Source organism: Pecten maximus, chromosome 13, assembly GCF_902652985.1.
Source record: "Pecten maximus chromosome 13, xPecMax1.1, whole genome shotgun sequence".
NCBI lineage: Eukaryota > Metazoa > Mollusca > Bivalvia > Pectinida > Pectinidae > Pecten > Pecten maximus.
This window is the reverse complement of record NC_047027.1, coordinates 37593028-37881385: the sequence shown is the minus strand read 5'-3', so window position 1 is coordinate 37881385 and position 288358 is coordinate 37593028. Positions and strand designations below refer to the sequence as shown.

At 36.6% G+C, this 288358-nt stretch overlaps 6 protein-coding genes across 7 annotated transcripts in view; 1 reads left to right on the top strand and 5 right to left on the bottom strand.

Moving 5' to 3' along the window:
- LOC117340148 (coiled-coil domain-containing protein 191-like) overlaps nucleotides 1-17086 on the top strand; it is a 31051-nt gene extending 13965 nt beyond the window's left edge. Inside the window, exons 8-18 of the mRNA XM_033901915.1 lie at nucleotides 378-552; nucleotides 5533-5723; nucleotides 6369-6606; nucleotides 6857-7425; nucleotides 7801-7973; nucleotides 9304-9386; nucleotides 9719-9820; nucleotides 12503-12681; nucleotides 14525-14642; nucleotides 15316-15470; nucleotides 16602-17086. Coding sequence (XP_033757806.1) covers nucleotides 378-552; nucleotides 5533-5723; nucleotides 6369-6606; nucleotides 6857-7425; nucleotides 7801-7973; nucleotides 9304-9386; nucleotides 9719-9820; nucleotides 12503-12681; nucleotides 14525-14642; nucleotides 15316-15470; nucleotides 16602-16767 — 2149 coding nt within the window. The 3' untranslated portion in view covers nucleotides 16768-17086. The remainder of the gene's footprint in view (nucleotides 1-377; nucleotides 553-5532; nucleotides 5724-6368; nucleotides 6607-6856; nucleotides 7426-7800; nucleotides 7974-9303; nucleotides 9387-9718; nucleotides 9821-12502; nucleotides 12682-14524; nucleotides 14643-15315; nucleotides 15471-16601) is intronic.
- A 3427-nt stretch (nucleotides 17087-20513) lies between these two features.
- Nucleotides 20514-26027, bottom strand: LOC117341024 (transmembrane protein 218-like). 2 transcript variants are annotated; one of them, XM_033902835.1, is made up of 3 exons: nucleotides 25815-26027; nucleotides 22388-22490; nucleotides 20514-21927 (listed from the first exon to the last, which is right to left on the bottom strand). In XM_033902835.1, exons 1-3 carry the CDS (start codon nucleotides 25883-25885, stop codon nucleotides 21787-21789), a joined length of 315 nt encoding a protein of 104 aa, XP_033758726.1. In that variant the 5' UTR covers nucleotides 25886-26027; the 3' UTR covers nucleotides 20514-21786. The 2 variants fall into 2 exon arrangements, with proteins under 2 accessions (XP_033758726.1, XP_033758725.1); XM_033902834.1 differs by lacking the exon at nucleotides 25815-26027 and adding an exon at nucleotides 24790-24967.
- Nucleotides 26028-29330: 3303 nt separating this feature from the next.
- On the bottom strand, nucleotides 29331-30200 carry LOC117340752 (transcription intermediary factor 1-alpha-like). The gene has a single exon (XM_033902514.1). The coding sequence runs from the start codon at nucleotides 30198-30200 to the stop codon at nucleotides 29331-29333; it is 870 nt and encodes a 289-aa protein (XP_033758405.1).
- Nucleotides 30201-45837: 15637 nt separating this feature from the next.
- LOC117340751 lies at nucleotides 45838-54175 on the bottom strand. The gene is made up of 2 exons (XM_033902513.1): nucleotides 53711-54175; nucleotides 45838-47847 (listed from the first exon to the last, which is right to left on the bottom strand). The coding sequence occupies exons 1-2, from the start codon at nucleotides 54173-54175 to the stop codon at nucleotides 45838-45840; spliced, it is 2475 nt and encodes an 824-aa protein (XP_033758404.1).
- A 113-nt stretch (nucleotides 54176-54288) lies between these two features.
- Nucleotides 54289-55161, bottom strand: LOC117340750. Its single transcript, XM_033902511.1, has one exon. The coding sequence runs from the start codon at nucleotides 55159-55161 to the stop codon at nucleotides 54289-54291; it is 873 nt and encodes a 290-aa protein (XP_033758402.1).
- A 7577-nt stretch (nucleotides 55162-62738) lies between these two features.
- On the bottom strand, nucleotides 62739-237013 carry LOC117340749 (protein turtle-like). Its single transcript, XM_033902510.1, has 14 exons — nucleotides 236679-237013; nucleotides 108392-108667; nucleotides 97491-97781; nucleotides 96879-97162; nucleotides 96682-96697; nucleotides 96165-96434; nucleotides 94422-94533; nucleotides 91378-91565; nucleotides 75161-75244; nucleotides 73872-74162; nucleotides 70875-70910; nucleotides 67961-68101; nucleotides 67230-67290; nucleotides 62739-65144 (listed from the first exon to the last, which is right to left on the bottom strand). Exons 1-14 carry the CDS (start codon nucleotides 236944-236946, stop codon nucleotides 63185-63187), a joined length of 4278 nt encoding a protein of 1425 aa, XP_033758401.1. The 5' UTR covers nucleotides 236947-237013; the 3' UTR covers nucleotides 62739-63184.
- Nucleotides 237014-288358: the final 51345 nt, after the last annotated feature.

Sequence of the window (288358 nt, the reverse complement as noted above, 5' to 3'; positions counted from 1 at the left end):
AAATACAAAAAAATATTTAGATATTAAATACAAAAAAATATTTAGATAAATACGAACAAATATTTAGATAAATACAAACAAATATTTAGATAAATACAAAAAAATATTTAGATAAATACAAAAAAATATTTAGATTTTAAATACAGAAAAATATTTAGATAAATACAAACAAATATTTAGATAAATACAAAAAAATATTTAGATAAATACAAAAAAATATTTAGATAAATACAAAAAAAAAATATTAAGATAAATACAAAAAAAAATATTTAGATAAATACAAACAAATACCTAGAAAAATACAAACAAATATCTAGAAAAATACGGGACATTATTTTAACAATACCCAACATGCTTGTTATATTTAATATCTATAGGCAGAGGAAGAACCAGGAGGAAACTTTAAACAAAGCAACAGTGTTAGTTGATGAAGAGGAAGAAAATTTCAGGCTGGAGAGGGAGAAACGAGAACGTACAGAGGAAGAGAGACGGAGGAAAATCATGGTCAGACTTGGACAGATACAGACCAGACAAGAGGCAGCTAACCTAAAGGTACACAGCAGGGACTCAGAAGCTGCTTTAAGACTTGTTGGTTTGTGTTATCTGATGTAAGATCAAGGGAAGCGAATCTTTTTCTGTTGGGTCTCAAACAGAACAAAATATCCTAGATGTGTTTCCTTATGTTGGCTTATTTCCTTGTTTGTTTGGTGAGTGTTTGCTCAATGAACAGACAGGGTCATTTTGAGATGGAGTCTCCTTGTAGTAGTTGATGGCTACCTCACTTAACATAAAAGAGGCCAAATGGATGGTATTATACAAAGCCATTGGGTTAAAATGTCTTGCCCGAGGACATGACAGCTACCACACAAAAGAAGCCATGATCTTAGCTTCCTAAAAACCCCAAAAATGTCTTATGTGGTCAACCACTTACTTAGGACCTTCACCAAAGGTTGCATTGTCAAGTTCTCCAGTAAGCCATGACATTAGGGAAGTTTGATTCAGGCTTGTCACTGTAAAACTCTAGAGCGAGCTGTGAAGTTAGGGAGGTATGATTCAGGCTTGTCACTGTAAAATTCTCTAGAGTGAGCTGCGAAGCTAGGGAAGTTTGATTCGGGCTTGGCAATTTAAAGTTCTCTACAGAGTAAGCCATGGTGTTAGGGAGGTATCATAAGATTCATGCTTCTAACTGTTGACTACAGTTGTAAATAATGACAGACAGTCGGAGAGTATGCAAGTCTGTATTTAATCTACTAGTTTAGAACTGTTACAGTACAGCTAACCGTTACAGTCATAGACTAGAACTGTTACAGTACAGCTAACTGTTACAGTCATAGACTAGAACTGTTACAGTACAGCTAACTGTTACAGTACAGCTAACTGTTACAGTCAGACTAGAACTGTTACAGTACAGCTAACTGTTACAGTCATAGACTAGAACTGTTACAGTACAGCTAACTGTTACAGTACAGCTAACCGTTACAGTCATAGACTAGAACTGTTACAGTACAGCTAACTGTTACAGTCATAGACTAGAACTGTTACAGTACAGCTAACTGTTACAGTACAGCTAACCGTTACAGTCATAGACTAGAACTGTTACAGTACAGCTAACTGTTACAGTACAGCTAACTGTTACAGTCATAGACTAGAACTGTTACAGTACAGCTAACTGTTACAGTCATAGACTAGAACTGTTACAGTACAGCTAACTGTTACAGTACAGCTAACCGTTACAGTCATAGACTAGAACTGTTACAGTCATAGACTAGAACTGTTACAGTACAGCTAACTGTTACAGTACAGCTAACCGTTACAGTCATAGACTAGAACTGTTACAGTACAGCTAACCGTTACAGACATAGACTAGAACTGTTACAGTACAGCTAACTGTTACAGACATAGACTAGAACTGTTACAGTACAGCTAACCGTTACAGTTATAGACTAGAACTGTTACAGTACAGCTAACTGTTACAGTCATAGACTAGAACTGTTACAGTACAGCTAACCGTTACAGTTATAGACTAGAACTGTTACAGTACAGCTAACTGTTACAGTCATAGACCAGAACTGTTACAGTACAGCTAACTGTTACAGTCATAGACCAGAACTGTTACAGTACAGCTAACTGTTACAGTCGTCATAGACCAGAACTGTTACAGTACAGCTAACTGTTACAGTCATAGACTAGAACTGTTACAGTACAGCTAACTGTTACAGACATAGACTAGAACTGTTACAGTACAGCTAACCGTTACAGTACAGCTAACCGTTACAGTCATAGACTAGAACTGTTACAGTACAGCTAACTGTTACAGTCATAGACTAGAACTGTTACAGTACAGCTAACTGTTACAGTCATAGACTAGAACTGTTACAGTACAGCTAACTGTTACAGACATAGACTAGAACTGTTACAGTACAGCTAACCGTTACAGTCATAGACTAGAACTGTTACAGTACAGCTAACCGTTACAGTCATAGACTAGAACTGTTACAGTACAGCTAACTGTTACAGTCATAGACTAGAACTGTTACAGTACAGCTAACTGTTACAGTACAGCTTACCGTTACAGTACAGCTAACTGTTACAGTCATAGACCAGAACTGTTACAGTACAGCTAACTGTTACAGTCATAGACCAGAACTGTTACAGTACAGCTAACCGTTACAGTTATAGACTAGAACTGTTACAGTACAGCTAACTGTTACAGTACAGCTAACTGTTACAGTACAGCTAACTGTTACAGTCATAGACCAGAACTGTTACAGTACAGCTAACTGTTACAGTCATAGACCAGAACTGTTACAGTACAGCTAACCGTTACAGTTATAGACTAGAACTGTTACAGTACAGCTAACTGTTACAGTCATAGACTAGAACTGTTACAGTACAGCTAACTGTTACAGACATAGACTAGAACTGTTACAGTACAGCTAACTGTTACAGTCATAGACTAGAACTGTTACAGTACAGCTAACCGTTACAGTCATAGACTAGAACTGTTACAGTACAGCTAACTGTTACAGTCATAGACCAGAACTGTTACAGTACAGCTAACCGTTACAGTCATAGACTAGAACTGTTACAGTCATAGACAGAACTGTTACAGTACAGCTAACTGTTACAGTCATAGACAGAACTGTTACAGTACAGCTAACTGTTACAGTCATAGACTAGAACTGTTACAGTACAGCTAACTGTTACAGTCATAGACCAGAACTGTTACAGTACAGCTAACTGTTACAGTCATAGACTAGAACTGTTACAGTACAGCTAACTGTTACAGTCATAGACTAGAACTGTTACAGTACAGCTAACTGTTACAGTCATAGACCAGAACTGTTACAGTACAGCTAACTGTTACAGTCGTCATAGACTAGAACTGTTACAGTACAGCTAACCGTTACAGTCATAGACTAGAACTGTTACAGTACAGCTAACTGTTACAGTCATAGACCAGAACTGTTACAGTACAGCTAACTGTTACAGTCGTCATAGACTAGAACTGTTACAGTACAGCTAACTGTTACAGTCATAGACTAGAACTGTTACAGTACAGCTAACTGTTACAGTCGTCATAGACTAGAACTGTTACAGTACAGCTAACTGTTACAGTACAGCTAACCGTTACAGTCATAGACTAGAACTGTTACAGTACAGCTAACTGTTACAGTACAGCTAACCGTTACAGTACAGCTAACTGTTACAGTCATAGACTAGAACTGTTACAGTACAGCTAACTGTTACAGTCATAGACTAGAACTGTTACAGTACAGCTAACTGTTACAGTACAGCTAACTGTTACAGTCATAGACTAGAACTGTTACAGTACAGCTAACTGTTACAGTCATAGACTAGAACTGTTACAGTACAGCTAACTGTTACAGTACAGCTAACTGTTACAGTCATAGACTAGAACTGTTACAGTACAGCTAACTGTTACAGTCATAGACTAGAACTGTTACAGTACAGCTAACTGTTACAGTACAGCTAACCGTTACAGTACAGCTAACTGTTACAGTACAGCTAACTATTACAGTCATAGACTAGAACTGTTACAGTACAGCTAACCGTTACAGTACAGCTAACTGTTACAGTACAGCTAACTATTACAGTCATAGACTAGAACTGTTACAGTACAGCTAACCGTTACAGTCATAGACTAGAACTGTTACAGTACAGCTAACTGTTACAGTACAGCTAACCGTTACAGTCATAGACTAGAACTGTTACAGTACAGCTAACCGTTACAGTACAGCTAACCGTTACAGTCATAGACTAGAACTGTTACAGTACAGCTAACTGTTACAGTACAGCTAACCGTTACAGTCATAGACTAGAACTGTTACAGTACAGCTAACTGTTACAGTACAGCTAACCGTTACAGTCATAGACTAGAACTGTTACAGTACAGCTAACCGTTACAGTCATAGACTAGAACTGTTACAGTACAGCTAACTGTTACAGTCATAGACCAGAACTGTTACAGTACAGCTAACTGTTACAGTACAGCTAACTGTTACAGTCATAGACAGAACTGTTACAGTACAGCTAACTGTTACAGTCATAGACTAGAACTGTTACAGTACAGCTAACCGTTACAGTCATAGACCAGAACTGTTACAGTACAGCTAACTGTTACAGTCATAGACTAGAACTGTTACAATACAGCTAACTGTTACAGTCATAGACTAGAACTGTTACAGTACAGCTAACTGTTACAGTTATAGACTAGAACTTTTACAGTACAGCTCACTGTTACAGTACAGCTAACTGTTACAGTTATAGACTAGAACTGTTACAGTACAGCTAACTGTTACAGTTATAGACTAGAACTGTTACAGTACAGCTAACTGTTACAGTCATAGACTAGAACTGTTACAGTACAGCTAACCGTTACAGTCATAGACTAGAACTGTTACAGTACAGCTAACTGTTACAGTCATAGACTAGAACTGTTACAGTACAGCTAACTGTTACAGACATAGACTAGAACTGTTACAGTACAGCTAACTGTTACAGTCGTCATAGACTAGAACTGTTACAGTACAGCTAACCGTTACAGTCATAGACTAGAACTGTTACAGTACAGCTAACCGTTACAGTCATAGACTAGAACTGTTACAGTACAGCTAACTGTTACAGTCATAGACTAGAACTGTTACAGTACAGCTAACTGTTACAGTACAGCTAACCGTTACAGTACAGCTAACTGTTACAGTACAGCTAACCGTTACAGTACAGCTAACTGTTACAGTACAGCTAACCGTTACAGTACAGCTAACTGTTACAGTCATAGACCAGAACTGTTACAGTACAGCTAACCGTTACAGTCATAGACTAGAACTGTTACAGTACAGCTAACTGTTACAGTCATAGACCAGAACTGTTACAGTACAGCTAACTGTTACAGTACAGCTAACTGTTACAGTCATAGACAGAACTGTTACAGTACAGCTAACTGTTACAGTCATAGACTAGAACTGTTACAGTACAGCTAACTGTTACAGTTATACGTTTTCGTTACAGAGTCTTCAGCGGCATTTTTCTTCCTGGTACAACATCGTACTTCAGCGGCGTCTACAAATTGGGAGAGCTAAGGCTATCCATGACTGGAAACTGCTCCTACAGGCCTGGAATGCGTGGAAGGCATTTATACGGACACACCGAATCGACAGAGAGACAAAACAACACGAGATATCGATCATACAGACACACAGGTAATACTTACTTACTAGATACTGTGTGTTCAGTGTATAGTTAGTGGAGGTATATATATAGTAGATATGGGGGGGAGGGGGTTTGTTTTTGCTTAACGTCCTATTAACAGCCATGGTCATTTAAGGACATGCCAGGTTTTGAAGGTGGAGGAAAGCCGAAGTACCCAGAGAAAAACTACCGGCCTACGGTCAGTAAATGTACCTGGCAACTGCCCCACGTAGGTTTCGAACTCGGAGGTGGAAGGCTAGTGTTAAAGTGTCGGGACACCTTAACCACTCTGCCACCACGGCCCCTGATATGGGGGAGTGGGGAGGGGTCCTCTTCTTGATTGGTAAATAGATATAATTAATGTTAAAAACAATGAATTGTTTGATGTGCCAAATATTGCCTGTCGTAATTGTACTGTGATGAATATAACGCCAATGTGGTGCAGCAGTATTAGCTGTGGATATTTGTGGCTAGGCAATTGGGTGCTGTAGATCGTGAGTGGAAAACGGAAGATTTTGAAATATGAGAAATGTGAAAAATGGAAGATTTTGAAATATTCTGACTTCCTTACAACTGATAAAGAATTGTAACAGTAAGAATGATTATAATTATTTCATATTAAATGTATATTCTGTAGAATTTTCTGTTTTCTATAGAAAAACACACACTGCTGAGACACATTACAGGCTATGGTTACTAAGGAAATATTTTGTTGCCTGGCAACTATGGATTAAAATGGAACAGGAACGGAAAGAAATGGAACAAGCTCAAGAGAAAACACGCAACAAAATGGCTGCTTTACTGGAAGCAGCTGCCAAGGGGAAACTTACAGAGGGAAATGACACTGATCGGTCAGAACAAAACAGGGTTGTCAAGGCAACGAATGTTGAAGTAGTGAGTAAAACAGAATTAGGACTGATATTTGGTATTAAATAGTTTTTATCAAACACACACTTTGGCGGCACAGAAGCGGTACCACTATGTGGACTGTTTTTGGACAAATATATAATTGTCACGAAACTGCCACATACAAGCAATTTTATCAATTGTTGTTACAGGCATGCACAATCTAATGATATATTTTGAGTAATTTGGGAGTTACTGACTGTAAAATGATTCTGTAACAACATTTTGTTTATTTAAGGATGCCTTGTTTGAGAACAATCAGCGACGACCTTTGACCTCAAGAAGTGATGTCTCAACAATAGTGGAGTCCAATTCTGCAAGAAAACCACTGGAGCGGAACAGAATTCCTACTGAAGCATGGCAGATTACCAAGCGACATCTTCAGCTGACCACAGATGAGATCGCTGGACTCGGAGGCGGAGATACACAAGGAAAACATCACTCTGACCAGAAAATCCGGAATCGGTTCGGAACACAGCCGTGGATGAACAGGAAGTATATGCCAAATAGCTTTGAGAATCGTCACAACGCACAGCAACGCATTCTGGAGGAACAACAACGACAACTCAAGGAGCAACAGCAACTCATCCAGGAACTACAGTTTAACCAGAAACAACAGATGTTAGAACAACAGGGGAGTACTCAACGACAACTGGCGGATAGGATAACGTCTGTAAAGTCACCACCAGGTCCCAACGACAGTCAAACGACAGCAAAGACACAGCCAAGTAAACAACGTAATGATGGATTAAACAACGGCGACAGCAGCGACAGAAATCGGGACAACAGAGCTGGAACTATCGACAGGTATTAATTAATATGTTAAATACCATTTATAGGGAATCTCTTTTTGTGTTGTATTCTTGGACAAGATACTTTTTTTCCGTTGTGTTCCAGTCAATTCAGCTGTAAATGAGTATGTGATAGGGCAGTGCAAGAAATGTTGTGTGTAACTTGAAATGACAGTAGGTCTGGCTGTTTGCTCCCCAGGGTAAAAAACTTTGGCTGGTAAAAGTGCAATAACTACGGATAGTAATTTGTGAACCACTTTGAGCTGACTGTGTTGCTGTGATATATAGTGGTATATCAAACTTCAAATTATTAATTATAATCATGATGCATATGATTAACATGTAATTAAATCTTGATTCTCTGGTTTCTCTATTTCCTTTTTCCCTTCAGAAATACTTTTGAGCCTATAACAGAAAGATCTGAAGTCACAGAACAATCTGATGTCACACCAAGGTCAGAGGTCACAGCAAGATCAAATCAGGTCACGGCAAGGTCAGAGGTCACATCAGCTGGTAGTACTGCCACCAATAAACACAACTCTAAGTACTTGACAGTTTTAAAAAGTGAGTGAATTGGAGTTTTTCCTGTTTTTTTCCTGTTTTATGCATATTATGCCATGTTCCCAACTGTTTCTGTCGATTTATAATTATATAATTATTATTGTGTACATGTTTAAAATGTTTACTGTTACTGTTTAATACTGATATTTACTGTATATTATACAACACTATGATTTAGGTTGTCTTTGAAGCAGTACAGAACTATATTTTGAAAACTAACAGATTTTCAACTATTGAATAATATGTCTTTAATCAGTACAAGTTAAAACAAAACCCTAAAATATCCCTCTTTACTCCTTTCCTTCCTCTCTTCCTTGACTAATTAGAAATCTACTTGACCAGTGTTTTCTTTTGTTCATTTGTCATCGATTGAAGCCACAAGCGACGATGAACTCATAAAATCAGTCTTCACAATGACAGAGACCTATTTATGTGCATACTTTTAAAACATCATTGGATTTTAAAAGTTACTTAGTATTTATAGCTTTTGTTTAAAATCAAATATACTAAACCTAGTACGCTGTCTTAGCCAATATTCTCGATTTAACTCCACGTGATATCGCAAATTAACTAGGCCTAAATAAGATATAGATTTTATTTCACATGCATCGATTGGAATAAAACAATTACCTATTTTATAAACTTAGTGTAAATATATAACACGTGTTGCCTGTAATTGAATAGGATATAATACACTTGGAAAGTATGCGGGTATGTTTTGAATCCGACTACAAGAAGCCTATGTACGATAACTTGTAAATCCTGCAATTGAGCTTTAAATTTTCGCCGTCATCTTAAATTCGCCCTATCATCAAAGGGCGAAAATGGCGAAAATTAAACGGGGGCGAAAATTACCAGGTATACAGTATTGAATAATATGTCATTAATCAGTACAAGGTAAAACAAAACCCCAAAATACCCCTCTTTACTCCTTTCCTTCCTCTCTTCCACCTTAATTTTATCTCCTCCATTATATTTAATTTTTCTCTGTCATCCTGTTTAAACTGTCCCAATTGTGTAGTTTTCACTGTTAAATGCATTGTCGACTTAATTATGCTGTCCATTTTTCAATTTCTTATTTATTTATAGGTGATAGATTTATAAGTGTATTTGACACTTGTTTCTATTTTCCTTTAGTTTTGTATTGTATGCAATGTAATGTACCTAGATATTTGAATAAAAGAAAGTTTAAACTAACACTATGATTTAATACATTATATCAATTAATTATCTTATAACCTGACTTATTCTAGTTAACAGGAAGTATCTATCCTAGGTAAATTTGTAATTGAAGTTGTCATGTTAAATTATCAGAAATTCTTGATACAAATAGATATGGAATCACGAGCTGCAGAACGAGCACATCTCAAAGCAGAAAGAGAAGAAAAAAGACGACAAGCTGAAGAGGAAAATCTGGTAGGATTTTGACAACACTGGTGTTAATAATGTTTATAATTTGTTAAAATGGTGTTTTGAAGTTTGACATGTAAATAAATGTAACCTGTACAAAAGACATTTTTTAATACCCCTATCACATTGTAACAAAAAAATCAACTTTAAGACTTTTTTGCTGGTAAGTTGGGACAGAAGTGCCGAAAGTATCAGTTATTCAAATAGATAGTGCATTTTTACTGTATTTTTTTGTAAATTATCACTAATGTAAATAGTTCCACATTGCTAAGCCACATTGACATATCTTTGACATATCCATTATGATATCACAATAGTTTCTTGGTGATTTTTGACAGAAACGCCTCAAAGCTGAGGAAGAATTGTTATTACAACGGGATGCAGAGGAGAAGAGGGCACGTGTTGCTGCACATCGGGAGAAAAAACGACTAGAAAAAGAGGTAAGAGAGAAATAAGGTATCTAGATAACTAGATTCCCTGGAGGTCAGAGGTCCGGAGAAGGAACTAGATTCCCTGGAGGTCAGAGGTCAGGGGAAAGAACTAGACTCCCTGGAGGTCAGAAGTCAGGGGAAGGAACTAGACTCCCTGGAGGTCAGAGGTCAGGGGAAGGAACTTGATTCCCTGGAGGTCAGAGGTCAAGGGAAAGAACTAGACTCCCTGGAGGTCAGAGGTCAAGGGAAAGAACTAGAATCCCTGGAGGTCAGAGGTCAAGGGAAAGAACTAGATTCCCTGGAGGTCAGAAGTCAGGGGAAGGAACTAGACTCCCTGAAGGTCAGAGGTCAGGGGAAGGAACTAGATTCCCTGGAGGTCAGAGGTCAGGGGAAGGAACTAGACTCCCTGGAGGTCAGGGGGAAGAACTAGAATCCCTGGAGGTCAGAGGTCAAGGGAAAGAACTAGATTCCCTGGAGGTCAGAGGTCAGGGGAAAGAACTAGACTCTCTGAAGGTCAGAGTTCAGGGGAAGGAACTAGACTCCCTGGAGGTCAGAGGTCAGGGGAAGGAACTAGACTCCCTGGAGGTCAGAGGTCAGGGAAAGGAACTAGACTCCCTGGAGGTCAGGGGAAGGAACTAGACTCCCTGGAGGTCAGGGGGAAGAACTAGAATCCCTGGAGGTCAGAGGTCAAGGGAAAGAACTAGATTCCCTGGAGGTCAGAGGTCAGGGGAAAGAACTAGACTCCCTGGAGGTCATAGGTCAGGGGGAAGAACTAGACTTTCTGGAGGTCAGAGGTCAAGGGAAGGAACTAGACTCCCTTGAGGTCAGAGGGAAGAACTAGACTCCCTGGAGGTCAGCGGTTGTAGAAGACTTAGATAGGCTTTACCTGATGTCTAATCCTATTGACTTTCCATCCATGTTGAAATTGAAATTGAGGTCAGAGGTTAGGTGAGAGATCTAAGAGTCCAGGAGAGACAGCTAGATTCCCTAGAGGTCAGATGTCAGGTGAGATCTAGATTCCCTGGAGGTCATAGGTCAGATGAGACATATAGTAAGATATTTAGAGAACTAGACTCCCTGGAGCTCAGAGGTCAGATGTGTAGGGACTAGGTTTTCAGGAGTTCAGAATTCAGTGTAAAGAACTAGACCCTGGAGGTAAAGTGTTAAGAAAACTTGATTCCCTGGAGGTCAGAGGTCAGATGTGTAGGGACTAGGTTTTCAGGAGTTCAGAATTCAGTGTAAAGAAGTAGACCCTGGAGGTAAAGTGTCTAGAAAACTAGAATCCCTGGAGGTCAGAGGTCATATGTCTAGAAATCTAGATTCCCATGAGTTGAGAGGTCAAGTGTCTAGAGAAAAATGAGGGAAGATTGAAAGTCTCATGTGTGGAGAAATATGTTCCCTGGCGGTAACAGTTGAGATCCTAGGAACTTCCTACATCTTTTGTATAATCAGTTTAAATACCCAGTTTAAATTCCTTCATGCCAAATATTTTACTGTGCAAGAAGAAATGAATATGTTCGTTCTAACAATCAAGATTTGTCTCACTCATGGACACTTAAGTTTCTGGGTATCATTTCACAAAGCTTCGTAACTTACGAACGTTCGTAAATATTTACGAAAAAGTTACGCAAAACTTACGAATTTCTTAAGTGCGTTTCACAAAGGTGTTCGTAACTTTTTTCGTATCATACGTCAAAATCGTACGTTCTCCCGGTAAAATATACCGCTCTCTAACTTGGAGGTAAAAGAGGACGACACTTTTGAGGTGAAAATTGTACGCCGGTCCTATGCCCGAGTCACGTACACAGACTAGGAACTTTATTTTGTTCCATCAAAACAACCGTATTATTGATTGAAGATCTTTTTTTATAAAATTCCAATTCAATATTGTTTATCATGCAGTAAAAAAACAGTAACAACGCAATTTTCAGAGATTTTGCTCAATGTCCATCAATACACCTAATGTTCTTAAAATAGACTAAGTATTGAGACAGTCTATGAATATACGTACAATTAGTTTGATGACAATGATTATTTTGCCGGCATCCCTCCTCGACATTCAAAACCCGGTTTCACCTCGAAACAATCGCTCACAAGGCATAATCGTTCTCTTATGCTAATTTGTGATTGAGTACGACATCTTTTTCTGTTCAAAAGGGCATGGCTGCGCATGATTTTAAGTGGTTTTCGTAAGTTACGACAGGGTTGATATGGCGTAAAGTTACGCAAGGTTTTTGCGTAACTTGCGAACGTTCGTAAGTTACGAAGTTTTTGTGAAACACTTAGTAATTCGTAAATGTGACTTACGCAAATTTCGTAAGTTACGAAACTTTGTGAAACGATACCCTGGTCATCAAATGATGAGATGCAGTCATTATAAACATATTTATCTACAGTTGATGGACATCAAGAAATGGAAACATTCATGCTGACATCATTATCTTTAGACACAATCCTTTTTTATATAAGGATACAAATTAAATTATTAATCTAAATCAAATCCCTGTTCAGAGGAAACTTTAGAAAGAAAATTTACATCCATGCTGTGCCACTGTTGGTGGTATAATTGTCAGGAAAATAAAACTCAATAAGGTTTTATTTTTTACAGTGTACTATGTTTGGGATTTCAATATTTTAAAGAAAGAATGAGTGAGCTAACCAGCCTCATGGGCCTCTTGTTTTGTTTTACAGAAAGAAATCCAGAAACAACAAAAAGAGCAACATATGAAAGAACTCGCAAAAAAAGCAGACGCCCATTACTTACGTGCTACGGTTAAGTTCCGCTGTTTAGGACCGTTTCAGAAGCTTATAGAGATGGCACGGAGAAATGAGGTCAAGGCTGTTCGCCATTACAACAATAACTTAAAAAGGTGAAGGTCACAAGCTAATCACAAGTTAGTCATCAAATTAAAGATATATATTCCAAGCAGTGTGATTACCGGGTTACTAAATTGTTATCTGTTATTTAGGTAGCAATTTGCCACATGTGATGATTTTATTATATTAACATCATAACATATACAGTAAACCCCCGTTATAATGCCACCTTTTGTTCTGGGAGATTTTGGCGTTATATCGAGTTTGGCGAAATAACGAATTTGATCCAATAATGAGATAGCCCGACATGTTTTAAGAAGGCAGTGTTGGATCAACATGTACCTTTTATATTGTAGAAATGATGTTAAAAATTCGCAAAATATATACAAAATATGTTTTTATTATCATATAATTTGACATTTTAAATATAAACTGGTGCTTCCTTTCTGTCTATGCAGTCGACAAGGTGTGTCAATTGTTGTTTCCGATAATGTTTTTTAAAACTCTGGATTATACCGGAGTCCAGGGGCTGTAAATGGCTGGTAGTCGTTGGGGGTAAAAAGTGGATTTTCACATTAGAATGTTTGGGAATAATGTGGCTTGGGGCATTATCCATTATCAACAGCACATTTCTACGTTGACGCTTCATAGATTTGTTGAAATTCACCAACCAATCGTGAAAGAGGGCCGATGTCATCCAGGCTTTTTTGTTGGATGTGTAGTTTACATACAAGTTCACATTAAAATTTTTAAAACACCGCGGGTTGTTCGATTTCCCGATCACCATCGGTTTTATTTTTTCACTTCCATCAGAGTTACAACATAGTGCCACAGTAATACGATCTTTTATTTTTTTAATGCCTTTCGTACAATCAGATGTCGTTAGAGATCTGTCTGGAAGTAATCGGTAAAATAGACCCGTTTCGTCAATATTAAACACATCCTTGTTGGGATACCGGCACTTTCTCCTGAAATAACCTGAGATGAAATTTTATGTCGTGTTTTGAACCGGTTAGCCACCCTTTAGAATAATGGAAATTTTGAATTCCAAGTTCATCTACAAATTTCTGTGCTTTTGTTTTTAAAATATCGTCCGATATTGGAATGTTTTGTGCTCGGGCGTTAGTAAACCACACATACAGTGCCGATTCCAAATCAACATGATGAGCAGAACGATGACGCTTACGAGCTGGCGATCCTAAATCACTTTCATAATTCAATATTTTGGCTTTATCATTCAAAATATCACCGACAATTCGTCGTTTCACGGTAATATCCCATATGGTGGAAAAATGATTGGAAATACTTTGTTTCGTAGCCGTTGGATGAGACTCGGCATATTTGATTATTTGAGATTTTTTGTCAATATCCAACGCAGTACGTTTTCTCTTGAGAGAAGCCATGGTAAAAATGAGTTATGAAATGCATGGACAATAGACTGACCACAGTGATTACATTTAAAGGTAAATGAGTGTGCAGGGTGTGAACAACGTCTCACTCGATAACACATGATTTTAACTGCTGATCGGCTGTAAACACAATTCTATTTTTAGCCGAGTGAAATTACCTGGCGGACCTATCTGGGGTGCGGTAAGGGGAAATTGAACATTTGTTTTGAAAAATGTGTGGCGGATGGCGATAAGCACGTTTGGCGCTAAAACGGGTGTATTAACGTGGAGAGAAATCTGTTTTTTCTAAATGTGTGGCGATAAGTGAGTTTGGCGCTATAACGGGTGTATTAATGTGGAGAGAAATCGGTTTTTTCTAAATGTGTGGCGATAAGTGAGTTTGGCGCTATAACGGGTGGCATTATAAAGGAGTTATACTGTATTATGTAGATTAAATGGTTACATGAATATTGTGTTTCTTATAGCAATGTTGTTGGGTGTGTTTCAGACAAGCTTTGCAGAACTGGCATTCCAATGTTAAGGACATTGTTTGTCAGAAGGAAGCAACCGCAGACCAGATGTATAAATACTTCCTCGTCCGTCACTTCTTCTCTAATTGGAGAAACGTAAGATACATGATATACCAATATCATCTTTAGCTCGTAAGGAGCTATAATTATATAACTATGTAACTCTGTTGTTGGCGGTGTCAGCATCCGTACACAGCTAGGTTGACGTTTTTATAAAACAATGTAATGTCAATACTGATAAGGATACAGTTTAGGTATTTGACCTGTGTGGAACTATATTTATTGACCTGCTGACCTTGACTGTGACTTTTGAGCTTAAAAAAAAAATTGGGTCACAGTATATATCGTACGAGATATGGCTTTCATATTTGACATGCATGTTCTGAATTGTCTCAAGACATTTCTCTTGGTACTAGTTCATCTGCAGACCGGCTGACCTTTACTGTGACCTTTGACCTACTTTTAAAATATGAACCTAAATTTCAACCCAATTAGCAAGCTATGTTGTCTCTGATATCTTGTTTCCTGGGAGTTAATGTTTAAGGTCCAACAGTTAATAAAATGAAATTTAATCAATGAAATTACTCCTAGGCTACTTAATCAATCCAGATAAAATGCACCTGCCTTATAATATAAGCACACCCCATATTGTTTTTTCTTGGGAAGAGGATAGGTGGACTTAAGTCTGTGAAAGTTGTTTGCTGATCCGATATGTACAGATATATGTTGCCTTGTCCAAACACTCAAAGCACCTTTTATTTTTTGGCAGTTTAAACATCACACAACTATTATGGAGGGGCGTGCTCGGCGGATTTACGAACGTAACACGAAATGTAAGGTGTTCCTTGTCTGGCACGAGTACTCAAAGACGGAGAAGGAAAAGGCTGTGGTTTATAACCAACTGGCTAGTGACCACTACACAAGGTAATAGATATACATCATGTATAGGGAGTGACATTGTAATTAACATATGTTATTTTAACAATAAATTATCTTATTTATAACAAATAACATTTTTGGCCATATTTATCTATTTCAGAGGGAAATAAATTTTAAGGTTTCCGTGGTAACTTTTCTAATCAATTTGATCTGCGTTGTAAATAAAAACCTACACTAGCTGTCTTGTGTAAATATATAACCAAATTTGATCGCACTCTTAGACATTTAAGAATAAATGTATTAATCATATGGAAAAATAGCTTTCTTGGCAAAATTTGTTTATCTTATTTATAGGGAAATTAATCTTGACAGTTTTCACTGTTTTCTGATAAATTTGAGCTTTGTTGTAAAATATGGTTCACTTGAATATAAATATAATGCCTATTTATCCAACTCTTTGAGCATCAATTAATCTTAAATAAATAAACGTCTTCAGAAGACTTACGTTATATGAAGGTATACCCACAATGTTTCCGACAAAATCATATCTAATCCAATCCAAACAAAGTATTCAGACATATTTTTTTGACATCAATACTAACAGAATTAACAATGCTATTAAAACTGTATTAATACAGTCCGTTTTACCGTGTAATTACTCTGTAAATTGATATTTGTAAAGACAAGTTATGATTTAAAACTGTATTAATACAGTCCGTTTTACCGTGTAATTACTCTGTAAATTGATATTTGTAAAGACAAGTTGTGATATAAAAGTGATTTACTGTGTAATTACTCTGTTAATTGATATTGGTAAATACAAGTTGTGATATAAAAATGTATTTATTAAATACATTCCGTTTTACCATGTAATTACTCTGTAAATTATTATTGTTTAAGACAAGTTGTGATATAAAACTGTATTAATACAGTCCGTTTTACTGTGTAATTACTCTGTAAATTGATATTGGGAAAGACAAGTTGTGATTTTAAACTGTATTATACAGTCCGTTTTACTGTGTATAATTACTCTGTAAATTGATATTGGTAAAGACAAGTTGTGATTTTAAACTGTATTAATACTGTCCGTTTTACTGTGTATAATTACTCTGTAAAATGATATTGGTAAAGACAAGTTGTGATTTAAAAGTGATTTATTTGGATTTTGTTTATCAGGTCACTGTTGAAGAAGACATTCCAAACAATTAAGGATTATCCTTTAACACGCAAGAAAGAGATGGAACGCGAGAAAAGGCGGGCCGGGATGAGGGTGAGGGTGGCGGCATTGATTCCCGATTACGAGGCCGCAGAATTTAGGAAAAGTTCAACAGATTTCTCCTGACTTCAAACAAAATATGCAACAGACTCGGATTCCTTTTTTGAAAAGTTCAACACTGAAATCATTTATTTATACGGAAAACATTACGCGTCACAAAGGCTGTGGTTGAAACAAAATCAGCTGATTTCTCTCGGTGGTGACCCAGAAGTTTACTGGACTGTAGTGTTATAGAGTAGACAATGGACATTAAGTTCACTTATCCGCTAATGCCAGTTGGAGACTGTAGGTTGTAGAACATGATGAGCGACCATTTGTGCTTTTTGTCCTCTTATCTATTAGACATTTTACACAGATCAGTTTTATAAATAATTTATCAAAGCATTTCCTGTGTTCTGTTATATTTGCTTTTTTATAAACCAAACGAGTCTGAGTAGATTTTTACACTACAGGTGTGACAAATTCCTCTCAGAAGCAGAATTTTCACCAAAATTATAGTACTTTGTAAGAAAAACATTCTAATTGTAATTGATACTCTCAGAATTAATTTTAGAAAATTTCAGAATTTTGAGAGTGTAAAAGCTGAGTATTCCAAGTGTTCTGATTGGATGCTGTAGGAAGTTTTATTTTAGTTTGGTTTAAATTAAAGAAACAGTTTCTAGTGAAAAATTTCATTTTCATTTTTCTCACTTTATCAGATTATTTTCTTTGATCACATTCTGAACACCCGATCAATACTGAAAATAGTCCAGCTCTCTGATGAAAATATAGATTTCTAAATACAGCCTTGGACTCAGTGCTGTAGCAGTCTAGTCTCCTGGCCTAGTATCTCAATATCGTATGAATCGGTGTTCGTCTTTTGTCTGTCTACCTATTTTTAGCTCACCGGTTACGAGTAACTGAGAGCTAATGCTGTCACCCCGGCGTCCGTGTCGGCGTCCCACCCCAAAACTTTAAAGTTTTTGGGGTAAGTTTTTGGAAAGCTTGTATTAAAAGTCAAAAAGTATACAACTCATGTCCTTCTAATTTGGTTTATACATTCATTAGAGGTCTATTAGTGATGTTATGGCAAAATCATGCAGAAAGCTTGTATCCACACCCTTCTTATTTGGTTTATATCCATTTGAGGTCTAGGAGCGATATTATGTGACATACAATTTCAAAACGACATGCTTATTCATTTTTTATGTATGTATAAGCATGTCGTTTTGAAATTGTATGTCACATACATACATAAAAAATGAATGCATAGTGTGATTGCTGCCGCCGGTGAGCTTGCGCAATTGATTGCACTTGTTATCATTCTAGTGATTTTCAAAATTACTGCTGAACACTGTATTATTTTTTTCCATTGATAAATACACTACCATCCATAAGTTTGTAACACACTTTGCAGAAAATGTTTTGAAATTCAGTAAAAACCATTTAAATATTGTTTATTTTATGTTTGTTTACTTCATATGAAAATAATCAATCAGTACATACTCCATACAGTTTTTGGCGATCTACAAATCCTCAAAACGCAACATTTTTTGCAATATATTATGTATTTTTAGAAATTTTGTTAAATTGAAAGCATACTTTCACAGAGAAACATAATTTTTGAAGGGATAATTCATAGAGTGTAATGTAATTGTACATCTTGTAAACTGAAAAATGTTTGATGCATTTTTGAATTTTGGGACAAAGTTCTCTCCCTTGATCCACCTGAAACTTCCATCAGGATGGGATATTTTAATGAAAACTTGCCAATGTCACCGAGAAATGAACAGTCTTCAATGTTGAAGTCTCCGACTTATTTATGATATTTCAAGAAGTCAAAAGAGCAGATTTTTGGGAATTTTTATATGCATATAAGCGGGAGTCCGTGTTTTAGTCGATGCAAATACACGGGATTAAAATACAAAGATAAAGAAGAAGAAAATCGGGACCTGAGAATTTTATGCAAATAAGCGGGTTATTCAAATAAGCAATATGCAAATAAGTGGGCTCCTCTATTTGGTTGTTTTACGCCAGTGCACTACACCAGGAATGTGCTAGAAGTTAGGACATACTATATAATATTTAAGATATTTATGTTCTGTTGACTTTCAAAGAACATACCTGTTTATTGTGGAGTACAGACAACAGTTTAATGTGTTGTTTGACAAACAGGTTTATATTTGGAATACGGCCAACTTGATCAATTATTTGGGCAAGAAATCCTACTGAGTTTGATTTGGACTTAGAACTTGAAAATAACTGACTTGAAATTTTGAACACTCCTCACATAATAAAAAAATGTTTGTTTATTCTTTGCATGTTTAAGGATTTCTTTCTTAAAGGAGAGACAGTGGGGACTGTCTGCCATTTTATTCCTCAAAAGTCTAATCTTCATCACATAACCACAAACACTGGAGTTTTCTTATACAGTCAAACCTCGATGATTCGAACTTCGTTGATTCGAATTTCTCGCTGTATCGAACTTTTTGCTTGGTCCCGAATTTTCTCACTATATAACACTACTAACGAAACTATGTATGATTCGAATTTTTATAAATCGAAGTTTTCGATGTATCGAACTTTTTTCATGACCCGTTAGCTATGATATTATAAGTAATTGACATCTCATGATTCGAACAAAAAATTTACCTGTACTGACCACTGGACAGGTGTTCGTCGTGACCCCTGCGGCAAGATTTCACACCTCTCCCCCAAATGTCCTGACTGACAATAGGGATAACAATAGCGTGTGTTGTCACTCCCGGTCATGGGGTTTATTAATAATCAGACCAAATTGATAGATAAAAAGTGTATTTAGAAGCCATGACATTTAATCACTCCGGTAAAACATTTCGGTAGTCGTCTCTGATAATCTCCGCCGCCATTGAAATCAGCGTTCGGTGAGTAAATTTTACGGAACTGTAAAACAACCGGACCAATTTTAAACACAAACAATTAGCGATGGCTTCACTCATATTCAAAGTGTCACGTTTCAAACTTATACGTAAATATCCAAGTAAATCGATTATTTGTTATTCAATAATGCATTCTCCAACCGATCGGCAATCCGTATTTTATATGCACATAACGTAAACGCACGTGTCTTTAGCAGAAAAGCCTAACGACTTACGTAAGTGTGCATTGTACTTCTTTTGTTTTATGTGTTAAACGCGATATAAGTGTTTTGTAACCGATACATATTTTGTTTAATTAATAAAATGCTTAAGTATAATTAATGAAAAGAATTTTTATTTTGTTGTGTTTGAGGTATAAATTAAGTAAACTTTTCGATGTGAGCCTGACAGGCGACGATCAACACGAAGACACTGAGGACATGTAACGTTAACAGATATGGTCATTATCAAGAAAACATCGATCTATTGTCAACTATGAATAATTCGAAGTCCCGCTGTATCGAAGTTTTTCTGTTAGTCCCTTGAACTTCGAAACATCGAAGTTTGACTGTAGTTTTATTTTCATATATTTTTTTTTTAAATAAATATTTCAAATATAAAAGTATTAAAACACATTCACCATGTCATGCATTCATACTTTTTCATACAATACTCGTACAGTATTGGTACATACTTTTTCATACAATACTCGTACAGTATTGGTACATACTTTTTCATACAATACTCATACAGTATTGGTACATACTTTTTCATACAATACTCGTACAGTATTGGTACTAACAAACCAATCATACAATAATCATACACACATACTTGACAGCCATACAGTTACTCTGAGATACAAGTTTACTTCAAAGCATTCTGCTGAGATTTACTAACAGTAATCTTGTATAACTCGAGGGAAGATAAAGAAAAATAAATTATTTAAGGAGATACATAATTAATAAAAATGTGAAGCACTGCAGTTTGAATATATATTATACCAAGAAGCCATGTACCATATTTGGCCGAAATCCCCAGCCTGTTGTGAGACAAAGTCCCAATGACTGTTTGAGTTCATCCCACCCAGGCTCACATTCAGGTTGAAAGGCAAATTGTCTACCTAACAGAAGCTACCCTTTTTTCAAAATTACTATGTCACCTCTTACTCAATGATTGGAACACTCATTGGAAAGAGTAAACATTTATCTTAACATTGATGTATAACAAAAGTGTGATTTCAAAAAGGTGTCCTGTTTTTTTTTCTGGAGTTGCTTCCCTTGATATATTCTCACTATGGGCGAGTGCCAAGTCCCTGTGTTATACCAGCTACATTTTGTTATTTCAATGTGGTTAAGTCTTATTGAATGTACACTTCAATTAAAATGTCTTCATGATGCCAATATTTATCTGCACGGAAAGTGTCAGTTTAACCCATATAATACCTGGTGAGGTGTATCAATAACTTTTAGGTGATCCACCATAATGAATTCAATGTCTTACAGAAAAATCACAATAAATCACAGGGACTTGGCGAATATTTCAGACAAGGTCTGAGTATATGTACCACATGTATCAAGGATGCACAATACATATTTGAACTATGGGTTTGAAATTCATGTCTAGTTCCTGTGCAATAAATGATGTGTCATCTATTCCAACCACTACTATAAATGATAGAGAATTGAAGAATTGGTTGCAGTTTTACTGACCATTGACCAATGGTCAATGCTGAATGGTGTTTTACCTCGCTGCAGTTCAAGGCTTACACTAAACCCTTTCTAGTACAAGGCCCTAAGAGTAAATTTTCGATTCTCCTAAATGAGTTTCATCTTCAGGATTTTTTTTTACTCTTTCAAGACTTCAGAAAAAACTACAATATGATTTCTGAAATTACAAAATGCTCTACCGGCCTGAAAGGACACTTGCAAAACTCTCCAATGCTACTCTAAGTTGTGGTCCACAGTCTATGACCTTGATGCATATTCAAGTGAATAATGTGAACTTTCCATTCTTTTGGAAGTTTTCTAAGTTGTGGCACATCTTTCCATTCATGAACAAAATCCAGTTCACAATCATGACATTTCATCATTAATACTTATTTCAGAACCATATAAACTTATTGGTTTGCACTTCGTGACTTGAAATGTCATTTCTGTTTCTAAGCACCTTCATCACTTTGACCTTGACCTTGTGATGACCTTGACCTCTATGTGCGTAGCCGACGGAGTGATTTGGCGTAGTGTGGTTCCATGACATGGGTTGTAAGGTAAGCCACTAATCCAATCAACAGGAAGAGGCCACATCCGGCAATTAATAATGAACGGTAAATAATGGAATAGTCATAAACCTGTTAAAAAAAATAATGGGTTATATTAAAATAGAAAATAATAGAATTGCTGTTAACCTGTAAAAATGGATAATTAACAGATAAAAATTATCAAATGTCAAATATCAGAAATAATCTGCATAATATGTTACATATTATGTAGATTATTTCTGATATTTGACATTTGACATAATGTACATATGATCTTGTAGTGGAGAAATACAAAAATGGCTGAATAATTAAAAACCTACAGAAAAAAATTGATCCACTTCGGAATCAGAAGTAGTAAATGTTTGTTTCATTATTTTTAAGTCTTTACATTGTGTTTTTTGAAACGCAAAAAAAATGATTTCTGATTATGAGTACAAGGTAATGTGACCAATATGACTTAATTAGATATAAACATCAGATCACAGGCAAAGTTAAATCATTTATAACTACATACAAATGCCTGTGATCAGACACAGGAAAAAAACCTTACCACAACAGACACATCCTCTGATATTGTAAGTGATTCCCTTGGTAGCACAACCAGAATAAGTGTGAGGAGAGACGCCAACAGAACAGTCACTACACCAAGGTTTCTGTGGAAACAAAAAAAAGGAATGAATTAGAGATTGCACATTGAGTTAATCATATACAGTATTAATCAGGCACAATAGTCCCGCATTTGAGTAAGTTACTATTTGGAATAATAAGTTACTCAAATGCAGGATAATCTGAAATAGAAACACAAAGTTCTTTTATACTGTATATCTTTCACAAAAAACTAAATCATGTCTTTAACATGGCCTTATAACCAAAGCAACATGGTATATTTTTATAAAGGTTATAATTCTGTTGTCTGTTTTGTTGTTTTTTGTAAAAGTCACAAACTTTTTCACCTCAATTGATTTGAATGTAAAAGGAAAGGGTTGGTGTGGCTTGTACAAAGTGCTAAATAAGGTCTCTGTCACTCGCCTGACAGAGCATGCTTCTTTGGCTCAGCAGATAGAGTTATGGCTTATCATGTCAGAGAAATGTCTAGTTTTATATAAATTAAAAAAAAAATAGTCAACATGTAGGTATGTCTGATTATTTTTTTAAATATAAAACTAGACATGCCAATGTGGTGTTATTGAGAGTCTCAGTTTGAGATTTGGGTAAATCTCAAGAAAAACATGGAGTAGTGAAAAAGGAACGGGTCACTGTGGCTTGTACATATTAGATAGTTTACATTAGATACGGTTTCTGTCACTCAGCTGACTTCAGCTCAGGAGGTAGAGCCATGGCTTATCACGACAAGAGACCCAGGTTCGATTCCAGTCGGGGCACTCGACAGGAATCGGTTTTTCCCTGTTCTTTCACTATGTGTCTAAATATAGAACTTGGGTAAATTCATGCACACCTATGTCATTTGAACTAAATGCTCCCAATGTGCAGCCTCGGCTTACTGGTCCGCTGCTCTACCGACTGAGCTAAAGGGAAATTCCCCCTAGCCGGAAGCTAGAAGGCGACCATACAACTATGTATTGTGGAAGTCTGGTATAGATGTGCGTATGTGTGTGGATAGGCCTGTCGACTGGTGTAAGGTGTAGGCGAGAAATATGCAAGTGTCACTCGATTGTTGTATCTACTGTGTATGTGTATGATGTGAGTATGGGATGGTAGTGACTTTAAACATATTTTATTTACACATATTTGCAAATAGGATTTGGCACAAGTTATTACAACTTATGAAGCCATTTCCTTACAATAGTTACATAGACAACAGATGATATTACAGACTGATCAACTGCAGTACGAAAGAGATATAGGCCTACATAACATTAGGCACTCACACAAAATAATATAACAAAGTCAATAAAATTTTCAAACATGTTAAATATTGTTAAAATCTTCCGCTGGATTTTATAAAATTTTGTACTTTGTTAAATACAACACAATTTAAATCCAAAGACATATTTTCATTTCCAAAAAGTAATAATCTTACAGATATATTTATATCTAAATCACTTAAATGATTTAGATATAAATATATCTTTAAGATTATTACTTGGGATGGTAGTATAGGTATATGTAAATACCTTTATTGTTTACGGTCGCTGGGAAGTCTGTAGTCCGCCATGTTGTATGTACGCGAATGTTTCCGTCGAGTGTTAGTTGTCGTGTTATTGGTTGAGTGTATCTGAGTTTGTGTGTTGGTTCGGCGCCACTGATTGGCCGTTGTAGGGTATTTGTATCGTGTGCACGTGTGTTTCGTGAGTCCGTCGGTAGCCGTCAACGTGTTGTCTGGGTGGGGGCTGTAAGGTACGTGTCTGTGTATTATATTATATATTCATTGTCGGGGAAAAGCCGGGAGCTGGCCCCATGTTATGCGTCACCATGTAAGTTTGTCCGTAGTATGTGCGTGTTTGTCCCAGCGACTTGTATATTGTTATACTTACTCAGTATATTACTGGAGAATAAACTTTCGAGAAATGTTTATGTGAATTTCGTTATTCTTGAACTACCGAAAGCCCAAGCCAGAACCTGGGTCAGGTGTGCAATAGGCAATACGCCTACAGTATAGTATTTACAATTAAAACCCGGCCTGCTACACGCTGCAGTCAAGGTCGAACAATGTCAGTTATATGAATTGTCATTTTAGCACAATGTTGGATAATATAACTGAAACGACCAGTTCTTGTGCAGATATGTCTAAAAGATGACACCCTTTTTTATAACAAATGCATATACATGAACTTTGAGTCACTATTTCAAATCAGCGAGATTCGGTCAATAAATGATGGCGTGACATATTTATTGAGTTAGGTTATTGAAAATGATGTGATCGTCTTGTTCCAACCTGTCGTATGCTGAGCGGGGAGGTGCATATAATATATGTTTCCAACACAAACTTACGACGCAGGTCCTTGAGCTCGTGACAATGCGACACAAAGAAAAAGGGCGAGGCCCCAGACGATGCCAAGCACCATCACACCTATCCCAACCCCCGCGACGAGGGCCATTTTTTCTTCAGTTCAGATCCCCGCTTCCAATGTCAACAACTATGGCTGATCCCACTCCCGAAACAGAAGCTTGGTCTGATTGGACAATTTCTTCTTACTCGAGCCAATCAACATGTATGTAACAAACCCAAGTAGACAGGTGCGTTCGACCAACACACCATGCGTTAGGTCGCTATTAATACAGTATTTTCCACTAGAGATCACGTACTGTATCTTATTTCAAAACTCATCTTTGTGCTGTATTTATGCGGTATGTGTGTAATTAGATTTATATAAAACAAAAGAAAATCTGAACAATATAATAGCTAACAATTAGCAGGAGATATATATCTTGTCAATATACAAGAGATGTGGAAGATATCGATCCGAGATTTTTTTACTTAATTCAGAGTAGTAAAATAGCATAAATTGCAAAAAATATTAAACAGTTAGTCAGATCACACTTAGTCGGATAATACGTTGTTTCCTATATCATATAACAATGCAATATTGAGTGCATATATTATATATATGTAGTTATTAACATATTTGATTTAAACATATTTCATTTGCAAATATTCAAATGGGATCAGCATTATCTAAAAGTACACATTTACCGAAGTCTATATAGTATTTGTTTTGAAACGATTTAAATTGGGGGCGGTCATTTACAATTGAGCTTAGAATATTTTAAAGCGTAATTTATAATTTCAAAGGTACAGTCATTTTTGAAATTTTAAGGAATTTATATAAATAACATCTTTGATTATTATATTATTTAAATGTATGTGTGATATATTTATATGACTGCTTATAACTTGTGTGTGTTTCCCACAGAAAGATAACAATAGGTATAATGTGTACAGCATTGCGTCAACAGAATATAGGAAATAGAAACACGCGCACATATATACTGACAGTAATGTAAGTAAGACTAACCTCACTCTGGAATCCATTTTACACGCGCAGATCTTAATCCGGTGTCTGATGGTGTCGAATACGACCCCCATGCGGCCCTTTCCTTGGCGTATGTAGTTATAAATGGAAAAGGGCGCCACTCTGTCCCTCACCTCGACTGGCCCGTACTTAAACTGACCCAGACAGTGTTCGGCTAATTAAGAATCCCGAGACTTACCCTGGAATCTCGGGTATATATATATATATATTGATATGCTGTTATTTCTCCTTTAGGAATAACACAGTCGCCCGGCCGGGTCTCCACCATTATCGAAAAACCTTCCTCTTGTTTTCTTCTTTTTTTCTCTCTCTCAAATTAGTCATATTTGTATTCCATCCCTGAATATTTCGACTTATGTCCTCCGCTTTGTGTTACACACGATCCCGACACAATCATTACACGAATAATTAATCATAAAAGGATCTGTCAATTAGTCCGGAATGAATAAACATATCCAGTTCAGTTTTCTGTAACTTTTTGTGTGACCAATTTGTCATTTCATCTGGAAGATGATCACAGAATGAAATGTCAGTTTTCGAATTATGTATAGATTTCACCAAATATTTGCTGGATTATTTCACCCTACAACTTGTCGAAAAATACCCAAAATATTCACACAAGGCGTCCTGGATAACAATGATAATGCTTTAAAATATTTTCAAATTAAAGTCCATCTAGTGGGGTTTTAATTATCTAAGCATATATATATAACCTTTAGTGTATAATGTGTATAAATAAACCATATATGTTTAATGTTGATATCTCAGTGCAAGCTAACCAGACTTTTTACATTTGAGAATGAAAGGTAAATATGGTTTTATCCTGTTGTTTGACGAGGATTATGGTCGGTACGAGGATACATTCGGATCATCCCCGGGTTGGCTATTCCTACTATTTTGAAAAAAAAAAACCAGAGGAGTTCCGGATGTACGAGAGCAGCGGTGTTAAGAAAGACGGCTAATTTTAATAAACCGCCCGGATGTACTGGTTCTACATCTACTTAATTATTTACCGAATTAAATTGTTTAGACATCTAATTATAACCGTACACAATGTTAGCAAATTTTCAAAAATTGATCAAAAATATCTCCAAAATCATTTTACACCATACATCCACTCAGTTTCAAAATTACAAGCAGCAATGGTACAAATGGAAATTTATTTTGAAATTTTTATCCGCGGTTCCTTACTTATTTTTGGCAAAAACATTTGAGAAAATTAAAGGCGTTTGAAAATTTTATCTTAACATATTTGTCCCTTTTTATTGTCAATCTCAATAGTTAATAATTTTGACTTTTTATCGAATTTCAATATGACTTATTACTGATTTATAGTTGATAAAACGTCAGAATAATTAGGAAATATTTTGACATGCCCCTGTGGCCAGCTAATTCTCAGTATCCAGAATTCCTTCGGGTCTAGTAATCCACTTTGATTCACTGTTAAGGTTTATGTAACGTATTGTAGTAATACCGTTATTTAGTGTTATTGATAATGTTTATAATTCTGATGCTAAGGCTCTGTACACAAACATTATGACAAGCCAAGTTGTCATTTATTCTTATTAGAAGTCGTTTAAAGTGAAAACTAGAACGAATATTCACACCCTGCCTACACTGCTCTCCGGCAGGTATGACTACGGACGTACGACGGACGCAGCATTTCGTCATGAGCTCACTTGCCCCAATGAGGTAGAATGACTTGCTGAACTAATTATTCTACTAAATTAATAATGCCTCAATCATCTCAATACCTCATTTGAAGTTCAATTGATGTAAAATTCATATCAAATTAAAGTTGTTCGCTACCTGAGAAATAATGTTATGGAATTGGTTAATTTGGACTTGGAAAAAAGAAGGGAGGTGTGTAGCGGGATTGGACTGGGTCGATCATCGGTGATCAGGTAGCTCAATTTGTAGATTATCCGGCTAGTGTTCGGAGGTCCCGGGTTCGAACTCCGGTCTAGCCGCTACATTTTCTCCTCCCCCGTTACATTTGTACAGGTACGAGCATACGGGTACTTAAAAGTCCGGATGTTTACATAGGACGGGGACTTGCACCTTGACAATTCCTGCCTTTTCACCTGTATTCCTACGTTAATCTAATTTCCTCGTAGGAGAGTATATATAGATGTATGTATTTATATAATATATATATATTTCACATCTGCAGACAAATTACTCGTTATTCTCGTATATAATGACAATGACAATTGTTTATTTTCGTAAACAGCGTTAACAGTACAGTGCAGAAAATATGAATACAAGCATATGGATGAAAATAATAATATTTGGTAAAAAATGATGGAATCAGTATTGTATTATCTCATTTATATCGATAATTAATTTCGCCAATGAAATAAGTATCAATAAAGTTATTTACTCAGCCACAGCTAAAAAAAAAAGGCAAAAATAAATAAAAACAAAAAACCCCCATTTTCCTTAGGGACTTGATTCTCAGAATAAGGCAGTTAATTTACAGAATTGATTGTGTCAGTCCTAGAACTAGCCGTCTTTATCGACTGGTTAGGGGTTTTCCCAAGTCTATTTCTAAAGTTGACAATGTGATAATTTCGTTGTTCATTTTCTTTTGTGATGACTGTAAATTAACAATTTTCAATATTGTGTAAAAAATAGATATTATAAACTGATAAACAATTCAGTAAGTTATCATTGATACAATTGTGAAACCAACAGTTAAAAGAAATCATCAATTCAGGTATAAGATATTATTCAAATCAAACATAGACATATGTACAAGATAATTAATTACAGACTTATGATGAATGTCACTTTATCATAATATCTACACTATTAGAAAGTCACTCTGTGTAGGGGAGTATTGATGCATTGTTCAACACGGGATACACGTGTTATGTCTATTTATATTTGAATGTTTTCGTTCCTCTGTCCCTGTGTTTGACCCAGAGGGTACCGTCCTCGTGTAGACTGATACACATTGGTGCACTTCCATCGGATGTATAAATAGTCCTCATACAGCGTCCAGTATTCCCGTCAATCAGTAGTACCGACTTGGTGACATATTCCGTTACGAGGATATCACCAGCTCCATCAAAACAAACATCGTACGGGCAAAACTTTGATGATTGATTGGAGCTTCCGTTTGATTTGATTGTACCAATGTCTTTACAGCGAAACTTCAGGTTCAGGTGTTTATCCATCACGATGACGTGAGGCTGTTTGTCTGGTTTCTTACCAGCGATGTAGTCATCATAACTTACACCATCAGTATCAACAGCAGCTACATCCCCGGTCAGAGAACTAGACACCATGTGATGAGGACCTACTGCCACCTGTCGACATGGACCGCCCGCTCCAGCTGACACTACCCGGCCGTCTGTAGTGTACAGTTGTATTCCTCCCAACATCCCCACCACCACCCTGTCATCACTAGTGATACACAGATAACGTGGTGTGTTGTTAACGTTAAAGCGTGTAACGACGTCACCACCCGTCGTGATTTCCCGGATACTTCGGTCATCTATACACACAGAACCACACCCTGCCCGTGGTCGGGGATACGGAAATCGAACGGACTTTGACCTTACACTCGATAGTCTCCTTTACATTGCCTTTTAAGTCAACCCGGTACACACTTTCAGCGTCCCAGTACGATAACCATGCCTCGTCATCAGTAAGACATGTATGACATACACTATAAGGAAACGACGTCGTAAACTCGGACAGAACCACAGGTGTCGGAATCGGTTTGTACGACTGATCTTCTCCGTCGACGAGTACCTTACCAAGCATGCGTTCCAGAAGTTCGGTGGAGATGGTCCCGGTTTTGAACTCCACTGTCTGCAAACGATGAGGAGAGGGAGGGTCAATTGAGGTATTCCTGATTTCCCGCGTTAATGTAGTGACGTCAACGGTTGCACCGGATGTCAGTACCTGCTGGCATCTGTTCAGTTTTGGCTCCAGGTCCTCCCTAAGATGTTGTGTTAGTGCAGTTTTGTTTTTCTCAGAAACACTTCTATTCAGTTTCTCTAGCTCGGTACACATCTTCACTAACAACTCAATGGCGTTATCGATGTTGTCTTTCAGCTGTTTCCCCTGACGTTTAATGTCACTGATAACTTTCTGATATCCTCCACCGCTCGTCTCCTGTTCACGAATATCCTCCTTGATTTTAGGAATGTCGGTTTTTGAAAGCTTGTCAACATACTGTTGTATTTCCCGTTTCTGGTCCGCCACGTAATCAGTCAGTTTACCCATCTTATGACCTTTGTGTCTGTCTGTTACACAGTCCATACAAATTAACTCGTCCTCACACGATTCACACACGTAAACAAACCCCATCCCTTTATGGCGGGGACACCCTGGAACTGGTGTCTGGGCCGCCATGTCGACAAGGTTAGCTGCTGTTTGTCAATATGGCGGCAATACTTCTCAGAATTCGAGATAGGCTTCCAGGGTATAGGACAGCATATGTTCTATTTTTAGTTACAGGCGTGTATTATATAAATGGTGTATCAATGTAACTGGATCAAATAGATTTAAAATAAATAGAAACTGGTGTCGGTGTCGTAATGTCGCCTTGGGTATATGTCCCTAATCTTTAATTTGTCAATACATTTGTATGCACTATTTGTAGATTTTTTCAGAAGGTCGTTTTTCGGGACGTCATGTTCTATTTTAAAGTACAGGTTTGGATTTTATATTTAGAATAAGACAGTGGACCTGACAGTTAACGTTGCCCGCCTTGAATGGATTTCCTATTAAAAATGAAGTACAGACAACTTGGATTTTTTTATATTTGCCAAACGTGCCCTGATTTTTTAAGTTTATTTTTTTTAGTTTTATAGTATCAAATCGCATATTCCCGTTATCTTATGTCCAGTGTCAACCGGGCATTGGTCCAGTATAGGCAGATGTAGTTACTTACAATACTTCTTGAAATTCACCGTATTATTACATTTAATGAAAATATGGTTTTAGTTGCAGTTGCCAACTGATCTAAGGACAACCTTGAAATGACCTTCGAAATCCAGGTTGTCATTGACTTACCTTGTTTAAAGCCCGATACCCGATATGAATTGTTAAAACCATTCAGATGTCTACGTCCCAGAAGTTGTCAGTATCTGTATCCGACGAAGTATCCTGGATATTTCTGTATAACACTCTTACTGTTAGAGTCTCTAATTGACAAAATATTATTGACATTTCTTTTGTATATTGTTTATTACTCTGTCTGTTTCAGAAGTAACATATCGGGAGGATATCTTTCACGAATTGTCATTGACATTTCATTTCTGTGTAAAACACAGAAGCCAACTAAGTATGCTTTTATACATTTATCTATAACTCTTTCGTATTTTTTCTGGCCAAAACAAACATCGCATGTTCCATTATCATACTTTTTCTGATCTATGTATTAATTTAAATCCTTTTCTGTGTATAACACGGAAGTCAAAGAACAGGAAGAATATATTTCACGACATGCCATCGACATTTTTTCTGTGTATAACACGGAAAACAAGAACTTCTACTATTTCAGAAGTCACAGAACGATGGGTGTCGATTTCTGACATTTAAGTATTTACACGTTTGACGATTCCAGGAGACTAAGTCTAGCAGATTTCCTTTCTTCCATGATACCGACATGTACCAGTGATAAGGTAAATGTTGTACCATTATCATACCGTTATTACCATGGATATAATTTCTTTGATGTATACCCTATCTGTAAGTATTAGGTGTGTGTTTGTGTGCTGTATGTATGTGTATGTGTGTGTGGTGTTGTTGGCATGTACCATATTGGCGTTGCTAATATCGAAATACGTTTCAATATCATCACCCATATCCTGTTTTATCTGATAAAAAATCCCCGGTAAGTTAACCTCATCTGTGGTAGTCTCAGTTTAAAAAAAAAATTCTTGAAACAGTATTGCTTTCAGAATTCAAAACCACTCCATGGTTGGAAACAATTTACCCAGTGGTGTAGCTTGCGTCAGTAGGATTGTACAAGCAGATTAAGTAAGAATCACCTTTATATTGCGAATCATGTGTGTATATAATCATTCTAGAGCCATTTTGTCATTCTATGTCTCGTCAGCGTTGTTAGGGGCCAAAAGTGAGGATATGTTCTAGCGAAAGGGAGTCGTGAAAATAAATGGGCATAAACAAAAGTCCTCATATAGCAGATGAGGTTTATTAAACACATCAATTGTGTAATCTTGATATATTGTAGTCTTAGATTTAAATGTACATGTGTGTATAATAGAGAGTGAAATGGGAATCTCCATTGCAGGACACAATATATTAGCACCTTTCAAAAACAGGTATACAGTTGAAGCAGTGTCAAATTAAACCTAGCCATATCAAACCATCTGGTCCAGAAGAAAACGTTGAAACTATAATGTGTTTCGTTTTCAGAACAAAATATAGAGTGATGATGTGGAGATGTGCGATGTTTTAATGTAATCAGGAACGTTTCTGTTCATTGTTTTTTCATGCTCGTCAGGACATTCCTTCCTGTATGTATCCAGTTCGGAAATATTTATGGTGGGAAAATGTTTGATTCAAGCTCGCTCATGTAATTATTCAAATTGTCATTACTAGTAACGTTAGAATCACGTTAAGAAGCATTTCTGTTTCAGTGTAAAATAAAACAAAGAACGAAAGTTTTTTTTTTATAAAACATGTAATTCATTATAAAAGGTAGATTTTAGAGGACACCGAGTATGAAGCATTACCGGTGTAAACAGACATTCGGAACACATCACTCACACTTTGTAATCAAACAGCACGTGACCTCAATGAACTGACGATGCAGCGCTCAGTACCACAGAATCGTGCCTCGTCACGATCAGACTGTCACGACAGACTATGTCACGATTTGTGACGTACCGATGACACTATACAGTCGAGATAACCACTTCCGGTGTGCTGAGTTATCAATAATTTACTCGTCAGCAAATGTTAATGTGGAGTTAAAATTAACATAACCAGGACAATAGCACATAGTGAGCATGTTGATGGCACATGTGTACAATGGTGACGACTTACACATTTTCAACTCATAAATACTCTTATCACAGTGATAAGTGAATGTCACACTGTTGGTGAGAAACAGAATATCCAACTTGTTTACAACACTGGCAACACACACAACTTATAATGTACCACTAGTTTCCTATGAATCACAACACGTCTCGCTCGGAATCGTGCTTTGATTTCAGTAAGATGCAAGGATGAAAATAAATTTCTTTAAATATTAAATGAGACATATAAGTAAAAAGTCTACAATAAAATATAAATTAAATCTTAAAATACACGGTTAAATCAGGATTGCCATTTCTGTATGTAAAAGTAAACAGCTGTTGAAGCAAGAATTTTTAAAAATATAAACGAAGATTGATCAATTGCATTTCTTAAAACATAACGGTAGCATGACAACTCGGATGTGGAACTGTCAATGATACACTGTGAATAGAGTGAGGGGTAACTAATATCACATCTGGATGTGTAAAAGATGACAATGGAGGAAAAGCCGATGGTGATAAGTATAACTATGGACAACGGAAGTAAATAAAGTAAAATCAAACGAAACTGAATACAGTAGCTGCCATGTTGACACATAAACGAAAAAATTGTCACCATGGTGACCTACACACTTACACCACATGTGCATCTAACCACAACCTGTTGTCGGTGTGACACACGTGTTTATAACCACGACTGTTGTCAGAGTTTGACACACTTGTGTATAATCAAGACACTTGTCGGTGCGGCACAGGTGCATCCTTCCGCGACTGTTGGTATGCGACACATGTGCGTCGAACCACAACTATTGTCGGTGTGCGACCCACGTGCATCTAACCAAGACAGTTGTCGGTGTGTGACACGCGTGCATTTTACCAGGACTGCAGTCATAGTTTGTTACATGTATTTTTTTTTTATCAAATACCACGTATGAATCTCGCATACCTTCAAATTAGTAACTTTGGTACATGTACACACAGCTACACACAAAGCCCTGACGTCATCACACTTAAGCATAATGTAATATTATTTATTCATATAATACCCTAATATTGTGTAAGTAATAGGCGGCGTGGGTACATGTTATCCACACTTAAATATCCTATATTTAGTATCTAGAGACTATATATAGGATTCAAACATAACAGTAAAGTTCTTTACAGGACACAGTAGAACGCTTTCAGGAATATATAGGAAAGATATGATAAACCAACACTAAGTACAACACGAGCTGTTGTTATTCGGGAATCGTAGCTCTGCGATATTCATTGATGAGGCTCTCGTCTGACGAATACAAGTTTAACACAACCAGTTTTATACATAGCAATAAAACAGCAATTTCCATTGGCTACATGTACCAGCAGCACGAACACATGTCAGCCAGCAGCACAATGGCATGATCTCTATATTCTCTCGCACCAATCACATTTAACATGAAATAAGACATGAACTGATATGTATCATATTTTGTGTGATACAAGTTAACAATATTGGGGTTGTTATCAGGCACTGATTCTGGGCAGGACAAATTTTACCAAATCTAAATTTGACAGTTTAAAAAAAATTATTTTGCAAAATGCAATGTACCGATACATTATGTATATCTTACTAGTATTATTAAATACCAATTTTGTATTTAAGGAAAGTATACTATCGACTGAGAACTAGCAGTAGTAGATCGCAACATACTGATAGTGAAACACAGGTCAAATCAATTCATATCAAATAAAACGCTGACTTAGAAACCCTTAGAAGATTCCCTATATCAATGTCCTTCCCTAAATCTGTGCCCGATACTACAAAAAATTAGGGAAACATTTGGTGATCGACCTCAGGCCGTGACACAGAAAACCATTCTTGGTGATCTTAATGATCACTGCACATCCTATGATACAGAGAAAATGATCATGATAATTCAATTAATGATATAAAGACGCGGTCATAGTACCAGAAGTAGTACTGTGATGTACTTAGAAACCGATATATATACAATATATGTATATAGAGGTTATGTTCAGGAATGTTAACACCTCCTCTCATTAGAGAGGTACGCCCAATACCTCACGTGTAGAGGTACACTAGGTACAATCACGTGTAGAGGTACACCAGGTAAAATCACGTGTAGAGGTACACTAGGTACAATCACGTGTAGAGGTACACTAGGTACAATCACCCGTATAGATACACCAGGTACAATCACGTGTAGAGGTACACTAGGTACAATCACGTGTATAGGTACACTAGGTACAATCACGTGTAGAGGTACACCAGGTACAATCACGTGTAGAGGTACACCAGGTACAATCACATGTAGAGGTACACTAGGTACAATCGCTTGTACATGGTCACTAGGTACAATCACGTGTAGAGGTACACCAGGTACAATGACATGTAAAGATACACCAGGTACAATCACGTGTAGAGGTACACCAGGTACAATGACATGTAGAGGTACACTAGGTACAATCACGTGTAGAGGTACACTAGGTACAATCACGTGTAGAGGTACACTAGGTACAATCACGTGTAGAGATACACCAGGTACAATCACGTGTAGAGGTACACCAGGTACAATCACGTGTAGAGATACACCAGGTACAATCACGTGTAGAGATACACCAGGTACAATCACGTGTAGAGATACACCAGGTACAATCACGTGTAGAGGTACACCAGGTACAATTACGTGTAGAGGTACACCAGGTACAATCACGTGTAGAGGTACACCAGGTACAATCACGTGTAGAGGTACACTAGGTACAATCACGTGTAGAGGTACACAAGGTACAATCATGTGTAGAGGTACATCAGGTACAACCACGTTTAGAGGTACACCAGGTACAATCACGTGTAGAGGTACACCAGGTACAATCACGTGTAGAGGTACACCAGGTACAATCACGTGTAGAGATACACCAGGTACAATCACATAGATGTACACCAGCTGTCACATGGTTATTTTAGAGGTACGGAAGTGTTAACAATGTTCACATTCAATCTTTCATGAATGCATGAGATACAAATGTATTACATGTTTACCAATCTGTATGATGGTTGATGATTTGTACCAGTTGTCAGAGCGATATCAAACACGGACTTCGGATAAATTGTGAATCAAAAACATGGAAACGTTTATAGTGAAGACACAAAAACGTGTCTAAATTCAGAACAATACCACACTATCAACTCAGAAAGCACAATTAATATGTAACATCGATCCATACATACTCAAAATATTGTCAGTCTCACAAGCACACATGTCCAATACTATACCTAGCACAACAATTATAATGTCCATATCTAACTTCATACACAACTGCACACACATACCCGTCTTAACATCACAACATCTCACTGTCCATAGCAGGATAGTAGTCCACCACACTTTGATTGTGGATCTGTCTTTGATACTGATGGAATTCCTGACGAAGTTTTTGGAATCGTTCTTCAGAGTTGTCGTAGCGACTTTGGCGCGTAGGCTTCGGGTAGAGATCATCGTACAAATTGGATGTGCTGAGACCATTCTCGAGTGCACTCAACAGTTCGTCACCAACGGGGTGTATATGAGAGTACTTATTGAGTGTATCCATCACATCAAACTCATAATTCTCATCTCCTGAGGCCTCCCGACGAAGGCTGTAGTCCGGAGGTAAATGAGTCGAATCTTGACTCGTGTCATGTGGACCCAGAAGTGACGTCACAGACGCACTATTATTCCTTTGCTGCCGCCATGGGCCGGACGACCCCGTGTTTTTACTGCCAATACCACTACTACCGGAGTCCGGTGTGACCAATTTGTCATTTCATCTGGAAGATGATCACAGAATGAAATGTCAGTTTTCGAATTATGGATAGATTTCACCAAATATTTGCTGGATTATTTCACCCTACAACTTGTCGAAAAATACCCAAAATATTCACACAAGGCGTCCTGGATAACAATGATAATGCTTTAAAATATTTTCAAATTAAAGTCCATCTAGTGGGGTTTTAATTGTCTAAGCATATCATGTATAACCTTTAGTGTATAATGTGTATAAATTAACCATATATGTTTAATGTTAATATGCAAGCTAACCAGACTTTTTACATTTGAGAATGAAAGGTAAATATGGTTTTATCCTGTTGTTTGACGAGGATTATGGTCGGTACGAGGATACATTCGGATCATCCTCGGGTTGGCTATTCCTACTATTTTGAAGAAAAAAAACCAGAGGAGTTCCGGATGTACGAGAGCAGCGGTGTTTAGAAAGACGGCTAATTTTAATAAACCGCCCGGATGTACTGGTTCTACATCTACTTAATTATTTACCGAATTAAATTGTTTAGACATCTAATTATAACCGTACACAATGTTAGCAAATTTTCAAAAATTGATCAAAAATATCACCGAAACCATTTTACACCATACATCCACTCAGTTTCAAAATTACAAGCAGCAATGGTACAAATGGAAATTTATTTTGAAATTTTTATCCGCGGTTCTTTACCCCATTTTTGGCAAAAACATTTGAGAAAATTAAAGGCGTTTGAAAATTTTATCTTAACATATTTGTCCCTTTTTATTGTCAATCTCAATATTAAATAATTTTGACTTTTTATCGAATTTCAATATGACTTATTACTGATTTATAGTTGATAAAACGTCAGAATAATTAGGAAATATTTTGACATGCCCCTGTGGCCAGCTAATTCTCAGTACCCAGAATTCCTTCGGGTCTAGTAATCCACTTTGATTCACTGTTAAGGTTTATGTGAAGTATTGTAGTAATATTTAGTGTTATTGATAATGTTTATAATTCTGATGCTAAGGCTCTGTACACAAACATTATGACAAGCCAAGTTGTCATTTATTCTTATTAGAAGTCGTTTAAAGTGAAAACTAGAACGAATATTCACACCCTGCCTACACTGCTCTCCGGCAGGTATGACTACGGACGTACGACGGGCGCAGCATTTCGTCATGAGCTCACTTGCCCCAATGAGGTAGAATGACTTGCTGAACTAATTATTCTACTAAATTAATAATGCCTCAATCATCTCAATAGCTCATTTGAAGTTCAGTTGATGTAAAATTCATATCAAATTAAAGTTGTTCGCTACCTGAGAAATAATGTTATAGAATTGGTTAATTTGGACTTGGAAAAAAGAAGGGAGGTGTGTAGCGGGATTGGACTGGGTCGATCATCGGTGATCAGGTAGCTCAATTTGTAGATTATCCGACTAGTGTTCGGAGGTGCCGGGTTCGAACTCCGGTCTAGCCGCTACATTTTCTCCTCCCCCGTTACATTTGTACAGGTACGAGCATACGGGTACTTAAAAGTCCGGATGTTTACATAGGACGGGGACTCGCACCTTGACAATTCCTGCCTTTTCACCTGTATTCCTACGTTAATCTAATTTCCCCGTAGGAGAGTATATATAGATGTATGTATTTATATAATATATATATTTCACATCTGCAGACAAATTACTCGTTATTCTCGTATATAATGACAATGACAATTGTTTATTTTCGTAAACAGCGTTAACAGTACAGTGCAGAAAATATGAATACAAGCATATGGATGAAAATAATAATATTTGGTAAAAAATGATGGAATCAGTATTGTATTATCCCATTTATATCGATAATTAATTTCGCCAATGAAATAAGTATCAATAAAGTTATATACTCAGCTACAACTAAAAAAAAGGCAAAACAAAAACAACAAAAAAAACCCCCTCATTTTCCTTAGGGACTTGATTCTCAGAATAAGGCAGTTGATGAGCAGGATTGATTGTGTCAGTCCTAGAACTAGCCGTCTTTATCGACTGGTTAGGGTTTTTCCCAAGTCTATTTCTAAAGTTGACAATGTGATAATTTCGTTGTTCATTTTCTTTTGTGATGACTGTAAATTAACAATGTTCAATATTGTGTAAAAAATAGATATTATAAACTGATAAACAATTCAGTAAGTTATCATTGATACAATTGTGAAACCAACAGTTAAAAGAAATCATCAATTCAGGTATAAGATATTATTCAAATCAAACATATCCATATGTACAAGATAATTAATTACAGACTTATGATGAATGTCACTTTATCATAATATCTACACTATTAGAAAGTCACTCTGTGTAGGGGAGTATTGATGCATTGTTCAATACGGGGATACACGTGTTATGTCTATTTATATTTGAGTATTTTCGTTCTTCTGCCCCTGTGTCCGACCCAGAGGGTACCGTCCTCGAGTAGACTGATACACATTGGTACACTTCCATCGGATGTATAAACAGTCCTCATACAGCGTCCAGTATTCCCGTCAATCAGTAGTACTGACTTGGTAATGCGTTCCGTTACGAGGATATCACCAGCTCCATCAAAACAAACATCGCCAGGGTAAAACTTTGATGATTGATTGGAGCTTCCATTTGATGTGGTTGTACCAATGTCTTTACAGAGAAACTTCAGGTTTAGGTGTTTATCCATCACGATGACGTGAGGCTGTTTGTCTGGTGTCTTACCAGCGATGTAGTCATCATAACTTACATCATCAGTATCAACAGCAGCTACATCCCCGGTCAGAGAACTAGACACCATACTATGAGGAACTTCTGCTACCTGTCGACAAGGACCGCCCGCTCCAGCTGACACTGCCCGGCCGTCTGTAGTGTACAGTTGTATTCCTCCCTTCATCCCCACCACCACCATGTCATCACTAGTGTTACACAGAGAAATCGGTGTGTTGTTAACGTTAAAGCGTGTAACGACGTCACCACCCGTCGTAATTTCCCGGATACTTCGATCATCCTGCACACAGAACCACACCCTGCCCGTCGTCGGGGATACGGAGATCGAACTGACTTTCACCTTACACTCGATCGTCTCCTTCACATTGCCTTTTAAGTCCATTCGGTACACGCTTTCATCCTTCCAGTAAGATAACCATGCCTCGTCACCAGTAAGACATGTACGACATACACTATAAGGAAACGACGTCTTAAACTCGGACAGAACCACAGGTGTCGGAATCGGTTTGTACGACTGATCTTCTCCGTCGATGAGTACCTTACCAAGCATGCGTCCCAGAAGTTCGGTGGAGATGGTCCCGGGTTTGAACTCCAATGTCAGCAAACGTCGAGGAGAGGGAGGGTCAATTGAGGTATTCCTGATTTCCCGCGCTAATGTAGTGACGTCAACAGTTGTACCGGATGTCAGTACCTGCTGGCATCTGTCCAGTTTGGGCTCCAGGTCCTCCCTCAGATGTTTGGCTAGTGCAGTTTTATTTTTCTCAGAAACACTTCTATTCAGTTTCTCTAGCTCGGTACACATCACCAATAACAACTCAATGGCGTTATCGATGTTGTCTTTCATCTGTTTCCCCTGACGTTTAATGTCACTGATAACTTTCTGATATCCTCCACCGCTCGTCTCCTGTTCACGAATATCCTCCTTGATTTTAGGAATGTCGGTTTTGGAAAGCTTGTCGACATACTGCTGTATTTCCCGTTTCTGGTCCGCCACGTAATCAGTCAGTTTACCCATCTTGTGACCGAAGTGACTGTCTGTAACACAGTCCATACAAATTAACTCGTCCTCACACGATAAACACACATAAACAAACCCCATCCCTTTATGGTGGGGACACCCAGTAACTGGTGTCTGGACCGCCATGTCTACAAGGTTAGCTGCTGTCTGTCAATATGGCGGCAATACTTCTCGGAATTTGAGATAGTCTTCCGGGTAAAGGACAGCATATGTTCTATTTTTAGTTACAGGCGTGTATTATATAAATGGTGTATAAATAAACAGAAACTGGTGTCGGTGTCGTAATGTCGTCTTGGGTATTAGTCGTTTTAAGTCACTATATACCCCCATCTTTTATTTGTCAACACCTTTGTATGCACGTACTATTTGTATTTTTTTCTGAAGGTCGTTTTCCGGGACGGCAAATTCTATTTTAAGTTACAGGTTTGAAATTTAAATTCTCGTTATCTTGTAGCTCCAGAATTTAACGAATTCAAAACCACTCCATTGTTTGAAACAATTTACCCAGTGGTGTAGCTGGCGTCAAGGGGATTGTACAAGCAGATTAAGTAAGAATCATCTTAATATTAAATGTGATTTTAACATTTGACATAAAGTAAGATTCACCTTTACAATAAACGTGATTTTAACATTTGACATAAAGTAAGATTCACCTTTACATTAAACGTGATTTTAACAACAGATGCAGTATATGGCGAATCATGTGTGTATATAATCCTCCACTTTGTCCTAGGTCTCGTCAGCGTTGTTAGGGGTCAAAAGTGAGGATATGTTCTAGAGAAAGGGAGTCATGGAAATAAATGGGCATAAACAAAAGTCGTCATATAGCAGATGAGGTTTATTAAACACATCAATTGTGTGGTCTTAATATATATTGTAGTCTAGGATTTAAATATACATGTGTGTATAATAGAGTGTGAAATGGGAATCTCCATTGCAGGACACAATATATTAGCACCTTTCAAAAACAAGTATACAGTTGAATCAGTGTCAAATTAACCCTAGCCATATCAAACCATCTGGTCTATAAGAACACGTTGAAATTATTTTCAGGACAAAATATAGAGTGATGATGTGGAAATGTGCCATGTTTCAATGTAATCAATAACGTTTCTGTTCATTGTTTTGCAAAGTCGTCTGGACATTCCTTCCTGTATGTATCCAGTTCGGAAATATTTATGGTGGGAAAATGTTTGATTCAAGCTCGCTCATGTAATTATTCAAATTGTCATTACTAGTAACGTTAGAATCACGTTAAGAAGCATTTCTGTTTCAGTGTAAAATAAAACAAAGAACGAAAGTTTTTTTTTATAAAACATGTAATTCATTATAAAAGGTAGATTTTAGAGGACACCGAGTATGAAGCATTACCGGTGTAAACAGACATTCGGAACACATCACTCACACTTTGTAATCAAACAGCACGTGACCTCAATGAACTGACGATGCAGCGCTCAGTACCACAGAATCGTGCCTCGTCACGATCAGACTGTCACGACAGACTATGTCACGATTTGTGACGTACCGATGGCACTATACAGTCGAGATAACCACTTCCGGTGTGCTGAGTTATCAATAATTTACTCGTCAGCAAATGTTAATATGGAGTTAAAATTAACATAACCAGGACAATAGCACATAGTGAGCATGTTGATGGCACATGTGTACAATGGTGACGACATACACATTTTCAACTCATAAATACTCTTATCACAGTGATAACTGAATGTCACACTGTTGGTGAGAAACAGAATATCCAACTTGTTTACAACACTGGCAACACACACAACTTATAATGTACCACTAGTTTCCTATGAATCACAACACGTCTCGCTCGGAATCGTGCTTTGATTTCAGTAAGATGCAAGGATGAAAATAAACTTCTTTAAATATTAAATGAGACATATAAGTAAAAAGTCTACAATAAAATATAAATTAAATCTTAAAATACACGGTTAAATCAGGATTGCCATTTCTGTATGTAAAAGTAAACAGCTGTTGCAGCAAGAATTTTTAAAAATATAAACGAAGATTGATCAATTGCATTTCTTAAAACATAACTGTAGCATGACAACTCTGATGTGGAACCGTCAATGATACACTGTGAATAGAGTGAGGGGTAACTAATATCACATCTGGATGTGTAAAAGATGACAATGGAGGAAAAGCCGATGGTGATAAGTATAACTATGGACAACGGAAGTAAATAAAGTAAAATCAAACAAAACTGAATACAGTAGCTGCCATGTTGACACATAAACGCAACAATTGTCACCATGGTGACCTACACACTTACACCACACGTGCATCTAACCACAACCTGTTGTCGGTGTGACACACGTGTTTATAACCACGACTGTTGTCAGAGTTTGACACACTTGTGTATAATCAAGACATTTGTCGGTGTGGCACACGTGCATCCTTCCGCGACTGTTGGTATGCGACACATATGCGTCGAACCACAACTATTGTCGGTGTGCGACCCACGTGCATCTAACCAAGACAGTTGTCGGTGTGTGACACGCGTGCATTTTACCAGGACTGCAGTCATAGTTTGTTACATGTATTTTTTTTATCAAATACCACGTATAAATCTCGCATACCTTCAAATTAGTAACTTTGGTGAATTACATGTACACACAGCTACACACAAAGCCCTGACGTCATCACACTTAAGCATAATGTAATATTATTTATTCATATAATACCCTAATATTGTGTAAGTAATAGGCGGCGTGGGTACATGATATCCACACTTAAATATCCTATATTTAGTATCTAGAGACTATATATAGGATTCAAACATAACAGTAAAGTTCTGTAGAGGACACAGTAGAACGCTTTCAGGAATATATAGGAAAGATATGATAAACCAACACTAAGTATAACACGAGCTGTTGTTATTCGGGAATCGTAGCTCTGCGATATTCATCGATGAGGCTCTCGTCTGACGAATACAATTTTAACACAACCAGTTTTATACATAGCAATAAAACAGCAATTTCCATTGGCTACATGCACCAGCAGCACGAACACATGTCAGCCAGCAGCACAATGGCATGATCTCCATATTCTCTCGCACCAATCACATTTAACATGAAATAAAACATGAACTGATATGTATCATATTTTTGTGTGATACAAGTTAACAATATTGGGGTTGTTATCAGGCACTGATTCTGGGCAGGACAAATTTTACCAAATCTAAATTTGACAGTTTAAAAAAATTTATTTTGCAAAATGCAATGTACCGATACATTATATAGATCTTACTAGTATTATTAAATACCAATTTTGTACTAAGGAAAGTATACTATCGACTGAGAACTAGCTGTTATATATCGCAACATAGTGATAGTGAAACACAGGTCAAATCAATTCATATAAAATAAAACGCTGACTTAGAAACCCATAGAAGATTCCCTATATCAATGTCCTTCCCTAAATCTGTGCCCAATACTACAAAAAATTAGGGAAACATTTGGTGATCGACCTCAGGCCGTGACACAGAAAACCATTCTTGGTGATCTTAATGATCACTGCACATCCTATGATACAGAGAAAATGATCATGATAATTCAATTAATGATATAAAGAAGCGGTCATAGTACCAGAAGTAGTACTGTGATGTATTTAGAAACCGATATATATACAATATATGTATATAGAGGTTATGTTCAGGAATGTTAACACCTCCTCTCATTAGAGAGGTACGCCCAATACCTCACGTGTAGAGGTAAACTAGGTACAGTCACGTGTAGAGGTACACCAGGTACAATCACGTGTAGAGGTACACCAGGTACAATCACGTTTAGAGGTACACCAGATACAATCACGTGTAGAGGTACACCAGGTACAATCACGTGTAGAGGTACACCAGGTACAATCACGTATAGAGGTACACCAGGTACAATCACGTATAGAGGTACACCAGGTACAATCACGTGTATAGGTACACCAGGTACAATCACGTGTAGAGGTACACCAGGTACAATCACGTGTAGAGGTATACCAGGTACAATCACGTGTAGAGGTACACCAGGTACATTCACGTGTACATGTACACCAGGTACATTCACGTGTACATATACACTAGGTACAATCACGTGTAGAGGTATACCAGGTACAATCACGTGTAGAGGTACACCAGATACAATCACGTGTAGAGGTACACCAGGTACAATCACGTGTAGAGGTACACCAGGTACAATCACGTTTAGAGGTACACCAGGTACAATCACGTGTAGAGGTACACTAGGTACAATCACGTGTAGAGGTACACCAGGTACAATCACGTGTAGAGGTACACTAGGTACAATCACGTGTAGAGGTACACTAGGTACAATCACGTGTAGAGGTACACCAGGTACAATCACGTGTAGAGGTACACCAGATACAATCACGTGTAGAGATACACCAGGTACAATCACGTGTAGAGGTATACCAGGTACAATCACGTGTAGAGGTACACCAGATACAATCACGTGTAGAGGTACACCAGGTACAATCACGTGTATAGGTACACCAGATACAATCACGTGTAGAGGTACACCAGGTACAATCACGTGTATAGGTACACCAGGTACAATCACGTGTAGAGGTACACCAGGTACAATCACGTGTAGAGATACACCAGGTACAATCACGTGTAGAGGTACACCAGGTACAATCACGTGTAGAGGTACACCAGGTACAATCACGTGTAGAGATACACCAGGTACAATCACGTGTAGAGGTACACCAGGTACAATCACGTTTAGAGGTACACCAGGTACAATCACGTGTAGAGGTACACTAGGTACAATCACGTGTAGAGGTACACCAGGTACAATCACGTGTAGAGGTACACTAGGTACAATCACGTGTAGAGGTACACTAGGTACAATCACGTGTAGAGGTACACCAGGTACAATCACGTGTAGAGGTACACCAGGTACAATCACGTGTAGAGGTACACCAGGTACAATCACGTGTAGAGGTACACTAGGTACAATCACGTGTAGAGGTACACCAGGTACAATCACGTGTAGAGGTACACCAGGTACAATCACGTAGATGTACACCAGCTGTCACATGGTTATTTTAGAGGTACGGAAGTGTTAACAATGTTCACATTCAGTATTTCATGAATGCATGAGATACAAATGTATTACATGTTTACCAATCTGTATGATGGTCAATGATTTGTATCAGTTGTCAGAGCGATATCAAACACTGACTTCGGATAAATTGTGAATCAAAAACATGGAAACGTTTATAGTGAAGACACAAAAACGTGTCTAAATTCAGAACAATACCACACTATCAACTCAGAAAGCACAATTAATATGTAACATTGATCCATACATACTCAAAATATTGTCAGTCTCACAAGCACACATGTCCAATACTATACCTAGCACAACAATTATAATGTCCATATCTAACTTCATACACAACTGCACACACATACCCGTCTTAACATCACAACATCTCACTGTCCATAGCAGGATAGTAGTCCACCACACTTTGATTGTGGATCTGTCTTTGATACTGATGGAATTCCTGACGAAGTTTTTGGAATCGTTCTTCAGAGTTGTCGTAGCGACTTTGGCGCGTAGGCTTCGGGTAGAGATCATCGTAAAAATTGGATGTGCTGAGACCATTCTCAAGTGCACTCAACAGTTCGTCACCAACGGGGTGTATATGAGAGTACTTATTGAGTGTATCCATCACATCAAACTCATAATTCTCATCTCCTGAGGCCTCCCGACGAAGGCTGTAGTCCGGAGGTAAATGAGTCGAATCTTGACTCGTGTCATGTGGACCCAGAAGTGACGTCACAGACGCACTATTATTCCTTTGCTGCCGCCATGGGCCGGACGACCCCGTGTTTTTACTGCCAATACCACTACTACCGGAGTCCGGTGTGGTGTCGTCTCCGGTGTAGCCCCGTGAATCTGATGAAGGCCGCATACGGCTGCTGGAACTTCCTCGCCCTGGGCTGCTAATACTATACCTATTACCAGTTCCCTTATCCGACTTAAAGAAGTCTATGTTATACCCATACGGCCAACCATGGCGGTCTATATCGGTCCTGGACGGAAATTCGGTATCAGAATGAGACAGTCGGCCTCTGCGTGGAGGTACGGGAGCATCCTGGTCGGAATATTGAGATGTTCCCGTTCTAAGAGGAAGCACACTGTCAGACAAATAGGTCATTCTCCCCGGAACCACCGGTGGTAGTCTGTCATCGAAACTATGATCAAGTTCCTGACCAGAACTCCTACTGGCCGAACGTGTCCGTAGAGCGCGCGGTCCACGACGCACGCGGTCTACTGCCCCCTGAAGATGCTCCCGTGTGTAACCCGCTCTTCCCAAATTATCTTTCTGGTTGGGAGGGACCCTAGCCACCTGACGGCCTCGCCCAGAACTCCCATCTAGCGTTCTTTCAATCACTGTGAAATCAGAATTGTCAAAATGAACTCTAGATGTGGAACGTGATCCGTCGTCGCGTAATGTGCTGTCTGTTGACCTCCAACTCGGAAACTCGAATGATTGCGGCCCAGCCAAGTCTGGCCTGGACAGAGGATGTAGCCTAGGCAGTGTGTCATGTGACCTATCTAATGACTTATCTACAAATGAGGGATGAACTGAACTCAAATCTTCCACACCAAAATAATGACCAAAGCTTTCGTTGACTGGATCACCAGTCAAATATGTTTGATATGACGAAGGTTTCATGGAACTTTGCCTTGGGAATGTTGGTTGATCCATAGCGGATCTATTGCCCGCTGGGGGGCTGAACACATCGTCTGTGTCACCAGGATAACTGTAGGGGTCACCGCTGCCCCAGTGTCGGTGTGGCCCCATGTACACCTCCGGCTTGTAGGGCACTCGGTACCCGCGAGGAAGGGGAGGCCTTTTAGGGGCAAACCCGTTCTCATCATCTGTTTCATCATCAGCGTCACTATCGTGATTTTTGTCCGACACAGGTGAGCGGAGCATAGGGTAAGACCTATCCTTTAGCTGAGTGACAGAGAGCTGTAGGCTTTGTTTATCCTTGAGAGTGTCATTCCTGTCGGGAGATGTCCAGCATCTACCCGTTTCCCCGCCGACCCCGACGCCACTGACACTCCCAAACATGCTGCCACTTATCTGTCTGTCACTTGTGTCAGGTTTAGAAAATCGACCTCTCCCAGTTTGGGAGCGTCTCCCATTGGAGCTGCGAGACACACTCCGACCACTCCTGTTGGGATCAAACAAACACTTATCCGGATCAAACATCCGGCTTTCCTGGAAATACGCGCTCACTGGCAAAGTGTCCTCCCTGTAGAATTCGTTGGAATGTGGCACCACAAATATCCCGTTTCCACAATCCACACTATTCAAAGAGCCTGTTCCTCCAATCGCGTCCCAGCTATCCCATTCTGGCGCATTTTGACTGCGGAACAGAATCAAACATCTCATTAGAGTTGCTGCATGTGTAAAGTACTAACATTAAAAACAAAAATTTCCTCAAATCAGGAATTAGAGTAACTAACATACAGGTATTTTCACAAATTTTCGATATCAAAGACTTTTTTTAGACTGATCAATAAATATAGTGAGTTACAGAAAGTTATAAAAGATTTGATGCTAAGAAAGATACTTTCACATGAAAGAATTAAGTACAAAATTACTATCAAGGGTGGATAAGTAAGAAACGTATTGTTGAGAAAGACGCGAGCAAAAAACGGGAGGATATAATACATTAATAGTTATAAATTAGTGTTTTCTAATTCTAGTCATAACAATATGGATTGTAACAACTCTTGTATGATATAAATTTGAATATACAGATAAAGCAAATTTTATGAAAAACCTAAAATGGTTAGCAGCATTAATTGTGAATTTTGGCATAAATACCTATAAAAATTTTAAAAAACAAAAGAAAAAATTCTGTGAGAAAAGAATGAAACTCATTGGACGAATTCAACAGAATTGAATTGTGCAAAAAATAAATGCACTTAAAAAAGATTAAATTTCTTGAGAGATCCTGAATTAAATGTCGTTTGTTGGAATGTAGAATAAACTAAGAAAGAATTTGATAAGAAATTTGTCGGAGTAAACTTTTTATAAAGGACAAGGTTGTTTACAGTAAGTGTACTGTTTGGGAAAGAAACATCAAATAAAGTGCAAAAGAGAAAATTTCAGTGAAATACAAAGGACAGACATTTCCAGGAAAATGAGGAAATGGGGGTTGAGGGGTGGGGATGTTGAGGTGCATACTGAAATATTAGAAGAAGCTTTCGCATAAAAAAAAGAAACTGCAAAATATAGATGCAGAGGAAAGACATAAAAAAAAACTTCAGTGAGATTTTTTGTAGGAAAAAGAAAATTAAATTCCGAATCCACAAAATAATGTAAGAGTAGCATTTGCCAGGTGATTCCCAGAGGTGGTAATATAAACAAAGGTAAAACAACGAGATGTTGGAGATTATTGACTTCGTTTTCCACGATTACAAACCAAGCACCGTCCTAAAACTAAAACATATACATGGGTAATAGCCTAACACAGAAAACGGTGAGTAATTGAGAAAGAAAGGAAAAAATAAAAGGGAAGCTTGACAGTCAGTGTTAGGCGTAGACCACCGGTACAGCAGAGATGTCGTAAAACAGCAGAAAAAGGGGGCACATAACTCACAATTCTATAACGTAACAATTTCAACAACAATATCAACTAATGACAAGAACTTCATGCAGGGCAATTTTTAACCAATCACATAACAGTGGGTTAAAGTTTCAGCCAATCAAATTCTGTTTTGCATTACTTCACCTTTCTTGTCTATCCTGTTGTTGCCATGGTGATGTTAAATAAAACAAATCTGATGTTATTTTCCTTATACAGAAATGTTGTTTAATCATATTTGAACTACCATTATATTTAAGACAGATTGATCAGTAGAAAATATGATAAATCCACGCATGGTTTGTAAATTGATTAAAATTATTGACATTTTATCAACGATTATGAAATATCCATTGCTTATATGTTACATACTATATATATAATGTGCAGTCTGGTTAAAGCACTGTGGTGAAATATGATTAGTTACTCAGGTTTAAGGCAGGTAATATGGTCTCTAATTAATTTTGGCGGTAAACGATTAAAAATATCGACCAATGAGGTGGTGAATGGTTAGGTCTGAAGATTTGTTAGTTCCTATTAAAAATAGAATGCGTAGTAATAAAGATAGGTGGAAGGGATTCCCCAGCGGCGATTTCCCCGGCCACTGTTCATATCAAAGTAAGTGTTTGAAGGGAGATAACTCTTATATCTCACGCTTCGCGTAAGGGAATAATGTATCGGAAGTTCAAATCCTAACTTCTTTGCCTGTACTGTGTGATTCATTTATGTATTTTATTAATTATACAAGGTCGAGCATATATGACTGAACATTTAGCAGTGAAAATGCTACTTTTTTCTTTAAATCATTATACATTTCACAAGGAACGCTGACATCAACACAGACTGCGGTGTTTGGGAGATATCTCGAAATATAAACCAAACAAATTTTGATTATAATTATATTGTATTCATATACAGTTTTCGATGTTGGCAAATGTATGGTTGCATGATAGCCAGGGACATTGCACAAAATCATAATCCATATATGCAGGGTTTTTTTGTTGGTTTTTTTCATGCGTGTGCGATACATAGGCATGTACTTGATATAAACCATATGGGCAGTGGATTCAGAATGTCTCCTGGTGCATGAGAGGAAAAAGTCTTACCTCAAGAACATGGTGTTATCCAGTTCCTAAAGACAATCTGACCTTATATGCAGATGCTAATAGATACGAAATGTATTTTATATGATAAGATATCGTGTATCGTCCATTGAAACGAAATATCCTGAAATTAACATGGATTTGATTTACATACATGCTTTAAGACATTGTGGTTAATTGTGTGTGATGGCGGCACTTTAAGTATCGTGTGACCCGTACTGTGTATCGTGTATCTCGTACCTCTATCGTGTTAACTGTATCGTGTATCCTGTTTCATGTATCGTGTATACCTTACCGTGTATCTCGTACCTCTATCGTATTAACTGTATCGTGTATCCTGTTTCATGTATCGGGTATACCTTACCGTGTATCTCGTACCTCTATCGTATTAACTGTATCGTGTATCCTGTTTCATGTATCGTGTATACCTTACCGTGTATCTCGTACCTCTATCGTATTAACTGTATCGTGTATCCTGTTTCATGTATCGTGTATACCTTACCGTGTATCTCGTACCTCTATCGTATTAACTGTATCGTGTATCCTGTTTCATGTATCGGGTATACCTTACCGTGTATCTCGTACCTCTATCGTATTAACTGTATCGTGTATCCTGTTTCATGTATCGTGTATACCTTACCGTGTATCTCGTACCTCTATCGTATTAACTGTATCGTGTATCCCGTATCATGTATCGTGTATACCTTACCGTGTATCTCATAAAAATATTTGTCCATGTGCAAAACATCAATATACGTTAGGCGGATACGTCAAACTGTGAATAGGAATAGATATATATATGTATTGTTATTACATTTTTTAAAATTTCTTTTTATTCTTTATATATACATATAATTTTCATACAAACCCAACGTATATGTATATTTATATGCCTGTAAATCCATGCACACAGGTTTCTATTGTAGCAACAATGTAACTGTCTATGGAAATGTATAGGATTGCTTCTCATTCCATATAATGGGGTCACAAAATTAAATATCCAAATGATATGATAGGAAACGTCTTCCCTAATTTCACGCTGTATGTTTTTTGTGTTAATTTAATATTGAGGAATGTACGTATCACTTGATTAATCAATTGATGTTTAATGATTGGAATGTCTTAGAAGCAACACTCTAAGTAAGATTATCCTATAGTTATTAAATCTCATGCTGACAAAAATGTATACTTGTCAAGTTTTACTTTATCTCTCTACTTTCTCTTTGCTCAGACTACCTTGACCTCGTACCATCAATCACGTGTCAGGTGTATGTCCGGTTTTCCGTGTTGTTCTGTGTGACTGCGCCCGATGGAAACTTTGTGCAATCTCCTTGGTTGAGGAGAAAGCTTTACTAAGCTGTGATAACTTGTGTCTAATCCGACTGTAAAATTTATGACAACAAAATATGTTTGAATCGAAGTTAAAATATAGACAAATGGTGGTACTGACCCCCTAGGAGACTGAGGGGCGGGGCAAAATAGGGAAATGCATGTATTTGATTATGCCTCCATGCGGGTTCAATTCTGGAAAATAAATCTTGTATCTTATTCGGTAATATCCATACAGAAACATGTTCACGTCAATCGACTTAACTGTTCGTCTGATAACACCACACTACCAGGATTGTTACACTCACACAAACACCTACACCGGGTATCGATGCAATATATATATGCGACAGTCAGTGTCGACACCAGCTTATCAACAAGGTAATCTAGATAAAAAAAAATACGACATAGAGCATAAGTCAAGGTCATTTCTATCCGCGATCTGTCACGAGTAGCCCCAGTATGCTATATGGATTTTAGGATGTTTGCTTAAATACGACGTCGATTGGATGTTTTAGCAAACGTTCCCTTTGCAACCTTCAGTACGGGTCAAGCTACCAGTTCGAGTTCACAGGGAATCGGCACGAATTCCAAACCCACGATCCACATATGTATTATACAACAATATATATACGAACTGTTGATTACGTATCCGTGCCAAGTCCCTTTGTCTGATATAACGGCTCTTGGCCTCATAGTTAATGAGAAGTCGTTTTAATTAGAAACGTGACTACGGACGTACGACGGAAGCTGCATTTCGTCATAGGCTCACTTGCCCCAATGAGGTAGAAGGACTCGCGCACTTGATTGTTCTGCTTTATTACTACTTTGACTCCATCAGCTCATTTGAAGTTCAAATGATATAAAATTCATATCAACTTAAAGATGAAAGTGTTCGATGCTTGAGAAATAATATTATGGACTAGGTGTTATGACAGGTCCCCGTTTACTTATCTAATAGGATGAACAGAACACAAACACATAGATGTACATTTTTGTATTTCACAGCGACAGAATTACCGCATGATTTAATCAAATAAAAAAAATAAAAAAAAAAACATTTGTCAAACATACAGACAATTTCATTAATACTATCCATTCCATAAAGCTTCCAGAAGCCATTAGATTGCTGCAAATAAAACGTAATTTTCAAACGACGGCCAGCAAATTAACCCTATAATTATCAAAGAAATACTTGTGTAACAATCCCGGGTACTAAGGCAGGTGTAGGCCCGTATTTGTACCACTCGCACCAACCATTAGCGTAGCATATCAAGGAGAAAATAATTTCATCATAATTCCGTAAAACGGCTGAAGTCATACATGTATGTACAGGTACGAGTACACTCGTACATAAAAGACCCGGATGTTTACATAGGGCAGGGACTTGCACCTTGACAACTCCTGCCTTATCACCTGTATTCCTTTGTTATTCTAATTTCAATAGGAGAGTATATATAGATGTATATATTTATATAGATATATATATTTCACATCTGCAGACAAATCACTCTTTGTTCTCGTATATAATGACAATGACAATTGTTTATTTTCGTAAACAGCGTTAACAGTACAGTGCAGAAAATATGAATACAAGCATATGGATGAAAATAATAATATTTGGTAAAAAATGATGGAATCAGTATTGTATTATCCCATTTATATCGATAATTAATTTCGCCAATGAAATAAGTATCAATAAAGTTATATACTCAGCTACAACTAAAAAAAAGGCAAAACAAAAACAACAAAATAAACCCCTCATTTTCCTTAGGGACTTGATTCTCAGAATAAGGCAGTTGATTAGCAGAATTGATTGTGTCAGTCCTAGAACTAGCCGTCTTTATCGACTGGTTAGGGGTTTTCCCAAGTCTATTTCTAAAGTTGACAATGTGATAATTTCGTTGTTCATTTTCTTTTGTGATGACTGTAAATTAACAATGTTCAATATTGTGTAAAAAATAGATATTATAAACTGATAAACAATTCAGTAAGTTATCATTGATACAATTGTGAAACCAACAGTTAAAAGAAATCATCAATTCAGGTATAAGATATTATTCAAATCAAACATATCCATATGTACAAGATAATTAATTACAGACTTATGATGAATGTCACTTTATCATAATATCTACACTATTAGAAAGTCACTCTGTGTAGGGGAGTATTGATGCATTGTTCAACTACGGGATACACGTGTTATGTCTATTTATATTTGAATGTATTTCGTTCTTCTGTCCCTGTGTCCGACCCAGAGGGTACCGTCCTCGAGTAGACTGATACACCATGGTGCACTTCCATCGGATGTATAAACAGTCCTCATACAGCGTCCAGTATTCCCGTCAATCAGGAGTACCGACTTGGTGATCAATTCCGTTACAAGGACATCACCAGCTCCATCAAAACAAACATCAGACGGGTAAAACTTTGATGATTGACTGGAACTTCCGTTTGATTTGATTGTACCAATGTCTTTACAGCGAAACTTCAGGTTTAGGTGTTTATCCATCACGATGACGTGAGGCTGTTTGTCTGGTTTCTTACCAGCGATGTAGTCATTATAACTTACATCATCAGTATCAACAGCAGCTACATCCCCGGTCAGAGAACTAGACGCCATGTGATGAGGACCTACTGCCACCTGTCGACAAGGACCGCCCGCTCCAGCTGACACTGCCCGGCCGTCTGTAGTGTACAGTTGTATTCCTCCCAACATCCCCACCACCACCCTGTCATCACTAGTGATACACAGAGAACGTGGTGTGTTGTTAACGTTAAAGCGTGTAACGACGTCACCACCCGTCGTGATTTCCCGGATACTTCGGTCATCTATCGACACAGAACCACACCCTGCCCGTGGTCGGGAGATACGGAAATCGAATCGGACTTTGACCTTACACTTCGATCGTCTCCTTCACACTTGCCTTTTAAGTCAACCCGGTACACACTTTCATCCGTCCAGTACGATAACCATGCCTCGTCATCCAGTAAGACATGTACTGACATACATCTATAAGGAAACGACGTCGTAAACTCGGACAGAACCACAGGTGTCGGAATCGGTTTGTACGACTGATCTTCTCCGTCGACGAGTACCTTACCAAGCATGCGTTCCAGAAGTTCGATGGAGATGGTCCCGGGTTTGAACTCCACTGTCTGCAAACGTCGAGGAGAGGGAGGGTCAATTGAGGTATTCCTGATTTCCCGCGCTAATGTAGTGACGTCAACAGTTGTACCGGATGTCAGTACCTGCTGGCATCTGTCCAGTTTTGGCTCCAGGTCCTCCCTCAGATGTTGTGTTAGTGCAGTTTTGTTTTTCTCAGATACACTTCTATTCAGTTTCTCTAGCTCGATACACATCTTCACTAACAACTCAATGGCGTTATCGATGTTGTCTTTCATCTGTTTCCCCTGACGTTTAATGTCACTGATAACTTTCTGATATCCTCCACCGCTCGTCTCCTGTTCACGAATATCCTCCTTGATTTTAGGAATGTCGGTTCTGGAAAGCTTGTCAACATACTGCTGTATTTCCCGTTTCTGGTCCGCCACGTAATCAGTCAGTTTACCCATCTTATGACCGTTGTGTCTGTCTGTAACACAGTCCATACAAATTAACTCGTCCTCACACGATTTACACACATAAACAAACCCCATTCCTTTATGGCGGGGACATCCAGGAACTGGTGTCTGGGCCGCCATGTCGACAAGGTTAGCTGCTGTCTGTCAATATGGCGGCGATACTTCTCAGAACTTAGATAGGCTTCCAGGTATATGACAGCATATGTTCTATTTTTAGTAGCGGGACGTTTATTATAGATAGTGTATCAATGTAACTGGATCAATAGATTTGAAATAAACAGAAACTGGTGTCGGAGTCGTGAAACCGTCATGGGTATACGTCATGCAGAGACTTGTATATCACAAGTGATATACAAGTCTCTGCGTCATGTTAAGTCACTATACACCACGATCTTTAATTTCTCAATACATTTGTATGCACTATTTGTAGTTTTTTTCTGAAGGTCGTTTTCCGGGACGTCATGTTCTATTTTAAGTTACAGGTTTGGATTTTAAATTTAGAATAAGACAGCAGTACTGACAGTTAACGGTGTCCGACTTGAATGTATTATAACTATTAAAAAAGAACTTCAGACTACTGAATTGTTCCTAAACATTAGTTACAGAAATATGAACCATTCGCGTTGTGTCAGGAGGTCAAAACAAAAGTTTGTATATATTGACTTGCGGAAGGGGTTCGAGGCTCAGCAGGCAAAGGCTTTTCTATCAATATTATTTTTTTATACCAAACTATATACCAACAGTCAGCTGTTATAATTCACGATCTGTTTCTTATTTATCTAAATGTAATTGTCGAATTTCATTACAGAAATAAAAGTAAAACCCGTGTAAACTTGAAATGAATTTTTAGATATAACTTGGTATCAAAATATTTTGATGGAAACAAATCCATTAAAATCTATGTAGCAGTGTTATCTCTGCTAAAAAGCTATAATGATAAACGAAATCCGTATTTTTGGGCCGATAGTGTGATAAGTAAATGCTGATAGTGGCGGCCGCTAGTGAGAAGTAATTGAACTTAAAGTAAATCATACTGGCGTTTAAAAAATATGGAGGTGGAGGAAAACGAGCCGCATCCTAGTACAGGTATAATTATGTTTATTTTACTTCCTTACTATTGTTTTTGAAGACTAAATGTCAAAAGTTTGGAACGAGAAAGGTGAATGTTTGTTAAAGGATTGACTGTAATGCATGTTCACAGACTGCTGAATTATAACTTAAATGGGAGTGTTGACTGTAATGCATGTTCACAGACTGCTGAATTATAACTTAAATGGGAGTGTTTTACCATAATCATCTAAATATCCAGGTGAGGATACATTCGATAAATTCACCACCTATTATGGCGAATCCTAATCAACTGCAACTCTTTAAAATATTTTTTGTTCATTATTCTTCTAATACATACATTATCGTGACAACGGTTTTGTTTAGGTTCTATATCGTCCGTATCCCGCTGGATGGTTTTATATAAAGGTTCAAATGATCAGTACTATGCATTTTTATCTTTTGAAATATTTGCCAAATGTGCCCTGATTTTTTTAGTTATTTTGTTTTAGTTCTAGTATCAAATCGCATATTCTCGTTATCTTGTAGCTCCAGTGTCAACCAGGGATTGGTCCGGTGTAGGCAGTAAAGTAACTTACAATACTTCGTAATATTGATTGTATTATTACATTTAATGAAAAAAAATGGTTTTAGTTGCAGTTGCTAACTGATCTAAGGACAACCTTGAAATGACCTTCGCAATCCAAGTTGTCATGGACTTACCTTCTTTAAAGCCCGATATGAATTGTTAAAACCATTCAGATGTCTACGTCCCAGAAGTTGTCAGTGTCTGTATCCTGGATATTTCTGTATAACACCCTTACTGTTAGAGTCTCTAATTGACAAAATATCCTTGACATTTCTTTTGTACATTGTTTATTACTCTGTTTCAGAAGTAACTTATCGGGAGAATATCTTTAACGATATGTCATTGACAATTCTTTTCTGTGTAAAACACAGAAGCCAAATAAGTATGCTTTTATACATTTATCTATAACTCTTTCATATTTTTTCTCGCCAAAACAAACATGGCATTCTCCATTATCATACTTTTCTGATCTATTTACAAATTTAAATTCTTTTCTGTGTATAACACGGAAGTCAAAGAACAGGAAGAATATATTTCACGACATGCCATTGACATTTTTTCTGTGTATAACACGGAAAACAAGAACTTCTACTATTTCAGAAGTCACAGAACGATGGGTGTCGGTTTTTGACATTTATGTATTTACACGTCTGACGATTCCAGGAGACAAAGTCTAGCATATTTCCTTCCTTCCGTGTCGCCGACATGTGTACCAGTGATAAGGTGAGTTAAATGTTGTACCATTATCATACAATTATTACCATGGATATACTTTCTTTGATTTATAGCACTATCTGTAAGTATTAGGCGTGTGTTTGTGTGCTGTATGTGTGTGTAGGTGTGTGTGGTGTTGTTGGCGTGTACCATATTGGCTTTGCAAATACGTTTCAATATCATCACCCATATCCTGTTTTATGTGATAAAAAGTCCCCGGTAAGTTAACCTCATCTGTGGTAGTCTTAGTTTAAAAAAATTCTTGAAACATTATTGCTTTCAGAATTCAAAACCACTCCATGGTTGGAAACAATTTACCCAGTGGTGTAGCTTGCGTCAGTAGGATTGTACAAGCAGATTAAGTAAGAATCACCTTTACATTAAACGTGATTTTAACAACAGATGCAGTATATGGCGAATCATGTGTTTATAATCATCCTAGGTCTCGTCAGCGTTGTTGGGGGGGGGGGGGGGGGGGCCAAAAGTAAAGATATGTTCTAGAGAAAGGGAGTCATGAAAATAAATGGGCATAAACAAAAGTCACCATATAGCAGATGAGGTTTATTAAACACATCAATTGTGTGATCTTAATATATATTGTAGTTTTAGATTTAAATGTACATGTGTGTATAATAGAGAGTGAAATGTGAATCTCCATTGCAGGACACAATATATTAGCACCTTTCAAAAACAAGTATAGAGCTGAAGCAGTGTCAAATTAAACATAGCCCTATCAAACCATCTGGTCCATAAGAAAACGTTGAAATTATATGCGATTTGTTTTCGGGACAAAATTTAGAGTGATGATGTGGAGATGTACCATGTTTTGATGTAATCAGTAATGTTTCTGTTCATTGTTTTCATGCTCGTCTGGACATTCCTTCCTGTATGTCCATGTTCGGAAATATTTATGGTGGAATATTTTTGGTTAAAGCTCGCTCATGTCATTATTCAAATCGTCATTGCCAGTAACGTTACAATCACGTCAAGAAGCATTTCTGCTTCAGTGTAAAATAAAACAAACAAAAATAGTTTTTTTTTATAAAACATGTAATTCATTATAAAAGGTAGATTTTAGAGGACACCGAGTATGAAGCATTACCGGTGTAAACAGACATTCGGAACACATCACTCACACTTTGTAATCAAACAGCACGTGACCTCAATGAACTGACGATGCAGCGCTCAGTACCACAGAATCGTGCCTCGTCACGATCAGACTGTCACGACAGACTATGTCACGATTTGTGACGTACCGATGGCACTATATAGTCGAGATAACCACTTCCGGTGTGCTGAGTTATCAATAATTAACTCGTCAGCAAATGTTAATATGGAGTTAAAATTAACATGACCAGGACAAGCATATAGCACATAGTGAGCATGTTGATGGCACATGTGTACAATGGTGACGACTTACACATTTTCAACTCATAAATACTCTTATCACAGTGATAACTGAATGTCACACTGTTGGTGAGAAACAGAATATCCAACTTGTTTACAACACTGGCAACACACACAACTTATAATGTATCCACTAGTTTCCTATGAATCACAACACGTCTCGCTCGGAATCGTGCTTTGATTTCAGTAAGATGCAAGGATGAAAATAAACTTCTTTAAATATTAAATGAGACATATAAGTAAAAAGTCTACAATAAAATATAAATTAAATCTTAAAATACACGGTTAAATCAGGATTGCCATTTCTGTATGTAAAAGTAAACAGCTGTTGAAGCAAGAATTTTTAAAAATATAAACGAAGATTGATCAATTGCATTTCTTAAAACATAACTGTAGTATGACAACTCGGATGTGGAACCGTCAATGATACACTGTGAATAGAGTGAGGGGTAACTAATATCACATCTGGATGTGTAAAAGATGACAATGGAGGAAAAGCCGATGGTGATAAGTATAACTATGGACAACGGAAGTAAATAAAGTAAAATCAAACGAAACTGAATACAGTAGCTGCCATGTTGACACATAAACGAAACAATTGTCACCATGGTGACCTACACACTTACACCACATGTGCATCTAACCACAACCTGTTGTCGGTGTGACACACGTGTTTATAACCACGACTGTTGTCAGAGTTTGACACACTTGTGTATAATCAAGACACTTGTCGGTGTGGCACACGTGCATCCTTCCGCGACTGTTGGTATGCGACACATATGCGTCAAACCACAACTATTGTCGGTGTGCGACCCACGTGCATCTAACCAAGACAGTTGTCGGTGTGTGACACGCGTGTATCTTACCAGGACTGCAGTCATAGTTTGTTACATGTATTTTTATCAAATACCACGTATAAATCTCGCATACCTTCAAATTAGTAACTTTGGTGAATTACATGTACTCACAGCTACACACAAAGCCCTGACGTCATCACACTTAAGCATAATGTAATATTATTTATTCATATAATACCCTAATATTGTGTAAGTAATAGGCGGCGTGGGTACATGATATCCACACTTAAATATCCTATATTTAGTATCTAGAGACTATATAGGATTCAAACATAACAGTAAAGTTCTGTACAGGACACAGTAGAACGCTTTCAGGAATATATAGGAAAGATATGATAAACCAACACTAAGTATAACACGAGCTGTTGTTATTCGGGAATCGTAGCTCTGCGATATTCATCGATGAGGCTCTCGTCTGACGAATACAATTTTAACACAACCAGTTTTATACATAGCAATAAAACAGCAATTTCCATTGGCTACATGTACCAGCAGCACGAACACATGTCAGCCAGCAGCACAATGGCATGATCTCCATATTCTCTCGCACCAATCACATTTAACATGAAATAAGACGTGAACTGATATGTATCATATTTTTGTGTGATACAAGTTAACAATATTGGGGTTGTTATCAGGCACTGATTCTGGGCAGGACAAATTTTACCAAATCTAAATTTGACAGTTTAAAAAAAAATTATTTTGCAAAATGCAATGTACCGATACATTATGTATATCTTACTAGTATTATTAAATACCAATTTTGTATTTAAGGAAAGTATACTATCGACTGAGAACTAGTAGTAGTAGATCGCAACATACTGATAGTGAAACACAGGTCAAATCAATTCATATGAAATAAAACGCTGACTTAGAAACCCATAGAAGATTCCCTATATCAATGTCCTTCCCTAAATCTGTGCCCAATACTACAAAAAATTAGGGAAACATTTGGTGATCGACCTCAGGCCGTGACACAGAAAACCATTCTTGGTGATCTTAATGATTACTGCACATCCTATGATACAGAGAAAATGATCATGATAATTCAATTAATGATATAAAGAAGCGGTCATAGTACCAGAAGTAGTACTGTGATGTACTTAGAAACCGATAGATATACAATATATGTATATAGAGGTTATGTTCAGGAATGTTAACACCTCCTCTCATTAGAGAGGTACGCCCAATACCTCACGTGTAGAGGTAAACTAGGTACAATCACGTGTAGAGGTACACCAGGTACAATCACGTGTAGAGGTACACTAGGTACAATCACGTATAGAGGTACACCAGGTACAATCACGTGTAGAGGTACACTAGGTACAATCACGTGTAGAGATACACTAGGTACAATCACGTGTAGAGGTACACCAGGTACAATCACGTGTAGAGGTACACTAGGTACAATCACGTGTAGAGGTACACCAGGTACAATCACGTGTAGAGGTACACCAGGTACAATCACGTGTAGAGGTACACCAGGTACATTCACGTGTAGAGGTACACCAGGTACAATCACGTGTAGAGGTACACCAGGTACAATCACGTGTAGAGATACACAAGGTACAATCACGTGTAGAGATATACCAGGTACAATCACGTGACAAGATACACCAGGTACAATCACGTGTAGAGATACACCAGGTACAATCACGTGTAGAGATACACCAGGTACAATCACGTGTAGAGGTACACCAGGTACAATCACGTGTAGAGATACACCAGGTACAATCACGTGTAGAGATATACCAGGTACAATCACGTGTAGAGATACACCAGGTACAATCACGTGTAGAGATACACCAGGTACAATCACGTGTAGAGGTACACCAGGTACAATCACGTGTAGAGGTAAACTAGGTACAATCACGTGTAGAGGTACACCAGGTACAATCACGTGTAGGGGTACACCAGCTACAATCACGTGTGGAGGTACATTAGGTACAATCACGTGTAGAGGTACACCAGGTACAATCACGTGTAGAGGTACACTAGGTACAATCACGTGTAGAGGTACACCAGGTACAATCACGTGTAGAGATACACCAGGTACAATCACGTGTAGAGATACACCAGGTACAATCACGTGTAGAGATACACCAGGTACAATCACGTGTAGAGGTACACCAGGTACAATCACGTGTAGAGATACACCAGGTACAATCACGTGTAGAGATATACCAGGTACAATCACGTGTAGAGATACACCAGGTACAATCACGTGTAGAGGTACACCAGATACAATCACGTGCAGAGGTACACCAGGTACAATAAAGTGTAGATATACACTAGGTACAATCACGTGTAGAGGTACACCAGATACAATCACGTGTAGAGGTACACCAGGTACAATCACGTGTAGAGGTACACCAGGTACAATCACGTGTAGAGGTACACCAGGTACAATCACGTGTAGATGTACACCAGGTACAATCACGTGTAGAGGTACACCAGGTACAATCACGTGTAGATGTACACCAAGTACAATCACGTGTAGAGATATACCAGGTACAATCACGTGTAGAGGTACACCAGGTACAATCACGTGTAGAGGTACACCAGGTACAATCACGTGTAGAGGTACACTAGGTACAATCACGTGTAGAGATACACCAGGTACAATCACGTGTAGAGGTACACCAGGTACAATCACGTGTAGAGGTACACTAGGTACAATCACGTGTAGAGGTACACCATATACAATCACGTGTAGAGGTACACCAGGTACAATCACGTGTAGAGGTACACCAGGTACAATCACGTGTAGAGGTACACCAGGTACAATCACGTGTAGAGGTACACCAGGTACAATCACGTGTAGAGGTACACCAGGTACAATCACGTGTAGAGGTACACTAGGTACAATCACGTGTAGAGGTACACCAGATACAATCACGTGTAGAGGTACACCAGGTACAATCACGTGTAGAGGTACACCAGGTACAATCACGTGTAGAGATACACCAGGTACAATCACGTGTAGAGGTACACCAGGTACAATCACGTGTAGAGGTACACCAGGTACAATCACGTGTAGATGTACACCAGGTACAATCACGTGTAGAGGTACACCTAGGTACAATCACGTGTAGAGGTACACCAGGTACAATCACGTAGATGTACACCAGCTGTCACATGGTTATTTTAGAGGTACGGAAGTGCTAACAATGTTCACATTCAATCTTTCATGAATGCATGAGATACAAATGTATTACATGTTTACCAATCTGTATGATGGTTGATGATTTGTACCAGTTGTCAGAGCGATATCAAACACGGACTTCGGATAAATTGTGAATCAAAAACATGGAAAACTTTTATAGTGAAGACACAAAAACGTGTCTAAATTCAGAACAATACCACACTATCAACTCAGAAAGCACAATTAATATGTAACATTGATCCATACATACTCAAAATATTGTCAGTCTCACAAGCACACATGTCCAATACTATACCCAGCACAACAATTATAATGTCCATATCTAACTTCATACACAACTGCACACACATACCCGTCTTAACATCACAACATCTCACTGTCCATAGCAGGATAGTAGTCCACCACACTTTGATTGTGGATCTGTCTTTGATACTGATGGAATTCCTGACGAAGTTTTTGGAATCGTTCTTCAGAGTTGTCGTAGCGACTTTGGCGCGTAGGCTTCGGGTAGAGATCATCGTAAAAATTGGATGTGCTGAGACCATTCTCAAGTGCACTCAACAGTTCGTCACCAACGGGGTGTATATGAGAGTACTTATTGAGTGTATCCATCACATCAAACTCATAATTCTCATCTCCTGAGGCCTCCCGACGAAGGCTGTAGTCCGGAGGTAAATGAGTCGAATCTTGACTCGTGTCATGTGGACCCAGAAGTGACGTCACAGACGCACTATTATTCCTTTGCTGCCGCCATGGGCCGGACGACCCCGTGTTTTTACTGCCAATACCACTACTACCGGAGTCCGGTGTGGTGTCGTCTCCGGTGTAGCCCCGTGAATCTGATGAAGGCCGCATACGGCTGCTGGAACTTCCTCGCCCTGAGCTGCTAATACTATACCTATTACCAGTTCCCTTATCTGACTTAAAGAAGTCTATGTTATACCCATACGGCCAACCATGGCGGTCTATATCGGTCCTGGACGGAAATTCGGTATCAGAATGAGACAGTCGGCCTCTGCGTGGAGGTACGGGAGCATCCTGGTCGGAATATTGAGATGTTCCCGTTCTTAGAGGAAGCACACTGTCAGACAAATAGGTCATTCTCCCCGGAACCACCGGTGGTAGTCTGTCATCGAAACTATGATCAAGTTCCTGACCAGAACTCCTACTAGCCGAACGTGTCCGTAGAGCGCGTGGTCCACGACGCACGCGGTCTACTGCCCCCTGAAGATGCTCCCGTGTGTAACCCGCTCTTCCCAAATTATCTTTCTGGTTGGGAGGGACCCTAGCCACCTGACGGCCTCGCCCAGAACTCCCATCTAGCGTTCTTTCAATCACTGTGAAATCAGAATTGTCAAAATGAACTCTAGATGTGGAACGTGATCCGTCGTCGCGTAATGTGCTGTCTGTTGACCTCCAACTCGGAAACTCGAATGATTGCGGCCCAGGCAAGTCTGGCCTGGACAGAGGATGTAGCCTAGGCAGTGTGTCATGTGACCTATCTAATGACTTATCTACAAATGAGGGATGAACTGAACTCAAATCTTCCACACCAAAATAATGACCAAAGCTTTCGTTGACTGGATCACCAGTCAAATATGTTTGATATGACGAAGGTTTCATGGAACTTTGCCTTGGGAATGTTGGTTGATCCATAGCGGATCTATTGCCCGCCGGGGGGCTGAACACATCGTCTGTGTCACCAGGATAACTGTAGGGGTCACCGCTGCCCCAGTGTCGGTGTGGCCCCATGTACACCTCCGGCTTGTAGGGCACTCGGTACCCGCGAGGAAGGGGAGGCCTTTTAGGGGCAAACCCGTTCTCATCATCTGTTTCATCATCAGCGTCACTATCGTGATTTTTGTCCGACACAGGTGAGCGGAGCATAGGGTAAGACCTATCCTTTAGCTGAGTGACAGAGAGCTGTAGGCTTTGTTTATCCTTGAGAGTGTCATTCCTGTCGGGAGATGTCCAGCATCTACCCGTTTCCCCGCCGACCCCGACGCCACTGACACTCCCAATCATGCTGCCACTTATCTGTCTGTCACTTGTGTCAGGTTTAGAAAATCGACCTCTCCCAGTTTGGGATCGTCTCCCATTGGAGCTGCGAGACACACTCCGACCACTCCTGTTGGGATCAAACAAACACTTATCCGGATCAAACATCCGGCTTTCTTGGAAATACGCGCTCACTGGCAAAGTGTCCTCCCTGTAGAATTCGTTGGAATGTGGCACCACAAATATCCCGTTTCCACAATCCACACTATTCAAAGAGCCTGTTCCTCCAATCGCGTCCCAGCTATCCCATTCTGGCGCATTTTGACTGCGGAACAGAATCAAATATCTCATTAGAGTTGCTGCATGTGTAAAGTACTAACATTAAAAACAAAACTTTCTTCCAATCAGGAATTAGAGTAACTAACATACAGGTATTTTCACAAATTTTCGATATCAAAGACTTTTTTTAGACTGATCAATAAATATAGTGAGTTACAGAAAGTTATAAAAGATTTGATGCTAAGAAAGATACTTTCACATGAAAGAATTAAGTACAAAATTACTATCAAGGGTGGATAAGTAAGAAACGTATGGTTGAGAAAGACGCGAGCAAAAAAAACGTGAGGATATAATACATTAATAGTTATAAATTAGTGTTTTCTAATTCTAGTCATAACAATATGGATTGTAACAACTCTTGTATGATATCAATTTGAATATACAGATAAAGCAAATTTTTTGAAAAACCTAAAATGGTTAGCAGCATTAATGGTGAATTTTGGCATAAATACCTATCAAAAATTTAAAAAACAAAAGAAAAAATTCGGTGAGAAAAGAATGAAACTCATTGGACGAATTCAACAGAATTGAATTGTGCAAAAAGTAAATGCACTTAAAAAAGATTAAATTTCTTGAGAGATCCTGAATTAAATGTCGTTTGTTGGAATGTAGAATAAACTAAGAAAGAATTTGATAAGAAATTTGTCGGAGTAAACTTTTTATAAAGGACAAGGTTGTTTACAGTAAGTGTACTGTTTGGGAAAGAAACATCAAATAAAGTGCAAAAGAGAAAATTGTCAGTGAAATACAAAGGACAGACATTTCCAGGAAAATGAGGAAATGGGGGTTGAGGGGTGGGGATGTTGAGGTGCATACTGAAATATTAGAAGAAGCTTTCGCATAAAAAAAAGAAACTGCAAAATATAGATGCAGAGGAAAGACATAAAAAAACACTTCAGTGAGATTTTTTGTAGGAAAAAGAAAATTAAATTCCGAATCCACAAAATAATGTAAGAGTAGCATTTGCCAGGTGATTCCCAGAGGTGGTAATATAAACAAAGGTAAAACAACGAGATGTTGGTGATTATTGACTTCGTTTTCCACGATTATAAACCAAGCACCGTCCTAAAACTAAAACATATACATGGGTAACAGCCTAACACAGAAAACGGTGAGTAATTGAGAAAGAAAGGAAAAAATAAAAGGGAAGCTTGACAGTCAGTGTTAGGCGTAGACCACCGGTACAGCAGAGATATCGTAAAACAGCAGAAAAAGGGGGGCACGTAACTCACAATTCTATAACGTAACAATTTCAACAACAATATCAACTAATGACAAGAATTTCATGCAGGGCAATTTTTAACCAATCACATAACAGTGGGTTAAAGTTTCAGCCAATCAAATTCTGTTTTGCATTACTTCACCTTTCTTGTCTATCCTGTTGTTGCCATGGTGATGTTAAATAAAACAAATCTGATGTTATTTTCCTTATACAGAAATGTTGTTTAATCATGTTTGAACTACCATTATATTTAAGACAGATTGATCAGTAAAAAATATGATAAATCCACGCATGGTTTGTAAATTGATTAAAATTATTGACATTTTATCAACGATTATGAAATATCCATTGCTTATATGTTACATACTATATACGTAATGTGCAGTCTGGTTAAAAGCACTCTGGTGAAATATGATTAGTTACTCAGGTTTAAGGCAGGTAATATGGTCTCCAATTGCCTGTATCCTATGGCTCGAGAAATATGAAATCCAGACAGGTAAAATGAGACCATATTCAAATTTGTCAAACTGCAAAACAGGTACTTTACAGATTCAGTCATTTTTGTGAGAGTTATTGCCCTTTACACAGGAATTTTATATCACCTAAAATCAAAGCTGGGTGATTGGCCAATCAAATGCATTTGATTTTCTTTTGCAGTATGACATATCTACTTATGTAGTGTTGGATATGTTGTATCTTGATAAAATAGTTTTACAACTTTTGATCTTTAGACATAGAATATATTTTGTATAAGATATCTATTTATTCTTGTAATATAACTTTATACGAGTATATGTATATACAGTATATATATATATCTTGATATATATTTCCGTAGTGTATACTTACGTTCTATTTATAGGCATGTGTGAATCCATTTCATCAGCTGGGCCTATATATTTAACATTTCCTACAAAATATCAAAATAAATTCATATGGCTTTATATTATACACAAAATATAAAGATTTGTTAGACAAAATGAACATAATACTCAAAATTCTCTATCATAAAATTAATATGTTTTTCATTTTTTATGTTGACAAAATAAACATCCACAATTTCTTGCCCTGCCTCCATTCATGGTTGTATTTTACTGAAATTTTGTGTGTTGAAAAAGAAATATCTGGACATTCTTCATGAAAAATTTGATGCCTAATACCTCATATGCAGGTAGAAATGAGAAGTAACAACAAAACCAGATTTCCTGTGGTGTAGTCACGGTTCATTAACTTCTGAAATTATCATCAAAATGATGTTACAAAAATTCATATTGTAAAATTAATTTGAGTATCTCAAATAAATGATAACGGAAAATAATGAAAATATTATCAAATGAAATTTAAAAAAAAAACTCTTTCAGCATGCATACAAACTTTTCCTAAAATCAGCCGATTAACAAATCCAGGAAAATTCTATGAGAAAGTGTTTAAATAGTTAGATTATATAGCAAAATTAGAATGTGCAGAAAGATTTTTACCCTGACAGTGTACATTAAATGGAGATATGTCCACATGTGTAACCATAGCAAAACGCCAATTATTTTTAAGTCGTTTCATCAATCTCATCGATCCTGACTTACCATATTTGTCGCCTCTATGTCTTTCCTTTCGTTTACTGCATATTACAGCTATGATAACGAGGAGAATTGCGACGAGAAGAAACAATAATCCACCAACTATCCCTCCAATTTCTGCCTGAGACAGGAAAATACCTGTTGGTTCTAAGAAAATGAAAGAAACACAGGTAATTAAAAAGATAATTGTGTACAAAATGTGTTATACTTAAGGGCATATGCTACCTTACTAAGCCATGTATCTTTTGATGAAAGTTTTATACTAGCTGGCAAACCTTTGAAATTTACATTATGAACAATTATTTGGAAAATATCAATAAATTTATGACATAGTTTTTACAACTGCATGATGCATGTATCACATAAAACGTTCGTTGTGCATAAACTTTCCTTGTTTTCATGGTTGCTATATATCAAAACAATGAAAATTAGTGCATGTATTATTATACCCATATATTATTGTTGCATAGGCTAATCATGCAAGTTTGTATCAACAAAATAATTTGAAAGCTCCAAACCATGAAAGTACACACAAACATTTCATAATATACAGTAAAAGGCTCGAGTATTTAACATAGTTATCAGCGGGTAGATAGAACTGTCAATGTGCCATCTGTATGCATAACAAATGTATCATCTTTACCATACTGACAGAGATATCAAACTTTCAGGTGAGTTCGAATGAAACTACCTTCAACTAAGGAAGAATTTATTTATATTTTATAAAGCTCACCAATGACAAGCACAAAATAATCAAAAAAATAAAATATTTCATGTTTTGCTGAAAATTAAAGGTAAATTTTTGAGACAAATACTTTTAAAAAAAATTCTAAAAACGTCTTTTATATCAGTATGTAAGTCATAAAGTTAAATCTGATGTGATCATCGAGAACAACAACTTGTATCAGTCAAAAGTTCATTACACATCATTTAAACCCCTGATTTAATTATGTATTAGTGACTTTATGTACTAGTGACTAATCTTTATATATGTGTCTCATAAAATTCAAAAGATGTAATCAATATAAACTGGTGCTGTTACTATTCGCTTTTAAAAGAATACTTTTTCTCGACTTAAATACAAACAAAATATTTATCCTATTTGGTAAATTTGTGCAAAAATCTGGGAAAAGAAACTTTAATCAGACGGAGGATATTTAGATGACCACTCTACTCAACTATAAACCACGCCATTTTACAAATTATCGTAAGAATCAGTTTAAAGATTTACTGACTAGGATCAATAACGTGATTAAACCTGATCAATTTCTGTATAAATATCCGCTTTTCTAATTCTGTTTCTCTTCTCTATAGGAACAGGGAACAACTGTTTATGAGCAAAAAAGAAAAGGTCCACAGCAGTTAGGTTCTGTGACAAAATTATCACTCTAACGATAATAATAATAATAAAAAAAACCCATTTTAATATAATTTTCAACATATTACCCATCAATATCCACACACAACATACCACGGTGACACAGGGGATTAACAAAGGGAGACAATATTGAAATAAAGGGACATAAATGACACTAAATGTGTTGGGTAAAATAATTTTAATAAAATTTGAAGAAAAAAAACACAAAAAAAAACACCTTTAAATAAACAGTAATAAATATCATAATAAACATTTTACAATTTTGTATCGATTTTAAATTTCATATTTTTTTTTTGTCGCTTTTTCTGTACTTTCAATATTTTTGCTCAAATTTTGGCTATTAACTGAATATATATTGATAGTCTTATATAGCCACCATTCGTTTTTATTAAGATTTCCCGTCTTATTTTCAAGATGATTTTTCACATCATAATGTACATTTTACTAAATCAAAGGCTGATTTTTCATTATATGAAATTATCAAAACTTGTATGCTTATTTTTCAAGAATTTTTTCTGTGTATCAACCCTTTCCCTTAATTCCAGATTTTAGGGCATTTCTATTTTTTTTTTTTGTGTTCAGGTTTTCTCACTTAATTTAATGTTTTAATGAGTAAAATAAGGTACATTAACCATTGATAGGCCCTTATTGATATTGCAGTATTTTTTCTCGAACTGCTTTGAATATTTTGAATCACGCTTAATATATATATATAGTCAGAAGGAATTAATTTGACATAACATATAATTTGATGACAAATAGCTTAATTTTACTCTTACAAAACAGCAAAAGAAATCCTCAACCATCATCTAACACATTGCCATCATGGTATAAGACAATTTCATTAAAAATATTGAATGTACTTATGGACTACACAGAATATGTCTGTATGCCATTGTGTTCATACTACTGTAAATGCAATGGAAACGCAGTTCATTACCTGTATGAACCATAACAGATTAAATACCATAGAAATATATACCAATGACATCATATAAATGGTAAATCTATAATTAAAGTTTATAGTTTATTGTGAAGAGTTCTAAACTGTTAAGGGTGACGAAAAAAAAAAAAAAAAATTAAAATTGTGATAAATAATGATGATAAAGATTCAAAAAGTATATTTCATCATCAATACTGGAATTACACTCTTTTTTTTATGTCAGACTTGGAATATATTTTTAGAATTTGACATAAATCAAATATTGAAGTTATGTACAACTGTTATTGTGCTCCAATTGTCTTCGACTACATCAGTGAAAAAATGCTTCTTGGCAAACAAATATGATTCTGCATGTGCCAGCTAAACTGAATAAAAATAACACTGAAAAATCTGAAATTGTGTTATTCAATTAGATCTGGCAAAACACCATGCTTCTACGCTGTAGAGACACCATGCCCAACAGTGACTGGTATCATAACAGTAGAAACAATAGAAATACCCTAAATAAAAAACACATCATAAAACAATGGGTGCGAACCGAAAAAAGGGATCACAAAAAATAATTAATGAAAAAAAATAATTCCAGTAAATATATCTACCAGCTTCCAAATCGGCCATGCTTATACTGGTAGTCACTGTAAAGGGAAGTTATAATGTCATAATACTAATTAACATATTGGTGTTAACAAGTACTCATTGTAATGGCCCTGTTACGCATGTCCCCCAAACAAACCCCGCTGTTGTACTGTACACCTAGCTATGTACCAAAATTAGTCAAAATCAGATACGGTAAACCTCTGGTTAGTTCGAACACGCGGATAGTTCGAACACACATTTTTCTCTAGGAAAACAATAATTTTTAGCTAGTAATAGTTTGAACTCTGGTTGTTTATAACTGACACTATTTCGGATAGTTCGAACTTGTCAAATGAAGAACATAAAGTAAGATTTTTGTTCAGCAAACACCATTGAAATCTCACGACGACCCGGCCCCGATGACCGGCACAGAAAAAATGCTAAGAATTAATTTGATCAACAGGCACGTTTAGGTTATTAGATCGGAAGCGTGATCATTGGAGTTTGTCTGTGATTTAATATATGGTACATATTTTAGGGTTTATTCAATTTTTACATTGCAAAATACACGTATGTAAATTTCGATCAGAGGCCTCAATATGGCTGACTGATCAGAAGAACGCTTGAAAAACAAAAAACACTTGTGTGCTCCGATGGTCATACATGAACACTCCTGTAAAGTTTCGTTAAATTCTGCCCTACATTTTTTTGAAAAATTGCTGGCAACCTCTTTAAGAATAATAGTAAGAAGAAATGGAGCAAAAATAGTTTGTCTCCAAACTTTGTTTGGGGGACAAAATTTCCTGCTAACATATTAATGGGGTTTAGAGGATGTGAGTTGTAAGTCTCACAAAGGTACGCTTATAAAAAATCTTTTAACAAGAATTCCATGGAAGTGGATGTATCCTCTGCGCAGCAAGTTGGGTAATTACGAAGAAACAAGTATATTTTCACTTCAAGAAATAATGTCAAAACTAAGCAAGACAAGCATCACTCAAGAAGTGTGAGCTTGATTGGCCCAAGAGAACTGGAGTTATTTCATAGAAACAGATTTTCTATTTATAGTAAACGTGACCTTGACTTTTGACCTTTGGCCCAGTAAAGAAACAATCCCATGCAAGCACTTGTGGTAAGGACAAACTTCATGCAAATTAAGGTTGATGGGCCCAAAGGAATTTCAGTTATCACATGGAAACAAATTTTCTATTTATAGTAAGTGACCTTGACCTTCTACCTTAGCACCTGAAAAGCAATCCGAAGCGAGCACTTTTGGTAAAGGAAGATCGGCATGACGTTTGAATCTGATCAGCGCAAGGGAACTTAAGTTATTGCACGGAAACCTCTGTGTGGACCACACCAACATTGTGTTACCTATATTTCGCCTAGCTGCTATTTGCCGTATTTTCCACTTCCAATGTCATTTACTCTACAAGTTAGCTGAGCCTGGATTAAGAGACCACCTGTCATATGCGACCATGTTTTTCCCTCCCAAAGTCATTAACTACATAAACATATTTGGTTCTGCGGGAGTTAGAATCAGGTGTGGTTCTACTCGATACCCAGATTTGGATCCGACTTAAACATTTAACATTAAGGTTTAAATAACTCTGAAAAGATTCGCACACGTTTAAAGTTTTAGTTCCAATAGCATATCAAGCATACACCATTCTAAAGGAGTTTTCTCCGTTTAAAATATAAATTTCAGCAATGTTCTATAAGAGTAACCTCCCTCTGAATATTTATTTCAAATGTGGTTGAATATTTATTTCAAATGTGGTTTAACGTAACTCTTGGTTCTAGAGTTATCTCCCATTGAATATTGAATTCAAGTGTGGTTTTATGTAACTCTATAATCTTTTATGAGTTAACGCACATTGCATATTGATTTGAGATTTTTTAGTAAAACCAATTTTCAGAGGTAATACTAATCATAACTTCAGCATAAAACATTACTAACACCCATCTTTGTGGCCACAAAAAACAAGATTAAAAACTCCCGCCCTCCCTAGCTACCATCACATGACCTGTATCTTAACAATAACACACCAGAGTGGTCTCCCTTCCCCTTTCCTTTATGGTGCTGACAGATGTAACAATATAGGGCTGTTTTTGTTATAGTGGTCCAAATTGTTTGGCAATTTTTACTAAAGGAGTTATTTGTTTTATAAGGACGGCTCTATATAATGAATTACCTCCCTTAGGTAGATAATCTCCCCCCTCCCCGCCCCTTGCTTGGTGAGGAAGTGAATGGCAGCGTATATGGAGCAGTGAGGGGGTCACATGACAAACAATAAAAACACAGCTATATATAGAAAATTGTGTGATATATCAAAGAATGTGCCAGCCCAGAGCTCAAACGGCAAAGCGTTCTTTTAAACAAGCTTTCGATAACATAAACTTATATTCCAATTTCTTTTAAGCCCATTTAATATTCATCAGCAGCTTATAACCACGCATACCTCAAATATTATGTTAAAATGAGCAAGTTAAGGCCAAATAAAAATAGCTATCTGTTTTACATGCCCAACTTTCGGTACAATTTTATTTTTTGAAGTTTGTTGAACTGAAATGACCAAAAGGTATCACGTTTTCTTTCTGGTTGATACATTAAAAGCAGAAAATAATAATTTTCATTTCATCAAAAGACTAATTTGGTCATAGGAAATCATTTGGTCATGTGACATTTAATTATGATTATTGAATAAAATTCTGATTGCTTAAAAAAAAAAAAAAAAAAATATAAAAATAGAAACAGTAGTATTTTTATCAATTTGATCATTTCGAATTTTTATTTTTGGAAAACGAATTGTATATGAATGAATACAGTTGAAGGCTAATTCATATAATGATTTCACATCTTTCAAGACCTTAATTCACAGTTTGGAGGGCAGACAGTGCGATCATGTCAATATTTTTTTTATTTGGCCGCAGTTACAATTTATAGTGGTTTAGTTGAGAGTTTTGTAATGAAAGGTGACTCAGAAGATGTCTAAGTAAGTTAGAGTGAGGGTAACATTTACCTGCAGCAGGTGTTGTTACTATGGCAACGGCACTAGGGTAACTATATGACAACACACTGTAGGCATACACTCGGAATCGGTACGTAGTAGATGGATCAACTTTTTCGTAGAAGTAAGACGCAAACGGAAATTGGACATGGTCATTAAATTTCACCCAGCGATTGGTTGTCGTCATTTCTATGACGTAATAAAATATGGTGGTGTTGGCGTCATTTGCTGGCTTCCAGGAAATTCGTATACCGCCATTTTCATTTCTAGCGGTGACATTTTTTGGAGGAAATGGTCTTGGCCCTGTAAAATAATGAATTGATTTAAGTAAAGAAATGTTATTTTTTTGTATTTTTTTTTTTTTAACAAAACAGCCCCCAAATGAAAAATGCATTTGATACACAATGTAAAATTATCTACATTATTTCTGTATTTCAATTCAAATTTTCATTTGATTTCTTTTTATTCAAATTGGTCTGCTGGATTTTGTTTCTCCTTTCATTTTTCTATTGATCTAAACTTGGTATCTAGACACGAAAACAAGAGGCCCATGGGCCTTATCAGTCACTGATTCTTAAGTCTCCTGTACTATTGTAGTATACATACTCAGTACCAAGTATAGTGGCACTGTTGGCCATGGTGGCCATCATGGATTTTGGACCGACCAGAAAAAAACTACACTTAGTCAGGACCATCTCAGGATCATGTCAGGTAAGATAAAGGTGAATCACAGTGTAGGAACTTGAGAAGTAGTTTGAAATATGTGTTGTTCAGGAAAACCATGATTGTGCAATCATGTTACAAGATGACCGTCGTGACTGCCATGTCAAAGTTTTTACGAGGGGTTGTGTCTGAGGGGAGATAGACTTACCTAGGGGTCGTGTCTGAGAGGCGATAGACTTACCTAGGGGTCGTGTCTGAGGGGCGATAGACTTACCTAGGGGTTGTGTCTGAGGGGTGATAGACTTACCTAGGGGTTGTGTCTGAGGGGCGATAGACTTACCTAGGGGTCGTGTCTGAGGGGCGATAGACTTACCTAGGGGTTGTGTCTGAGGGGTGATAGACTTACCTAGGGGTTGTGTCTGAGGGGTGATAGACTTACCTAGGGGTTGTGTCTGAGGGGCGATAGACTTACCTAGGGGTCGTGTCTGAGGGGCGATAGACTTACCTAGAGGTTGTGTCTGAGGGGCGATAGACTTACCTAGGGGTTGTGTCTGAGGGGCGATAGACTTACCTAGGGGTTGTGTCTGAGGGGCGATAGACTTACCTAGGGAGTTGTGTCTGAGGGGCGATAGACTTACCTAGGGGTTTGTCTAAGGAGGGGTGATAAACTTGTCCATTTGTTGGGTCGGTGGGTAAGGCTGTTGGTAAGGTGCCTGTGTTACCTGTAAAAAAACAAAAAAGTTACATGTAGATTCCTCAGTCAACTCTTCCTGTATTTCTTATAGTACTGTTACATGTACACTGTCACATGATCTAAAATCTGATCAAAATCTGATCAAAATCTTCAGTACTAAGTACCTACTCAAGGACATGATAGATAATATATGTCGTGCTCATCAACAAGAAGTTTTTCTCATAAAGAAATTTATAATGACCATCAGTGCCCAGTTGTTCAAACGGTGATTAACTTAATTGCTTAATTAGTGAACATTTTATTTCTCCTTTTCTTTACATCTTGTACGTGTGAACATATTCCTAAAACATTCAGGTTGGAAGATACAGACCAGTGCTATCGAGTTTGTAAAAGTTTGTTTTCCCAGAAATGATTTTTTCAGGATTTAAAAATTGTTGTTAAACTGTGATTAGCCTAATTACTTTTTGAACAGCTGGGCCCTGGATTAAAGTCATCGGTTGAGATATAATGAGAATAACAATTATGTATTTTTGTGGTAAAAATATTTTGATGAAAAAACGGTGAAAGTTTTGACCTCATATCCAGTTTCATTTTATGATAAAGAAAAAAATGACAGACAATAAAAAAATTCAGAAAAAAATATAAATATAAAACCATTTAAACATGTATGTACCTGGAGGAAAAAAATTTCCAAAAGATATTTTTTCTATTGGATATAACATTGTTCAGAATTGTAAAATACTTAAAATCCTGTTTCATTTTTAATAAAATCACTTGAAATCCAACCACAATATAAACTGGGTTGATTGTAAATTTCATATAAATATACTTTCACTATAAACTGTGCATGTTACCTTGTCAAGACCTTAAATACGACTACAGTAGGTAAATGATGTAATACTTTAAACTATAATTGAAGAGAGAATTCTTCTTTTGAAAGATTTTACATCAAATTTCTACAGAGTAAAATTCCGGATCATGTACCATGAAATCTTAGATAACAAATTGATACATCTACGTTCTTAAAAACTACGAGAAGCAGATATTTCATAAGTGCTAATTCACATGAAAATGTTTAAATAAGGAACATATATTTGTCTGTGTAACTCTATACTGTACTAAGTTTCTAACGATGAAACATGAGCACTGACGACTAACAAAAATGGTCAGATAAATAATAATCAGAGTTCGCTAATGAACTAGAAAGAATTTCACAAAGTTTGGTGAGCACGGCTTTGACAAACTGCACACGGAGCCTACCATCTACTGCTAATGAGAAGAATATGAAGACATATCAGCTATATAGAGTCTACACGTAACTCTAACGCTATGAGTAGATATCTCATAAGAGGGTTATTGACTTTTCGATATGAAGACATGCCAACCATGGAGTAATATTTCTCTTTCTAATCTAATTTCAGTCCCCAATGACATCGGGCTTCCCCTATAATTATACAAAGGATTTTTTTTTTTTTTTCATACTTGCAGTTTTAATAAGTAAATGGTAAATGTGTGCTCATGAGACAACTAGAATTGATTATACCATGTCTATGCTCAAATAAGCCCCTTTCCAGATTGAAAATTTGGTATTAAAGTTAAGAGAGGTTTTGTTTTTGTTTTTATTTTTTTATTTATTTATTTATTTTTTTCATAATTGATAATTCTGCGAAAAAGAAGGGATCTTATTTGTGGGTGTGGCTTATTTGTGGGTGAGAATTATTTGTGGGTGTGGCTTATTTGTGGGTGAGAATTATTTGTGGGTGTGGCTTATTTGTGGGTGAGAATTATTTGTGGGTGGGGCTTATTTCAGGTGGGGCATATTTGTGGGTGAGAATTATTTGTGGGTGGGGCATATTTGTGGGTGAGAATTGTTTGTGGGTGGGGCTTATTTGCAGGTGGGGCATATTTGTGGGTGAGAATTATTTGTGGGTGGGGCTAATTTATGGGCGGGGCTTATTTGTGGATAAATACATTAGCTCTATGATTGGCACAAGTCAATAACAAAAAGAACTCCCACAGCTGATGTGCTAGAAGATAGAAAAAAAAACAATTTATAAATAAATAATTCTCCATTTCATGGTATTAATGTAAGCATTTCTGCATGCAACATAAATCTTGTTAATGATATATACTGTATGTTAGTGTAACTAATAACTGACAAAATCATTTCATATATAGAGAGAAAGTATGCATAATATGATGATAGACATAGAACTATATATACTGTAGATCCAAGCACCTGTGAGAATCTGTTCATCCTGGTCATTCACATGCTTGAAAATTAGTTTGTTAGAAATGCTGCTGTTAATTTGTTCATGCCCATGGCAAATATTCTGAAGCCCTTAAACCCATGCTTACAATTTTCCAAAAGTTACATTTTTTTTATATTTATTTCCTTATAATATACCATTTATTGAGAAAAAAATAAAAAAATAAAATAAATAGAAACATGATACATACATACACATCTATATAGAATTTTTCAAAAACATTATACAGTAAAACCTGTGTAATCTGACACACTGCAATTTTTTGTATTTAGGACACCTTTGCAAACTGACCATTTTGTTTTGGTAATGAATTACACAAGTTTCAATGCTGCATGTATGTAATTCATCATCAACTAGTACATAATCTATGTAAATACATGTATATTTGTCTACATAATGAGTGATATGTGTCAAACACTGTAATGATTCAGATCTTCGCCATATGGTATGTTTCATGTAACATAATTTTTGGCTTTCAAACATTATCATTCATACACCATTCATCTTCCACTCTGTACAAAAAGCTTATTAGGTATGTAGTTGTATGTGTGTAATTATACAAACTTAAACTTTGAAAAATCAGGGCCATGTATTGATATTCCATTGACTTGAACTTTGACCCTTACAAGGCCAAGACATCGGGTACAAAGCTTAATAGGTGCGATGATATCGAGACATTAAAAAAATGCAAATATGAAAGAAAATTGTAATTCAAACTTGAAATGAACAAAATGTGAAAAATATAGATTAACATGGAGAACCTTAAAGTATAAGATTAGGACCAGGTGTTTCTGAAGAATGAGCCTCTTCTACTTCATTAACGAAAGTTTGAGTGTGAAAAGGTTTAAAAATGTGTAAAGGACATGTGCGGACAGCCAAACAACTGCTCACAGATATAGCCCAATATATGGACTACCAGGAAAAAATAGTATAAAGTTATTAACATGTATATAAAAAAGTGTTATAATGGCATTACATACGAGAGAATGATGTGTGAACAAGCATACTGGGTAAAGTTTAAAGTAATACATATCCCCGCTAAAAATAGTAATAGTGACCTTGACCTTGGCTCAAAAACTCTGAATTTCGAACTTGTCTGAGATATTATGGTCCTTTATCATTGTGTAAAGTTTGATCAAAATTCCTCATAGAATGAAACAGCTAGAATGCTGACAAATTTTGGCATGATGTTCATACAACAAACAAAGAGGAAACCTATAGTTTCAGTTCAATAGTAGAGGACTGAAAACATGGTATTAGTTCTGTGTCTTATTTGGTAAAATGAGGCAACAGATCAACAAAAGATACATTAGATATGGAGATCATTGAAACAGAACAAAAGTGTAAGGCCAGGTGTTCCAAAAGATGTCAGAAGCCAGATGTATAATTTCAGGTAATGAGTTTTAACCTCAGAGGTATAATTTCAGGTAATGAGTTTTAACCTCAGAGGTATAATTTCAGGTAATGAGTTTTAACCTCAGAGGTATAATTTCAGGTAATGAGTTTTAACCTCAGAGGTATAATTTTAGGTAATGAAAATTGGTGTCAGAAGTACCGTTTGAGGAAATGAGTTTTGGTTTCAGAGGTATATGTTTAGGAAATAAAAGTATCCATTGAGGAAAGTATTGGTTTCAGAGGTATAATTACAGGTAATGAAAATTGGTGTCAGAAGTACCGTTTGAGGAAATGAGTTTTGGTTTCAGAGGTATATGTTTAGGAAATAAAAGTATCTATTGAGGAAAGTATTGGTTTCAGAGGTATAATTACAGGTAATGAAAATTGGTGTCAGAAGTACCGTTTGAGGAAATGAGTTTTGGTTTCAGAGGTATACTTTTAGGAAATGAAAATTAATTAGTAGTACAATCTTAGGAAATGATTATTAGTGATGAGAATTGGTGTCAGAAGTACAGATTAAGGTAACAAAAATTGGGTGTCAGAAGTACAATTTTAAGTAAAGAGTATTGGTAATGAGTACTAGTGTCAGAAGTACAATTTTAAGTAAAGAGTATTGGTAATGAGTACTAGTGTCAGAAGTCCAATTTTGGTTGATAAGAATCGGTGTCAGTATTAAAATGCTAGGTAATGAAAATTGGTGTCAGAAATATAATTTTAAGTAAAGAGTATTGGTAATGAGTACTAGTGTCAGAAGTCCAATTTTGGTTGATAAGAATCGGTGTCAGTATTAAAATGCTAGGTAATGAAAATTGGTGTCAGAGATATAATTTTAGGTCGAGTATTGGTGTCAGTAGTAAATTTGAGGTTATGGTATTGATGTCTAGTTTTGTATTAGGTAATGACAATTGGTGTCATAAGTCAAATTTTAGGACATGAGAATAAAATTACCAAATAATTATGAAATGCCACCAATGTATGAGGATAGAGTCATGTAGGTAGCAGTATACGGGGGATATCATTGTCAAAATGTTCGTCATGACAAGTATACACAAAGATATGGCCGTAGAATCTGAGGAATACATGTGAGAGGACAACATTGACTGCACAGAGATATATCAACACATACTTTAGAGGGTTAGTTCTGTGCCTTGACAGAAGTGGCCAAGACATCGCTGATTGCCCCCAAAGGCCTGTTATTATGTGTAGCATTTGGAAGAAAAATACTGGGCAAGGAAAGTTTATTGGAGGGAATCAACCTGATTGGACATTGGTGATGACCAAAAACAGGATGAGAAAGAAATGATGAACCAATGAAAATCAAATCATTTGAGTTACAAACAGGGATGGAAGCAACAAAGGTACCAAAGTGGGGTGGATACAGGCAGACAAACTATTGAGATATCAAATTTAGTGTCTATATAGATTTGGTCAAACCATGCAAAACCAAGACCATCTCAAATACATATCCCTGTTTCAATGTCAGTGTAATTACACATGGGAAATTCTGGATCACTTCTTTATAAATAAAGATTAGTCAAGGCCACTGTGCCAGAATTCGAGGCTTTCAAAGTTGGAAGTTTGCACAAGGCATTTCAAGGCCACATACCAACATTCAAGGTCATGTGTCAAGGCCTGGTGAGCCAGGACTGAAAGCTTTTCAAGGCCACATACCAACATTCAAGGGTTTCCAAGACCAAAAGTGAACTCAAGGCTGTCCAAGGCCACATATCAACATCCAAGGTCACAATGTCAGGATTCAAGGTTTTTCAAGACATAAAGAAACCTCAAGGCTTTTCAAGGTCACTTATCAACACCCAAGGTCATGTCAAGGCCACAATGTCGGAATTCTAAGTTTTTCAAGACAGAAAGTAAACTCAAGGCTGTCCATGCCCACATATCAACACCCAAGGTCATGTCAAAGCCACAATGTCGGAATTCTAAGTTTTTCAAGACAGAAAGTAAACTCAAGGCTTTTCAAGACCACAGTGTCAGGATCCTATGCTTTTGAAGACCGAAAATAAACTCAAGGCTACATAACAAACTTCCATGAAGTTTCAAGACTGAATGGGCCCTGAAATGTAGTGAATTGAAGCTAGAGACATCATTTCTTTAGAACCAAACTATGCTGATCCTGATGGTAATTAATAACATTGGTTAGAGAGAGAGGCTCATCAGTTAATTGCGGAAAAAGTAACCGGTAAAACCGTGCCGACAAGACATGGCCATTTATTGAGAGCTTTGACACCAGGTGGGATTCAGTACTTTTGCCTCAAATTTTAAAGATACGTTTGTAATTTCAAGTGAGTTGTAGTCTATTTATAAATATTCTACACAGGTCAAAGTTCAGGAAAGGTCATATACTTATGGACAACACAAATTACTCCAAAAAACTAACAACAATTGAAAAAAAAAGTGTAATTCTTCTTTGGAAAGACACAACATAAAGTACTGATTTTTCATAAAATAAAACATATTTAAATAATAAAAAAAAATAAAACAAAAATGAAAATTTAATTATATTACCGATTTGATTGCCAAGTTTATCTTCAACTACAAAATTAAACAAGAAAAATGTCAAAAAACAAAAATGATTATTTTTGGTTGAAGTAGTGACACTTCTATCCATATATCATAGAGAATAATCAGTGATGAAAACTTCCATTAAAACCCAAGAGAAATACAGGTGCTTCAATGCAGCTGTAATGAGTCTAAGGATTCGCATTTCTAATAAAAGAAGTTTTTTAATGTAAACTTTATGATAATGTAAAATATGCTGCTTTAGATGAATCCTGGGACCAGACAATTTACAGCAATTGTTCTATAAGCCACGGGACTGGCTCCCATATGTTGTTTAGTGAGGTAGTCACCAGCTACTACAATGAGACCCGGAGTCAATATGACCCTTGATGTTCAATTGGAAATATCGCTGCAGGATATATATATGTAATCACATATACATAGTTAATATTTCATGTGAAAACCTTCTAAGTTAAAACTAAATGATTTCATTAGTTATAAATCAAATATATCCCTGGTTACAATTATAAGATATCGCTAGTTACAACCATAAGAAATCCTTAGTTATAACATTTAGAAACCCTTAGTTACAGCCATAAGATATCTTTAATTACAATCATACCATATCCTCAGTTACAATCATAAGACATCCCTAGTTACAGCTATAGAATATCTTCAGTTAAAACTACAATGTATACGATCTGTATTACAGCTACACTAAGTCACAACTATCAGATATTCCTAGTTACAACTATCAGATATCACTAGTTACAACTGTAAGACATCCCTAGCTACAAATTTAAGTTATCCCGAGCAACAATTATCATATTTCTAGCTATACCTATCAGATGTCCCTAGCTACAACTATAAGTTATCCCTAGCTACAACTATCAGATGTCCCTAGCTACAACTATCAGTTGTCCCTAGCTACAACTATCAGATATCCCTAGCTACAACTATCACATGTCCCTAGCTACAACTATCAGATGTCCCTAGCTACAACTATCGGATGTCCCTAGCTACAACTATCGGATGTCACTAGCTACAACTATCGGATGTCCCTAGCTACAACTATAAGTTATCCCTAGCTACAACTATCAGATGTCCCTAGCTACAACTATCAGATGTCCCTAGCTACAACTATCGGATGTCCCTCGCTACAACTATCGGATGTCCCTAGCTACAACTATCGGATGTCCCTAGCTACAACTATCGGATGTCCCTAGCTACAACTATCGGATGTCCCTAGCTACAACTATCGGATGTCCCTAGCTACAACTATCGGATGTCCCTAGCTACAACTATCAGATGTCCCTAGCTACAACTATCGGATGTCCCTAGCTACAACTATCAGATGTCCCTAGCTACAACTATCAGATGTCCCTAGCTACAACTATCTGATACCCCTAGCTACAACTATCAGATGTCCTTAGCTATAACTATCAGATATCCATAGTTACACCTATCATATATCCATAGTTACACCTATCAGATATCCCTAGTTACACCTATCATATATCCATAGTTACACCTATCAGATATCCCTAGTTACACCTATCAGATATCCCTAGTTACACCTATCAGATATCCTTATTTACACCCAACATATATATTTAGTTACACCAAACAGATATCCTTAGCTACACATATCAGATATCCTTAGTAACGCATATCAGATATCCTTATTTACACCCAACATATATATTTAGTTACACCAAACAGATATCCTTAGTTACACCTATTTGATACCCTTAGTTACACCTATCAGATATCCCTAGTTACACCTATCATATATCCCTAGTTACACCTACCAGATATCCCTAGTTGCACTTATCAGATATCCCTAGTTACACATATCAGATATCCTTAGTAACACATATCAGATATCCTTATTTACACCCAACATATATATTTAGTTACACCAAACAGATATCCTTAGTTACACCTATTTGATATCCTTAGTTACACCTATCAGATATCCTTAGTAACACCTATCATATATCCTTAGTAACACCTATCATATATCCTTAGTTACACATTTCAGATATCCCTAGTTACACCTACCAGATATCCCTAGTTGCACCTATCAGATATCCCTAGTTACACCTACCAGATATCCCTAGTTGCACCTATCATATATCCCTAGTTACACCTATCAGATATCCATAGTTACACCTATCGGATATCCCTAGTTACACCTATCATATATCCATAGTTACACCTATCAGATATCCCTAGTTACACCTATCAGATATCAATGGTTACACCTATCAGATATCCTTATTTATACCCAACATAAATATTTAGTTACACCAAACAGATATCCTTAGCTACACATACCAGATATCCTTAGTAACGCATATCAGATATCCTTATTTATACCAAACATAAATATTTACTTACACCAAACAGATATCCTTAGTTACACCTATCAGATATCCCTAGTTACACCTACCAGATATCCCTAGTTACACCTACCAGATATCCCTAGTTACACCTATCAGATATCCCTAGTTACATCTATTAGATATCCCTAGTTACACATATCAGATATCCCTAGTTACACCTATCAGATATCCCTAGTTACATCTATCAGATATCCCTAGTTACACATATCAGATATCCCTAGTTACACCTATCAGATATTCTTTTATACAATATTGTCCATTTTTTATTGACTCACAAATTGTTGATTAATCATTGATGTTTATTAATGACTTTTGCACAGTTTTTTTTTATAAGATATGTCAAAAACTGTATTGTAATTTATGGCTGTGGTTTCTGTTTACACAGCTGACCATTCACAACATCACATAGTGCAAACTTCCTTCCAAAGATTAATATCATTTCTAAACATCTGTAAAATCATGCTCGTTCTTCTTTCACTCGTACATTTCTCATGTCTATATACACTTCACACTCTCTGATCCAGTGAAACTTTACTTTATTCATGTCACTCAAAGTAGACTGAATCAATAGGTTGAAAAGCAAAAATGTTGGTTGAATTCACTGGGTTTAAACATGGAAATCTGTCTTTGATTGCCATATATCTTTCTCAAATGCTGAAGTAAGGTGTCAATAAAGTAAAATTTCACTGTCATTTGGAAATTTCAATTTCTAAACACACATACAGAAACTTAATAATACTAGTTTAAAATTTCAACTGTTGCATAATGCTATTTGCATTTCCTCTCAAGTGTCTTGGAAAACACATACTTAGTATACTGTAACAAACATTACACCAGCAGTAGTTCTGTCTGTGATATATAAAGCTATTTCAGGTACATGACAAACTAAATATCATAATTCTATTGTGTTATCATATTCTTTTGTTCTTCAATACATATAAACAAACAGAGAATCATTTTGGTGGGAAAACTAAATCTGGGATGAAAGCATTAACACTAATAACAGGATTTGATCTTTAAATTTTCTAAAAATCAGGGAACCTCAAAATTGGCATTTTCCTAGTAAACGGGCTAACTCATTACGGTAGACAGAAGGTGAAAGGGTTAATGGGTTTCCATTGGGAGAATTGGGAGGGTTGACATCATGGAGTTTTTAAAAAAAAATAAAAAACACATTCACAATTATCTAAATCAAGTGGAACCACTTACAAGTTGCGGGAAAAACTGTGAGAGAGAAAGTGAATAAAGAAAAATGGGTCAAAATACTATCAGACACAGGCGGCTTGAAATCTCATAACATCAGAAATGCATCATGGGTAAAGTCATGTGACACATGCAGATAGTATGGCAAGGTGAAAGAGTGCAACAAACATTTCTGCAAAGAGGACATTATGCTAATGATAAAAACAATGTACCAATCGTTGTCGAAGTTGTTTGAGTGCTGTTTCCTGAGTAAGCATGTAAAAATTATCACAAAACAAACGTCATTTCAACCATACATGACAACCAACCGTAACCATAGCAACTACTTTTGAGATTGCAGCCACTTCAAAAATGTCAAAAAGCTAGCATGTTCAGCTGTCAGATTTGAGAATGAAGATTTTTTTACTGTATTCAGGGGGATAGTAACAAGCTTATACAGCCTCTACACTCACGACAAGGTCATTTCTACATTTTATCATAAAATCAGTCATCCATATTAGGCATGGTTGACTGATTTTGTAACATTTGACCTTGATCAGAAGAAGCTATAATTCAGCTTGACCTATTTCCTGGAGACAGAAGTTATTTCCCAAAATGAAATAATTGCAACCTAGCACATTCAAGGTTGCAAGGTTTCGAAAGCATCTAATAATTTTGATATCCAATGAAAAACTAACTACACATATCAATCATTCCATTGACACGCCCATGCAATAAAAACACCACTGGGCGGAGCCAACGATTCATTCAGTGCACTACAACTACAGTGTGAACATATCCTAATACACAAATATACACCCTAATATCACAACCCAATACACTGATATCACCAAAATACACTGATATCACAACCCAATACACTGATATCACACCCCAATACACTGATATCACACCCCAATACACTGATATCACACCCCAATACACTGATATCACCCCCCAATACACTGATATCACCCCAATACACTGATATCACAGCCCAATACACTGATATCATACCAATACACTGATATCACCCCAATACACTGATATCACCCCAATACACTGATATCACACCCCAATACACTGATATCACACCCCAATACACTGATATCACACCAATACACTGATATCACACCCAAATACACTGATATCACCCCAATACACTGATATCACCCCAATACACTGATATCACCCCCCAATACACTGATATCACACCCCAATACACTGATATTACACCCCAATACACTGATATTACACCCCAATACACTGATATCACCCCAATACACTGATATCACCCCAATACACTGATATCACCCCCCCCAATACACTGATATCAACCCAATACACTGATATCACCCCCAATACACTGATATCACCCCCAATACACTGATATCACACCCAAATACACTGATATCACACCCAAATACACTGATATCACACCCCAATACACTGATATCACCCGAATACACTGATATCACACCCCAATACACTGATATCACCCGAATACACTGATATCACACCCCAATACACTGATATCACACCCAAATACACTGATATCACACCCCAATACACTGATATCACCCGAATACACTGATATCACACCCCAATACACTGATATCACCCGAATACACTGATATCACACCCCAATACACTGATATCACACCCCAATACACTGATATCACCCCAATACACTGATATCACACCCCAATACACTGATATCACCCCAATACACTGATATCACCCCCCCAATACACTGATATCACCCCAATACACTGATATCACACCAATACACTGATACCACACCCCAATACACTGATATCACACCCCAATACACTGATATCACACCCCAATACACTGATATCACCCCAATACACTGATATCACACCCCAATACACTGATATCACACCCCAATACACTGATATCACACCCCAATACACTGATAGCACACCCCAATACACTGATATCACCCCAATACACTGATATCACACCCCAATACACTGATATCACCCCAATACACTGATATCACACCCAAATACACTGATATCACACCAATACACTGATATCACACCCCAATACACTGATATCACCCCAATACACTGATATCACACCCCAATACACTGATATCACCCCAATACACTGATATCACCCCAATACACTGATATCACACCCCAATACACTGATATCACCCCAATACACTGATATCCCCCCAATACACTGATATCACACCCCAATACACTGATATCACACCCCAATACACTGATATTACACCCCAATACACTGATATTACACCCCAATACACTGATATTACACCCCAATACACTGATATCACACCCCAATACACTGATATCACACCCCAATACACTGATATTACACCCCAATACACTGATATCACACCCCAATACACTGATATCACACCCCAATACACTGATATCACCCCAATACACTGATATCACCCCCAATACACTGATATCACACCCCAATACACTGATATCAATATCACACCCCAATACACTGATATCACACCCCAATACACTGATATCACACCCCAATACACTGATATCAATATCACACCCCAAAACACTGATACCACACCCCAATACACTGATATCACCCCAATACACTGATATCACACCCCAATACACTGATATCAATATCACACCCCAATACACTGATATCACACCCCAATACACTGATATCACCCCCCAATACACTGATATCACACCCCAATACACTGATATCACACCCCAATACACTGATATCACACCCCAATACACTGATATTACACCCCGATACACTGATATCACACCCCAATACACTGATATCAATATCACACCCCAATACACTGATATTACACCCCAATACACTGATATCACACCCCAATACACTGATATCACCCCCCAATACACTGATATCAATATCACACCCCAATACACTGATATCACACCCCGATACACTACCACTACGTCAACAGTGCTCGAGAATGAAACAAGCTTGCCAAAGTGAATTGAGGACATGATGATTAAGGCACATTACTTCTTGTTTTGTTTTCATGAATTGTTTTGTTTTATAAAAGTTAAATTTTCCACAAAATTACAAAAGTTGTTAATATTATTTCTGCGGTTAAGAAAGATTCCAGCTCGGATTTTGATCGATTTCGCTGTGTTTGCTTTTATTTTACAAATGTTTCTAAGGTTCTAAATTTGACTAACATAATGTAAATCTAGCTTTATTCAAACACACAATTTGTTGATATTGATGTTGTTAAGAGCCAGAAGTTGCTATCTTCTAAGGCTTCACCAAGCTCAGGCTCATCTGGTGCATGTACATGTCATTTAAACATTGTGTATCTGTTTTGAATGCATGCATCCATGAACTTTGATTTGGTTATGTCGAAGCATATTTACACACTGTCTATTTCATCAAGTGACTGTCTTTAGGTGTCTAAAAGTACATATCTTATTGATGTCCTAGTGTCATGAATGTGTCTTAATGTCTGTTAAGAAATTTCAAATTTGTATGTGTCCAAGTGTCTTATATGTGTATAAGTATCTATAAAAGTGTCAATCTTGCATGTGTCCCATGTGTCAATCTTGCATGCATCCAAGTGTCAATCTTGCATGTGTTCATGTGTCAATCTTGCATGAGTCCAAGTGTCAATCTTGCATGTGTCCATGTGTCAATCTTGCATGCGTCCAAGTGTCAATCTTGCATGTGTTCATGTGTCAATCTTGCATGCGTCCAAGTGTCAATCTTGCATGTGTCCATGTGTCAATCTTGCATGTGTCCATGTGTCAATCTTGCATGAGTCCAAGTGTCAATCTTGCATGTGTTCATGTGTCAATCTTGCATGTGTCCATGTGTCAATCTTGCATGAGTCCAAGTGTCAATCTTGCATGCGTCCAAGTGTCAATCTTGCATGCATCCAAGTGTCAATCTTGCATGTGTCCATGTGTCAATCTTGCATGCATCCAAGTGTCAATCTTGCATGTGTCCATGTGTCAATCTTGCATGTGTCCAAGTGTCCATCTTGAATATGTTCAAGCATGAATTTTGAATGTTTTCAAGTATCTTTAAAAATCTTAATCCTGTATGGGTCCAAATATCTTTATTAATATGCCAATTTTGTATCAATCTGTCAGTTTTGTATGTGACCAAATGTCTTGCATTGTTATGTTTTTGAAGTTTATAAGGAAAAAAAGTGCATTATTCAAAAAGCCTGACATGATATCTATAGAAAAAAGCGCTTCGATACAAAAGCTGAAAAAAAATGAAAGTTTATAAGTGGTTTGTTTTAAAAAAGCAGAAATAAATGTTTGAGACATACGGCCAACAGGAACACACACGATATATAGTCAACATGGTTATAGACACATACAGCCTTAACCCTTTCACCATCTCAGGGGCAGGGAATTACAATGAGTTATCTCCCTTATCCAAATACCGTAATAATGTAACAATTCACTTACAACACACCGTGCCTACGCTATCAACTGTTAAGAAAGAACATCACACATATAAGAGCAGTGTTACTCGACACACAGTATATCGTGTATCGTAATATCATTATGGCAAAACTAACGTCTCCTCTCTGTATACAAGTAAGAACAATGGTTTTCCTTACCAAAATTCTATCTGACCAAAAAAACAGCATATTTACATTAAGACGTTAAATATTGCTTTTGCATTAAAGAATCATATCAAATTTTTGTATGAATATATTTTTTAACAAATTTCAAATTTTCATTGATATAACATTTATATTGTATAATTATTACTGAATTAAATTTAGAAGAAAAGGTTGAAAGATCACATTATCTATAAGCCTACTTTAATTGAAATTCTAGCCATGCAAATACATATGGAAGTTGATGGCAAGGCAGACTTAGCATATATCATCTGTAATATCTTGTACCGTGTATAAATCGTAGATTTCGCACACATCAAATATGAAAACTACGAATTTCAAGATGATGTGCAAATGTCAAGCTTTATCTAAAAATAATTTCCAGACAAACATGTACACATCAAATCATTGTTTGGAAAACAGAATGGCTGCAAAAAAAAAAAAAATTAATAAAAAAATTCAAGTTCTAGGCTGCATAAAAAACAACAACTACATTTCTCTACCATGCTTGTTAAAATATGTTAACTGTTACGGCGCAAATCATTTAAAACATTTTGTGACACACAACAACACAAGTTTAAAATCTACTGAGAAAACATCTACCAAAAGGCCTAGTAATGCTCACCTCGTTGTTTACATTATAGTACAATATGTATTGCTTTTGTTTACTTTTAAAAGTAATAATTTCACTTAAAAAGTGTAAGAGTTTGGTTTTTTAGATATGGCCTCAATTCACTTTAAGAAACTCTTTCCTGTTCCCTAATTAAAATCTTCCACCAAAAGAAAGGGCTGAGGAAATGACCCCCCATGTTATTTTGAAATCTAGATGTCTGTTTTCATACATGTTAAACTTTCACCCAGAGGGGGCTACATTTATTATTGGTTCAAAGGTCATCGTTTACTAATGATATGCCTCATTTCCAGTTCAAAGGTCATAGCTAGCAAATTATATAGCTTAATTCAAAGTTTTTTTTTTTCAGTATTTAATTGACTTTGACAATCCCTAGTGACTTCATTCTCTAGGGAACTCATTTTATGAATTTCATACTTAGTTGATTTTTATGCAAATCATATATCTTTATAAATATTCACTCTTTTTTTAGCCAAAATGATGCAGGTGAATGCACTAAATGAAAAAAAGTCAAATCGGTGAAGGAATGATTTTGTATTAGTGAAATAAAGCCACTGAATTAGAAAACATTTAATTTCCATGATGACTAACCATGGTGGTATTTCAATAAATTCTTTTTTAATTTGTTCATTGAACAGAATTATTCATGATATAGTAATTTTGTGACATTCAGTTGCCATAGCAGAAATAAATGGCATTTAGAAATGTTGAAGTTCATTATTTCAATTTAAATAAACATCTGAGTTTAAAAGTTTAAACATCAAAAAAGGAAAATAGGTTGAAATTGTTTTTTTCAAGAAAGAAAAAGTAAACATTTATCTAACTTTTAATTTGTTTTTTTTTTCCTAACATTTACACACATATAAAATTCATTTGTTAAAAAAGTATTCTTAAACCTACGAAATGAAAGTGATTATAGTTATTGAAAATTTGTTACTTACTCATACTAACAAAAAGTAAGGGTTTCAGCGGTTTCCTTGGTACTACATAATGTCAAATTTCTGAAAGGTTATAAGTCCAAAAAACGCTGTGATTGACGAAAAGATGGCGTGTGGGGATTGGCTTAGGTAGGTGGATGTTAAAATGGTGAGATGACAGCAGTTTGTGGTGCGGGATTGTCCAGGTCATACATACCAAGTGTTCGCGCCTGGACTGTTTCGCTGTAGGTTCCGTCACCGTATTGGTTGCGAGCGAGTACTTTCATCTGGTAGAGGGAGTCAGGCTGAAGCATGTAGATGGTAAAACTTGTAGCGTTTTGAGGTTCAACGCGCATCTGTTGCCACTGTGAGGTCTGCCCTGTCATACTGTTGACCGTTCGGTACCTGAAACAAAATTACGTAATTAGTATGTGTAGACTTTTATTTCGAAAATAATTATTTGTGCTTTTATGGCCAAAATATGAATAATCTTAAACAACAAATTTTCTTTATGAAATCTTAAAGCAATAGTAAATATCATTATCATACGGAGAAGAATAATGACATTGCATCACTATTTTTGACATCATGTCAATATGACATCACATCACTATGACATCACATCACTATGACACCATGTCACTATGACATCACATCACTATGACATCACATAACTATGACATCACGTCAATATGACATCACATCACTATGACATCACATCACTATGACATCATGTCAATATGACATCACATCACTATGACATTATGTCACTATGACATCACATCACTATGACATTATGTCACTATGACATTACATCACTGACATCACATCACTATGACGTCACATCACTATGACATTACATCACTGACATCACATCACTATGACGTCACATCACTATGACGTCACATCACTATGACATCACATCACTATGACATCACATCACTATGACATCACATCACTATGACATTATGTCACTATGACATTACATCACTGACATCACATCACTATGACGTCACATCACTATGACACCATGTCACTATGACATCACATCACTATGACATCACATCACTATGACGTCACATCACTATGACATTATGTCACTATGACATTACATCACTGACATCACATCACTATGACGTCACATCACTATGACATCACAGCACTATGACACCATGTCACTATGACATCACATCACTATGACATCACATCACTATGACATCACATCACTATGACAATGTCCCATGAGCAATGTTTTCTAGTCGTTCTCATCTCAATTCTTTGATTTGAATAGTGACCAGTTCTAGATATCGTTACATCCTGACTTCTGCAGTATTAAAACACCCGATATCGTAACCATGGTAACCATGAGATCTACCAAACTCTCTAATGCTGCCTATAGAATGTTATTTTTAAGGAGATTTTACTGTTTACATTTTCATAGATAAATTAGAATAAGGAATGTATTTTCTGTTCATAATTAAAAAAAAAAAAAAAACTGTTTTGCTTTAGTAAAAGTGAAAAAATTTGAACCAATATCAAAAAAAAGTTTTATAATAGTAAATAAATGTATACTGATGATGCAGTTTACCGTTAATAAAAACATATATATTGTAGATATGTTACAACTGGTTTTAATTCTGGAAATTAATATTTTTTCTCAAAAATATCCAAATCATAAAAAATATTGCTGTATCATGCTATGCTGAGTTTCTGAGGGACCATGTCCCAATCACACAGAAACAATAACATAACAAGTATCTAAAGCAAAGCTACCTTCAACACTTTGAAGTCTCAGTCAGATCAATTTCATCAGAATTCAAATAATGATATCATTTCTTTTTTTTCAGATGCAACAAGTTTTTAATTAATTAGACAGTAAATGAAGTGATCCGCGAAGTCTGCACCTGAGATGAAAAGATTGTGTTTTATTGAAGTTGGTGGATGAGGAGAGAAACCATCATTGATAAAATCCCAATACACATTAAAGCAGGTTCATGTTATAAATTCTTATCACACAATTCACTTTGTTATACCTTTTACATTGTCAGAATTGATAAAACAGATAATGTTGTTTGTTTGGCCTTTAATATGAAAACGGTTAAAAGCAGATAATTTGGTTTGTTTGGCCTTTAATATGAGGACACTAAAAGCAGATAATTTGGTTTGTTTGGCCTTTAATATGAGGACACTAAAAGCAGATAATTTGGTTTGTTTGGCCTTTAATATGAGGACACTAAAAGCAGATAATTTGGTTTGTTTGCCTTTAATATGAGGACACTAAAAGCAGACATATTTTGGTTCTTTGTTTTATATATTGTCAGAATTGCCAAAAACAGACTATTTTGTTTCTTTGGCCTTTAATATGAAGATGGCTAAAAGCAGATAATTTGGTTTGTTTGGCCTTTCATATGAGGACACTAAAAGTAGACATATTTTGGTTCTTTGTTCTATAAATTATCAGAATAACCAAAACCAGAAAATTATGTTTGTTTGGCCTGTATCGTGTGGACTATTAAAACAATCAATTTTGTTTGTTTAGTTTTTTTGTGAGGATTGCTAAAAGCAAAGAATTTCATTAGTCTGGCTCGACTGATAGAGGTTGTGTGATCAGTCATGCGTAAAATTCATCTGTCACTTATCTACATAGAGGTGATGGAGTTTACATATAGGTAGAAACAACGAAGTAAGACCTAATAACAAGATGACGATGCAAACGCATATTATAAATCGATACAGGGATGTAATATAGACAGAAGGGACGATGAATCTGCCAATTTTTTTCTCATGTTTATAAAACCATTTATCCTGCAACTGCCAACGCATTGCCGGAATACACCCACCGTATATATTTTTGCTGTATACGGCAGTGACGGAAAACAGCTGTATTTTGGAATCTTAGCACGTGCGTCAATTCAACTGACCTACTTCAAAGTGAAACAACGTTTAAAAGGCGAACATATTTCTGTAATTTTTGACACCGTTTCACTTAAAAATGATAATGTTTGATGATTATTTTTTTATTGTTGCAAGATAAATAGAAAACATGGTCAGTGTCTTAAAACATAAGCTGTATTTTTGGCTCCGGACAGAAAGACAAAAGTGGCTCGACAAGGCTCGCCACTTTTGTCTTTCTTTACCCTCGCCAAAATACAGCTTATATTTCAAGACACTGACCATGTATTCTCTATGTATCAACCTTATCAAAAGGCTATAATTGTAAACAATGTGTCACTGTGGGTAGATTTAATTGGAGATCGGTACCATATGAAGTAGTATTGGGGACTTCCTCCATTGTAGGCGGGGATCCATCGTAGCGTGGCCTCAAACCACTTGGTAGAGACTGTAACATTGTAAGGCGCATGTGGTGTTGTCACTGGAACGAGAGACATCAATAAAGGTAACTCAAACTTGAAATCGTAACTCAAACAGGATATCGTAACTAACACAAGATATCGTAAATCAAACAGGATATCGTAACTAACACTTGAAATCGTAACTAAAACTTGAAATCGTAACTCAAACAGGATTTCGTAACAAAAACTTGAAATCGTAACTTAAACAAGATATTGTAACTCCAAAAAGATATCGTAACTCCAAAAAGATATTGTAACTTCAAAAAGTCCAAAAAGATATTGTAACTCCAAAAAGATATCTTAACTCACACAAGATATCGTAACTCACACAGATATTGTTACTCAAACAGGATATCGTAACTAATACAAGATATTGTAGCTAACACAGGATATCTTAACTCACACAAGATATCGTAACTAACACAAGATATCGTAACTAACACAAAATATCGTAACTAACACAAGATATCGTAACTTACACAAGATATCGTAACTTACACAAGATATCGTAATTCAAACAAGATATCATAACCAAACAAGTTATGGTAGAAATATTGTAACATACACAAGGGGTCATAACTCAATAGATATAGTGACTTGTAATTACATACTTTGTACAATTAATTCAGCTGATGTGACCCAGATACATACTTTGTATAATTAATTCAGTAGATATGACCCAGATACATACTTTGTACAATTAATTCAGTAGATTTGACCAAGATACATACTTTGTACAATTAATATAGTTTATTTGACCCAGATACATACTTTGTACAATTAATTCAGTAGATATGACCCAGATACATACTTTGTACAATTAATATAGTTTATTTGACCCAGATACATACTTTGTACAATTAATTCAGTAGATATGACCCACATACATACTTTGTACAATCAATTCAGTTGATATGACCCAGATACATACTTTGTACAATTAATTCAGTTTATTTGACCCAGATACACACTTTGTACAATTAATTCAGTAGATATGACCCAGATACATACTTTGTACAATTAATTCAGTTTATTTGACCCAGATACATACTTTGTACAATTAATTCAGTAGATATGACCCAGATACATACTTTGTACAATTAATTCAGTAGATATGACCCAGATACATACTTTGTACAATTAATTCCGTAGATATGACCCAGATACATACTTTGTACAATTTATTCAGTAGATATGACCCAGATACATACTTTGTACAATTAATATAGTTTATTTGACCCAGATACATACTTTGTACAATTAATATAGTTTATTTGACCCAGATACATACTTTGTACAATTAATTCAGTAGATATGACCCAGATACATACTTTGTACAATTAATTCAGTTGATATGACCCAGATACATACTTTGTACAATTAATTCAGTAGATATGACCCAGATACATTCTTTGTACAATTAATTCAGTTTATTTGACCCAGATACATACTTTGTACAATTAATTCAGTAGATATGACCCAGATACATACTTTGTACAATTAATTCAGTAGATATGACCCAGATACATACTTTGTACAATTAATATAGTTTATTTGACCCAGATTCACACTTTGTACAATTAATTCAGTAGATATGACCCAGATACATACTTTGTACAATTAATTCAGTAGATATGACCCAGATACATACTTTGTACAATTAATTCAGTAGATATGACCATTCGGGCAACTGAATTTTCTGCCTCGCACTCATATCTTCCATGGTCCTCTTTGACAAGGTCCTTTATAGTGAGATTGCCCCCGATTAGCTGGAATCGAGGGCCGAAGATGATCTGTCCCCCGACTTTTCGCCAGTGTATATTTGGGGTGGGCGAACCCGTGGCTGCACATGGAAACATAACATCGTCTCCTGGGATCTGAATGTAGCGTTCCAATGGCCGAACAGTAAATTGAGGTGGATCTGTAAAATGATCAGTATTGTATTAATTGTCATGGCTTTGTAATGTTTCAATGAAACATGATAAGTATATTTTCAGAAATTATACAGCATGACAAGAAAACTCTCTTTATTTCTATGGAAATTTACTGCAATCCTGAAAATAATTGCCTGTTGCCTTATTTTATTGGGTTTGTCAACCAGTGAACAGTGACTGGGAGTCCCTTTAAGGCTGAATGTCTGCGTAGTAGCTGGTGGCTACCTCACTAACAACCTATGAGATGCCTCTAAAACATGGCATCCAGAGTTATTGGGAAAAGGTATCTTTCACAATTTTCATCCAAATTATAATCTGCTTAGCAAAGTTCGTAATTTCTCTCAAAAAAAAAAAAAAAATAAGAAAAAAAAAAATTATAATATAACAAAACAGCCTGTCTGCCTCAATCTATGGGCGACCATAGAACTAACCTCTGAACTGACACCTGGACGAGCTTTAGATGTCTCTCCACTGCCGAGGGGACTAACGGGCTGGCAGCTGTAACTTCCTTCATCGGATTTCCTCACATTGTATATAAGTAACGTGCCATTGGCTAATAGGGTAATCCGATCAGGGTGCACGGCCACCATAAAGTTATTTTTAGTCCAAATATACTCGCTGACCGCGGGATTAGCTTCCACTGGACAGTCCAGCTGTGCTTGGAGGCCAAGTGCCCAAGTGACAACACTCGGCATAGAGAGTACCTTGGGCAGATCTACAAAAAAAAAAAAATAAATAATAAAAAAGGCGGATAATAATATTACTCCTCAAATAAGCTTAGTCTGTAGAGTAAAATTCACTATTACAGTTTGGTGAGGGAGGGGGCTTATTTGTGAACAACTTTAATCTTCTATTGTAAAACTGAATATTCTGCAAAAATGAAAAAGGGGCGAATTTGCAGATAAATCTGGTAATATCTAAAAAAATATATAACAGGTATGTGTTTTCATCCTGGTAGTTAGATCTTACATCATCAATTTTGGTATATTCCTGTTAGAAAATTATGTCACACCTCTAACGAGGTCTGCCAATCATAGACTTACATGTGACATTCAGGTAAGCTGGAGCCTCCGGGTCTCTCCCCACACCATTTGTCGGCCGACAGATATACCAGCCCATATCGTCCTTCTCCACGGGAGAAATGACAAGGTCGCCGGTGCTCTTGATTTGGATCCTTCCCTTAATGTAAGCTCGCATAGTAACCACATCCTGATTTTTGAAAAACCAGTGGTACGTGATGTTTGTGGGGAAAGCGTCGGCTCCACAGGTGAATACGATTCTCTGACCAGCGATGGCGGTCGTGTTGACTGGTGCTGTCAGAATATAGGCTGCTCCTGCAAAATTAAAGATTTTCACTTAAGTATACATAATACAGGTAATTTTACCCTGCATAAACCCAAAAGAGTTCCAAAAAGTTACAGTTCGCTCCGACAAGTATAGAGGATGCTCTCTTCAAAAGAATACAAGTAGTCTTACCCCACATCAACCCAAAAGAGTTCCAAAAAGATAGAGCATGCTCCCACTGCCACGGAGGATGCTCTCTAAAAAAATATGACTATCACTAGAGTGGATCATAAGAACAGCAGGATTCTGCTTGTCATTGGTCAGTGTGTCGAGCATGTTTGTTTTTGTTTAACGTCCTATTAACAGCCAGGGTCATTTAAGGATGTGCCAGGTTTGAAGGTGGAGGAAAGCCGGAGTACCTGGAGAAAAACCACCGGCCTACGGTCAGTACCTGGCAACTGCCCCACGTAGGTTTCGAACTCGCAACCCAGAGGTGGAGGGCTAGTGTTAAAGTGTCGGGACACCTTAACCACTTCGCCACTGCGGCCCGTGTCGAGCAGCTCATCTATAGCCTGACATACTATGAATGGAAATTTTAGCATTGTTTTAATCCAATCAAATCTACGGGTGGCACAAATCTACATCACTATCTATGCATTCTATAGAAATGATCACCGATTTGTTAAAAAAATTCAAGGTCAAAATTAGTTCAATTCATACATTTCATCAAATTCATGATGACCCTCCACAAAATATTCATGGTTTACGATACTTGTATTGTTTATTTTACACCAATTTCAAAACAAGTTATACCAACTTATATTAAACACTCCTGTTGGCCCAGATTGAAGTGTACAAGAGGGTCTTACAGACGGAGGAAACCGAAGTACCCAGAGAAACACACGTGGTCGGGCAGGCTATACCCCAAACATTTTTCGTACTATCAGAAAATCAAACCCCGGCCCCCAAGGTGAAAGATAAATGTGTTACCACTGTGCCACCCGACCATGTATGGTACCAATTGAATACTACAGCACTGCTCTCAGCTCTAATACCAAAATCAAATGATATCGTACTCCACTACAATTGGTTTATTTTGTTTAACGTCATATTAACAGCCAGGGTCATTTAAGGACGTGCCAGGTTTTGGAGGCGGAGGAAAGCCGGAGTACCCGGAGAAAAACCACCAACCTACTGTCAGTACCAGGCAACTGCCCCACGTGGGTTTCGAACTTGCGACCCAGAGGTGGAGGGCTAGTGTTAAAGTATCGGGACATCTAAGTATTCCCTCGACCAGTGTCCACAGCCACCTCCAATAGGCAAAGTCAAGCAACAGGAGTGTAAATATCTCAAAGACATTATCATGCTCAAGGATGCACAACTGCAATACTATAACCCAATGACCTAATACTGTAAATCACTTAAATTTCGCGTGGGATTTATTTTCGCGTTAATTCGCGAGGAGAGTCAAACGCAAATTCAAATCCCTCGCGAATATTTATATAAAAATGACAAGAATAAGTGGCGTCCATTTTGTATCTACCGTAATCTTTAGTTGGTGAACAGACATCGCCGTTAAAGTTATAATAGAATGATAAATGATATACTTATAGATCAGATTGTAATTTCATATCACAAAACACTACCATATGAACGGGCGTGTCAAGCTTTATTTACATTGAAAACAACTCACTTCACTCTCCACATGGAAATATCGCCAACTTCATTCGCGAATTTAAAGTCATTTTGAGATCAGAATTCGCGAAATTATGTATTTGCGAATCAGTCGAATGAGGTGAGTTCGTGAAATTAAGTACTCGCGAAATATAAGTGATTTACAGTAATCATTGGGGTAAAATGCTATTAACTGCATGTATTCAATGTCAGCCTGTTTCTAACTCGGGTCGAAGTTTAAATGTCTAAATGAACTGTAAAATACAGGTACTAGCTAGGGTAAATGAAATAAGTAACGGTTATGACCTGTACTTAAATGCTTTGTCTGAATTTCAGAATTAAGCCAGTGGTACATGGCTCTAAGGACAGCAAGATGATTATCTGTTAACATATATTTAATAAAAGATCCGCAGTCTACAAACTCTAAGGTCAAATTCTAATAAAATAATGTTTTAATCCTACAAACATCAATATGTATCTCATAAAATAAAGTTTTATTCCTATATACATCAATGTATCCCATAAAATAAGTTTTTAATCCAATATAAATTAAAGTTTAATGTTATAGAAGACATGTTGCATGTTTTAATTTTTCATTTCGTTAACATGGATGACATACAGCCAGGAGGCCACTCAATGCCTTCCTTAGTATATTAGGTTCGTCACTCTTCTAAAATTCTCCTGGAGTAAAAATTTTAATAAATTCATTACTCAGTCAGTAGTGTGCTGTGCACTGCAAAACCGGACTTATATAATGTACTTTTACTACGTAACACAAACATATAATGGTTTTCTATATTTTGGAGTTTCAGCTCTCGGTTCCGAACCTAAATTCATTACTAGACATGGAAAACGACAAGTAGGATATTTCCCTAGCTTGGCTCAGAAACCTATGCTGTATGCAAATTTCTGTTTTCATAGCTAATAGGTACTCTATAGGATAAGCACCGACATAGACAGTGCTCAAAAGCAAGGTTTGGTCTCTGCCAAGAGTTTTGTTCCCGAGCAGACGGCCGAGACGATTACTTCCTGTTTAGCAGACGTGAAAAAAATCTGAATCCCATTCCAGATGATAGAATCGACATGATATTTTCTTTGTTGCTTAAGGATCGATAAAAGAAGTCAGATTTCATTGGACAAAGTCAACATGGAAGTTTATTTTTTGGTGACTGTTAATAGATAAAGGGGGATAACTCAGACCAAAAGTCTAAAGATCATGTGTAACCTTAACAGTACTTCAGACCCTGTTTTTATCCATTTAAAAAAAAAATGAAGCCCATAAAATATCATTAAATTATCAGACAACAGCTACTACAAACTTTCTTTCGTAGCAATAAACTTTTGAGAATGCAAACAAAATAAAGAATACCCATAATGAAAACCCAATGTTACAGAAATTACAGTTAAAATATATCTGACATTGCTTTGTCTCCCCTAAATAACCTCCCACACACTGATGTCTCCCCTAGATAACCTCCCACACACTGATGTCTCCAATAAATAACCTCACATACACACTGATGTCTCCCCTAGATAACCTCCCACACACTGATGTCTCCCCTAAATAACCCCACATACACACTGATGTCTCCCCTAAATAACCTTACATACACACTGATGTCTCCCCTAAATAACCTTACATACACACTGATGTCTCCCCTAAATAACCTCACATACACACTGATGTCTCCCCTAAATAACCATACACACTGATGTCTCCCCTAAATAACCTCACACACACAATGATGTCTCCCCTAAATAACCTTACATACACACTGATGTCTCCCCTAAATAACCTCACATACACACTGATGTCTCCCCTAAATAACCTCACATACACACTGATGTCTCCCCTAAATAACCTCACATACACACTGATGTCTCCCCTAAATAACCTCCCACACACTGATGTCTCCCCTAAATAACCTTACACACTGATGTCTCCCCTAAATAACCTTACATACACACTGATGTCTCCCCTAAATAACCTTACATACACACTGATGTCTCCCCTAAATAACCTTACATACACACTGATGTCTCCCCTAAATAACCTTACATACACACTGATGTCTCCCCTAAATAACCTCCACACACACTGATGTCTCCCCTAAATAACCTTACACACTGATGTCTCCCCTAAATAACCTTACATACACACTGATGTCTCCCCTAAATAACCTTACATACACACTGATGTCTCCCCTAAATAACCTTACACACTGATGTCTCCCCTAAATAACCTTACATACACACTGATGTCTCCCCTAAATAACCCTACATACACACTGATGTCTCCCCTAAATAACCTCCCACACACTGATGTCTCCCCTAAATAACCTCCCACACACTGATGTCTCCCCTAAATAACCTTACATACACACTGATGTCTCCCCTAAATAACCTTACATACACACTGATGTCTCCCCTAAATAACCTTACATACACACTGATGTCTCCCCTAAATAACCCCACATACACACTGATGTCTCCCCTAAATAACCCCACATACACACTGATGTCTCCCCTAAATAACCTTACACACTGATGTCTCCCCTAAATAACCTTACACACACACTGATGTCTCCCCTAAATAACCTTACATACACACTGATGTCTCCCCTAAATAACCTTACATACACACTGATGTCTCCCCTAAATAACCCCACATACACACTGATGTCTCCCCTAAATACACCTCACATACCACACTGATGTCTCCCCCTAAATAACTCACATACACACTGATGTCTCCCCTAAATAACCCCACATACACACTGATGTCTCCCCTAAATAACCCCACATACACACTGATGTCTCCCCTAAATAACCTTACACACTGATGTCTCCCCTAAATAACCTTACATACACACTGATGTCTCCCCTAAATAACCTTACACACTGATGTCTCCCCTAAATAACCTTACACACTGATGTCTCCCCTAAATAACCTTACATACACACTGATGTCTCCCCTAAATAACTTCACATACACACTGATGTCTCCCCTAAATAACCTCACATACACACTGATGTCTCCCCTAAATAACCTTACACACACTGATGTCTCCCCTAAATAACCTTACACACTGATGTCTCCCCTAAATAACCTTACATACACACTGATGTCTCCCCTAAATAACCTTACACACTGATGTCTCCCCTAAATAACCTTACATACACACTGATGTCTCCCCTAAATAACCTCCCACACACTGATGTCTCCCCTAAATAACCTTACATACACATTGATGTCTCCCCTAAATAACCTCACAACACACTGATGTCTCCCCTAAATAACCTCCCACACACTGATGTCTCCCCTAAATAACCTCCCACACACTGATGTCTCCCCTAAATAACCTCACATACACACTGATGTCTCCCCTAAATAACCTTACATACACACTGATGTCTCCCCTAAATAACCTCACATACACACTGATGTCTCCCCTAAATAACCTCACATACACACTGATGTCTCCCCTAAATAACCTCACATACACACTGATGTCTCCCCTAAATAACCTCACATACACACTGATGTCTCCCCTAAATAACCTCACATACACACTGATATCTCCCCTAAATAACCTCACATACACACTGATGTCTCCCCTAAATAACCATACACACTGATGTCTCCCCTAAATAACCTCACACACACACTGATGTCTCCCCTAAATAACCTTACACACTGATGTCTCCCCTAAATAACCTCACATACACACTGATGTCTCCCCTAAATAACCTCACATACACACTGATGTCTCCCCTAAATAACCTTACACACACTGATGTCTCCCCTAAATAACCTTACACACACTGATGTCTCCCCTAAATAACCTTACACACTGATGTCTCCCCTAAATAACCTTACATACACACTGATGTCTCCCCTAAATAACCTCCCACACACTGATGTCTCCCCTAAATAACCTCCCACACACTGATGTCTCCCCTAAATAACCTTATACACTGATGTCTCCCCTAAATAACCTCACATACACACTGATGTATCCCCTAAATAACTCACACGACTTGGTATACACCCAATATTTCTGTCAAATATTTTATAGCAGCTAGCTGTGAATCCAATGCATTGATAACCTTAAATTATTTATGTTCAATTTCCTTAAAAAAGTCTATTTTTCAAAATCAATGCATAATCAAGATATTTTGTTTCATTCGGCAGATAAAAGAGGTCGTGTTGTTATATATATTTACAAAGTTTTGGTTTTATACATCCGAACTGTTGAAATGGACACCCTATGTTCAATTGTCAGTATTTCTAAGTCGTTTAATTTACATTTCAATTGTAGGAAACAATATTATGCAATAAAAAATTGCACAATGCAAAAAAAAATCATGGATTGTCAATATTCTGAAACTCAGTAACATCATTTGTACAATATAAAAAAAAAACAAAACAAAATTGAGCAAAGAAAATTCTAATCAGGCAATATTCTTGATTGTAACGTACGACTGGAAACCATGCAATCCGGATAATAAAAATGGAAAAGAGCATATCACCATTTGTCAATACTACGGAATGGGTGGTATCACTTATACAAACATAAAGCAGATGATTTTAGGAGTATTCAGATCAATCGATATAAGCTTTATAGAAATGTAAACATGTCCACAGAAATTCCCTAACCCTGGCTATAAAAGTGTAAAAAGAGTCTTTTATCGAAGTGTTTTTGTCCGTATTAGAATGCGGATCAGCTTTACCAGTCAGCCAGTACAATAGGGAACGGAGAGATCGCAGGCTCCGTCTCCCACCAAGTCAAATGTTTCATCGAGATGTAGGGTTAGGTATAGATGACGGAGGGAAGATTAGAGACCTCCAATAAATACTTCGACATGAGAACAATACCGGAGTGATATGGCCTGATACCAAGTGTGGAGCTGTGAAGGGATACATTAAAGTACAGATCTGTTGCCATCATTATTGAATATTCCGTAAAGTGCAGGAATTCCAACAGTAATACAATCATAAAGCCCAGTTTTTCTAGTCTACGTTTAGGTTTGGTTCGGTATCAATCACACGTACAATAAAAGTATCAGATTGAGGCTCCGGGGATTCATCAGGTTATTGCATGTTTTACTTGGGACATTATCTATACGGTAGGGTAAATATACGCGGGTCTGTGGTGTCCCTACGGGGGCCACATATTGTTGATATGGGAGGTGTCGGGGCAAGGAGCACAATGTAATTGACAAGATGAATTGGGCACGTGATTAAGGGTGAATGTGGTGATTCAATTCTGGAACATCACAAAGAAACTCTGTCATCAGAAACGCACAATATCAATAAAACAACAAACAGCCATTGACGAGAAGTTGGTTCTTCAGTTCTGAAGTGATACAGACAGCATAATACATGTTACAGACAGTGTCATACATGTTACAGTGTCATACATGTTACAGACAGTGTCATACATGTTACAGTGTCATACATGTTACAGTGTCATACATGTTACAGACAGTGTCATACATGTTACAGTGTCATACATGTTACAGTGTCATACATGTTACAGTGTCATACATGTTACAGTGTCATACATGTTACAGTGTCATACATGTTACAGACAGTGTCATACATGTTACAGACAGTGTCATACATGTTACAGATAGTGTCATACATGTTACAGTGTCATACATGTTACAGTGTCATACATGTTACAGATAGTGTCATACATGTTACAGATAGTGTCATACATGTTACAGATAGTGTCATACATGTTACAGATAGTGTCATACATGTTACAGTGTCATACATGTTACAGTGTCATACATGTTACAGACAGTGTCATACATGTTACAGACAGTGTCATACATGTTACAGTGTCATACATGTTACAGTGTCATACATGTTACAGTGTCATACATGTTACAGTGTCATACATGTTATAGTGTCATACATGTTACAGACAGTGTCATACATGTTATAGTGTCATACATGTTACAGACAGTGTCATACATGTTATAGTGTCATACATGTTACAGACAGTGTCATACATGTTACAGTGTCATACATGTTACAGACAGTGCCATACATGTTACAGACAGTGTCATGCATGTTATAGTGTCATACATGTTACAGACAGTGTCATACATGTTACAGTGTCATACATGTTACAGTGTCATACATGTTATAGTGTCATACACATTACAGACAGTGTCATACATGTTACAGACAGTGTCATACATGTTTTAGTCAATGATTTTGAGAATGGTGACCTCTTTTATAACATGACATGTTGACAATGATGACCTCTTAAATGACACGACCTTTTGATATTGATCATGATGACCTTTGAAATTATGACCCCATGACATCTGTGTCCTCAGGACATTAACTTTCGGAGTTGTGATACTTACTGAAAATCTTCTTTTTCAGGTCCGTGTTTTGTAGTTAAATGACCTTATTATGAAGCTATATATAAGTAAACCAATAAATCTAGAATGCTGAGCTCTGTAGGAGAGATTCATCTCCAGAGAACAAAACAAATCTGAGACACCAAAACTGAAATCACTTGAAGAAAGTGATATTCAATAAACGATGTCTGCCAGAAGATTTATTTGCCTTAGGGACAGATTGAGGACAGATCTACGGGGGACAATAATGATATCTGAGAGACTGTTAAATCATGGAACTTGTTCACAACACTATCTTCAGTAGTGACTTTTTCTAAACTACAGAGGTAAAAAAACAATGACCTCTGATTTACTAACATGATAAACATCCACACTTTAAGCATCATTTTTTTTTCAAAAAAAAAAAAAAAAAAAGGGAAAAATGAAAAAAATAATATGAATAAATAATTTTTTATTATTTTTTTTCTCATTTTTGATTAAGCATGGATATTTATACTTAATATGAATAAATAATTTTTTAAGGTATTTCAAAAAATCATATTTTCCATCAAAAGAATATTAGTTATTTATGAAACACTTAAAATCTGAGAAACAAAAATATAATTCCCTGTTGCCTAAATTATGTTTGTATATTTTATCTTTTGATGAAAAAAATCAGTTTTTATTCATTACATGCAATTCTATCAATTTTTTCTCTCCAAATTTTAGATAAAAAAATTTGATAACAGTATTAACAATTAGGAATTAAGTAAGAATGATTTATTATAAATAATCAAATTTGTTCCAACATCTTTTCTTTAAAGGAAATCATAATATATATATATAGATATATAGAAGCAGGTGTTTTTAAAGGAATAGAGTGTAATTTAATCCAATAAAAATGCAATAAAGTTACACAACGCTTTGAAACTCACGTACAGACACTTTTTATGTGTATCATATATTAAGCTGAATGTGACTTAAAACAACATTACCAAGACAATAGATTTGAAGAGAATTTTTACCGATACATATAGAGTAAAACAAACAATGGAGTGGCCATTTGAGAATAGCTTCATGTGATTTATACTACAGCTGTAAGTTAAATGGCTGACATTGTAGATTTCAAAGTCTGAATGGTGTTTTGGTAGAACTCAATCAGACAAAGTGACTTTATTTTATATCTTTGATTAGATTGTATATCACCCCCCCCCCCCCCCCCCCCCCCCCCCCCCCTCCCCACGGGCTGGAGTAGACTCACTTCACGTATCAAACTGATATCATTTCTTCATTGAGTTATCTCCCCTTGTTTTTAAAACAAGCATGCTGGGTGTTGCTTAAAATACATGTCCCCTACCAACCCCCACTAAAAATAGTAACAGTGACCTTGACCCAAAAACCTTGAAACTCAAACTTGATCTGTAGCTACTCATACTGAAAAGAAAAGTTTCATACCAACTTTCACCAACAAATCTTGAAACATGGCTGAGAAAATTGTGGAAAATTGAGTGGATGGACTGACAGACGGACGGACAGACGGACGGATGATAGGGATGAAACCTCTAGTCACTCAGGTTTCATACATGTTATTAAAATGATCAGCCACAAAACAAAATGACAGCTTTTTTTAAGCCGTGCAATGAAATTGTCGTAATTATAAGAACACAGTCTGCCTGTCCTGAACCAGCCACAAAATCAACTTAAACATTTTGTTGAGTTTAATTGTCAAATATGCTCATAATTGATTGATAGTGATACAATGCTTATAATCAACACCAAAGATTCTTGTGCAGCCAAAATGGGATATTTAGTTCTTTTCGTATTTTGACATTTTTTTTTTTTGTGCTTGATCTTTCGAGGCTAGTGTTTCTCCATAATAGTAGTTATTTATATCACTGTTGAAAAATCAACAGGTTTTTTTCTTAACTTTTTGTTTTGTTTGTTTTTTATTTCATTTTTTGGGAAAAATGTCTTTAGTTTTAGTTTGGAATTATTTGTATCAAACTGAAAGAAAAGGCCTAAAGATTTTTGATTATCACTTAAATTTCTGGAATCGGATTCTGGAATCGGATTCTGGAATCAGAATCAGATTCTGCAATCTTTCTTATCTTAAGTTAATTATTCTAAGTTCACTTTTCTTCTATATACAACAATACCTGTACTATAATATACCATTAAGTATTTTCTCATTAGGGAAATGGTCAGTCTGCTAATTAAAAAATCTATATGCAGAATGTTGTTTTGTGCAGGTAACATCTCAATGGCTTTTAAGAGTTATGCCCCTTTGATAAAAAAATATGGTCAGAAAGTTACATTACCACGGGACAATGAGAGAAGTTTTTGACACAGAAATGGGTATTTTAAGATATTTTAAACAGTTTTTTGAATTCATGGACCATAATAGTATGATTACAATATATCTTTCTTTATTATAATTGGATATTGGTTGGTACATGGGTGACAGTAGCATTATAATTGTGGCACAATAGTAACAAACTTGCCTTCCACTTAATCCAGAGTAGGAACTCCAGAGTGGGGAATCTAGAGAGTTGAAATGTAGAGTAGGGAATTTTGAGTAGGAAATCAAGAGTAGGAATAGCGAAGGACTGTCTCCACAACTTACCTTCTACAATGAGATCTATCCGCTGAGCTACCTGGCCGAGAGAGTTACGGAATGTACAACTGTAAGGTCCACCATCAGACCGCTCCAGGCTACGAATGGTAAGTTGTGTACGGTCGGGACTGAGGGTGATGCGGAGTGAGTTGGTGAGGATTTCTCCATCTTTGGTCCATTCTACGTGAGGTTCTGGAGATCCCTCTGCCTGACAAAATAGTGTTACTGTTGCCCCCTGCTGGTGACGGAGAGTACTAGGCGAGCTGTTGGTGATCTTAGGGGGAGCTGTAACGACAAAAAAATTCAAATATATGAATACCTAATTAAATTAAAAAAATCATCAAAACTTTTAATAAGTTAGATGTTGTGAAACATGTTATATTTTCTTTCAGGCTGGAAAGTACAAACATGAATAAACTTTGGTTGTTATATACCAAATTAAGTCTAAACACATTTGGTTGGTCAGATTAGACAGGAAAAACTTATCTAAGGGGTTGGATTAGACAGTAAAAACTTATCTCATGGGTCAGATTAGACAGGTAAAATTATCTCAGAGGTCAGATTAGACAGGTAAAATTATCTCAGGGGTCAGATTAGACAGGTAAAAATTATCTCAGGGGTCAGATTATATAGAGGAAAAATATCTCAGAGGTCAGGTTAGACAAGTAAAATTATCTTAGGGGTCAAATAACACAGAATTTTTTTCTCTGGTCAGATTAAACAGATGTCACTGTAACGACAAGTAGGCAAATCAATGTATATATAAACAAGCTTTTGTTTGACTTTGATTTAAAAATGTGACCTTATCACTTTCATTTTCCGACAACTGGAATAGTTTCCTTTAAAAGCTCCATGCTAATTAACATATGATGGTTCATTTTGTCAATCCAATGTAGTGATTAATTTAAAAACCATCCAAAAAAAAACCTCAGAATCCTACAACAAAACTTTAAAAACTTATTTCACCCAACAAGTCGCTACAATTGAATTATTTACATTCGGTACAACAAAAAATACAAATTAAACCCATGAAACAGAATCTATCTAATGCTACTATTGATAAATAATACATTTTCTGTAAAATTCTTTCAGCGTTTATTTCCCTGCGAACATCAGAGGATCAATAAATATCTAATCTACATGATCAACAACCTTGCTTCCTGCGCCAGAAGATGTAGCACCGTGTACGACTAGATGACCTTTTGACTTCGCAACTGTTGCTGATATTGTCTTTCCAATGTTTATTTGCCATACAACTGAGAGGACGGATTTCCAAATGACACAACTATGTCTGTTTTTTTTGCCTTATACATCCCATAATTTGCCATACCAGACGAAAATCAGAAATGATTACCACCGAATGTTTGAACATTAACTCACGCTGTCTTTAAATGTCTCAGATGTATAGAAACATTGCAATTTCGATTATGCAAAAAACTAACTATTGCTTAGAGATTTCCTGAAAAATCTATGATTCTGGTCAGTAGAAGATATAAGAAGTTTTTTTTTTAAATATTGTAAAAATGTAAGTACAACTATTGCCAGAGGCCTGGGATTCTACAGAATTAATGAAACATTTTAACCATATTTCTTTAATTCAAACATTGTTAGAGAGAATTTCAACTCGTGACAAAACAGATTACTTTCCACAATAGATGTTGGAACTTTTAAAAAATATCTATTTTCTAGAAAGACTGCAATTGTTCAATTCAAGGACACGTACATGTAAAATTTCCACAATAGAAAATTAAAAAATAATACAATTCTCAACTCTCGAAAAAAACATTGAATTTTATTTCCCAGGCACTAGAAACTTTTAAACAAGATTACTCCAATGTCAAATCCAATCACCATAACTGGTTACCATGGAAACTAAAATCTTCGACAAATACTTTCTTATACCCTGTAAAAGCTTTACAAAATCTACAACTTAAAACCAGATTTAATTCCTGATCGAACACCACATTTTCCTTGATTTTATAATTACTGATTTTTCCGCAAAGCTGTATAAGTTTGGTTTGCAAAATTAAGTCATACAATAGTATCGAAGTAAATGCAGTAATTTTTTCTGATTGGTCAGAACTTGGTTGTTTCCAATTATGCTGTCACAGCTATTGAATTGAACATACAATTGATATCTTTCTCTTTTTAAATACAGACTGTAACCAAGTGCTGTAGGTTGATAATTATGCTAATATTTATATCAGTAGATATTCTACATTTATATTAGAAACTTCATCTTAAACCACACTGCCTGGCTCATAATTAATTATCCCTGGGCCTGTTGATTGTTCAATTCTGTCAAAACTAAAGAAAGATGTTTTCAAAATATACAATAATGTCAAATTTGCCAGTTATATTTCTTGTTTTATGCATTTTTGGTATGGATTTTTTTTCTTCTGAAAAGCTGAAATTGTTTCTTATTTTCATGTATATATGCACAATACCCTCAAAAAATCCTAAATATTTTTTTGAAGAAGCTTATTTGTGGACATGGGGCTTATTTGTGGACTGGGGCCTATTTGTGGACAGGGGGCTTATTTGTGGACATGGGGCTTATTTGTGGACTGGGGCCTATTTGAGGACAGGACCTTATTTGTGGCCTCGGGCTTGTTTGTGGAGATATTTAGAATCTATAAATAGATCTGATGACGTAACCACACAGGTAATTAAACTTGTTTGTGACAGTTGGTTAGAATAGGAATATTGATAGTGTCTCATCTTGTGATGTAGTAATTAATTAGTGATAATGTAGTAATTAATTAGTGATTATTGGTATAATCAAAATCTCATATCTTTCTTGAACATGAAAATGACATCAAAGAAAATCCGCCCAGAGGGAGTGTTTCGCCCACAACATGATAATTCAGAAAAGATAACCGTTCATTATCTCCCGTCTGTGAATCTTTGTCAGATTACAAACTGTCAATAAAAATGGTGAGAATAGAAATTAAACAATTCTCCACAAATTAACGGGGTGGTGAAGTAACATCAAGATGGCCGTCTATAACTATAGCGTGATCACAGCGGTCATATACCCCAGCGATAAAGGATCCGTACAGGTGAATTATCCACAACCTAGCTAATAAAGGGTAGCAGGTGTCGGGCAATCAACGTCACAAGAACACAGCTAATCAAGGAAGATCCCAACACACCGCAACTGATACTGTGCACTTGTCAACCTTGTGTTGATCGGACGTGTAAAACTTACAGCGCACTAACTGGACGACACGTTCTGTATAAGGGTTATACTCCATGGCTTTCTTGTCTTCATTAAAAATATACCAAGGACATATCCTTCAGATGACCTTGGTCCTCATCATGTGACCTTCAATTTGTCTGAGGGGCCATTTAGCAATTATAATCATTAAATATCTTTAAAGAGATGACAAACCAAAAAATTGATGTGCACATGGTTTCTAATTGGAAAATTAAAAAAAAACCTGAAATGTTGTCCAAACTTATTTTCAAAACAGAATCGCAAAAAAAATCTAATGAACGAATAAATTCTTAACCCCGAGGCAGCCCTGAATCCCAATTTTCCTTGAGAGTTATCCGCCCTTGTCAATTTCGCTAGCAATATCAGGCCCTTCGGCCAAACTACCATTCATCTCAATTCAATTTCCAAAGACATATTTTAGGAAATAATTGAGTTTGTGCGGGGAAATTTAAGTGCTGTTGTTGTGTTTTTAAAATATTATTTCAGCAGCTACTGCAGTTAGTCCGTTACCAATACTAGCGTTTACACCTTATAGAATCCTACTGCACAATGCACACTCAGCAGGGAGCCTCAGAGATCACACCAAATATTTGTCGGTCAAGGTCAAAACTATAATAATGACATATTGGTTTTATAACAGAATATGAAACCAAGTTAGGCAGAGTAGGGAAACGTGATTCCTGTCTTTCTATAAATGTCTTTCTGGTATTTATGTAATTCCTATTTTGTGATGTTCTTGTTTGTCAGGATAAGTAGAATTTGATTCAATAATCCTATAAACATTATTTTCTTTATTTTATGAACTTGCTATAACTTGGTACCATGGAAATTCTGAACAGGAAACATGTATCAATTTCATTTGGCCTTCCTTTCACCGACAAGCTCAACTCTTCTCATCTTCTCATTCCTGACTGTTTGAAAGATTCCTCAACTTAACATATAGTATCCACAATTAAAATTCTCTTTCATCTTTCGTTAACAAAAAAACAGACTTTCTCACTTTAAGTCTTTAAGATGAACATTTCATTCTTGAATACATTTCTCAGTTAAAAATTTGTTGTTTCCCCTAAATCAAATAAAAGGAAATATTTGTGGGCTGAGCTAATCAAGCTTTCAACATTTGTTGTATCCTGATCTTAACACAATCTAAGTTATCCTCAGGGAAGACCAATGTTCCACCATTTTCTCCATTCAAACAAGAAAACCATTATATCATTCATGCTAACAGCAGAAAACCACAAGGCATGTTCCCCATACAGAGACAATACAAATGTGGAAAGAGAAAAGAATTGTTCTTCCTTCATTTTCTCTGCTCAAACAATCTTCAGAAATCCATGTCATCATTCAAGCCTACACGAGATTTCCCAGGGCATATAACTCCTTAATACATTGGTTAGACATTTTTATACAAATTAGAGAAAGACCAAATTTTGGTCACGACCACACGAGTATGCACTAAGGCGAAACATCCATACATGACAAAAAATTAACACAATGGGCTGATGAACATTCTCAAACTTAACAGGACACGGCTTTGGATAAACAGGCACACAGGGCCTGTATCAATTACAGGCAATGGCTATGAATCAACAGGCACACAGGGCCTGTACTTACAGGTCATGGCTCTAAATAAACAGGCACACAGGGCCTGAATCACTTACCAGCCACGGCTATGAATCAACAGGCACATAGGGCCTGTATCACTTACCAGCCATGGCTATGAATCAACAGGCACACAGGGCCTGTATCACTTACCAGCCACGGCTATGAATCAACAGGCACATAGGGCCTGTATCACTTACCAGCCACGGCAATGAATCAACAGGCACATAGGGCCTGTATCACTTACCAGCCACAGCTATGAATCAACAGGCACACAGGGCCTGTATCATTTACAGGACATGGATTTGAAACAACAGGCACATAGGGCCTGTATCACTTTCCAGCCATGGCTATGAATCAACAGGCACACAGGGCCTGTATCACTTACCGGCCATGGCTTTGAATCAACAGGCACACAGGGCCTGTATCACTTACCAGCCACGGCTATGAATCAACAGGCACGCAGGGCCTGTATCACTTACCAGCCACAGCTATGAATCAACAGGCACATAGGGCCTGTATCACTTTCCAGCCATGGCTCTGAATCAACATGCATACAGAGCATGTATCACTTACAGGACATGGCTCTGAATCAACAGGCACACAGGGCCTGTATCACTTATAGAGCAAAACTCTAAAATGAACAGGCATACAGGGCCTTATCATTTACAGGAAATAGTAGCTCTGAATCAAAACTGATCTACCGTGATTTCTTGCGTATTGCCCGCGGGCTATACTATTTTTACACCAGAAGATGCCTATTATGAACTATTTGCTGATGCAGGCTATCTATGGATTTTTTTTTACCAAATTAAAACAAAATGTGGGCTATAAGTTGTTAAACGTTTCCATTTGTATTGAAGCAGCAGATGAATTAACTGATTTCAATGCACAGATATTCATCCACATGTCGGCTAGATTTACACTACTTGTAAACAAAATAAATTGCTGATAAGTTAATTTAAATAAAGCTTTAATTAACATTAACATATATATATATATATATATATATTCAAAATAAACACAATATGTCTCTGATTTCCATCATTCAAAACATTATCGGTAATTCACGAAGTCATCATCATCTATCGCGAAGTCATCATGATCATCTGTCAATGTTTAACGGCACAGAATCATTTTAAAATAAATCCCCCTATATATATACTCATTAGGTATACAATCAATGTTTAACCAGTGGGAAATCTGCCAGTGTGGGGATATTTGGAATTTATATTACAAAAGCATCAAAAATGCCTTAATTTACTTCCCGGAGCGGGAAATATTCGCAGGAAATGACGATAGTTGAAATAATAAGTGAAAGAACAAGCAGATCACGATTTGGTCCCGGAGTCAAGTTATTGGCACTGTAGGCTAAGTTTGATACGGAAAAAGTAGTTAGAAATGTTTTAACATTGAATCAGAGAATTATTCTCTAAAGTGGTCATATATCAAACCATGAATTGTTAAAAAGAATATCACAAACTGATGCCATTAGCTAGACTTAATGACTTAAAAACAGGTGTTTTGTTAAAATTGGCTCAGAGTAAATTGATAAGAAGCAAAGCCCATTACAGATGTAACTGGATTTCAAATGAGTCCAAAAATAACTGTCCATTCATGAGAGGAACATAAGTATTTCGCTAATAATCTGTTAAAGTTAGGAGATATGGAGGAGGAAAAGAAATACCGTATTTGACCTAATAAGGGCGCCCCTACCTTTTTTCAAGGAAATAAATCTTTGATTGAGTGTCAAAATGGTGTTCAAAAGTAATAATTCATGTGAAATATTTTGCTACTTTATGTGTTCAATTTTCTTCAGCAAATTAAGTAACTGGAACACATGTTTTCGCCACATTTTGTGTATTCCTACAGGCTACAGATGACATGTCAGTGCAAAGAGCACCCAAAACTAAACACACATGTAAATAATAACTTACCATCTTTATTTGAAGATAAAGTAAAGACTTCATTCTTGTTGATAAATAACTTTTGTTCAGAACAGAAAGCTAGTAAAAAACATTGTAAATTAATTATTAGGTCAAAGAAAACGATGTCTAATATGATCTGGGAAATCACCTGTTTCTATAAATAGAACACAAAAGAGTTCCATTTGAACATAAATGGTGGAACACACGTTCTCTGGTCTAAAGATCAGCTGGCATGGTTTACAAGTTTACAGGAGTATTCAAGTGATGTTTAAGCTTAATATATGATAATGAATAGATATCTTCATCTGGAATATTTTTATGACTGAATATTTAACCGTTTCCACAACCTTGGGTATTCTGCTATAATAATAACAGAATAACTAATCTTAATAAGGGCGCCCCCACTGTCAATTACCCGCGCCCTGCGCCCTTATTAGGTCAAATACGGTATATACATAAAATTATCAACTTCCGCCTAAAACAGAGGAATTTGTGTTCAACATTACATGAAGAAACGACATCCACCTGGTCATGATACAAAAATGTATTTACATCCGCTTCACAGAGAAGATATTATAGCGAGAGTAACTAATACATTTTTTTTATATTTCAGATAAACATGAATATTCACGCATCAAAATGCACAAGTATATACTCAGACAGATAAAATCTCGTTCAGTGAACATTTTCTTATCAATTTCGTATGTTCCCTGGTACATACCAAGCAAGCTTCCAGCATCCACAGATCTAGAGTCACTAAAACAATCTGAATCATCCAAAACCTTTATTTTCTGTATTGTTTCCAAATAGGCAAGAAATTGCATACCATTCAAACATTCTGCATCTCCAGACTTAATAAAATCCTGGTCATTCACAACCTTGAATATATAGTGTGTCTATCTCACCTGTAATTCAATTACAATGTGGAGATGCAACCATTAAAAACCAATCTTGCAACATTTCAATACAGTTCCCTGGAAATGGAAATGAATTTGATTAAATAACATGTACAGAGATTCAGAGTGTTAAACACAACAGCCATCAAACAGACAGATCCCAGATCTGTTTCAAAGGGCCTTGTCAAACATTTGGAGAAGTTGATTGCTCCTACACACTGCCTTAATCCTCTAATCTCCTTGCAGGCTATTTTTCATTAAAACCTGCAGCTAAAGGGACCTTACTTTTGGTATAAAACCTTCTCTGTGTCTGTTACAAATCTGGATAACTGTAAAAGTTTGTAAAAGATTAAACAATTCATCTTATTTCAGGAGGCAGCTGTCAGGGAAACTCTTGAAATAGTTACACAATACAAGCATTCCGAAAAACGTTCATTGGATCCAGATCAATTTGACACTTATTCTGTGACAAATTACTTTACAATGTTGCTATAGTTATGGTTTCCTTTCCTCTGCATTAGAAAATAGTCACAGATTCCTGTGTTGTTTTCGTGACCAGGAATTTGCACTGTTCTATAAAAGTTCGGAATTCCGGAACTGCTGCAAAGTCAGTAATGAGAGAATTATTTATAAAAGATTGGAACCTTTGAGAACATTGACACTTATGATAATATACAATGAAGCTGAGTCAGGCGTGAATAGTTCTTAAGAGATGGTGTCTGCAATAATGTTGTCTCAGAAAACAGAAGGATGTCAAAAATATGTCGGACATCAGGTTTGTGCACCAGACCGTGCCTGATAGAAAATATTCGCTTATAAACGATACATATATGTTCCAGCTGATTCTGTTCAGATAGAAATAGCCCCGGTTACCTTCAAATAATGGCTGATTAACTATAACCTCTAAACCTATTGAAAGCCAAAGACGCATAAAATAAGGTCACAGTGACCTATATATGACATTTTGTCATATATGAAGTTTGATGTCCGCTGGAATCTAGGTCATAATGATCATAGTACCGTATTTACCGTAAAAGCTCAGGGCAACAACACATCAACTTTGATGTTTTCTACTAACCTCCAACAGACGTGGGTGGGCTTACTATCAGACATGGGCTATTAATGTATAAACAACATCAGCTTGGCATGGACAGGCTGACACTATAAACAGCACACTTATGCAGAGAGAGGAGATGAGGTGAGGGCCAGTGCTGGGGTGGAGTCAAGTGGTGGGGTTGGAGAGAAGGGGAGGGGCTGAGGTGGAGCCAAGGAGTGGAAGTTGGAGAAAGGGGAGGGGCTGAGGTGGAGCCAAGGAGTGGAAGTTGGAGAGAAGGGGAGGGGCTGAGGTGGAGCCAAGGAGTGGAAGTTGGAGAGAAGGGGAGGGGCTGAGGTGGAGCCAAGGAGTGGGGTTGGAGAAAGGGGAGGGGCTGAGGTGGAGCCAAGGAGTGGAAGTTGGAGAAAGGGGAGGGGCTGAGGTGGAGCCAAGGAGTGGGGTTGGAGAAAGGGGAGGGGCTGAGGTGGAGCCAAGGAGTGGGGTTGGAGAGAAGGGGAGGGGCTGAGCTGGAGCCAAGGAGTGGGGTTGGAGAAAGGGGAGGGGCTGAGGTGGAGCCAAGGAGTGGAAGTTGGAGAGAAGGGGAGGGGCTGAGGTGGAACCAAGGAGTGGGGTTGGAGAGAAGGGGAGGGGCTGAGCTGGAGCCAAGGAGTGGAAGTTGGAGAAAGGGGAGGGGCTGAGGTGGAGCCAAGGAGTGGAAGTTGGAGAGAAGGGGAGGGGCTGAGGTGGAGCCAAGGAGTGGGGTTGGAGAAAGGGGAGGGGCTGAGGGGAACCTATTGCAATGAGCGAGGCTGGATAGAGGGGGAGGGACTGGGGTAGATTGACCCAAGGAGTGTGTGGTTAGAGGGAGGATGAGGGGCTGGGGAGGAGCCAAGGGGTGGGGGTTGGAGAAACATGGAGAAACAGAATGGTCTTTAATTTACATGTATATAGCAGGGTACACAAATCATTCAACTAATTTAGAAATCCGAAACACAAACAGTATCACATTAACACCAACCTTTCAACTCAATAACTGGAAATTTAATTATGAATAGAATTTAAATTCAATTAGTACAGAACTACAAGCTGTAATAAAGCTTTTAAAGTTGCAGTGTTCAATGTTAATATTGTATATATATCCCACCAGTGAAAAAAAAACTGGACTTTTACCTTTGTCAGCTTGGGACATTTATTGGTTGATGTTCATAAGGGGAGACAACTCCTGAGTATTGATCATGATCATGTAATCATACCACAAGCCTTAATTAAATTAAGGCCCCCGTCAGTTGTGGAAAACATTAAGAAATGTGCTGACAAAACACACATGGATCTGAGATAATGGAATATTCCGGCTTTTTGAAGTTCTGACACCGAATTCAGCACCTTAGTTAGAATGTCACTGATATCAACCGTATCACAGTTAAAGCCTCATTTTGTTCCTATCGCCGCTTTCCCTATACTCAGGATTTTGATGAAAATTAAAACTGACATTCCAAATTTAACCACAAATGTACTAGATTGATAGATTATGCTGAAGGGAAATTTACGATAATTCCGTCATATCTAAAACCTAGAAAACATCTCAAGGCTCTCACAACCCACACAATCGAATATCCTCGAGATTTTGTAGATAGCTTTTACAAATGAACTTAAATCCTATTTGCAAAGAGCAGGGAAAATATCATGTAACCTGATGGTGTTATTAAAAATTACATCAGTCTGTTTAGAGTTTTGCGGTAATTATCTGTAATGAATGTTCGTTACCTAGAGGCATCACTTCATGTCTATTTTAAATGGATAAATTGACCATTTATACGAGTATTTTATAGAAAGGACATCAAATTTCAGCTCATAGGCAAGAAACTTTACTCAACACAAATTATTTTGTTTAATCAAATGTCCCTGTGTATTTGGGATTCTGAAAATATTTTTCTCAAACATGAGGTCGTTAAATTGTGTGAAACAGCTGAACTGCAATATCTGATGTACAATGTTTAATCATCATTACCTCGGATTTTATGAGTCTATTGAATATAATATTACTTTACTGTAATCTCTAGCACATCAACTCTTACATTTCAAATGTATCATCGATATTGTATACATGTGTACTTTTCAACTGTGTCATCAATACCTGTGCACTAGTGCTGTCTTCCCAAATTGTTAACTCTTGTGTACTTTTTCAACTGTGTCATCAGTTTTTGTGTACTTTGTAACTGTGTCATTAATTTGTGTTCTTTTCAACTGTGTCATCAATTTTTGTGTACTTTGTATACTGTCATCCATTCTTGTGTACTTTTTCAACTGATATATGTCATCAATTTGTGTATTTTTCAACTGTGTCATCAATTTATGTACTATGTACCAGTGTCATCAATTCTGGTGTTCTTTTCAACTGTGTCATCAATTTGTGTACTCTGTAACTGTGTCATCAATTTGTGTACTCTGTAACTGTGTCATCAATTTGTGTACTTTGTAACTGGTGTGTCATCAATTCCTGTGTCTGGTCTAAACTGACCTACAACATCAATTGCCACTCCAATGATTGACTCTTTAAAACAGGAGCGGACTAACATCAGTCAATATTTTTTCGAACAGTAATCTACATTCTGTCGACTGTTCACATATACAACGCCACCTATTTATCTATCAACGGTCAGATTTTCTTGACGTCTCCGAATCACACCCCAGCTGAACCAGCCGCTGTATATTATTTTCTTTATATTGTCGCAGAAGACCTCCGACCAGACTTCTGGCAAGTATCATAATTTTCGCCTGCAATCACCACATCACTGTTCCACCAAATGAGTTTTGAACGGTAAGACCAGTGCCCTCTTGTTTATTACATATTCTCATACAATTTACCGTTGATATCCTAAAAAGTTAATCTTTGTTCCATATATTAGATACCGAAGTCCAAAGACAACTTCAGATCATTAAATTATGGACAACTGCTGCATGAAGCTAGAAACTGCACTGGTAAATACATTAAGGATTCAGGCTATTATAAAACATAATTAAGGTTTAGTTTGAGACTTTATCTGAAATGCCAATCTCTTTTAAATCTGATACACAGAAGCAATTCCATGCAATTTTTACATAAGTCAAGAGCCATGGTCACTACAAAAATTTGACCAGTCAAATCTATCTTCTGTTTACGATCCTATGAATGACATAACACAGCTATTAATCTATGATGTATGTATACGTAAAACAGTTATGAATCGTGCTTACAATGACCAGACTTGTTCAAGGTTGCACAGTGTGTCAGAGGGCCTATCCTTCATTTGGCATGGCCTTCGACCCTCCCTCCAGAGGATAAATTGCCACATCCGTCACATTACACAGAGTAGTGTCCCATGTGGAACAATTTCGCCTTTATCATACAGTATACACATCTCATTGTCTGCACTTTTTAAATTTTTTTTTTTTTTCAAAATTCAATTTAATTTTCTCTTTTTCTGTTTAAAAGTAGAGCCTGGAGTTGATTGCTAGCCGAGTTTTAGGATCAGTTACTATGGAGAGCTGCACATTTCTCCCCATGCCAGCGATAACACCTGGCCAATGTAATTTAATTTTGTTCCGCATGCTAGCTAACCTGTATCAACTCCATTTCATTGGTGTGTTTGGTGAATGAAAATTTGTTTCATTACTTTAATTGCGTAATTCTTTCAAACTTATTGGGTAAATATGGAATTGGTTACATTTTCATTTTTTGTTGGGTTTTTTTTCACAAATTTTCCTGTTCATCATTTTAATGAATCTTGTTTGTAGATTATTTTTGATAAGGAGAGAATAAATAGGTGTAAACTAGCTGATATAGCAATAAGTTCATATTTTTTTTATAAGAAGTGAATAAATTGGTGTAAATTGATTGGCTGATATATTGACCAATCAGATAACAGGGATTATTTTGTAACATATGAGCAGTCTTATGTAATTATAAGAATGCACCACTTATCAGCTTGCTATATAAAGCTCCTAATTATAACCACCTTTTGCCGGTTTCTGAAATAATTCACAGACTGCCAGCACATTGAGTCTATTCTGTGCCAATACATGCATTTTGCATAGAACTGTGCAGCGAGGTGATATATGGGCTGAAACAGGTAGCTCTGTATAATTCTCAATGATGGGGTACAAAGGGAACCTCTGGCCTTTAATCAGGCCCAGCCTCTGCAGCTCTGTCTGAAACATGCATGATAGCAAGCAGATCAAAGGAGAACGATGACAGCTTCGATCCTGCATGGTTCTGATAACTGGTTCAATATTCTTGCAGAAATTATAGGTGGGAATACGGGTAACAGTGAGGAGCTTATAATAAGGTTGGTTATCACCTGTATGGATCAAAATACACCTTGCTAGCGTCCACCAGGTGGGGCTAGTGCACCTTTGTCCACCAGGTGGAGCTAGTGTGTCTGTGTCCACCAGGTAGAGCTAGTGTGTCTGTGTCCACCAGGTGGGGCTAGTGCACCTTTGTCCACCAGGAGGAGCTAGTGTGTCTGTTTCCACCAGGTGGAGCTAGTACATACTTGTTTACAAAGGTGGGGCTAGTGCACCTTTGTCCACCAGGTGGAGCTTGTGTACCTGTGTCCAACAGGTGGAGCTAGTGTGTCTGTGTCCACCAGGTGGAGCTAGTACACCTTTGTCCACCAGGTGGAGATAGTGTGTCTGTGTCCACCAGGTGGAGGTAGTGTGTCTGTGTCCACCAGGTGGAGCTAGTACACCTTTGTCCACCAGGTGGAGCTAGTGTGCCAGGGTGTCCACCAGGTGGATTATACATGTATTTCTATATAAACTGAACCTGTGTAATTTGAATACCATAATAAACTTGACATTCATACAATTCCACACCACATATAAGTCTTTTAATGCAAATCAAATTTGGCAAACCTGAAAAATCTTCATTCCAAACAGATAAAAGTGATCTCTGTATTGTTCAATTAGGCTTAGTTTTCTCTGAGTGTGTTTAGTAAAGCAATCAAGATTCTCTGCTCAGACATAACGATTATTTCAAGATCCCTGTTCCTCCTTGAAAACCTTTTTTCTTGATGGACTGTGATAGCAGATGGAATACAAATTAATGTAAGTTAATATTGCCGGGGGTTGAAGGGTATTCAAACAAAAAGAGCATGCATGTGATGGGCAGGGCGCAGGGCATTTATATACGGCCGCACCTCCTGGACGTGGAGAGCGACATCGTCCAGACGCACCGCTCCACTGACTCGTTCTAAATCATATTGATCAGAGCAATCACATGTACATAAATATAATACTTTTTCTGACACAAGATAATTTTACCAGACAATTTCTGTCTTATCAGTGGAAACTGATAGCTGGGCAATATCTATGTTATACATGTATTATTGTTCTCACTCAATAAATCGTGATATCATCATCTCAAGAGGCTACCAGCAATTCCACATACTGAAATAAATCCACACTTCCTGTCAGAGAGGCTATGTTACAGCCATTCCACATACTAAGATAAATCCACACTTCCTGTCAGGGACACTAGTCTAATCCACAGACTGAAAATGTACACTTCCTGTCGGGGACGCTAGTCTAATCCACAGACTGAAAATGTACACTTCCTGTCGGGGACGCTAGTCTAATCCACAGACTGAAAATGTGCACTTCCTGTCAGGGACGCTAGTCTAATCCACAGACTGAAAATGTACACTTCCTGTCGGGGACGCATGTCTAATCCACAGACTGAAAATGTATACTTCCTGTCTGGGATGCTAGTCTAATCCACAGACTGAAAATGTATACTTCCTGTCGGGGACACTAGTCTAATCCACAGACTGAAAATGTACACTTCCTATCAGGGACACTAGTCTAATCCACAGACTGAAAATGTGCACTTCCTGTCGGGGACGCTAGTCTAATCCACAGACTGAAAATGTACACTTCCTGTCGGGGACGCTAGTCTAATCCACAGACTGAAAATGTGCACTTCCTGTCAGGGACGCTAGTCTAATCCACAGACTGAAAATGTACACTTCCTGTCGGGGACGCATGTCTAATCCACAGACTGAAAATGTACACTTCCTGTCTGGGACGCTAGTCTAATCCACAGACTGAAAATGTACACTTCCTGTCGGGGACACTAGTCTAATCCACAGACTGAAAATGTACACTTCCTGTCGGGGACGCTAGTCTAATCCACAGACTGAAAATGTACACTTCCTGTCAGGGACGCTAGTCTAATCCACAGACTGAAAATGTGTACTTCCTGTCAGGGACGCTAGTCTAATCCACAGACTGAAAATGTGTACTTCCTGTCGGGGACACTAGTCTAATCCACAGACTGAAAATGTACACTTCCTGTCAGGGATGCTAGTCTAATCCACAGACTGAAAATGTACACTTCCTGTCAGGGACGCTAGTCTAATCCACAGACTGAAAATGTGTACTTCCTGTCAGGGACGCTAGTCTAATCCACAGACTGAAAATGTGTACTTCCTGTCGGGGACACTAGTCTAATCCACAGACTGAAAATGTGCACTTCCTGTCAGGGACGCTAGTCTAATCCACAGTCTGAAAATGTACACTTCCTGTCAGGGACGCTAGTCTAATCCACAGACTGAAAATGTACACTTCCTGTCGGAGACGCTAGTCTAATCCACAGACTGAAAATGTACACTTCCTGTCAGGGACGCTAGTCTAATCAACAGACTGAAAATGTACACTTCCTGTCGGGGACGCTAGTCTAATCCACAGACTGAAAATGTACACTTCCTGTCGGGGACGCTAGTCTAATCCACAGACTGAAAATGTACACTTCCTGTCGGGGACGCTAGTCTAATCCACAGACTGAAAATGTGCACTTCCTGTCAGGGACGCTAGTCTAATCCACAGACTGAAAATGTGTACTTCCTGTCAGGGACACTAGTCTAATCCACAGACTGAAAATGTGTACTTCTTGTTAAGATAGTGGGATACATACAAGGTTTAGTGGTGACTGATCATGTGATCCACCGACCCCACAACTGATCATATGATCAACCGACCCTACAGCTGATCAAGTGATCAACCGACCCTACAGCTGATCATGTGATCAACCGACCCCACAACTGATCATATGATCAACCGACCCCACAACTGATCAAGTGATCAACCGACCCTACAGCTGATCATGTGATCAACTGACCCCACAACTGATCAAGTGATCAACCGACCCTACAGCTGATCATGTGATCAACCGACCCCACACCTGATCATGTAATCTACTGGCCCATGACACCTGATCATGATCATGTGATAAAAAAACATTATGATAATCTTCAGTCACAAAGACTTACATGGTCACCGTTGTACATCAGTTTCTTCATCGACTGTCTAGATATCAAACCACAATCGTGCAGGTATTATAGATGTCTAGGCTACCAGTCGGTCAGTCTACGACAAAATGGCCACTTATTTATCAGACAGGTATACACACCATTTGTACAAATTGGTGTGAAATTGCGCCAAATATTGTCACCGAAATAGACATCAACGTCGAATTCACGTTGCGGTGTAGTCTGAGGAGAGAGCAGGAGCCAGATTTTCGTTAATCAGGTTAACGCAATCCAGAACAACATTAGGCCCTAAAGCACCATCTTCTTGTAATTTTTGATAATTATAGGGATAGCTATACACATCTTTGTAGCGGTACTTCATGATTATACCACCGACTATTGAATTTTACTGGAGATATGGTGCGAAGATTGTGAGATAGATATTTATGGGAGTATAATCGCCTCGTAGTGACATAGTTCTCCTTAACGCAAAGGGCTAATTACCCTCATCTTGATGAAATTTCCTTTCCTGGCCATGGATGCATTTAAAACTGTGAAAGCATGAGACGGACAGGTCAGCAGTTTGGTTAATTACAAATCTTTTTAACTGTAGCTACTTCCGTGATCTGTATCTTCAGTGAAATGTTTTTTTTTTTTTTTGAAACAGACATGATATATATATATATATATATATATATAATTTCTGTTAGGATAGGAAAGGTTTTATTGCAGTAGAAATAACAAGATGGTAACATAACGATGATCGATCAAATCTGATACACTTGTTCTGAGGCCACAAATGTTATAGACACTGACAAATGATGAAGAGATGCTTTGGGTTTAAAGTCTTCATATCACAGTAAGGTAGCATACACCCTTAAGTCTCCAAGTCACAGTAAAGTAGCATACAGCCTTAAGTCTTCAAGTCACAGTTGGTAGCATACAGCCTTAAGTCTCCAAGTCACAGTTAGGTAGCATACAGCCTTAAGTCTTCATAATTTGTCACTAGGAATTTTCTCGTCTTTTTTATATACATATGTACATGTATATATCCCTGCTAAACTTTCACAATTGAGTATAAGTTGACAGGGCCCAATGGAATCGGTAGGAACGTGTAACTTCAGGGCGGAGTTTCGGCACCGCGGCTGCCACGGTGATATTACATTATTCGTGTCACATATCGGTGATCAGACTTTATCGTACACAGCTTTTAATCATCAACAGGAGAGCGAGGAGATTGAGTGGGAGCCCGAGGGGAACGGGGAATCACCTCAAACATATTTATCTGTGTCAGTATATACCGTCAAATTGAAACAGAGGTTGACAGAGTTGAAACACTCCAAGGGCTGTATCGTAGAGGTCTGGAGTGAGAGCGAGTGATAGATTATAATGGAACAGGGTACAGACATGGGCTTGGTAGAATTACATGATAAAAAGCTTTGGTAATATTGGAATATGGATGATACTGAAATCTTATTCGGCAAAGTCTTGAAGGCAGTTTCACAATATAATTACACACCAAGATAAAATTACCCATAATGCAGTGCGGGTATAAATAAGATCTAAAATATTCTAAAAACCGTACAGTGATCCACAGCTTATTTGTGTTTTAAATATAATTGTATTCATGATCTACATTAGTTCTAATTTATGTCAATGATACCATTTTTACATTTTAAAGACATCAGATTTATGATATTCACACGAAAAATATATGTCCAGTTTTCAGGAAACGAGTTTTAAATGTAATTGAAATACGTACTTTAAAATGTTTTGTTTTCACTGTCATAATCGTAATTAAGGATTTTTTTTTTTTTTTTGACTGTCATAATCGTAATTAAGGAAATTTATTTTTTTTTACTGTCATAATCGTAATTAAGGATTTTTTTTTTTCACTGTCATAATCGTAATTAAGGAAATTTTTTTTTTCACTGTCATATCGTAATTAAGGATTTTTTTTTTTTTTTAATATCATTTCCAAATTAATATTGTAATAACTACCTACAGATTTTCAAAATCTCGCTTAATCTTCAAGGTAAAAGGAAAGTATATATCTCAACAGATGTTTTTATGTGTAAATATTGTTGATCGTATGCAATTAAGCTAGTTAGCAAAGCTGTATAAATGGACACCAATATAATGTATATGCCGGGAAGTAATTAATCCTGAGAAAAAGTCAGAAATCTCTCAATGGAAGAAGTATTCAATGTTGAACTCTGACCTCTTCCAAACAGGTCTTGGAATTCTACTGCTCTGTGGCTTCATGTTCTTAAATAAATCAACATTTCTTTGTAAATTTGAGTACCGCTAAAAGCGTAAACGTATAAGGCCAAAGAATAACATGTGAAAACAAATAAATTCGAACAATTTATTGCACTTTCCACATCAGATTCTATTCATTTAACTTACAAATTTAATTTCTAGGTCAGTTACAAACACAATTTCTGCTATTGGCCAGTTGAGAGACTTGGAAGAAAAATTCTGATATAAATGGTCATTTTCCGTTAATTTAAATTTGGCGGACAGCCCATCGCTAAAACTTGTTTAGCACTTGTTGCTTGAACATCCCAGATGTACGGAGAAAAACATTTATCTAGAAATGATTAAATTTGTGCGATTGTATATATAAAAGTGATGTATGTCGAAATGTTTGACTAACCAACCTGATTGGATAAACTCAAGTTACCACGGCGACCATGCACACTTCCTGTCGGGGGGATCGCATTAACACTCAGATTAATGTGATGTTCTCCTAGTATCTTATTGAACAAAGAAGGACGTCTTGGAGGATGAAGTACGGTTACGATTTAATATGTTCCATCTTATATTGAAATGTCAGATGAAATTGTATAACCAGTTTCCGAAATGCTATTTGATTGTATATATGTATTCTGATTGGAGATAGTCACATGACTTGCCAGAGACTAGTCACATGGCCATCACATGACTAGTCACATGATTTTATTACCGTATTTTATATATCAAGTGTGTTGGATATTGATACAAAGAAAATTCTCAGGGAACTAATTCTTAATGTGCTGATATAGAATATCAAACATTTATATATCTTTCCAGACTCATTCATTGAAAATCAAATTTAAACAAAAATGTCACTACAAGGAATGTATTCAGTACAGACTATCAAAACACAGAAAGACACCCAACATTTTGAATTGCATTATGGGTAATTTATGGTTTTCCTGCAGCAATGTGACAAAACTTTGACGCCCTGTACACTTAACAGTCGGCTCTCTACTTGATGATTACTGTCAAAACTTTGAACAATCATGTGACAATTCTCCTCAAAATTTTCAAGGCTTGTTGAAAAATTTCCAGAGAGTTCATATAAAAAAAAAAAAAAAAAAATCCATAGATCTGAAGAATATTTATACATCATAGAAATAGCTCAGTGAGATCAGTGTTCGGCTTTTTGTACCTGATCACGATTTAAAAACATAAACATAACAGTGCATGTGTTATCTTAACTCAAATCTCACCCAGATTTAAAATAAAAAAAATCCTTGAATATTAAAAATTTAATAAAAAGAATACCCAGGTTGTATAGAGGCATATGGTGCAACTCTTCCCACAGCAAGAACAAGAGCAGGACTTCTGACGACAAACGGGTCTAGATTTAATGGGCGAGTGTCTCGGATAAATGTCACGGTAATCGGAGGGCGAGACCCCTAGGTCTAATACTGCCAAATTTCTTTGTTACATGTGTATGCTTAGACTGCTTTTTGCACTAATTTTGCTTGAAGCATTATCAAGAAAATTATCCCAACATTTTGAGAAGAAAAAAAATTTGAGCAAGTAAAAATCAACTATCATGGCTAGCCAAATCGTCTTCAAAGATTGGAGAAGAGGATTACGACTGTTGGTCTTATATTTGGGAGTATTGATTTTCATTGGCTAGGAATTTTGATCTGCCTGACAAATTTGAAGTGAGGGTACCATGATAAAGCAGGCAGCCTCACTCTGGTGTACGCGGTCATTAAAGTTTCACAAGTGCGTTCCTTGCACCTCAGTGCTCCGGATAATTCCCGGCCATTTTTGTCTGCATTAATTCATTATTTACAGGAGGATGCTTAGAGTCCAGCATAAGTTGGGACACTTGTCTGCCCTTGCGCGAGCTCTTCACACCTGATATTGTAATTTCTTGTGGTTGTCGACCCGTTATTCTGCTGTGGATTCAGCATCAAACAGTCCCGAAATAACACAATTAAGGTGCCATTTCGTGGAACAGTTTTTCTATGTCTAATTCAATAACACACCAGTTGTCTTTGGCACTTGGTTTTTCAATAAAAGCATTTTGATACCGGAACTACTTTATGTTACTAGAGTGGCCATCACATGGTCAGAGTTTGACAGATTGGTAATTTTCTGTTTCCCATACTGACAGACCATGTTTATGACTAAACGCCCTGAAGAATTGTGAACTGACCAAAGACTCTTAAAGACCGACAACTGTAACACCTTCATGTGAAAACCACTAAAGATGTGATTTCTACGTGAGGAAGTGGAACTCTTCTAACCTCTAGGCACTACAATGATTTAAGCATTGTAATGTACTGTGATATTTAATATACAACAAACAACGGAAATAGACATCCAATGTCATTAGCACAATTTGTTGATCTGGAATCAAGGACAACTGCATAGCTTGAAGGTCAAGGTTAAATGTCAAAGTCAACTACAGATACAAGCTAACTATAAAAGCCATGGTCATCTTACATGTCAAGGTCAACAGAAGATGTATTCAAGGTCATTCATATCACTGTGTCAAAGGTCAGTGTCAAAGGTCAAAAGCATAGTCAAGGTCAAAATGTAAGGTCAAAGAAAGTGACTTTTGAAGGTACAACAATTTTATTGATAAAATTTTTTTATAGAAAACTGGTGTGACATCAACACATGGTATTATATATCTATTTCTCCGCGTCTGTTTACAGAGGAATCACAGTTAGGTACCAACATGTATTAAAAGTCCCTGACAAAATTGACAGCTGTGCCCAGATTCCTGAAGTAGGTCAAGCATGATGGTAAGATGACTGAATGACTGAAAGAGGATTTTTATTGATCTTACCTATTTAGTCTAACATCCAGGTTGAACATCGAAAACAGCCAATTGTTGGGCTTATTAGATTTCAACGCATCTGCAGCTAATAGCTTGGAGTTGAAGTCTTCTCCACCAAGGGAGATAACTCTTGAATTGTCTCACAAAATTAAATTGCCAAGCAATAAATTAAGCTGGACCTATCTGCAGGAATTGGAAAGTTCTATAATTTCCTACAGGAGCGTCGGCCAAATTAATGCTGTACCTTGGTCATTAATGACCACAAGTCGAGGACGCATTCCACAGCTACTGTGGGTGTCTAACGCAGCAGGACACAGCCGACCGTAATTAAGGCCACCAATATTGAGACAGTTTTCTCGGGGACAGAAAACGGCACAATTCTGATTACAAAGAATAAGCCGGTTCAGAGTATGTTGCACGTGACAGCCTCCGGAAGATGGGACAGGTCAACTCAGAGGTCAATCTTCTGTCTGGTGCTCGAGCTAAACAGGTTTTTGCACACGATATCGATACCACCAAATTAAGTCATTTTTGATCTCTTACTCGGAGGAGGATTAACAATAGGATCCCGGACCTTCCAATTTACCCTAATCTAGGATTAAGTTCCCTGTAATGTCCAGGTTGACATAAATTTTCCCAATGAATACTGTCTGATTGTTTGTCCCATTTATACGTCTGTCTGCAGTCTGTCACTCATGTCTCCACAATTTTATGTCCTGGCTTGTAGTCATGTTGTCTCACTGTTTTTCATGCCCTAGATTTCTCTTTCTTTCTGTCTCTCCTTCTATCTTTGTCCTTTTTTCTGTCTCTCCTTCTATCTTTGTCCTTTTTTCTGTCTCCTTCTATCTTTGTCCTTTTTTCTGTCTCTCTTTCTATCTTTGTCCTTTTTTCTCTCTCCTTCTATCTTTGTCCTTTTTTCTCTCTCTCCTTCTATCTTTGTCCTTTTTCTCTCTCCTTCTATCTTTGTCCTTTTGTATCTATCATTCTGAAATCGATCTATATATATCTCTGTATACTGTTCTATATTCAAATAAAATATTTCTTCTCTCTTATCAGCACACCAGTTGATAGGTTTTTGTCTTGTTCATCTGATATATTCTCATCCTCTTTCAGATTTTTCTCCCTCTTTTTGTCTTACTTTCATTTTGTAACAACAATTACTCTTTCTCTTCTATTCCTAATATAATTTCTAATCGTTTCTCTCTTTTGTCATATTTTCATTTTGCATAAAAAATTTCTCCTTCTCTTCTATTCTTTTTATACGTTCTTTTTGTATCTCTCTTGTCATACTTTTGTTCTGCATCAAAAATTTCTCTTTCTATCCTGATTTTTTCCCCTTCATTTCTTGTCATCCAAACCCTCTGTGTACCTTTCTCACAAACTTAAATTGTTGATTGTAGAGAGTTAGCTTATAAAATGAAAGAAAACAAATTAATTGATGAATTTCTTATCATTAAATTATAATTAAAACAAGAGGAAATATGTGTGTCTGCTCATCTGGCCAATCACACCACAATCAGAGTTACCTCCCTTGTCTCCTGGAGACGTCCTCAAACAATGTTTAAAGGATACATGAATTTAATACTCAAGCCCATCTTTAAAATAAAAGGTACTAGATTAACTTTTTGGCATGTAACCAACTTTTCAATTTGTAACATTTTTTGGAGGATTTCAATCTAAATTGTACAGTGAGAGGATGAATGTAGTAGCCATAACATCTCTGTTAGTTTTGTGTTCAATGATTTTCAGAATACGAAGTTTTCAGGTTACACAGAATTACATAAAACCCATATGAGGAATGGGACCTATTTACAATATGTGGTTTGATTGGGATTTTGTTGCGTTAGCACCAATCAACAGCCAAGAGTGTTTTGAGGTAGGGTATTTTGTAGTAGCTGGTGGCTACCTCACTAAACAGCATACCGTATTTGACCTAATAAGGGCGCAGGGCGCGGGTAATTGACAGTGGGGGCGCCCTTATTAAGATTAGTTATTCTGAAGTTTTATGAAACAGACTATACCTTATAGCAGAATACCCAAGGTTGTGGAAACGGTAAAATATTCAGTCAGTAAAAATATTCCAGATGAAGATATCTATTCATTATCATATATTAGCTTAAACATCACTGGAATACTCCTGTAAACTTGTAAACCATGGCAGCTGATCTTAGACCAGAGAATGTGTGTTCACCATTTATGTTCAAATGGACTTTTTGTGTTCTATTTATAGAAACAGGTGATTTCCCCGATCATATTAGACATCGTTTTCTTTGACCAAATAATTGATTAACAATGTGTTTTACTAGCTTTCTGTTCCGAACAAAAGAGTTATTTATCAACAAGAATGAAGTCTTTACTTTATCTTCAAATAAAGACGGTAAGTTATTATTTGTATGTATGTTTAGTTTTGGGTGCTCTTTGCACTGACATGTCATCTGTAGCCTGTAGGAATATACAAAATGTGGCGAAAACATGTGTTCCAGTTACTTAATTTGCTGAAGAAAATTGAACACATGGCCAACTAACCATAGTCATGTCCAAAGAAACACTATAAGAGGACCGGACCCTTGGTGAAGACTACGGCCTCAACTTGAATATTCACATGATCCTCTACTTCACAAGTTATTTATAACCCCTCATCAATGTAAATAACACAAATCTGCTGAGATTACACAGGTTTCCAGATAACATAGGTTTACAGACAACACAGGTTTCCAGATAACACAGGCATCCATATAACACAGGTGTCCAGACAACACATGTTTCCAGACAACACATGTTTCCAGACAACACAGGTGTTCAGACAACACAGGTATCCAGACAACACAGGTTTACAGATAACACAGGTATCCAGACAACACAGGTGTCCAGACAACACATGTTTCCAGACAACACAGGTATCCAGATAACACAGGTGTCCAGACAACACAGGTGTCCAGACAACACAGGTATCCAGATAACACAGGTTTCCAGATAACACAGGTGTCCAGACAACACAGGTTTACAGACAACACATGTTTCCAGACAACACAGGTGTCCAGACAACACAGGTATCCAGACAACACAGGTTTCCAGACAACACAGGTGTCCAGACAACACAGGTGTCCAGACAACACAGGTGTCCAGACAACACAGGTGTCCAGACAACACAGGTGTCCAGATAACACATGTTTACAGACAACACAGGTTTCCAGACAACACATGTTTCCAGACAACACAGGTTTCCGGACAACACAGGTTTCCAAATTACACAGGTGTCTAGACAACACACGTTTAAAGATTACACAGGTGTCCAGGTAACAAAACTGTTGAGATTACACAGGTGTTTTTTTTTTATTATATTAAGTCTTATATGTTGTTCAGAGAGGTAGTCACTAACTACAACAAGGGGAATCCACCTCAAAATGACACTGGCTGTTCAAGATCATGGGGTGATGAAATAAATAAACATTTTTAAAACAAATCGTTAATTCTGATAAAAAATCAGTAATTTTCTATTATCTGTTTTGTTGAGGTTCATTTTGTATATTTGTTCCCCCTTCATTGAATTTGGAGATGCCATTTTGGAAGCTACCAGTCTGGAGAGCTCATGGGAAGGGAGGTAATTACTAATATTACATTACAACCACAGTTTCATCATTTATAAACTCATTAATCAAGGAATGACCTTTTTTATCTGTGGAAATTCTGTAAAGCTAATCTGCTTGTGTAATGACAGAGACATGCTCAATGTGTGATTATTTCTCCTCCTAATCATCTTAGTCTGTTTATATCTAAGTTGACATTTAGGCCCTGTCAATATTCTATACTTACTTTTTTTCAAATATTTCAGTGACTACCATCCTTAATTTGATTATTTTCTTTTATTTCAATGTGCATCATTAACCCCTCCTTGATTGCAGAGTGAATGATCTTCCTTGATTTCAATCTCAAATTAATGGCAAGCATCTACTAGTACTCTAGTGACTTAATGGTTTAATGTGTAAATAAAGAAACAAGAAGTTACCATATAAATGTCTAGTAGACTTTGCTCAACCACTTGGTCCAAAGCAACTAGACTTTGTTTGGGCATATGTGTGACAATTTGGAAGCATGGCAATGATTGGTTGTTGTTTATACGAATATGTAATCACATAAGAAGGAACAGTCTGCATGCAGTTGACGCTCGAAGAAGGCCTATATCTCTAGAAATATCAATCTACATCATTATCTCCCTTGATGCCAATCTTAATTATCTCCCTTGATCTCAATGAACATAATTATCTCCCTTAATATCAATCTGTATTATCTCCCTTGATAATCATCAAATTCATCAGTTTTAATTTATGCTAAATTTTTATCGATCTCCGATCTGATTTAACTTTGATTACTCCTAGTGATATAAATTCATCCAGAATTATCTCCCCTGATCTCTGAAAAATATCATTAGTTAACTCCCTTGATCCCTGTTAACACGACCTTGTATTAGAAAGTTTTACAAAAACCCAGATACAGGAAATGTTAAAGGCTGGAGATCAGTAATTTTAAGTATTTTAAAACTTTTTTTTATTCAATATGTATACAAAGAAGCTTTAGGCTATCTAAACAGTAGGATCCATTATAGCAAAAACAGAATCATTACCAAAAATGTTCATGTGGACACATACACATTTAACTGTTATTTTCTTTACCGGGATTCACTAGAATTGTAAAAATCCATCTGTTTTATGTTGGATCTCTGCCAGAATTACTGATTAGTTCGAACCGAAAGAATAACATTAAAGAATCAAATTTGTCTACACAGGAAAACCCATTTGATCTCTTTTCACACAGATTTTAAACACTAGAAAATCAATCGATTTAAAGTTTGGAATGCAATTTGTTTAAAGTAAACAAACAGGAGATATTGAGCGGGTTGATGTTTTTTCAATAGGAATCTGTTATAGTTGTTAACACCATATTTGTGTTTAAACAGAATCCAAATCCTCCCATTGTTCACTGAAATAGGAGCAGACTTGTTACTCCTAGCACACCACCATTACTTCCTGTAATAGCCCCTAGTAATAGCTTTTCCATGATGCTCCAAAAATATTCTGACACAGATTACCTCCCCTGCTGTGACATTTACGATCTCCTTCTAATATCCATTCATCTTTAAAATTTACAAACTTAATTCTCTTAGACATTAATGAACCTTTCATAACCTTCCTTTTATATTGATGTAGTTTCAATTACATTATCTAAGCGTAATTTACTTTAAATTACCTCCCTTGTTGACAGTTATAAATTATATATTAGTTTACAATAGTTACCTCCCTTAATGTCATTAATTATCTCCCCTGAGTGAAAATTGCATCAGTTATCTCCCTTTATCCCATAGTCACTACATGTATTTTGCTATATTTATATTGGAAACCTAACCTCTGATTTAATGAAAATTTAATAAAATTTCTCATTTTGTTACTGAGCTCTAAAGTACTGGAGGAATTTTCCTGACTCTTGTATATAATGCCTAATTTCCATGCTGAAGTTAGAAATATTCTGCAAGTTAAAGAACATTCATTAAAACAGGATTGGGGGAATGGTCTAAAAATGGTTTGTTCTTTAAAGCAGGAAACATATTGTATGGCAGTCTTAATCAAATTGGTAGAAGTCGACTATATATAGCTCTGAAGGGAGAGAATATCTGTTAAGTATTTTTTTTATTGGAAGATATCTTAAACACTGCGGACTCTTCACTCTTCCTTTTTTGAAATTGCTCCGTCTGATTTATTGTAATGGACAGACAGTATTATATTTATATGTCATGAAGTGTCATAAAAACAGCAAGGCAGTGTTCTTACCCAGTAGAGGTATATTATGAGCTACAGTGACAAGTAATGGACCGAGCCTAATTGATTTTTATACAAATTTTCGTAACGATCCAACCTACTCTGAAGTGACAACTACAAAATCTGCTTTCTACTAATTACCCAATCATAGTCCATGGAACAAAGATCAATATGCGTGACTTTTCCGCCAACACATCCTTGAGGAAAGACAACAGATATATATGCTTTATACATCATGCATAACCTGCTAGTACCTTTGTTATCAACATTCGATTAACGCTGCCATTTGGCAAATACCGCAATGACCACACGTATTGGTAGCATATCAATACTTGTATCAGTACCGAGTCTAAAACACGACTATATCTCTCACCAACACATTCAATTATTTACTTTCCATCCCTTTATTAGCTAAGCCTGCATCACATTTTCCAGTGATGGGCCATGAATAAGTAACGTTGCTCAGTTGTATTATTCCTCTGACATACAGAGAATTGTGCCGAACCTTTCTGACACGTCTTGAGGGACACCGATGATTCCTACTTTGTACATGGCTGATTTTTAAACACACTCAAGCAAAGTATGGCTGAAACAATACAGCTGTACAATGTCTGGATCAGTTTTGCATTAAATACAAAGTATGAAACTGTGCATACTTGTTGATGACCAAACCTGTCTCCAACAGGTGTTTCAATTTAACCACACCTATTTTTAACCACACCTGTTTTATCCACACCTGTTTTGACCACACCTCATTTGACCACACCGGTTTTGACCACACCTGTTATAACCACACCTGTATTAACCACACCTGTATTAACCACACCTGTATTAACCACACCTGTTATAACCACACCTGTATTGGCCACACCTGTTATAACCACACCTGTATTGACCACACCTGTTATAACCACACCTGTTATAACCACACCTGTATTGACCACACCCGTTATAACCACACCTGTTATAACCACACCTGTATTAACCACACCTGTTATAACCACACCTGTTATAACCACACCTATTATAACCACACCTGTTATAACCACACCTGTGTTATAACCACACCTGTTATAACCACACCTATTATAACCACACCTGTGTTATAACCACACCTGTTATAACCACACCTGTATTGACCACACCTGTATTAACCACACCTGTTATAACCACACTTGTTATAACCACACCTGTTTTAACCACACTTGTTATAACCACACCTGTATTGACCACACCTGTTAAAACCACACCTGTTATAACCACACCTGTTATAACCACACCTGTATTGACCACACCTGTTATAACCACACCTGTTATAACCACACCTGTATTGACCACACCTGTTATAACCACACCTGTTATAACCACACCTGTATTGACCACACCCGTTATAACCACACCTGTTATAACCACACCTGTATTAACCACACCTGTTATAACCACACCTGTTATAACCACACCTGTTATAACCACACCTATTATAACCACACCTGTTATAACCACACCTGTGTTATAACCACACCTGTTATAACCACACCTATTATAACCACACCTGTGTTATAACCACACCTGTTATAACCACACCTGTATTGACCACACCTGTATTAACCACACCTGTTTTAACCACACTTGTTATAACCACACCTGTATTGACCACACCTGTTAAAACCACACCTGTTATAACCACACCTGTTATAACCACACCTGTATTAACCACACCCGTTATAACCACACCCGTTATAACCACACCTGTTATAACCACACCTGTTATAACCACACTTGTTTTGACCATATATACACCCATGTACCTGTAGGTGTATATATATCACACCTGTCGAAACCTGATACTGACTACCAACACACCAAACTAGGTATGTAGTGACATCTGAATGTACTGCCCATCATGGCGTACTTGACTTTGTTTACTGTTCAAAGAACCCCATAAAAAGCTGATGTCATTTATTTCCAGCCAAAGCTTAGATATTGTTTTTACTTTAAATTGATTTTATTTCCATCCAAAGCTTAGATATTGTTTCTACTTTAAATTGATTGAGATGTTGTTTAATTCTATTTCAAGTAGAAATGTTTTTTTCGGTTATTGTATCACTAGTTTAAATGATAATCACATCAATATTTCTCAATTCCAAGCTGACATTGTCATTCTCAAGTCCAATAAAATCTTTATCAATTCCCAATTATTTTAATAAAATTTCAAATTACAGTAGAATCAATAGAACAGCTTCCAGTAATCAGTCCCAGAGCATCCAGGACAAATTTTAATAAAATAAACTTTTACAAAAAAAGGAAGAAATGCTTGAGCAACGTTCATGAAAGCAACCCAAATTTAGCAACTGTAGAGTGGCAGCTATAGGCATGGTAAATGAAACTATTAAACGATCCACTCCTTCAGGGCCTGAAATTGCTTTTGCAATCAGCTCAGGGAGAAAAAAATGACTCATTCCAAATGGTAAACTTTTATCTAGTCATCAGTAACATTTCTGGAAAATTTTGCTGTAGAAAGTTGATGAGTGAAAAACTGTACCGTACCGTTTGTTTTAGCTATTTAACATACAAAAAAAGCTAGATTTTGTTTTCCGCTATCTTGGACAGGTGAAAAAGGTTGAGTAAGAATTAATTAAAATCTCCAGTAACTTTACAAGTTTTACAGAAGTAAGTAAGTACTGGTGACAAGATAAATTCATCTACATTATACATACTATTATATATATATTTAGTCTATGTAGTTTGTTTCATGAAACATATTAATTCTTATTTTAAATTCAAATAGATGTTTTACTTAAAATTTGAGTTCGAGGAATGAAACTTATTCACTCTTTAAAACCTTCCAACAATATATTTTAAATTTCAATAGATGTTTTACTTAAAAATTTTAGTTTGAGGAATGAAACGTATTAAGTCTTTAAAATCTTCTGACTATATATTTTAAATGTTTTACTTAAAAATTTAGCTAGAGGAATAAAACATATTAACTCTTAATTGTTTTCTGACCATTTATTTTGAATGAAAATAAATGTTTTACTTTAAAAAATTTCTACAGGAACACTAGTGACATTTGACACTTATTTATGATATTGTAATCCCTAGTTAAGAGACAAAGCTTCCATTTATATACAGAAAAAACATTAATATTTGTTTTCAGCTAATGGCATATGTGCGATAGCATTTAGTATGTACAGACAGCAGTCGTATATTCTAATGTTAAACTGCGAAAGTTTTTTTTTTTACAAACATATATTTACAAGTTCAAGCTCAGAGCAGATATCTGAAGTATGCTCATGATCATGAAGCCTACAAAAGATTCTGATCACAATGTTGTGATTTATCTTCTGACAGGATGATTCCACTGCATCAAAATATATATGCTAATTAATCAACAACCATTGAAAGTCTTGTCAACTTCTCTAAATATTTGTATACACAAATCACGAAAATATTGTCTTCAATTTAAATGAGGGAGCATGCATGTTTCCCTCATCAATCGTATATGATGGAGTCCAACAACTCCAAATGTAGCTGTATGGTCGTTAATGATGGAACCAATATTATCTATAACATACAATTTATGTCAACACTGTCCTCCACTGTCTGAGCTTAGTAGCCTTACGCCATTTATCACTTTCATTGTCAGTGAAAGAGTTCTCGCCTTGAGTGCCAATATAGACATGGCCGCGAAGGCGCGACCCTCAAACGGTATTTACTTTGAGCACATCGGCAGTGTTTGTCCTGTCAAAACCCATGTCAAAGGCAACCAGGATTAATGCCCAGATATCAATTTCCTCCTAGTGTCAATTCTCTACAAATATGGGGACCTTAGGACCCCTTAGTTCCATCGGCCAAGGCCAGCAGATTCTTCTCAAATCACTCAACACATAGCAGACCCATCAGCCAACAAGCAATCATTTTAACTTAGAAATGTCCGCAATGAGAGAAAAAGATTCCGCATCATTTTAACTTGAGATGTGTCGGAGGGACAAAGATTTCGCATCATTTTAACTTGAGAGGTGTCAGGGTGAGGGACAATTTTTCTTCCTGCAGTTAAAAAATCAATTTATAAAAAAAACAACCCAATTTGTATATATTTAAAATGAATTAGCAATATTCTTTATACATGTATATTTTTTAGTTTCATGTCTCTCAGGGAAATACCTGTGTATAAAGGCCACACCTGTACAGTATGAACCTGTGTATAGAGGCCACACCTGTACAGTATGAACCTGTGTATAAAGGTCACACCTGTACAGTATGAACCTGTGTAGAAAGGCCACACCTGTACAGTATGAACATGTGTAGAAAGGCCACACCTGTACAGTATGAACCTGTGTAGAAAGACCACACCTGTACAGTATGAACCTGTGTAGAAAGGTCACACCTGTAGAGTAAATACCTGAGTAGAAAGGCAATACCTGTACAGTAAATACCTGTGTAGAAAGATCACACCTGTACAGTATGAACCTGTGTATAATGGTCACACCTGTACAGTAAATACCTGTGTCAAAAGGCCACACCTGTACAGTAAATACTTGTGTTGAAAGGCCACACCTGTACAGTATGAACCTGTGTATAAAGGTCACCTGCACAGTATGAACCTGTGTATAAAGGTCACACCTGTACAGTATGAACCTGTGTATAAAGGTCACACCTGTACAGTATGAACCTGTGTATAAAGGTCACCTGCACAGTATGAACCTGTGTATAGAGGCCACACATGTACAGTATGAACCTGTGTAGAAAGGCCACACCTGTACAGTATGAACCTGTGTATAAAGGTCACACCTGTACAGTATGAACATGTGTAGAAAGGCCACACATGTACAGTAAATACCTGTGTATAAAGGTCACACCTGTACAGTAAATAACTGTGTATAAAGGCCACACATGTACCGTAATAAATGTATACACACCTATCTTTCACAAAGCCTTTATTAATACTTTTCAACCTATTACAAAACAACTTTTATATTGTTGTGAGGAACTCTTTCATAATGAAGGGACATATGTCACAATTAAGGTAGCATATACCCTTAAGTCCTTTGTAATTAAATTCCTCAGGGCAATCAGGGCTGCGATGGCCGAGGGGTTAAGGCGTCCCGACACTTTATCACTAGCCCTCCACCTCTGTAGTTGCCAGGTACTGACCGTAGGCCGGTGGTTTTTCTCCGGTCACTCTGCCTTTCCTCCACCTCCGAAACCTGGCATGTCCTTAAATGTCCTTGGCTGTTAATAGGACATTAAACAAAATAAACCAAATAAACCATAACCTTTGTTATCTTATGAGTTTGCGGAGTATTTGGTTTGTGACAATATTTACTTGTGTGCAATTAAGGGTTTCACAGACCCAGTGACATGTTTGAGTTCTCATCAAATAATTATATATATATACCTGTGAATTAAATAAATAATTTTAAACACCAAAATATTCTTTTCCTAGCCTGGCTGCAGGCTTTTAACACAACCATTAACAAAATACAAAAAAAATATTCCAGTGATGAGCACAGACAGTTATGGTTCCGTTATGCCTGCGATCAAAGCAGCCCCCGAGTCACGCCTCCTATACTGGTCTAAATGATGGAGATTAGCGAGTCGTGTGCTAGCGATCGTAAATAAATTAATTGGATCTCAATCTACAGTGCTCTTTCCTATTTATATGTCATTGTTTTTTTGTGTTACAGAGGAAGCTCTTGTCTCAGGTTTTATATTTTATGAACAATTGGATGTGATTGGCTCTTTTTCAGAAACTGAATCCAGGCTAGAAGACATCCCTGTGTTTGGACAATTTTTTCGGAGAACTTGACCTATATTCTGCATGACTACATTAGTTGAACCATAGCCTTCTAGAACCATATACCCCGAAAAATATCAAAAATATACGAAATGTATCAAAATTCCATACAGATATCTTAAACTCAACTCTAGGATCCTTTGGACAATTTTGTTCACATCACCTGATTCTTGTTCATTTCTATCTTCATCAGAAACATCTCCAGTTATGATATCTCTATCACCATGTAAATATTTATATAAAGATGATGTAAGTAACTAGGCTGTAACCATTGTGGAGAAATAACAGCATTCCACATCTATATTATACAATCATCAACTACAAGAAATTTTGTAAAGGGAGACAACTGCAGAAAATTTACAATTACAATTATTTTAGATTTTGTAAAGGGAGACAACTGCAGAAAATTAACAATTACAATTATTTTAGATTTTGTAAAGGGAGACAACTGCAGAAAATTAACAATTACAATTATTTTAGATTTTGTAAAGGGAGACAACTGCAGAAAATTTACAATTACGCTTATTTTAGATTTTGTAAAGTTTAACAACTGCAGAACATTAACAATTACAATTATTTTAGATTTTGTAAAGGGAGACAACTGTAGAAAATTTACAATTACAAATATCTAAGATTTCGTAAAGGGAGACAACTGCAGAAAATTTGCGATCACAATTATTCAAAATTTTTTAAAGGAACACAAATAAAGAAATTTGAATTAGAGAAGTGACCTATAACAAGCAGTTTCATTTTTTCAAATTTTTCAGCAAAAGGCATAAATGACCTGTCAGCTTTACTACCTCCAGTGGTGGAGTCGAGCTCCTGAGTATTGTATGTCTGGTGTAATGATCGTGACCCCAGGTCTCCCCGGGCTAATCAATGAAGACTGATGAAATTTCTGTCAGACATTCTTCACATGGCTTGTTGGCTTAAATTGTTTCAGCTCTGATAGTATATGGCTACACAGAGTAAGAGCCAGATTTTCCTGTGCAATCTGTCCGAGACATATTTCCTCGTGTCTGCCAATAAACACTTGTGACTTGGAAGGTACTCTGCTCTGCCTCCGGCTGTCCCGTAGGATGCTTTCAGGGAATCACTTTCTCAATAACTTGTCACATGGTCTCCCTGCACCTAAATCTATTAACCAACATGACACAAGCGTCAGATCAGATTTTCCAAAACCGTTCATCCTCCATGATGACAAAGAGGAACTCAGGATGAAAATTGTCTGAGAAAAGCTGGTTTTTCTCATGTCACTCAGTCAATACAGCTGTGTGAGCTAGTATTACAGAATAAAAACCTCTCTAAAACGACAATCAAAATGTCGAAAGTCCCGGTATTTTAGGATAAAAACCTGTCTAGAGCGACCATCAAAATGTCAAAAGTCCTAGTATTACAGGATGAAAACCTCTCTAAAACGACAATCAAAATGTCAAAAGCCCCGGTATTTTAGGATAAAAACCTGTCTAGAGCGACCATCAAAATGTCAAAAGACCCAGTATTACAGGATAAAATCCTGTTTAGAGCGACCATCAAAATGTCAAAAGTCCCTGTATTACAGAGAAAAAACCTGTCTAGAGCGACCATCAAAATGTCAAAAGTCCCTGTATTACAGGAAAAAAACCTGTCTAGATCGACCATCAAAATGTCAAAAATAATATTGTTCATAAGTAAAATTTCATCTCATTAAGAAATATAATTATAGAATAAATAGAGAATCATAGGAAAGACATCATTTTAATGCTTTAAATATGACCTACATTCTTCAACAACTTAATTTTGGGGCCCTTTTAAGACCTCCGTACTGAAGAAAATCTTGACCTCAGTTTCAAAAATTTGTTTATTTGAAGAGTTGAGGAAAAACTTCCCACTGAATGGCAATGCTGACTAAAAAGTCTTGTGATGTCACTTCCTTTTATATTGTTCTTCGAATTCCTTCAGATGTTTCTTTCTTTTTTCTTTTCTCTCACTTCTTTACCATAGCTACCTTTCCCTAACATGTAAACAGCTAAACTGGAGCTTGTTCTTAAAACCTGCTTTGATAATAATAAATTTGCTCCAATACTATTAAACATACAATGAAATGATGCCTTCTTTTTCAAAGTGTTTCACCTTTGCCATTGTTAGAACAGGATCTACATTTTAATGGTGACATGCCTAATGTGTCAAAAAGAGTCAACGGACGAATGGAACAGAGCTATGAGACCCAGTTGGGCATCGTCATGGTAATAATTTTTGATTGATTACTCTACATTTTGTGGCTACAGACGTATTCCAGGAGGAATTTGTCAGCTGGGTAACCAGGAGCCGAAAATGAACTCTTACACGAAAATTGGATCTCCCATCCTCTGAATTGTCTCATTACACGTTCACAAGCATTACCGACAGTAAGTACCTGGTCGGTGAGTCATCTCGATCTCATTTCCAAGGTAAACTTTGACACTGGTGCCATATATAATACCCATACCTGGGCAGCTGTAAATAATATGATGCAGTGACCTACTTTAACAGAAGAGTGAAACATGGACCTATATATTCTTACAGACAAATGACACAGTGACCTACTTTGACAGAAGAGTGACACAGTGACCTATATATTCTTACAGACAAATGACACAGTGACCTACTGCAGCAGAAGAGTGACCTATTAACATGTTATAAATACTGTCATAGTTACATTTGTAGAATAAAGCTAGATTGTAATTTAAACTTCCTAATTAAATGTCACAGTGGCCTATTAACATGTTATAAATACCTTCATATTTACATTTGTAGAGTAAAACTATAGATTGTAATTTAAACTTCCTAATTAAATGTCACAGTGACCTATCAACATGTAAATGACTTCATATTTACCTACATTTGTAGAATAAAGCAATAGATTGTAAATTTAAACTTCCTAATTAAATGACATAGTGACCTATTTTTGATGACCTATTATGAAGAAGATAATAATTCTGTTAAGGTTTTATTTTCGTTTTTTTTTTGCTATTTCTAGAACAGATATAAATATTTTGAAAAACACACACCTGGAAAATGACCCGTTAAATAATGTAACACATATCATTGGTTAATGGGATGTTGAGCATGTTGACCTAGAATAAAACATGTCAATGACCTAGAATAAAACATTTTGTCGACCTAGAATAAAGCATGTCAATGACCTAGAATAAAGCATGTTGTTGACCTACAATAAAGCATTCAATGACCTAGAATAAAGCATGTCATTGACCTAGAGTAAATATGTTGGTGACCCAGAATAAAGCATGTCATTGACCTAGAGTAAATATGTTGGTGAAATAGAATAAAGCATGTCATTGACCTAGAATAAAGCATGTCAATGACCAAGAGTAAATATGTCGTTGACCTAGAATAAAGAATCTCATTGACCTATAGTTTTTTTTCTGAGGGCTTTTTGGGGCCGTTAATGGGCCTCATTCCCAATTGAAATTATTTCATGTTTAAGCCAAATTCCTAAAATTTGCTGTTTACTCCTGAAAAAATCTTTCCCAACTCATCAATTTTTTTCCCAAAATGAGACAAAAAGGCCCCATCCCAAACCAGTGAGAAAAAGCCCTGACCTATAATAAAGCATGTTGTTGACCTAGACTAAAGCATGTAATTGACCTAGAGTAAATATGTCAGTGACCTAGAATAAAGCATGTAGGTGACCTAGAATAAAGGGTGTCAGTGACCTAGAAGAGTATATCAGAGTCTTCCAAGCGTTTATATGTTTGACCCACAGTAGTACTAAAACACACACCAGTAGAGTATTGAGACAACACATCTTTTTGATCTGCAAACTAAGAAAGTGATTAATTGACCTGAAAGAGTATTTCATTTGGTCCTGAATATTGATTGGAAATTACCGCTAATGAAAAGCGGATACAGGGCAGTAAATCCCAAGTGTGGCATTACAAAATATGATACAGAGTTTGACCCGAACAGAACAAATAAACTGTAATATGTGTTACCTACATCCCAAAGTAATCATCAATCACTGTCAGAAATCTACACCATTAAACTAGATAACAACCACTGGACACGATTTCTAAGACACGTTAGGTCAATTTTGATCCGAGACATATTCGGTCAATTTCGATTGGCCATTTCTCAATCTGCGATTTGACCATGATCTAGGCCTGGTTTGGTTAACACTTTTCTGTCAATATTGACAACATAATGTCAAGGGTCAAAGGTCAGATATTTAATCTCATAAAGCACAAAGGCTTGGACCAGGAAGATCATTTGGAATTAAAGGTGGCAGTATTTGGAGTTCCAGATGGATGGCCTAGCTACATAATGATGAGCTACTGATAGAATGAAATCGGGCACCAGTATTTAGATGGACGGTATTTAGATGGCCGGTCAACAAAATGAGCTATAAATAGAACAAAATTGGGGGACCATTATTTAGATGGACGATCTTCAAACTGAGCTATAAATAGAATGAAATTGGGGACCAGTATTTAAACAGCTAGTATATATTGGGTACATTCTGATCACAGCACCAGCGTAAAGTGGAATGCTGACCTCCATGTTTAGAATTGGCCAGATATGATAAAAGCCACTGGCTGTTCGATGGAAGGACAAATGGATTAATGGCGGCCGGATACAGCAGCACAATGATTTATATTTCAAAACTAAATCAATGGAATTAAAAAGCATGTCGTTGCCTAAATAAACATGATTTAAACTTGTCTGAAGTTAAGTGGCCACAATTATCATCGTTAATGTTTGTATTTAGCCCTAAAAACATCCTATGAGTTGCCGTGTTTACTGGCAATTATATGGTCATGTGATCACTTTGTAATAAGGTGGAGAAATATCACCTTGGCAGATTATACTTGACCAACTTTTGTCACGGGTAATTAATAAATCTGTCCAGTGTCAAATCTTCTGTACTCTGTCCAAAATCTAAATAAATGTCAGTGATAATAGACAGCTCATCCAGATAATCGAGTACATCTACCCATATAGTCAGATATACCACACCTATACCCATATAGTCAGTCACTACACTCACCCATATAGTAGACAGTCATAACACCTACCCATATAGTAGACAGTCATAACACCTACCCATATAGTAGACAGTCATAACACCTACCCATATAGTCAGATACCACACCTACCCATATAGTCAGATACCATACCTACCCATATAGTCAGATACCACACCTACCCATAGAGTCAGATACCACACCTACCCATAGAGTCAGATACCACACCTACCCATATAGTCAGATACCACACCTACACCTACCCATAGAGTCAGATATCACACCTACCCATATAGTCAGATACCTCACCTACCCATAGAGTCAGATACCACACCTACCCATATAGTCAGTCATAACACCTTACCATAGAGTCAGATACCACACCTACCCATATAGTCAGATACCACACCTACCCATATAGTCAGTCACAACACCTACCCATACAGTCAGATACCACACCTACCCATAGAGTCAGTCACAACACTTACCCATATAGTCAGATACCACACCTACCCATAGAGTCAGATACCACACCTACCCATATAGTCAGTCATAACACCTACCCATAGAGTCAGATACCACACCTACCCATATAGTCAGATACCACACCTACCCATATAGTCAGTCACAACACCTACCCATAGAGTCAGATACCACACCTACCCATATAGTCAGATACCACACCTACCCATAGAGTCAGTCACAACACTTACCCATATAGTCAGATACCACACCTACCCATAGAGTCAGATACCACACCTACCCATAGAGTCAGTCACAACACTTACCCATATAGTCAGATACCACACCTACCCATAGAGTCAGATACCACACCTACCCATATAGTCAGTCATAACACCTACCCATAGAGTCAGATACCACACCTACCCATATAGTCAGTCACAACACCTACCCATACAGTCAGATACCACACCTACCCATAGAGTCAGTCACAACACCTACCCATATAGTCAGATACCACACCTACCCATAGAGTCAGATACCACACCTACCCATATAGTCAGGTACCACACCTACCCATAAAGTCAGTCACAACACCTACCCATAGAGTCAGATACCACACCTACCCATAGAGTCAGATACCACACCTACCCATAGAGTCAGATACCACACCTACCCATAGAGTCAGATACCACACCTACCCATATAGTCAGTTACAACACCTACCCATATAGTCAGGTACCACACCTACCCATATAGTCAGTCACAACACCTACCCATATAGTCAGATACTACACCTACCCATATAGTCAGTCACAACACCTACCCATATAGTCAGTCATAATACCTTACCATAGAGTCAGATACCACACCTACCCATATAGTCAGATACCACACCTACCCATAGAGTCAGATACCACACCTACCCATAGAGTCAGATACCACACCTACCCATATAGTCAGATACCACACCTACCCATATAGTCAGATACCACACCTACCCATAGAGTCAGATACCACACCTACCCATAGAGTCAGATACCACACCTACCCATAGAGTCAGATACCACACCTACCCATAGAGTCAGATACCACACCTACCCATATAGTCAGTCACAACACCTACCCATATAGTCAGTCACAACACCTACCCATATAGTCAGATACCACACCTACCCATATAGTCAGTCACAACACCTACCCATAGAGTCAGATACCACACCTACCCATATAGTCAGTCACAACACCTACCCATATAGTCAGATACCACACCTACCCATAGAGTCAGATACCACACCTACCCATAGAGTCAGATACCACACCTACCCATAGAGTCAGATACCACACCTACCCATATAGTCAGATACCACACCTACCCATATAGTCAGATACCACACCTACCCATATAGTCAGGTACCACACCTACCCATATAGTCAGTCATAACACCTACCCATAGAGTCAGATACCACACCTACCCATATAGTCAGTCATAACACCTACCCATAGAGTCAGATACCACACCTACCCATATAGTCAGATACCACACCTACCCATATAGTCAGTCACAACACCTACCCATAGAGTCAGATACCACACCTACCCATATAGTCAGTCATAACACCTACCCATAGAGTCAGATACCACACCTACCCATATAGTCAGTCACAACACCTACCCATATAGTCAGATACCACACCTACCCATATAGTCAGTCACAACATCTACCCATATAGTCAGATACCACACCTACCCATATAGTCAGTCACAACACCTACCCATATAGTCAGTCACAACACCTACCCATATAGTCAGATACCACACCTACCCATATAGTCAGATACAACACCTACCCATATAGTCAGTCACAACACCTACCCATATAGTCAGATACCACACCTACCCATATAGTCAGTCACAACATCTACCCATATAGTCAGTCACAACACCTACCCATATAGTCAGTCACAACATCTACCCATATAGTCAGATACCACACCTACCCATAGAGTCAGATACCACACCTACCCATAGAGTCAGATACAACACCTACCCATAGTCAGATACCACACTCACCCATATAGTCAGTCACAACACCTACCCATATAGTCAGATACAACACCTACCCATATAGTCAGATACCACACCTACCCATATAGTCAGATACCACACTCACCCATATAGTCAGTCACAACACCTACCCATATAGTCAGATACAACACCTACCCATATAGTCAGATACCACACCTACCCATAGAGTCAGATACCACACCTACCCATAGAGTCAGATACCCGTCAGCAGACTGACTGAGTACCCAACCTGAGTACGTGTACACTTTCCAACATCTGATCCCGACGTGACTGGGTACCCCAGAGGCCTGGTGAGGTCATTCTATGGTGATAAATACGTTATACCTGACTTGTTTCATGGTCTTCATTAATACAAAAAACACCCTGAATGTATATGTATCTTTCTGATTCATCTCACTTTAATCAGATAAACTTTACACATAGTCGCAAATGCACCTATGGCACAAGGTCAAGCGCACCACTACATCTGTGCAGCTATGTACGGAGAATCTCTTCTCATGTAAAACAGTGATCAGAATGAAATTTAATTAAAACACGATTCCATTATTGCCCAAACAACATGCCATGATATATACTGGATGTGTGTGGCACCGATGACTCGGCTCTGGATAAAACCAGGCCACCACACTGCGTATCGTCACGCCAACCGGGGTTGGAGGCCGTCAATTTACACATAGACAATCTCTCCATACGCATCTCAAATCCTCATCAATAGCCGGGGAACTGCCATTTCACGGCATTTGACAATAGTAGGGCAATGATTGAGGATCTACTATGGAAAACAGAATATATATATATCTATTATAGATTTACCAGGGAAATATTGAGAGTTATTCATTCTATATAAACATGATTTTTTTTTCACTAGTGAAAATTATCACTTTTTCTGACATTTTTGCGAAAAATTTCACGAAAAATTTCAATTTTTCTGATTTGACCAATCAGAACACTGCTTACAAACGACAATGTGGAAAATTTTGATTTGCGTATTAGCTTTCCGTCATGTTTTATGACGTCATAATGCAAGATAGAATACATAACGTCACAATTTTGCGTACATTTGTAAGCCGTTGACAGGGGACCGCAATGAATTCTGGGAGAGATTGAGCTGCCTCGGTATATTTTGCTATAAAATATAATAAACAGAATATCTAACAGTATCTTCAGTAATACCAAGTACATTTCACGAGTGTTTTTTTTTGATATTTTGAGATTTTTCACGAGTGCGTATCCTCTATATATAAGTACATATAGCGCCTATATAACTATAATCAGCTAGCAACTGCTGTACAGGAAACACCTTCCTGGGAAAGATTTGGAAAGAACAGCTATCTTACCAAATCCAGAGTGTTTCTGTCCGTATATCATAAAATGTGACATCTTAAATTAAAACATAATAATTTATGTTTTGATTGATTTCATTTAAGGGTGTATGGTACCATTGTTCTACATACACCTAAATTTATTGCGTAAAGTATACATGAATAAAATTGATCAGTTTTGTAAATTTCTCTCCAATATATCGGATAGCAATAAGTTAATGCCTATATGTTAAATGGTCCTTGTCAGTGTACTTTCATGCCCAGCGGAGTTGTGAAATATTTTGAACCAATCAATAACTCAATTATACATGTCGTCATTGTACATCTGAAGTTCCCGTCTCAGTATTGAAATAAAGCACCAATTAAGGGAAACATGAAACTCAAAATATACAAAAATTGCCAAAATGTTCATACACAAGTTTCAGCACAAAAAACATTTGATAAAATAAATGCCATATAACCTGAATGAATGGTATACATGTATTTATATTGTGTTCAGAGGATTTCAAATTTATTTTTTATGCTTAAGGTAATGGATTATATTGCAACCTGTTCAGCAAATTCCACAAGAAAATATAGTCATCATGGAGCTTAACGAATAATTAATTAATTATTTAATTACCTTGGTTATGATCATGAATGATCAAAAAATTGTAAATTATAATCATGGTCACCAAAATGTTTAATGAAATACAAAACAAATGTGAAATCATGAAGATGTTAATTACTGGTTGGTCAGAGTCACCTAAATGTTTATGTAAGTATTTATCAATCATCAAGGAGGCTTAACATATCAGTATAATTATGTTCACAAAATAATGCTGTGGACAAAGAAAAGGCTTAAGCATAGAAATATCAATATAAATTCTTATAAAGGGATATAGGTTTCGAAAAAAAAAAAAAATAAGAAAAAAATCTTTGTCAAAATGAAGCTTTTGTTACAAAATGATCATGCCTACTGCTCAGTTTTCAAATGTTCATGTAATGATCATGTTTTGTAAGACACATACTTGCTGACTTCACAGAAAATGCAATGACTGTAGCTTTAAGGTATAAATAAGTCTGGTATAGTTAACATGCGTTATACACACAGATAGATATTCCATCATATCAGACTTGAGGCTTCCTTCCCAGAATTCACCATAAAGAGGTGAAGCACGAAATCAACGATCTCACTGAAGAGGGTTTAATCCTCCGGGGGATCAACATTCCATTTCAAACTTGTATCTTTGATAATCCCGGGGAACTCCAATTTAATTTGTGGTAATGTTTTACAAGAAATTAAAGCAACTGGGCTTAAATAATGAATAGGCTGTCTTTCTCTAAGAAGTCGTATCAGGGACCTGTTTCTGGAAGAGTAGAGCGTAGTTACCTAACACATGGATTTTCACACCCTATACTCTATCCCCTACAAACCGCCTTCGAGCTCGTGGTAATTCACTCTCGCCGGTAAATCATTTCTTACATTACAATGCTTTCTATCAAATTTACCATGTCAGAATCCTTCCCATATGAACGACTTTGAAAGATTAGGTTTAAAGACGACAAGTGTTGGATTGTACGTGTCTGGCAGTGTGAATTAGAACGACAGATATATATGAAACGAGAAAAGTTTCTACACCAGAGAAAATTGAACAATATCACCAACAGAACAGAACTCTATGTAAACCATATTACTTAGTTACCGATGGGAACACTAGAAGCTGGTATCCTGGACAACGTTTCCATAAAAATCTCAACAAGAGGCACAATGGACCCGCATGAAACAACTGTCTTCCTCTCACTTTTGTATATACATCGATGTAACAATTAGAGAGGGCTATAATTCAAATTAAACAACCACTGATTGTAATATTAATGGGGATGTATTGTAATGGGGATGTATTGTAATGGGGACGGATTGTAATGGGGGCCATTACAGCTGTCCCCTAACACCCCACAATCATACCAATGTGTTCGGTATCCCTTATAACCTTTCTATACCAATTTTCACTTTAATATGACAATTTCTTAATTTTGACCCATCAGAGGCCTCCGTTATGTTACCGTGGCAACCAAACTTTCCAAAAATGTTATCATGTTATTCAGGATCCCTAAAAACCCATATTTACCAATTTTTACCGAAATTGGAGACCAAATCCAAAAACAGAAATCGGCTCCGGTGGCCATCTTTGATTTCTGATTGCTAAAAAACAAACATGCATGCACACACCCCACCCCTTATGTCTGTGATGTCTCATGAGATCCTCCCAGTAGTTTCTAAAAAGTGATGGAAACCTCAGCTCCACGGCGGAAGAAATAAGAAGAAACAAGAATAATAATGAGAAGAAACGGAGTATAATTAACACTTTTGTCTAACCAACCTGAAATTCTATACAGATTATATATATATGTATTTGAAAATCGTATTACCCATCATTAAAATCATGTGATGGGCCAACCGTATGATGTTGTTTGTTTGTTTTTGTTTAACGTCCTATTAACAGCCAGGGTCATTTAAGGACGTGCCAGGTTTTGGAGGTGGAGGAAAGCCGGAGAACCCGGAAAAAAACCACCGGCCTACGGTCAGTACCTGGCAACTGCCCCACGTAGGCTTCGAACTCGCAACCCAGAGGTGGAGGGCTAGTGTTAAAGTGTCGGGACACCTTAACCACTCGGCCACCGCAGCCCCAATGATGTCCAGTGAGGTAGTCACCAACTACTACAAGGAGACCCCGCCTCAAAATGTCTCTAACTGTTCACAGGGCCATGAACCCAGCAAACAAACTGATCCATTATATTTATATCAATTACCACTTGTGGTGCTAGTTTTATATAGCAGGGCACTTCCTCCACCACAGATGATATCTCTGTCTGTAAACTATTGAACTGTAATAGCAACACAGACTGCTGTATGTTAGTCGGAACAAATGACAAAACGCATTCCAATGATGATCATCCAGGATAATGTGTATATAAATATTTACACGTACAATGTGATCGACTGGATTTCTGGCTATAGGCACAACAGTCGATACTTATCTCTTATTTACATAGGACAGCCAAACTTGAGTTTAGATAAATCATAAAACAATGCTCCTGGGAGACAAAATGGTGAGCAGATTCAAACCCAGCCAAGTGATTTCTACAATGCTGGCACATCAACTTTCATCATGTAGATTCAATAGCAAGGGGAGATAACTCTAGAATTTTAAACCTGACTCTGACTTCATATTGTAGTCAAGTTTAAAAGAGGCTTGAAAACTACTGAAAATAATGCTACTGTCAAGATTTTATTTAGTATTTTTCACAGTGAAAGGGATTTCTATAATGCTGACACGTCAACTTTCATCATGCAGATTCAATAGCAAGGGGAGATAACTCTAGAATTTTAAACTGACTCTGACTTTATATTGTAGTCAAGTTTAAAAGAGGCTTGAAAACTACTGAAAATAATGCTACTGTCAAGATTTTATTTATTTTTTTTGACAGTGAAAGTGATTTCTATAATGCTGACACATCAACTTTCATCATGCAGATTCAATAGCAAGGGGAGATAACTCTAGAATTTTAAACCTGACTCTGACTTCATATTGTAGTCAAGTTTAAAAGAGGCTTGAAAACTACTGAAAATAATGCTACTGTCAAGATTTTATTTAGTATTTTTGACAGTGAAAGTGATTTCTATAATGCTGACACATCAACTTTCATCATGCAGATTCAATAGCAAGGGGAGATAACTCTAGAATTTTAAACCTGACTCTGACTTTGTATTGTAGTCAAGTTTAAAAGAGGCTTGAAAACTACTGAAAATAATGCTACTGTCAAGATTTTATTTAGTATTTTTGACAGTGAAAGTGATTTCTATAATGCTGACACATCAACTTTCATCATGTAGATTCAATAGCAAGGGGAGATAACTCTAGAATTTTAAACCTGACTCTGACTTTGTATTGTAGTCAAGTTTAAAAGAGGCTTGAAAACTACTGAAAATAATGCTACTGTCAAGATTTTATTTAGTATTTTTGACAGTGAAAGTGATTTCTATAATGCTGACACATCAACTTTTATCATGTAGATTCAATAGCAAGGGGAGATAACTCTAGAATTTTAAACCTGACTCTGACTTCATATTGTAGTCAAGTTTAAAAGAGGCTTGAAAACTACTGAAAATAATGCTACTGTCAAGATTTTATTTAGTATTTTTGACAGGTCGTCTATGACCACAGCTGGAAGACCAGACAAGCCTTTCCTAGTGGAGTCTGCAGAGTCTGGTTCTCAAACAGGCTTCCACTCTGAGTTCACTGTATATATCTCCGTAGGTGACAAGTCCAAACCCTACCCAGACAACTTAACGATGTAAAGTAAATTACCTCCCAGCTTACGGGTCCTCCAGCCAGACACCCCCCTCCCCCCTCCTCAGGTACTCCACTGCGTAAACTCCGTCCCAATCAAATACATCACGTACAAAATGCAATGTATGTCTTTCTCCTCCGGCCCTGACCAACCAATTACCATACAGTGTCCTGTAACCGTGTCTGCCCAAATAAGGGCACCCTCACATTCATTCAAACATAAACTCTACTTCAGAGATGCCTACATTTTTTTCTCCTTATTTCTATAGTTAGATGTACATGTGGTGACGGAATTCCAACATCTATTACAATTGTACTTGTGTGAATCCTGTCAACAATATATGACATTGTGTAAGTCCATAAGGGTGTCAGATTAGACAGTTTAATCTGACCAATGTGTTGTAACCTGTAGGGTGTCAGATTAGACTGACCAAATTGTTGTAACCTGTAGGGTGTCAGATTAGAGAGGTTAATCTGACCAATGTGTTGTAACCTGTAGGGTGTCAGATTAGACAGGTTAATCTGACCAATATGTTGTAACCTTAGGGTGTCAGATTAGAAAGGTTAATCTGACCAATATGTTGTAACCTGTAGGGTGTCAGATTAGAGAGGTTACTCTGACCAATATGTTGTAACCTGTAGGGTGTCAGATTAGACAGGTTAACCTGACCAATATGTTGTAACCTGTAGGGTGTCAGATTGGAGAGGTTAATCTGACCAATATGTTGTAACCTGTAGGATGTCAGATTAGACAGGTTAATCTGACCAATATGTTGTAGCCTGTAAGGAGTCAGATTAGACAGGTTAATATGACCAATATGTTGTAACCTGTAGGGTGACAGATTAGACAGGTTAATCTGACCAATATGTTGTAACCTGTAGGTGTCAGATTAGACAGGTTAATCTGACCAATATGTTGTAACCTGTAGGGTGTCAGATTAGAGAGGTTAATCTGACCAATATGTTGTAACCTGTAGGTGTCAGATTAGAGAGGTTAATATGACCAATATGTTGTAACCTGTAGGGAGTCAGATTAGACAGGTTAAACTGACCAATATGTTGTAACCTGTAGGGTGTCAGATTAGAGAGGTTAATATGACCAATATGTTGTAACCTGTAGGGTGTCAGATTAGACAGGTTAAACTGACCAATATGTTGTAACTTGTAGGGTGTCAGATTAGACAGGTTAATCTGACCAATATGTTGTAACCTGTAGGGTGTCAGATTAGACAGGTTAATGTGACCAATATGTTTTGTCCTACAGGGTGTCAGATTAGACAGGTTAATCTGACTAATATGTTGTAACCTGTAGGGTGACAGATTAGACAGGTTAATCTGACCAATATATTGCAACCTGTAGGGTGTCAGATTAGACTGGTTAATCTGACCAATATGTTGTAACTTGTAGGGTGTCAGATTAGACAGGTTAATCTGACCAATATATTGTGTCCTACTGTAGGGGTGTCAGATTAGAGAGGTTAATCTGACCAATATGTTGTAACCTGTAGGGTGTCAGATTAGAGGGGTTAAACTGACCACTGTGTTGTAACCTGTAGGTCGTCAGATTAGACAGGTTACTATGACCAATATGTTGTAACCTGTAGGGTGTCAGATTAGACAGGTTAATCTGACCAATGTGTTGTAACCTGTAGGGTGTCAGATTAGAGAGGTTAATCTGACAAATATGTTGTAACCTGTAGGGTGTCAGATTAGAGAGGTTAAACTGACCAATATGTTGTAACCTGTAGGGTGTCAGATTAGAGGTTAATCTGACCAATGTGTTGTAACCTGTAGGGTGTCAGATTAGAAAGTTTAATCAGACCAATGTGTTCTGCCGTATAACAGGGATCAATCTAAGGATTTTTCATTACTGTTTAAGGGTAGGTTCCCCTCAGGATTTTCTTCCATTTCACCCCTCAGACTTCAAAATTCACTGAAATATAATTGTATTTTCCCCTCATTTCTATGGCACTACAGATTTGCTTTCCTAATTAACAATTTGGTGTTTTCACATGGAAAATGTGTTTTGAAGGTAAAAAACTGAACCATAGTTTTTTTTTCTTCAAATTCCTTATTCCTTTTCAGAACTGATTTTCCCTGTATAGGGTCAGATAGTTGTGATATTAAAGGATATTTAATATTGCCAGATCACATTGGCGATACTTTAAAAAGCTAGGAAAACTTTATATTGTGTGTGGGATTCATTGAAAATGGCACAGATATTGAATTATTAAAACATCGACTTTCAAAACAAAAACTAAATTCTCATACAGTAATGTCGTCACTGCACACCAAAGCAAACATCATCTGCCACGAGCTGCATTCACGCTGCTATGAATGTCATTATCAGGTGTTGGTATAAGATATGGCAATATTGACAGATTTATTTATTTTTCTGAGTGCCTGATGATGCAGGTTTTATAAATAATACACAATAAACAATTGGACGCTGTTTAATGTTAGACACTTTACCCTGTTTAACATGTATGATTTTACATACGCAGCACTATTCTATACAAATATACCCCATGACGTACGTAACATCAGATCCTGTTCAAAACGAATAAAATTCGATATTTTTTGTTCACTTTTGGATCGTGATTCATTTTTAATCAAATGTTTCAATAAATGGTGAAACTAGAAACATCAATCAAGAACATGTTTTCTATTGTTACCTTTTCCGTCAGGTAACAATCGATCGGAAGCCCCATTCAGGAGTGAGAATTTGACATCATACGTACCACACCTTAAGTTAGCCCCTGGCTCGTAACTCAAGCAGGATGAGATAAAAATTTAAACATGACCAAATACAAAATATTCATATGTGAAAGTTCCCTGCGGGATGTTCTGTTTTAACTTTTGAATTTAAACCACTTTTTACTGAGACCACCTGTATTAATCACAGACCCTTGTGTTGAGGAACCTGTGTAAAGAGACCACCTGTATTAAGGAGTCACCTGGCCTGTGCTACATATATGGGAGCACCTTTATCGGCTGTTTTTTTCATGGAAATCCTTTGAATTTATGTCTTATTACAGCCAAATTTCCAAAATTTGTTGTTCATCCCAATGTCTGAATTTTCTTTCTGAAATGAGAAAAGGTGCCCCATCCCAAATAGGTGAAATAAAACATCACCTGTGACAAGAGACCATCTCTGTTAATTAGAGACAACCTGTGTTAATTAGAGACCACCTGTGTTTAAGTTACAGATCACCTGTGTGCATGTGCTAATGAGACTACCAGCGTTAATTAGTGACCGTGACATTGTGTTAATTAAAGACAGAAACATTGTGTTAATTAGATATATATATATATATATATATATATATATATACCTCTTGATAACCTGTGTCAATATAGAAACTACCAATATAAAGTGGCTATTTGTTAAGATATTATCCCTGTATTAAGAGCCTACCTGTATGAAGAGACCACCTGTGTTAAGAGACCACCGGTGTTAAGAGACCACCTGTGTTAAGAGACCACCTGTGTTAGGAGATCACCCATATGAAGAGACCACCTCGATTAGTTACCACCTGTGTTAAGGGACCACATTATTAAGATACCACCTGCATGGAGGGCCAACCTGTGTAGAGATACCACCTGTATGAATTGACCACATGTAAGAAATGACCCCCATCTGTGTTAAGAGATCATCTGTGTTAAGAGACCGCCTGTATGGAGGGACAACCTGAGTAGAGAGACCACCTGTATGGAGGGACAACCTGTGTAGAGAGACCACCTGTATCACGAGAGCACCTGTGATAAGAGAACACCTGTATAGAGGGACAACCTGTGTTAAGAGACCACCTGTAGCATGAGAGCACCTGTGATAAGAGAACACCTGTATTGAGGGACAACCTGTGTAGAGAGACCACCTGTATTGAGGGACAACCTGTGTAGAGAGACCACCTGTATCACGAGAGCACCTGAGATAAGAGAACACCTGTATTGAGGGCCAACCTGTATTAAGAGACCACCTGTATCACGAGAGCATCTGTGATAAGAGAACACCTGTATTGAGGGACAACCTGTGTTAAGAGACCACCTGTATTGAGGGCCAACCTGTGTTAAGAGACCATCTGTATTGAGGGACAACCTGTGTAGAGAGACCACCTTATTTAGGTCTTCAAGAGGGAGGTCTCCTTATACAAGCCTGTGTATGTCATTATATGTCTACACAACAGTAAGACAATAAAACATGCTTTAACTCGACACTAGGGAAATTGATTAACCATTCACACAAATACAGGGGTAATCAAAAAGGCCTTCGGGGCCTGTATCCAACTGCTAGCTGGCTTATTTATGACCGTGGGTTAATGATAACTGCCATGTTTTGATTTCAGGCATGACCAATATAAATTGTCTATAAGTTTGAGGATAATGTTACAGGGCTCGATCACGCTGTGAATAACAATTGGCTGTCATGATCGACAGGAATGCGCCACCATAAACCAAGTATGGTCCAATGAAGGGAGAAACCACATTCCTCACACAATGGCGAAATGTTCTCAGGAGAGGTGCATCAATTCTGTATCTTATGTTTTAATCACACAGGGGTTTGTGTTTGTTTGTGTAAACACAGGGGTTTGTGTTATTTGTTGTGTAAACACGGGGGTTTGTGTTATTTGTTGTGTGAACACAGGGGTTTGTGTTTTTGTTTGTGTAAACACAGGGGTTTGTGTTTTTGTTTGTGTAAACACAGGGGTTTGTGTTTTTGTTTGTGTAAACACAGGGGTTTGTGTTTTTGTTTGTGTAAACACAGGGGTTTGTGTTTTTGTTTGTGTAAACACAGGGGTGTATTTTTGTTCTGTAAACACGGGGGTTGGTGTTTTTTGTTCTGTAAACACAGGGGTTTGTGTTTTTTGTTCTGTAAACACAGGGGTTTGTAGTGTATCTAAGTTCCAACAATTATGAAATAAAACAAATCCCTGTGCTAGAAGAATATGGCCATTTAACTATGCACTGTAAACCTCAGTGTGCCAGATCAAGAACATTTTTCCATTTTCACTTCACCATTGCAATTTAAGAATCGTCAAATATCTTTACTGGCGTGGCGATGGTGACGGACGACTTGAATCCTGAAACTATGTCAGACACAATAAAAACAGGTTTCCGTGGTCATATAATGTAGCAACTTTTAGCGCTTGCTCAAATCGACGACACAAAATTGAACATTAGTCGCATGGAATACATGATGCCTCCATCCCTGAACAAAAATGACATACTCTTCACTATTAAATTCATCTAATACCCGGTTTTCTGTCACACACTGTAATTTCTGAAAGTCTGTTTAAATAATTTACACTTCATGGAACCACAGGGTGCACTGAAAATAGCTTTAGTTATTTAATTATCCAGTGTGAAGCGGAAAAGAAAGTCTAGGAAATAATTAACGCTCCCCTCTTAATCAGTGTCTGTATGCAGATTAAGAACACATGTATCTAATTCAAACGCTCAGGTGATGTCTGCAAGGTGTCGTTTAAATTATCGAGGACAGTGGTTTTTTCACCCTTGGTGTAAAATATTGGTGCGGAGAGTTTGGTAGCTAGATCGGATCTACTTATCAACGGATGCGGTAATTATCGTACTTACATAGAATAAGTGACTGTTTTAACAATGGCTACAGATGGACCACTTTAAATTAATGTACGATAATAAATTATTGAGTGGAATCAAACTATCAACAACAGGTTAAACCACAAACCAAAAAATCTATAAGCTTGTTTTTATCGATGCTTTAAGTTTAAAGCAACACAGTGTGTGAAAATCATGAAAAAAGTTTTCTCTTAATTAGCTTAAGTTTCAACATTTTGAGATTTATTTTATCCTAGGGAAAAAATAATTCTAGAAAAAATAACAAATTTGACAGAAGTTGATAATCAGAGCAGTTAACATTTCCAACTCAAAGTCGGGAAAATGATTCCCCCTTCCGGAGGATCCCCTTCTTTTTAAAGTGATTTTGTTTAGATTAAAGTAAATGAGTTATCATAACATCTATTTCATACAGAGCCTTTTCACTGGTTTGGTGATACAACAATGCCTTTTTAACCTTAATTTGGGGAAAAAATTGGAAAATTGAGAAGGAAATTTTCATGACTATACTGCAGATTTGGGGAATTTGACTTAAATATGAAATAGCTACAGTAAGGAATATGGGATCAATTAGCGGCCCCGAAAAAGTCTTGTAAAATTTGTCATTTTTCCTACCGTAACAATTAATAATTCTTGCATGATGGCTGTGGCCTTACAAATATAATATATTTCAACTTGGGACAATGTGCAGTCCATGGTCAAGAGGCCGTGGTGGCCGAGTGGTTAAGGTGTCCCGACATTTTATCACTAGCCCTCCACCTCTGGGTTGCAAGTTCGAAACCCACTCGGGGCAGGTACTGACTGTAGGCCGGTGGTTTTTCTCCGGGTACTCCAGCTTTCCTCCACCTCCAAACCTGGCACGTCCTTAAATGACCCTGGCTGTTAATAAGACGTTGGTGAAACCTTTTTTAATTTCAATTAATACCTATTGTATAGGGGCCCAAACCCTGACAGCCTGTTAATCTTTGCTGGGGAGAATTACAATATGAGCTTTGGAAAAAAAAAAATTATCAATGGAAGTGGAGGTGGAGGTGGGGGTGCGGGTGGTGGGGGTGGTGGGGGCGTCCTTTAGCAAGTAATCACACTTAAGTAGTTAGACATGAAGCATAGCATGGAAGCATGTACTATTTTTCATCTGTGTCCACAATTTTATCAAAGACTTCTATAACTGACCCTGTTATTAGTAACCTTCAACAATAACCAGTTGAAGGTCATCGCTTGATGCGTTGATGTATAATCCATCAAATCAACAACTACGCTTTATCTTTTATTTAAATGTATAGCATGATTTTTTTGAAAATATAAATTCATCAAAATTATTCAAAATCAACTGAAAACTGATATATATTTGAAACGTATCTTTAAGGTTGTTGCACACATCATTCCGATACTTGTATCCAACATTGGAAATTCAATACGGTAAAAAATGTACACCTTCTACGAAAATGCACTCTTCAAAATTCAATAGAAGAAAATGATACTGAAAATAGCGCATTATAAATTCAAAATGGGTATTGTACAATTTCTATATAATTCTAGAAATTTGAAAGTTTTTGCTAACATTGAGGTTTCGATTGTTTTGAAGCAATATGATGCATTAAAGACATAATGTAAATTGTATTTTGAGGCCTGTCATTTACTGAAATACGACAATATTTAAATCAGCTGTCTCGTTGCTCTGTTGAAGAGGCTGATCCAGCGTTTATAAACTTCATGATATTTGCTAAATGGGCATAAATGCGAGTAAAACATCACCTTACAATTTTGCGATATTCAAATTTCTGACTCAATTCAATTTTGGTGTTTCTCTTGAATCTGATAACCTTCCATTTAGATAAAATACAAGAAAAAGCTACTGGAGGTCTTGATCCTTTGACATAACCCATGTGCTAGCTATCTCTCATTTTATCATCGTTTGACGGGTTGTGAAATGGATTATTGAACCGCATAAAACAATGTGACAGATCGAAGTATGACCACAAACAGTTGCTGCTCCGAAAAACACCCTACAGGACTTTCACCTCAGTGATTTTCAAACTCTAATTTTTTTAAAAGCGGAATACCTCAAAAAATTTGATTTGGAGAGTATGTTGGCATTTTCATTAGATTGAAGAAAAATAAATCTAAAACAATTATAACAATATTCTAGTAATATATAAAATGCTTTCTTAATTAGTAATTAGATGTTCAATATTGAAAAGGTGAACCAAATAAGGGGATTCACAGTTTCCATATGGTTTAAGGCAAGTTTAAAGTGGTACATTTATTTTAATCCCATAAATATTTTATTGTCTTCAAACAAAGGGATTGGACACTAGTTATTGAATTACTACTCAGAATACTGATGACAGTAGTCAGGGTCATTTGAGGTCATGCCAGGTTTTGGAGGTGTGAATGAAAGCCGGAGTCACCCAGAGAAAAACCCCTGGCCTATGGACAGTTAACCAGGCAACTACCCCACGTAGGTTTTGAATTTGCAACCCAGAGGTGGAAAGCCAGTGATAAAGTGTTGTGACACCTTAACTACTCGGATTGGCCACCGCGGCTCCAGTGATGGCAATGGTATATATGGTTTATGCTCGCAATGTCCGGATATATAGGCATTACAGGTTTTCTATCATTTAGAATTAATTGCCGTTAGAAATTTTAATATTTGGTAAAATAAATTTACATGGGAAATAAAATTCTAGAAAAGAAATGTTTTTAGGGAAAAATCCTATTAAATAATAATCGTTAGTTATGATCGTACAGATCAGAAACCATGTCTATTTTAATTTTTCCATTTGTCTATTTCAATTTTTTCCATGTTGAAATTAAGCTAAGGATTTAAGATGATAAATTTAAGAGTTCTGGAGATATAGATGTCAAATAAAGAGTTCAGGAGATACAGATGACAACTAAAGATTTCAAAGATATAGATGACAAAAATAGGGTTTAGGAGATACAGATGACAAATAAAGATTTCAGGAGATTTGGATAACAAATAAAGAGTTTATGAGATACAGATCACAAAATTTAATACAGTATTTAAAGCATATTGTTTCTCAAAAAGCTCTGCTGCTTCCTCATGATCATGCATAACATGTTTGATCTCTCTATAATCAGTACCAATCAAAACGCACTAGGGACATGACTTTTTATGATTTTAAAATCAGTTTAAAAACCGTTTACGTGAAAAACGTTGATGTGGATATTTTTTTTAAATTACACATCAATAGTGTACATGTCAACATCAAATGTGACATAATTGTTTAAAGTTTAGTCAGCTTGCGATACAATAAGTAGAAATTCATGAAGGGATTTTTCCGTTGCCATGATGTCAAGATTTATATATTATAGCTTTATATATACCAAAGGAATGAAAATATGGGATACTTATAAAAGGCATTGAATTATTCTGAGATATTATGATAAATTTTCACTTGTATATAATCATTCAAACTAACAATGCTTTTATCAATTATAAAATTTCATTGTGTAATCTTATTATGTAAAAGTTCCTTAATTACACCATCAGCTTGGTCCGATTCATGTAAAATACAACAAAAGAATGTTTGGTAAGATCTATATATAGAACTGCTAGACAATAGAAGTACAACTGAAATATGATAATTGAATATACCTAAATGTCGAACCCAAGACAAATTATAAAATTTTTGTACTGTTACCAAATTATTATATGGCTGAAAGTAATCACGCCGAAATCGTAAATAGACTTTTCAGCTGTAATCTTTTCACAATCATGAAAGTATTTTAAAAGGTTGTGTTTTTTCCGATATTTTATATTCATTTCCCTTTGTTTCAAACCCTGCATATTGTTTAGACACAAAAGGTATCATGTCACATATTTTTGAAAATATTATTTTGTTGGTTTTCGATATTCTTCCTTCTAATTTTCCAACATCATGATGACACTATGAACGCGATATCTGATTACCGACTCCATATTTCCAATGTATTTTGGTAAGACTCTTCCTTACAAAACTGCTAAAATGTTACTGAACAACAGCTATTGCCAAGGGGAAACATGAAGTCTAGTTGCTTTTTTTCAACATCTCTCTAGACAAACCTTGTGATTTCTTTCAGTCAAACACAGCAATACGCCACCCCATCTTAACCAAAGCAAGCGTCAATGTTGTTGAACACTGCAAGCTTATCTTTAGAAAAGTCAACTTTTTTTCCAATGGGACACAGTAAACCTTGTCATTCCAATACACTGTGTATACATGGAGGAACTAGACTTGTCCGAACACCGGTGGCCAGACAGCTGAAATTGTTAGAGCGTCCATCTAGAGCAAGAAGGTCCTGGGTTCGAGTGCCATTCTGGTCCTTTCATTTTTCCTCTCTTGTTACATTTGGCACCTAACTTAAATACCCACAAGGGTTGTATAGGGTCTTGTGTGTGTCTTTGCGGTCAAAAGGAGCAAGGAATGTAGCTAAAATATACTGGGCTGAATGCTGGGTGCCAGGTAGCTGAAATGGTTAGAGCGTCAGTGTAGAATTCGGAAGTACCAAATTTGAGTCATAATCTGGGTGGTCGGGTGGCACAGTGGTAACACACTTGCCTTTCACCTAGGTGGCCGGGGTTTGGTTCCCCAATCGGACGTGAAAAGGTATGGTGTCACCTGCCCGACCACATGGGGTTTTCCCAGGTACTCTGGTTTCCTCCCACAGTAAGACCTCTAGCTCTTGCGCTTCCATCCGGGCCAACAAGTGTGAGTTATATAAGTTGATATCACTTGTTTCACAATTGTTGTAAAATAAATAAAGTTTACATTTTTTTTTAGTCCTGATCTGGTCGTAACATTTTCCCTCTCTTGTTACATCAAACTCTTCTGATGGAACATCAACCTTACCATTGCTAATGGGCATAGAAAGTAGAGAGGCGGAACTCTTCAATAAGCAGAACTCTATCAACAGGCACACATCAATTTTTTAATTCTTCCGGTAAAATCTGCTCCATTGAAGCAGAGAACACCTTTCTCCATCATATTCAGACATTTCAAGTCTATTTTTCAGTACAGAGCGCACGTCTCCATTGAGGCAGAGGACTCTCTCCATTAACATGTATACTCAGACAAGCCTAATTTTTTAGACAGACCTCCATCTTTCCATTATATTCAGGCATGTCAAGTATAATTTTCAGTACAGACCCTCTGCATTGAAGCAGAGAGCAACTCTCTCCAGCATATTCAGACATGTCAAGTCTATTTTTCAGTACAGACCCTCTCCATTGAAGCAGACAACAACTTTCTCCATTATATTCAGGCATGTCAAGTCTATTTTTCAGTACAGACCCTCTCCATTGAAGCAGACAACAACTTTCTCCATCATATAAAGTCTAATTCTTTCAGTACGAGTCGTCTGCATTGAAGCAGAGAAAAGAGCAACTCTTTCCGATGTGACACATCAAGTCTAATATTTTATGTATAACTATCTTTAGAGCGACATTACAGGAAGAACTATTATAAATACCAAGCTGACTAAGTGAGACACTGCAGTGTTCAATGACAGTTCCTGTTATCGTGGTTTGGATGACTAGTTACTATCAGTATACGTCCATCACAATATGTCCGACGACAAGACGAGAAATTTTAGAAGGCCGTGTCATTCTAATCATATCTTGTCTGTTATAACAACAGTTCATATCTTTGTATGTTTATTAACACAGCGTGCCAATGTTTCATCAATGAATGTTCAACTGAAGTCTCCGGAGACCTTTATTATAAAGCTAATATTATATGTGGGAGCATTTTTTATTCTCAAGCCGGTACGGTAGTGCGAGTGCTCACATACAAGCCTCTCTCTCACTTTGATTGCGTTGAAAATGAACCACGAACAGACATGTCGAAACCTTATTTGAATGTATCCCACGACACCTATCACCATCCGAAGTTACAGCCTTTTCGTGATACAATCACGCGTAGTTCTGTACATTTAAACAGATCTCTAAATGTATACCGCCATATTGTCAATCCTTGATTTCTATGTCCATAATATACACTAGTGTTATTCAATTTTCAATTTCTTTAAGTTGATTTTTCAAATGTTTCCCTCGATACTTCCTGGTAACCATGGAAATGGTTTGATACAAGATGGATACCATTGTAATGTACCAATGGGTAGTCTACACATACAAATTCCTTTCAAGTTTCATTCCCCAGATAATGTCTGCAACACTCCATTGATGTAATGTATATGAACGATAAAAAAATATCTGTTTACACTTATGTGTGCAAGATCAGAATCTAGAACCAACACTGTTGTATTAATCAATACCAACTGATAATAACGGTGACGTTTAAACAGAGACACAATAAACATCGCAACCAAAAGGTTAGCAGGAACATTTTTATCCAGAATGAGGCTTTCAGGCAAGGCTGGGGAAAAAATCTCATCCATGGAATAGGGTTCAACGTTCGCATTTTCCAACATAGTTGAGATTCTTTTCTCTTTAAAGACATTTTCAGACAAAAAGTTATAATAAAATCGCAGAAATATATATCCATTGCACTTTTTTGATTGTCATCACTGCAGCATGACATGGAGGCCATTGTGGATCTGAGTTTCATCGAGGTTCATATAATACATCTCTATCTTACAAGTGATGGTCTGGTTGTATGCATCCCATAATACCCCAAGTACCCATAGTTACTGTGATGTTTTTCTTAACTTCAAAAGTTTTATTCAAAAACAAATCAAAATAGCCATTATATAATACCGGAATATATTCAACTATATAGCTATAAAGGGTTTGCAAACCTATTTCCAAGCTTTTATAAATGTTTCTCTGCTCTACAAATTCCCTCGCTTGTGGTGTTTGCCGAGGCCATCCCTGTATACGAAGATAAATTTGCAGCTTTCTTAGAACTTCCAATACATCTACTCACAGTTTTTTTTTCGTATTGTCACAATCGGAGTTGATAACCTTCAAGTTGTGTGAATTTATGTGTTGTTTGAATGTATCCCAGGATGCATTGCAGGAATATCTTGTAGTGTAAAATCAGTGATATATATCTGTGAAAACATTTTTTTTTCTTTTTTTTTTCCGTAAAACAACATGTAACATGCATTTGCGTCTGTCAAGAGAGAGGTTTATAAACTTCAGTTCCTTCCCTGAGATCTATCCAGACATGGTCTGCCAGTCTGCAGGGTGTTATGCAAAACCACTGTCCCGATCCAAGACAGCATGATTGCTCCCCATAGAGAAAATACTCTCGGAAAAACACATCAAACTGTCTGTCTTGCTCCAACACACTACAAATATATATTGCATATGAAAGATATCCTCAACAAGCCAAGAATGTGTATCAATGTCCAAGCCATTTAAATGTACATTTTACATTGACAAATATTTTAAATTCCAATTATAATCATGTACTTTGAGTTGTTAATTTCCTTTTACTACAAGATGAATATCAAAGTTATAGTCAACAGTTTCCTACAGCATACAAAATCTGTATCAATTTTCCAAAATATTTGGCGGTATATATAGAAATATATATCTACACACAAACATCGTACACAAGTATATATGAATATCTAGCTATATAGGCCGTCTGCCATCATGATTAATGACATGTACACCGTCTCAGTAAAAATTCTTATGCTACAATTTTCTTATTATTTATTTTTTTTCACAAAAATGAAATTTATAACTTCCAAAATTTTTAACTGCTAAGAGCACTGGTAATTTTTTCTTGAAGTTTTCTTGTAAAACCAATTTTGACAAATGTCCCTGTCACAGTACAGATACACCGCTGTGTAAGATTTGATGGCTCTTCCTTAATTCACCTGGTATCCAGTAACCGGGAAATGTCCTACACAGAAAGAGCATTGGTTACAAGCTTCTCCATGACTCTGATGAGACCTTTAGTAATTGTTTCTTACCAGTATGTGATAGAGACATGCGCCAATACATCCTGTACGTTTTTTTCCATAAAATTTGTCTGGTAACGTAGGGTTTATTAGCCCCACCTACCAGTATCGTTAAGGGACATGGAGCGAAGCATAATTGTTCGCCTCTTCTGGGAGAGGTGAGTAAATAAGGTCGCTATTAAATGCCGTCAACTGGTCACATGAAAACTGTCTGGGTCCCGAACATCAACCAATGAAAATGGTCTTGTACTAGCTTCCTTCTGATTATTTGATTATCGCACTAATAAGAAATTGTAATTAATTTTGTCATCAGACTATCGCCATGCCAGTCCATTATGCTAACATGTAGCTATCTAGTCAGGAGTGGAATAAATTTTGAAGTAATGAAGAAATTCCGACTGGAACCTGTGGATATATTGCAATATACGAGAACATCCAGGAATCCCACTAAGTAACAACATTTAAAGGTTCGACTCTTCGCCAGAGGAAAATCAAAATGAAGAAAAAACGATATAATATTGCATTTTATATACTCCAGCAATTTCATTAGCACCGTTATTTGATGGTCAAAGTGATTTGATTTTTCATGGAGAATTTAAGAAAATTATATAAGATATAAATTAATGGACATGATCGGAAATTATAAATAATATCTACATATATATGTTCTTAACAAAAATTAACTTAAAAAGGAAAAAATTCTTCATTTCTAACCCGTTAAACATCAAAATTCTCAGTAATAGCTAACACTTAATAATTTTCACCAAATTTATGTCAAGTTACCAAAACTATTGGCAATGAAATTGATATACATGTATAAACATTTTGTAAATTTGCAGTAACGATACAAATTCTAGCTTTCTATACTTGCAAAATAGATATAACAAAATCTTGTTAAAAAGGTATATGCAGGCTCTAAATAAATCAATAATTCAAATGCAATTTTTTAAATGAATCTTTCTGAGTTTCATTTCAAATCTTCTATGTTAATGTCTTGATGTTTGTGGCACTTGAGTAGAGAATTACCATCTAAATTCTGTTTCTATTTATGAGAAAAAAGGAAAAAAACTCTTTAAACATGACTAAATTCTTTAAAATCAGTCCATATTCGACGATGTCAGCATTTTAAGAAATTTTGAAGTCTGATTTGAATTCTCATTCTGTAGCTGATGAGGTTGGTGACTTTTAAATAGTCCCGAGAGAATTGTGGAAATTTAAACTGGTCCTGCTACAGAGTTTAGAGCTTCCGTAGCACAGCTCACTCGGGCTATAATCTGGCTGTTAAGTCTTTTACTAATCTGGATTATGATAGCGTAAAATAATGAACAGACGTCGGAAAAAAGAATTCACACGGTTACGCAACCATTTATCATGGGGAAGATGTCTACGCAATCGCGAGAATAAATTTGTTTCGCTACTGACGTATTTATTATAAATAGTGAAAAGAGAAATGGGCTCCAAGATGTGCTGATATTTAGAACTATTCTAGGTTTGGGAGTTTGGGGGGGGGGGGGGGGGGTTTGGGGGTGGGGGCAGGCAACCATTTTTAATTCAACAGGAACAAATTTTGCAGTAATTAATAATACCAGTGTCAGAATTATTATAAAATTACACCACCAAAAAAAAACTCAACAGGGGGATTTTTCTTACTGAATATATAGAGGATATCTAACAGTGTCTTCAGTAATACCAAATATATTTCACGAGTGGGGCTAATATTTTGATATTTTTCACGAGTGCGCAGCACGAGTGAAAAATATCAAAATATTAGCCACACGAGTGAAATATATTTGGTTTTACTGAAGACACTGTTAGATATTCTGTTTATTACATTTTTTATCAACGAAAACCCTACCCCGTATGCTAACTAGAACTACAGCGATAATTTGTAAACAAAAAAAGTAGTTTCCCCTGTCCAGGTGCTGACATATATGTCGGGCTTTCTGATTGGTCAATTATTTTGGTATTTTCTAATCATTAATTTGATTGGTCAAATCAGCAAAAGTGAAAAATATCACTTTTATAGAATGAATAATTTTTGATATTTCACTGGTAAAAATGTAATAAATATGTACTATACAAGATTTTGCGAAAGTACTAATCAAATCAAAGGACATAATAAATAACTCAATATTGACAGGAATGTTAGATTCTATTTATCACATAACTTTATTCATGTCAAAATAAACGTTAAATCTATATATCTCTGTGAATTTTTGTCTCAGACAGCACGTTTTTTATTCTTGAGACAAGTGTCTGTAGTATATATTGATGATACCAATATAGTATTGTTACGGCATGTTATACGATATTTATGACATAAACATAAAAACGCGTAGGGGCCAGTTACTTCTTACACTTAAACAGATAGGCATTCGGACCTGCTACCTAAGATGGACAAGGGTGCGAGAAGTGTTTTTTATCGGTCTGCAGGGCTTATTTTCAGAAGTCAAGCTTTTCACATGGCAATTTTGGTTTTTATGTACAGTCCTATATTGGTGTGTCTTTCTGATAGGCTACAAGGGGTTTATAATTATTTGTAAGTGCAGGGGGATGGGGGTGGGGGTAGGGTGGGGTGGTTAGATGGGGGTGGGTGCCATAATCACACAAAGCCTACATCACAAAGAAAATGGAGCTTAATTTTTAATATCCAGGAAAACCAATGGAAAGAAGTTTATACAAATGTTTTTAAAACCACTAATAGTACAAAACTAAGATGGCTTCAATACAGAATCAATCATAGAATTTTAACTACAAATACAATTCTACATAAAATGGGTATAAAACAAGATAATTTATGTACATTCTGTAGAAATTTTCCAGAAACCATTGAACACTTTTTTTGGGATTGTGATAAGGTTAGTGTTCTTTTACGTGAATTTAAACAATTACTTGCTGCTAACAACATTTTTGTCGATTTTATTAAACAGGAATTTATACTTGGAAAATTTAGTTTCAGTGATGCAGATTTGGTATTAGATAACCTTATTTTACTATTGATTAAACAATATTTGTTTAAAATGAAATGTTTAGAAAAAGATATCAATTTAATAAGTTTAAAGAACCATATACTGTTTGAACTGAAAGCTCATAAGCTGATGATAGTTAAGCATAAGGCATACCGAAACAACGTTGAGTTACAAAATAATCTTGAAAACTGGCTTAACATATGATTTTAATGATTTTAATATATCTATGATGTGGTTTTATTTAATGTAACAGTTTTGTGCTGACAATTTAAAGTTTAGATATATACTTACGTGTACATTGTATACACTATTTACCATCTGTGTAATCAAACAATTAGTCTGAGGCTGCAAAAGAAAATCCCCCCCCCCCCAGTATGTTTGTAATGTGTAAGTTTGATTTGGTGTCTTTATGTGTGTGAGTGACTGAGTAAAGACATATAGAATAGCTACATGTATGAATATATATAACATTATATCTAAATGAATATGATGTATGCTTGTAAGTTTGAATGGACATGTATTGTATTTGTAATGTGATGTTGATAAAATTAAAATTGAATAAAAAATTTGTTAAAAAAAAAAAAAAAATATTGGTGTGTCTTTCTGATAGGCTACAAGGGGTTTATAATTATTTGTAAGTGCAGGGGGATGGGGGTGGGGGTAGGGTGGGGTGGTTAGATGGGGGTGGGGGTATATGTGAGTGGGGGAGGGGGGGAGCGGCATTTGTTGATTAAGAAAAAAAAAATCAAAAAATCTTAATCAAAATTGAAAAGGGGAACATTGAAATCAAATTATATTCCAAACAACAATTCATTACATGTAATTCAAAAAGCATATCAGTATATATAAGTAGAGATATAATTAACAACTGAAACATATACCTCTTATATTACAATATCATTAAGATATATATATAGGCAGTGGTTTTAACAACCATGATGACTTTCACTGCTATTATCGGCTTTCACTACCTATTCATTTAACAAACATTCTTTCAGGTTTCCCCGACGTTTTATAATTCATGACCACCCCGCTGATTACTGCGAGTACTTGATACTGCGACTGATTGCATTGGGATCTCCGAGTTATGGTCGATCTCCTCCAGTAAAATATCAAAGTACCGAAAGTACCTCAGCTTATCGTTATACAGTCATAAATAAACAATTAAAACTGAATTTCAGACGTATGTCCTTGTATATCATATCAGCATTTTCATTGAAAAAAATTTTTTACAGAAGAAAAAAAATAATTGTGTTACATTATTTTTATTACCAACAGCTAACACATCACAGTTCCTAATTAAATTTCCTGATAACTAATACAAAAGGCAACAATATTCTTTGACAAAAACAGATAGTAATTAAATGTTAATTTGTACTCTCCATGAATCATCATCACAATCTCTCTCAAGAAAAGGAAGACTTTTGCTATACAGCAAACGTTCAGGAATTCAAACTAGGGTGTCTTTAGAATTTTAAAATTATAAATAAAATTGAGCATTATGATTTTGGTCTCTATAGGATATTTCTGATTTTAAGTTTCAAACCAGGGGGAGATAATCCAGTATAGGAATTTAGCTGAGAGTATGTTTTTGACTCTCCAAAATCAGATTTGACTCTTGAGTTTGAAGGAGCATATCTATTTGACATAGGTTTTGACCATTCAGATTTGTGAGAAAAGGTAATTTGACTTCTGAAATTGCTAAAAGTCAAAGTTCAACTGGATGTCATGAAACTTAGAGGCGGTTCAGGCCACTAGAATTCACACCTGTATTGTTTGCATATAAAAAATAGTAAAAACTGTCACAGACACAAATAAACAATTTCGACCATCATGGGAGCTCTTCTGACTGTTTAGTTTTTCATTCATTTTGGTCATTCATCATTGAAAACTTACTGCTACAGACATATTGATTTTTATATACCTATAGCTAGCTGTCAAAATTACTTTTTGATATACTGGTATATGACCCATCAAAAATTCTTATTTCAGACTTAATGTGTTATGCGAAAACAAGATGAAAGTGTTTATAAGAAAAAAAAAAAAATTTGAATTTCTTTGTAAATTTTGAATATCTTTTTAAATTTCAAATTTCTTTGTAAATTTTTAATTTCTTTGTAAATTTTAACTTAATTCAAAATTAGGTTTTATATCAACGCTCTCACAGAGATTCATCTTGGAAAATGTTATATTTCACTACATATATCCATTCAAAACATTCATTTAATCATACACAAGGTCAAACAATTATAATGATGTCTTTAAGATTCGTTATCAACCAAGGTAGTCATTACAGTTTAAGTAAAACAAATTTATTGAAGATAATCATTTAAATTGTCCTGTCGTTCCAGCAAATCAACTTTCCACAAGCTTCAAATTATATTTTGGATTTCTGATGTGGACTAATTATGAAATTTTGACCTGGAAATCGTACGAAGACGATTTGCATCAAATATCTGTTTTTCTTTGAATGAGAAAATTTCATGTAACAGTGATGTCATAACGTCATAGTATGACATCATAAAAAATGTGAATTGTGTCGTGTGATAAATATAGCTATAATACCACACGTCATACAGTGGACATATTTTACAGACATAACACACACATCTATAACAGATTCTGAAAACTCGGACACGAAGGAAATTCACTTTTCAAAATGGCCTCTCTCTTTACAGTTGCTCTCTTGAAACTGTACTATGTTATAGCCAGCAGTATAGTAATTTCATTTTATGGGCTGACAGGCACGACAAAGATTATCGCTGTAAACTTGCTGTAAACTTTCGGAGTAAATGCCTGGACTTGAATTTTGACTCCTGGGATTGAAAGCTATATAGACAATGTTTGTGATCTATTTTCAACTGTCCAGTTTTTAGGTAAATGTTATTTGACTTCTAGAATTGTTAAATGTCAACGGGAGACTGATCGCTCTCTCATAGAAGTAAGATATGACTTTTTCATTCTGTTACAAACCACACAAGATGAGGGACATCAAAACAGAGAAAGGATCTATTTTGTCACACAGCTGATTGGTTCAGTCATTCTAAGATCTTTTTAAACAAAACAAAAATGTGAAACAGTCGTTCTGTAGAAACGAGTTTGTACTTCCAATGGCAATTAACATTTCCATCAAGCTTCGACAAACGACGATCTGAAAGCATTTGGGACTTTGACGTTGCAAAATGATTGGTCGTCCATCACTTGTACAGGATGATGGAAAAGTCCGGAACTTTTAATCTCACAGGAAACCTAGTACTAGGCCTAGTATACGTGTTAATGTTATTCAATAGTGATATGTGGCTTGCTAGAATTAATCTCTACAAAAATAATGTGTGGAAATGTAATTTGTGAATCAGGACCCCAATTTATACCACTCATTTGAATGGCTATCTAACACCTTTCAAAGGCTAGACAATTAAAGAAAGCCATCTCCATAAAATATTTCCAACATGACACTCGCATGCAGAGAGAATTTGGATATCTCTGGCGTAAAATGCATTCACACAATATTAATTGTCCTTGAAACCAATAACAAGAAGTTGTTTTACAAGAATCACGTCCCATGAATAATTTTCATGGATTGTTCAGCCATGCTATGCATCATATTGGTCAAACAGCAGCAGGCTCTGTGAGAAAAAGTATTGCTATTCATGGCGATACAGATCCTGCGATATATAATGCCATCATTTTTCATAGAGACCTCAGTATAACGTCTCTTTTTTATCTTTATTCAGCGAAACGTCAATATAACTTTACATAAAGTAAAAAACAGTAAAACCTCAGCCTATCATTTGTCATTACCTAGCAAACACCTCACCATCGTAACTTTATCATTGTAAATATTAAAATTCGATATAACGCCATTTGTTATCTTGAATGAAATTTAAACGTCATTATAATGCCCTTATGTTCATCGTTGTAGAGTAAAACTTCAATAAAACAATTGTGACTTAATTTTTAAATAAAACCACCAATGTCCTTCATTTCGTTTTCAACTTGACTTCATTAATTCTTAAATCAGGTCTCATTTTCTGTAGATTTCCCTCAATATACTGCCAAATCTCTTTATACTGCCAAAAACTTCACAAACACAGTCGAAAGTGGCAGCATATATTATAGCTCCTTAACATTATAAATCTAAGATTTAAACTGACGTACTAAATACACAAAGAGCAGGCACGGCAGCTTATTTAACTGATAAAATCTTAATTGATAAAGACTCGATAATAACTGTTGATATTTAGGATAAAATAAATTCCTTTCATAGGTTGACACATAGCCTTAAATATATATATAAATACTACACATTAACACCTGTCGTGATTTTAATAATCAGGAATTTTGACCTATATATATATATCTGATACATTTCTTAATCAAAATGTAAACAAAATACTTCAATTGAATTTAAAGAATGTGAAGAGCGTCACTGACTGGCAAACTTCATGCATAGATATTGAACGATCGGAACTTGACACAAAGAAATTGTTCGTTTAAATTCCTTCCCCGACCCTGTATTGACCTGCATACACACACCTGCCGTTTTTTCTGATTGTGTTGTTTTTAAAAAGATGTTGGCCCTGACATCTCGTGATAAGAGACAGGTAAACACTGTTTTTTTATCTAGATAATCTAGAATTACAGATAAGTCTTGATATTTCATCTTACATGAGTTATTTAGATGTGGTTTAATTTGACACGGATATAAATAGCCACAAATTCCCTTTCAATTCTTATCCCCTCATAAGAATTTACCCCTAAATTTTAATATATTGTACTTACATCGTCCATCCTGGAAAGCTTCGACCCCTAAAAACAGGCAGAGGATAACTGCAGCACACAGTCCTAGGGTATGCATCTAGAGCAACGAAAGTGGTCACCAAACTTTTAAATTAATCACATATTTGAATTTGCCACATCGAAAATCACACACATGTATACAGGATCCCTGGAGGGAGGGTACAGGTTCGGGGAGATCTGAGGGACAACAAACGGGTTCCACACCAACTCAACACAACAAACTTCAGAGTTGCCAGTTAAAATCTCCCTTGTAAAAGTTGGTGCCGACTGCTGAACCTCACTGCCATGGAAGGGAAAGCGGAGTATCTGGTACATCCCATACTACTGCTGTACTACAGACAGGCCAACCCATTCACACACAAAGAGGGCTCAGCCATTATCTCATATAGGGGAGGGCAGGGTCTGCCCATCACTACCATATAACTGCCCCAAGTCCAGCAAACTTCACCTCATTAACCAGCCAGTTCACAAATTAATTGTGGTTCCAGCTGGGGTTAATTAGGTGTGTTACATAGAAGGAAGTCACACCTGAAGATTACACACCTGGAGTCCTGTCTCCCCTAGGGATGGACTGTCCCACAGGTAAATTCCCAAGGCCAGGCGAGCTTTAACACTGAGACAGTCATTGTCCCCAGTTGATTTCTTTGGAATGTGATCTTTACATTGAGGATTGATTTTGAAAAGTTTTCTGTGGCGAGAAAAGTATGTCAGAGTGTTCTTGGCAGACCTCGTTACAGGTAGATAGTTGAGATCTTTACCTGCATGTGACAGTGAACTTCTAAGGATTAAATGACATACAAGTATTTCACCTAAAAAGGTGTATAGTTTGAGATTTAATGAGCTGTGTATTATACCATAGATTATATATACTATATATGTTTTTTGATATTTTAGGGAGCTGTGTTGATCTGAGGACAGTTAACGAGGCTTTATATCTACGATGTTAATCATAGTTATTATAGACTTAAATTCCCACAATTTTCAAACAAACCAGAGATTTATAAACCGATATATATCATTAGAAATTATAAAAATACTATAAAACACATATGTATATACACACACACATATATGTATTTATATACATAGGTAATGGTTATGACAACTAAGTCATTTGATATACATGTATATATTCTAAAGTAAATGGATTTTTCAGACAGTCATGAATGTACGGGAAATTCTATTGTTATAAAAAAAACGCATGCCTGTATTTTACGATATCATGAATGAATCTCTATTTATAAATCAAATCTAGGTACTTAAGGGTATATGGTGCATTTCTGTCAAGATCATATAAATGTATATAACAAATATTTAAGACCACAGTATCTATGACAATATTTTACTATCTGAATGATACACCTGGACAGTTATGTAGTAACGATTCACCTGTATATTTGCATTAATCTAGATAGTATTGTGTACCTGCAGTTTACAAACAATTTACCTGTAGATCACCTGCGGTTTTGGTCTGATTACTATTGGTTTACCTTAGCTACCTGTGGATATACCTGTGGTTTTTACCTGTATGTTCAGGGAACCTTTCCTGGGATGGAAATAACAAACAATTAAACAAGTGATGTATTTCATGAAGTTGCCTCTCTGAGGATTAACACTCCATTCTGTTAATTACATCAGGCCCAGGTACAGGGCAAAAACACCTGCATTAGTAGACCTCGTTATTTAACTTAATAGCTTAATTAGAATTTCATGCAAATTCATTACGTGCTATATTTTTTGAAATATTGAAATATAACACAGAAAGCACAATTCTGGATTTTTCAATTAAAAAATACTGAGGTAAGACATTTTTCAAAAAAAAAAAAATAAATTTAAAGACACTTTTCCGAAATTGTAGTGAATTCAAATTAAGCTAACAAATCAGTAAAACAATCTGATAGTGTAAATGCTGAAACTAGTATAATCTGCTAGCATTGTCAGCTTCACCAGTTATTGCAATTTAAATGTTTTCAAACAAATTATAAAACACATAAATATATCATGACTTTTAATTATTTTGATATTTATCTTTTAATGGAGAAATTTTGTGTTTTTACACTATAATCCTGTAAATTCCTATAAAATTGTATCAACATGGATTTAAACTGGTGATTATGTACACATTAAGCTAACAAATCAGTAAAACAACTTGATAAGTGTATGTGCTGAAACTAGTATAATCTGCTAGCATTGTCAGCTTCACCAGTTATTGCAATTTAAATGTTTTCAAACAAATGGTTGAAACAAATTATAAAACACATAAATATATCATGACTTTTAATTATTTTGATATTCATCTTTTAATGGAGAGATTTTGTGTTTTGTACACTATAATCCTGTAAATTTCTGCAGAATTGTATCGACACGGATTTAAACTGATCATCTCCTCACAGCTGGCAAGGTGTTAGAACAGATTCATTATTTTAACTTAACAAAATGTTTCTGTGCATAAAAAAATTGGTAAATAATGAACACTTTTAGCAGCACTGTGTAAGTAATTATGGACTTAACTAAACATATTTAATCAAGATTTTAAAATTACAAACTTTCCAATGTCAATATGTCTTTTAATTCAATTTTGTAGGTTTCTATTTGGGCTCAGATGGTCGGCCCAAAGCTCATTCTGAAAGTTGATTTGCAAACTGTTTTTTTTAATTAAGATGGAATTTTTTTCAATTATGGTAAATGCTATTTTTGTCACAAAAAAGTTTGGTCTACATTTCAACCTGGAAACTATCTCTGATATGTGTACCTGTATACTTCTATATCTTTTTATAATGTTAAAGTTTATATATAATGTAATGTACTCTGTCTGAAAGTGAATTAACATATTTCTTAAGTAGTTTTTTTTAGTATTGAAAATATTGAAAAAATAAAATATTGAAAAAATAAAATATTGAAAAAATAAAATGATTTTTTTTTTTCTTAATGTGTTTTTTTGTTTTTATTTCACAGTCAAGGTGACAGATAGTAAGGGATTCAAGCAAATAAATCTGAATATAAATACAACTTATGAGGCATTTGTCCCACAGTTGAGTCATTTTACCAACAAAACTGGACACAACAGGCACTTGATACGTTAGACTGACTTTTGCAAGCATTTATATAATCCAAGTAAGTTTTTCATAAGTATCAAATGTTTAAAAAAGAAATGTTTTAAGCTGTTTTTAAGTTAGTAAGAAAAACACAATAAATGATACTGTAATGGTTTTGTTTAATTACAATGTAGTGAAATTAATTGGAAAGGAAAAAATGTTACTTTTCAAAATATACATGTTCTGTTGAATTTTTAGTAATTTCTATAGAACTTACACATCCAATAATGAATTAAATTTTTATTTCAATTCAAAAAAGGAAAATGCGGGAGGTGCAAAATGATGCAATATCTTTTGTGAGTTTTTTTTATTTTTGGTTATTTCCGTAGCTTTACCTTAGATGTATACCTATACTACCTGTCTGAAGGTAAGTAACACTAATTAGTGTCTTACTGAACGGTACAGGTGAGTCTATCATTACCTGGGGCCAGATCTGTCTCAGGTATGACACTGGTTACCTACATTATAGGTATATATGACCATATAAGGTCATTTACCTTTGACCTAGTAATCAACCTGCCGTGTCTAACCAGATCTGTGACATGTTTACTAGAAATAACTAATAAAAAGTCAGTTTATATATAAACCTGCCATGTCGTTCTCAGTAACACAGGAAAACATACCACGAAATTACAATTGCACCATTTGTCCATTTCATTAAGGCTGTATGCCACCTTACACATTTTTTTTGACTTATCTAAAAGTTATTTCCCTTATTTTATCTCTATATGATCTATACCTTTAAAAAATGCTGCAATAATGCATATTCCATCAATTTTGACAAAAAAAAAAAAAATAAAAAAAAAAAAGAAAATTAATTTTTGTGAGCTGAAATCATCAAAATTATTCTTGAACTGAGCACAGTTGAAGCATCTTTGTGATAGAGATTACAAAATGAAAGGACCGTGCACTAGATGACCCTTTAAGACACCAAGTGACCCTATAATTGGATGGCTATATAAACAAGACATAGGATCAGCAGACAAATAAAAATATTGCATTTCAAATGTTTCATTAATTAATCAACCAATCATTTCTGGCTGAGACACATCAAACAGAGGCTTAGCTAGTCGAAAATTATATGGATGCTTCATAGACTTTTATCCCTCTTTGTCTCTCTCTCGATTTTTTTCTGTACTCATTTTTCTTTCCGTAAAAATGTTGATCCTTTCATATACAAGCATATATGGCAGCTGCGTCACTGTCAAAGTATGACAGGATAACGAAGCATATTAATATCACGTGATAGTCACAAGTTGTTAATTAATCATATTGCATATGTTGCAATTACATGTTTGTATAGACATTTTTTGACCATGTCAAATATCAAGGCAAGTAATCTTTTAGTATGCCCCCAGCATGAAATGGGGGGGGGGGGGAGGGCGGAGGGGGGCATATAATGTTACCATGACTGTCCCGTTTCGTCCCATACTGTTCCGTCGCATATCGTCCCATCCCGATGCAATATAACTAGCTTTATAATCTCAGGAACTGCTGAGGTTTCGAGGTGTCGTGGCAGAGGGGGCATTTATTTTCAAGTTTAATAATCATTTTGTATGATAACTTTTTTTTAATAATGATTTTGTTCTTAATTTTTGTTAAAAAAAAATTTTTTTCTGATTTTTTTCTCCGATTTGATAAATTTCTGCCAATTGTTTTATCAATTCTAATTTTTCAACAATATCTTTTATCAAATAATAATTTTCTATTGTATGAAAGGTCAAGTTAATTAACTATTTAATTGATAATAATTTTCTACTAATTGCTTGTTGATAGATATCTTTCATTTAATAATGATTTTCTATTACGTCAAATGTCAAGGTAATTAATTTCTGATTTTAATAATAATTGAAAGGTCAAATTCATTAATAGGACTTTTTCACAAACTTCTCATGATTGAGTGAAAATTGTCCAGGAGGAAAATGACATGATCTATAATGAAAACGGATCCGGACGAAACCTCCACACGATAGAGAGTCAATGTTACTAAGACAGTCCGGGTGATCTGGGAGGCACCAGTTTCCATGGTGACCAAGGCCACACACACAGGGTGCGAAACTATATGATGAATGTTCAAGGACTACTGTCTGTTGCTGTAGTCAATCAAATTGGCCAATGTTCAGGAATCGTCTTTACAAGGTTTGACTTTGATCCATAACCCTAACAACTTCTTCTCAAAGATGACTTTGCATGCCGCCTCGAAATTTGAGGAATTTTCCAGAGTAACAAAATACAGCATCAAGTTGAATTACTGGAAAAGTTGTGTTTGTCCAAGGGAGATAATTCAGTCAGAGCAAATAAAGGATTTTCATAATTCGATCTGCTACTGTATTTTTTTGGCCATGTTTGGTAATAAACCCATAGATGTTGATGGCAGTTCTATTAAAGCTAGATATCATTATCCTGTTATAATTTAAACCGATCTTTTAATGGAGTCGGAACTTCGTGTGTTGGTCCGTTTGGCATATTACATGGTTTGTACAGATTTTTCGTACAAAAATAACACACTTTTCCAGCACTTTTTCTCAATTTTCCAGGTGCTTTTTTTGTCCAAACTTGTACAGAATTCAGGTAATGTTTGTCGCATGATAAAATTTTCTAAAAATCTGTCGTGTAAAAAATGTGTTCTACAGACTGAGCTTGTAATAAAGAAACAAGCGCCACATTAATCTGGCTACATGTATCATCGAAAGTCTTTTTATAATCTATAATTTTGTGATAATAAATAAGTCATTTTTAAAGAAGCTGAAAAAGCATACTTACATAATTCCAATTCTTTTCCCCAATTCCAGCACTGCCCCCCAAATTCCAGCACTGCCCCCGAATTCCAGCACTGCCCCCCAAATTCCAGCACTGCCCCCCCCCCCAATTCCAGCACTGCCCCCCAAATCCAGCACTGACCCCCGAATTCCAGCACTGACCCCCGAATTCCAGCACTGACCCCCAATTCCAGCACTGACCCCCAAAATCCAGCACTGACCCCTAATTCCAGCACTGACCCCCCAATTCCAGCACTGACCCCCCAATTCCAGATCTAACCCCCGAATTCCAGCACTTTTTATCATTTATATGAATCATGCATTGGCCTAATATGTGAAGACAAAATGGCCGTGTGGAAAAGTCTTAGAATTCTGTTGCATCATATACACAGTTTCGGGCTATGGGCACAAACCTAATTCTTTTGATATGTTATCATAAATTATGAAACCTTATTAGGTAAAGTTTCTATGAGGTATCAAATCAAAATTTGTAAAAAAAAAAAACCCAAAAAAACCCCCCCAAAAAGACCCCAATAACAACAGTAAAACAATGTTTGACAAAAGACAACTTTCTTGGATCCTCTACATGAATATGATTTCATAATTTGTATATTTTTGTAATATTGTATTAAAAAATATCTTTAATTGTTGAGAAATCAACACTTTGGGAGACAACTTGGAGCCCAAGAGACAGCGGTTATATAAGGATGATGGAAAATTGGATCATCTCTTGAAACTCTGCATATTTTTTTCCCTTTTTTCTTCTTATCTCTTAACATGACTAAAATCAATTAACTTTGAAAAATTCAATTTTCAAAAAATTATATCTGAAAATGTGCCAATATTTTCTTGGTTTTTGTTTTTATCTCTTTTTTCTCCATTTTTTTTTCTGTTTTTCCTTCTTTTTTTTCTCATATTTCTTTTTCATTTTTCTTAAACTATTTCTTTGAAAATAGATTGTTCATATCGCTGGAACTTCATATTTTGAATAATCCAATAAGATGTGAGAAATTGTATTAGCCCTTGAGAAATACCTTCTGGTCATTGAGATATATATTTTCAGGAATTCACAGAAATTTCCAAACAGGTTCTGAGTTGACAACGGAAAAGATTCCCAGAGAAACCTGTTAACGCAGAATGTAATGTACGCCCCGAACATTTTAACACAAATTAATTTGGTATATCAACATGGCACGAAATAAAACAGAGATTACGAGTGGTAATTAATATACTTCCCCCGTATTGCTGCAATGAAAATTCCAGTCTGTTTTGGCTGTCTTGATCTACTTCCTGCCCGTATATGTGATTCAAAAACCTCCAATAGGATTCTGAGGAGGCTTAGAAAGATTAGAATCAATAGAAAGAATACATATATATATCTATATACTCCGGCCTGTGATTAACACTCCGGAGATATTGTACTTTTTACAAGAATACCACACAATGAAACATCGAGAAATGGTTGTTTTAAGATAAAGTGTGTAGCATTGAGCTTTAGTTGTATTCCCCATTTGCAATAAAAAAGAAGAAATTGGAAATACAATCTTATAAAATGGCCAAGTTCGAAAACATATCAATATACCCCCGTCTCAATACGAGTGTGGTCGAGAAAATTCTCATTCTTTGAATGCGCAGGTATATCATTCTGTCAGATTTTTTTGGTTCTTTTCCCCCAGCTTTAGGCGTTAAATGCAGAACTGATATCTACGGGTAGTATTTTTGACTTTGACCTTGAACTTTGAATGTCATGTCTGTTGAGTTGTATAAACTTTTAGTCGATAAGTGAGCAACTTTTTTTTTTTTTTTACGAGCAATTTATTGAGCAAACATTCTGTACAATAAAGAAATACTACATATCAGTCGCTGATGGTAAAATAGATAAAAAAAAGGTTGGAAAACAATGTCAAAATTGTTTATGACATCATAGAATAAGACTTTAAATTAATACTCACCATTGAAGAAAATTGATGCAAGAAAATGTCTATTCCTATCGCCTCATCTTTTTTGAAACAATAAAAATGATTATCGACCGATTTAAGGATTCACTACACATCACCAACCATCACGAACTAAGAAATAAATATTTCTCTCAGGAGTTATTTGAAGAAGAGTAAAAATGATTTTGCCCAGACAGTATTTCTCAAACTTTTCTGTTTTAAGCTATAATTTATTTCATTTTCATTACACAGACGTACATATAGCATACCTTTCACAAAAATGATCAATACTTTAGCAAATGCTTAAAGGTCAACAGTACTCAAGCGATTAACTACACAGCACTGGGGCAAACACACGTTGGACTGGCTTGAAAATGGAAATGAATGCTGGATACTAAAAAACAGCCATCATTTCTTAAGTGAACTAGTGTGTCTTATAAGTCTAGGCCAATCTATGGAGATTACAACATGTACTAATAGTTACCTCCAACAGATGTCACCAGCTATATAATATTGGAGTTACCCCCCCCCCTTTAGAGATCATCTAAAGATGTCATCAGTTGTAACATTGGAGTTACCTCCCTTGTGGAGACCATCTACAGATGTCATCAGATGTAACAATTGAGTTACCTCCCTTGGGAGACCATCTACAGATGTCATCAGATGTAACAATTGAGTTACCTCCCTTGTAGAGATCATCTCCAGATGTCACCAGTTGTAATATTAGAGTTACCTCCCTTGGGAGACCATCTACAGAGGTCACCAGTGTACCACTGGAGTTACCTCCCTTGTAGAGATCATCTACAGATGTCATCAGTTGTAACATCGGAGTTACCTCCCTTGTGGAGACCATCTACAGATGTCACCAGTTGTAATATATATGAGTTACCCCCCCTTATGAAGACCATCTACAGATGTCACCAGTTGTAATAAATGGAGTTACTTCCCAATATTGGAGTTACCTCCCTTGGAAGACCGCCTACAGAGGTCGCCAGTGTACCATTGGAGTAACCTCCCTTGTGGAGTCCATCTACAGATGTCACCAGTGTAAAAATGGAGTTACCTCCCTTGATTATACCATGCTGTTGTATGATATTTTTCTGAATTTTCGGAATATTTGTTGTTTGATGTAGGAAAGATGATTAACGGTTTATTTTCAGCCGGATTTAAAAAAGAAGGAAAGAAAAAATGATTGAAGACTTCTCAAAGTTAAAATCAAGTAATTGTAAATATAAAAAGTGACCAAGGTGTTGTTCAGGTTGTCCAATTGACAGGCAAATGTTTATATTATGGTAAATACGCAGGTATTCTGACTGAAGGTCTTTTGATTCCCAACATATTGAATTCATTCTTATGCAGAAAATAAACCTTTTAAACTTAAATCAATTTGTGGTATGGATAGAATTCCCTGCTTGGTGATGATGAAGTAAGATGTGCCCAAATCATCTAAACACTATTATTTGTAGCTATAAGCGGGGCGCAGTTGCAGAGAAGGAAAACGTGCATGTCAACAGGTTGTAAATTTCAATTTGTAACAGGATGAAAAATACATCACATCTCGGAGAGAGTGCCATCTTTCTAGTCTGTTTACTTTCTACACAATATCATTACACTTATTCTTAATGCTACATGAAGTAGGAAACTGTCAGTTGAAATATTTTAAATCAATTTTAATAAGAAGTTATGAAATCAATATGTCTTAATTTCCAATGCACGGTTCACCGAAGTACTACTTCAGCGGCTCGGAAACTGACAGGCTCTCACCAACAAACATCCTGTGAATTCTTTATGGTCTCTACACGTATATAATCTGAGTTGATGAAGCAGAATTTAACTGGATAATGTCAATCATAAAACCTCTGATAAAACACAATCAGACATCATTTCACAATACATTCACTTGGGAACAACATGTTGTATTGTCCCACCATGTTTTCTAGGGCAAATCACAATTAAATATGTCATTGCATATTCACTTGGGGACAACACACTTTAATGTTACATCATTGAACATTGTTTTAGTTATGGATCCGGTTGGAACATCGGACCTAGGGACTGTTGAAGACAATCTAAGTTATTTAACTACTGAATACCTGTAGATGGACACTCTAACCTATACCACTACTGACTACCTGTAGATGGACACCCTAACCTATACCACTACTGACTACCTGTAGACACTCTAACCTATACCACTACTGACTACCTGTAGACACCCTAACCTATACCACTAATGACTACCTGTAGACACCCTAACCTATACCACTACTGACTACCTGTAGACACCCTAACCTATACCACTACTGACTACCTGTAGACACTCTAACCTATACCACTACTGACTACCTGTAGATGGACACTCTAACATATACCACTACTGACTACCTGTAGACACCCTAACCTATACCACTACTGACTACCTGTAGACACCCTAACCTATACCACTACTGACTACCTGTAGACACCTTAACCTATACCACTACTGACTACCTGTAGATGGACACTCTAACCTATACCACTACTGACTACCTGTAGACACTCTAACCTATACCACTACTGACTACCTGTAGACACTCTAACCTATACCACTACTGACTACCTGTAGACACCCTAACCTATACCACTACTGACTACCTGTAGACACCCTAACCTATACCACTACTGACTACCTGTAGACACCCTAACCTATACCACTACTGACTACCTGTAGACACTCTAACCTATACCACTACTGACTACCTGTAGACACCCTAACCTATACCACTACTGACTACCTGTAGACACTCTAACCTATACCACTACTGACTACCTGTAGACACCCTAACCTATACCACTACTGACTACCTGTAGACACTCTAACCTATACCACTACTGACTACCTGTAGACACCCTAACCTATACCACTACCGACTACCTGTAGACACCCTAACCTATACCACTACTGACTACCTGTAGACACTCTAACCTATACCACTACTGACTACCTGTAGATGGACACTCTAACCTATACCACTACTGACTACCTGTAGACACCCTAACCTATACCACTACTGACTACCTGTAGATGGACACTCTAACCTATACCACTACTGACTACCTGTAGACACCCTAACCTATACCACTACTGACTACCTGTAGACACCCTAACCTATACCACTACTGACTACCTGTAGATGGACACTCTAACCTATACCACTACTGACTACCTGTAGACACCCTAACCTATACCACTACTGACTACCTGTAGATGGACACTCTAACCTATACCACTACTGACTACCTGTAGACACCCTAACCTATACCACTACTGACTACCTGTAGATGGACACTCTAACCTATACCACTACTGACTACCTGTAGACACCCTAACCTATACCACTACTGACTACCTGTAGACACCCTAACCTATACCACTACTGACTACCTGTAGATGGACACTCTAACCTATACCACTACTGACTACCTGTAGACACCCTAACCTATACCACTACTGACTACCTGTAGACACCCTAACCTATACCACTACTGACTACCTGTAGACACCCTAACCTATACCATTACTGACTACCTGTAGATGGACACTCTAACCTATACCACTACTGACTACCCGTAGACACCCTAACCTATACCACTACTGACTACCTGTAGACACCCTAACATATACCACTACTGACTACCTGTAGACACCCTAACCTATACCACTACTGACTACCTGTAGATGGACACTCTAACCTATACCACTACTGACTACCTGTAGACACACTAACCTATACCACTACTGACTACCTGTAGATGGACACTCTAACCTATACCACTACTGACTACCTGTAGACACCCTAACCTATACCACTACTGACTACCTGTAGACACTCTAACCTATACCACTACTGACTACCTGTAGATGGACACTCTAACCTATACCACTACTGACTACCTGTAGACACCCTAACCTATACCACTACTGACTACCTGTAGACACCCTAACCTATACCACTACTGACTACCTGTAGACACCCTAACCTATACCACTACTGACTACCTGTAGACACCCTAACCTATACCACTACTGACTACCTGTAGACACTCTAACCTATACCACTACTGACTACCTGTAGACACCCTAACCTATACCACTACTGACTACCTGTAGACACCCTAACCTATACCACTACTGACTACCTGTAGACACTCTAACCTATACCACTACTGACTACCTGTAGACACCCTAACCTATACCACTACTGACTACCTGTAGACACCCTAACCTATACCACTACTGACTACCTGTAGACACTCTAACCTATACCACTACTGACTACCTGTAGACACTCTAACCTATACCACTACTGACTACCTGTAGACACCCTAACCTATACCACTACTGACTACCTGTAGACACCCTAACCTATACCACTACTGACTACCTGTAGATGGACACTCTAACCTATACCACTACTGACTACCTGTAGATACTCTAACCTATACCACTACTGACTACCTGTAGACACCCTAACCTATACCACTACTGACTACCTGTAGATGGACACTCTAACCTATACCACTACTGACTACCTGTAGACACCCTAACCTATACCACTACTGACTACCTGTAGATGGACACTCTAACCTATACCACTACTGACTACCTGTAGATACTCTAACCTATACCACTACTGACTACCTGTAGACACCCTAACCTATACCACTACTGACTACCTGTAGACACCCTAACCTATACCACTACTGACTACCTGTAGACACCCTAACCTATACCATTACTGACTACCTGTAGATGGACACTCTAACCTATACCACTACTGACTACCTGTAGACACTCTAACCTATACCACTACTGACTACCTGTAGACACTCTAACCTATACCACTACTGACTACCTGTAGACACCCTAACCTATACCATTACTGACTACCTGTAGATGGACACTCTAACCTATACCACTACTGACTACCTGTAGACACTCTAACCTATACCACTACTGACTACCTGTAGACACTCTAACCTATACCACTACTGACTACCTGTAGACACCCTAACCTATACCACTACTGACTACCTGTAGATGTTCTGTTAATGTAGTTGGCGTATGTCCGGGTGGTTTTAAGCATTTTTAGGTCAGTAGACCGACGTATCATTTATTCCGTTTGATAATATCCCCCAATGCTTTCGTTATCCAGGTATATGTACAGTATATTCATCAATTCAGTCTAAACATGAAAATGCAACCATAACACACCCAGGCACTTTGTATTATGTGTGTATGTTTTTTTCCATCAGGAACACTCCAGGTTTTTTTATGGTTTAAAGTAATTGAAGATGGCTAGACCATGTTGCTGCATCTTCAAAATTCTATTAAAATTCCTGAACGGTTTCTGGTAGGCATTTGTTGCTAGTATGAAAATTAACATTAGAATGCTTGTCCTTACAGTATTCATCCACTCAAGCCCCTGCCCACAAATAAGCCCCTGCCCACAAATAAGCTCCTTCCCACAAATAAGCCCCTACCCACAAATAAGCCCCTGAACACAAATAAGCCCTACAAATATGCACCTACCCACAAATAAGCCCCTTCCCACAAATAAGCCCCTACCCACAAATAAGCCCCTGAACACAAATAAGCCCTACAAATATGCACCTACCCACAAATAAGCCCCTTCCCACAAATAAGCCCCTACCCACAAATAAGCCCCTGAACACAAATAAGCCCTACAAATATACACTTACCCACAAATAAGCCCCTGAACACAAATAAGCCCTACAAATATACACTTACCCACAAATAAGTGCCTGAACACAAATATCCAAAATGTTGTTATGGAGACAGAAGATCACTTCTGGCCTCTTCAATATCCCCTTAATAGAAGATACGAAAGAAAATCGCTGAGTCGTTTCCCGCTCCTGGTCAGGAGTAAAAATTATAGCATATATATATGATATGATAGATATTACCAGTAAAGACAGACAAGAAAATAATTCAGAACCCAGTCCTACACTTAAGTAGATATTAAACTTACATAATTTCTGAAATATTTTGGCACCTATAGTCTCCTCAAAGAAAAATATACATATAAATAAAACACAATCGCAAAACTTTTTTTTTTTTTTTTTTACTATTAAATTTGTTTTTGTGTTTCCTTTCTTAATATTTTTTTTTATTTTATTAAATTTATTTGATCAATAAAAATTATCCAATCCAATATTCATTAGTACTTTTAATTACAAAATAAAGATAAAAATAATTCACCATCTGCCCTTAATTGCAGTTATGAAAAGCTGTATCATCAGTTAATTTGAGCACCTATGGAACAGACAGAGGCTGGGTCATACTGAACAAGTCTATTGGTGATGAATTATTTACATTGTTTTAAGCTGGAAGCCACTCCTCAACAGACACAATATTTGTTTGAAGTTTTCACCACCTTTTCATACTGGAGTGCTTTTCTATTGTAGAATTGCATGTAACAGTTCTTGTAATCAAATATGCATGCTGTTACTGTGGGTTTCAATTTGCAATAACAATTCACAGTGGTCCAATTTTTCAGCCATATTCTTGGACTTGAGGCCATTTTGAGCTTACACTTTCCTGACTGCTCACTTTCCTATCAATTAACCCTGTATTGATTAAATTAATCATTTCTTTCATCATTGGAAATTTGAAAGATATCAAAATTCAATTCAAATCCCTTTTTTCACATTTATTTATCAAATATGATTTATTTATTATTAGGATAATTAATGGATGCAGGCTGGAAGCCTCTATATCCATATCAACAATATATGTACATAAATAAATAAATGATTGATTTCCAGTATATCAATGGCTATGTTTCCTCAATATATCTAAAAATATGATAAAAAAAAAAAAAAAACAAAAAATGAAAATTGATAACTTAATAGAATTTACAATCTTTGTTTGGAATAAACTGCATAAATATAAGCAATTTATTTACTGCAAAATGTAAGAAAAAAAGGCGGCTATATTTTGATAATTTTCACAGGTGCGTATGCGTGAAAAATATCAAAATATTAGCCCTACGAATGAAATGTATTTGGTATTACTGAAGATAATGTTAGATATTACTTTTTACATTTTTAAAGCAAAATAAACCACCTCGATCAGCTTTTAATTTTCCCACTCGATGTTTGTAAGGAGTGTTTTGATTGGTCAAATAAAAAAAAGTGATATTGTTCACTAGTGAAGATTTTTTTAGAATGAATAATTTTTTATATGTTACTGGTAAAAATGTAATAAAGGGTTATATCAGTTATCAACTAAAATGACCAATATGTAGACAAATGCTTATAACACAACATGTACAGGCACCCATATACCCAACACTGACACTAAAGACTAGCGGCCTCTCGGCCTCTTGCTCTCTGAGTGGACATCCTACCACTTGGCTAAAGGGAAACTCCGGCTAGCCTGGGATACTAAAGTGACCTATACTCTACAATTTAACACGCTACTTTCCCAGAATATCACAACCCAGGTGTTTTAGCTCTATAAATGTCTGTCCCCTGGCTTCTGTTTGAAATGGTCAATGTCACTGAATGACTGGTGAAAGAATGGAATAACAAAAAAATCTTCTAATTGTGCTCGGGTTCAAACTACCGACCTCTTACTACCAAAAGGTTAACAGGAATCACTTATTTATAGAATCTCCGGCAACCACACCCTAGGGGGTGACAGAGATATCACACCCTAGGGGTTGACAGAGAAATCACACCCTAGGGGTTGACAGAGATATCACACCCTAGGGGTTGACAGAGAAATCATACCCTAGGGGTTGACTGAGAAATCACACCCTAGGGGGTGACAGAGAAATGACACCCTAGGAGATGACAGAGAAATCACACTCTAGGGGTTGATGAAGAAATCACACCCTAGGGGTTGACAAAGAAATCTTGAGCAGGTAAAACGAGTGACAAATCTGTGAATGATGGAAGAAATTCTTATCTATAGCAGAATGGGCTGCTCCAACATTTCAAATGCCTACATAAAAGTGATTCAGAGCCTGACGAAAAAGATTAACCTCTGAAACACCTCCAACAAAAATACCCCTTAAATAAAAACAATATATAGCCTTCAGCGACAGTCTGAAACATAAAACTCGGTCTTGTAGTTTCAACTTGATTACAGCTTAATTACAATTCTGTTTAAAATTTCTCTAGAAGTAAGTTATTCAAGTTCTACGAACAACAAGTCTTGGTGACTTTGATTGAGTGAATCCAGAAGTTTGCTTACATATAATTTTTACTCTAAGTCAGGAGTTTAACCAGCTTCTTTAACCACGCAGCATTTTAATTGACAGCAGATTACAGACACTACCATTAAGTCTTGTACTGTCAAACTGGTCTCGAATGTTAAAAAACTTAAAATAATAAAACGCGTGTTGAAATCCATTATGGGTGATTCTTCGATCAGAAGACTTCAGAGCTTGTATTTGACTACAGCGATCCGTTTATTTTAACACAATGTTTGCAGCTCTGGGACAATCCCCTCCCCCTAGGACTGTACAAGTGAGTACAGGAATTAGACGGTTAATGTTTCTAAGCATGCCGCATGATTAATCATGGTCTCCTTTGTATCCTTACCGACTGCCACGTTTTTCACAAAAACTATCTCTTCTTCATTGTTACGACAGAACATCCTGCGTCGTGGCTGTCCCCTAGGAAGCCAAACCTAGTATTTCCACCAATGGCCTTGTTCCGTTAAATGTTTAGTTATTCCCAGAATCCCCTCTGTAACCATGACAACTGGTCTGTTGCTGCTGAATCATGCTTATAAGACAAAGAACATTAAAACTTCCAAATCTAACTCGTAACCTTTCTTAACGAAATTTTCCTACAGATGTAATATCCTTTTTAAATAAGAGGTTGGCGTCAACACGAGAAGAAATGATGACACCCGTTCAGTATCTAGTTCTGTTTGATTCTCTTGTTGCTTCGCCTTAGTGTGAATTACATGATTTTTCTTTTTAGTACAGAAATTTATCGGACTGATATACACCCTAGGATCCGAGTTCCAGGGTATATCATGGCCGCTTTAAACATGGATCCATTCTGAGGATAAATTTGACAAAGGAAAACTCCCTCTTAAACTTTGCCACCTAAAAGAAAAGTCATTTCATGAAGTGAAAACACTTCAAATTTGGTAAATCACAGATACAAATCAGAACCAATATTTTTGGTAACCATGGAAACAATATATTCCCAATAACTTTGGTACTCATCGATGGAAAAAAGTCTCAATAAACTTGGTAACTATGGTAACTATGGATACAAGTTACTCCCGATAACTTTGTAACCATAGATACAAAATAGTCTCAGTAACTATGGTAACTATGGATACAAGTTACTCCCGATACCTTGGTAACCATGGAAACAAAATAGTCCCAATAACTTCGGTAACTATGGACACAAAATAGTCTCTATATATCGGTAACCATGGACACAAGGGAATCCCCTGAACCTTGATAACCTCAGATATGAAAGTCTCTGATGCAACTTTACAAGGTATTAAACAGTAAACCATTTGAACATTCGTGTATTGTTGCAGGATATACAACGAGGACGAGGATATTTTGCAATTAAATTAATAACGAAGGCCGCAGGCCTGAGTTATTAATTAAAATTGCAAAATATCCGACCTTCGTTATTAATTTAATTGCAAAATATCCTCGTCCTCGTTGTATATCCTGCAACAATACACGAATCATCGTTAATTATTTCTATTTTACCATGTACTGTTTAGTTCTGAGATCTACCTCTTTCTAATAGAAAAACGGCAAAGAAACCCTGGGAAAATCTTGTAATTTATTTCTTGAGTATTGCATTATTTCTTGATAAAATATACATTTCTTTATACAGGCACTACAGTACAACAATCAAGAACATCTATCATACGCGTCGTGATAAAAAGTCAATGAGTGACTAACCCATTAGCCCACTCAGCTAACGTAACCGTATTACCAATGGGTGAATATTAGAAACATAACATTGTAATAGCCGTGACCCACGAGCGTGTATTATTGACACGAGCGTGTATTATTGGAAAATAATATATGTTTTTTTTTTTTTTTTTTTTCTTCTTCTTTGGTTGACTAACCTCCGTCAAAAATGACGATTACGGTTGTGATATTTTAACCAATCAAAACTGGCGTTGCATAGCAAACATGGTAGAATACACAGTAAACCATTTGAACAGTGGACAACTGCTTGGTGTGCATGTCAGTAATGATTTGACTTGGGCAAGTCTCGCACGCTTGACTCAGATTTCCGATATATTACTCTTCACACGAGATATGTTATATAAGTAATAAAATATAATTTATCTAATAATGACTTATCTTTGTTATTGTTATGTAATGAAAACAAATATTCCATGGCTTACTATGCTCTAGTCCAGAATATTTGACCCGAGGTGGTGATAATCAACAAGTGTTGAAATATTGAACGAGGCCGAAGGCTGAGATAAAACACTTGTAAAATATCTATCACATGCATTTTACCAACAAGAGGACTATGTGGAAGATTACCCTTTGGCCGAACATGTATTCTATCCTCAACAGATAAAGTTTATTATTATAGAACAGACTCCTGAAACTTCTGGATAAAAAATGGCTCCTGATATTTCAGGTGATGATGTCCAAAAATCATATTTTCATTTAAGAATTGAATCTTGATTTGGTCGATTTCATGGGGTCATGAATTGAGTTGCTCTTGAGAAAAATTTAATGAACTGTGAAGCAGTTCATGTTGAATTTGTCTCAAGAGCAACTCGATTCATGACCCCATGAAATTGACCAAATCGAGGTTCAATCCTTATATTTCAATTGTTTTTTTTCGAATAAAAAAGTCGGCCTAGATATTAATGTCTCGAAGCTTGTGCAAGTCCAAATGCGGAAAAGCCCGAGGAGTTCCGGATTGTGCATGTCTAGTCGATCGAGTAAAATAGTATGCTATTTTAAGATTAAAAAACAGCATTATTTTGTCAAAATAGAAGTATTTAGCATATCTGGTCTTCCATAAAATACAAGAATACATTATAAATTTGATTATTTTAATAATTATTCCATGTTTATAACAACAATGTAGAAAAAGTGAAATCGTTCCACGGAAGGATTTTAACCATGCATTCATACACACTGATCAGTGTTAATCTGGTCAAATTCATGAGCAAATGAAACAGATTCAGTTTGGTAGTTTCATTGAGTCCAACTTGAGTAGAAATTGAAATATATTTGTATGGTCCTGGTAACAATGTCACGCCTGAGACACTCTATCAAAGACATAGACAAACGCATGGGTAACGGGAAATTTACAACCATGCGCTAAAAATAAAACCAGGATATTGGGGCATATTAGTTATAGATATTACTTTGAATTTTATTATCACAGAAAAAACGAAGTCAAATCATCGAAGAAACAAAACAAATCTATGTTTTGGTAACCAATGACAATCTTTGCTTACCATAGAAACAAAACAAATCTATGTTTTGGTAACCAGGGAGACTTTGGTTACCATAGATACAAAACAAACCTTTGTTTTGGTAACCAATGACAATCTTTGGTTACCATAGAAACAAAACAAACCTATATTTTAGTAACCAATGACAGATTTATTTTACCATTGAAACAAAACAAACTCATGTTTTGGTAACCAGTGACAATCTTTGGTTACCATAGAAACAGAATAAACCTTTGTTTTGGTAACCAATGACAGACTTTTTTTCTACCATTGAAACAAAATAACTCATGTTTTTGGTAACTTATATGTTATAGAGTTTGGTTACTATAGAAACAAAATAAACCTTTGTTTTGGTAACCAATGAAATACTTTGGTTACCATGGAAACAAAACAAACCCATGTTTTGGTAACCACTGACATACCATGGTAACCATTGAAACAAAAGCTCAATTGTAACCAATAACAGACTGGTTACCATAGATACAAAATATGGTCAAAATTGTTCATGCAACCCCCGAGAGAATCTAGTTACCAACAATGAAATCACAAAGATATTTGTTGCCTTGGTTACTGAATCAAGCTGTTGGTAAGAGTGGATTTAATACCTATTATCAACTTTATACTCTTTATCACATCTACGATTCAATTTCCGTCAACTTAATGTTTTTCTAAAATAACTAAGTGACATTTTATCTATTCATTTCAGATTTTAGTTACTGTTTTAAAATGTTAACACACTATGTTAATACTGTAGAATGCCCACCTTATGTGGCAAGAAATAAAATTTTGGCATTTCATTTTCCACCCAACATGGAAGTAAAGCGATCTTGGCTATACGATTATACAATGGCAAGGAGTGTCTGACTTAAACAGCCATCCTGGACAACCTTGAGGCGAGTTGTGACTATAGAACACTGATGGATCCCACTTGGCCAGTAAACTCTGCGCCAGAAATGTGTCCTTTCTTTAACTTACTCTAGATTGACAAAGAGATAATATAAGGAATAAAATTCTCGGAAGCTTTTCTGAGTTTAAGATTCCCTAAAGTGTCCCCAGAGAAAATGGGGATTTAAATCCTAAATTTCAGCCCAGATTTTGTGTTAAAATGTCCTGCGGTTAAAATTATTCATAGAATAGAATGTAGTATAGTCTGTTGATAACAATACGAAATGAATTGTATACATCCTTTTATTTCTTTCATTATATCACCATTATCTTTCCTACCACTTTTCTCCTCTATTCTCTTTATCTATCTTTCCTTTTACTGTCTTTCATTCTCACTTCCTTCCCTCATTCCATTTTTCTTCTCCTTCCCTCCCTTATTTTCTTGTCATTTCAAGCACTTCCCTCCATCATTCTCCTTCCCTCTTACTCTCATTTCTGACCGTGTACTTTTCCCCTAAATTTATTCCTCTATCATTCTCCCTCCCCCAATCTCTCGTTTCTCACCAGTTGTTTTCCCTTCTTTCTTCTCTTTTCCCCCCTTTCAATTCTCACTATCATTCTCCCTCCCCCATCTCTCATTTTTGACCAGGGTTTTTCCTTCTCTCTCTCCTTTTTTTCATTTCAAATTCATCCTATCATTCTCCCTCCCCCATCTCTCATTTCTGACCAGGTTTTTTTTATCCTTCTCTCTTCCCTCTCTCCTTTTTTCCCTTTGAAATTCATCCCTCTACCATTCTCCATCCCCAATCTCTCGTTTCTCACCAGGTTTTTTTCCCCTTCTTTCTTCTCTCTCTCTTTTTTCCCCTTTGAAATTCATTCCTCTATCATATCATTCTCCCTCCCCCAATCTCTCATTTCTAACCAGTTATTTTCCTTCTTTCTTCTCTTTTTCCCCTTTCAATTCCCACTATCATTCTCCCTCCCCCATCTCTCGTTTCTGACCAGGCTTTTTATCCTTCTCTCTTCCCTCTCTCCTTTTTACCCTTTGAAATTCATCCCTCTATCATTCTCCATTCCCCAATATCTCGTTTCTGACCAGTTTTTTTCCTTCTCTCTTCTCTCTCTCTCTCTCTCTCTCTCTCTCTCTCGTTTTTTTCATTTCAAATCTATCTCTCTATCATTCTTCCTCCCCCAATCTCTCGTTTCTGACGAGGTTTCCTTATAATCTAGAATCAATGAATGGCTGCCAGATAAGTGGTGATGACTTCGCCGAGTGTAGATTTACCGTCAACATGATGACTCTTCAATAATTCAATTTGTAGCTAATTATCAACACAAGTTTTCTTTCCTTAATCAGAAGGAAATATGGAAGTCTCCATTTTTTTAGCATACAGCCTGAAAACGCCGACACATACCACACACCAAGTGGAAGGAAGCAGTAGCCATCATCAGCTCTAATAATGAATTATCAAGGAGTTTTCTCATTCCGTCTCCAAAACAAAAAGATGTTAAATTCAATTGGATTCCCTATGTACAGTGAAGTTATAAGGAATTTTTTCGTAAATTTGATATTCTGTGGAAAGACCTGTTGGCATTCCCGCCTTTGTAGCTTATTGTTCTGGCGTTACTGAATGTCTATAATCCATCTGGATTCTTCAGAAGTGAAATAACTTTCTATATTTACAGATTAAAAACCCTACAATGTTAAAATTTTGTTGTTTCTTTAAAATCTGAAGTAGTAATTAATAATATGGCACCACAACCATAGATAAACTTTTATTTAAATATGCTGATTTGAGCAAGTTTTGAGTGATGCAAGCAATATTTCAGAATCTTCATCGCCATATTTAGATTTTAACCAAGGTCATATATATAGTATGTTTCATTTTTAGTTAATATGGGTCAAGGTCAAACTGTATGGGTGGGGCTATATCTCATTTAGCACCTACCAGCAAATTACCATGATTCTTAGAGATCATATGGTTTTAAAGAAGTTTTTGAGAAAAGGAAAATGTTGGCTTTGGCCTGGGTGAGCTAATTAACTGTTCATTTTGCAATATTTGTACGTTTTGTGAAAAAGATTAAGTTTTCATTGTTTACAAACTAATTAAAGTTCAGGTTTGGTAAACCCTGCAGGATTTTCACTTTGTACCTGCAATAAGAAAATCGGACTCGTCATGATGGGGGGAAAATGACCAGATCTGACACACACCAAACTGGACCATATATTGAGGACTGGTTCAGCATAATCATTCATCGAATAATGCAGCCCACACAGGCATGTTCCAATAAATTATAGACATCTATCTCTCGATTACTTTGATTGGAGATGAAAGGTCCGAAATTGAGACGAGACACCCATAAATGGTGGAGATATGCTCAAGACTTTTCTACTGCCTGGACGCTTTTCTCTTCATCTCTAAAACTTTACAATTGATAGCCTCTCACCAGTGGTGTTGCTAAGTAACAGAGAGATAAAGCTATCCAATACAACATGTCTTCCGTTTCCACATGGGAACGCTTGTGAAACAATCGCTGATGTTTTTAATTCTTCTTGCCTGATATTACCGAAATACGTGCGGTAAGGAAATAAAAGTGAAGACAATGCTTTAAAAAGGACAAAGTAGAGATTTGGCATTATCTGCTACAACGATAACCGGTTCATCGCTATCTCGCCATATCTTTGATACGATTTAAACGATTTTTGGTGATCCTTCATGTTCTCATATCACAACGAAAATCACTATCCTGAAAGTAAAGCTGGAGAATAGTTCCACTATTGGACACCAGGGGGCACCATGTATACATCTCAACAAATGAAGGACAAAAATCGATCTCCACAAGAGATGTAATGTTCACAGTAGCTGAATCACTGAGATAGATAAATCTATGAAACAGGTAAATTAGAGAATTAACTAGTGTTGGGAATAAACAAAGCTAACCAAGTAATTATCCATGTGTGGGTGGCTAGCATGTAAACATTATGAATATCCATTGAAAAGTGAACAGTAAACATGTACCTGTAGCTTCATAGGATTTCAGGATTGCAGAGTGAGAATATAAAGGCTAAGTTAAATGGGAAGATATAGATGTAGAGGGTAGATATAGAGTTAGAGGGTAGATATAGAGTTAGAGGGTAGATATATAGAGTTAGAGGGTAGATATAGAGTTAGAGGGTAGATATAGAGTTAGAGGGTAGTTATAGAGTTAGAGAGGAATGTAGAGTTAGACAGTAGATATAGAGTTAGAGGGTAGATATAGAGTTAGGGGGTAGATATAGAGTTAGAGGGTAGATATAGAGTTAGAGGGTAGATATAGAGTTAGAGGTAGATACAGAGTTAGAGGGTAGATACAGAGTTAGAGGGTAGATATAGAGTTAGAGAGTAGATATAGAGTTAGAGGGTAGATATATAGTTAGAGGGTAGATATAGAGTTAGAGGGTAGATATAGAGTTAGAGGGTAGATATAGAGTTAGAGGGTAGATATAGAGTTAGAGGTAGATACAGAGTTAGAGGGTAGATACAGAGTTAGAGGGTAGATATAGAGTTAGAGGGTAGATATAGAGTTAGAGGTAGATACAGAGTTAGAGAGTAGATATAGAGTTAGAGGGTAGATATAGAGTTAGAGGGTAGATATAGAGTTAGAGGGTAGATACAGAGTTAGAGAGTAGATATAGAGTTAGAGGGTAGATATAGAGTTAGAGGGTAGATATAGAGTTAGAGGGTAGATATAGAGTTAGAGGGTAGATATAGAGTTAGAGGGTTTAGATATAGAGTTTGAGGGTAGATATAGAGTTAGAGGGTAGATATAGAGTTAGAGGGTTAGATATAGAGTTAGAGGGTAGATATAGAGTTAGAGGGTAGATATAGAGTTAGAGGTAGATATAGATGTAGATTATAGAGTTAGAGGTAGATATAGAGTTAGAGGGTAGATATAGAGTTAGAGGGTAGATATAGAGTTAGAGGGTAGATATAGAGTTAGAGGGTAGATATAGAGTTAGAGGGTAGATATAGAGTTAGAGGGTAGATATAGAGTTAGAGGTAGATATAGAGTTAGAGGGTAGATATAGAGTGTTAGAGGGTAGATATAGAGTTAGAGGGTAGATATAGAGTTAGAGGGTAGATATAGAGTTAGAGGGTAGATATAGAGTTAGAGGGTAGATATAGAGTTAGAGGGTAGATATAGAGTTAGAGGGTAGATATAGAGTTAGAGGGTAGATATAGAGTTAGAGGGTAGATATAGAGTTAGAGAGTAGATATAGATGTAGAGAGTAGATATAGAGTTAGAGGGTAGATATAGAGTTAGAGGGTAGATATAGAGTTAGAGGGTAGATATAGAGTTAGAGGGTAGATATAGAGTTAGAGGGTAGATATAGAGTTAGAGGGTAGATATAGAGTTAGAGGGTAGATATAGAGTTAGAGGGTATAGAGTTAGAGGGTAGATATAGAGTTAGAGGGTAGATATAGAGTTAGAGGGTAGATATAGAGTTAGAGGGTAGATATAGAGTTAGAGGGTAGATATAGAGTTAGAGAGTAGATATAGAGCTAGAGAGTAGATATAGAGCTAGATAGGAATGTAGAGAGTAGGTTTAGTGTGTGAGGAGTAGCAATGTGTATGGAGATCAAGATTGATATCTGTACATAAGACTTGAAGAGTTATTTCCCTTCTTACACTAAATCATTAGAGTGTTTCTTATCAAGTTAAATATTGAAATACAAATGAAATTTAACTGGTAATGTGAAAAACAAATAAAAAAAGATATGTAAATTAATTATAAATATATATGTAGTGTGTTATTGTCATAGGAAGTTCTGGAAGGAAATAATGAAAAGTATTCTGTCCACATTGAAGCTTGAACAATTTCTCAAGCAGACATCCTACCACTAAATCTAGAGGGAAATTGATTCAACAGTCTAAGCTAGTCAGGGGATCTTCTACTCTCAGTTGTTTTACTTAATACAGATACAACATATATGACTGATGAAATGAAGACATGTTTCAAAAGAAACTTTATTAAAGTACTGTTGACTGGCCCCTGGCTCTGATCTAAAATATAACAGAAATAATCAGGTAGAATGAAAGAGTCTGGTTAACCTAGAACTTTAAAATTACATTTTGTTATACATGTACAAATGAGTACTGTAATGGAGGTTTATTTTATCTCACAAAGTTCTCTACGGAATTACGAATGTTAATTTCTCTGGCAATGACCTGTGGTTGATGGTAGATCGTGTCCTTGGTTTCGATAATTAGTTTTCGTATGTTGGTTGTGTACATTCCTTATATAATCATTGTTAGGGCTGTTTAAACCTCTACAGAATAGTCATTCAAGGTCATAAATATCCACAGCTAATTATGGCTGCAGGCGAATTTCCCATTGTGTAAAATGAAGTAAAGCCTATCCACTTACAGACATAGAACATGCATGAAAATAGATCAATATTCTGGATAACATATGTCATTGATACTTCTAAATAGTCGCAAAAAAAAAAAAAAATCGGGACTGAAATATCAAGCGTAAGGAGATGAAGCTTTATAAGATGGAGACGAGAATGACAAAAGAAGACAAATTTTGGCTCCTGCCTTAATGTATGGGATTTAAACTCACGATCTGATGACATCAAATAGCCTATTTCTTGGGAAGATTTTAAACAGACTGGTCTGTGCTGTTGTCTTTGTGTTTTTGGGGGAGACACTTTACCCTAATTCAAAATATAGGATGGCACACGACATGACTCTAAAATACTGCTCAGTGAGGTAGCCACCAGCTACTACAATAAGATTCTGCCTCAAAATGACTCTCAGGGTTAATACGGATTGCAGGCGGCAGGACTCTAAAATATTGCTCAGTGAGGTAGCCACCAGCTACTACAATAAGACTCTGCCTCAAAATGACTCTCAGGGTTCATACAGATTATGTCAAACCAAATTTAAGGCCTTTTCAAAGCTTTTTCACTGTCTTAATTAGATATTCAAGGCCCATTTTACCAGTCATCTAAGTCAGCTTGAGAAGAAACATGAGAACAAAAAAGCAACTTATAATTGTCCACTTGATCAAAGTACAACTTGACATCGTTATTATTCTTATCAAACATTTATTAAAACAGTAACAACTGTAGGGGAGGCGGTAAAGACAAAGTTTAATCCAAATGATCAGTGGCCAGGGTTTCACTTATCCTAATAAAACCTTAATAATCAAGGATTTTTCAAGGCTGTAGATCAATTTTAAAGGCTTTTCAAGGCCCAGAAAGACATTCAAGGCTTTTCAAGACCCAGAATGAAATTCAAGGCTTTCAAGACCAAAGGTGTAATTCAGGGCTTTTCGAGGCCCAAGGTGTAATTCAATATATGGAAAATGGTTGTGCCAGGAGAATTTTACGACCACAAGCATTTACCCGTTCTCCATCCTCCCTGACCCCTACTCTGCCTCACAAACTTGTTGATTCAAATAAAAGAGGGGTAAAAATGAGGATCAAAACATTAATACTGGAAGCACAATTATATAGTGTACATGTGTGCCGACAACATAAGTTTGTAAAGTTTGGATGAAAACTTTTGAGAGATATGGCTGGACAAGATTCTGCCTACTAACAAACACAGTCAAAGGGGCATAACTGCTATAAATGAAATCCAGGAAGACAAATGGTCATTGAAAGACATAGACTACTCTCAAAGCTTAAATGCAATCTGTCCAGACAAAGTTTGTCATATGCAGAGGCTTTCATCATAGATTAGCATGCATCATCACCAGTAAATTAATTGACAACCATTTTTTTTTTCTTTAAATATTGGTTTTTATTTATTGTATTTACCAGTTCTTTTAATCTTAATTCAAATACCAATTTCGAGGTTGAATAGAATACAGGGTAATTCAGAGAAGTGAGGAGTTATGGCCCTTTATAGGAAAAGTAATTGACAGTTAGCAAAGTTACACAATTAAAGAAATATATTTTGACCAACCAGAGGCAAGGATTGTGTTGCTATGGTAATAATCTTGAAAATACCTTATATGTTAGATTATAGACATTGTTTAGTTGTACATTTGACCAAGGTTGAAACAATCAGTCAAATGAGGAGTTATGGCCCTTTATAGGAACTCTTGTATAATGTGACCAGTTACTATACGTCAACCAAAATTTGAAAGAGAAAAATCTGCATGCTCCTCTACATATTTGTTTATATTTGTATGAAGCTTCATTGGAATTGCCTAGCAAGTTTAGGAGGAGTTTTCCGACAAAAGTTGCAGACGACAGACAGAAATTCATCCAGACATTTCCCTACATTGTGTGTGTGGCAGAGATAATTCCAATCCAAGGGGCGATATTCTCGGTTATCTTACCGGAGGCTTTGCCCAAAATCTCACCCCAAGGGGCTGGAGACTTATCTGCAACGTCCTCAAGGAAGGGGATGATTTATCTTTCGTCAATATCAGACTTTTCTTATTACACAGGGTTCAAATATTAGAAGCAATATTGTGATGAAACAAATTGTTGATGTGATTGTATTATAGCTGTGACACCATTGACAGCACGTGCACCGCATTAGGGGCACAAATACGTTACAATTGTATTGTTGTCTAGACAATTGTATTGTTGTCAGATAATTGTATTGTTGTCAAACAATTATATTGTTGTTAGATAATTGTATTGTTGTCAGACAATTGTATTGTTGTTAGATAATTGCATTGTTGTCAGACAATTGTATTGTTTTCAGCACATGTTATCTGTCATACCCTAGGGGGTGACAGATAAATCTTAAACTCTGTGACAGATAAATCTTAAACTCTGGGACAGATAAATCTTAAACTCTGTAACAGATAAATCTTAAACTCTGGAACAGATAAATCTTAAACTCTAGGACAGATAAATCTAAAACTCTGTAACAGATAAATCTTAAACTCTGGGACAGATAAATCTTAAACTCTGGGACAGATAAATCTTAAACTCTGTAACAGATAAATCTTAAACTCTGTGACAGATAAATCTTAAACTCTGGGACAGATAAATCTTAAACTCTGTGACAGATAAATCTAAAACTCTGTGACAGATAAATCTTAAACTCTGTGACAGATAAATCTTAAACTCTGTGACAGATAAATCCTAAACTCGTGAATGATGAGAGAATCCTGTAATCTCCACATAGACTTAGCATTTTTTTTTTTTTTTTTTAAATTTTTATCTGTACAAACTGTATCCTGTTTTGTATATTTTAAATAAAAGCCTGTATACCTATAAACTTTATAACAATACTTATGTCCTCTGGTCTGGGTGTTAAATATATTCATGTATACTTACTCTTACTTAGTAAATACATGCCCTCAAGTAAGAGATATATAAGTCAAGCATTTCTGTACTACTTACTTAGTAAATACACGCCCTCAAGTAAGAGATATATAAATCAAGCATTGATGTATACTACTTACTTAGTACATATACACGCCCTCAAGTAAGAGATATATAAGTCAAGCATTTCTGTACTACTTACTTAGTAAATACACGCCCTCAAGTAAGAGATATATAAGTCAAGCACTGATGTACTACTTACTTAGTACATATACACGCCCTCAAGTAAGAGATATATAAGTCAAGCACTGATGTACTACTTACTTAGTAAATACACGCCCTCAAGTAAGAGATATATAAGCCAAACATTTATGTACTACTTACTTAGTAAATACACGCCCTCAAGTAAGAGATATATAAGTCAAGCACTGATGTACTACTTACTTAGTACATATACACGCCCTCAAGTAAGAGATATATAAGTCAAGCACTGATGTACTACTTACTTAGTAAATACATGCCCTCAAGTAAGAGATATATAAGCCAAGCATTTCTGTACTACTTACTTAGTAAATACACGCCCTCAAGTAAGAGATATATAAGTCAAGCATTTCTGTACTACTTACTCAGTAAATACACGCCCTCAAGTAAGAGATATATAAGTCAAGCATTTATGTACAACTTACTTAGTAAATACATGCCCTCAAGTAAGAGATATATAAGCCAAGCATTTCTGTACTACTTACTCAGTAAATACACACCCTCAAGTAAGAGATATATAAGTCAAACATTGATGTACTACTTACTTAGTAAATACACACCCTCAAGTAAGAGATATATAAGTCAAGCATTTCTGTACTACTTACTTAGTAAATACATGCCCTCAAGTAAGAGATATATAAGTCAAGCATTTCTGTACTACTTACTTAGTACATATACACGCCCTCAAGTAAGAGATATATTTTAGTCAATCATTTCTGTACTACTTACTTAGTAAATACACGCCCTCAAGTAAGAGATATATAAGTCAAGCATTTCTGTACTACTTACTCAGTAAATACACGCCCTCAAGTAAGAGATATATAAGCCAAACATTTATGTACTACTTACTTAGTAAATACACGCCCTCAAGTAAGAGATATATAAGCCAAACATTCATGTACTACTTACTCAGTAAATACACGCCCTCAAGTAAGAGATATATAAGTCAAGCATTTCTGTACTACTTACTCAGTAAATACACGCCCTCAAGTAAGAGATATATAAGTCAAGCATTTCTGTACTACTTACTTAGTAAATACATGCCCTCAAGTAAGAGATATATAAGTCAAGCACTGATGTACTACTTACTCAGTAAATACACGCCCTCAAGTAAGAGATATATAAGTCAAACATTGATGTACTACTTACTTAGTAAATACACGCCCTCAAGTAAGAGATATATAAGTCAAACATTGATGTACTACTTACTTAGTAAATACATGCCCTCAAGTAAGAGATATATAAGTCAAACATTTATGTACTACTTACTTAGTACAAATACACGCCCTCAAGTAAGAGATATATAAGTCAAGCATTTATGTACTACTTACTTAGTAAATACATGCCCTCAAGTAAGAGATATATTTTAGTCAAACATTGATGTACTACTTACTTAGTAAATACACGCCCTCAAGTAAGAGATATATAAGTCAAGCATTTCTGTACTACTTACTTAGTACATATACACGCCCTCAAGTAAGAGATATATAAGTCAAACATTGATGTACTACTTCACGCCCTCAAGTAAGAGATATATAAGTCAAACATTGATGTACTACTTACTTAGTAAATACACGCCCTCAAGTAAGAGATATATAAGTCAAACATTGATGTTCTACTTACTTAGTACATATACACGCCCTCAAGTAAGAGATATATAAGTAAAACATTTATGTACTAACAGTTAATATCATCTAAACACCTGAAAATAAGCTGCGGCCAGTATTCTGCATCATTAAGTTTTTCATGGCTTATTTCCAAGATCAGCTTATTTCCCAGGTGCATTTTAGCTCTTAAGGTGATGTGTGGTACATGTATATTTTTTTTTAATCCAGTTGCTCAATATTCCAAGATACTGAAATGGAAGGACTTTACATAAATAAGCTCTGATGGAAATAATGTAAACATATACAAGTATTTTATATATACCTATTAAATTTCAAAAATCTTAAAATATTAATAAAACATTATTCATGAAATTGAAATATAATCTTAAACTTTTTAAGAGCTTTGCAGACTTAATGAAATAAGATTATTTAACCACTAAGCTACAAGAGTTATCTTCCTTCATCTGCTCTACCAGAGAATTTTGTATAAAGTGACATTTCCACAAGAGTTACCTCTCTTTGTGCGAGATCTTCATGTCTGACCTAAACATGTGGAATCTGTTAGCCAAGGTGATACTTAGAACAGAGAACATGCCAGTCCTGTATATTTAGATAATTATTTCCTTTTGAACTCAATAATTCAATTTCAAAACTAAAATAAGCTGAATCTATTCTGCCTTGCATTATATTAGCATGTAGGTAATTTCATATTTTTTGTTGCCGATAGACGTCAGCTACATGTATTATTCACAGTAGGTGGGCTGAGCATTAACAAATGAAAATTATCAATCGCTGATTAGTCACCCACGGATATGATTCTGACACGATCAACAAATTCGAATTTCTCTGTTCTGTAATTTTTCAATTTCTATAAAATTAATTTACAGAATGTGTACCATATGAAAGAATTTCCACAGCAAATAGTTCACATCCTATTATTAGATTCGGATTAGGAAACATCGGAACTTAATTACCGTACTCGGTAACTTAAACACACCACACACAGTCCTATTATTAGTCCAGATTTGGAAACAATGGAATTATTACCATACTCAGTTACATAAACACACCACACACAGTCCTATTATTAGTCCAGATTTGGAAACAATGGAATTATTACCGTACTCGGTTACATAAACACACCACACACAGTCCTATTATTAGTCCAGATTTGGAAACATCAAAACTTTTAGAACAATACATGAAGTCTCTTATGTTTCTACAAATTAAGGATGTATGCTACATTTCCAAACATTCTGTCTCCACAAGTTAAGGGTGTATGCTACAATTCCAAACATTCTGTCTCCACAAATTAAGGGTGTATGCTACAATTCCAAACATTCTGTCTCCACAAATTAAGGGTGTATGCTACATTTCCAAACATTCTGTCTCCACAAGTTAAGGGTGTATGCTACAATTCCAAACATTCAGTGTTTCCACAAGTTAAGGGTGTATGCTACAATTCCAAACATTCTGTCTCCACAAATTAAAGGTGTATGCTACAATTCCAAACATTCAGTGTTTCCACAAATTAAGGGTGTATGCTACAATTCCAAACATTCTGTCTCCACAAGTTAAGGGTGTATGCTACAATTCCAAACATTCTGTCTCCACAAATTAAGGGTGTATGCTACAATTCCAAACATTCTGTCTCCACAAATTAAGGATGTATGCTACAATTCCAAACATTCAGTGTTTCCACAAGTTAAGGGTGTATGCTACAATTCCAAACATTCAGTGTTTCCACAAGTTAAGGGTGTATGCTACAATTCCAAACATTCTGTCTCCACAAATTAAAGGTGTATGCTACAATTCCAAACATTCAGTGTTTCCACAAATTAAGGGTGTATGCTACAATTCCAAACATTCTGTCTCCAAAAATTAAGGGTGTATGCTACAATTCCAAACATTCTGTCTCCACAAGTTAAGGATGTATGCTACAATTCCAAACATTCTGTCTCCACAAATTAAGGATGTATGCTACAATTCCAAACATTCTGTCTCCACAAGTTAAGGGTGTATGCTACAATTCCAAACATTCTGTCTCCACAAATTAAAGGTGTATGCTACAATTCCAAACATTCGGTGTCTCCACAAATTAAGGGTGTATGCTACAATTCCAAACATCCTGTCTCCACAAGTTAAGGGTGTATGCTACAATTCCAAACATTCTGTCTCCACAAGTTAAGGGTGTATGCTACAATTCCAAACATTCTGTCTCCACAAATTAAGGATGTTTGCTACAATTCCAAACATTCTGTCTCCACAAGTTAAGGGTGTATGCTACATTTCCAAACATTCGGTGTCTCCACAAATTAAGGATGTATGCTACAATTCCAAACATTCTGTCTCCACAAGTTAAGGGTGTATGCTACAATTCCAAACATTCTGTCTCCACAAATTAAGGATGTTTGCTACAATTCCAAACATTCTGTCTCCACAAATTAAGGGTGTATGCTACAATTCCAAACATTCGGTGTCTCCACAAATTAAGGATGTATGTTACAAGTCCAAACATTCAGTGTTTCCACAAGTTAAGGGTGTATTCTACAATTCCAAACATTCTGTGTCCACAAATTAAGGATGTATGCTACAATTCCAAACATTCTGTCTCCACAAATTAAGGATGTATGCTACAATTCCAAACATTCTGTCTCCACAAATTAAGGGTGTATGCTACAATTCCAAACATCCTGTCTCCACAAGTTAAGGGTGTATGCTACAATTCCAAACATTCTGTCTCCACAAATTAAGGGTGTATGCTACAATTCCAAACATTCTGTCTCCACAAATTAAGGATGTTTGCTACAATTCCAAACATTCTGTCTCCACAAGTTAAGGGTGTATGCTACATTTCCAAACATTCGGTGTCTCCACAAATTAAGGATGTATGCTACAATTCCAAACATTCTGTCTCCACAAGTTAAGGGTGTATGCTACAATTCCAAACATTCTGTCTCCACAAATTAAGGATGTTTGCTACAATTCCAAACATTCTGTCTCCACAAATTAAGGGTGTATGCTACAATTCCAAACATTCAGTCTTCACAAGTTAAGGGTGTATGCTTCAATTCCAAACATTCAGTGTTTCCACATGTTAAGGGTGTATGCTATACTAGTGAAGCCTCATACTGTGAGTATCCAATTAAGTTATATGTTAGGGTCCAATTTAAACACAAGACGTTTAATTATATATATCTTGTAAATAAAAACTTGTGTTTGCATTTTGTGTGCAAATTTAAATGTGTATTATATTTTGGTAATGATATTTTAGATTGTAGAAAACATACGAATATAATTTGGTGGGTATGATACAGCCTTGACATAAGGAAACATACATTTGTATTATTACATTCATTTCCATCATCAAATTCTCAATAAATTTGTTAATCTTTTAAAAGAAATCTTATATAATTTAATTGGTTATATAGTCAAGAGAAATGAATCTAAACTAAGAACTAAAGAATCTCAATATAGCATGACCTTGAATTTATATGATCTTTATGAAAATAATGACTTGGTTGCCTAGCAACAATCCTGTCCACCCTATAATTAATAATAGATTAATCCTTGAAAATTATGAGAGTTATAAGCAGGATATTCCATATAATAGAAAAAAGGAGGGGCAGGTCTTAAGGAATACCTCACTTTTGACAGAAGACCAAATAATCATGTCATTTCCACATACTATTCATGTTCAATCATACAGGATAGATCCCACGTACGTATAGCTCGAATATGGAAATTAATTTGAATACTTATTACGATTTTTTACGAGTTCCGACTGCGATACATCAGACATAACAACAGCTTATGTCCTGTAGACAATGGATAGGCTATATTTTGGTCAGACAACCCTTGATTATAAGCTTACTACGCCACAGAGCTTTTTGAACAGATCTATGCACCCCAAACTACAGACAGTCCATGGCCTGGACTGTTTCTGCAGGCTGTGCGATAAAACAGCCTTCTCTAATCAGTTTGTCCTACAATGTAGACGATGTGATGGATAATCAGATATGGCCTTGTTTGATTGTCCGAAACAGTCTTAAGTCAATGAAGCCAGTGTTTTGTACTGAGAGTGAAGACATTGAGATAAATTTTAAGAGTTTTTATTCATTAGCTACGAAGTCACAAGGTTACTTAGCTCTAGGTTCATACTCCAGTCAGTTATAGTGATAAGTTTTTGGCCAAACATCAGAAGAACAGGTAAACTGAAAAGATCAATTAAGGTTTGATATAAATCTTTTAATACTCCAGTTGTCTCACAGTTAATCCATCCCCATTAATCCACTTGTTCAAGACTTAATCCATCAACGACTAATTCACTTGTTCCAGAATTAATCCACCAACCACTAATCCACTTGTCCAACAGTTAATCCATCCCCTACTAATTCAATTGTTCCACAGTTAATCCACACACCACTAATCCACTTGTGCCTCTGTTAATCCACCAACCACTAATCCACTTGTCCAACAGTTAATCCATCCCCTACTAATTCACTTGTTCCACAGTTAATCCACACACCACTAATCCACTTGTGCCTCTGTTAATCCACCAACCACTAATCCACTTGTCCAACAGTTAATCCATCCCCTACTAACTCACTTGTTCCACAGTTAATCCATCCCCTACTAACCCACTTGTTCCAAGGTTAATCCACCAACCACTAATCCACTTGTTCCACAGTTTATCCACCCATCGCTAATCAACTTATTCCACAGCTAATCCACCTATCAATGATCTACTTGTCCCACTGATAATGAATCTCGACTTATGCAATGTTCCATCATCAATCTGTCACTAATCAACTTGTCTATTTTATTAATCAATCTACTGTTAATCCATCCATCATTTATCCACTGTCCACCAATTAAATCCACCTGTCTCTCTGTCCATCAATCACCTACCATTCCACCTGTTCCATATTCGAACCAGCATTGTAGTAATCTCTACCCACAATATGAAAGTGTCAGTAAATCGCCTCTCACATTGTTCAGATATGTCTATCTCATTTTTTCCTCTCACGAAAAGGGTGCTGAATTGATGGAGCTTTATCTATTAATATCAATTGTCATTTCTCAGATTCATAGAATCTAAACGAGAGGTAAATATGTCTCAGCAAGCAGGTATATAAACCTTGAAGGCACCAGGTCATGGTTATGGTTTAGTGGTAGGTTGTAGGGCTACGTACAAGACCAAAGGGTAGCTTGTTTGAGGTTCTGAACGGGAGTTGTATTTTTGAACAAGATACTTAACTCTTTTGTATTCCAGTCGACTCAGCTATAAATGTGTAGGAGGTACAGCAGCACAGGAAATGTCGTGTGTAAGATGTTAGTCCCAAAATGGCAGCTCCTGCTTTGTGATCCAAAGGGAGTTGAGAGCGACATTGGCTGGTTGGTTTGGTTTGTTTTTGTTTAACGTCCTATTAACAGCCAGGGTCATTGAAGGACGTGCCACGTTTGGAGGTGGAGGAAAGCCGGAGAACCCGGAAAAAAACCCATCGGCCTACGGTCAGTACCTGGCAACTGCCCCACTTAGGTTTCGAACTCGCAACCCAGAGGTGGAGGGCTAGTGATAAAGTGTCGGGACACCTTAACCACTCGGCCACCGTGGCCCCTGGCTGGTTGCTTATAGACCCAATAACCACGGATAATAATTTATGAACTAATTTGAGACGTTATGTTGTGATATTGCCCCAAAGGGAGATACCTCTCTTAGACCTTGACACTAATGATAATTAACTCCCTTAATCAAACATTTGTGAAAACCTCACCGCTGAAAAAAACATAATTAATTTTCGGTTGACAAAGGATTTGAATGAAATAAATGGAAAAGAAAAGACAACCCACACTGGACATGAGAAATTAATTATTTGACAGCAAAGTGATGCTTCTAGTTGATAAAACATCCTCTAAGATGACATGTTGATCAGGGGGAGATAACTCTGGGACCAGGCTGCCTCTCTGTATGATTAATCTTGTGTGTCCAGCAGTAACTCTGCCCGTACAATAACAAGACAAGATGGTTAATCGACACAAAATGGGCAGGGTGGTTATGTATTTTCATCATGCACACGACTAATCTGGGAAGACCAACAAGTTTCCCCGCCAGGCTAAGACGGATAGCCTTTATTAAACTCCTGTTACCGACCAGAATTTCTACTCTATTTTGTCAGCCGAGCCCCAAATAGGGCCTATCTGTTTGCTAACAGGGCTTCCTTGCAACACATTAGCGTCTGTAGGTTAGGCCCCCTGATCCGACTTTACAACCAGTAGTAATCAGTGTTTATTAGTAGTTGAAACATAAAAGCGAGACTTTTCATTATCAGAAGCACTATGGTATTAATGAACAGGGCTGAATTAATCAAAGCTTTTCCAATGGCTCGTCTTATCGCCTGCAATATATTGGCCTTTTCTAATTTATTACGCAATTTTTTTCAGCAGGAGACTTGGTCTGAGGAATACCTAAAACCGATATTAAATTCAGGATGTTTGCATAAAAATTGTTGTTAATAGCTTTCAGCACTACAAAATGGACTCTAAACGTCTTACTGGCCATTAATTAGGTAACCCTAGGTATGTTTTTATCCATTGGGATAGGGCATTTCATTGCCATCTGTAACATTATACTGATGCACCTCAGGACATTATGGGCTGCATCTTCATTTAAATCTCTCTATAAAAGTAAATTGAAGATTTTTTTTTTCTGGAAATTGTTTTACTGAGGTATTATAAAAAAATCTTTAGAATCGAGTATCTTTTTCTGATATACGAAGTATCTGTCTATTAATGAGACCTTAAAGCACTGTTGTAATTTGCAGTAATAATGTTCGAGGATGATTTTGTATAATAATCAAAGATTCTGAAACAAATTATATCCACTGATCTGGCCCTGACTATGTATCCAGTAGTAATTTGACCCTGAGGCTAGTTACCTCCCCTGTTCTGGCCCTGACAATGTACTCAACGGTAATTTGATTCTGAGGCTAGTTACCTCCCCTGTTCTGGCCCTGACTATGTATACTATGGTAATTTGATCCTGAAACTAGTTGCCTCCCCTGTTCTAGCCCTGACTATGTATTCAATGGTAATTTGATACTGAGATTAGTTACCTCCCCTGTTCTGGTCCTGACTATGTATTCCCAGTAAGTATGATTCAGAGTAGTTACATAATTAATTATCTTATCAATCTACTCTTAAATATAAAACTGATTTGAAATGTTGTGGGAAATCCAAAAACTTACATAATTTACATACAAAAATTGTAACTTTCATTTTTGATTTTTTAGCGACGACAATTATGTATACTTGACTGCAGCCCTATTATAAAGTCGGACAAGGACACAGTTTTCTCCTGGCGGACGACTTCAAAGGCAAACAAAGAAATGAGTTCCGTTATGTTATGTCAGGAAGGCAACAATCGGACATGGACATTGCATTTACTGTCGTGACAGATCTTGTTCATATCTTTTCAAGTTTCAATAGCTTAATTTCATACTCACTTTTTCTTTTTTCACGATCGAGACAATCACCATAAAAATTTTCAACTCAATATAAATTACAAATTTGGACAATTGGTTTAATTATCAGCAAAAAAAAATATTCAAAATAAAATATTTTTACAATCTTTTGAAAAAAAAACCCCGTTAAAATTACTTTATTAAGCTGACAAAATGCAGAACAAACGCATGAGTGATGTCTTGCATTACAGGTAACAGAGTCAGACTCTTTATCACCTCATCGCCACGGTTACATTCAGACATATTCGCAGGTAACAGGCATCTCACACATCATGTAAAAACATCCAAACAACCACAAACGTGATATAGTTAATATATGAGGTTCAGGGGAAAAAACGTTTTAATGATGCAGAATATTGCTCCTTTATGTTCAAACGTGATATAGTTAATATGAGGTTCGGGAGGAAAAAACGTTTTAATGATGCAGAATATTTCTCCTTTATGTTAAAAATATGTGAAACAAGCATTTTAGTGATGCAGATTTTCCTTTAAGTATTTTGAATATTTTTTCAGACGAAATCTCATTAAGGGCAATCTGTACGTTTCTACCTCAATTTGTTTTGATACTTATTTCAAATCCAGACTTTTTAAAGCGCAAGATCTGAGCAAACACAGTTAGTCTGAAATTAAGACAAGCATTACAATTCTAGTGAGATTTAGGTATCAAATTCTTGTGTTTTATTCAAAAACACATGTACTGTACTGCAGCTTTTGCCTTTCTAAGCTAAGCTCAATATTTTTGCTTGCATCAGCTTTGCATTTCCTTCTTTTTTTTTGTATTCAACATAGAGACAAGAAAAGTACCATTGTTCCCCGCTGATAATGTGCAAGCTTCGGCCCAACAATGAAGTTTAAACGGCATGGAAAATATAACGAGAATCTCTTGTTCCACAGCTACAGTGTAAGTATGATGATACATAAAATGAAAGTTCCAGGGAAAATTAGGTGTGAATATAACAAGGCGATAATGACACGTAGATGGCTCGTGTTAAAGCGTAAATATGTTGAAAGCTGACATTCCTCTGAAGTTTATTGGAGTAGAAAACAACGTCACGAAAATCTAGTTCTTCTGCATAGCAAATCTTCACCCAATAATACCAGCAGCATAGAAATTTGGTGAACCTCCAAGAAAAATACTTCCGAAACATTGACTCGGAAATATCTCGATTCCTGTTCAGTAAACAGAATAATAAAGGTCACAGCGACCTAATTATGAGGAAGAATATGCCTTTAGTCACACATGTATAAGTTCAGGAGAATATGCTGCAATTACAATCCAAAATCTTCTTTTGATGTTTAGACATGCAGGCAGAAATTGCAGGTCAAACTGGAAACTGATCAACCACAATTTAACTGATTAAGCATGCACTGTATACTTTGCAGCTGTCCAAGACGGACCTCAGTTCATAGGTATTCAATTCTATGCAACAATGTTCGTCTTATACATTCCGCAGCAAACACTTAGTACATTTATTTATATATAAGTGGTGGGTATATCTATTTTTGCACTATATTTGATAACTAGGAATGAAGCAAGATTAAGTCATCCACAAATATTACCATTTACGCAGTAACTAAAAGGGAATTTAGTTGTCCTTTATCAAAAATAAAAAATACATGAGCCCACATCCTGCCAAAATCTACCAAAGTCGGATGGACATTTATATGCACACATTTCGCCTCTGATTTTCAAGCTTTGGGTAATTATTTTTCTAATTCATTGTATGCGGTCTTCTTTTGACGTATCAAGGTGCTAAATGTTTAGGAATAGGATACTGAGCCGTCCTGGAGGGATGAAAAATTCATCTGCGGAGAATTACAAATTGTTGACAACTAAACAGGGTGTCGTAGAGAAATCAGGAAAGCTAATTCACTAGGCTGTAGGAAAGTTATTTTTTACAGCTGAACAGCCACATAACTTACATGTAACAGACATTATATGTATGTTTCAGACCTCGTAATGTACACGTTATTGTCGTCATGTCAATTACACTAGCAGACAGTATTAGATTTATCACATATTTGTTAGCTTAATCTATAGAAATAAAAACAATTCCTATATACTTAAGTAAACATTCTTGGATAATTAAAATCTTTATTTTCATGTCACATATAAATGTTATGCTTTCGATGAATTTGACAAGAATTTCCATCGGAATTTTGTATTTTCATTTTTCATAGTCTTTATTTGTTTTTCATTTTGATATTTTCTAAACTAATATTTCTATCATTATTTTCAAGTTCTAGTATTTTGCAAAAGAATAATTTTTCCATATTTTTAAGTAAGCTTTATATTTTAAGTTATTTTCATCATGATCAAAATTTAAAAAAAAAATTCTTATTTTTAATTTTTAATCAAAATGCATATTTTTTGTTGTTGCGTTGATTTCTCCTCAGATATGGATAGTCATACAAATGTTTAAACATCACAACAAAATTCTAATCAAAATTTTGCTTCAGAAGTCTCGTTAAGGTAATGAAGCCCTCCAAATTTTTAAGTGATTGGCTGAAACCCTAGAAATGAAATCCTTGATAAGATTAAAATTTTACAACGAAGAAATGACCAAAATTAATTCATTAAAATGTTGCTTAAGGAAGCAGATTTACATGTCATGATTGTAAAGCCATGAAAGTTTCAAAGATATCGGCCGCAAACTGCAAGGACATCTCTAGACTAAACGATTACAACAAGCCAATAGGTGCCCTATACCATACAGTTTTGTTCAATGGAAAGGTTTCGATGCGCATCTAGAAAATATGTCTGACAATCCTTTGCCGTCCAACTAAGAAAATGACATCATCTAAAATCTATAAATAGATATGCAGGTGTTTTTTTCAACTATCAATCATTAAAGTGTCACCCACAAGTACCAGGACAATCAATATCGGTCTAGTGTTATACAGGAACTTATCATGAATTTGAAGTGACTGGCTTTTCATGCAGTAGAGCTTTAAGATTTTATACAAGCAGATAATTTTGAAGGCTTTTTCTTTTTTTCCACACAAAAGAGTTCCACAGAAGGTACGTTAATGTCACCGTTGGATTTCAGTGTTTATCGTCATCCATAAAAACTCTCTCTCGATTTTGGAGACAATAACTTATGATCTAAGAAAACTTAACTGCCGAGATGACTAAATCGCCAGTAAACCTTATAGAAGATAAATGGCTGTTCTGTAGTATTATTGAGAGATTTTATTCTTCCTCATTAAGTCTTCCTCGTTAGGTCACCTATTAGGCAATCATCAAAAATAACAATGCCTATGTTAAGACATCTGTTCATCAAGTTTTGATAAAGTTTAAAAAATTGAAAGAAAATGAAAAATACTTAAACTTTAATAAACAGCCCCCTTGAAACCTTATTGCATGATCATTCAGAAGGAATCTGAAAAGTAATGAGTCATCTGCCAAAACCATTTGATTTTTCCAGGTACTTTTAATTCCTGTGTTAATTTAACAACACCCCTGCCAATCCGTCCGCGCTAATAAGATTAGCAATGGACAATATTTGCAGATATTTCAGAAAGTCCAACCAAGAGATTGCCATACCGAGATTTGTTAATTTAATCAACTATATCACAGGGATCAGAGATTCTAATCCCTTGTTTTGGTATCACAAGATGAATTAAGCCAAATATAAATTTTTCCATGAATATAATTCTATCTTCAAACTTTGCGAAATAACACAGAATCCCAATGAATGAAGTATGTAAAATCTATGGCCCATCGACTCTGGTCAGTATTTCGTACAAAGAGGAATAAAGGGCCTATAAATGATGGAGAAAGGGCCATAACTCTATAAATGATGGACAAAGGTATAAATGATGGACAAGGGGCCTTAACTCTACAAATGATGGACAAAGGGCCATAACTCTATAAATGATAGAGAAAGGAACATAATTCTATAAAAGATGGACAAAGGTATAAATGATGGACAAAGGGCCATAACTCTATAAATGATAAAGTATTAGAGACTCTGTTATACCACTGAGGTACTCACATGTAAAACTTGACTTTGTAAAGGAAGTGGAAAAGGCTAAATCACCAAAATGGTGAGAACATCTATCTGGAGACATGTTTGAGTCTGAGTTTGAATCCAAGTCAATAGCATTCTCCACTCCTATCTAATTTGGCACCCAGTCAAATATACCCGTAGGAGGTGGTATAGTGTCTGGTGTGTGTCTCCAGGGTCATGATTTTGCTTAAGGAAGGAGAAATGTAGTGGAACTCTGGACTAAGCTGTTGGAACACCAGTGGCCAGGCACATCAAATGTTGAGTAACCGTCTACAGTTTGGAGGCCCTGGGTTCGAGTCCAGATCTGGTCTGTTGTAGGTGACAAAGTATACAAGATATTCCTTGGAGTTGTGGATAAGGGCCATAGTTCTGTATAGTATACGGGTGTGAGACTTATACTATCTTTGATCTGCCTTTAATGTGATTACATTTTTTGTTTCAGTCAAGAGTTGATCAAGTTTAACACAAGTACAGTCAATGATTACGAAGCTCACCTGCAGCAGCAATCACACTATGCACTTATTTTAATATATGTACATGTATAAGCATGTCATTTTGAAATTGTACGTCACATAATATCGCTCCAAATAAGAAGGGTGTGAACTTACAAGCTTTCCAAAAACTTACCCCAATAACTTTTATGTGGGTTTTGGTGCAAAAAAATTCCACAAAATGGTAAAATGCGGAAAAATCACAATTTTTTTCTGCATGATTATGCCATAACATCACTTCTAAACCTAACAAGAGGCCCAATGGGCCTGTATCGCTCACCTGGCTCTACAGCAACTTTGAAGTTGATTGAGGTCATTTCTACAGATACTATGCTGATTATCATAGTAAGCTAGGTTTATTCATATTAATACATTTTCTAGTCCTTCATTCCAGCATTTTATTGGCCTAATATCTGGTCTAGGAGGCTCTTGGCTATCGCAAAGTTATTGTTTACAGATTTAAGCCGATTTCACCCCTGTGACCTTAAATGTAGGTCAAGGGTCATTCATTTGAACAAACTTTGTAGCCCTTCACCCAAGCATGCTGCAGGCCCAATATCAAGTCCCTGGGCCTCTTGGTTATTAAGAAGTCATTTGAAGAATATAGCCTATTTGACCAATGTGACCTTAAGTGAAGGTCAAGGCAATACATTTGAACAAACTTGGTAGCCCTTCACCCAAGCATGCTACAGACCCAATACCAAGCCCGTGGGCCTCTTGGTTATTGAGAAGAAGTCGTTTGAAGATCATAACCTATTTGACCCATGTGACCTTGAATGAAGGTCAAGGTCATTTATTTGAACAAACTTTGTAGCCCTTCACTCCAGCATGCTACATGCCCAATATCAAGTCCCTGGGCCTCTTGGTTATTGAGAAGAAGTTGTTTGAAGAATATAGCCTATTTGACCCATGTGACCTTGAATGAAGGTCAAGGTCATTTATTTGAACAAACTTTGTAGCCCTTTACCCTAGCATGCTACAGGCCCAATATCAAGTCACTTGGCCTCTTGGTTATTGAGAAGAAGTTGTTTGAAGAGTATAACCTATTTGACCCATTCGACCTTGAATGAAGGTCAAGGTCATTTATTTGAACAAACTTTGTTGCCCTTCACCCAGCATGCTACAGGCCCAATATCAAGTCCCTGGGCCTCTTGGTTATTGAGAAGAAGTTGTTTGAAGATTATAGCCTATTTGACCCATGTGACCTTGAATGAAGGTCAACGTCATTTATTTGATGAAACTTTGTAGCCCTTCACCCCAGCATACTACAGGCCCAATATTAAGTTCCTGGACCTCTTGGTTATTGAGAAGAAGTGGTTTGAAGATTATAGCCTATTTGACAAATGTGACCTTGAATGAAGGTCAAGGTAATTTATTTGAACAAACTTTGTAGCCCTTCACCCAAGCATGCCCTTCGGGCAGGTGAGCTAAAAATGAATGTATAAACCAAGTTGTGAGAAGTATACTTTTGGACTTACAAGCTTTTCAAAAACTTACTCCAAAAACTTTAAAGTGGGGTGGGACGCTGGTGCTAACACCAGGGATATATAGAATTAGCTCATGGTTACTCGAAACGAACCGGTGAGCTAAAAATCTTGTTTGTGCATCCAGGCAAAGAATATTATTCCAAGAAAAAATCTTGCTCACTTATGGTTAAAAGATTTTTCTTTTCTATCATGTAATTGTGTCCAAATTCCACAAAAGACTACTAAAACTACCCTTATTTCACAATTCTTCATTTTGACTGAATTATCTCCCTTGAGGGTTGATGACATTTAAATTATGAAATGACTTCAAAAACAAATGTCAAAGGCATGTTCCAGACAGATTGAACGAGACAAAAAAAATCTACCATATATATCGGTAGTGAGTGGGATTGTTCTCTCTGATGTACGAGAAGTTTTACTGTGTACAGTGAGAAGTAAAATTTGGTATCAACATTAACAAGCAATATACGAAACTTTTCCTTTGATGACAATTCCTCTTCAACTCCCAGGTACCCTGTAATCGTACAAGTTTGTGGTTGGTTTACCTACAGCAGAATATGTATGAATCTTATACGGCAGCTTTGCTACACTATTTTTAAATCCCTTTAAACCCCAAGAAACTTTATTTATGAATTTTAAATAATTTCAATGAATTGTCTGGAGAAAAATTAAAATCACACAGACAAGTCACAACCAGAAATCGTAGTGAGTGTATCAAGTTTTTCCCGTCCACTCAACTCATCAAGCCTCCCTGGAGCATCGCTTAAAAGTTCAATGGCTTTGCAGCCAGAAAATGTGGTCTATACCAGCAAGTAACATAAGCGCGGAGTAAACCAGTTGTATGACTTTCCAGCGAGAAAAAAGTCTAGCCGAGCATGTAAGGATCAGAGTTTTATCTTAACACATTATGTGTCCCATGGGAAATAAACACAAAGGTCACCTTGTTGGCGCTCTCCGACAGAAAGAAACGATTCAGCTGCTACAACTATTCATTTCTTTTTTTTAAGTACAGTTTAGCCTACTGTACATTTTTATAGGCATAAAATAATATTGACTTAAAAAAAATTCCATGATCTTTTTGGAGTCAATATTTTTCCTCTGTTACAAATGTTTATCTCCTTATAAGTGACTATTTGTTGCTACTAAACCCTAAATGCCCTTTATCTGTCATATTTACCAAATTAAAAAATGCCTTTAGTGTTTACTTACATTGCTTCATAATGCTGCTTTATATCACATTTCTTTTAATATCAAAGTTCTTTAATATCATACTTCTTTTTAATATCACAGTTGTTTTAAAAACACAGTTCTTTTAATATCACAGTTCTTTAATATCACAGTTCTTTTAATATCACAGTTCTTTTAATATCACACTTCTTTTAATATCACACTTCTTTTAATATCACAGTTCTTTTAATATCACACTTCTTTTAATATCACACTTCTTTTGCTCCATGGTCTACTGTCGTTTGCCCTTCAAATTACATGAAGCAATAATTTTGGACACATCCAACTCTATACCAGCTAATGTATTGTTATGTCAGTTATCTCCCCTTTCTCAGCCACTTATTATGTAAGAAGCCTAAACGATACTGGTTTTTATTCGAAATCAAAAGCATGTTTTATATTCCCTAAATTATAAAGTACAACATGATTGATCTGATCTGTGTATATTCCCCTACTTTGAAATCCTATCTGTGAAATACGTACTATTTAAACTCCGTCCTAGCGCAATGTCTGAAAATGTCAACAACTAAATATGTGCTGTCTGCAATGACCTAAATAAAACTTGAATATTTTCATTGTAAACTGCAAACCTCATGTTCTTTTATCTGACAGCCATGTTTGATACTATCAGACCCAGCAGGGGAATTATGGGTAGAGATGAAATGCACTGATATTTAGAAGACATAGGTACTTTTGGTATCTCCAAGTGAGGTAGTATATATCTCGCCATCCGAGTGGCAGACAGTACATTCGACCAAGACAGAGGATTCTCACTGCCAGAAGTGAAATGTCTTCAGTGACTAAACGGTTCAAACCTGACCAATATTAAAAAACAAGAGGCCCAGAGGGCCTGCATTGGTCACATGGATATTTCATTTAAATCATTGTGAAATACCTTCATTTATGTTACATTACCGTTATTTTTCTTCTGTTTTAAAGTACATCTCCAAACATTGGTTTAAAGTAAATAAATGTTGGCAGAATCCTGTAACTCTTAAAGAAGAAGAAAGATTTAAAAAATAAAATGACTGGCTTAATATTTCTTTTTATGTTAGGCTAGGTGAACTAATAAAACACATGTACATACAACATGCTTCTGCATTAAATGGAATAGCTCATTTAATAGAGTATATCAGTCTAGTACAACAATTCAAGTGAATATCTGGGATGTGACATTTAATCTCTTCAGCAAGTGGTTTCCATTTTTTCAGGAAGCTGAGAATATGAACCATGATATATGCTGTCATAATTGTGTCCTAAATCAGGACACTTAATGACCCTATAGAGCATGATGTTAATAACGTGTGTAGCCCATGTGCTTTTATGGGGTAGCCCCAAGCTACTACAAGGTATATCTGCTTCAAAATGACCCTGGATATTTATTGGGTGATAAACAAAGCTGTCATAGTCCTTTGATTAAGTCACGTGAGGTGACATGTGTCATGTCTATTGATAAGTTATGTAGCCACCAACTACTACAAGGTTACTCTGCCCAAAAATGTTGACTGGGTGATAAAGTCAGCTGTCATAGTACTTAAAGGTGGACATTTACAATTTACCCAAATTTCTCTAGATTTCTCTGGATACCATGAGATGTTCATCCAGTAGACAGTGAGGTAGCCACCAGCTACTACAGTACCACTCTGCCTAAAAATGACCCCAGCTGATGACTGCACAGTTAACACAGAAAACAACTAGAAAACAACCAATTAATCAAATATTAATTTTAAAAAATTCTCTTAATATCACATTCCTTTTAATATCATTTTTCTACTTGACACTTTATAGCATTATAGTATTATCTTAAAGGAAATTCCGTGCAAAATTCAACAATGAAATCTCTCAAAGGTAATACTCAGGAGAAATTCAAATTTTGAAAAAAATGACAAGAGATTGCAGTTTTATAATGGAGAGGTTGGATTAGAATTTTACTAAAACAAATCAGAATAAAATCCAAAAATGTTAGCACTATCTGATCACATGATAATATTCTGTTAGCAGGGGTATCATCTAAAGAAGCAAAAATATCCTTAGACAAGATTCTGTTCCAAAACAACTTGTAGGAGACACAACAAAATCGTCTCATAATCTTTAACGACCTTGGAAGGAACATGATTAAAAGTTGACTCCGAACGTCACCGTAATCCAAGGTCGCAGTCCCATACCAAAGGTTTCCGGGGATTTACAACGAACATGTCTGTGACTGATGGAGCAGAAAGGGCTCGTTTTAATACGGTATAACCAGACATCCAGGGGAAGGCCAGTTTCTCAATTGTATGGCTAGCTTAAAATCTATTGTAGAATCAATTTCAAATGATTTCTGATCTAAATTCAATAGATTTTTTATTTATTTTTTTTTTTGCATTTTCATATTAAGATTACACTTTCAAATACTTGTGCATATATTTTCTATAGTAAAATAAATTTATCATTTTTGTTATTTATTCTTTAATTGCATGAGCTTAACCCCTTCAGAACCAAAAAGCATTGTCAGCAATGTAAGAAATATCTCAAAATAACAGTCTATTGAATATTTCTCCAAATTTTAGAAGCATTATATTTCTTAATCAGCAAAACATCAACACCTTTTCCAAATATGCAAACTTGATAATTCATTCAATATAAAAAATCAGTTTTTTTTTTTTTTTTTTTTTTATTTCATCACAAAGCTAACAAATAAATGTAGATTTCCTCGCCATCATAAAACTCTTGAGATGCTGTTCAGTCAGGCGTGAAGTAGTCCTGTCGTTCTTCCATCCAAGGCAGATTCAACATGTCCGTATCGATGGAGTGTGAAAGTGGTGATCGAAGCTCCAACAAGATTACTTTGTATTTGACATTCTAGACGTGTTTCTGATCACCCCTGAGCCTCAAGTGCCCGAAGCATCGTTAGCTTACAAAGCTATTAACAAACATCCTCAAAATCATATATATTTTTTGTACATGTATTTGTTGACTATTTTTAATGCCTGGGAAGACAACAGGGTCATTTAGACGAAGGTCTTCAAGTGCTTATGGTAATGGATACCATTAAATATATGTCCCCCGAACGACTCCTGCTATTGTGCGAAATCGATCAACTGCGCAGTCGTAATTTCATTGAAATCGAACGATATCTAAATTCTGACCAATCAGGAGTCTCAGTCTGGCTGACTGGTCACATGACCGATCCAAAACATAAAAACACTCTTGCGCACCACCAGTACTGCAGTCGTACATGAAGAAGTTGATATCGCAATAGTTTTTGTAATGTTGTACAAATAAAAAATACATCGAAATCAGACAATATCTTAATTTTAACCAATCAAAGGCCTCGGTCCGACTGACTGGTCATATGATCAATCCAAAAATTTAAATTACTCCTGCGCACCATCAATCATGCGAAAACACTCATGTTAAGTTTCGTTGAATTCCCCCCGTAAAGTTTTCGAGAAGCATGTCAGAAACCACGTTGGCAGAAGAAATAAGCACAATATTAAGAAAAACGGAGCAAAAAGGCTTTGTATGTGTAACATGATAAACTTTCAACTTTATTTATTTTGCAACAACTGCAAATTAAGAATCATCAGCTTTATTATCAATCATGCTCAATTATTGGGTGGACCTATCTGTCACAATGCCTATATTTGGTATTCACGAGGCGTGCAATGGGCATCTGTAAAAACTCCACAACAAACATTCAAGAGGTTTGATCATCATTTGGATAGAAGATCCTTGAAGGGGTTGCTGGAAAGGTATCAAATAAAGGAAAATGGCAGACGTTCGTTCATGTCCAGCTGTTTTCTGTGATAAATATTGCTCTTACGCATACCTTTCATTACAAGTACCTGGAAAATGGCCGTGATGAGAGATTCTATTCGGGTAATCCAATCACGGTCACGGCTGTGAGAGCCAGACATTATGTTTACCGAACCGTGAATCTTGGAATATTCATTGAACCTTGAATAACTGGCACTACCTACTTGACAGTAATGACCACTCCATAAGTTTTCAGGGTTAAAGGTCAAATCCAATCAGGGGCAGATAATCCAATAAGAACTGATCGGGTACAGTAATGTGATACTGCCACAAGGCTATATATGGTAATGATGTATTGACCGTCACACAGTGACCAACCAGCACTAGAGACCTAGAGAATCGAGCAATTCCCAAACGGCGATTTGATGGTGATTTGATTATGACATCACAGTGGTATGTTTTTTTTTTTCTCGCCACACCATTCTTGTGATGAGCAGTAGATTGGTCAATTTCCTGCCATACTTAATGATGACCATTGATTTTCTCCAATGGTCAGTTAAAATCAATTTTCAAGACTTCAATCAAGAACAGATAATTTGATTCTAAATTGATTAGTGAATTTTAAATATCCACCAATTCTATCATGAAAGAATTAGAAAAAATAATTCAATAAAAGATCTAAGGTACCATGCAGCCTTAAGTCTTCATCTTAAAGTAAGGTAGCATACACCCTTAAGTCTTCATGTCACAGTAAGGTAGCATACAGCCTTAAGTCTCCATGTCACAGTAAGGTAGCATACACCCTTACTTTTCATGTCACAGTTAGGTAGCATACAGCCTTAAGTTTCAATGTCACAGTAAGATAGCATACATCCTTAAGTTTCAATGTCACAGTTAGGTAGCATACGTCCTTAAGTCTCCATGTCTAAGTAAGGTAGCATACATCCTTAAGTCTCCATATCACATGTGCAATAAGGTAGCATACATCCTAAAGTCTCAATGTCACAGTAAGGTAGCATACATCCTTAATTTTCAATGTCACAGTAAGGTAACATACAGCCTTAAGTTTCAATGTCACAGTTAGGTAACATACAGCCTTAAGTTTCAATGTCACAGTGAGGTAACATACAGCCTTAAGTTTCAATGTCACAGTAAGGTAACATACAGCCTTAAGTTTCAATGGCACAGTAAGGTAACATACAGCCTTAAGTTTCAATGTCACAGTAAGGTAACATACATCCTAAAGTCTCCATGTCACAGTAAGGTAACATACAGCCTTAAGTTTCAATGTCACAGTAAGGTAACATACAGCCTTAAGTTTCAATGTCACAGTAAGGTAACATACATCCTTAAGTTTCCATGTCACAGTAAGGTAACATACAGCCTTAAGTTTCAATGTCACAGTAAGGTAACATACAGCCTTAAGTCTCCATGTCACAGTAAGGTAACATACAGCCTTAAGTTTCAATGTCACAGTAAGGTATCATACAGCCTTAAGTTTCAATGTCACAGTAAGATAGCATACATCCTTAAGTTTCAATGTCACAGTTAGGTAGCATACGTCCTTAAGTCTCCATGTCAAAGTAAGGTAGCATACATCCTTAAGTCTCCATATCACATGTGCAATAAGGTAGCATACATCCTAAAGTCTCAATGTCACAGTAAGGTAACATACAGCCTTAAGTTTCAATGTCACAGTAAGGTAACATACAGCCTTAAGTTTCAATGTCACAGTTAGGTAACATACAGCCTTAAGTTTCAATGTCACAGTGAGGTAACATACAGCCTTAAGTTTCAATGTCACAGTAAGGTAACATACAGCCTTAAGTTTCAATGGCACAGTAAGGTAACATACAGCCTTAAGTTTCAATGTCACAGTAAGGTAACATACATCCAAAAGTCTCCATGTCACAGTAAGGTAACATACAGCCTTAAGTTTCAATGTCACAGTAAGGTAACATACAGCCTTAAGTTTCAATGTCACAGTAAGGTAACATACATCCTTAAGTTTCCATGTCACAGTAAGGTAACATACAGCCTTAAGTTTCAATGTCACAGTAAGGTAACATACAGCCTTAAGTCTCCATGTCACAGTAAGGTAACATACAGCCTTAAGTTTCAATGTCACAGTAAGGTATCATACAGCCTTAAGTTTCAATGTCACAGTAAGGTAACATACAGCCTTAAGTTTCAATGTCACAGTAAGGTAACATACATCCTTAAGTTTCCATGTCACAGTAAGGTAACATACAGCCTTAAGTTTCAATGTCACAGTAAGGTAACATACAGCCTTAAGTTTCAATGTCACAGTAAGGTAACATACATCCTTAAGTTTCCATGTCACAGTAAGGTAACATACAGCCTTAAGTTTCAATGTCACAGTAAGGTAACATACAGCCTTAAGTTTCAATGTCACAGTAAGGTAACATACAGCCTTAAGTTTCAATGTCACAGTAAGGTAACATACATCCTTAAGTCTCCATGGCAGAGTAAGGTAACATACAGCCTTAAGTCTCCATGTCACAGTAAGGTAACATACAGCCTTAAGTTTCAATGTCACAGTAAGGTAACATACACCCTTAAGTCTCCATGTCACAGTAAGGTAACATACAGCCTTAAGTTTCAATGTCACAGTAAGGTAACATACACCCTTAAGTCTCCATGTCACAGTAAGGTAACATACAGCCTTAAGTTTCAATGTCACAGTAAGGTAACATACAGCCTTAAGTTTCAATGGCACAGTAAGGTAACATACATCCTTAAGTTTCAATGTCACAGTAAGGTAACATACAGCCTTAAGTTTCAATGTCACAGTAAGGTAACATACATCCTTAAGTCTCCATGTCAGAGTTAGGTAGCATATAGACTTACATCTTCATGTCACTCTGTGTAAGATAGAACATAGCCTGTAGATTAAGTCATAACATACACCCTTAAGTCATCCTGTTAATTAAAAGTAAGGTATAATTTAACTGTGTTATGGAATTAAATGCCATCAATCAGATGGTTATAGTAATTCATACCTGGTTTACCAGTAAACCTGAAAAGTTTGATTGACCAATCAAAATCTTGGGTGAATTTGACCTATTGTAGCACTCTAATGAAAGCCTGCTCGGGGTATTGATTCAAGCTGATGGATGATTTAACAGTTAATATTCTCCTTTTCAAAATATGACTATTTACTGAAAAACATCGCTGATTTAAATTAGGTACATGTTTCTGGTAATATATTCATTGAAATTCTGGCTAATCCTTCCAATTTAAGTTGGTCAATTTCAATATGGAACACGTAACCATTCAAACGATACAATGATAATCTGGAAATTCAATTGATGGCAGTTCTTTGATGGAGTGATATTACACATGTGATAGAGAGCTGGCCCTGTTATTGACATACCCACAATGGTGAAGTAATTCTCACAAATTAATATATCTCCCCTCGATTATAATTCTGGCATCATGTAAATTGCCGATACTTGTCAAAAACTGCATATGCAGTGGCTAATCCATCAATGCCTACTTGATCTTATACATAAGCTAGTGTAAGATGGTCCCCCGGGTCCCTACACGTAATTACAGCCCCGGAGCAGACTGAGTGAAGTTATTGCAAGCGTATCGCAAATGTCGCCAATACCGACTAAACGGAACAAATAAACGAGCGTTCTGTCGCAACCTGGCTCTGAGAAAAAACCATGTAAGTTGGAGCAGATGAAGTCTGTTATGCTGGGAACTTTAAGTTCTAAAACATTAAAATTTGATGTGGCAGATAACACAAAATAATTAGTGAGGTCCTGATGTGGTAGATGACATCAGACAATCAGGTCCTGATGTTGTAGATGACATCAGACAATGAGGTCCTGATGTTGAAGATGACATCAGACATTGGCGTCCTGATGTGGTAGATGACATCAGACATTGAGGTCCTGATGTGGTTGATGACATCAGACATCGAGGTCCTGACGTGGTAGATGACATCAGACAATGATGTCCTGATGTGGTAGATGACATCAGACAATCAGGTCCTGATGTGGTAGATGACATCAGACAATCAGGTCCTGATGTGGTAGATGACATCAGACAATGACGTCCTGATGTGGTAGATGACATCAGACAGTGAGGTTCTGATGTGGTAGATGACATCAGACAATCAGGTTCTGATGTGGTAGATGACATCAGACAATGAGGTTCTGATGTTGTAGATGACATCAGACAATGAGGTCCTGATATTGTAGATGCCATCAGACAGTGACGTCCTGATGTGATAGATGACATCAGACAATGAGGTCCTGATGTTGTAGATGACATCAGACAATCGGGTCCTGATGTGGTAGATGACATCAGACAATGACGTCCTGATGTTGTAGATGACATCAGACAATGATGTTCTGATGTGGTAGATGACATCAGATAATGAGGTTCTGATGTGGTAGATGACATCAGACATTGATATCCTGATGTGGTAGATGACATCAGACAATGACGTCCTGATGTGATAGATGACATCAGACCATGAGGTCCTGATGTGGTAGATGACATCAGACAGTGAGGTGATGATGTGGTAGATGACAACAGACAATCGGGTCCTGATGTCGTAGATGACATCAGACAGTGAGGTTCTGATGTGGTAGATGACATCAGACAATGACGTCCTGATGTGGTAGATGACATCAGACAGTGACGTCCTGATGTGGTAGATGACATCAGACAATGAGGTTCTGATGTGGTAGATGACATCAGACAGTGAGGTTCTGATGTGGTAGATGACATCAGACATTGACGTCCTGATGTGGTAGATGACATCAGACACTGACATCCTGATGTGGTAGATGACATCAGACAATTAGATCCTGATATGGTAGATGACATCAGACAATGAGGTTCTGATGTTGTAGATGACATCAGACACTGAGGTTCTGATGTGGTAGATGACATCAGACAATGAGGTTCTGATGTGGTAGATGACATCAGACAATGAGGTTCTGATGTGGTAGATGACATCAGACAATGACGTCCTGATGTGGTAGATGACATCAGACAGTGAGGCCCTGATGTGGTAGATGACATCATACAATCAGGTCCAGATGTGGTAGATGACATCAGACAATGACATCCTGATGTCGTGGATGACAACAGACAATCAGGTCCTGATGTGGTAGATGACATCAGACAATGATGTCCTGATGTTGTAGATGACATCAGACAATCAGGTCCGGATGTCGTAGATGACATCAGACAGTGACGTCCTGATGTGGTAGATGACATCAGACAATCAGGTCCTGATGTTGTAGATGACATCAGACAATGAGGTCCTGATGTTGTAGATGACATCAGACAATGACGTCCTGATGTGGTAGATGACATCAGACAATCAGGTCCTGATGTTGTAGATGACATCAGACAATCAGGTCCTGATGTTGTAGATGACATCAGACAATGACGTCCTGATGTGGTAGATGACATCAGACAATCAGGTCCTGATGTCGTAGATGACATCAGACAATCAGGTCCTGATGTTGTAGATGACATCAGACAATCAGGTCCTGATGTGGTAGATGACATCAGACAATCAGGTCCTGATGTCGTAGATGACATCAGACAACCAGGTCCAGATGTTGGAAGAATCGGGCCAAAATATAAATCACAGAGTATCAAAGTGTAGATATGGCTCTCGTCTAAGACACAAGCTTAATTAAAGGAAAGGCCCCAACTATGTATACTGCCACCGTTTTACATTACATATCCATGGTTACAGAGGCAGTGGACACCGATAAAACCATTACTGACACGACTAAAGACAGATGATGCTGATAGGCAAATGGTGGCCCAGATCATACCAATATCTCTGATCATTAGTTCTGAAATAAAGTTATGAATATGAATGATATTGTCTGATTACCAAATCCCTGCTGGAGGACACAACTGATCTAGAAAGCGACCGAAACATGCCATATACGGATTGGTTCCTCGCACATATTAGGCAAAGGCAAAAGAAATCTTAACTCCAATTCGTATGTGAAAAGGTCTTGCAGAGAACAATTGTAATGAAAGTAGCTTTTAAATTGTTTATGTAAAATACTATCCCCAAACTTAATCTGTAATTGATTGAAATGAACATATCTCCAAAAATTAATTGAAAATATAAAAATGTTTGGAGTGTAGATTGTTATGACAAACTGAGAATAAACACAGTCCTATGAAATAATGAAATTTTTCCTGACTTTGAGGATGTGACAAAAAATCTAAGGGGCGAGATTCTTGAATATCTCGCTCGAGGCTTTGCTGAGGTGTGGATCATGAAGAATCTCACCCAAAAGATTGAGGTTAGCCTTCTTCTGAACGATCATTGCGACTGAGTCTCCGTCTATGGTAATGGATGGTGTAATTGATCCGTCAAATTACATACCAATTTCTGAGCATTACCCAAAATAATGTAGGTCTGAAATTACTTACAGGTGTTTACTAAATTAGAAAATTTGAGTTTTTTATTTAAAAGTGTTTAACAAAATCATTTCTAGTGACAAGATTTATTTTCAATGTCAAAATAAGCACATTTTTTATTCACTTTCGCATTGCGATGCCATTCACTTCGCGTCCAGATTTACAGCATGCCTTTTTGTCGTACCCTTGGGGTTGACAGAGAAATCTTAAAACAGTAGACAAATCAGGGAATGGATGGAGAAATAAAATATCATGGTTGGTATCTGAAAAACAAGATCTTGTATAGACTCATGTCAGGAAAACAGGATATATCATGATGCCTCGGGACACAACTTTTGTCATCGCCTAATTAAGCCACAGAAAAAATCGCCCACTATAGATGGCCTTGGTACCCGACGGCAGGTTTTTGTGTCTGAGATACAAGTACTTATATAACATATATATATATTCTGTAGTTATCTTATTTTTTCATTCTGGGTTTAACATGCCTGTACATTTAAGCTTGTATGAGGACAGTTGTCCTGAGAATCGTTGGCAATAAGAAACAGAAGGTAGGAAAAAGGAAATACAAAGTCCAAGAAAGAAAGAAAAGATGAATACCAAGAGGGAAAGAAAAGATGAAAACCAAGAGGGAAAGAAAAGATGGTTCCAAGAGGGAAAGAAAAGATGAAAACCAAGAGGGAAAGAAAAGATGAATACCAAGAGAGAAAGAAAAGATGGTTACCAAGAGGGAAAGAAAAGATGGAAACCATGCAAAGAGGGAAAGAAAAGATGGAGACTAAGAGAGAAAGAAAAGATAAAAACCAGGAGAGAAAGAAAAGATGGTTACCAATTTAAGAAGGAAAGAAAATATTCCCTGATACCAGTTCAAGTCGAAAAAAAAATGATAACCAAGAAGGAAAAAAAGATGGATGGGAAGAGGGAAAGAAAAGATGGAAACCAAGAGGCAAAGAAAATAAAGATATCAAGAAGGAAAGAAAAGATGAATACTTGGAGGGGAAGAAACAATGACTAAGTGTTGCATTTGAGAAAGAAGATAAATTTAGGTCTCTATTTCTCTTTTAATTAGAAGATAATTCACGATTTGTCAGCTTACACCTCGATAACAACCTGTACACAGAATATCTCCATCCCAGTATATAGACTATCATTTCTTTACCCAATATTTTACAATTCCCAAAAAACATTCCCAATTCTTTTTCATCTTCTTCGTCAAGGCCACAGACAGAAATTTCAGTTACGATCAGAGTATATGACTCACCGCAGTCAACGTGACACAGTTTTCTGTCATTAAATAATCATTTACCTATATACAAGATTTCAGAATCACCGCGGTGCTTTATACAATTAAATTATATCTCAGAAAATAATGTTCTAGTTATTTTTTTAAGTAAGATTAATCTGGATTAGAATAAGGAATGTCTTGTTAAATGCTCTTACGCAGATATTTCGTTTTATTTTAAACAATACAGAATTTAAATTTAAATCAATCTTATCTTAGAATTGGAATGTTGCATGAAAATCCTTGGGAAATTTAAGATTGAACCAGCTTAATGTGTTTGTAATTAGTCACAGAATTTACATCATGTCAGACCGATTTACAGTATCAAACACTGTTATGTTCATGTCTTAACTCATTCACCCCTGAAGACATATTTGAACTCTTCCAATTCAAATATTGGAATAGTTCATTATGACTCTTCAGGGGTGAATGAGTTAAGGTGTAATGAAAATGATCCTGACCCCAATGGGGCACAAACTGATAACCATCTCACTTACTGAGCTGACACCTACCATTTGGCTAAAGAAAAATTCCAAACTAATTCCCACTAGCCTGAGGTGACCTTTGAACTCCCCACTAGTTCCACCTAGGCTGAGCTACTAAGGTGACCTTTGAACTCCCCACTGATTCCCACTAGCCTGAGCTACTAAGGTGACCTTTGAACTCCCCACTAATTTCAACTAGCTTGAGCTACTAAGGTGACCTTTGAACTCCCCACTAATTCACAATAGCCTGAGCTAGTAAAGTGTGACCTTTGAACTCCCCACTAATTTCAACTAGCCTGAGCTAGTAAGGTGACCTTTGAACTCCCCACTAATTCACAATAGCCTGAGCTAGTAAGGTGACCTTTGAACTCCCCACTAATTCACAATAGCCTGAGCTAGTAAGGTGTAACCTTTGAACTCCCTACTAATTCCCAGTAACCTGAGCTAGTAATTATAAGTTGACCTATATTCTTGACTTTGTGTATGTGTACATATTGGCCATTTTTTTCAATATTGGCCAAGGTTTTGTTTCACATGGATGAGCAAAAAAGTCCCATGTTGAGGCAATATAACTATAGTTGATTAACAATTTGTCAGCAGTTTGGGTCAAGGTCATTCAATATCATAAAAGGTCATATAAAAATGGCTGCTAAATAAATAATTCTTTCCAAAATAGACTTAAAGTAACACTTCTTAGAGCCATCCTGGTGTAGATTCAGTTTACTGAAGAAGGATATAAAAACACTGACCTTCCGTTAATGATGATGAATTTGAATCACATAAATTAAAAGATAAATAGAAAATTTTGACTGGGTTATAATTCAACTTTAGAGCTCTAAAGCGCTATAGAGCTGACTTAATGCAGAGTCAATGCCCGAACAGTTAATAATGTGCCGCTGTACATTTCATTGTCGTCACGGCTCGGACCCCGGCTGTGATACCATCTTTATTACTCGCTAACTGTCCTTTTCCATATAACATTATTGGATAAAAGGACACCTCTATTTTCAATTTGCAGTCTATTTTAGTATGTTAAAAATCTCCATGCTGTCATGTGTGTACTTAAATCCAATTCAGTTTAAGATGTAGGTAATGTCAGCTGTAGCGACAATTTTAGACAACAGTAACCTCGTAATATTTTCTAATACTAATGCATTTAATTTAAATGGGAGGAAAGGAAGAGAAAACTAAAAAAATACACCCTATTACCTGGCTCTAATCTAATATGCAACCACACAAGCCTTTCAAATATATCGAATTCATGTCAACAAAATTGCTTTTAAGCTTCCCAAACAAAGAGCATAAAGCTTTCAGCATCCTCAAACAATGTTACGATTTCCTATTTACATTTAACACCACATTCTACTTTCGTATTAGACCGTGAGGCCTGTTACGAACCCTAGTCTGATCAATCTCAGCCGTCCTTTTTACCACTGAACTTCAGATCATTAGAGGTCTTTACCATTGTCTGGACAGGTCAAATTTTGAGGTCTCAAAGAGAGACAAATTTATTTTGTATCAATCACCCGTAGCAAAGTAACCTAGATTTGTTTGAGTGTCAGCTGTCTCGAGTTTGGAGGTCATGGGTTTGAATCCTTGTTTTTATCATTACATTTCCCATCTGCCGTTATCCTATAATTAAATCTGAGGGGATAATGAAAGTCTCCATAGAGGCATAATTCATCATTTGATTGAACATCATTATATTAATTCTTTCCTTGGGACAAAGTTTTAATTTGTTATGAGCAAAAATTGGTTAATTTATGACCAATAATTTATTATCAAACATGTCTATTTTTACTAGTAAGGTACCCTATTTCTGAGAGAACACTAATGATACACCTATAGAGACAATATGAATGCAGGTCTGAAACCTTGTAAAAGTATGTGAAATGGACTGGAGTCCAAAGTAACAAGGACTATCCCATAGTAACATGGGCCAGTCTATTTCAAAATGGACCACCCCACAGTAACATGGACTGGTCCATTGTAACATGGATAAGTCCACAGTAGCATGGACCAGTCCATAGTAACATGGACTAGTCTATTGTAACATGGACCAGTCTATTCTAAAATGGACCTGTCCATAGTAACATGGACCAGTCTATTTTAAAATGGAACAGTCCATAGTAACATGGACTAGTCCATTTTAACATGGACCAGTCCAAAGTAACATGGACTAGTACATTATAACATGGACCAGTCTATTCTAAAATGGACCAGTCCATAGTAACATGGACTAGTCCATTTTAACATGGACCAGTCCAAAGTAAAATGGACCTGCAGTATTTTGAAGAAGACATAAAACCTCTTTGAATAAACAAACACTTGTTTTATTTTGTATTTTTCTATATTTTTATACAGAATTCCATGGAAGTGCATCACCTGCATGGCAAGTCGGGTGATTACGAAGAAAACGACACATTTTTCACTACTAATATTAAAAGTAAACAATCTAGACCAAAAACAAAATTGCTTAATTTATGACTAATAATTTATTATCAAACATGTCCATTTTTAATTGTAAATGGACCAGTCCATAGTAACATTCCATGGAAGTGCATCACCTGCATGGCAAGTTGGGTGATTACGAAGAAAAAGACACATTTTTCACTAATAATGTTAAAAGTAAGCAAGCTAGACCAGCATCTCTCAAGTATGCTTGGAATTCAGCAATACAGAGCAAGAACTTTAGGTAAATGAGTACCGCATGAAGTTTGAAAACAAATCTTCTATTTATAGTTATTATAATGACCTTGATCTTTGACCCTTGAACCAGTTGTGCATGAAAATTGAGTTTGATGGGCCGTAAGGAACTTGAGTTATCCCAAGGAACCAAATTTAGTATTTTTAGTAACAGTGACCTTGACCTTTGACCTTCGCACCTGAAAACCTATCTCAAGCAAGCACTGTTGGCAATGAGGATCTGTATGAAGTTTGAGTTCGATTGGCCCAGGGGAACTTGAGTTATTGCAAAGAAACCTTTATGTGGACGCCATGGATACCGCTGACACCAACAAGTGACACCTATATATGTCGTCTGCTTTTTGCAGACAGTACCAAACAAAATGGTGCTGATAAAATTTTAATCATATCAAAATTAAAAGTTTCACTGAAGTGTAGTGATGGCTATCATATTGTCTCATAGATAATGGCTGGTATGATACCTGAGCGGTCACCCATCAGACCGGATATCAGATATGATAAACGTCGCTGAATTAAACATCATAACACTGGTAAGTACGGAGCCATAACGTTTATATCTATACGTACAAAGTAATAATATTTAATATTTATAAGTTTGTGGGACAAAATGCACTATTGGTAAGTACATGTAGTTTGTAGACACAGTTAGTCTATTGTTTCGGCACATTAAAATGTAACTATAAATTGAGTCATTCGATCAAAATATGTAAAACAGTCTAAAGCATGTATATGATAAATTTCATAGATTGTAGATTATATATATATCCAAATAGGACGAAAAACTACTTCCTGGACCAACACAATGAAGTGTAAAATTTTCAGTTAAAATTCAGCATCCGCAGCATATATATTCAATGGAGAAGCCTTAGTATTGAACAGTGTAGAATATTGATTAAATTATAGTTTTGAAGACTGAGCATGTTCAATCAACTTCATTGAATGGACAATGCCTACACATGTACATACTGAACATTGATGAAGAAAATTCTGTAAATCTGAAAATCGGTTAAAGATTGGAGCAATCGCTTCATCTTCTGTTTCAATCGATTGCTTCGTCTTCTAAATCTCTGCTGATCAAGAATCTTTGACAAGCCAGTCCTCTCTATCACGATCAAACCGAGTATAGATCAGTTACACTATTCTACAATCACTGCAACACATATCATTTGTTCGGTAACAGAACAACAGGCCACATTTTTTTATCAAATGCCCGAGGAAATTCCTTATGGGAAACATTACGGAATCCTTAACTATGATTTTGCCTTAAATCCAATAGTTCTTTCTTGTGGAAAATATTGAAGTTAAAGAAACTCCTGAATCTAAGGAACGTTGATGAACATTGTTGAATTTAATATATAGAGCAGGTGAGGGGAAGGTTGCAGCCGAGTTTCAATATTAGAGTCGAACATTCAGCATTTTACTGTACAATGTATAAAGCGAAAGAAAATTTTACGAAAGAAAATTTTACGAAAACAAAATTTTACGACTTACTGTTGACGTCCAGGTAAACCCAGGTCCCATTGCCGGCTTTGTCTTTTACGCCATCCACAACGATGTATTGGCACTCGTACCAACCCTCGTCTTCTGCGCGAATGTGCGAGATCTCTAACGAGATCCCGTTCACGAGTTTAATCCGTCCCTGAAACTGTGGGTTCACGATGGCCTGGTAACCTATATACTGTAGGTATACCTCCTGAGAAAGACCGTCTTTTTTCCACTCAATAACCCTGTTGCCCTCTTTCTTACTGTCGATTGTCATTTCACAGTCGAGCACCAGGCTTCCTCCCAAATTAGTTGCTTTTCGTGTTGTAACACCAGTAATTGTAACAACCGCTGAAAAGACAAACAGTCAATTAAAAGACAAATCCATCAAATAGTTTTATTCGTTTTTTTTTCTTCAAAATTTTTCAATTTCATCAGCTCCAGCTGCACTGCTACTGTAGAAAGTGAAACAGATTATGAAGTAGATTTAAAATAATGATATGACAGTCATGCAGGACACATTCAAAATATCTAAGAAAAATTTAGCCGATGTAATCCTGAATACAGAATGTATCGATCATCACACTTTATGCTCAGACAACTCAGGAGTATCCAGAGATACCCCATACAGTGAGACGGAAACCTCATAGTGAGGCAGGGAATCCCCTTATGGTGAGGCAGGGAATCCCCATACAGTGAGGCAGGGAATCCCCATACAGTGAGGCAGGGAATCCCCATATGGTGAGGCAGGGAATCCCCATACATTGAGGCAGGGAATCCCCATGCGGTGAGGCAGGGAATCCCCATGCGGTGAGGCAGGGAATCCCCATACAGTAAGGCAGGGAATCCCTATATATTGAGACAGGGAATCCCCATAAATTGAGACAGGGAATCCCCATACAGTGAGGCAGGGAATTCCCATACATTGAGGCAGGGAAACCCCCATACAGTGAGACAGGGAATCCCCATACAGTGAGGCAGGGAATCCCCATACACTGAGGCAGAAAAACCCCATACACTGAGGCAGGGAAACCCCATACAATGAGGCAGAGAAACCCCATACAGTGAGGCAGAGAATCCCCATACAGTGAGGCAGGGAATCCCCATACAGTGAGGCAGGGAAACCCCATACATGTAGGCTGGGAATCCCCATACTGTGAGGCAGGGAATCCCCATACAGTGAGGCAGTGAAACCCCATACAGTGTGGTAGGGAATCCCCATACAGTGAGGCAGGGAATCCCCATACAGTGAGGCAGGGAAACCCCATACAGTGTGGTAGGGAATCCCCATACAGTGAGGCAGGGAAACCCCATACAGGTAGGCTGGGAAACACCAGAGACTTTACTTCCAAATGGAACACTCCAATTTCCCATAGTTCATTAGTACATCAGGTTTGGTAAATGTTGGTTAAATAGAAAGGTAGTTATTCTGAAGGCAAGATGATAAAAGGGCCGTAACTCCACATATTAAAGCAGGAGACAAAATTAAAGCCTTGGAATGACTTCACATTTCAAGGACTTAAAATTTAAATGAGCATGACTAATAAAGGAAGAAAAATTGTTGATTGGATCTTACAAAAGTGAAGTCTACACTTGTATTTGAAGATTGATGTTCTGTTTTCCATCTAAAAGCTTATTATCGGCATTATTTTCTTTTTTTTAAGATAACAATTAATTCCGACCAAGTAAGATTTGTTATAAATGACATGTCATTGACATTGAAGTATAATTCATCAAAGTTATCTCCCCTGGGAAATTTTTATTCTCAAACAACTTCACTGAACATACTGTATTTCAGAACTAAAATTTGCCCTTGTAACACACAGACGACACTGAGTGTCAAGTTTAATCTGTAAGCCTGGAGACTCAAAGGACTACTTCATCTTAAGGTAGGCTTGTCTTGGATGACCTTGGACGACCTTGGTATGTGTTTGATTGACATGGAATACTTGTCTATGCATGACCTCAGATAAGTCATGCAGAACAAAAACTATCATACATGTCAACCTCTGAAACCTCCAATGAGGGAGATCTCCCTCATTCCACATCCAAAATGAGGGAGAAAGTGCGTGAAAAAAATCGCGACATTTTTGTTACTTTAGGTGATGTTCCTCATGGGCTTGCGCAGGTGTAAATTACCACGGGCTATACATTTTGATATTTAAATTTGACAACAATGGTTAATTTTAAAGAATAATAATAATTAAAAAAAAAAAAATAGAAAAAAAAAAGATTAATTCATTTAAAAACTGTATTTAGTGAATTATATATTATTAATGATGTAGTCACCCAGTATACAAAGCAACTACTTATCTCCTGAATTTTTTTTTTATTATTTTGTTCTGAAATATTTCTAAATGTATTTATCAAATTATCTCCCTTCCTTTCTCAAATAATAATTACACAGTAATTTATTAATTTTTGTTGTACTAGTTCTATTATGACAATAAAAACAAACTTCTTAAAAAGTGTTTTTATTTTTTTCTGACCCAAATTGAAATCCGGATTTTTGTGGCAGTTTACGACTTTATATTAGTATTGACCAATTAAAGATGGCGGCAGTACAAACGCTGGTACTGACAGCTACGATTAAGAAAGGCATTATTGGCTTTCATGTGAGTAAATCTTGTTGACAGATAGTATCAGTGTTTGTTCTTGAAGTGATGTATCCTAGTTGTAATCACAAAATTAACTGACCATGTCAAATGAAGCCACATGGGTTATAATGTATACACCAGTCGGCAGGCACGCATGCATGGTGACCGGTGACCGACTCCCCTCTCTCACCAAGCCCCAGGCCAGGGCAGGCTACACAGGTGGTGGGGGTGTTTTGTTTACATAATCAGTTTAGGGTCGAAGTGTCTGAGATTTCCGGGGTTTTATGAGGGAAGACTGCTCAAATCCGGGAGAAATTTAACCCCGATTCGGGAAGTGTACCAAATCGGGATGTAGGGGAAATTTTAATGATTTTCCGGGCACTTCCCGCGTAATCCGGGATGGTTGACACCTATGAACTATTGAACTTCCCACAAGAAATAATAAATCCACATGCCTCAGAATTACACGAAAAACAGTGCTAATCCAAATTTAATTACTATTGAAGACTTTTTGTTCCAATTTGTACACCAGAATTACCTCCCTTACTACATGGAAATTCTTACACTGTTAATTACAGCATTACACTGGCAGATGAGAACACAGGTAGTATTACAACACATACTATACATAGTATTGATTGTTAGGAGTGTTCAACAAACTCTATGGAGTCAGATGTTTTATTTGTGTTGTTCACAATAAAATCCTTGTGACCATAACTGTTAGCTTGTGTTGTTACATACAGTAACAAGGAACTGACGGACATTCTCTTGATGAGTGGGATTTGTTTTTATTTATATAACCATTCAAACATGATATTTGAATGGTTGTCAGATTTATGGTAATGGTATTTGATTGGCTGTCTATTTCATAGTGATGGTATTTGATTGGTTGTCTGTTTTATAGTGATGGAATCTGATTGGTTGTCTGTTTTATAGCGATGCTATTTGATTGGTTGTCAGATTTATGGTAATGGTATTTGATTTGTTGTCTTTTTTATAGCGATGGTATATATTTGATTGGTTTTCTATTTTATAGTGATGGAATTTGATTGGTTGTCTATTTTATAGTGATTGAATTTGATTGGTTGTCTATTTTATAGTGATTGAATTTGATTGGTTGTCTATTTTATAGTGATGGAATTCGATTGGTTGTCTATTTTATAGTGATGGAATTTGATTGGTTGTCTATTCAATAGTGATGCTATTTGATTGGTTGCCTGTTTTATAGCGATGGTATTTGATTGGTTGTCAGATTTATGGTAATGGTATTTGATTTGTTGTCTTTTTAATAGTGATGGTATATATTTGATTGGTTTTCTATCTTATAGTGATGGAATTTGATTGGTTGTCTATTTTATAGTGATTGAATTTGATTGGTTGTCTATTTTATAGTGATTGAATTTGATTGGTTGTCTTATAATTTTATAGTGATTGAATTTGATTGGTTGTCTATTTCATAGTGATGCTAATCGATTGGTTGTATGTTCTACATTGATGGAATTTGATTGGTTATCTCTTTTACAGTGATGCTAAATGATTGGTTGTCAGTTTTACTTTAATGTTATTTGATTGTTTGTCAGATTACAGTGATGTTATTTGAACAGTTGTCAGTTTCACATAGATATTATTTGATAGGCTAGTGCCTGTTCTAAACTGATGTTATTTAATTGGCTGCCTATTTTACAGTGATATTATTTGATTGGTTGCATTTTTACAGGTTTTGTTAGGAAATATCTTAACGTTTATGTTTTCCGTGACAAAACCCCTATTATACGGCTTAACCTTTCTAATTTAACTAATGTTAATAATACAACCAAAGACTAAGATAAATGAAAGAAAATTTGAATCTCTAAATCCCATGACACTTAAATTGTAATTGTGAAGCAAATTTTGTCCCTTTTTTATTTCCTCACAAACACATAATGATGTAAACATTAAGTTGACTTATAAGTATAGTAGATGTATTTATCAGGTAAAATATGGAAATGCAACTGTATATTCTAAATCTATAACTCATATTTCTGAAACAGTCATTACTGAAATCATCAAACATTCTTGAGCTATTAAAAATGCCTGACATTGTTCTCCATCTCTGATATGTTTGTGATATAAGGTTAATAACCCCATTCTAGATTTATCATCACGATTTGAATGTTATCCAAATGATTTGTCCATCCACTGCAGCATCATGTCCAAGTGATTATGTGTTGATGTTGTGTGTAAACAACAAATATCAACAAAAGCCAATTTAGTTTCAACATCTCTCTCTCTCTAAAACAACATGGCTGCCTTTCATACTCATTTTAGACTTTCCTACGATGTTTCTGGATTAATGTTATCATCCATTGTCTAATACAGTGATTGAACATGTCCAGAAATCTCTGTTTACTGTAAACAATGACCTAGCTTTTCAGATAGTGTTATGTTTTATTCATCTGACTGGTCCAATCTTTCAAAGTATACTCAACTTAATATGCTAAAAATGTTTACAAAAATCTGATTATTCACAAACATTTGAATACTTACTGTACTAACATTTCTTCAGTTGATATATTTTAGGGTTGACTTTAAACTCTGTTCATATAATGTTTTCGCTTTAATCTAAATTTAAACATTTCTTATGGAAAGCAATTTTTTCACTGCAAAGCTAACAAGGCTTTGAATAAATACTGGTAATTAATTCATACTATCCAATGAATAGTCAGCTTAAGTTCAATAGTTTCATCCCAAGACTTTAAAACAAATGAAAAAATTAGAGCAAAACAATATGCAGACATTTTAAAATCATATTTTTGATTCAAATTATGAAATTAATTATATGTAAATTTTCAAATAATTTTTTTTCAATCATAAACAACTTGTAAAGCTGACAAGATGCTTCAACCATGGATACATATATATATATCTATTTCATGGCCTGATGAGGAAGCTATCAAAATCAGGATTGATCTTTCATAAAGAATTAATAATTAAAGAATAAGTATCGGCCAAGTCTAGAATCCCATTTGACTGTGATTTCTGTTTTGAGGGTATTGGGACAGAGTACGCCATTTTGCCTATAGAACAATAGGCTACAACAATTAACCCAGAGGAAATATCAGGAGCCATCGGTCTGAAGGGGAAACGGTCCGTAGACATCCAAAAATGTTAAACTTCATACAGCAAGTCAAGGTTGATCAGCTCTCTAAGGGCAAATAATGGTAAATATCGACTAGACCATGGACACAAGCCCTGACGAGCAAGAGACTATTGATAGACCACAAAGGCAAAGAAAAGGAAGTTTTCTTAGATCATAAAAAAACAGATAGAAACGGCAAGTTACCGTAAGTTAAAAGGCCACGTAAATGTTCGGACCAGAGAAATAAAATCTAAAGGGCTAATACCCCCGAGACAAGATCCAAAAAGACAAGTCACCGTATAAATCAGCTTCTAAGGGCAATTAAATCTTTTAAGGTTTCACAATCCACAGAAAACCACCCCAATGAAAAAAAGTATTGTTTAAACCACAGATCAAAATGGCAAGAAATCGTAGAAAAAAGATTCAAAGGAAAAGTAACCATAGAAACCAGATTCAAAGGACAAGTAACCATAGAAACCAGATTCAAAGGGCAAGTAACCATAGAAACCAGATCCAAAGGTCAAGTAAACATAGAAACCAGATCCAAAGGACAAGTAACCATAGAAACCAGATCCAAAGGACAAGTAACCATAGAAATCAGATCCAAAGGTCAAGTAACCATAGAAACCAGATCGAAAGGACAAGTAAACATAGAAACCAGATCCAAAGGTCAATAAACATAGAAACCAGATCCAAAGGTCAAGTAACCATAGAAACCAGATCCAAAGGACAAGTAACCATAGAAATCAGATCCAAAGGTCAAGTAACCATAGAAACCAGATCGAAAGGACAAGTAAACATAGAAACCAGATCCAAAGGTCAATAAACATAGAAACCAGATCCAAAGGTCAATAAACATAGAAACCAGATCCAAAGGACAAGTAACCATAGAAACCGGATTCAAAGGACAAGTAACCAAAGAAACTAGATCCAAAGGTCAAGTAACCATAGAAACCAGATATCAAGGACAAGTAACCATAGAAACCAGATCCAAATGCAAGAGGAATTGTGAGAGGAAACTGTGAGAGTATCCAGAGAAAAAAAGGGCAGTTTTGTTAACAATCTGACATCTGACCAACCAAATAAGTAACCCAAGTAACCATAGAAACAAGATGGAAACGAGAAACAAGTGTAACTAAGTAAGCAGTAAGTATATAGAATTTAATTAGACTCAACCGTCAAAACCACGTTAAACTAAGAATCAAGCCCATTAAGGTCAGAACAGTAATTTAGTAACAAGGCCAAAAATGACATCAATTATCACCATTAGGAACCGATTTTATCAGGAGTAAACGTACACTGTCCGTAAATCATGGGTTGCTATCGGCTGCTATTTTAAGTCCAATACAGACATAATCAAAGGCGAGTTATGTTTATTTGGATATTAAAATAATCAGATAGGTACAGAATGATATAAAAGTGAAATTATAACTACCAATATTTCTTATTTGTCCTAACTGACATTTCTATATATCTGATGAGAGTATCACATAACCGTAAAATATTAAGTCAGTTGTACTAAATGGCACCAGCAAAGAGTCACCAAGGGAAAAAGATTAGTCGGCCTTACATCCTGATTTTGATATACGATACTCCCTCAATGAAAATTATCGAAACTGTACAATTAACATAGTCTGGTGTATGAACCATCCCTGTCGATAGACTAGACAAAATTGATTGTATATTTTCGGTGATTTTCATTGCGGGAGTAAATCAGAAACAATGAAGTAGAATTTGGAGGTTGAGACAGGTGTGAAATGAAACCTTAATCACAGACTTACCTACAGTTTCATACAAAGTATATAAATTAATTTAAAGTTTGAGTTAAGGATGTATGCTACCTTATATAATAATAATATACTTGTGATCTGAGTTGGTTATCTCCCTTATATGTATGCAATATATGGTACCTGTGGCTTGTGTTAGTGTATCTCCAATATTCATATATTTAAATGCCTTGTACATATCTTGTGCAATGACATATACACTATCTGAAATACAAAACATGCAATTTGTGTTGTAGTTAAAGATACAATTACATTAAAGTCATCTCTGTCCTTTATATGTAAGAGCTATGTTATAGTTGCCTCCCTTACTATATGTTAGAGCTATGTTAGAGTTACCTCCCTTAGTATATGTTAGAGTTATGTCCCTTTACAGTTTACGTTAGAATTACATGAGATTTATCCTTTTACAGTACCTTTTGGTGTTATTTCCTTTCAGAATATTTGTAAGAGTTATCTCCTTTTCTGATATATTGTAGATTTATTTCCCTTTATGATACCAGTATAATCTTCAACTGTATCAATTGTCACAGTAATAGCATATAAACCCTTGTAAAATGTCTAACAGCAGAATGTCATATCAAGGTAGCATACGACCCTTGAGGGATTCTTCAAAATAGAATGTCACAGTAATTAGGTGACTGTGAGATAACGTAAATCCTTAGGATTTTGCTCAACTGTAAGTAACATACACCTTTAAGTCTTTGTTTAACTGTGAGGTGACATACACCTTTAAGTCTTTGTTTAACTTTGATAACATAAATCCTTAGGATTTTGCTCAACTGTAAGGTAACATACACCTTTAAGTCTTTCTTCAACTGTAAGTAACATACACCTTTAAGTCTTTGTTTAACTGTGAGGTGACATACACCTTTAAGTCTTTGTTTAACTATAAGGTAACATACACCTTTAAGTCTTTGTTTAACTGTGAGGTAACATACACCTTTAAGTCTTTATTTAAATGTGAGGTAACATACACCTTTAAGTCTTTGTTTAACTATAAGGTAACATACACCTTTAAGTCTTTGTTTAATTGTGAGGTAACATACACCTTTAAGTCTTTGTTTAACTATAAGGTAACATACACCTTTAAGTCTTTATTTAAATGTGAGGTAACATACACCTTTAAGTCTTTTTTTAACTGTGAGGTAACATGCACCTTTAAGTCTTTGTTTAACTGTGAAGTAACATGCACCTTTAAGTCTTTGTTTAACTGTAAGGTAACATACACCTTTAAGTCTTTGTTTAACTGTAAGGTAAAAAACACCTTTAAGTCTTTGTTTAACTGTAAGGTAACATACACCTTTAAGTCTTTGTTTAACTATAAGGTAACATACACCTTTAAGTCTTTGTTTAACTGTTAGGTAACATGCACCTTTAAGTTTTTCTTCAACTATAAGGTAACATACATCCTTAAGTTTCTCTTCAACTGTAAGGTGACATACACCCTTAAGTCTTTCTTCAACTATAAGGTAACATACACCCTTAAGTCTTTCTTCAACTGTAAGTTAACAGACACCTTTAAGTCTTTCTGAAATTGCAGAATAGAATAGAGAACAATAATTACAGACATATAGATGGGTTCCACTAAAAAAGAAAACAAGTTCAGTTTTTAAACACCACATATTTATGTCACATCCTCAAAGCAGACACCAAACATATATAACTCAAGAGTCTTTACCTAAATCATATTTGTCTTGTCATACCATAAAGCCAACAACCCTATCTGGCCTAAACTTGAGATAAAAATGAAAATATCTGTATATTTTCCAAACTGTCAATGGCGTTGCCATAGAAACCTCATAAGCCTTCGAGGAACTGCGATGTCAATAACTCTGTACTCGGAGAATAAGATATTTCTCTAAAATTCATATAACACCTTCAGGTTTTTCTCTCTTTCCGCATTTCCTCACCTTATTTGTAAAACACCATAACGGCTGAGCGTCGGGATACGTTGCGATTTCAATCTATCAAATATTTCAATGTTTAGAATCTAGTATCTCTAGGGCTTGTGAATATGAGGGAGAATAGATATTTCATCGAGTGCAAAGACGCATTTAAAAATTTGACTATCTACGTAGAAAAGATAAATAACAGACCGAAATGTAACTCTCTATTGTTATGTTATGAGTCTATTCCCCGTCTTTTGTCCTTGGACTATTATTCTTCTATTGTTAATAAAATCAGGCATTGTCTTCTTTAAGACTGCATTTTATACAGAAGATGGTTATAAAGAATCTGAAAGGCTTTTTTTTCACAATAAAAAGTGTTTTTACAGCCCCTACCAAGACAAATGTATTTCTTTAAGGTTTTAATATAATACAACGATTGACTTGTAATGGGGTTGATACACGATTTATTAACCTTATAAGGAGAGGTTAAGTCAGTGCTGTCGTTTTATAATCTTGGGCTTCCTTATTATGGGGTGGGGTGGGGTGTAGGGGTAGTGGGGGGTGGGGGTATTGGGGGGGGGGGTGCTGGATGGCACACAACTTTGTTTATAGGGTTACTGAGTGGAAAGCTTGAAAGGAAAGTAAGAATTAGATTTCCTTTTTTTAAGATTGTGAGGGACATCGGTAATAGCAAATACGGTTCACAACATCAATATTTAAAATTTGGCGGCAGTTGGTTGTGCTTCCTGTACAACTGAAACACACTTGTGATCTAGATCTGAAAGCCAAACAGCGCATCTGATGTGTCTGTACACCGACCTAGCATTGTAACACTATTAGTAAAGGGTTTTTCTGACTTTGACTTAAGAGTTGGAAAAGTTCCTGATATTTCATTTAAAACGGATTTGTTTAAGTGATTTTATTCACACAGCGTCTGCGGTAGGGGATCGTCCCAGACACCAATTCACGATCTCGTACGGAGTCATGCATCTCACAGGAACTTAATGGAAACATGCTGTAAAGTCCCAACATTTCTGATGAACGTTAATAATTTTTCAAATTTGGCATCCTGTCAAACATTCCCAGAAATTCTGAGAGTATCGCAGTATGCTGGTGTTGATTGAGTGAAGTAGAAGTTCGCAGCAAGTGTCAAGATGACGAGACATTTCAACAGGAATATTGGCGAATATCATTCAGATATTTATCAACGAAGTTTTTTTCCTCTGTAGAGTATTGATCTTGTAGTGGAACATCTTAGAGAAACTGAGGACATGGCAAATAGGCTTTACAGAGATAACGGAAAGTGCACGGCGTCTAGGGATCGGAGTGCTGGCTACATGTAACGAAACATGGAAATGTATACAAACAAACTCTACAATGATTTCAGACAAAATATACAATGTTTACAAAGTATTCAATGTTTACAAAGTATTCAATGTTTACAAAGTATTCAATGTTAAACATTGTACACTTTGTCTGTAAACATTGTATTACTTTGTAAACATTGTACACTTTGTCTGTAAACATTGTATTACTTTGTAAACATTGTACACTTTGTCTGTAAACATTGTATTACTTTGTAAACATTGTACACTCTTCCACTTATGCAACATTAGATTTTCTTTACCCATGCAGTAATGCTCCAAACCAAATTTCACCAAAATACATTCAGTTGTTCAAGACTAGAAGGGATTTGAAGGATTTACCTCAATTTCCACTATTTGGCCCCACACCTCAAGGCCTAGAGGAGCCATACCCACTGTTTATACATTTTTGATCTCCTTTGCCCAATAATGTTCCAGAACAAATTTCATAAAATTCCATTCAGGTGTTTAGAACACTTAGTAATTTAAAAGATTGACCTAAATTTCCGCTATTGTGCCCCGCCCCTTCGGCCCCAGGGGAGTCACACGGTCCATTTATACAACATTAGATTTCCTTTGCCAAATAATGATCTAGACAAAATTTCATCAAATTTCATTCAGGCCTTCAGGACTAGTATTGATTTAAATGATATACCTCAATTTCACCTATTTGGCCCCACCCCTCCTGCCCCAGGGGAGACACACCCACCATTTACACAACGTTTGATCTCCTTTGCCAAATAATGCTCCAGACCAAATTTCATCAAAATCCATGAAGGTGTTCAGGACAAGTAGGGATTTATGGAAATGTTGATGGACGCTTTACGGACGCCGGACGACAGACGGACACCAGATGCTGCGCAATGGCATACGCTCACCGGCCCTTTAGGCCAGGTAAGCTTATAAAAACTAAGTATAAGGATTGGGATCTTTATACTCTGCGAGACCAATCATGTGATCAGGTTGACCCTGGAAATGCTCAGACTTGCTAATTTTTTTTTCAAATCTACAGCGAAAGTTATTGCTTTCAACTCATTTAGCTGACGTAAGGTTATTCTTAACTTTCGTATTGCCTCCACGAGATTTGGTGTTGATCGTAGACGTCACCACCAGAGGGCAGTAAACTGCCGCAGACCAGTCATTAGGGTGTAGATCTTCCGACAATTCTTGTATCATTGGGTAAATTAAGCCCTAAAACTGTGCTGTATGGAAATGCACCAAATGACTTAACTGTTGATAGGCATTAAATCATTTGTAAGTGACCTTGCATTTGAGAAAACTATTTTCGGATTGTTTAATGATGTTTATAAATGTAATGATTGCAACAACGTAACAGAATTTTATGCATCATCTGAAGTTAAGATTTCAGCACAAATAAATCCATTTTTGAAAGATTGTATCAACATTTTCCACATGTTGCTAATGGCAAACAATACACATCCAAATACTCTACTTGAAAACCATTTCTCAGTGATTTCATTTACTACAAAACAAATCTTCATTCATGCATAATCATTGATATATAAGGGTATAAATACTACCAAACTGAGAAGAACACTTAAGGCAGTATGCTATGCTTTAATATTACAAGGACACTTGAAGGATGACAAAAAAGATTTAAGGCAGAATGCCACCTTATAGCCATCAAATAAACACTTAAGGCAGTATGCTACCTTTATAGCCATCATATAAACACTTAAGGCAGTATGCTACCTTATAGCCATCAAATAAACACTTAAGGCAGTATGCTACCTTATAGCCATCATATAAACACTTCAGGCAGTATGCTACCTTTATAGACATCATATAAACACTTAAGGCAGTATGCTACCTTAACATCAAATAAACACTTAAGGCAGTATGCTACATTAGCCATCATATAAACACTTAAGGCAGTATGCTACCTTTATAGCCATCATATAAACACTTAAGGCAGTATGCTACCTTAACATCAAATAAACACTTAAGGCAGTATGCTACATTAGCCATCAAATAAACACTTAAGGCAGTATGCTACATTAGCCATCAAATAAACACTTAAGGCAGTATGCTACCTTAACATCAAATAAACACTTAAGGCAGTATGCTACCTTAACATCAAATAAACACTTAAGGCAGTATGCTACCTTTATAGCCATCATATAAACACTTAAGGCAGTATGCTACCTTAACATCATATAAACACTTAAGGCAGTATGCTACATTAGCCATCAAATAAACACTTAAGGCAGTATGCTACCTTAGCATAAAATAAACACTTAAGGCAGTATGCTACCTCAGCCATCAAATAAAAATGTAAGACAGTATGCTACCTTTAACACTTAAGGCAGTATGCTACCTTTAACACTTAAGGCAGTATGCTACCTTTAACACTTAAGGCAGTATGCTACCTCAGCAACCTCAGCCATCAAATAAAAATGTAAGACAGTATGCTACCCTTAACACTTAAGGCAGTGTGCTACCTCAGCCATCAAATAAACACTTAGGGCAGTAAGCTTTGCTACCGGACCATGGACACTTAATCTTCAGCAAAAGACAGAGCAGCATTGAGTTATTAGGTTTTGAATGGTTGTCAAAATCCTGACAGTAGTCAGAATAAACAGGTTTCATTGAAATATAAATAGTTATTGAACCTAAATAGGTTTGAGTCAGAACAGTGTTTTTTTTTACTGCCCTTCTACACAGTTGAGGTTTGGAATTGAATCCACCCCTCTCTCTAATCACCTGAACTCCCCGAATCTCTCAACCCCAATATTAATCCTATCAAAATAGCATTGTGCCCGAATCCTTGACTATTCTACTCATTACGGCCAATCAGTGGTATAAAAATCGTAGCAGGCCGAGAAGCGCAAGTACAGTGATGATCGAAGTCCAAACAGAGCGAGGACATGAAACAGGAGCTCATTAACTAGAGTAACATCAAATCTAAACACAGACATTTGTTGAAATTCCATTACAGGGATAATTCTACTTAATTTCCTTTCTACTGTTGATTTATTCTCCTTTAATTCAATGAGATTGTTCTGTACAACGCTAAAATACAAGAAGGCTCACATATAATTGTTCATTTTTAAAACAACTCCTTGACTGTCTGGTTTTAAACATCACAGAATCTTTCTGTACCATTAACCAGTCCAGACAATATATTTCTCAGCCACTTTCATTAAAATTCAAAAACATCGAACTTACAGCCGGCACTTTATATATAGTCACTGATTTGACAGTTTTCAGAAATTATTTCAGTTATGTGACAAACAGAATCTTATACTAGTGGCTATGAGTTATGGAATTTGTTAAACTATAGACTTGTTATTTATCAAGGTATGGAACCTGCTTAACAAGGCATAGCATTCACTAAAGAAATGACAGAAGTTTTTTTTTTTTTTTTTTAAATAATAATAATGACTTTGTCTTTTACCCATTAGTATGCTGAAATGTAAAACTTGTTTAAGATTTTAACATTTTATTTGAATATTTGACCTGTAAATGAAGTTTGCTAGAACCCAACCCCCATCCCACCCCTTGATTGTTGTAAATAAGTGGACAAGCGGATTTCATCGTCATTGAGAAGAGCATATCTTCCCCATTATACAAACAGCTCGACAGTCTAATACGACAGATTTTCACATACTTTCCCCTAAAGCCTCTGCACTTTGATCACATTGGTATTAAATACCCTTATTTCAAGGTCTGTGCCTCAAAGCCATCCTTTTATTCTGCCAAATTTAGGTACGCATAGAAGTCCATTTGCAGCATATTGTCTCATAAAGCTGCTATCACCGACAGTGGCTCGGAGGATAGACCAACTAATCGTGTTACTCTAGGTACGCAGGCAGTGTCCGTAAGTAGATTGGGGAATGTACGGTTGGTGGCCATTACAACATTCCTACCTCCAACAAGGAGAGCTACATTACCTGATTAGCTGCTTTCATGACGAATACGAGGTTTCCCTCGTTTGGCCTAATTATCACGGTGTCCATTCTGATTAGTTGGCCAATAATTAGCTCATCCCAGTCATTTTTATGCCATCCTGAATGGCAGTACAACCGTAAAAAAAATAATTGTTGTATGCTTGTCCACTATGTATGGAAATGCTCGTGTAAATTTCAGCATTCCTGCCGCTCTGAGAAATAGAGCATTAAATCTGTATAACCCCCAAAGGTGGTCCAATATGGCGTGAGGAGGAGGTGATACGCACTTTATACCTTCTCTGGGTCCCTACAGAGGTTTTATTTTTATATGTCCTCTATCTAAATATTAAAGAACTATAATAAGTACATACACTTATAAAACAAACTGTTTAAAATAGAATTGAGGTACGGCAACGATTGATGGCTCGGAAATACAGATGCCATATAGTCTAAAAACACAGATTTCTGTACGGTCCCCAAAGTACTATGTTTATCAATGATCCTATATGTTGATTCATTCCAGGATTCCATACTAAAAAAAATTCGAGCACAAATGCAAATGTAGAATTCATCTTCATATATAATTGCCTTCACAATCATCGAAAAATGGAGTAGGTGATATAAATTTAGAACAAATTGCAACGACAGTAAATATTACATAATCTACGTAACCTAATTTCATTTGATTATGTTTACTGCAATCACAGGTAAAATTTGAAAGGGAAATCAGTAAGAAAGGGATGTAACTCTAAAACATTGCATTAAGGGAGGTAACTCTAATACAAATATATATTGTCAAGGGAGATAACTCTAACGACAAACATATCATGAAAAAAGCCTAAATCAATAACAGCAGGTTATTTAACAGAAATTATATCAATAGGGGAGATAACTCTGAAACAAACATATCAATAAGGGAGATAAATTGCATGCAAATGTGTCTGCAAGACAGCATCATCAAGGGGGCTAACTCTAGCAAAAACATGTCAATAAGGGAGATAACTCTAGCAGAAACATATTATCAAGAAAGATCAACAAATAAATAAAGGCACGTTACTCTAACAGAAATATATCAACAAGGGCAGTAACTCTAATACAAACTTATCATTAAGGGAGATAACTCTAACATGAATTGCATGCAGATGTGTCTGCAAGTCTGAAGCGAGGTATTTTTTGGTAAAACAAGCACAGTGTTTCAGGCAAGTTTTTGGTATGCCAAAATTGAATTATGAAATCCAGGCGACTGACAACATAATGTTGAGAAAGACAGAATCTAGTCCCCATGAATTTTTGTAACCTTGGTCTTACTTTCATTTATCTATTTGCAATCTTGAATTTTAAGTTTTTGACTTCAGCAATAATTCTAAAAACATAATTTGTATGACAATGTTAAGATGATGTAGTCCCACCCTTACAAAACTGATTCTGGGTCTCATGACAGCATATAATTCCCTTAATTCATACTTTAGACGAAACAATGTGACATTTTGACTGTAGTCCACCCAGTTATACAAATGGTCATGATCCAAGTACTTAGATGATGGACTAAAGAATGTCCACAAATTATGCCGCCTTAATGGCCTGAAATCATGTAAGGATGCGCTGGCACTTTAGACAGTTCTAAATCTATATAACCCTTTGACTGCAGTCTACCCAGCAATATAAATGGGTATGATGCAAGTACTCAAGTGATGGGCAGAAAAATGCCCATAAACCATGTCTCTTTTGGCGTAATCAATCCGTGTAAGGACACACTGACAATTACTTTAGACAGTTCTAAATCTATATGACCTTTTGACTGCAGTCTACCCAGCAATATAAATTGTATGATGCAAGTACTCGAAAGATGGGCAGAAAAATGCCTGTAACCATGTCTCTATTGGCGTAATCAATCCATGTAAGGACACACTGACAATTAAGACAGTTCTAAATCTATATGAACTTTAGACTGCAGTCTACCCAGCAATATAAATGGGTATTATGCAAGTACTCCAGTGATGGACGGGAAAATACTGGTAAATTATGTCTCTATTGGCCTAATCACTCCATGTAAGGACAGACCGATACTTTGGGAGGTATTAAGTCCAGGTGACCTTTCCAATAAGGCCCACTCCTGATTGGATGACATCTAGACAGACATGGTATTAATTAGGTACCCAGTGGATGTTTAGGAGACACTCCGGACCTAGACTCAATAAACCCTCGACCATCTCAACTCCAGTCTACCATGAAGCACAATGTCTTCTCCAATGAACCAGAGTCCTAGGTGAGTTCAAGCTGTCTGGTATTGAAGCCTTTGTGCAGGGCAATTGAATCCAATCTCCATAGCAGCCCTTCCCAATAACACAGATGTCACTTACAATCTTTTCAACTTCAAAAAACTAGAAACTCACTGAAAACTGAAAATCTTTTGCCATGATTTAACATTTGCCAATTTTGCTGAATAAAAGACGGCAAATTTAACCATGAAGCAAACGTTTCTTCTCAAATGATTGTATTTGTAAACAGATGGAAGTATGTCAAATCATGTAGTAGCAAGGTGCTTGTCAAAAGGAGGCTTAATAAATGTCTTTCGTATAGAAATTTGATGAGGATCTAGGTTGTAGAATAGTTGGTGACCGAGTGTTGACCAGCCAAACTCTTACACAAGGGTTGTCAAGTACTGACCAGCCAAACTCTTACACAAGGGTTACTGAGTGCTGACCAACCAAACTCTTACACAATTGTTTGTCGATCGAGTGCTGACCAGCTAAACTCTTCCACAAGGGTTGTTGAGTGTTGTCCAGTGAAATCTTACACGAGGAATGCCGAGTGCTGACCAGCTAAACTTACACAAGGGTTGCCAAGTACTGACCAGCCAAACTCTTACACAATTGTTTGTCGATCGAGTGCTGACCAGCCAAACTCTTACACAAGGGTTGTTGAGAGCTGACCAGCCAAACTCTTACACAAGGGTTGTTGAGAGCTGACCAGCCAAACTCTTACACAAGGGTTGTTGAGAGCTGACCAGCCAAACTCTTACACGAGTGTTGCCGAGTGCTGACCAGCCAAACTCTTACGCAAGGGTTGTCGTGTGTTGACCAGTAAAATCTTACACAAGGGTTGCCAAGTACTGACCAGCCAAACTCTTACACAAGGGTTGCCAAGTATTGACCAGCCAAACCTTTACAGTGCTGACCTGAACTAAACTTCTATACAAGGGTTGAAATACCTCTGTCCATGGAATCGACCCTGGTTTGATTATTTTTCTCACATAATTTCAAATATCCAAATTTCAGTCCATTTAAACATCTTTCTAACAAGTCATCCAAAAACTAAAATCTGTTTAAGGTGAGACAGAGGCTTCCAATGTCATAACAATTACACAAATCACAGAAACAATTGAATGATGTCGCGGAAACAATTCACAATTATGTCATAGCGTGTGTCAGCTGTCGTTTTGGTTTGTTTTTGTTTAACGTCCTAATAACAGCCAGGGTCATTTAAGGACGTGCCAGGTTTTGGAGGTGGAGGAAAGCCGGAGTACCCGGAGAAAAACCACCGGCCTACGGTCAGTACCTGGCAACTGCCCCACGTAGGTTTTGAACTTGCAATTCAAGAGGTGGAGGGCTAGTGATAAAGTGTCGGGACACCTTAACCACTCGGCCACCGTGGCCCCCATCAGCTGTCTTTTACTTCTGAGTCCAAGTGAGAATTCTCTTACCATGAACAGGGATATCCACAATTTTACCGGTGCGTGATTTTCTTACTCAAACATTTTTAATCAATGAATATCAAAACTGCCATTAAATACGAGGATTTTGTGGTATTTTACCAATAAAGGTAGAAATTTGTTTAAAATTAAAATTTCTGGACAGGAATATTTTGTTCTGTTTTCATTGATAATGTAAAATTAATATCTTTGGGTTTAATTTTCATCCTTTTGCATCGGTAAACTTTTGTTTTTGTGTTGCTTGATTTGAATGTTTCTGTTGATGAAACTGAATTTAAACTCCTTCTTTAGCAAAGTCAATAACAATCTACACCAGATTCAAAGTAAACACACTGCAAAGTCATTAAAACAACTCCAAATTCCAAACTTCCATTTCTAGTAATGAATGAATGTTTTTTTTACCTGAGGCAATTCTAGATCTTCCAGACATGGCAATGTGTATAATCTCTATAAACACTGTCAGCCATGATAGTTCTGTCTGCTGGGTTAAGGGGGTATCCTACATGTATCTAATCTTGTCATTTCCAGAACAAGACTTCTAAAGTACAATATGTCACTTACAAATGGAAATTTGAATCTAGAGATGCACAAGAAGTGATGACACATTTGAGAGCCACACAGAAATTAATGACACATTAATTTGAAAAGAACACAAACATTGATGACAAATTTGACAGATAAAAGAGCTGATGAACCATTTGAAGGAGTGAGGACAAATATATTTGAAAAAGAACACAAAAAATGATGACAGAATCATATTTGCACATATCAAATTATATTTTAATTGTTGCTAAACATATTTGAAAAATAAATAAGAATTGATGCAATATTTGAAAGAATTGATTACATATACATCTTTAAAGTACATAACAATGGATGACACATCAAAGTATACAAGAAATAAATTGACACATATGAACTATTCAACTATTTTCCTAATTAAGTTTAATAATTGTCTCCCCTGATGTCTATTTATAGTCTTTCATGATTGGCTATGTAACATGGAATTCATTAAATGATTTTAATTATTTGATATGAGCTTTTTTTAATGCGTTTAATGAATTTCATATTTCATAGCCAAGAGTGTATAAGATTCTGTTTATCACATAAGAATAAAAACTTATTTCTACAGGGACTGTATATTTTTTCTGCAAAGACAATTGTCAAGATTCATTGTGATGTCATGAAGTATTTGTGACATCACAATAGCATTATTACACATGTGTCGTATGATATTTATGATACATTCGTATAATAATAGGTGAGTTATATGATCACTGTTTGTCGATACGATTAAATATTGATGTAAATTATACAATTATAGACTTTTTATAAGGTTGATACTTAGTTTTATTAACCATGTTGATTATTTATTATCAGTTATTAATAACAGTCACAAATAGAAAAAATCTTAACGAAAAACCTATTAATCAATAAAGCATGAAAATACCTCTAAAACTTGTTTCTCTTCCAACATTTTGGACATTTAAGACAAATGTAATTGAAAACAAAGATACCATATCAATACACAACATTTAGAAATAACCTTTCCTCTTTTACTTCATCACTTTCCTCTTTTAATTCATCACTAGGAAAGAAATCCAAGAATAATATCATCACAAATACATCAATATAATTAAATTTTGTCTGTAGGTTTTACGATGTTACATTCAAACATTTTCCTAATAACAAGAAATAGGCTTTTAACTATTTTGAGAATATCTTCAGTTTATAAAACCTTCTATAAATAAATCCTGTTACCTATTATTATCTTTATTAGAATACCACTGAGAAAACGAGACAAGAACAAAGACAAAATGCTAAAACATCCCCAGGCCTTCGCATCACTTTTAGCCTCCAACCCAAAGTTCCTTTCATTTTACAACCGCACCTGACACCTGTAGCCTCCAACCTGACATTCTTTTCATGTTAACTGCACAAAATAAACATGTAAAAATCTGACACAATTTTAACAGGCAGTAAATTATGAGTATTTAATGGCTCGGCTTCCGAAGGCTCAAATGCCAATGTCTGTACATGTATTTTTTATTACGTTGAAAATGAACCCCCCCCCCCCCCCCCACATTGTCAACATAAAATCATGTTCACTAACATGCTTGCATTCATCAGTACTCTGTTAATACCCTCTAAACCAACATACACACAAAGCCTCTGTTAAAACCCTCTAAACCAACATACACACAAAGCCGTCCGTCCGTTGTAGTTGCAAGTATGTCTTTGACAAGAGATCTAGAGATAAGGATTCCATTGACAGCAGATTATTTATGTGTCATAATTATATCCAATCACTGCGTTTTCGTACACATGGAGTAAACATCTCCTTCATTAAAAACCTGATTCACCTGGATTAGAAATATCAAAACAAAATATCACATAGTGTTTTAATGAATTGCCAGTACAAAGTCGATTTCATAATTCTGACATTTCATCTTGTTTTTAGAAAACCTGATAAAATTTGTTTTGTTTCTTTAAAAGCTCCAAATGATATATAGATATTACAATCAACAACATGGCAGACAGATCATTTGTATGTAATTTAGCTGTCAAATGGCCGTCTAAGCTTATTTATCCTGTAATAAGCCATCAACGTTTTACTGATTTAACAGAAGGGGGGGCTTCAGTGCATTAGATAAGGAAATAGCATGCATTAGGTACTATTTTTACTTTACTATATATAGACAATAGTGGACTTATTACCAGATAAAGACTTATTTGTGAAAAAAAAATGTAAGAACAACTGGCCCTTATATATATATAACCCATGTATACATTTATCAGGATTTTAAAGCCACTCACGTTTGCATCTATTTTTGGCAGTATCTGTCTGCGTTTTCCTAGGTCCACGCTTTCGGAGTTCCGCCATTCTGTAAGGACTGTAAAACCCACCGTTGCATTGTGGGACTAATTTTCAGAAAAACTTGGTCCGGCAGCCAGTTATTATTTTTGTGAATTCCCCGTATACTTTCATAAATTCACATTTTCTTTTAGTTTCTGATTCACGATAGTCTGTTAGGTATGTATCAAGTCCGAAAACTGTAAAAAGCTCAAAATGTCAACATTGATATATGTTTCTTCGTGAGTATGTGGCTTTAAAACAGATCTTCTATAGCTTTGTAAGCTGTGTGAATTATCTCCCCTATATTCACCCAGATGTAAGTTAACTCCTTACTTACCATGTAATATAATTACCCCTGCTATTCCAAAGCCACTATTTAATATGGCTGAACATTTCAATTTTGATCTCAAATTTGAACTCAATTTTCTATTCCCAAAGTTTAATATCACAACATGATCAATTTTCCATATAACAAAAGCACTTTAACATTTGTTTGAAAAACGTTACTTTAAAATACTTCATGTCCAACTGATATATAGGCTGAAAGTGTTGACCGCTAATAAGGGCTGATGAAATAACCTACAAAATCAGTGAATTTTTATTGTAAGATTGCAATAAACATAGTGTTTTTCTATCAAACAGCCATCTTTGATACCATGGAAACGGCCCAGGAAAATAACAGGATGTGATGTAATGCACCAGTATTCGGAAAATAAAAGTACTTTTAGCATCTTAGTGAGGCGATCAAGATCAATCCTGCCAGTAGCTCCTGTCGCAAAGATCAGCACTAGGCAGGATTTCTGCCATCAGTACGCAAAGAACTTTACTTCTAATTTGAATATAATATAACCGAAATGGAGAGGGGAAATTCAAGGAGATCAGGATTTGAAAAATAAATTCGAGAAACAGAAATCGTCCAGAGTAGAGATCAAACCTAACACCTCAGACCTTCACTTAAAAGCGGAATTGTCTGCACGATTCTATATTAAATGAGAGTTCAAACACATAAACATACAAAAATGTTTATATCCTTATATGGTTACAAAGCTTGACACAAAACAAGGAAAATGAAATCCAATGGCCGGTATAGGTAGTTATGTATGTATGGTAGTCTCGACCCTAGGATGGATTCCAAATAGAACACACGAGTCCAGTCCATAAAACGTATAAACAGCAAGTTCGGAAGACCAGGCAATATCCGTACCTAGATCTTCAATAGTCTCGTCTACTGTTCATATTGTTAAAGCTTAATTGACACAATCAAGTTTGGTGACAATGTCCCAATCACTGATAGTGTTTACTTTTGAACATTGAGTTAATAGTATCATCTGATATCAAGCTTCTCAAAGACAATGAATGGTTACCAGAAAATCTTTGTCTATAGTGGGTTTGACAGTCCTAATACCTTGCATTATAATATTCAGATATGTTCTAATATTACATGGTATTATCAAGCTTATCAAAGACACAGAATGGATACCAGAAAATCTTTGTCTGTAGTGGGTTTGACAGTCTCAATACCTAGTATTATAATATTCAGATGTTCTAATCTTACATGGTATTATCAAGCTTATCAAAGACACAGAATAATTACCTTAAAATCTTTATCAGCAGTGAGTTTGACAGTCCTAATATCTAGCATTATATACTTAAGCTTGTCACAGAGAAATGATTAAGTTCTTTGAATGTCTACCCAACAGGAATGAAGCAAGAAAAACATCAAAAAAATGAAAATACAATCATTTAAATTCTCAAAAAAATATAAAAAAGGAACTAAATGAATGGATAAGTTCCCGAGTAAAGTACCCTAAAATCATTCAGGTATAATACAAACCTTTGTTTAAAGAAATTCATTTCTATTGCAGTAATTGAATAGTTCAGGGCTTGAAATATACATTTTGTTATAACAAGCTTAAATAAAGACATTTTGTCAATTGGCATACTGCACTATTAGCTTTCTCCTCTTTATGGAAAATTACAAAGCATCGTAATTCTTTCATGTGAAAAAAAATCTCTAATCGTGTGGAAGATTTGTAGACCACTTGTTTCCACCAATCTCTCAGACAGAGGACGGTAATGATAGCTAGAATGGCAGCCATCTTGCCCATTACCACGGCAACACAAGGCATGCTTTGGTTGATTGACACAAGCACTTAAAGGAAGTATGGATATAGGAAGATGTTAACAGATTTTTTTATGCGGATTTTTATGATTTTCTGAAAACCTGACGTGAGACTTGATTAATAGATTGTTTTATATTGAAATTGACAAGCTGAGATATTTTGTAGCTTTTACAGTAGCTGTTGTCATTCTGATACCAATAATACTGAACTGATTGTGATGCTGTGAGCAATCTCAACATCTTCTGCCTGAGCTATGACAGATCAACTGAATGTAAAGCAAATATCATGTGACATATATTTACGTGGAGGTCAAAGGGTATATAATTTGTTGTCACATGACAGTAAATATGGAGGGATAAGAGTGTCTGGTGTCACATGACAGTAAACATGGTGGGATAAGAGTGTCTGGTGTCACATGACAGTAAACATGGAGGGGAAACGGTGTCTGGTGTCACATGACAGTAAACATGGAGGGAAAACAGTGTCTGGTGTCACATGACAGTAAACATGGAGGGATAAGAGTGTCTGGTGTCACATGACAGTAAATATGGAGGGATAAGAGTGTCTGGTGTCACATGACAGTAAATATGGAGGGATAAGAGTGTCTGGTGTCACATGACAGTAAACATGGAGGGAAAAGGGTGTCTGGTGTCACATGGCAGTAAACATGGAGGGAAAATTAGGGTGTCTGGTGTCACATGACAGTAAACATGGAGGGAAAACGGTGTCTGGTGTCACATGACAGTAAACATGGAGGGAAAACAGTGTCTGGTGTCACATGGCAGTAAACATGGAGGGAAAACGGTGTCTGGTGTCACATGACAGTAAACATGGAGGGAAAAGGGTGTCTGGTGTCACATGACAGTAAACATGGAGGGAAAACGGTGTCTGGTGTCACATGACAGTTAACATGGAGGGAAATGGGTGTCTGGTGTCACATGACAATAAACATGGAGGGAAAACAGTGTCTGGTGTCACATGACAGTAAACATGGAGGGAAATGGTGTCTGGTGTCACATGACAGTAAACATGGAGGGAAAATGGTGTCTTGTGTCACGTGACAGTAAACATGGAGGAAAAATGGTGTCGTGTGTCACGTGACAGTAAACATGGAGGGATAATGGTGTCTGGTGTCACATGACTGATGTCACATGACAATAAAGAAGGAGGGAAAAGGGTGTCTGGTGTCACATGACATTTGCAAATATATGGAATAAAAAGCTAATTATTCAGAAATATGGAAGATTTATTATTAACAAATATCTGTAAAAATCTGAATTGGACAATGATGTGTCTTTGACTCTTTAAACAATATTTTGAAAACTATTAATGAGAAATGGTTGCTTGTGTAATGATTTTATGATTTTGGGTAAAAACTGTTATTCGAAATTCTGTATCAATATCACTGATAAACGAAGTCGCCAACGGTTCGTGTAAATTCTTCAAAACTTCTCATTGGCATAAATGACTTTCGTTAATACCAATTCAGTACACGAAGCAAAGTCATTGATTACAAAATTAATCCAGTCCCTAAATGAATCGTAAAATTGCTATGCAGCTCGTTACTGTATCTAGAAATTTGCCGTTACCAAGGAATGGCTTAATTGTGGGTTATAAACATGGCAGTCATCAGTCCGATCGCCACTGTAAATTCCACAACATTCATTTTAAGAAACTAATTGACTTTTTTCCATTATTTTTTATTGGTTATTTATTTAAAACAAGAACTGACAGCCAATGGCAGAACTTGAATATCCCCTACTCATTTGTATGTATGACTGCTCAAGATCTCTCCGGAAAAAAGAACAAAAAAAGAAAGAAACAGTATGATTGATGGAAATGTATGACTATTTGTATAAGTGGTGGTAATTAACCCTACCATGTCTCAAATAAAAAGAACGAAAACTGATGAGGGACGGATATTATTTTTAATGTACAAAATTGACTTCCTAAAAGTACTGGTACGTACACCTTACCTTCAAAACTACATTGTATGTGTGATGGGGGATAATTATAATTCCAACAAGTCTCGGGACAACTTGTACGGCACTGGAGTAAATGTAAATACAAATACTTATAGATATTCTAATCTGTCCCGTCATTTTATGAAGACAATCATTAGGTTCAATATCCCGTTCTGACATGAAAACGTATGGGCTCACCTGTATGAGTGTAAGGTTTTCTCCGGGTACTATGGTTTTTACCCCCACATTAAGATCATTCATATGCACTTAGGCTGCCAACAAGCAAGATTTATATCTATTTAACTCTTTCTTTTTCTCATTATTGTAATGAAATATATCAAAAAAAAATTTATGTCAATATATCGAGAATTTATTATAAAAAGTCATTCAAATATTTAAACACATTTGACCATTAATTGTGACCTTGAAAGTGGGAAAATATGTGAACATGTTTAAAATCAATCCTTTCCTTTGAAATTAAAAAAAAGATGAATTAACTCCATAAAACTGTTGTAAACATTGTGTATTGTGACCATTCTCATTAACGCACTCTACACATCATTAACTTGAAAGGGATAAAAGTTTACACTGCAAATATACACGAAGTTTAATATTATTTGATCAGTGAAAAAAACTACTCAATGATTCATTTTGTAAACAATTATTTAATGGTTACGAGCTGAGTCATGCAGTTTTTTTCATTTTTTATTTATTTATTTTTTTTTTTTTTTCAATATTTCCCATTTATACCTGGAAATCAACGTCCGGATACGTCCCTGGAAATATGGCAGTATTTTATCATTGTATCCATTGTTGTTTTTTTTATTACATCTATTGTTCTTTGTGAACAAATGAGTTCAAACAAAGGCTTAAATGGCCTTTAAAATTTGACAATATTACTAGCATGTTACTATATTACCGTACATCTTTGATTATATACATTGATTTCAGCATTGTTCACATTCAATGAGCCCCTGTTTTGTTCAGATCTAACCCTGATAACAAATTGGCCATACTGTCATTGTAAATGGATCTCTGACATCGTTTGGAAATCTCAAGCGCTTGGCTTGATACGTAACCAAGGTGATTTTTTTGTTTTTCTCGGTTTACAGTCGAGTTCACAGACTGTCCCATTATCCTGTTGTGGTTATGTCCTTCGGTAAGACTTCTATTGTTCTGATTACCACATATTACAGGCTTACCTGTATGTTTCTCAGTGAGGTAGCCACCAGCTACTACAAACATCAAAATGACCCTAAACAACAGTGATCAGGGTGATCTTTATTGTAATATATCCAGCCTCGTATTCAAAACAAGGGATTCTTGTGCTTTAAAAGATCTGAGATTTCTTTTTGGAAAAAAAAATAAGCCCTGCCAACTTCCTTATTTGTCATCTGTGTTAATAACAAGATCACTTCAATGCAATGCTTCTATATAGAATTCACACACTAGTTGTAAACATGTATAAAGTTACAGTATTTTGGATTGAGTCGATAAAGGATGTTGTAGATTTGACAGTTTTACTTTATCATCAACACGATCTAGTTCAAGTGTTGCCTGAACATTAGTGGTATCAATAATAAATTTCCTATGTCTATCTGTTTTTCATTGGTATTTTTTTTTCATAAAGGAGAATAAATTTGCCAACAAATTTCAAAATCAAAATAATTTATATAAACTTGTCAACATCTCTCAACTAACAATAAATATACATAGAATGAAATCTAGTTTTTTATGCGCGAGACATAGTCTGTACAAGGTCGTGTCTCGCAGACGGAATGAAGGACAAACAAACTAAAGGCTGCAGACAGAAAGACAGACACGTTGCTGCGAAATTTTTCAAGAACAAAAAATGGCAGTATTGCAACTGTCAAATGATCAACCATGAAATGAAATAAAAATTTTTATAACAATGATAGCATATTTGGTTATATTTTTGGAAAAAATCATGAAACATCTCCCTCATTATTAAAGCTAAGATAGATACATTTAAAGAGACCAAAATCCTGAGACATTTTACAACATGTCTAGATCATTTTTTTCAAATTTACACTCCAGCCTCTCAATTTGTTTCCAATGTCCTTCTAAGTCGTCAAACAAAAATCAGTTTTCAAAAGGCTGTCGCTTGAGTCAATCGGTGGAATATCCCTGCTACAGTGGTATACAAAGACAGAACTCATTAGCAGGGGTTGTTGTGCGTCTCCGATGTAAATTCAGAATGGGAACAGTGTCGTCTGCCTGTAAATCCAATTCTCCCAAAATTTGTCCATGAAAAGATGTCGATCTGTGCCTTTAACATTGCGCTATCTATTCAGGCTTTGAGTTAAGACATTAAAATCGCTACGACCATATGCAGCAAATGTTCAAACCCTGAAGAATCTGCTGGAAAACATATTTTTGGGAGACTCCCTTTGGGCTTATCAATCAAAGTTCAAACTAATCCACCTTGTGTCTGAAAATCATCTAGTCTTTCACCCCTTAAATATAAACTCTACCAGTGTAAAATGAAGGAAGATGGCTGGTTCCATTCCACGTAAGAGGGGATACCAGGATTCGATACGAGACTTCAGGTATGACACCACACAAGGACACAGATAGACGGTTGGTCCATTTCCGCATTGTTTATTAGTTACACAGGGTTCTTGGTTACACCGGTTTCTTGGTTACACCGGTTTCTAGTTATAGGTTACACTGGCTTCTTGGTTACACCGGTTTCTTGGTTACACAGATGTCTAGGTCACACAAGTTTCTTAGTTACATAGATTTCTATGTTATACAGATTTCTTTGTTACACAGAATTCTGCTTTACACAGGTTTTTGTGTTCAATCAAAATGCACACCCCAAACCAATCATCTAGTACCTCATCTCTATTACCCACCAACTCCCTTCCTTTATCACCCATCCCTTAATTAATCACCAACACACCCAATCATCTATCCCTTTATTGCCCATTCCCTCCATCTATCACCCACCAACTCCTGTATCAGCCATCCCTTAATCGCCCACCCTCTCCCTATCACCCATCCCTTAATCGCCCACCCTCTCCCTATCACCCATCCCTTAATCGCCCACCCTCTCCCTATCACCCATCCCTTAATCGCCCACCCTCTCCCTATCAGCCATCCCTTAATTGCCCACCCTCTCCCTATCAGCCATCCCTTAATCGCCCACCCTCTCCCTATCAGCCATCCCTTAATCGCCCACCCTCTCCCTATCACCCATCCCTTAATCGCCCACCCTCTCCCTATCACCCATCCCTTAATCGCCCACCCTCTCCCTATCACCCATCCCTTAATCGCCCACCCTCTCCCTATCAGCCATCCCTTAATTGCCCACCCTCTCCCTATCAGCCATCCCTTAATCGCCCACCCTCTCCCTATCAGCCATCCCTTAATCGCCCACCCTCTCCCTATCAGCCATCCCTTAATCGCCCACCCTCTCCGTATCAGCCATCCCTTAATCGCCCACCCTCTCCCTATCACCCATCCCTAAATCGCCCACCCTCTCCCTATCAGCCATCCCTTAATCGCCCACCCTCTCCCTATCACCCATCCCTTAATCGCCCACCCTCTCCCTATCACCCATCCCTAAATCGCCCACCCTCTCCCTATCACCCATCCCTTAATCGCCCACCCTCTCCCTATCAGCCATCCCTTAATCGCCCACCCTCTCCCTATCAGCCATCCCTGAATCGCCCACCCTCTCCCTATCACCCATCCCTAAATCGCCCACCCTCTCCCTATCAGCCATCCCTTAATCGCCCACCCTCTCCCTATCACCCATCCCTTAATCGCCCACCCTCTCCCTATCAGCCATCCCTTAATCGCCCACCCTCTCCGTATCAGCCATCCCTTAATCGCCCACCCTCTCCCTATCACCCATCCCTAATCGCCCACCCTCTCCCTATCAGCCATCCCTTAATCGCCCACCCTCTCCCTATCACCCATCCCTTAATCGCCCACCCTCTCCCTATCACCCATCCCTTAATCGCCCACCCTCTCCCTATCACCCATCCCTTAATCGCCCACCCTCTCCCTATCAGCCATCCCTTAATCGCCCACCCTCTCCCTATCAGCCATCCCTTAATCGCCCACCCTCTCCCTATCAGCCATCCCTTAATCGCCCACCCTCTCCCTATCAGCCATCCCTTAATCGCCCACCCTCTCCCTATCAGCCATCCCTTAATCGCCCACCCTCTCCCTATCAGCCATCCCTTAATCGCCCACCCTCTCCCTATCAGCCTTCCCTTAATCGCCCACCCTCTCCCTATCAGCCATCCCTTAATCGCCCACCCTCTCCCTATCAGCCATCCCTTAATCGCCCACCCTCTCCCTATCAGCCATCCCTTAATCGCCCACCCTCTCCCTATCAGCCATCCCTTAATTGCCCACCCTCTCCCTATCAGCCACCCCTTAATCGCCCACCCTCTCCCTATCAGCCATCCCTTAATCGCCCACCCTCTCCCTATCAGCCATCCCTTAATCGCCCACCCTCTCCCTATCACCCATCCCTTAATCGCCCACCCTTTCCCTATCACCCATCCCTTAATCGCCCACCCTCTCCCTATCAGCCTTCGATCTCTTAATCGCCCACCCTTTCCCTATCACCCATCCCTTAATCTCCCACCCTCTCTCTATCAGCCATCCCTTAATCGCCCACCCTCTCCCTATCATCCATCCCTTAATGACCCTCTCCCTCTCCCCCATCCCTTAATCGCCCACCCTCTCCCTATCACCCATCCCTTAATCGCCCACCCTCTCCCTATCACCCATCCCTTAATCGCCCACCCTCTCCCTATCACCCATCCCTTAATTGCCCACCCTTTCCCTATCTGCCATCCCTTAATCGCCCACCCTCTCCCTATCAGCCATCCCTTAATCGCCCACCCTCTCCCTATCAGCCATCCCTTAATCGCCCACCCTCTCCCTATCAGCCATCCCTTAATTGCCCACCCTCTCCCTATCAGCCATCCCTTAATCGCCCACCCTCTCCCTATCAGCCATCCCTTAATCGCCCACCCTCTCCCTATCACCCATCCCTTAATCGCCCACCCTCTCCCTATCAGCCATCCCTTAATCGCCCACCCTCTCCCTATCACCCATCCCTTAATCGCCCACCCTCTCCCTATCAGCCATCCCTTAATCGCCCACCCTCTCCCTATCACCCATCGCCTCTTTTACAGATCAGAGGTTAGCTATTCAAAGCCTGATCACTTAAACAGAAATTATCAACTTGGTAAAATAAGCTCCTGCACACAAAAATATGCCCCCTCCTTCATTTTTGCAGAACCATTAACTTTAAAAAAATAATTTTCAAGTGGTACAAAATTAGCACTCCCAAAGTTTTAATACAACAGGCGGCCATTTTTAATACTGACAACAGAAGTACAATGGGAATGTGAGTTGATTGTCAGGTTTTGTGGGGGTGGAGAACCATTGTTGTAAACATGTTAATATTTATTGAAAGATCGGTACTTTCTGTTGACAAGAAGTGGTAATTTCAGAGAGTAGCAAATTATAGTTAAACGTTAACCGTCTCTTGACATGAACAATATTTTAGGATAAAAATTCCATGCTTATTTAAGACCTGTCAATCAAAGTTATGATTTTGTAAACATCCTAATCTTACAGTTTATGAATTCTCTCGTGTGTTCATCCTCCCGATAAAACAGCACTTTAAATCATCAAATAGCGTTTCATTAAAGTCTTCGTCAATAAACCAGCCTATCAATAGAATCTCCATAACGAACGTTTCCTGTGATGTCACAACCACAGGTCGGTCATTCCCATGAACAGGATCGAGAAGAGAGGCAAAAGTACTAGAGGATTTGAAAATCTTCTATTTTCGGTTTTGTGTGTTTTTATCACTCATAATAAAATTATTAATGTGATAACATATGGTATAAATTTCACCAATATACAGGATTTAAAACACTTATTACAACATGCCTCAACATGCTTTTAGATACAATTTGATGTCAATAAAACATTAGCTTTTAAAAATTAATATGGCACAATAAAAGAGGTCTGTCTTCTCTTCCTCTTATTTTTATGTATTAAGATACATCATATAAAGGATTCTAATTTTGCATTGTGTAAAAACCTATATCATATAATTATTAATCAATAACAGCTTAAAAGTACTAATGCCCAGTCTACCTGAGTGATATACAGAGTCTACCTGAGTGATATACAGAGTCTACCTGAGTGATATACAGAGTCTACCTGAGTGATATACAGTCTACCTGAGTGATATACAGTCTACCTGAGTGATATACAGTCTACCTGAGTGATATACAGTCTACCTGAGTGACATAAGTCTACCTGAGTGATATACAGTCTACCTGAGTGATATACAGTCTACCTGAGTGATATACAGTCTACCTGAGTGATATACAGTCTACCTGAGTGACATACAGTCTACCTGAGTGATATAAAGAGTCTACCTGAGTGATATACAGTCTACCTGAGTGATATACAGAGTCTACCTGAGTGACATACAGTCTACCTGAGTGATATACAGTCTACCTGAGTGATATAGTCTACCTGAGTGACATACAGAGTCTACCTGAGTGATATACAGTCTACCTGAGTGATATAGTCTACCTGAGTGATATACAGTCTACCTGAGTGATATACAGTCTACATGAGTGATATACAGTCTACCCGAGTGATATAAAGAGTCTACCTGAGTGATATACAGTCTACCTGAGTGACATACAGTCTACCTGAGTGACATACAGTCTACCTGAGTGACATACAGTCTACCTGAGTGATATACAGTCTACCTGAGTGATATACAGTCTACCTGAGTGATATACAGAGTCTACCTGAGTGACATACAGAGTCTACCTGAGTGATATACAGTCTACCTGAGTGATATACACTCTACCTGAGTGACATACAGTCTACCTGAGTGATATACAGTCTACCTGAGTGATATACAGAGTCTACCTGAGTGACATACAGTCTACCTGAGTGACATACAGTCTACCTGAGTGACATACAGAGTCTACCTGAGTGATATACAGTCTACCTGAGTGACATACAGAGTCTACCTGAGTGATATACAGTCTACCTGAGTGACATACAGAGTCTACCTGAGTGATATACAGAGTCTACCTGAGTGATATACAGTCTACCTGAGTGATATACAGTCTACCTGAGTGATATACAGTCTACCTGAGTGATATACAGAGTCTACCTGAGTGATATAAAGAGTCTACCTGAGTGATATACAGTCTACCTGAGTGATATACAGAGTCTACCTGAGTGATATAAAGAGTCTACCTGAGTGATATACAGTCTACCTGAGTGATATACAGTCTACCTGAGTGACATACAGAGTCTACCTGAGTGATATACAGAGTCTACCTGAGTGATATACAGTCTACCTGAGTGATATACAGTCTACCTGAGTGACATACAGAGTCTACCTGAGTGATATACAGAGTCTACCTGAGTGATATACAGTCTACCTGAGTGATAAACAGTCTACCTGAGTGATATACAGAGTCTACCTGAGTGATATACAGTCTACCTGAGTGATATACAGTCTACCTGAGTGATATACAGTCTACCTGAGTGACATACAGAGTCTACCTGAGTGATATAAAGAGTCTACCTGAGTGATATACAGTCTACCTGAGTGACATACAGAGTCTACCTGAGTGATATACAGAGTCTACCTGAGTGATATACAGTCTACCTGAGTGACATACATAGTCTACCTGAGTGACATACAGTCTATCTGAGTGATATACAGTCTACCTGAGTGACATACAGAGTCTACCTGAGTGATATACAGTCTACCTGAGTGACATACAGTCTACTTGAGTGACATACAGTCTACCTGAGTGACATACAGTCTACCTGAGTGACATACAGAGTCTACCTGAGTGATATACAGTCTACCTGAGTGACATACAGTCTACCTGAGTGACATACAGTCTACCTGAGTGATATACAGAGTCTACCTGAGTGACATACAGTCTACCTGAGTGATATACAGTCTACCTGAGTGATATCCAGAGTCTACCTGAGTGATATACAGAGTCTACCTGAGTGACATACAGTCTACCTGAGTGATATACAGTCTACCTGAGTGATATACAGTCTACCTGAGTGATATACAGGGTCTACCTGAGTGATATACAGAGTATACCTGAGTGATATACAGTCTACCTGAGTGATATACAGGGTCTACCTGAGTGATATACAGTCTACCTGAGTGACATACAGAGTCTACCTGTGTGACATACAGAGTCTACCTGAGTGATATACAGTCTACCTGAGTGATAAAGGAAGCAACTCACAGACTAAACAAGAGATATATAACAGTAATATCTCTAAGGGAGATAACTCTAACATTATCTGCGGTAAAATGTGGAAGCAGGCATTGTATCATTAAGGGAGACAAATCTTACACAAATCCTGTAATTTGATAAGCAAAATAACCAATATCCTAAAGGGAAATAACTTCCGATATAAAATACAGGTGTAAGGATACGCCCTTAAGTCATTCTCTCAGACCATGTATCATTCATACTAAACTGACGCTTTGTTTTTGTTGGTTCAGGCATATTATGGAACCCACTGACTTTAAAAAGCACAATTTCAAATTCTAGGTCTTGAAGTCTGATCTTTAAAATGGTTTGAAAACAGTCTTCAACTCGATATTTAACGGATATTTGCCAATTATTAGATTTCCCTCTTGTGCTTGCATGCTCAAGACCTGTGTAAATTGCTTTCTGTCGCCCGATCGTCATTCGGGAACACCACTAAAGTATTATTTCACAAATGAAGACCTCATTATGAGATTCTGCTTAGTGCTAAAGGGTTTGAGCTTCCCAATGTCAAGCCTTACCCATTTCAAAGGCGCGCAATGTGTAATCAACTCCACATCCAAACATGTTATGCATCTCAAGTCACCTTGAACTTTGACCTTACAATCAATACCTTAATTTGTGGAATTGTGAAACGTTTGTAGGTATCGAGTCTCCGGAATGTTGTTATACCCACAATGCCCTGTCATTACCCAGAAGTCTCCCTGTCTGTCCATCGTTCAAGGCTAGCCAGGACAACGTCGCACGGGAATTTGAAGATACCTACTTTAAGAATATATATGTGCACCTCTAGGCAGGGGAGACTGGCCCCCTCCAGTCTTGGTCAGACAGAAGCTTGCGGATAATGAGATCTACGAAGGATGAGATATCCCTGATAGTAAGATAATTACGTCACATTCCCTATAGGAAAATATGTAACACAATTGTCAACTACTCTTTCCGTCAAAGCCCATATGATCACCTCTATCTAAATTTGACTGAACGCCTACTTCAAAACGGCAGACATTGTTTAACGCTCACAGATCTGTGAAACATAGACTCCATATTTTTCTCTTGGATTGATGTTCCAGTTCATTATTTCTTTTAAATTGTCCAACAGGAAAAACACAAATAATGTTTTTGTGATTTATATAAGAAAATAACCAGATAAACAAAAACATAGGTAAGAATTTGTTTTTTTATATCAATTCTATCTTTAAGAATCAATGGTGGTTATTTCAGATTTTACAAAGTATTTCCACACGTAGAAATTAAAATGGTCACTATACTTTCAAGATACATCTGTCAAACTCCCAGAACAGGAGAAAAATATGATATAAAATAAATGGGTGATGTGACCTTTTCTTCTTAATTCAATTATCTTTTTAAATAGTTCTGATAAAATATATGGTCCAAGGTTTGAACACGAAAATCTGGAAGGACAGGAAACAATTTTTTTTTATTTTGGCCTTACAAAAATTCCAGTTCAAAATGTGTAAGTATATAAATCAATTCTAAAATATTCTCTGATAATTATATTGTATCTGATATTGACCAAATTCCTGTGAGTATAAATGTTTCTAAGGATGGTCCAAGGGGCCTGTGTCAATTAGAAATCTTACTTAACCAGCTTTTATTACATTGAGATGAAAATTTTCATGCATGATATTCATTTCATTCCAAAATTAATTTATGGCCAGCATGAGTCAGTAAGTAACATGTGCTATCAGTCTTCATTATATCAGCAATATCATAAACCAGGTTTTCAAATAAAGATAATTCTTTCAATAAGTATGAAAACGTATTTTTGTATAATATTCATTATCAGCCTGGTTTTTCATACATTTCAATTCCAGGAAATGTAAAAAAAAAAAAAAAAAAAAAAAGAATTTGATATTTTGATGCGAATATGATTGATTAAATTTTTTCTTTAATGCATCAAAAATCATGGTAATTGTGCCGGCTACAGAGTGACGAGGACTTCTGGCAGCATTACACTACGTAACAATCCAAGCTATTTATTTTCATTAAGATATTTTAACATTTTTATCCTTTATTTCACTGTGTTTATTTCTGAATTTTTAACTGTCATTCTCTTTGTCTGGCTCATATTCCTTGCTACCAAATCTGACTTAGGAGTTTTGTTCACAGAAAAGGTCTCCCCAGCCATTATTGTGCTATTACAGCCTTTAAAGTCGAGTAAACAGCATGGAATTCTCCATAACAGGATAAATGAAGCTTGAATTTTAATTCAAAGATAATTTTCATATAAGAATTTACATTCTATTGTTGATTAGATAACAGGGAATGATACCACAAAGTTATGTAATAAAAACAAATAAAAAACAATAATTATCAGAAATGAAAAGAAAACATTAATTATTGATGTTTCATTCCTATTAAGTTCATCAGCTAATGAATGTCATCATTTTTTCAGTGAATCATCAGTTAATGAATGCCAATTCATCATTTCATCACTAAATGAATGCAAAATATCTGGTTCATCAGTCTATGAATGCAAAATCTCCAGTTCATCAATCAATGAATGCCATCAGTTTATCAGTCAATGAATGCAAATTCATCAGTTCATCAATCAATGAATGTCATCAGTTCATCAGTCGATGAATGCAAATTCAACAGTTCATCAATCAATGAATGCCATCAGTTTATCAGTCAATGAATGCAAATTCATCAGTTCATCAATCAATAAATGCTAATTATTCACTAGTTCATCAGCCAATCAATTTAATTCATGCTAATTAATGCTGATACACCTGATGTTCATCAATCAGTGAACCATGGATCAAACAGCTATGAACTAGCTGAGTGAGTGATTCTATTAAACCTGATTACATATTAATGAGCGGATTGATGGCATGTACAAATACACACAATATTAACACAAAAGAGTTCCTGTCAACTATAAAAGAAATATCTGCAAAACGTTCCAACCATCAACTGGCCAACTGCCATATTGACAAACCATTAATTCAGGTCATTAGTGTCAAAAAACATTGAGTTTCTACTCTTTAATTAAATATTCTTAGCTTAAACCCATCCATCTGTACATATGGCTGTGGTTGTGATAGCTGAAGTCTCCATTACCTAATCAATAACAGCAAACTGATTCTATCATGTAAATTTTAGGATTCTATTAATTAATCCAATAGTCTCTACGATCAAATTCTTTAAAGCATCTCAATTTCTATTGCCTCAATAATTGTCCAATAGGAAATAAAGGAAATGAATACAGTCGTGCATTGAGTGGCTGGCAGCGTACCTGTGAACAGCTGTAGTGGTTAGCGAGGAGAAGCAAACACTATACTCAGGTATTATTGATTACTAATTACAATAATGGCAATAATAATACAAAGTGATACTCAGACTGTTAAAGGGACGGAAATCATCGGGGGAGAGAAGAACAGAGGGGAAGGAAGAATTGTAGTACCGAGGAGGATAGAGATAGTGAGAGAGGGAGAGAGGGAGAGAGGGAGAGAGAGGGAGAGAGAGGGAGAGATAGATAGAGACACAGGGAGGGAGGGAGAGGGACAAATAGGAGGCAGGGAGGGATAGAGAAAGGGATAGAGAGACACAGGGAGGGAGGGAGAAATAGGAGGCAGGGAGGGATAGAGAGACAGGGAGGGAGGGAGAGGGACAAATAGGAGGCAGGGAGGGATAGAGAAAGGATAGAGAGACACAGGGAGGGAGGGAGGGAGGGATAAATAGGAAGGATAGAGAGAGACACAAATGGGGAGATAGACATAGACACAGGGAGGGAGGGATATGCAGAGGGAGGAAGGGAGGGACAAATAGGAGGTAGGGAGTGATATAGAGAGATACACAAGGAGAGATAGAGGGAGGGAGGGAGGGATACACAAAGGGAGGGAGGGACAAATAGGAGGTAGGGAGGGACTGAGAGAGACACAGGGAGATAGATAGAAATACATGAACAGTGAGAGGGAGGGACAAAGAGAAAGAGGGAGTAACAAAGAGTGAGAGATAGACACAGGAGATAGACAGTGATACTATAGTATTTTGTCTCTGTATACAAATGAACATGGATAAGGCAAACCCTCAGATAAGTCAAATATTTTGCTTGGTCCTGTTGACTTTTGACTTATCTGAGTTTTACTTTAAATCTTATCTAGGGACATGGGATGATTAAACGTTTAGAAACAAGAAAAGAGGTATAAACAAATAGAAAAAACGACAGCGAACAAGGACAAAAATAATCATATAGGGACGATTTAAAAAAAGAAAAAGGCTGCGGACAAAGACAGTAATAATCAAAGAGGAAGGAACTGTAGGATGATGAAAATGTGAAATGGCATGATAGTAAATGAAGCGGTAGGAACATTGGCGTCAATGAAATTGAACTAGTGGAGGAAATGTTCCCCATAGGCATGACAAATCTAAACGAGTAAAAGCACCTGATGCTTATTGGAATATCATGTTTATTGATTTACCTGCTTCACTTCATTAAAACAGATTATAACTTTCCCTTCATTGATTTACTTGTTTCCACTTTATTAAAACAGACTATAACTTTCCCTTTATTGATTTACCTGTTTCCACTTTACCTGTTTCCACTTTATTAAAACAGACTATAACTTTCCCTTTATTGATTTACCTGTTTCAACTTTATTAAAACAGACTATAACTTTCCCTTTATTGATTAACCTGTTTCCATTTCATTAAAACAGATTATAACTTTCCCTTTATTGATTTACCTGTTTCCACTTTACCTGTTTCCACTTTATATGTTTCCACTTTACCTGTTTCCACTTTATTAAAACACACTATAACTTTCTCTTTATTGATTTACCTATTTCCACTTTATTAAAAAAGACTATAACTTTCCCTTTATTGATGTACCTGTTTCAACTTTATTAAAACAGACTATAACTTTCCATTTATTGATTTACCTGTTTCCACTTTACCTGTTTCCACTTTATTAAAACACACTATAACTTTCTCTTTATTGATTTACCTATTTCCACTTTATCAAAAAAGACTATAACTTTCCCTTTATTGATGTACCTGTTTCAACTTTATTAAAACAGACTATAACTTTCCCATTATTGATTAACCTGTTTCCACTTTACCTGTTTCCACTTTATTAAAACACACTATAACTTTCTCTTTATTGATTTACCTATTTCCACTTTATTAAAAAAGACTATAACTTTCCCTTTATTGATGTACCTGTTTCAACTTTATTAAAACAGACTATAACTTTCCCTTTATTGATTTACCTGTTTCCACTTTACCTGTTTCAACTTTATTAAAACAGACTATAACTTTCCCTTTATTGATTTACCTGTTTCCACTTTACCTGTTTCCACTTTATTAAAACAGACTATAACTTTCCCTTAATTGAGTTACCTGGTTCCACTTTATTAAAACAGACTATAACTTTCCCTTTGTTGATTTACCAGTTTCCACTTTATTGAAACAGACTATAACTTTCCCTCTCGCGACTTGGCTGGCAGGAGGTAACAGCCCTACGTGTGATTCCCTCCAATGACATACTGTTCTACAGGTCAGCCAGTATACTGTTATTGTTTTAACGGTTCTCAAGTATACATGACAGAAATATCATATGTAAGGTATATTTTTCAGTTTTCAGTTAATCATAGCCCTTATAGGGATATGAAAGTTAGAAAATTTCTGTCCTTTCAGTACTCTTTCGAACAATTTTTATAATCATTGTCAGCATCATAATTTCTTTCTTTGTTGGATTCAATTTGGACAAGCAAAGTCGGTGGGAAAACCCTTGACCAATATAGAATGAGGTTTCCTAAATATAGCACATCGGGGAATACCGACTAAAGGCTCAATAGGTCCTGGGTAGATACATACGTATATACACTTTGTACTGATAATATCTGCTACGATTGCAATTTCATTGCTTCGTTAGAATTATTTGTCAATTTTAAAATGTACAATATTTTGCACTGTTTGGCTAATAAAACACAAACCTGCATGCTGTATGTGACACAACTAGGGTTGCATGAACACCGATCCAGCTAATTCTATTAAAAATTCGATAAATCAAATATTTTGTTTCTTTTTATTGTTTTTTGTTTGTTTGTCTGTTTACTGGGTTTATAGAGTTTGCAAAGCAGACATCCTTCCACCTTCCTCCACCTCCAATACCCCATGTCCTTAAATGAGACTGACTGTTAGGAGTTTAGATACGTAATATAAACCAAACCAAACCATCACAAGGACTTTGCCCTGGAACACATGCTACCACAACTGAGGTAAATCACACCAAATCTGGAGTAATGAAAAATACCACGCATGGCTTTGGACTACGACATCCTACACTCAAAGTTGACAATCTACCATTGGGCTAAAGGGAGCTAGTAAGGAGACCGATACTCTCATATAACCTCTTACTTTCTTAAGTAGGGCTGCGGTGACTGAGTGGTTATATTAAGGTGTCTCGACACTTTATCACTAGCCCTCCACCTCTGGGTTACGAGTTCGAAACCTAAGTGGGGCAGTTGCCAGGTACTGACCGTAGGCAGATGGTTTTTCTCCAGTACTCTGGCTTTCCTCCACCTCCAAAACCTGACACGTCCTTAAATGACCCTGGCTGTTAATAGGACGTTAAACAAAATCAACTTCTTAAGTTTTTTTCCTCCAAGGCTAAAGAGAAATGTTCGCAAGCCAGAGCTGTACTCTCCAGATTTATATATGCATATGGACCTTTTGAAATCGTCTACAATGATTTATAAGTGCACTGTTCAAAGAACTACCAATAAAAGAGATTTTTAAAACATTTCTAAGTGCAGAAATGGAGAACCACGGGAGAGATAGATCTTTAACCTTCAGAAGGACAAATAGGAGGCCAGGAGAACGCACACATCAAAAGACATAGCCCCACAAACACAGGTGTGTTCCTGTCACGATGATTCCATACAGGAAGTGCTCATGTCCTTGCATGACACATCGAACAATTCTGTGACGATCAAAGACAACCGTAGATCGATGAGAAGTTACGTTAGTAGGGAATGTAAAACGTCATTATAGCCCAATCTCTTCATGATTTTATTGAATGTTGGACAATTTTCAAGAAGCAGTAAATTACAGAAGATGCATTTCATGAACAAATTAAATGTGTTCCATAATTATTTTTGAGTTTAAGTATCTGTAGTTATTGGCAAAAACTAAATCAAAGACATCAACAGGCAATTAGGCATTCAGCTGTAAATATGGTAATTGGCAAAAGAAACACATCCCAGTTGAGGGGTAACAAAGGGGGCAGTATCTTTTGGTGACACCAAGGGGAGGTAACTGTGACTTTTGATGTCACCGAGGGGAGGTAACTGTGACTTTTGATGTCACCAAGGGGAGGTAACTGTGACTTTTGTGACACCAAGGGGAGGTAACTGCAATGGTTGGGCCAACATAAAAATATAGTTGGTTTGGCGTAACCCGCCCGACCCCAAAAAAATATGCTGACTCAGAAAATTTTATTGTGAAAAATAAACATTGTTTTTTTAATGATTTGACTGTTTCGGATATTTATGTCCGGAAGTTGCTGTGCATGTTGTAACTACATCTCCCAAACCCAAATAAGGTTGGTGGGTGTTTCTTTTGTTTAAGAACACAAAATCAATAATGGTTTCTATATTCTGGTTTATTTTCGTATTAAAGGGACAATTTAGTCAAGTTTGTTTACTTTTTTATCATTTCACAGATTATTTCATGAAATTGTACTTCAGTTCTCCTTATGAACTATCCTTGGTCATATATTGATACAAGTTTATGTTTTCCATGCGTTTTTTAATTAATTGTAAGGGGGATCATAATCGTATAACCATACAATTTATATGCAAATGAGCAAGTTGTCTCTACACACTTTGTACACATGTGTGCAAGCACAGCCCCATCTCGTGACTGTAAACAACATTGGTTTGCATTTGAAGCTGTTAGCGGATATTTTAACTATAGGTTGCGGGTTTCGTACCAAACGTAGACAGTGAATGGATAAACAAAATATATGGAGAATTACTGTTAGGTCATGAATATAACAGATGTGAGTTTTTCAAATGGTTGCGACATCAATGAAGAAGTTCATACAGTTGCGAGCGAGTTTGTCGAGACTTGACCTAGATCGGCCTACGGAGTAATGTTGAGGTGCGATATTTTTGTTCTGTACAACTTCCATTATCATAATTCTATTCGTACTTGTTATAAGTATTGTTCTGATTACATCATGGATGAAATAAATCACCTAGATTGGTGTTAGCGTTTGTTTGCATTCGTACACAAATGAAAATACAATCTTTTTCTGCATACGTATCGGCCGTATACATGCATGTGTGTACACAATTACATGAACACGAATGACCCTGGAATAAACCTGTGTTTGATCGATTTGAATTGTCAAAACAATAAATTATTATTGAATCTATCAATTATGATACATGTAACAACTGTTTGCCACGCATGTTGTTAAATCCAAAGAAATAAGTATACGTCGGATAACCGTGTCGTCACTTACAACCAACTCTGTTCCCGCCAGAGGGTTCAACAAGTTACACTATATTTGGAGTATAGCTATATTTGACGTGGGCTTTCCCAAAACTTAAACTGACCATAATGGACATTGGCTACGTAGAGATAATTATTGACCGCAAATGTTTTTGTCTGGATATATGTTTTATCGTTTCTGTCTGAATTATAAAAAGGATGCTTGACTAAATTGTCCCTTTAAAGGTTGAAATTATCTATTTTCAGAACTGAACAAAAAAAATTCAGCCCTACCTACCTACCTACCTACCCATATGTAAGACCCCCTGGTCGGATTACAGCAAACCAAGATATTTTTAAAGGTGACTTTGTTAATTGGAGGCGACTTTTAGGGAAATCAAGGGGAGGTAACTGTAAGGGGTGTCTGTTGGAGGTGACTTTGGGGATATCAAGGGGAGGTAACTGTAAGGGGGTGTCTGTTGGAGGTGACTTTTGAGTATATCAAGGGGAGGTAACTGTAAGGGGGTGTCTGTTGGAGGTGACTTTTGGTGATATCAAGGGGAGGTAACTGTAAGGGGTGTCTGTTGGAGGTGACTTTTGGGGATATCAAGGGGAGGTAACTGTAAGGGGTGTCTGTTGGAGGTGACTTTGGGGATATCAAGGGGAGGTAACTGTAAGGGGTGTCTGTTTGAGGTGACTTTGGGGATATCAAGGGGAGGTAACTGTAAGGGGTGTCTGTTGGAGGTGACTTTGGGGATATCAAGGGGAGGTAACTGTAAGGGGGTGTCTGTTGGAGGTGACTTTTGGTGATATCAAGGGGAGGTAACTGTAAGGGGTGTCTGTTGGAGGTGACTTTTGGGGATATCAAGGGGAGGTAACTGTAAGGGGTGTCTGTTTGAGGTGACTTTGGGGATATCAAGGGGAGGTAACTGTAAGGGGTGTCTGTTGGAGGTGACTTTTGGGGATATCAAGGGGAGGTAACTGTAAGGGGTGTCTGTTGGAGGAGACTTTTGGAGGATATCAAGGGGAGGTAACTGTAAGGGGTGTCTGTTGGAGGTGACTTTTGAGGATATCAAGGGGAGGTAACTGTAAGGGGTGTCTGTTTGAGGTGACTTTGGGGATATCAAGGGGAGGTAACTGTAAGGAGTATTTGTTGGAGGTGACTTTTGGGGATATCAAGGGGAGGTAACTGTAAGGGGTGTCTGTTTGAGGTGACTTTGGGGATATCAAGGGGAGGTAACTGTAAGGGGTGTCTGTTGGAGTTGACTTTTGGGGGATATCAAGGGGAGGTAACTGTAAGGGGTGTTTGTTGGAGGAGACTTTTGGGGATATCAAGGGGAGGTAACTGTAAGGGGGTGTCTGTTGGAGGTGACCCCAGGGATATTTAGGGGAGATAATTTGTGGGAGCTTCTACATGTCATAATTTCAGACTTTGAAAGTTGGAAACATTTAGTTCAGTAAATCTGCATGGACTTATGAGTAAGTGAACGGACTTCCTTAGCATGTGTTGTCTCCCTTGGGTTACATCTAAACATGACCTACACTTTGAAGTGAAATTCAAAAAATGACATTGACTGACAATTTCTTAATCAAACCTGATTAACATATTGATCCTGCTAGAAACCCAAGTTGTCAAGCCCATCAACTCAGTATAAGGACTGAGCTTATTGCTGGATAATGAAATACAATTTGTTAATAATTCTACAAAACTGTATATAACTACAGTGTAAACTGTCAAGTGGGCTTATTGCCGGACAACTATCAGTGTTAACCACTATCAAGATTTCTGTGAACTGTAGAAATGTAATTTTTTTTGGTGGTGTCAAAGCTCTGAAAATAACCAAAAATACCTGTGTTGTTACAGTCGAAGTCTTCGAGGAAGAATGAATTTTTTATCATTGTCAGTCAATATAACATTCCCTCCAGAATTTGTAAGTAACTGTACATTATAGTCCAAGTCCATTGTACATATCACTAGATTTTCCAATTTCTGATTCAATATTAACAAGGATGGATAGTATTGCAACAGCAATACAAAGTCCCCTGCCTGAGCTAGAAGTGACCTATTCATTTCCCATTTTTTTTTTTGAAAAATGGTTTTTCGAAAAAAACAAATGTGGGATGCACAACTACATGTTATACTGATCATGTATACCAAGTTTCGTTAAGATCGGAGAAGTACTTTAGGAGGAGTTGTCCAGACAACTACTGCATGACAGACAGACAGACAGACGGACAGACTGGACGGACGGAGGGTAAACCTATAGTACCCCCGTTTTTCAAACGGCAGGGGACTTTAATAAGCACAGGGTAACATTCATGGTACATTCATAGACACTTATAGCCAGAACTCAACAATTCGCATCAATATTGTAAAAAAAAAAACAAACAAAAAAAACAAAGGATTTCATATCTACCAAAGGACACAGAAAAATATTAATATATTAATGTTGTATACACCATCCAAAGCTTCATGATTGATTAATCGTGTTCCCCCTTGGATGAAAATGCTATCCTTTATAATTTGTAATGTACAAATATAGTTGTATTAGCTTTGATATGCCCTTCTACATTTTCACATTTCTCAAGAAAAGGGTAAATTCACATGAATTAAGATGTCAGCCCACTCGTTAGAAGCTCTAAAAATATTAGTAGCGCCATTTTCTACCACAATGGGTGGAATGAAAATAGTCATTACAACTGTTGAATAACATTCAGTTTATACCACATATTGAATAAACTCTTAATGTATATGATTGGTTGGCATGGTGACCTTGAATATTTTTTTAATCTCGTGGTTCAATGCGATTTGATTGGCTAACACTTGAAGGCCGTGGTCCAGACCATGGTCGACCATGATCATATTAAACCTGACCATGGTCAACTAGTCTGACCATGGTTGACCATGATCACATTAAACCTGGCCATGGTCAACTAGTCTGACCATGGTTGACTATGATCATAATAAACTTGACCATGGTCAACTATTCTGACCATGGTTGACCATGATCACATTAAACTTGACCATGGTCAACTAGTCTGACCATGGTCGACCATGATCATATTAAACTTGACCATGCATGGTCAACTAGTCTGACCATGGTTGACCATGATCACATTAAACTTGACCATGGTCAACTAGTCTGACCATGATCATATTAAACTTGACCATGGTCAACTAGTCTGACCATGGTTGACCATGATCTCATTAAACTTGACCATGGTCAACTAGTCTGACCATGGTTGACCATGATCACATTAAACTTGACCATGGTCAACTAGTCTGACCATGATCATATTAAACTTGACCATGGTCAACTAGTCTGACCATGGTTGACCATGATCTCATTAAACTTGACCATGGTCAACTAGTCTGACCATGGTTGACCATGATCATATTAAACTTGACCATGGTCAACTAGTCTGACCAAACTTGACCATTGGTCAACTAGTCTGACCATGGTTGACTATGATCATATTAAACTTGACCATTGGTCAACTAGTCTGACCATGGTTGACCATGATCATATTAAACTTGACCATTGGTCAACTAGTCTGCATGACCATGGTTGACCATGGCCAGCAATGGTTGATTTTGCAAGGAGAAGTACACTATAGTGTAAACCTATAGTCCCCGGTATAGTCATCAGACGGGGACTTAAGACATACAACATTGTTCATTGTATTTTATATTTGTGGTTCCTTAGCAACAACAAAAACAACTAAGTTTATACACAATGAATATTTCATGTCATACGGTATTATTTTGTGTTTTCAGATTAAAATAAAAAAAAAAATCATTAATCCATCTCAAAAACAGTTATTTGAAGAAAACCAAGAGTAGTCATTTCCGAAGTTGGTTCATTAATTGTGAACCAAATCCTATATCATCTAATTTCTTTTTGCCCGACATAATGTCGCTGGTATTTTACAAATTTATATAAATTTTCTTTAAGTTAAATGCAACAGCTTTCCGACAGTAATGACACATTCCAAAACGTTTTTAAGAGAATCAAGACTTCATTGTAGCGTCTGGTATTGTAGTTTATGCCGAAAGCAATATATGTTTTTTATAGTTAAATTCACAATACATACACATTACAGAAAAGTTAACAAATTTCTAGTGTTTTTTGTGTTGATAAAATCTGAAAAAGGCCACAAATTTGATTTTATCAATAAAGTACAATGATGGACGTCTGTATGAGTAATCAATATGCGCTGTGGCAGACGATAAAAAATCCCGTATATTGAAACAATTTACAGTTCTGTCAGCATAAAAGTGCAACAATTGCTCCATCTCCTGGCAGTAAAAACAGGAAAGTTGGCGATGCTGTGTTTCCGTCTCAGCTTCCATGCAACGTATCAGACAATGAAAAATTACAACTGCATGAACAAGTTCTTACTTTTAAGGGACTAATTGTAAATTTTTTCGCAATTTCTTCATGGAGAGTATCACAAGACATCCTTGATGGATCTAGTTTTTTGTTAGTTTCGTGTCAGTTGAAACTTTTCTGTACTTTTCTTCTTTTTCTCCTTTTTCTTTAATTTTTTGTTTGTTTTAATCATCAACATGTCATGCTGTTGAAAACAAGAGGCCCATGGGGCCTGTATCGCTCACCTGGTTGGATTAGACCAAATGTCAAAATAATGTTCATATTCAATTTGTTTTATTTGTAAATCTCTAACAATGCTTTATATGGTTATAGTGTGGGAATCTGAACTGCTTTAAAGATTAATGAAGTCCAGACTCTCTAAGGTATGAAAGACCTCAAGAATTGTTTTTAGAACATGCATTCATCACTTTATGACTAGTAGCGATTTAAACAAATTACCTCTATTTCACCTATTGGGCCCAGCCCCTTTGGCCCCTCAGGGGTCAGAGTCACCATTTATGCAAAATATGTTCCCCTTCTGCCAAGGATGTTTCTGGCCAAATTTGGTCAAAATCCAATAAGAACTTTTTGACTAGTAGCGATTTGAAGCAAATGTTGACGGACGACGGACGGACGGACGACGGACGACGGACGCTGCGCCATGACATAAGCTCACTGGACCTTCGGTCCAGGTGAGCTAAAAATTAACTAATCAAATCTCCTCTGGTGATCTGAAAATCCAAGATGGCTGCTTGGATGCTATTTTGTTAGATTAGGTCTCAACTGCCCTGAAGCTTTATAAGGGATCACACCCAGGAAATATTAGAAAGAAAGAGGAAGTACATGTACATTCTAAGAAATAGTAATAACCACCATTAACTGTCGAAATGTAAGATAGCCGCCTCTTGGCTATTTTGTTTTTTCTGATCAGTGTTCAAATTTAAAATGCAAAGACAAAGACTATAATCCATGTAAAATCATGATGTTCTTTTTCAATCATTTTGTAAAACAATAAAAAATTAAAACCATCAAAAACTTTTTCAGTATGTGATAGGATTAGTTACAGTATGTAACCTGCAATTTTTCTGTCATCTGATTGGTTAATTTATGTGGCTTGTATGTTTCCTGTGATCTGATTGGTTACAGTATATGATATGTAAGTTATCTGTGATCTGATTGGTTACAGTATATGATATGTAACTTTCCTGTGATCTGATTGGTTACAGTATGTGATATGTAAGTTATCTGTGATCTGATTGGTTACAGTATATGATATGTAAGTTATCTGTGATCTGATTGGTTACAGTATATGATATGTAAGTTATCTGTGATCTGATTGGTTACAGTATATGATATGTAAGTTATCTGTGATCTGATTGGTTACAGTATATGATATATAAGTTATCTGTGATCTGATTGGCTATGGAATGAACTTGATATGATATACTATAGCAATCAGGGAACACTGTGGCATTATTGTTATATTATCATTATGAGGCTATACACTAATATAGAGATATGTACATATATTCCAGCTTCAGAAGTTATAATATTCCTCAGGTTGGTAAATTTTGGTATCAACCTCAAATTAGGTTAATAATTGTTATCGAAATCCTTCTATCTAACCTTATCAAAGAGTTATTGCCATTTACAGGGTTCATACGGATTTTGTCAAACCAAATTCAAGGCCTTTTCAAGGCTTTTTCAATGTCTTAATTAAATATTCAAGGCCCATTTTACCCGTCATCTAAGTCATCTTGAAGGGAACAAGAGAACAAAAAGGCAACTTAAATGAAAATAAAACTTGACATAGTAATTATCAATGTTTGTAGGGGAGGTGTCATAGACAAAGTTGATTCCAAATGATCAGTGGCCAGGGTTTCACTTATCCTAATGAAACCTTAATATTCAAGGCTTTTTCAAGGCTGTAAACCAATTTTCAAGGCTTTTCAAGGCCCAAGACGAAATTCAAGGCTTTTCAAGGCCCAAGGTGAAATTCAAGACTTTCTCAAGGCCCGTGCTAACCCTGATTTAGGTTTTGGACAACATATAAGTTTTCTTTCAAAAAAGAAAAAAAAAAGAAGAAAATACAACAGCAATGCATGATTTTTAAGGTAGCATGTATCCTTAAATATCCTTAATACTATTTAGTTTATCAATGAAAAAACATTCTTTGTGAATCAGCAGTACAAATGATAAAATATGTCTATCCTAAAATGATCTCTTTTCATTTAATGTCAAATGTAACTTACCATATTATTACATAAGATTGAGATGACTTGTTAAGATGAATATAACCAAAGTTAGAAACAAAAATTTGGAAACCAAACTTAATAAGATACAGAGTATAAATGTTGATACAAATAAACACCAGAAAATCAAAAGTGTTTTTGTGAGTGTTTCCAAGTTGACAGAACCTAGCTAAATCAGATTTACCAGTAACAGTCTATAAAAGTGCACGTTATTTTCATCCTGTATATCTTAAATTAAAAGTCCATCTGTGCATAGTTTAATCAATCCCATCTATTTTCAAACAATAATCCATTTACTTCAAGAAATTCTATTGAATATATTCAGGCACTGCTTTTCTCATCACTGTTTACCATCAGTTATAAAGTAAACGAATTACATACTTCAAACAATCTGTTTCACTTCCTAATACAGAATGACAGATCTTATTTTGATTTTGCTTCTTCACAAAATTGTTTTTGCCTCTGTTCAACTTTTAAAGTCAAAATCATTATATGAGATTCAAAATCTGAGTCACAAGCAAGTTTGTTAATCTGTGTCATATGTGATTATGTAAATCTGTGTCAAAAGTGTGTTTGGAATTGTGTCACATTGAGTTTGTAAATCTCTGTCACATTGTGATTTGTGAGGCTATGTAAAAAGCAAAATTGTAAATCTATTATCATATTGTGTCACCCAACTTGTAAATATATGTCACCAGTGTGTTTTTTTAATTATGCATGTGTTTATAAATCTGTGTCACCTACAGGCTTGTTTAACATGTGTCATTTGTGATTTTGAAAATCTGGGTCACTTGTAAGTTTGAAAATCTGTGTCACCTGTAATTTTGGAAGTCTGTGTAACCCTTGAGTTTGGAAATCTGTGTAACCCTTGAGTTTGGAAATCTGTGTAACCCTTGAGTTTGGAAATCTGTGTCACCTGTAAGTTTAGAAATCTTGGTCACCTATTAGTTTGGAAATCTGTGTCACATGTGAGCTTTGGAAATCTGAGTTATTCCCTGTAACATATGCCTCAGTTCTTGATAAACATTAACAGAACCCATAGATTTTATTTGATGATTTGATGTTTATGGTTAAATACATGTAATTCTTTAATTGTTTAATTCTTATAAATGGCTACATTGTAAACCCAGCAGACGATGTTAGACAAGATAACAGGATCAATGTTTTTATATGCAGTTCATCCGTCAGTGAAAAGGGAAATTTAATCCATTTAAGGATGATAATGTCCATTGCATCATCGCCTGACAGACATTATAAACTGAACTCTGGGTCTAACAAGTGTTTGAGGCAGCTGAACTCTGGGTCTAACAAGTGTTTGAGGCAGTGTATGTGTAAGTATTAGTTTGGCTACGAACCAGGAGTGAGTGATGCAGAAATATGCTACCTCATTACGGAGGATTAACTACGGAACAGTGGACAGTCTGGATCATTAAGATGCTTGTAACTGGGGAGATAAATATCACTCTAAAACAGTTAAAGTGTTCTTAAAACTCCACATTAGTGTTACTGATGATAATTAATGTACACACCCCACATCGAATTCACCCCACCCCCACCCCCCACCGTCTTTTTCTTTAATGACCAACCGCCAGTGTCGATAGGGGTGGGGACCGACATATCCCGTCTGCTCAAGTGGCGCTAATAAAAAATCAATGCCAACAGTTGGAGAGTTCCGACTCCAAAATTGATCCTCCATATATCAAGTGGGGCAGAAATCTCCCTTCAGAATCGGTACACACTGGTCAACTGTCGCTAGGTGGTCAGCGTGGCCGTGGAATCTCAGAGTTTTACACAGCTAGCTGTATGACCGGTAGAATATTGTCACTCCCGGGCAGGTCTTATAACAATTTCCACAGAGTAATGTCTGCATCAGTAAATATTATGTAAATGGAGACAAATTGTCAGCACACTTGTATTTTTCCTTGGGCTGTCAATGAATCCGATACAGCTTTGATATCACACAGACGGGATATCGCTACAAATTTGTCATCTTGACTGAACAAGTGAGCCGTCTGAGTCAGAAATCCTCAATGGTCTCTGTGATGAAGAGAATGTGTAGATATTTCAACCATCTAATTCAGAGAGAATGTTTGTTCATCATTTTCAGAATTAAATCAATTATTGATTGTAGACACAGATGTTATTGAACATTTTTTTCAATTAAATATTTCTTTTTTTTTTTAGAAAATAAAGAAATTGGAGCCAAATTAACCCACAGTTTATAGAATATTAGCTCAATTGCCCCAATGATGGTCAGAATGAATTTTAGCTGAAATAATCTTACTTACAGTACATGTACCAAATAACTGTAAAAAAAAAACTCAATTATGATAGACATTTTATCTGATAAAATAACTTGATTTGCCACTAAAGTAAAAGTTTCAACATTATAAACAGCAATGAACTATCTGATACTGTTGAACAAACACCTGAACAAACGGACATTTTATGTGAAATTTTCATTGATTCAAGATTTGTGTTTTGTTCTTCAACAGAAAATATTATGGTAATACAAATCCCCCGTCATGGCCAGCTTGTAGCGTGTGGCAAACCCTCGGTAGTAATATAGCTTGGTAAAGACTGGTATTAAATCTCAAGTGATACCAAAAACAACTTCTCACTCCCTGCCAAGTAGCCATTCACCGAAACTAAACACTGATAAATTGTGGATCAAGTGCTTTGCCATATTGAAGCAATCAATTATAACTGGATTTTTTAAAAAACATTGTCAATTGATTTTAGGGTTTTGTTTCTGTGCTTCAGCACAGCTTAAACTATGCTCAGAGACTGCATGTCAGTCAGATTGTAGTGATCTGATCGTCGCCAGATAGCAATAGTCTACTGACATGGTAGTGCAGATGCCACAACCCGTGGGGGCTTCAGTCACACTGCTAGCTAGTTCACAGACCCACACTGCAGATCAGAAAACTA

Coding starts and splice junctions, on each gene's coding strand:
- LOC117340749 (XM_033902510.1), bottom strand. CDS start 236,946: ATGACAATCGACAGTAAGAAAGAGGGCAACAGGGTTATTGAGTGGAAA. Junction 75,245..91,377: donor AGTCCAGGCGCGAACACTTG/GTATGTATGACC, acceptor GTTTTTTTACAG/GTAACACAGGCACCTTACCA. Junction 74,163..75,160: donor CTCCTTAGACAAACCCCTAG/GTAAGTCTATCG, acceptor ATTATTTTACAG/GGCCAAGACCATTTCCTCCA.
- LOC117341024 (XM_033902834.1), bottom strand. CDS start 24,896: ATGGCCCTCGTCGCGGGGGTTGGGATAGGTGTGATGGTGCTTGGCATC. Junction 22,491..24,789: donor CGAGCTCAAGGACCTGCGTC/GTAAGTTTGTGT, acceptor TTGTTTCCACAG/AAACCTTGGTGTAGTGACTG. Junction 21,928..22,387: donor CAGAGGATGTGTCTGTTGTG/GTAAGGTTTTTT, acceptor TTTTTTTAACAG/GTTTATGACTATTCCATTAT.
- LOC117340751 (XM_033902513.1), bottom strand. CDS start 54,175: ATGTTGGGAGGAATACAACTGTACACTACAGACGGCCGGGCAGTGTCA. Junction 47,848..53,710: donor TCGAGGACGGTACCCTCTGG/GTCGGACACAGG, acceptor TTTTAATGTTAG/TACTTTACACATGCAGCAAC.
- LOC117340752 (XM_033902514.1), bottom strand. CDS start 30,200: ATGGCGGCCCAGACACCAGTTCCAGGGTGTCCCCGCCATAAAGGGATG.
- LOC117340750 (XM_033902511.1), bottom strand. CDS start 55,161: ATGGCGGCCCAGACACCAGTTCCTGGATGTCCCCGCCATAAAGGAATG.